General features: G+C 37.6%; 1 protein-coding gene and 1 pseudogene across 1 annotated transcript; one reads left to right on the top strand and one right to left on the bottom strand.

The window, feature by feature from the left end:
- Positions 1-8423: 8423 nt before the first annotated feature.
- On the bottom strand, positions 8424-132071 carry Neto1 (neuropilin and tolloid like 1). The gene is made up of 12 exons (XM_029472116.2): positions 131992-132071; positions 130477-131207; positions 128444-128497; positions 128066-128203; positions 121513-121761; positions 53692-53733; positions 53448-53575; positions 40662-40890; positions 19529-19642; positions 16105-16663; positions 15121-15195; positions 8424-14287 (listed from the first exon to the last, which is right to left on the bottom strand). The coding sequence occupies exons 2-11, from the start codon at positions 130502-130504 to the stop codon at positions 15135-15137; spliced, it is 1602 nt and encodes a 533-aa protein (XP_029327976.1). The 5' UTR covers positions 130505-131207; positions 131992-132071; the 3' UTR covers positions 8424-14287; positions 15121-15134.
- Positions 132072-250932: 118861 nt separating this feature from the next.
- On the top strand, positions 250933-251052 carry LOC115029921 (small nucleolar RNA SNORA17; annotated as a pseudogene).
- Positions 251053-251814: the final 762 nt, after the last annotated feature.

Here is a 251814-nt window from a genome sequence, read left to right as displayed (position 1 = left end):
CTTCCACACCTGACAGACCAGAGAATAGGTAACCTCTGGCGGGGTGTGGGTTTCTGCCTTTCCCCTCTTCCCCAGGGCCCCTTTTTAGTTCCCAACAAATACTCACAGAAGCAAATATGAAGACAAAGTACAGAGCAGAGACTGAAGGAAAGGCCTTGCAGAGACTTTCCCACCTGGGGATTCATCCTGGATACAGCCACAAAATGCAGACACTATTGTGAATGCTAAGAAATCTTGCTGAAAAGGTGCCTTATATAGCTGTCTTCTGAGTGGTCCTGCTAGAACCTTACAAATAGAGTCAAGTCCGATGCTCTCAGCCAACCATTGCACTGAATGCAGGGGCCCCAAGGACTGGAGGAGCTAAAGGAATTTGCAACTCCATAGGAAGTACAACAATCAACCAGCCTCCTCCAGAGCTCCCAGGGACTAAGCCATCAACCAAGGAGTACACATGGTTCCAGCTGCATGTGTAGCAGTGGGTGGCCTTGTCAGACATTCAATGGGAGGAAAGGTCCTTGGTCCTATGAATACTCGATAGATGCCCCAGTGTAGGGGAATCAAGGGTGGAGAAGTGGGAGTGAGTGGGATGAGAACACCCTCATAGAATCGGGCGATGGGGAATGGAATAGGGGGTTTCTAGAATAGGAGGAATGGGGAATAGGGAGGGGGGAAACCAGGTAAGAGGAAAATACTTGAAATGTAAATAAATTTAAAAAAAAAATAAAGAAGTATAAGCAGGATAAAATTCAGACAATGTGAGTCAAAGAACCTTTTTAAAGTAAGTATTAATTTATAGTAAACTGCTATCTTTATCATGAATATATAGTCTGTATATAATAGAAATAAAATATCTCAGGTGTCTGGTTTTAGAAGCACTTAAGTTTTCCATTGATTGCCTCTGAAGGAATTATGGGCCCACAGAAATAAAGGTGTGCAGAAAGAAATAGCAATGGAACTTTATTTTAAAGGCTTTTACTGGACTACATCACTGCTTTGAAATAAACTTCTAAAATGTATTCCTGAAGTCATTCAAAACATCTTTCAGCAAGTGACATAAAGATTCAGCTGTTCATTTCCAATTTGTACAAAACTGAACCAAGAAAATACAATAACATCTGAAAGAGAAAATCACAGGCTTATTGATGCAGTTGTCCTTCATAAGCCTCTAAGGGAATGTAAATCTCTAAGCTTTTCCTCATTATTCCTTCAATTACAAATAGGTGAAAGATTAAAGAATCACTTGATTTAAAAATATTAAATAAATGGGGAGGAAGAACCAGGTAGCCAGGCCTGTGACTATAGACACATCACCTGGCCACACCCTGTTGTGTTCGATGACACTTTTCTGATATTATTAATTATTCTCAACTAGGCAGACAGACACTCGAAATAATGCACTGCTCTGTTTGATCCCTCCAGTGACTTCCCAGCTGAACCAGAAGAAAACTGTCTTTAAAGCAATACTTAAATCACTTCATCTGATTTCACCTCCCTATCCCATAATCATTTTTTTATCCTGCACCTAACATTTGACTTCCTCAGAAATTCATAAAACCTGCTTCTTCCAAAATATCTTAGATGTTCATATCTCTCCATGTTACTTTATCAATAGTGTTGTTAAAGCTTTGCCCCCTCAGACATAACATGATTCTTTCAACAATCTACCTCCATACTGGATTTCCTAATATGCTTATTTTTTTGTAAACCAAGACACAGTGACAACATGGCATATTTTATCTGTTGGCTTGTTCTCTATTTGTTTGTTTTACACTATATTAACTAAAACACTTTTATATGATTAAAATGACTTTATGTATATAATCTATACCTATGCAGTCAGTATTTATTGAATGAGTTGCTGGTTTTAGAGACAAATTTGCCATGATGATGTAAGCACCAAGAGAATCAAGAAAGACTGGTTTTTTTAGGCTTTTTTTTAAGCACCAAAGGTCTTGTAATTCAACAAGATTTCCCATGTTGGAAATAATTGATTAAGTGATAAAAGTGATACTTCTCCATCATATTTACACAGATCATGTATGTTATATCTGATCAAAAAAATCACTAGGTGAAAGAACATGGACTGTGCACAGGAGGTGTGAGGCATGTGAATCTTTTATGGGATGTACTAGATATACTAGCCCCATTTTCACTACCACTTGCAGTTGGTCTAAGGCAGACAGAATACCACTTACACATGAGGAAATGTTTCCTTTATACTGAAAATATTAAATTATCCAGAGACTCACCAGATGACTGTAGCATTTAATTTCAGGAAAAATTATAAACATATCAAGAATATTATATTAAAAGTATTCTGTTAGGATACTAAGGAGAATTGGTAGTAGTGTGTTAGAAAGAACACACTATGTGGTAGTCAGGAGTAAATTTTGACTTCTCTCCAGTTCCAGGGAATGAAGGAAATTATAAAGAGAAACAACCCAATCATGATTAAGTCTGCACTTTATCTACGTTATTTTGAAAGTTCAAATATAGTCTTAGAATGAGATCTATGTGATTCTGAGAGGGTTATTATACAGTTTGGAGTGTCAGTTTACCACTTGTAAAACGAAGCTGAGAAATCATTATTTCACAGTGCTTTCCTGAGGAATAACCAGATACCTGTAAACTAAATGGCACAGTGCATAATATAAATGTAACATTTAATAATATGGTTATATTTACCAAACACAGAACTATGTGCTTATTGTCTACAATTCAAAGACAATGATTATTTGTTTTCATTTTTGCTCCTTCAGAATTAGCTAAATTTATTATGATAATTTACTATGGGAAAGATAGATAGATAGATAGATAGATAGATAGATAGATAGATAGATAGAGTCTGTAAGAATCTAAGTTTTAGAAATGTTGAGAATATTTTTGTACAGAATGAATTTAATGAAAAGAAGCCATGGTTTCGTCTGATATATTCTTAGGAAGTTATGGTTTCATCTGATTAGGAAAAATAAAATCTACCCACATATATTCTTAGGCTGTGGAAAAGCACAGGTTTAAACAGACCACAGACAGAGTCAAAATTCACTAAATTCTATCAGCCTCCTTCAGTTGCCTGTTTGTTTCAGATAAAAGTAGGATGGTGATTGGCTCTAAACAGATTAAAATGCTTATCACCAGGTGATTTGATTTAAGGTTTGTTCCTGTGGAAAAATTGCAGTTATATATTCTTAAGCTTTTCAAGCTCTGTGGTTGATTAGTTAAAGTCAAAGCTGTTAATCCTCTCAGAAAATGCTTTGCAACTTCTAACAGACCAGACCAGCCTCTCTAGGCTGCCCTTGAAGGCAATTGCAGGCTCCGACTGGGCAACAAATTTGAAGTAAACTTTATTTGTAGAGAAGAGTAAAACTGACCTGCAAAACTTCTCTAAACCTAAGAATACCATCATGTGAGTGAAGAGGCAGCCTGGTGAGTGAAAAAAAATTTACCAGCCATTCATCTGACAGAGGGTTAGTATATAGAACAACAAAGAACTCAAAAAGCTAAACACCAATAATAGAAACGACTCAGTTATAAATTGGGACATAGAACTACTAAGAAAATTCACAGAAGAAAAATATCCAAGGACTATTTAAAACGTTTTCAGCATCTCATGCCATCATGGAGACATAAATTAAAACTTCAATTTCATTTTACCCCATTCAGAATGTGTAAGAATGAAAATACAAATGTTGTACAAGTGCTGGCCTGGTAATATCTATTCACCTTTGGTAGGAGGACAAATTCTTATGAATATTATAGAAATCAGTGTAGAATTTCAAAATCAAAATGCTAGAAAGAGATGTGACCTATAATCTTAGTATGTACCATGTCTGTGCCTATCCCTAAAGCACTTTATGTTTTATTAAGATATACTTCCTCATCTATTTGCTCAATTTATAATAGCCAAGGAATGGAAACACTCAAAATTCCCATCAACAAATGATGGATAACAAAAATGTGCTTACATATACACAATAGTATTCAACGATAAAAATTTCCAGATCACAGATAAATGGATGGAGCTGGAAATCATCATTCTGAGATAACCTAGACTGCAAAAGACAAATGACACATGTTTGTTTCTCAAATATGAATGCTAAGAAGAATATACTCATTAGCCAATACCAAGTGCTCATTTGTGCACATATACACACATGTAACATTATATAGACTGAACTGCTTATACTTAGGAATATACATGTATACATGTATACATGTATATTCCTAAATACATATATGTAAATACATTTATGTATGTAACAACAAATAATTGAGATGTCTAATGAAACTGAAAGATAACAAGAAGGAGTTTTTGGAAGCAAGGATGAAAAGGAAGGGAGCTAAATTAATTATGTTATAATATGAAGATTGAAAGAAATAATGAAAAGTGTGGATGCTAGCTTTGAACCATTAGATATGTATATTTAAATGGAAATGCTCATAGAAGACAAGAAATTAGTTAGGGAGCCATGGGTATTAGTAATGTAAGAGGAATGGGATGTAGGTGTTAGGAAGGGGGAAAGGAAAATCATGGAGCAGAATGGGTTAAATTGGATGGGCAATGGGCAAACTTCACAGGAAAGGGTGTATAAGTAGAGTCAACTAACACTAAAGTCATTTTTAAAAAGCTGTATATAAATTTAGTTCTATAAAATCTTCCTAAAATGTGTAAATATTTACATGAGAATGTAGTATAATTGGTGTTATCGTGCCAAGGGGTCTCTAGGCACCATAGGCTACCAATTAAATATCTAGTGTCAGATATGAGTTACCTCTTTATAAATCTTTGGTCAGTGGGTTTCAAAGAACACTCCCTCCCCTCAAATATACATAAGCTGTTGCTATTGCTCTTGGCTACTCTTCAAAATTTGACACTATGTCTGTATTACTGAAGACCGAACATAGTTGAGTAACAGAACATGCAGAAATCAAGCTAATCTGGAAGGTTCATTACCACTGGCTTACATCAGCAGTGCTGGAAACTTCTATGTATGCTGCCCAGGGTACAAGTCAATAAGTCAATAATCATACCTAGCTGTGAACCTTGAAAGATACAATCATGAGTGACCTGGAAAGACATGCCCACCAGTGTGATAACGGCGGCACGAATGTTATATGTGCAAGCAAGTACTTTCTGACTGTTTTAAGGCCTAGTCTTGCGCACTTCCGACTTGCCAGCAAGAACGAGGCTGCAACTGGATTCTTCTGCACGCGTTTATTGGGAGAGCTTGATTGCAGAGGCGAAGAGACCCCAAGCCCAGAACTGGTGCTGCTTATATAGGCCTAGGAGAGGCTTGTCTCACACCCGGATTGGTTGTGCATTCTACCTCATTTGCATGTTCCTCATATGATTGGTTATTCTCTCTCAGTACCTCACAAAACCTCATTAACATACCTCAGTTGCATGTCTCACATCTGATTGGTTATTCTCTCAATACCTCATTATCATACCTCATTTGCATGTCTCACATCTGATTGGTTAACTCTCTTAGTGCTTTGCAGAGCCTCATTATCCTGCCCGGGCCAGACAGTGTTTTGGCAAAAAACTTTACTGCATAAGTACGCATTGGTTGTTTGCCCAAACTTATGCGTGGTGGACAGCAGTAGCCTGCGCCACCCTGCAAGGCACATGTGGCTTCCCACAGCCTAGTTCACAGTACATGTGTGGGGACTGTTAACTGGGCCTAAACCAAGTAGCTTGTTAAGTTGTAGGCCCTGGTGTGAAGACACTTTTTAGCATCATTGCTCTGCTAAGTGGACATTATAAACTGATCTCTACATTCTCATCTTTATACACATAGATTAGTACTTTTGTTTTTGGACAGGGTTTCTCTGTGTAGCGCTGGCTGTCCTGGAACTCACTTTGTAGACCAGGCTGGCCTTGAACTCAGAAATCCACCTGCCTCTGCCTCCCAAGTGCTGGGATTAAAGGCATGCGCCACCACCACCCAGTAGATTAGTACATCTTTAAACTCTCCAGCAGAGAAACTTCCTTCTGAGACAGATGATTCATACAAAGACCTGCAATTGGCCAAAACAGAGACTAAGATACTATGGGGTGCTCAGCATTAAATGGAGCATTTATATCACACCTTCTCCTACCAAGGTTAAGGGATCATCATTTAGCCAGAGGCAGAAACATTGTAAGAGGTAGAAAGTGGTAGATGTGGCCAGGAAGGAAGGAAGGAAGGAAGGAAGGAAGAAAGGAAGGAAAGAAAGAAAGGAAGGAAGAGAGAGGGAGAAAAAGAAAGAAAGAAAGAAAGAAAGAAAGAAAGAAAGAAAGAAACAAAGAAACAAAGAAACAAAGAAACAAAGAAACAAAGAAACAAAGAAAAGATAGAAAGAAAGAAAAGAAAGAAAGAGGTAGATGTTTGCAGAACAGTGTTTGCATGGAGTACAGTAATTGTGATTTCACAAGGTGTACAAAATCAAGCAAATCAATGTTCAATGGGTGGAGGAGGAGCATATCAAGGTTTCCCCTTAGTTGATCAATGTGTTAAATGATGTATTCTGGGCAAGGAAGATTCAGCTTTCTCAAGGCATGTATCTCCTCAGAGGCTACACATACTATGACTATATATAGTCCTATACTCATGCAGGTACATGTAGCCAGAAGTAGACTAAATGAGTTTACAAATAGATTATATAAAAGTGAAAAGGAAAATGACTAGTATAAAAGAATTAGAGAGGAAGGCAAGGGGGTAAATTTGTTCAAGACACTTGTAAATATATACAATTTTCAAACAATTAAAAATCATAAAAAAACTTCCGTGGTGCATCAAGATGGATTAGAAAGGGTCTTAAAGCAGACTACAAGGGGTACCAATGAAGATGATCCTCTTCCACAGGAGTGCCATTTTAGTATAAAAGACTTGTGCCTAAAAACTGATGTGAAAATCAATTTACCCACAGGAAGAATATTTTATTGGTTATGGAATATGCAAAGCAGCAATAAAAATTAATATTTTATGGTACAGAGTTAATGTTCCATAAATAAACTTGTCAAATATTTCATTCTTAAAGGAAGGTTAATAAGGCAAATTGTCATAAATTAAACAAAATTATCTCTAGAAAGAATTTCACAATGCCCTCAGGAAGGGAAAAAGAAATCAATTAAAATTCACTGTTAGTTCCATAGTCTTTAAAGTATAAAAGACATTAAATATGCCAAAAGATTCATGGAACCAATCACACAGGTTGAATGGCAAAAAAACAAGTAGGAGATTTGATTGTCACATAAAGACTATTGTCAGTTTCTTCTGGAATGTTCTAGACTTGAGGGAACAAAGGAGGGTAAGAATAGCTCCTTCAGAGCCTACACACCAGGAAATGGGCCTTACAGACTGCTCTGAGGTGGTCACTCAACCTGGGACTCATCTGCAGCATCGTCAGGAATAATGAGCAAAAGCAGAGTTGAGCAAGCAAGCAAAGAGACTTTGATGTTCTCAGGGTAACTTTAATATTCGTTTCCTGACCTCTGACTGAAGCTCCTAAAAAGTAAGGTCACCATGGATCAGCTGATAGAAAACCTGGTCAGCTAAGAGAGAAATCACCTGGCAGAATCTGGGTTTTTCAAAGTAGGATGCGTTGAAGGTGAGTTTTGAATGTGGCATGGAGCCTTTGAAAAGTAAATCCCATAGACAAGAGATTACAAGAAAGGCTTCGGGTCTGTTGTATGTGAAAGACATAAGTTATTGTGATTACAGAGTCAATGCACTGGTTTTAGTCAGTAATAATCATTCAGGTAGATACAGAAGTTTCACTTAGAAGAGATGCCTTTTACCAAGGTAGAGTACAAAATGGGAAAATGGAGGAAAGTAAAGTCTTTTCCCTGCTGTCTGTGATCTCATGCTTTTTTGCATTTTCACTCATGCTGTTGGTTGCTTTTGGGGAGACTTCCTTCAAAAGATTTATCCTTTTCTGTGTCCCAAGGTGAAAGTGAGACCCTTTCAAGGGTGTTTTAGGAAAAAAAACCTGTGCAGTGCAAACTGCAACTAAAATCTAAACTTTTGGAAATATATCAACAGCAGTGTACAACATTATGATGTCATAAATATGGTCACGAGACTATACTTACCTCCCTAACTGTCTGGACATACGCGGAACAATAGTTGAAAATAGAACTCCCCTTTCTATGTTTAGGTTTGTGAACAAATTGACAATTACATCATTGGGGTTACTTAAGAGCCCCAGTTCCACTGCTGCTCACACAAGTGATGAACAGCATTTGATATGAAGGTGCAAAGAAAGTTTTCCTGGAGGAAATGGCATCCACAGGATGTCAGATTCAATGGCTTCTGAAAGTCACATGTTTTATCCAGGCATGAGAAGCGGATATCTTTTCCTGCTGTCTTTTATAGATGTGTAGGCATCATGTCAATTAGGAAATAAAATTTACACACAACTTGAGAAAGTGATTTATTTTTACAATGCATCATAGAATATAAAAAATATCTTCCAGTGCATGATCATTTGGTCTTGACACTTTCATGTGAAAAAAAGCTTTTATGATACACATTTTACAGATGAGTAAACACAAAATTATGGGGCAATATGGATATGTTTCATCTTCTCTTGATGAAGTAAGTACACTAATTAACAGAGTTATATTTGCACATTGGTGGAAAACACTGTAGTAGTCAGCTTGGTATAAGAAATGAACTCACCACTTACAGAGTCTTATAAAAGTTATAAACCAGTTCACTTTCCTTGACTGCACAAAAGCTAATAGTATACACTGTTTGCAGTAGTTTCATTCAAAGAATCACATTTTTTTGTTGTTCAACGTAAAGATTTAACATAAATCTCTGAGCATGGACTTTGTCATGTGACCCTCAGTATGTTTCCTCATTAACCATAACCATGGAATTAACATATTGTAGAAAATAAATAGGATGGCAAGACATACTCCAGTCCCTCCAACCATCTGTTACCTTTAACGTCCTATTATCCATCATATTAATTGAATTCAGTATGTGTTATTCTGTACCCCACTTAATAAACATATGGTCTTCAGAGAAGTCTCCATTCGCACCATCCCAAAATGCACTAAGTTTATTTTTTGAACAAAATGCAAACTCTGGGCTAAGCACCTAGTATTCCCAGAAACACACCACCAACTCTGTCTACTGTTGGAACCATATTTTCTGTAACCCTTCATTACTTTCCATCCAAATCAAGTAATTGTCCTCAAGTCTGTGTATGACCTAATTACTCTAAACACAAATATTTCCTTGCACATGTTGGCAATGGTCTCTTTCACTGTCTTCTTAGGAAGCCTACACTTTATAGGGCTCATCTGGTTCTCCTAAGAAAATGCTATTATCATATTTCAACTTCTCACATGTTGAGTATACCATATCATGTCTATTTTATTTGTTTAATAGTCAATTATATTTTGTGTTCAACAGATAAGCGGGACCCAGGGAAATCTAATTAGTGCTTTGAGATAGGTAACATGGTAAAAAATATTGTGAGTGGAAGTGTTTTCCTTCTATAGTTCTAAGCACTGTTCCTTCACCAGTCTCTACCATTATCCTTTATTTCAAATGTGCTGAAGAAGAGGTTTTGATATACAGATTGCACAGACACTCCCTCCTCCCCCCCCAAAAAAATCTAGCAATATTTATATAAGTTTTAACTCTAGGGAAAGTGAATAAAGAATACAAATTTAATAATGTGATACAAAAGGAATAATTTTATTTTAAATAACTTACACATCATATGTCCTGGTCAGATGTAATTTTTGTTTGAGTATTGGTGAGTAGCAAGAGACACCCCCAAACAATTTTTCAATTAATTGCTGGAAAATAGCATGGCTCAGCAGTTGAAGAGAGAAAGATGATAGGGACAAAGAATGTGCTGGCTGCACAATTGTAATGATTCCCAAAGAGAAAAGCAATCGACGGTATGCTCATGCTGGTTCACATGAATACAGAACTTCTCTAAGTGCTCCAAGCAAATGACAGAAGCTTGATGAAGCTTGCTTTTGCATTTGTTTCCTGACATAAGGAAATGAAGGGATGTTAGAGAAAAGCATGTCCCTCCTTAGGAAAACAACAGAAAGCACACAGTTTGATACCCAGGGGCAAGTCCTAAATTGTGTTCCTGACATTTCTTACTTATTTCTTTCCTTTGTTTCATGAAATCTTTTGGGTTTACTCAAATAATATCATTTAGTTAAATTCTAGAAAAATCTAAATTCATTACAAGATGAATAGTTACAATTCTAAATTAAAAGTTGCTTTGGGATTATTGAGTTGTATACATGATTAAAAACACATTTTTTAAGAAAGAAAAAATTGGTATGTAGTTTTCTTTCTCCAATCTTTTAAAGGGAATATAAGGAATGTTAACTAAAGAAATAAGGAACAACTAATTAACTCAAGTTCCATTTATCATATTCTTTTAACTACTTGATGATATTTTGTCTACATCTATCTCATCAAGCACTGATAAATATTGTTTAATGGAGGAATGTATGCATAGCAACTAACCCTTGTGCTCATTAGATGAAAAACCTTACAGTATCTATCATATCCATTTAGGATTCAGATGAATTTTATATTGTTTATTTATTTCACTTCCCTACAGAATTGAGAATTACTATCATTCAAACTGGATAGTATCATTTATTTAACTATCAAAAAATGATGCAGTTTGTTGTTGCTACTCAAAGGTGATAAGACTCAGAACAATATTATCCAACTTATTTCAATACTTTTAGTCCAAGAAAATCCATTCTTGATATAATAATAAAAGAAGCAAAACCTGTATTGTAAGAAAATCTTGACTTCCTTTGGGGAATACAGAGGAAGCTAATGCAAAGCTTAAGAGAATATTCACATAATGCAGAAGAACAAACTTAAAATGTTGGGAGGCAGAATTGTGGATCTACTCAATGCTCTTAAGTATTCTCAATAGGGCAAAAAGTAGGTAAAAGAATCCGCACCTCTAGGACAGGGCTGACTCTCCTCTAAGGACCTTGTGACATTGATCTCCAGTTATGCTTACTGCACATTTTAATTACATGACTAAATTGAGTTATGGCAAATCAAATATTAGGTCTATTTTGTGAAATAATGCATAAAATATTCATGTTTATAAAAACAGGTACAGAAAAAAATCAAGAATTAGACATCAGAACATAAACCTTGTGTTGAGCAACTGCACTGCCCTTGGACAGAATTACAAAGCTAAACTCAGGCTGATGTGGGTATTTCATGTAACATGGGATACCACCAAGATTCTAAAGAATGAATCAACAAATTTACATAGTGATGTATTTAAAAGGAGCTCATTGAATCAATATAGTTCTTATGCTAGTTTATTTGAATTCACTTTGTGAATAAAATATTAATTGATAAACGTGTTTGATGGTTTTGAACACTTCTTTCTACTACAAGTGTTACACATTTTTTTAAAGATTGTCCAAAGGTTGATATTAAACCAAAAAAGTCTGATGTAGTTAACATTTATTTTTAATGTCAAAAATCTCAATATTAGACTTTATGAAGGCACCTGTAGGGAGTTCCAAAATATAATTGAAACCTTTTCTTGACTATCACATCTGGATTACAAGATAGCATCTATAATAGGGACAATCACAGGCCTCAAGGACTCTGGACAGTGATCCTAGCATCTCCCCTATCGACAATTCAATATCTGTAAGTTGATTGATCATCATCCATAAGGATATACATCTTCTAAAAGGGATTATTTTTCCCATAGAGTAATCATAATCAAATACATGTGAGTCATCCATCCTTAAATTTATACTTAATTCAGTTTGATGTCAAAAAAGAAGGTATCCATTTAGTGGGTTTGAAGCATAAATACTTTTAAGCATAGAATAAGTGGATTTGCAGGATTTTATAGATCTGTAAAAAATTGTAAAAAGCTGTAAATCTACATGACAGGTGCATGGTGATGTATCTACTCAATTTAGTTGTCTTCATTGTTGTGTAATGAAACACACAGGGACACATATATCAAGTCTTTGAGATTGTTCATTCAAAGTTAATAATGTCCAATGAGGACCCCTAAAGAGATGACATAACCCAAAATAGTAGAACTAAGTTGAATGATAATCTGGAGTGTGAACTTTTAATTAATGGGCACAACATTATATGTGGTAACAAATAATTTGTCTAGCACAATGGGTAAAGGTGAATTTTTATCAAGATATGTGTAAAGTATCATGCTAAAGAAAGATAATATTCATTATGTCAGTACATTTTCTTCTGGGAAATTTTGTGAAATTAACTCAAAGAATGATCCTTTGTATGCTATTTTCTTTTTATGAGCATATGTGTAGTGTTTGTGTGCATACGTGTGTGTGTGTGTGTGTGTGTGCGAGCGCGTGTGTGTGTGTAGGCCAGAAGTCCACACTAAGCATCGTCTTCACTCAGTTTTCACTGTTTGCTAAGGAAGGGGCTCTTGGTGAGTTCAGGCTTCTCTCTTTCAGCTCATTTAGTTAAATGGTTTGCCCTTCTCTGCCTTCATATAGCTGTGATTACAGGTTGGCCACCGAGTACTCCTGTCCGTGTGCTGCAAGTACTCCACAAAGTACCTTGACAATGTTTCCAATATTCAAGAATTGCTGTATTTTTTAGTTAGTGTTTTATATTACAATTTACTTTATCTCTGTTTACTTGTTGTTGATGTTTTCTTTTATTTATACTGTAATATATACTGGATTGGCCTCCTATTAGGGCCATATGACAGGAATTTGGATTTAAAATATCTAAAGCATTTAGATTGTAAATGCTTCTCCAGCTGTTGTCTTAGACCAGATTTCTTTGCTATTTGAAGTTCCTGGTTTTATTATTGAGAATTTGGCTATTTTGAAAGTAGTAAGCGGGTTTAGTGTAATTGTAACTTTAAATTTAATTGTCTAGGAGTACAATTTTTTTATTTAAAAAGGTATCCATTTAGTGTTTATGAGGATGCATATAATTCAGCAGAACTTCTGTGTGCTATAAGGGTTTTCGTTTTTCTGTATGAATCTTACTGCAACCATTAAGCATTCAGGTATAGGTGTGTATGGGTAAGAAGTAACTCAGAATGGCACAGTTCAGGCATAAAATGGTCTATGACTTTTAAGGAATGACTTAGAAAGACTTTTAATATAAAAGAAGATACTTGTAAGATGTTAATAATCAAATATGTAGGGAAGTAAGCCTCAGTATCAAATGGCGTCCTGTAACCTAGAGAGTGGAGAGTGTTGAAAGTAACAAGTCATGTACTTATGTAACTCTGCTTTCTATCACAGTAGAAGAAACAATTCTCTTAACTCAAATTAGGAAATTATTATACATTTTATATATATTTATATAAAAGTTACAAGTAGCAAGCATATGACACAAAGAAATGGAACAGTAACAGCAGTATTTGAGAATGCATGCTTTTTACAATGTGTCTAAGAAAGAGGGCATTTTTTTTTCCAACCTAAATATCCAGTACTGACATGCAGGGTATTTTCTCAAACTGTCAGTTCAGTCATATTGCTAAGTGCTTAATCAAACAAAATTCTGTTGTAGAGTTTGAATGGTAAAATACCTGATTTCAAAAAGCCATGTGTGAAACTCGGTATCTTCCCTTGGTAAAAACCAAAAAGGAAAGCAGGGGTACATAGAAACAATAAGGGGGAGACAAAGGTAATGACAGAGAGGGGGAGAGAGAGATTTGTCTTATTGCAATCTAGATTTTACTCATTATGTTTTACTGAATTTAATTATAATAAAACAACAGGTGTGTACAGTCCATTGAGCCTCTAGATGGTGTTTTCATGATCCACTTTAGCATTTTTCACTGAAGCTTGCTCAAAATCACGCAGGAATGCACTATTTTCAAGCAGTCTATATAATGAAAACAATGGACATGTAACACAAGGTTCACCCAAAGTTGTGGGGTTTTTTTTCTTTTCCCACAGATCACATAAGTACAATCATGTAACAAAGACACGTAAACAACATATAAATAACGTGAAAACGACAGTAAACATAAAGCTGGGGTAGTCTCAATCAGGAACTAATTTCTTCTTCAAGTTTCCGTAAATCTCAGAATGTATTTAAAACCTAAGGAGCACTTGGTGATCAGCAACCAAATTAGGAAATGGACACATCATTGTGCAGCAGCAGGGAGTCTTGCCGAAGGAATAACACATGTCTGTAACTCTTAAGTTTGGATAAAGGCAGTGGAATGAATTTAGAAATATGTCCACTTTTCACAATTCACTACGGAATTTTCTTTTCACAGTCCCCATGTTTGTATAAATAGTTCTTCTCTGAAAATAAAGCACAGTTAAAACATTTTCTCCCAGTGGGAAAAAAATGCAACAAACACACCAACTTATTAAGGTCATACTGAGCATGGAATATGTTCTAATTCAAGAACAGTTGGTAAGCTTGACAAGTTTTGAGGAGATTAGCTGTGAAGCAAATTTAATTGTAGATGAATTAGGGTAAAATAAACACAGACAACTAAGAGAAGATGTAAAACTGGTGTGATATTTCATGACACATAGATGCACATGTGGACAGCTGAAGGTTATGAGGTTTTAAAGAATAAAACATTCTTTAATATTTTATGAAATAAAATTTGATCAACATGCCACATTTCATTTTAGTGAGATATGCTAATTGTTCATGCAAAAATAAAAGCCACATAAATTGTATGAATATTACCAAAGACTTGGTGTTGCAAGTCAAATAGATTATAGTCAAATTATATCAATAATTGCCACTCTAATGCTTTAGTTTCATTAAGAGTGAATATTCTTATATTGGATTATTGGAAAACATAGGTATCTTGCACTAGTTTTTGAGGAAACGTTGCTTTTATCATCTTTATCTTACAATGTGAGTATTAGCTAATTCTGTTGTTGAAAAATTTGCAATGGAAGAATATTAAAATTTGTTGTTATGCCATCTATCCTAAGAATAGTCACTCCGTTACCATTGCACCCATTATACTTCTAAATATGAAATGCCATGAGATAGGTAGCTTATGAAATAATGAACACAAACCACATGCCCTGAAATACTATGAGACAATTACAGTGAAACAGAGCAAGATAGAATATAACAAGGGAAGAAGGAGCCAAGGGCGTTTGCTTACCTTGAATTTTCGTTTTAGACCCTAGTTGTGTTGTATTCAGATTCATGTTTGCTTAGAGACCCAATGAGGCAGAACCTGGAATGTTATGGCTATTTCATTCAACAAAGTAATATTTGCACAAAATATAAATACATATATTTTCTTAACAAACACTCCTAAAATTAATAAAACAACAAGAACAATGATATTACAACAGCATGCAAAATATATTAAATCAAACTAGATATTTTGTAATTTATGAATAAAATCTCTATATCTATATAATTAGGTAAAGTATAGAAAACATGCAAACACAGCATAACTCAACTTGATATGTTTTGGAGGTTAAAAATACATTATTAATTTCAAATTTTTCTGTCCAAATATTTATACTCATTTTAGGAATGTTATAATTTAAACACAATATTTTATATATGTATAAATGAAAAATGAATGAAAATGTCTCTCCTGATTTCTGTATTTAAATATAAATTTTCAGTATTTTAGCATTCAATGTTATAAAATATAATTTGTAATATAAATATTATATTATATGGAAAAATATACTTTTACTTTCTTAGCAAAAGAAATAGACTTTATTGAAAAATATTTTGAATTGAAAATGTCCAATAAGATAATATATCTATCTTGGTAACACAACAGTTTCAGAAAATTATTTTATGTCTTAAAATATATAAATATTAATAAGAGCAACAACTATGACTGTGAAGTCAGATTGGTTGCCTAAATCTTTATCATAAATGAGGTGCCCTGTTTGTGTAGAAATAGTTTTCACATATACAGAAATAAAAATCTTTGGTCTGTGTGTACATGTGTCATCGCACACGTGTATATTTCATGCTCATGTGAAAAATATAAAAAGCTGACTAGCACACTATCATTCACAGGGCAAGTGAGCATGAAGACAGACTAGAACTCAATGCCGTAGCAGCATATTCGTCTTCAGTTACAGTTGCCATCATTTAAATATCTATGGATACTGACCGCTGGACAGATTTTTCATGTCTGGATAGCCTGTGGCTCGTGGTGGGCACCTCCTCAATCTCGTCGATGTCACAAGCATCGGCGGCATCTTGTGAGTAGTTGTGTTTCATGACCAGGATGTTCCTTCTGTTCACGGGTGGGATGAGGGGCTTGACTGGCTGTGTGGGTATCTCTGCCAAAATGGAAGCGTCCCTTGTGCTGAGGTTACTGCGACTGCCTTTCGCGCTGGACAGTTGGGATCCACAGTGATGGTCATGGATGCATTTGGAAGATGATCTCCTCAGTTTATGGTAATTTTCAAAGTCTTCTGCCACGTCTGCAAAGTCAGCTGTTGCTCCAGTTCCTCTGAGCGTACATAACTCATAGTGGGGAGGCTCAAACACCTCCTGGAAAACGGTCTGGTCAAAGTCTGACTTCCTTTGGACGTATTTTTTACGAGGCTGTTTGATCTGTACAATGACAGAAACGATAATAAGGATGATCACAATGCAGGAAGTCACGCCAATGACCGTCCCACTGGTGTTGGTCAGCTGATCCAGCAGGCTGGTTTTCCTCTTTTCTGTAGGTAGGAGAGAGTGAAAACAACAGACAGACAAGAGGAGAAACAACCCACCATGTGTTAATATCACCTTCAAAATGCAAATTCAAAACTTTAAAGCAAAATAGGCTGAGCATAAATTTTTCCCAGCCTTAAATTATCACAAAACAATTCTTCAAAATTAAGATTCTGTTTTCACATGGCTCTATTTTCCATCCTTAAAAGTAACCATTCCATTGCTCACATCCCTACTTTGAAAACGAACATGTGTGCATATTTATATATGTATGTTCATATAATATATTCATGCACAAATTTATTTAAGACTTATAACACAATGTTTATGAGTGTTGTGGTAATTTACTGAACTATGATTTGTTTTATTTTCTTAGTCCTAAGAGGACCTCTAAAATACTGAACCGTTAATGAATAGATAGGCCTGTTTTTCTCTCTATTTCTGCTCAACAGGTAAAACTGAAGTTATAGGACACACAGCATTCTGATACAAAGAATAATTCAAGACAAAAATCACAGCAGAGCATCTCCATATTTTCCCAAATAAAATTATCATAAAAAATTGAGCACTAAAATACTGGTGTAATGACAATATGGAAATTTTCCTATTAGTGGATAGCAAATGGACATATATGATAAAAGACCATAGAGACATGGAAGAGACATAAACCATTGTATATAACAAAAGAAGAACACAATGTTAAGAAAAAAAACCTCTAAATATAATTAATCAATACAGAAAAAATAACCAAAATGTGTTTAAAGAAAATTATATTAATATAGACTGTCCTTACTCTGTTTCCACCCTGAAAGAAGAATGATACAAAGTCCAATTATTTTGATGAGTTGCTGAGGTTTTATGATATAAAAAATAATGTAGAAAATGATGAGAAAAGAAGAGTGTAGAATAGTGATATATACAGGAGAAGCTCTACATTTCATTAGAATTTTCAGCCTAAACCATGAAAGATAAGATGTGTAGGAAAAACCCTTAAGGGGCTGGAGAGATGGCTCAGTGGTTAAGAGCACTGACTGCTCTTCCAGAGGTCTTGAGTTCAATCTCCACCAACCACATGGTGGCTCACGACCATCTATAATGGGATTCGATGCCCTCTTCTGGTGTATCTGAAGACAGTGACAGTGTACTTACACAAAACAAACAAATAAACCTTAAAAAACAAAAGACAAAAAAAAAAAACTTTAAGCTACTACAGTAAAAGTAAATCAAGAAAGTATTGAAAAACACCCAAAAATACACAACACAACATATCTACTAAGTGAAATATACCTTATAAAAGGAGAAAACAATGAAAAGACATATGAAACATATAGAAACAAAAACTGACATGTGTGAATATCATTACATATGGGTACATTAAATAACCTAACGAATACAGAGACTATTAGAGTGAATGAAAATTAATATTCAATTATTCATTGATTATAGCAAACATTTCCTATATACATGGTATAAGGAGTTTTTACAGAAGTAAAATATTAGTCAAAGAAAGTTAAATGCAACTAAATATATTTTAGGACAAAAGTATGTTACTAAACATTTAGATTAACTTATGATGATAAAGAAGGTAATTTAGGGGGGGGATATTTAACAATTCAAAAACTCATGGGTTCAAAACCACATGAAATGGAAGGTTTATAAATATAGAAAGATCAAGCCATGTAATATTACATGATGAAGAAAACTGTAATATTGTCTTTGAGTCCTGCAGAAGATACAGAGGAGCCAATGGAATTAGAAGACTTACACAATGCTATATGAACCTATCAGATATATAGATATAAAATCAGCTGCCTATTATCAGAAGTTATGCACTCAGAACCTTCTTTTGTGGTATAGTGTATGCTAAGCCATAAAACCAATCATAACAAATCGCTACTGATCATAAAAGTAAGTTCTGAAATCACTAGAAAATTAAGATTTCAAAGATGGTTGAACTCTCTAGAGTAAAGGTGGTGTGTTATTATAATGAATTTTTCATCATCTTTTCTTGATTACTCTTTTATTTCTGTCGCATTTACTCTCCTATCCAACAAACTGATGTTGATGGCTACTCATGTTCACTAAGGTGTGAGAATAGTCAGAAAATATTTAATTTCCTATTTATTCCCATGTGGTTCTTCAGACAGAAATCATGACGACCACTCAATATCAAAATAATTTCCATTAGACAAACTTTTCTTACTGACTTAGGGGTTCAGTGGGTACTGGACAGGGTTTCTCTGCTTCTCTTTGCAGAAAGTATTTTGATAGCCAATCCTAAAACTTAACTGGGAAATGGATCTTTGTTTATCTTCCTTTGAACAGGGTTTAACTCTCAGTCTTAATAATGGATGTGTTTATGTAACTAAAATGGAGCATAACCCAGTCAACAAGCCTTATTTAAATAACCAGTACATTGATTGCCGGCTGTGCACAGAGGAAGGACTCCAAGAACTATTTCATGGGAGAGGAAAAAGTTATTTAGTTAACAAAATAGAAGTGGCTTCAATTGAAAACAGAAATGACCTTTCTAAATATTTTATTTCTAGAGCACGTGTAAAAGATGAATTGGACAGATCTTGAATAAATGAAGCAGATGAGAAGAAATGGAAGAAGGTATGATGGAATCATAGAGAAGTGAGGGTCTCCATGACTACCACTGTTTTCTCCCATTGGCTTTGCAAGTTCTCATGAGGTATCTTTAGTGTTCTAGAATGTGTGCAGAGTCCACTGTCTAAATGAGTAAATCTCCAGACATGGAGACTTTGCAAACTGACATTAAGACACATGAAAAACACACATCATCTGATTTTTTAAAAAGACTTATACAGATATAATTCCTTCCCACTCCGTATCTCTAAGTTCATTACCTTTACAATGATTTTCATCCCATGGATATACACAGTTCTGGAGCCCATTGCAGACTAGCGTGTTGTTAATACACATGTTACTGTGGCAGAAGAATGTGTTGCCTTCACAGGGAGCTAAAGGACAAAAATCAGGGAGAGGAGAGAAAGAAAATGACAAGGAAAGAACGTCATATTCAATGTTCTTCATTGAAATTCAATTGGGACATGCATTCAACGATTCAAATGTTACTTATTTCTCAAAAAAGTTGCCACAATAATCATTAACCCAGGTGACTGGCACTCCACTGTAGGCTCAGATTATTGGAAGGATACAATGTCTCCACCTTCATCAGGATATGCAATTCAGCCAAGTTTATTAAATTTCCCTGGGCATATGCTATGCACTACACTGAAATTCTACATGCATAAGTGCATATTTACTGTACAAAAGTACTAATAAAAGTGGTTATATTAAAAATATGTCTGACAAATACCACTGATAGAAAATATATTAAACAAAACCCCACAACACTTTTCAATGTAAACTAAAAGCTATAGAAATCCAGAAACAAAAGGAAATTAATCTTCAACCACCTCAAAATATATGAAGATGCATATTCTGCTCATCCTTACACACACACACACACAGAGAGAGAGAGAGAGAGAGAGAGAGAGAGAGAGAGAGAGAGAGAGAGAGAGAGAGAGAGAGAGAGAGAGAGAGAGGAGACTGAGCCACAGCCAACACAGCCAATTCAGAGCAAGTGGCTCCACCTGCTCTCTGCTTGGGCCTTCCTAATAAACAGTATTTACTTCCCACAGTTTGGGTATTCTCTAGATTCCTTGTATAATGTTTAAAATACATGGATTGTCATCTGGAAGAAAGCTGAGATTCTGTGGCAGTCATTTTGAAATTACTATGCATAATTCTTTCTAATTATTAATAATTTTTATATAAGACTGGTGAGTTATTATGAGGTATGTAAATCTGCCATAATGTAAAAATTAATGATCTGTTATATTGTTGCAAAAGTTTTCCTTTTTAAATGGAACTATATTTAAGTTTCTGTAGCAAACTGTAATGGCTTTATGGCAACGGTCCATTACACAATTTGTACACAACCTATGAAGGCATTTTTTGCACATAGATTAGAGTGACTTCACAATGTGTGTATGTGTGTGTAAGATGTTATTGGTAAAATGTTCTGGCTTATAGTTATCTAGCAAGTAAATAATGACTTTAAGATACTTGGCTATTTCTTGGTCTTCCATAATGTCTTGTGGATATCATCATTGCTATATTATGAGTTAAGTTTAAAAAATTTAAATTTATGAATCTGATGAGCATTTTACCTTGGCTATGAAGGAATGTAAGAGGGTGCTGTGAAGAATGCTGAGATGGATGTGTCTAGTAATGGTGTGATTTTATTTTCCTAATGCTTCTTGATTGGAGAACTATTAATCAACATGTTTTTATCATTTATTACATGTTGAACTTTTATTGAGAACACAATAAATACAGAAATGTCAATAAATTTTATCCCAATGTTTTAACTTTAAGCAATGAGAATTGCCATCACTTACCTTAAGTAATAATCTGCATAATGAATGAAATATATATATATATATATATATATATATATATATATATATATATATATGAGACACACACACTCACACATTGTATAGGTCCTATACAAAACCAACACCATGGCTATAAAGGAAATCTATAACATATTAGTACTTGAACTAAAACTACATTTTGTAAATAGAAAAAAATACTACATTATTCTCTATGACACACCAGGCTAACTAGGATAGGGTGTGCCCAAAGGACGAGCTTTGCTTTGGGCTGTGGGGAGTCATAGTTTCCCTGGGCACAAGCAGGTTTACTCTGAATAGTAGGGTCCATGGAGAGTTGGCATGTAATCCTGGGAAGCCATTCTCAAACTCTCAGCACACCTCTTTCAAACTTTTAACAATTGAGATGGACAACATGTCAGTTACTCTTTTATCATCTGTAAAATGGAGTTAATGTAGGGATTTTTTTATGCACAGGATGCATAGGAAGGATGCAGATCTTAAAAGCATTCCTCAGACCTGGATGCAGCTCAGTGAGAGAGAGCTTGCCAAACAGATGCAAATCTCTGGTTTCCTTCTCAGAACCTAAGAACTGAGGGGGTTGGGGTGGAGACCAGGGACCTGTTTCAGGAGAGCATTGAAGCACTGCTGATACTCAAAACATCTGATTTTGAAACCTGGTCCACCACTTCTTACCTGTGTGAGGCTTGAATGGATGTGCTCTGATATTGCTACTCTCAGTATACACCTACCCAAGCAGAGTCATGGATGTTATCACAGAGGATCAACAATTAAATCTTTAAACCTTTAAAGGCTTCTGTGAAACTGTTAGTATGTGTCACAATCAGGCAAATGACAAATACATGTCAGCTGTCTTATTGTGTTCAGGTAATAAGAGAAGTAAGCTAAGAGCTTGCAGAGCTCATGTTGGCCAGACTTTTCAACACTGCAATGAGGAAGCAGTCAGAGTAGAAAGAGTAGAGTCAGGAGGTCAAGGTCATACTTGGCTACATGATAAGTAATCTGTATCAAAAAGTCAATACTGGGAAAAACAATCTGGCAACCTCCATGAGATACATAACATAATGCAGAGTGACTAAAGTAATGTTTCACTTGTCAATTTGGAAAGTATTTGGGGGGGTTGATTGTTTTCTTTTTCTTTTCTTTTCTCTTCTTTTCTTTTCTTTCTTTTTTTTTTTTTTGAGCTATCACTGTCTTGTGCTAAGTGATAAGGCATATTGTAGTATACTACAAAAAAGATATTTACTTATTTTATATCTTAAATATATTCCAATAATTTAAGATGTTCAATTCTATCAAAATGCAAAAATAGGGCTTACATATTAAATAACAAGACAATATAAGCTTTTATGTATGAATGTATGTGTGTATATATGAATAAGAATATAGCTTTAAAAAGACCATAGCTTAAGTATACATACATACACTTTAACAAAAATGAAAATAGCATGTATTTTTTTTCTTAAATACTAGCCACAGATATTCAGGTTCCATCTTTAAAAACAACAACAACAACAACAAACAAACAAACAAACAAACAAAAACAATATTGACTAATCTAGAAAAGATTTTACGTGGATTTAACCTCAATCTGTAAGAAATAAAATGTTAAGATCCTGTGGAATTGTGGGTTGATAAAAATGACAATATTGCATTTTAATTGTGGTAAAAGTATTCAAAATTTTCAGAAAAACAGATAGTATATATAGACTGTGGGTCATTTATAGGTACCTTCAATGCAGTTTAACTTTTATTCACTGAATACTCATCCAAATACTTCACTGATGAAATGGAAGAAGGAGCCCTGTGAACTACGGAGTCTTTGTGTCAACCAGGAATGTCGAATAGGAGCTGAGTTTTCAGGGAAGTTTCATTGAGCCTACTTACCTTTGTTTACTTTAAATAATTCCATTTGTTATTTAAGAGGAAAAACAATATTTAAAATTTAATAGGAGTTACGACCTCAATGTTATAACTCATTATAGCAGCCCCTTTCTTCACTTGTAAGGAATTGCAGATTAGTGTGGAGGCGTATCTATACGCATGCAATTCTTCAAATAACAAAATCATCACACCAACACTCTGTGGAAAATGTACAGCAAATATGAAGGTACAATGACAGTAATTTCTAGTGGCTATTTTTAGAATCTACTGAAATTGTTATTCTGCTTATCTCTTTTTGAGAACATTTCATTATTTTTATCCACATGCATTTACTAGGTGTTGGTGAAAACACATCAATTTTCATTAAAAAAGTATAAATTATCTATTAAAAATCAATTTTGATTTATTTTTGTAAGATCTAAATGGGAGTCTTTATAGGACATCTATACTTCTCTACACTGAAAAATATTTAATGAACATAAAACGTTATTACTGACTACTGCGTTGTTGAGAGCCGCTGTGAATTTGCATATGTGTGCACTCTGTCCACAAGGTGGCGGGCCTCTTCCACATTTCACTGAAGCTTCCTCTGGGCGGCTAAATGTTGCTGAGCATCCCTGCACCTGAAGATGATTGACTTTTCAGAGCAGTAACAGCACAGGGTCCTCAGCAACAGTGTTAAGCAACGTTAGAAAAGAGGAAGTGAAAGAAAGATACACAGTCCAAGCATGATACTGTTTACTTATCTTAAAACTCTTCTTAGAAAATCTAATCAGAGATGATTGTCTCCTAAGTTCATGAACACAGTTTCAGTTCCATAATTAAGACGTTTTGCATTTATAGCTACTGTTTTAATATTGACTTCAGTAACTGCTCAAACATACTCCTAAAGTCTTTCTTCAAATAGACAAAAAGAAAACGAGCAAATATTAAATCAAATATGAAATAGAACTTTTCTTCTGAGTGGCTGAAATTTCAATTTTATTTCCGAGGTAATAAATCTACCAGGGGTAGATAAAGTCAGTCACCCAATTATCATATGACAGCCAGTGAGAAACTGAGAGAAAGGAGGTATAGAATCCAAAATAAATTCAAGACCACCCAGCCCCTTCCCCCTTTAAAGGGACTTTCTATACTAGCAGGGCAAGCTCAGAGCCAGATAAGGAAACTTGCCAACTAAACAATGCTGAGAATAACCATAAGGGCAGGCAGAGTGAGGGACTAGGCCAAAGCTAGGTACCCTATGCACACCAACCAATGCCTGAAAGGGTTACTTGCTACACCAATTAGAATAAACAAGCTATCCCTGTTGCCTAAATCTGTACTTTACAAGGTATAAAACGTGTGTTTTTTTGTTCGTTCAGGGTCTTTCTTCTTGCCTGTGTGCTGGGGGGTAGGGTGGGGCAGCGCGCTGGACCATTAAAAAAAAGCTCTTGTGGTTTGCAGTGATCTCAGTCTCTGTGGTCTTTGTGAGTGAGGGTCTTTTGGTGGACTCCAACAGACACCCTGTTTGCAAATATGCTTTTAAAACTGATAATCCCAGCCTGACTGTGGGCTTTAGCAGTGGTCTCTCCCGTGCTCCCCTTCTTTTTGTTTTGTTTTGTTTTGTTTTGTTTTGTTTTGTTTTGTTTTGTTTTGTTTTGTTTTGTTTTGTTTTTTGAGACAGGGTTTCTCTGTATAGCCCTGGCTGTCCTGGAACTCGCGTTGTAGACCAGGCTGGCCTCGAACTCAGAAATCCACCTGCCTCTGCCTCCCGAGTGCTGGGATTAAAGGCTACTCCCCCCTTTTTTCTTTTTTTAGCTTCTTCAAGTTATGTTTTAAGGGATTTAACCTCTGCTAACTCCCAAGCTCACACAGCATGATGATAAACACATCACATACTCACATGCACTGCACACTCTACTGCTTAGTCAATTTCTGCTTTATCATGTCTTCTACCTCAAAAATCAGTAGAAATTCCTTCAGAACTAGAAGGAGGAAGAGGAGGAGGAGGAAGAAGAGGAAGAGGAAATTGTCCTGAGAACATTTGAAACTCCTCTTTATTTCTTGAATTAAATGGTTATGACCCTTGATTATAAGAGTTTATTAAAACTTTTCTTAGAGATAAGGATTTATTAAAAGTTCCTGTTATTTAAGATGATTCGGAGTATTTTTGATTGTTGTTTTAAAGGAAGAATTAACAAAAATTCCAGTTATAATTATGTCTATATGCTATGTATCTATATTTGTATCTATATTTGATAGCCAAAGACATAATGAAAAGTCTTGTGTGACTGAAAACTCAGTTGATTTCACTTAGTAATGTTTTGTTAACAGCACTGCCTCTGTGCTTCCAGGTCCCTCCTGAAGTTTGTAGAGGTATTTATTTATGATTACATTCTCAGGCTTTTACCTCTATGTCCTTCTTACCTGGGTTTACTGTTTACAAGGACACCACTACTGTGTACTCAGTCTGAGCTTAAACCATTGAGTCAGGAGTCACCCTGGGCTCTGGAAATTGAGAAGCAGCCTTGCCCTGAGCATTTGTATTCCCACAAAGCTTCTCTACTTGGGATGCTAATTAGCATCCTAATTGAATATGGCTGAATAGAGTAATGGATACTCCAGCGAGTTTAGACTGAATGGCTGAAGAACAAGAACCTTGCACCCTGCTCATAAACAGCACTAACTCCCCTTCATTCTCTCTCTGTTTCTTTCATTTTATCATTGACTAGCTGGTTGGTACTTTCTTGTAGCACAAAGCGATTAAGTTCATAATGGCATACCATGCTGCTACTGTACCCTGACATATCCATTGAAATAGGTATTGTACATCTACTGTACCCATTGTTTAGTCTTCCCTGTCTCCTCTCCATGTTCCTGCTAGTCCCCTTCAAAATTCAGAGGATTATTAATAAACATTTGGTAAAATTATGTTTCAATGAAATTAAATATGCAAAGGGAATGAATTACTTTCTAGTATATATGACTTCCTAAAATTAAATCAGGAAGATATAAACAAACCAAACAGATCAGCAACAAGCAACTGAAAAAGCTGAGCAATGAATGTGTTGGATGGGTCAGTAACTAAAATCAACCTACCATTTTACAAAAGAGCTAACATTAAAATTCTTCAGAATAGTTCATGAAATAGAAATGGAAAGAATGCTACTAAACTCATTTTTATAAAGCAGTATTACCCAATACCTAAACCAGATAAGGATCTCACACACACACACACACACACACACACACACAGCTGGGGATAATTTTCCTGGTGAATGGGATGAAAAACTTATAGAAATACTTGCAAAGAGAGTTCAACAACACATCACATATCAAACACCATGAACAAGGTGGCTTTGTTCCAGGATGCAAGAATGAATTAACATATGAAACTCAATAAAGGTTATACAGCCCCAAAGCAGACTTAAAGAAATACATTGCATGATCATCATAATTTATGTAGAAAAGGTCTTTGACTCAGTCCAGCATCATGTCATGATAAAAGCCTTGAAGAAAGTAGGACAAAGAAAGTATCTCAACATAATGAAGGTATAATGGTAACCCTAAAGAACTGAAAACAGGCCTCTAACGCGAGGAACATGAAGGATACTCTCTCCACATTCATCTTTTTCATTATACTACCTGAAGTCTTAGCCAGAACAACAAGGCAAAGGAGAAGGAAAAAAGAAAAAAAAATGTAAATAGGAAAAGGAAGCAGTCATTCCTATTTGCTTATTTTGACTCTACACTTAACCCTATTCTTAACTCATCCTAACCACTCCAGCAGAAAACTCTTAGAAATGATTTTTGTAAGTTCAGAAAAAAAGCAAGATATAATCAACGTCAAAAAGTGGCAACTGTTCTATTACACTATTAATGATCATGCTGAAAAATGCTAGGGCAACAACCCATTTCAAATTGCCCTCAGAAACAATAACCACCTATACTTTCCTGGTCCTGATTAAGGATGTTCTTGTTCTTCAGCCATTCAGTCGAAACTCTCTGGAGTATCTGGAATCACCCTTGTACCCACAAACTTCTGCAACTGCCCTAACTTGTGTTTGCATTTTCAGCAGCCAAAAGAGGGTGTTAGGTAGCTTCTTTTACTTCTCCTCATTTCTCTGTTTGAATGCCAAGCTCTGTTACAATCTCCATTGCTCTCAGTGAGCCACAGAGAACTGAAAACAATGGGTCTCCATGAAGTCCATGGGTCCACAGGGACCTTGCCATAGGCAACCCCATAGCATTTCTCCTGCCTGCAAAGTTCCCAATCCTCCCCCAAAGGTTAGATTACATCACAAAGTTCTTCACAATTTAATACACAGTGTTTCCCACCCTGGCTTCTCTGTTAACTAGTTCCTCCAAAATCCAGATACTTCAGCACACTCCCAGTGACAAGTCTCCATTCTTCCCCACTGCAGGAGCCATGGTGTTCTTACATAAAGCTTAAGCTTGCCTCTTCCAACTACCTTTGTCAATGCACTGTTTTAACACCTCCTTATATCAGAACCTAAGGCAAATGGTACTGCTTTCATTTATGATGGTGGTGTGGTATATGGAAGAAAGTGTGTGTGTGTGTGTGTGTGTGTGTGTGTGTGTGTGTGTGCACTCTTGTCCCTGAGCCCATGCTTGCACATGAAGAGGCCAGAAGAGGTGTTAGGTAGCTTCTGTTTCTCTCCGTTTAATTTTTGGAATAGGGTCTCACACTAAACATAAAAATCATGATTTTGTCTATGCTATTTGGTCAGCCAAATTCCCAAGATTCACTTGTCAATGTTGGAATTACAGGTGTTCATACCCATACCTGTTTGTTACATTGAGTGCTGGGGACTTGAACTCAGGTCCTCTCATTTTCATCATAAGCAATCTTATCCACTAAGCCACCCCCTCAGACACAGCAGGAACTAGTTTCTGCTTTGCTTAATGTATCCTCATTGGCAGAACTCACAGAATACAAGTTCATCAATTAGTACAATGGGTATGAGATGCCAGGGAAGGATCCATGGCTCTGATACCTATGGAGGAGAGGAATGTCTTTTCTGACATCAATGGGAGGGGAGACTCTTAGTTCTGTGGAGGTTTGATGCAGCAGCATAGCAGGATGCTGGAGGGGTGAGGCAGGAGTTGGGGAGCACCATTGCTGATACAAAGGTGAGGGCAGAGAAGGAAGATGAGGGATGATGGGTTTGTGGAGGGGTAAGCAGGAAGGGGGATATCATTTGAGATATAAACGAATGGAATGATTAATAAAAAATAGTATGGCAATGTTTTCAGTTTCTAATGAATTTCACTCCTTTCTCAGTATTAATGATGGACTATAACACTAGATTATCAAAATCAGCAATTATAAATCATAGTAAAATACTTCCTTAAGTCATAGTAATATACTTAATATTTTAGACATAAAAACAAGATTTAAAATATATTATGTAATAACTGCTAGGCACTTGTCAGGATGGTATTGTAATTATTGATCAAGAATGATAAAAATTATAAAAAAATGGGACAGAAGACTTACCAATTAAATGCAATCAATTGCTATTTGATAAGCAATAATGAGGACCAGAATTAAGATCATAGAATCTATGGAACAAGTAACTTCCATTCCTGTGACTCTGACCCACTATTCTGACCTCTATGCTAATACAGGGATCTAAACCCTCACACGTGCATGATACATACATGCACACCAAAGTCTTGTTAAAATTATATACACATCTATCCATCAACATTTCCACAACAATTTCCTCTTCAAGTAGAATTTTTTCCTGCTATCATATTTTAAACTAAAAATGGCCCTTAGATTTTGAAGTTAGAATAAATGTCATTTTACTGAAAAATGTTTCCCAAACTGATCCCAGATATCGATTTATTCATCTTCTCTACATGTATTTCATCTTCTTTCCATTTGTTTTGAAAAAAAAAATCAATGTTTCTAAAACTCTGTTCTGATATTATTTTTTTTTTACAAAAGCATCTAGCCTTAGGGAAAAAATATGTATTTCTGAGTCTATGTGATATACAAAATTCTGCTTGCCAAATTCAACTCAGTCTCATAGAATTATTAGATTATTAGATTCTTCTGCAAAGCTGTGATTAAATTATAGCATCCCACCCTTGAATTTCGTATCAGAAATAAAAGACATAATTTCATGTACACATTTAATTCCATATGTAGAGATAATTTCTTTTCTCTCTTATGATGTGAACAACATCTAAAGACACCTACTCCAGTTTTCACTCCAAAGAACTATTGTAAGCTTTCCTCCCATCATTATGTCTCCTCTGACTCAGCTGCGTGATGATTTATTCATTGTGTGCAATTAGACATCACAATTATAATGAGGAGGATGTTGGATTGCTTTGCACTGGAGTTATTATTAGGCCCTGCACATTTGGTACAGAGTTTATTTTGTGACGGTTTATGCGTGACTGCAGCCACTGGTTAGTTTAGACACATTGTTCTTACAAAGGTACAATATTTGGCTTTGGAGCTGAACATTTCAAGTTCCAACAGAAGAACTTGCAGTAAACAGAGATTTGAGCCAAGCTTAACAGGTCACACTGCCTGGAGCTTCTGCCTGGACCATTTCAAATGCTGACAGTTCAATATACCAATCTTCCATCTCCATATGGAAACAGATAAAATGGATTTTTATTGGCAAATATACACTACAAGGGTTGTAAAATAACAACCGAAGCAATTAACATGTATGACTACCAAAGAGCCTAAGATCCCATGTGGCTTTGTTGCTTTAAGTCTCACCCATACTCTCAAAGCCCCATATCTCACCAGTCTATATTACTCTACAATGTGCAAAGGAATATCTTTAAAGACTACAAATTGAAGCTACGTTGATTTCAAAGAAAGCAATTGTTTTGTCCTAAAAAACTGAAGGAACTTATTAGTATATAATATAATTTTATTCTATGTACATATGGATATATAAAATTCCCGGTAACAGGTTAAATGACTAAGTCTGTCATAAGAGCACATTAAAATAATTATTAAATATTAAACTATTTTGGCTCTTGATTTCTTTATGGTACAATTGAAATGAAGAAAAGATTTGAAAAGGAATGACAGGGTGGAAGGGAAGATATAAAGAAGGATGGAGGGAGAGAGGGTTGGAAACTTCCAGATTACACAATTTTATATCAATTCCCTTGCCTCCCTGTACTTGGAGGAAACGTGTAAGCCTTTTACCCATTCCTTATTGCTCCTATTTCCTGGAAAGTGCACTGTGGGCCAGTCCAGTCATTCCTAATAATAAAGTAGTAGAATTAACTAGTTCAAATTAGGATATGATATTAAGTATTCATCATGCCATTATAGCTTTTGTTTCAACAACAAAACCTTTGTAAATGGCTGACAAGAGATTTATTTTCCTGAAATCATCAAACATTAATTTTGATATTATAAACACATGCCCACTTGCCAAAATTATATCCCTATGATGATGTTCCTCTTTTGTTTTGTAAAAATAAAATTAACTTAAAAGATAGTTTCTTTATACAGAAAGAGGAATACATGCTCATAATTTATAAGAACAAGCGTGTGTTTAGATACAGTACAGTTTGTTGACATTGATACATATAGCCTTCATGTCATTTTCACTATCAGGTTTCAGCAAAGGACTCCTTAGTTATATAAAAATCAGAAGAGAAATAATTCACCAACTAGCAACATCCTATCAAGTGGCAACCCTCTCTCACCAATAATAATAAAAGAAAATGAGGGCATAAATTTGAGAAAAGTTTAGGATGGGGTGAGATGCGTTGGAGGGAAGAAAGATAATAGGAGAAGTGATTTTTAATCAAAAATATACTAAATAAAACTAGCTTCAGAATTTGTTCATGTGATGATTATTTTACATGTCAAAAGAAAATTCAGAAGTGTTATGAGATTAATAACTTAATGAAAAGGATCTGATTATCTAGGATTATCTAGGTGGGCTAACCTTGAGACAGAGGATGTTACAACAAAGCAGAAGGAACAGAAGGGCAGCCTGCTGCTGGTGAAGGAGATCTGAGGAACACAGCTGTTAAACTAAAACTGATGAGGAGAGAAACTCTCATCAGGAGTCTCAAGAGACCATGAGAGGAGAACACAGTGTCACTACAGTCTTAGCCCAGTCAAACCATCCTTAAAACTCTGACATCAGCAATATAACAAATTACATTTGTTTAGTTTGGAGGAATGGAATTTTTGTTACAGCATCAACAGATAGCTCATACACATGATGAACAAGACAATTTTGTTAATCTGATCATTATGTGTCTACATTTGCTGTGAAATGTGCCAAAGTAACATCTTTTAAAATATTTTTCCATCTTTGAAAACATTAAAGTGAACTCAGGGGTGTAGTTGTATGTAACAGGAAATTGCCATTGTTATATCATAGGGCTATTGTAGTTTGATTCCCTTGTTATTGTGATAAACACCAGAACCAAAATCCATCTAGGGAGGAAAAGATTTATTTGGCTTTCATGTTCCTATCACAGTTGATCACTAAGAAGTTAGAGCAGGAACTTAAGGCAGGATTCTGGCCTCAGTAATTGAAGCATAGACAATGGACAAAAAGTTCACACTGGCTCACCAGGACTTATTCAACTTGTTGTCTTATTCTACTCAGAACTGCCTGCCCATAGATAGCACTAAACTCAGTAGCTACAGCCTGCTCATACCCATCATTAATCAAGAAAATTCTGCTAGACTCACTAGCAGACAGAAGCAATTGGACAATTAAGTTTCTTTCCCCCTCAAATGATTCTACTTTGTGTAGTTGTCAAAAGAACAATAAACAAAACAACAACAGCAAAACACTAACTAGCTCAATGACACTATGAAACCGAGGACTTACCCACTGAAGATTGTCACACACAATTCAATCATCAGCTGAGCATTCATTGGGAGGTAAGTGGTGGATACCACTGTGGGGGACTCGTAAGACTGACACCCAAGGCATAGTGGAACAATGGAGTTTCTTAGGCAGTAGCATAAGCCAGATTGACTAACTGTTTCCTGATATTGTAAATTATTCTACCATGAAATATAATATGGGTAATCTTATTTACTTAGATACAATTTATCACTTCAGAAAATCTTACCTCTAGCTTTTACTGTTTCACTAGAACAATACATATTTCATGTAGAAAAGGCAAAAGACAAAACAAAACTAAAATGACTAGTAAAACTGAATCCTATTATCTTCTCTGGATATGTACTAGGTATATAGTGAGCATTTTATGTTACATAATTATCTATTGTATTTACAAGAATATGTAAGTAGTATAGATGACTTCTGTTAACTGTTTTAGCATCCCATTAATATAGTTTGATACAATTCTCCACTATAATGTTATTCTTAATAAAAAATACAAATGCATTCCCAGAAACATTTAACCATTCCACTGAAGAACATCAATTTGGGTTAGCAATGGTCATATAAGCCTTTTATCCCAAGCTTGAGGAGCAGAAACCGGCAGATATTTGTGAGTTTGAGGCCAACTTGGTCTACATAGAGTTTCAGGTCAGCAAGGGCTCCTTTCAAACAAACAGTTAAAAAACATCTCTCATAGTCGGGCATGGTGGTGCACGCCTTTAATCCCAGCACTTGGGAGGCAGAGGCATGCGGATTTCTGAGTTCGAGGCCAGCCTGGTCTACAACGTGAGTTCCAGGACAGCCAGGGCTACACAGAGAAACCCTGTCTCGAAAAACCAAAAACCAAAAAAAAAAAAAAATCTTGTGTATATTATTTGTTTAATTTTTAAAAATATTTACATTTATTTTTAAGTGTGTGTGTGTGTGTGTGTGTGTGTGTGTGTGTGTGTGTGTGTGTGTGAATGCAGGTGCCTGTGTCCTGTGAAATTCATATATTCATAAGAGGTATTGGATTTATTGGAGCTTGGTTGTGCAGTTGTGATCTAGAATTGGTTGTACAGTTGTGACCCAGTATTGGTTGTGCAGTTGTGATCTAGTTTCAGTTGTGCATTTTTGAACCAGGATTGGTTGTGCAGCTGTGATTTAGAATTGGTTGTACAGTTGTGACCCAGTATTGGTTGTGCAGTTGTGATCTAGAATTGGTTGTGCAGTTGTGACCCAGTATTGGTTGTGCAGTTGTGATCTAGAATTGCTTGTGCAGTTGTGACCCAGTATTGGTTGTGCAGTTGTGATCTAGTTTCAGTTGTGTATTTGTGAACCAGGATTGGTTGTACAGCTGTGTCCCAGGATTGGTTGTACAGTTGTGATCTAGGATTGGTTGTACATTTGTGACCCAGGATTGGTTGTGCAGTGTGACCCAGGATTGGTTGTGCAGTTGTGACCATCCTGGCATATGTTGGGAAAGTCCCTAGGACCCTTAGTCATATATTATGAGCTCTTCACCACTGAGCTGTCTTTCAGCTCCAGCCCTCATTGTTTTAAACGTATGCTTTGTTATTGTATAAACTGCTTATCATTAAAAATCATTTTAAAATATAATGGTGCATGTTTTAATGTGAGGTGTTAGACTGTCCCTCAGTCACCTTGTTTCCTACGAGAAATAAAAAAGCTTTCATTGCACTTTGCCAATTCCAAACTCTAGTCTGATGGATGAAAAGCAAATGCCACGCTGAATGCACACTCTTCTCTTACAGCTACATATAGACTCATCTCCCATAGAGAAGAGAACTTTATGGGAAAGAACATAGACTACTTTATGAATAACTACTTATTTGTTTTTCTCTCCATTTCTCATACAGTCATCATCTTTTTTCTTATTTCCTTCTTCAATTCCTACTTCTTATAGGGTTAACAACAGGATTTAGTCTGCCATTCATAAGAATTTTAGCTATAATGGTTTTTCATTAATACAAATATTAAATATCATGCACATAAATATATTCAGTTTTATTACCCACATTGGGTTTTGTGTCTGCTTTAGGAAGATGTGCCAACATATGACATATATCCAGCAATTTTCTCAGCATATTTTGTGTACTGTTGATATTTAAATATATGCCATCTGGTATTTATGTTACTGTATGATATACACAAGTAAATATTTCCTACATTAATAAAGTGCTCTTAATCTACTTTAAACTCAGCAGTTTATAATAGTGAGATCTTGAAATCTATCTCACTGAGACATCAATTTATAATTTGAATCATTGTAACCAATGGCATTTCTTTTCTTAAAACATAAAATTTACTTGGTGAAACACAGTTAAATATAGTACCTTTCAGTCTCAGTAATCATCCAAAGTTAATCATTGTATCTGGCATTATCTATCCAGAAAAAAAGTGTTATTATTGATTAAATATCTTAATGTTTTTATAACAGTATAATTTATAACTACAATCAAATGTTTATCCTGATACCCACAGATAAGTGTAGCCCTCTCTGCTCATCAAAGGAGCATCTTTTTTTTTGCAGCAGATGGAGACCACAATTGCTCAAAATGCAGAGCACAGCTGGTCAAAGGTGCCTGTCCTTAATTCATAAGTCTACTATACAACTCCTGCATCTCAGGTCAGAGGACTAGAATATCTGCTGTGACAGGAAAAGCTGTCTCCATTAAATCTCAACAATATCATGGTCTAAAAGAGACCTGCATTTTGAGATGACAGTATCAATTAACAAATTACCAGAATCTTTAAACATCACCCAGTTATCTTCACATCATCTTTATAAGATCATCACACAAGTTGCAATGCACACTTCAGCTGTAGCTATGATCAACTTTGTGCCAGGAGTCCTCCTCCCATGTTTTTAGTCTATGTAGAATTCAGATTCTTGGAGTTGTCTGACTCAATTCTTTGTTTTCCTTCTTGTTGGTGGCCAGACACTCTTTGGTCTATAATATCTGATGCCCTAAGAAGCCACCAATTCAACTGGCTCCTCTGGTGTAACCGATATAACCAGATTAAGTTTCATTTTTACACATAGTATTAAATGGCTAGGTCAGGATTTCCACGATGGCCTTCCCTTTTTTATCACCTTATAACTATTTGATTAAGGATACAAATGCTGAGGGAAAACTTGGCTATGGAATACAAATTCAGCACCACTCATGTCAGAAATGTCAGAAACTAATTCTAAGTACTGCTGTATCCTGTGCATTATATGTTGTCTTCATTCTCTGAGAATTTTCTTAACACATCTAAGAATGATTCTTCCTATGTCTTTTGAAAAACAAAGGATATCCTTTACAATAGTAATCATAAATAAACCTACTACTTTGGCCTGTCTTTATAAGTTATTTGAGAAAATTATTGTAAATAATTTCCATATGACCTTAAAGTGTTCAGTATTTAAGAATATCTATTCATAATGCATATTTTCTGCTTATCAATCAAGACCTGATAGTTTATTGTGCATGAGACTTGAACAGTAAACAGCTCTCAATAAGCGAGAATTGTATAGACTGATGTGGTCTACCCATCCCCATTACTGAATTCACGCACAAATCCCAGAGCAGTGGCTTAGGAAAGGCAGCCGCTGATTCAACCTGAACAGGTGGAATTTACCAGCATCTCCAGCATTCCTATTCTGACGTTCAGTTAATGTTAAATAAATATATCTGCCATAATTGGATGTGAATAAATGTACTTAAAGATAAATTTTACTACATGTAATCTTTTCAATTGGTTGGCTCTCCAGGATAAAGTCAGAGACTATGGAAATTGATGTAAATAACTTAAGCTGTATTATTAGAAAAACTTTGACATAATTCTAAAATGGAAATTGATGTAAATAACTTAAGCTGTATTATTAGAAAAACTTTGACATAATTTTGTAAGATAAAACTCAATCTATCATTAACAATTCTATTTAAGAGTGGGCCAGAATTATTTTCCCTAGTAGTACAGAGGTCCTTTTACACCTTGACAAACACCTGGACTTTAGGGCCACCATATTGCTTTTGTTCTGGGTATGCCCATCTTTAAAAAGTGTTCATCTGTTCTGAACAGCAGCACATACTGCAATTTTGGTAATGTCTCTGGTGAGCGTGAGAGGGACCTGAGAGGAGATGGGTTTTGTTTTGTTTTGTTTTGTTTTGTTTTGTTTTGTTTTGTTTTGTTTTGTTTTGGTTTGGTTTGGTTTGGTTTGGTTTGGTTTGGTTTGTTTTGTTTTGTTTTGTTTTGGTTTGGTTTGGTTTGGTTTGGTTTGGTTTGGTTTGGTTTGGTTTGGTTTGGTTTGGTTTGGTTTGTTTGTTTGTTTGTTTGTTTGTTTCTTCTGCCCCATGAAGCCAGATACACAGAGGGTGATTTCCCAGCCTTCACTGTGGGAAAATCCTTTTCCATTTCTAAGGTCTTGCATCTACTGTTAACTAGTATTATTTCTGTGGCAGATATGGTCATGCAAGACAGACTTTGTAATAAGTTTCTAATGGGCTTGTGCAAGCTAAACATCTGCTGACACGACAATGAGCCTACGTCCTCATGATAAACACATTTTCTCCATTATTGCAAATAATTCAGATGAGAAGGGATAAAAGTTTGATGATTTAAAATGTATATACTGGTATCTCTCAGCCATCATATTGTTAGATCCTATAGAATGTGTTCACTTTTATTTTATGTTTGTCTGATAGTAATGAGAGGCAAATGTGCTATACACTCTGATTTTAACACGTGAATGTGATATGCAGCCAGAATTTGGACAGAATGGGGCCAAAGAATCAAATCAGGTTTGAAAATCATGTAGAAGTCTGCTGACAAGACCCTAGTGGTCACCTATCTTCATCAACCTTTGATGAACAGACCATAAATCATATACTAAATATGTGTTTTAAGGTATACATTTGCTCTGGGCATACAACTACATTATGTATTTTGTGACTTTTGAAAAATCTATATACCTATGGCTCTTGCTTGAATATTATTTTTCTACACATACTGGTGTTTGATTTCTGTGGTGATATATTTAGAAGATGGATATATATTTATTCTTGATGGATGGTAGGAATGGGGTCTTTGGGAATGGATTATGATAAAAAATTTATCTCTATGGAGGCTTGTCATTGACTGCTGGAGGTTTCATAAATCAGAAGAGAGACAGTACACACAAAGAGAGTCACACACATAATCCCACATGCCTACAAATACACACATGTGTCCACATGTGTGTAATACTCACACATGCAGGTAGAGATATGATATTATCATCCATTACAAGAACAGGCATAAACTCTGAACATTAATTATTCTCAACTCTAAATTTGCATCTCTTCTTTATGACATTTTCAGTCTACACATATTACATTATTAGAAACAGAAAACAAGATAATACATACACATACACACACACACTATATATATATATATATATATATATATATATATATATATATATATATTGTCATCATTGTCATTCACAATTCAATTCTAAATTATCTACAAAAAATAATGTTACATAAATCCACATTAGGTAAGAAACCTGAAGCTTCTTCAGTGAGTCACCTTGATACTTATATAGGGACCCCAAAGTTGTCCCAAGCCACCACTTCAAACTAATGTCCACTTTGTATTCTTATATTTTCATATCTTACCTAGTAGAGCACGGTTCCAATGAATCAAGCAGTACACACACCCATTTCATTGCATAGTGACTTCCCTTGTCACACCACAAACAGAATTCTTAACCATAATAGTCAAGCAAGGAAAGTAAATCCCCATGGTAAAAAATTCTTTAGGAATATTTAGTCTACCTACGATGTTATAGTAAAATACAAACTACTGGTTTACTTACAAGAAAGAGACTTTGGTTTTCTAGAATCTGAAAAGTCCAAGACTACATACCAGACATTTAGTGTTTGGGTACAATCAGGTGATAGGTAAAACTACCCCACCGTGTCTTCACAGGAGGAAGGATTGAATCAGCTTCTGATGACACTGTCTGTGGAGCCCAATCCTATCCAAGAGTGCCTGTCTTTGAAATCTAATCATTTTACAAGGGCTTCACGTTTGGTTATTAGATTCTTAACATATGGATTTGAAGGATTTATAAAAATCACCCAAATTTCAATTGACCAATTGAACATGTTTTGTTCAACAACAGAGAACATTCAGTATAATGTGCAAGAAAACCCAGATAACACAGCAACCCTTTAGCAAAAGCTTATTGCAAATGAACGTAATGATCGCAGAAACTGTTATTATAAAACTCATTCCAAGCCTGTGGGTGGAACTTCACTCACACGTTAAAGGAACATCCTGCATCCTATCAATTAATTGTTAATTGACATAATTACTCACTAAATGGCTTCAATAGTTCATACATTCAGAGACACTGAAATATTACATTTTCTCTCAACTATACTTATCTAATAGGTGCATAGCATGACATAATGCACCATTTCTTATATGCATGCAGATTTATAGATACACATAGAATCTAATAATCCATTTTAGTAAAAAGGGGATCTTGCATGTCCATTGTAGTTTCCTTCTATCTCACATGTACCTGAGCTTTCCAGTGGATTACTTTCCATACAAAACACCAAGGGTTAAACTATAAGACTTTCATTTTGATCAACACAACATCCCATGTACCTGATGTCTTTCTGCATGTCATTTAATTACACAGCTGAGTGTGCTTCCCTCATAAAATGGAGTTATTGTCTCTTATTGCACTAGAGTAAAATAAAATTTTAAGTCATAGTTTAAATTGAGCAGTATAGTTTCATTTATCTGTATTAAATTTTACAGAGCAGTAGATAAAAATTGCAGATCTTTCGTGGTACTTAATAGATAGCACAGTAGTTTGCCATTCCATATTTTTGACAGTTAAATTAGATAGGTGACCTCAGTAGGTCATGATTCCAAATTGAAAAGTATGTTTAAAATAAAGTCATCATAATAGGAGTCAGGTTAGAGAGCTGAGCATCTAAACATGCATATGTCTACAAGTCTGGTAACCTAAGTTTGATCCTTCGAAGGAAAGAACTAACTCCGCAATGTTGTTCTCTGCCTCTCCTCAGTGCATGCACACATATCAGAGAACCCTTTAACAGTAACTGAACATATAAAGTCGTCACAACGTGCCACGGCTACTTCTTGCCCATCAATATGATCCTCTGAAATTTTTCTCTCCTTGGTGAGAACACTTATTATTCATCTCTTGGCATTCTGCCAGAAAAAATTACATCATGACTGACTAGGTGTAACAGTTCTGTAGCACATATGTACTTCAGATTATCACATTACGCACGGCAAATAAAATGCGTTATATAAATAAAACATACCAAACAAAACATTGAGAATAAAATAACTAAGATGATAGCTCTCCTATTAACTGTATTTCACAACACATTAAAATTGTAATTAATACTTTAATGAAGGAGTCTATTGAAGCCTCTTATCAAACGTCCACTGCACTAAATGTGACTGAGCTATACAGCATAAGTCACCATAATTTCCAATAAGAATTTCTTTATATTATAGTCTAAAAGTATAAAATGATCTTTATAAATACCTGAATGATTTAAAGATCCAAGATCTCCAGCATTTTACCAAGCCCTGAGATGAAGACAGAGATTTCCATGTGTACAGACAACCCGCAGCTGGGCAGGATATCTAACTCACTTGAAATCCATGGTACCATTTACAAAGATCAAGTGTCATTCAAGGATTCTGGTGCCACAGATTGCCCCAGCTGGGTCATCAGAGAGGAATTTAAAGTCAAATGAGTTTGTATGTTTTATAAAATAATTATCTAATTATTTTAGCAAATCCTAAACTTAAAAATCTTGCCCCCCTGTGCTGTGAAATACAGTTTTAATGTGTTGTGAAATACAGTTAATAGGAGAGCTATTATCTTAGTTATTTTATTCTCAATGTTTTGTTTGGTATGTTTTATTTATATAACACATTTTATTTGCCATACATAATGTGATCATTTGAAGTACAATAATATATCTTAGTAGGTTCCAAACTATTTTTCATTGTTTCTGTTCAAGCAAAAATGCACAGCTTGAAAGTATAAGGCTCTTACCCTTTAACGCTGAATTTCTTGGGAATTTTTTTTAATTTGTTTATTTTTGTGAACGATTAAATAGCCAAAGTTCTCCAAGAATATCCTAACATATCTATCTGCTCATACACCTCATTATTCATTAAACTGTAATTTTCAAAGTGTGGAAAAAGCAAAACAAATTTCTGTACTTTAAATATCATTCTATCACTTAGACATCTTCTGAAGTTTTTCCTAATCTGCCTTCCCACGCTCTCCCTCACCTTACTTTAACTGTGGCTCTGAAGTAGCAAGCCTGTTCATTTTAAAGCAGACTGAAGGGGAAACTTACCAAAGCTAACAACTCACATTTTGTATTCAGTTTTGAAAAAAAAAAAAAAACGATATTTAAATTCAAGCTTCATCAGAAACTATAGCATTATCTTCATATACTTGGGAAGAGCTAAACCCAAAGACAAACAAAACCCATGATTTCCCAATGGAAGAGCTTGCACAAGCTTAGGAAAGGCTGTGATGCATATACGAAGATAAATACTCAGGTTGTAATATGTAACCCTCACTTGTCACTGCATCAGAATGAGAGGGAAAGAACCTCACTTGTGTTAAGAGTTTATTAGGGAACACCCTGCTGTGCGCATACTGCATGAAGAAAACCCCATTAACAGCTGAGGAGTTTTGCAGCCCTGGACACTTCTGAAGGACAAACAGTCAAGTAAGAGAATCTTACGTTCTTGAAAGGATGTGAAGAGCATCTGAAACCTGCTGTTCCGGCTGCCCTCGTCTGCCCACATGCGGATCACCCCAAGGCCTGTGCGCAGCATGACGTCATTAGCCACTGTGCTGCAGAACTTGGCCTTCAAATCCTCCACGGAGCTGCTTCCGTCATAGACAGCCACAAAGTTTCTTTTGCACTCATTTGAATTCTGCATTTCATAGTCCAAGAAACGTAAGTAAATCTGTAAAACAAAGACAAAATAAACTGTTCGTTTAAAGCAGAGCTAGGGCTTCCTTCTTTTTGTTCAGTCTCACAAGACAGCCTTGATTGCAATCAGTCCCATTATTTCCCCTTGTGGGCCACAGGCAGACGAACTAGTGCAAAGCAAATTACCTTTAATATTTTTTAACTGCTATTATGCTGTTTAAAAAATGTAAATGCACCATTTCCTTTAGCTAAGTTTTCTTTCTCCCCCCACAAATGATCCTGATGTCATCCCATGATGCATCTAAAAACAGCTGTTAGCTCTCAAAACTTATACACTGTTTTGTTTTGATTACAGAAGTAACTTTAAATTCTTCTTTATGTACTATTGTTCTACTGCCATGGTTACTTTGCTTTTAAAATAAAAGGGTATATAAAAGAATAATTTACATTAAAACTAAAAGAAAACAGAGCTGATATTGAAAGATAGTTTTTTATTTCAAGCTGTTTAGATTGCAACGTTTCAGCTTTGAGGTAGAGCATATAAAAACATTTTTTACAAGACCACTTTATGTATTTTATCTCACTTAAGATCAGGTCATTTAGCTAATTGTACACAAATAAAATTAGCATTTAATGAATGCGATGTACCTTGACACCAATTCATTTTTAAAGTTCCCAACAATTCTTTGACTCTCATGCTGCTGGACTCAGATGTGATCACTTAGGCTCACAGAGTATAAGCTACAAGTGAGGCCTCCTTTCTCAAGGATACCCTGCTTCTAACACACTTGTTCTTGATGAAGGGACACACTCTGACTCTGCCAATGTGCATTCTGAACCATAAGTGATGGATTCCAGCAAGAACCAAACTACAAGAACTTGTTTGTTCATCCGTCCATCCGTTCAGCAAAAGCCACAGCTGGCCTTTTAGTGGGTTGCAGCCATAATGGTGCATAATGGTGCATAATGGTGCAGTGTGCAAACAATAGCAAGGAATGGAAGAAAGCATGGAAAACATGTATTAATTAAATCATTACACCAACAGAGAATGTGAAACTAGAGGAATAGTGTAAAGTGAAAGTTACTGAGGCAAATGAGTAGAGATGCAAGAAGAATGATATCTGAATAAGACAGGCCTCCTTTGACACATCAATTGTTAATATTTTATTTTCTAATCATACACATATAGGCTTTTTCCTTTAAATTTTGTTTACTTCACCTAGCACACACACAAGCTAAATGTATCCATTTATTTTAAGTTTACTTTTGCCTTTCTACATATGTTTTCTCTAAAAGTATTATTTCAAAAACTGTAAATAAAATCACAATTGTTTTTCCAGATCTGTAAATGTCTACCCTGATCATAATTTCAGCATTTCAGCTAATAAAAATATATTAATTGCCTTCAATGCTATTATAAAATAGGCATTGGTCCCTATAGCTTCTCTTACAAGTCAATTGTATGCCCTGTCCCATGAAACAGTATATTTTAACAATCTCCTCAATAGCCTGTGTGTCTGTCAGGTTCAGTTTCTACAATGTGGCTCAATTCCCAACCCAGGTAAAATTAACATGTGCAAGTACAAAATCAATGAGCCCATGCCTTTAACCCAAATTGTCATGTGAGGTGAAGTAAAATCATTGAGAAACCTTGTTCCCCCTCTATCCCCTTCCCTCTTTCTTTCCTTCCCTTCCCATTCTGTCCCTTCCCTTCCCATCTCTTCTCTTCCCTTCCATCCCTTCCTTTCCCTACCTCTCCCTTTTTTTTTTTTTGTCTCTAGTAATCCAAGCTTTCTTCTTCATCAGCAGGCTTTCATTTGAAGGAAGTGGTCCCAAATGTCTGTTGCAACTTCTTCTGAATGTGTCAAGGTCTAGTACAATTATTACATTCCAAAGAAAAAACTTCCCACTTGACTTCCTAACTCTAGCAGCATTTTCTATTTTAGCCTCCATGCTCGATTTCAATTGAACATACTTTAAGTTAGAGTCCCTGTGGTGCTTCCCATCGACTTAACTAACTAGAACTCCCACTTCCTTTATTAATTTCATTTGTTCAGTGTTCATCATATATTTATTGGCTATCCATAAATCCAATGTGGTTTTAGGTGCTATAAATAATAATTATGGACACATCCTATTGTCCCTTGTAATGATTATTTAAAGTAACTATCAGAACAAAATATGACATATATCCAAAGAATATAAAGTGTAGAACAATATATTGTAGGCCTGCATAAGGCAGAAATGAGCTGCGATGGTTCACACTGGGTTACCTTGATATAACTTTGAGAAGACACAGAGAAATATGAGCAGATGAGCAGAATTGGGCCGCTAAGGAGTACTGGCGCTCTACTCATCTCATGCAAGGAAGTAGATTTGTGGGGCTCCAACCTTAGCCAAAGAAGCTTCTTGTTGCTATGGATAACAGACAACTAAGTAACGTGTCGCTGTCCAAGGTACTGAACATATCTGCACGTGCTCAGTTGTTTATTTAATATTCTTCTGACTTGTTCCAGGTTTTAGGAGGCATTGCAGAGGACAGAAAGAGCACAGAGATGGAGGGTGGATAGGAGGAATGTGGAAGACTGTTCTCTGCACATGGCATGGATACTGTAGACATGGACTCAATCAGCAGTAATTGCTTATAAATCTACGCAAGATCAACTCAATCACAATAATCCATGATGGATATGGGGAGGTGGGGCTCTCAAGACTCAGCCCCTGCTGAGGTGCTATTGATGGCCTCTGGGGGAGGAATAATTGTTCTTCTTTAGGCATATAACATGTGGCCATTGTTATACCTCAGAAGATGACCCAATGTCCATTCACGTATCTGTATCACAAATTGGATTTATAAGGTTAAAATTAGTAAATAAATAAATAAATAGATAGATATATGAATAAATAAGCAAACATACTACTAAGAAGATATGAAGTTGGGAGGGTGTGCTGTGGGTGTCTTAGGGACAGTTAGAGTGGATAAGTGAGGGAGAGACATGATCAAGTAACATGTATGCCCGTGAAAATTCCAAGCAATAAATAAAATTATGGAAAAAATAAATCTGAAAAATGTTAAATCTGCCAAATTTTTGCTATTGCAACACTATGTCTTTCACATACTCACATGAAATGCTTTTAAAAATAAGACATTTTTCAGGTGACCTTTATTAGGAAGATGGAGCAAGTAATAAAATAAATCATAGTTTACTTAAGACACATAATCCAATCAATGTGAGTCCCTGAAATAAGAATTGTAAGCTCTGTCTTTTAGATTCTTTTCATCTGGTTCCTATGCTCTTCCCTGACTAAAATTTATCTGTCTGAAAGTTCTATGATGAACTTTTGAAATGAAAAAGCTAACTGAGAATCTGCCGATTTTGTAAGATAACACAAAATATAAATTGTTGGAATACATGTATATTCTAAAATACTCCACAATATCCCTAACATAGTTTATCATCTGTCAAAAGAACATGCAAATTCAAGAAAGAAATACACAGTTTTACCATCAAGAGATGCATTCACAAGTATACATGACACAGCACAGTCCACCTTTTGAAATACAAATATGACCATGGCTATCAGTAGTTTTACAAAGTTTAACAACAAAATACCTATAATTGCAAAAAGAAAAATGCTGAATGAAAATGATTAACTGAATCAGGAAGAAATTAAGTTTTTCATTTGACATTTTTGAGTCCAAATATTTTGTGACATAATATATCTAAGCACTTTTCCAGTTCCTTATACTGCAAGCAGAAACACAGATTGGAATACTAATTTATTATTATTAGAAAGGAGTCACTAGACTTCAAATTAATTATTCTGTGCAGCCCTCTAAGCAAGAAGAGATGTAAATTTCACTTTTATTTTTTCAAATGAAGGGATGAGATAAGAGTCATACCCAAGGTGTGTGAACAAACAACCTGGGCTAAGCCCAGAATTTTTTCCCTGCAGGCTTAACTCTTCCTTAGCCTAGGCCTGGAAACTTCTAGCCTTCATACAATCTAATCTTCCTAGTCTACCGACTGAATTCAGCTACTCTTGGCTTCTGACTGAATTGTTCTGCTAAGCCTCATACTAACTTTGGCAATATGATCTAATCTGGCTCCTTCTCATTCTCTAGCTCTTTCTGTCTTTACCTGTATCTAGATTGTTCTCTCTGTTCCAGTAAAACTCTCCAAGTAAAACTGGCACCCTTTTCTCTCCCTGTAGAATTCTTAACTTGCCTCTCTTTCCTGTCCTCATGAGAGTTGATCTTAAACCTATCTCTGACTTATTCTGTCAAATCTTTCTCTGATTTGTTACTTTGTCTGCCCCTCAATTAGACATCACTTTCAAATGTGGCTACTTCCTTCCAGAAACTAACCTTACCTTAATTGTTAGAGATTAAAGGTGTGTACTAAGGGCATGTCTGTATTCCAGCCAGAAGAGTTAATGGTGTGTTTTTCCAGCTGGATCACATAGAATCTAGAATGTCTTAGTATGTGATCCCTTGCCAGGACAGCCATGTTGCTGAATTTAAATTCCTCTATAAGCAGATTTGTGCAAAAACTGTTAAAGGCAAAGAGAACTGGGATTCAGGAAAGCCAAGTCTTTTATTTTTATTTTTTGAAGTGACACAGGCAGTCACTTTTATAGTTTTACCTTTGTACAAGTTTGGGCTTTAAATCATTTTGACACCAACCTGCTCAGTACCTTCATTGCATCTTATACAGTCTTATGGAAAGCTTTTAGAAAACATTCATATGTCATAAATTCCAAAGGTAAAATTATCATCTTAAGGAAAATTAACTGTAACAAAATGAAAACGGGGTATGGGAAAGCCCCATAAAGTTAACTCTTTCCATTTTCCTAAAGAAGTTCAGAAATCTGTTGATGAAGTTATCAATGAGACTCGGATGATGAATGTGACCTTTGAAATAAATTACTATTTTTAAAAAGCACTGACAATAAAGCTAGGGCTACTACTTAATTTTGTAGGGTGTTGTAGTTAGAAAATCAGACTGCATGCTTGGCTCAAGCTTCAACTTTTCGACATCTTGCAGTGTGTTTGCATTGCCACTGTGTCATTGGTTGTCATGTGTTCATGAAGAGCAGTGATAGGCAATGTCTGCCATCTCAGATGCTTCTGTATCTCAAAGGATGCCCTCACCCACAGAGACATATTTATGGAAGAACTACATAACTGACTTTACTGGGCTCTTCATGAACACATATGAAGCATTTGTGATTATTTTGAACTTCAATGTTTGTATTTAATAGGGAAATAAAGTCTAAGAGAAAGGCATTTGGTTCACAAGAATGGGGGCTGTTCATACATAACCTAAATTCCTTTTGAAGCATTCTGATCAAGTTTTTTTCATTAGCTACAGTCTCTGTAATATAACATTTCTCTGAAAATTTCAGAAATCTCTTCTTGGTATTGGAAGGCAACAGTCAACAACCTCCCATAAATATTGGCCCAAATCCCTTGTCATTTTGTGTATTTTTTTTCTCAGAATAAATTTAGCTATTTGTATATTCAAGAGGAAAAGAAGAAAAGAGGGATAATTTTAATTATGAAAATAATACTTGAGGTTTTTTAACTCCATGGACATCTAAAAGTTTTAAGTGTATATCTTAAGTGCAATATGGTAAACATTTTATATAATTATATTTTCCTTAAAAAATTAATCCAGGGTCTGAAAAGAATGGTTCAGTGTTTGAAAGCACTTATGGCACTTGCAGAAAAGACCCAAATTCAGTTCCAAGCAACTACCACTGGTGTATCAGAACAACCTGTATATTCAGCTGCAGGCAATCTAAATTCCATCTTCGGTCTTCTGAGGGCACTTGTGCTCATGTGTGCACACAGATACACACTCTCACACACACAAACACACATGCATGCACATGCATATTTATAAAAATAACAAATCAAGCAAACACTGAACATCTGCTGTATCTATGGATTCAATTATTTTGAAAAAATTTCACTTTTATACAAAGTTGGGTTTAGCCCAAATGTGCATCCTGAATTTCTAATCATACAAACATCTAACATAAAGCAATCTCATTTTAAATGAGATTTTAAGATGACCATTATGACTAGAATCAGTGTTTAAGATTTGTGACATAGTGGCTCCAAGAAAAGACTTATTACAGGGAGCAAACGGAAAAAATAAGAAAGAAACATCTCTCTCCTCCCTCTGTGAGGGAGGGCAAAGGGAAATGATCAACAGCGTAATATATAACTCTAGTGAAATAGTCAGATCCAAATCTCTTCTCAGTGAATCATTTTGATGCGTTTTCCTTTTTAATCAATCACAAAGGGTTGGAGCTGACAGGATGATTTATTGAAAAAGACATGGGCAACTTCAGAACATATAAACCATTTCTGGTAGTATCTATTTTCCAAATTGCAGCAATACAGAAGGCAGTGCTGTGTTTCTATGCAAAACAAGTGAATTTAGCTTAAGCTATTATGTAACTCACTACAAAGAAAATTTAATACCAGCTGCTCAGAAGCTCCTCCCATTGTGTCATAATGATATGAAAAGCAAGGACTGAAACAATTATTTGAGTCTCAAAGGAAGATTTTATTCACAACAAATAAATGTTTAGTCACCTCTGGTCTGCCATATGTTATTCATGAATTCAAGATAACTGGACATCTTAATATTTGAACCAGTCTAAAAACATGTACCTAAGGCTTTGTGATTGTTGTTTGTGACTGGAAAGGTCAAGATTATATCAGATAGAATATTACATGAATTTGGATGGTTGAAAAAATCTTCACTTGGGAAACATAAATAATACTGTCTTCTAAAATGTTAAAAACATAAGCACTTAACAACAGATCATGGTATAAAGATATTTAAGTGGTATTTAGACATTTATAGAAAATAGCAAAACATTTGAGTAGCCTTCTACATCTTACACTTTACAACTAATATTGCCTTTTAAAGTTTAACTATAGCTGGGCGTGGTGGCGCGTGCCTTTAATCCCAGCACTTGGGAGGCAGAGGCAGGTGAATTTCTGAGTTCGAGGCCAGCCTGGTCTACAGAGTGAGTTGCAGGATAGCCAGGGCTACACAGAGAAACCCTGTCTCAAAGAAAAAAAAAGTTTAACTATAATTCTCATTAGCTATTGTTTACTACATTAAAATTTCAATTTTCATTCTCATAATTTGGGATAATGAAAGCAGACTCAGTCCCTAAAACCCCTGGTACTTTTAATGTTTTCAACTCTAATCATTACCCAGAGTTTATTGCATTTATCTTCTCATGTTACCGATGAAATGTCATCAGATTTAGTAGGTCTGTTTATTACTGCACAAATCCCAGGTTAGAAGGACTCCAGATTTATATTTAATTATCTTTTCAAAGTCTGAAATTCCATGTTCTTGTACTTCTGAGACCAGCACTACCATTTACCCCCATGGCTACCATCATGCTGATGAAGTTCCCTTGTTCCTCTGACTCCATGGATCTTTCCTTGGCCAATAAAGAAACAAACCTCTGCTTTTAAGGGCTGTGTGATTAGATCAGACTCAGCTGGACTACTTCCCTTTGCTCAATGGCACCTGAATGACAGTTTCACAGGTATCCCTCAATCATCCTTTACCAGGTAACTTAATTTAATATAACCAGATATGTCTTTCTTTGATACACTTACAAAGTTAGAACTGGGACTGGCAACTGGAGGTCTCATAAACTCCGACCCCTATACATAGGTCATCATATATAAACAGTGTTAACAGCATGATATTTTTTATTGAAATACTGACGTATTTTTCACCTTTCCATGTTGATTTGACTATAAGCAGATTTAATATTTTGGTTTTATACAAAAATTAACTTTAATTTGAAATAATAAAAATAATATGTAGTTATCAAAAGGTAGATCTTTATTCTCCCCAAACATTAATGATTCACTCTCCTTGGCACATGTTTGGTGAATCTTTTAATTCTGTCTCCTTTCTCCTTGGGTAAATTGGATCTTTTGACTGATTATAGTGGCTCTGTATTATCAGAATGGCCCAGGGGTTTTGAGATTACTGCCATTGCTCTAGCCCTACTAATAGCTAGCCAAATGTCTGGGCTAATCAAAAACACATATTTATGGAATTTGGATTCTAACGGGACTTTCATGTGATGTCGGCCAAAAATTACTTGATGTAATTATTATGCAAGACCCCTGCCAAGTTCTGCTCTCATACTGCCCCTAGAATATCATTTGATCCCCATCACAGAACCCTAAGTATATTGAATTAATAAATGTTTATCTCTCATATCAAATAGACAAAGTACAGTTCCTAAAACAATGTAGACTGGGGAGATGCATGCTGTGTTCTTTCTTCCTAGGTATAGTTTAACATAAATGTTATATGAGTTTTCTAAATATTGTTTGTAAGAATTTCTATTGTCCTATATTCATAGATATATAATGTATTGTAGCTATATCCATCTCTCCGTTACCCTGTCTTATGCCCTTCTTACTTTTACTGTCCATTTTCCAAGTAGTCTGTCTCCCAGATCCATGCAATTTTTAAAAAGACCCAACTTTAGTTAAAGTTGCTTGCAGGAAGAGGAGTAATAGGCTATTCCAATAGACTATGGTTAACTTAGCAATAGCTACAACAGAAGAAAGGGGCATATCCTCTTCTGGAAACCATTAGCTGCCAATAGCTCCTCCGAAAATGTAGGGACTCATGAGTCTACACCCAGGCGGAGTTGAATGGATAATATACATTCATTTTTCAGGTGCTGCATTCAGCTTAATGTGCTTTTCTACAAATACTTGTGTGGGGAATTGCAGGCTAGTCTCCAATCTAGCTGATGTCTGAACCCCGATGGTCATAATTCACCTTCATGACATGGTAGGCGTTCCCTCATGCTCCTGGAACCCCAGTCCCTACCTAAAGTACCACCTCCCACAGCCCCCACAAGAGAAGCATGGTCAGTATGGCCCAAGCTTCTGACCTTCAGGCTAAACTCCTCCCCAGTTACCTAGCAACATTGAAGACCATAAAAGGGGTGCTTAGCCCCCACCTCGCTCTCTTACTATTACTCTCTCTTACTCTCACTCCGTTCTTCCTTTATCTCTCACTTCTCTCACTTCTCTCTCCTCTTCCCTTTCTCTTTTTCTTCTCCTCTCCTCTCCTCTCCTCTCCTCTCCTCTCCTCTCCTCTCCTCTCCTCTCCTCTCCTCTCCTCTCCTCTCCTCTCCTTCCTCTCCTCTCCTCTCCTCTCCTCTCCTCTCCTCTCCTCTTCTTCTCTTCTCTTCTCTTCTCTTCTCTTCTCTTCTCTTCTCTTCTCTTCTCTTCTCTTCTCTTCTCTTCTCTTCTCTTCTCTTCTCTTCTCTTCTCTTCTCTTCTCTCTCTCTCTCTCTCTCTCTCTCTCTCTCTCTCTCTCTCTTTCTCTCTTTCTCTCCCCTCTCTCTACCTTCTCTCTTTCTATATGCATGGTGGTGCATGCCTTTAATCCCAGCACTCAGGAGCCAGAGGCAGGCAGATTTCTGAGTTTGAGGCCAGCCTGGTCTACAAAATGAGTTCCAGGATAGCCAGAGCTACAGAGACACCCTGTCTCGAAAAATAAAACAAAGCAAAGCAAAACAAAACAAAACAAAAAACAAAAACAAAACAAAAGCTCTTAAACCTTAAACCATAGTCTCTGCTCCATCTAGGTCCGCTGAGCACTCTGGTCAATGTTGGGAACTTCTTACCTCATCCCTCTCTCCTACAACCCTGGGGCTTTAGTAAGATAGCTCTGGGGTCCCAGGTTGGTCAGAGGCTGCCCCTTTTCCACCCCTGCCATGTGGGTCAGGCATGCTCACCCGGGGCTGTGTGGAAAAGTGTACAGCAGTTCTGCCTGCACCCACCTGCCCAGAGCACAGGAACTCTGGCTGGACGTTAGGCCCCTTTTCCTCCCCCACTTCTCCCCGCCCCCCCCGGAACCCCCCCTTTTATTTTGTTCCCAACATACCTGAAGTTCAGCCCTCATGAAATTCAGGTTTAAATTCTTACCATGGTTTGGTCTTGCATTATTCTCCATGGTGACCATTCTCTAGATAAGATCTACAACTGGACACAGCCTTTACTACAGCCTTGTTCTAGGATCTCCATGCAAAAAGTCTACTCACAGAAGTGTATTTGTACCCAATGGTTAACTCAAAAAGGCTTCTCCTGTTCTGATGCTGCTCATGTGTAAATGGCCCCATCATGATTGGATTTCCAAACGTATTTTTCCTCTGATTTTCCCTTGGGGATGCTGACAGATTATGTTAATAATTAAAGGGGTCATCGCAAACTTTATATGCCCCAGTACAGGGGAATGCCAGGGCCAAGGAGCAGGAGTGGATGGGTAGGGGATCAGGGCAGGGGGAGGGTATAGGGAACTTTCAGGATAGCATTTGAAATTTGAAATGTATATAAAGAAAATATCTAATAAAAAACAATAAAGGGGTCATCTACATTAGTAAAGAAAATATTGGAACATTTCCTAGTTATCAAATGCTAAGTAACAGCCTGCAATATATTCAAATTTTAATCCTATAATGTAAACTCTTTATCGACTCCCTTTGTGTACTGCAGTGGGTCATGAGATACCATTCAAACAGTGGCAGTGAGCCATTTCAAGTTTGACTTATGCTTTGATAGCTTATGCTCATAATTACTAGGATATCCACAAAACTAGGAAGCCTACATGGTCAGTAAGCCTTGTTTCTTGGTTTTCTCCACAGTGTTCAATTCTACTTCCTCTCTTCTCAACCTCTAATTGAACAGAAAAAGGCTGTCACAATAGAACCATCTTAGTTCAGCTCTGCAGGAAGCCTCCCCTATGGGTCACAGACTGCCTGATTATGTGACAGGCAGGTGCACTAGGCATTGTTGTTCTGGGACTATACAAAAGACAGCTTATTTGCCATCTGCAAGAAGGAGGCGTGTGTTTACACTCCACTTCAACACTGAAGTGACATTGTGCTGCTAAAGACAGCAAGGTGCTATGCTTACAGTTCCTGTTTATGAAAGTTGGCTTTAAAAAAGATCTTTCATTCATAAAGGTGAAGAAAAACAAGCACTTTCCAGAGAATTCACACATTGTATAAAAGATAAATTTAGCTCTCTGATCATCCAGGTGAGTGTTTATGACTTTATATTACAAATACCAGTTATGTCTTTAAAATTCTTTCGGCTATCAAGGTTTGATTCCAGGGCCTGCCACAGGCTAAGCAGGTACTCTATCATCAAGCCCCCTTTGCCTTTGTTTTTGAGATAGGGTCTTACTAACTTGTCAAGTCTAGTAAACACACTCCCTCTATAGACTGAGCTAACCTTGAACTAAACTTGCAAGCAACAGGAAAAAAAAAAGGAAAAGAAAACCAGTGTCTAAATTGTTGCAAAGCAAAATATTTTTTAAAAGATTTGCTCAGATGCAAAGAGACTTGTAACTTTCAGAGCTGTGAACAGGACTATGCTTTCTTCCCTCCCATTACATAAATATAAAGTATAATGTATATAATATATAATGTATACTTCAAAAAGTACTTTTTTCATACACAAGTACTTCTTGAAGGGCAAGCTCCCTTCAAATTCTAAAGAGAAAAGTCAGTAGCAGTAGTATTATTTTTTTCTTAACCTGAATACCCCACCACCAAATTCTATGGAACTGTTCTTAGTATTCCTGTCACTGACTGCCAGAACAGAGTGAGTTCTGTCATGGACTCACTGTCTTTTCCCTACCTAGGCTTCTGCTCATGTCTGTTCACCTATCTTACCTCCCACATACTTGCAAATTCCAGTTCTAACATGTAAATTCAGTCACATCCCCTTTCTGTTTACCTTCCTTGATATCACTAAGCATTTGGGGTAAAATTTCCATTCTCAACAAAGACCCACAGAAGTTAGACCTTGCAGACTTGCCTCCCTCCACACCCATTGGCTCATTAGATCACATGCTGCTAAGTTAATTCATGAAAGGTTTGCTGTTTTCTCTGCACATAAAGTCTTTGATGTGCTCCCTGTAGTCTTGTGTGTCTTTCTACTGTCTAGTTGCTATCCTGCTGTTTCTCATGCCCTTCTATTGAGACCCTGGCTACTACTGTCTTTACTGTTTATGTAGTCTTTTCCTTTGTATTTTCCTTATCAACAGCTTGGGATCAGATCTTTTGCTTGGCTGATTTCTTTACATATATGTCTTAGTACTAAATGTAGAAAACATGAGGAATAATTATAGAGTGGTGTATGTACCACCCTGTGTGCCTGTGTCTCAGAGAACACATACACATGTGAATGAATGTGTGAAGGCCAGAGGTCAGATTTAGAAATTTGTTCTCATGTTTCATTTACACTCTTTTGGAGATAAAGTATCTTAGACTTGCTTCAGGGTCTCTTGTTCTCCATTGTACAATCTGTTCACTAGGTCCCACACTGTAGTTCATGCTGGAAAGTTAGGTTGAACAGGTGAACACAAGTCTCATTTCCAAGAACAGGAAACTAACTGCTAGCTAGTAGCACATTTGACACATGCCCCAGTGCTACCAGATAATGTGAAAACTAGATGCTTCTCAAATCCACTGTTGGGTGCCGGTTTCACTTTTGGGACTGACCTTGGATCGTGGTGGGGCTCGGATGTACCATTTGCAATCCACGGCTTCACTGGCAGAAGCTTTGCCTTCCTTCAGAATCTGTATGGACTCCACAATTCCTTCCGGGCCGCCCATCTCAAACTCACACGCTAAATAATAAGATGCCAAACACACACAAAGATGGATCTTGAATAATAAACCCAAAGTATACTTCATTATAGAAAACAAAGACCTCTGGACATTATCAAATTTCTCTTTTACCAACCTGGCAATGGTTTCAAAACTCCAAGGTCCTTAAAGTCGGGATCTTAAAAATTGAGAAAATGACAATTAGTTCTATTCTGCATGAATTCCTTACAATGACATTGAGTAATATTCCATCAAATTATCCAGGAAGTAGCCTGCATATACATTTGAAATTTTTAGTGATAAAATAGAAAGTACCTGCTAATATTAAGTCAGAAATGTCAAGTGCATGTCAATACAATTGTTTATTGCTATTGGCTTTTTTCTCACTACAGTAGGAGTTGTTTGAAACTTTCAGCATCATTACTGTATCTTATACTCAAACTCATGATATGTTTTTTTTAAGGTATATCCACAGGTAAGTCATGGTTTGAGTCACTTCCATATATTACAGATATAATTTATGTTGCAGTTCAAAGGATTCTGCCATTGTTGAAACAAATTCTTGCCTGGGGTTTTAACAGCTCAGACTTCATGCATCAAAGTGAAAACAACCCTTTTCTTCTAGATGAAAAACTTGTTTTCCTGCCATCTCTGGCTCTCATGATGATACTCTTTTATAGTATTCCTCAATTCTCTACTTTGTAAAGTTCACAACTGTTTCTCCTATCTTTCTCTGTGAACCTAGTTTCACAGACCCCTCCCTTTTTGTTGGTCTGCATGCTTCATAGGAAGCTGGACTTATCTTAAGTTTTCTAAATGGCCTTGTTAAAAGGCAAAACCCATGTCCTCTTTCCCATTTCTTGGATTTGGTTGTAAGGTAAGAACCCAGCCCATGCTGTGAGTCTGAATAGGGCATCAAAGAATTTTTCCCCATGAATACAAAAGGCATTTGGAGCATTTCTTTTACAATGTAAATCCTCTGAAATCATTTGCAGCCCACCACTTCATTGTTGAGAGGCCTGAAGGTCAGACCATACCAACTGTGAGGACAAGCTGAATGAAATGCAACCCATATAAGGAAATTTTCTCTGATTTGAAACAGTATATGTCCATAGAGCCTGGCCTGTTTGAATTGAATTTTCTCTTACCTGTGGTAAAGTTACCAATGGCTCTGGTATACTAGTAGAGACTTTGAGTAATTTAAGATTAACTGTTGGGTTTAACATGTTGGATTTTTGTTTGTTTGTTTGGTTGGTTTTTTTTTTTTGTAATAAAATTTGTATTGGATAAAAAAAAATCTTACAGATTTTAAAATATTTTGTTAAATACCTTTTAAGGATGAAGTTGATTTGCAGCATGAAAAGTCATATTTTATTATGATAAGAATTAAGTGTACTTATGAAGACCATGTGATTTTCTTTGATATCTGTGTCTACGTGTACCACATCTTGAAAGGCTCAGGTCCTTGTATGTGAACATACTGAACATGCATATGCAGGCATACATTAGTGGTTTTCATTGTTTGCTATTTATGTGAACTGGTCTGATGGCAGTGAGAAATGCAGTATTAACCATGGTGTTCCCTAATTGCATCAAGTATTTTCACTCAGCTTATTATAAATACTACTAGAACATATTTATGCATGCTGAATCAAGGCCAACACACTTTTAACTAATGGACCACTATTTTTAGAAATACATGAAAATACTTTTTAAAAAAAATTTTATGGGACAAAGAAAATGCATGTATACAGTCTCCACAAAAAACATGGGAAAAGGGCATATATATCATTTACATTATAGGATTTACCAGTAGTGATTTTTCTTCCTTCAGCATCAATAGCCATCTCATTTTTTTCAATAAACATTTATTAAATGCCTGCATTTTACACTTTATGTAAAATTACTTGTGTTTTCACCACTACATAGTCTACTTGCCAGTAGACTTACTCTTCTTAGAAAGAAGTTAGGGTTAAAGTTAGAAATTAATCAAAAATTTTTTTGGAAAAGTCAAGCTTTGGATTAGGCCGAGATTGTATAGGAGTGTAATCCAGAACTCCAGAGTCGAAGGTTGGAGTGTCACTCCAAGTTCAAGGGCACATTAGTCTGCACAATTTCCAGGGCTATATGAGGCAAGTGAGGTCTTGTCTCAAGAAGTAATAATGAAAATAAAATATAGAATACACATGCACAGTACAGGTCCTTTGAAGGACGTTTTGGGGGTTCAAGGCTTTGGGTGAAGCTATGGGTTTGGTTTTTCAGCAGCAGCAGCAAAACGTATTTAGCAAGATTTCCCCCGCATGTGTGTAGATATTAGATTTTTCTTATTCATTCTCCCTTTTGACTCTTTGGCCTCTTCTTTAAAATGTCTCTTATTAATGAGCATTATCACCTTCATGACCAGAAGTTTTCAGCTGCACATGGTTATAATCCTGGGGGAAATTAAGTTAACATTCTGTCTTCCAGTTCAAAGGGAAACACTTGTCATTTTTATAACTCATACTACCCCAGGTTGCTATGACAGCTTAGTACTGGCAAATAAAAACTTACTTTTGTATGGTATTAATGGTGATGGTAATGATGACTGAAGAGATTTTGGAAAATTGTTTTTGCTGTTCTGTTTTGGCAAACTATAATTAATAAATTCCTCCTATGATCTGCAACCAAGCAATCAAAACCACATTTGAAAGAGCCTGAATTGAATTTAAGAGTATTAAGATTGATTGCTTTTTCAGGGTTGTTGGGGGGGGGGGCAATGACAGATTATCATGTACATGCACAGTAAAGTTGGACATAATAAGCAGCCTCTACTCTCTCAGGTGTCCCTCAAAATGAGTCCTTCATGAAGAAACCTGAAACAATTTTAAATATGTAAATGATCTCACGAGGGTCACTCTGCATTCCACTGTCTTTAGGGTCTAATTGCAGCTCTCCATTTGGTCCTCATGTGCCCCAGAGAGGAGCCTGAGTGTCCTGGTCTTTTCCCACCACTCTTGCTTCCTCTTGAGGAGAACACATTGTCTCTCATTTTCGTTTGTAGTAGTTGTCTCTATGAGAAATTGTAGTCATTTTTCTCTGTGCTTATGTTTTTATTAACAGTCTACTTCTGTTACATGAGCTCATGACAAATTAAACTCTATGATGTAACCTGTTTATTTAGGAGTTACAGCATTGCAGAGTACCAATAATGTTAATGAATTAAACATTATTATATATGTACATAAATTTATTCCTACTTCATTGTTCTATATGTACAGATGTTTGCAAGTTTGTAGACATTCCTATCAATATATAGGGTCAGGCTCATAGACAGGCTATTACTGTAAACACATCAATGTAGGTGCCCTGGGAAAGATCACTTCACACAGACATTTGCTTCTCAAATATGCAGTCATGCCTTGTTCACTCATCCTTTTACAAGTGCACGTTGTCATGTAACAATCCTTGTCCAAAACATCATAAGGAAAGTTTAAATTTGGCAGGTGGGCTTATAAAACTCTCCTAAGAAATTCTCCAGATTCTTTTGCCATCATGGTTAATCTTAGAGCAGTATCTATGCAGTATTTCTAACTCAGTCAGGCTCCTTTCTGAAGTGAGTTTGTTCAGTACATACATGCATATACAAACAGACATAAACCATGAATGCAACTACAGGATGCCTGGCATGTTATGAACATCAAATCCCATATGATGACATAAATAAAAAGACGCCATTTGTTGGTGTTTCCAAAGAGGCCCTTCAGGTGGAGCGCTTTTGCTTACAAATTTACATGTGTTTAGGAATTATCTCACATTCCTTCTGGCACCTGCTGTTTTCAGGGCTCTTCCTGGTAGCAACTGTGACATCACAGTAGTCTAGGTACTATAGTGATATGCTGAACTGCAAAACTTACTCTTGCATTTACATGAAAAACAGGGAGCATTAAGATTTTCTGCTGATGTTTAAATCTGCTTCTCCATGTACTTGTTTTTCTATCTGTAAACACTGAAACCTTTTATAAATTCTCATATTTTTAAAGTACAGTTGTTCGAAGACTCAATTGAATTGTTTACCTTAAAACAGAAGAAAATGTGTTCCTATAACATCTCTCTTCTGGTGAAAACAGATGTTTTCCTTAGAAAAATGAAAATAAAAGCTTCCTCTGCATCTATACAGTCTTCTCAAAAGGAGAAAGGATGAATACATCTCAGTTAAATAGTATTCTTACTTATGGAAGACATAGAAACTACACAAAATTGAAGTTATATGAAAATGTATTTCAGCCTAACAGATGTTACAAATGAATTTTAAAAGGATTTAGACAAACACTGTATGATGATTTTACTATGCCCTTTGATAATAGTACAAGTTTGAGTCAGATATTTAAGAATTCTGGAAACCAGTCCTAGATATTTACACATAGATATTATTACATTTTCAAAAGCCAGATATCACTGAGCAAACCATAAATGGGGAAGTCACTGAAGCATCTCAAGGGTAAGCAACTGTGCTACCTAAGAAACACACACAGAGACACACAAAAAGACTCAACAATAGATCCACAGAACTCAGCTTTGCTGAATGCATGCTGGACAGAGATCACTGAGGGAAAATGGGACTCTGCTATATCCACACATTTACAATTATAGCAATTCCTGAACTAGAGATTTAGCACAAACAAGAGGGCAGAGTTCACATTATCAGTGTAGCACTACTCCTAAGGGCCCCAGAGCTGAATAGACGTGGTTGTTCATCATGTTTTACTAGAATTTCACAAGTATTAAGTATGAATGAATCAGCAAAATAAGATCTTCTATTTAAATGTTTGGCAATAAATATAAGCTATATTAAATACTAAAATTGTCATTTAATTTTAAATTTCATATGCTGTATGAATTGTGCTACAGGTATATTTGCATTGACTATGTAAAAACCATAGTGTTTCAAACAATTGGTTCTTAGCAAGAAGACAAGATGGAATCACAAACCACAGCAGCTAGCATCCATGGTACAGACCCTTTAAAGGTACAAGATTAACTAACTTCCCATGAAGAAGCATAGAAAAATATCTACACTGAATGTCTGTACTCCAGAAGAAGCATTTTAACATTCTCTAGTGTGAAATCCAAACTCTCAATAAGGCATTATTGTTGTGAATTATCTGGTCTCCTGATTCTCTTCCAAAAATCACTTTCACGGTTGTTTATGCTGTATTGTTTATGCTGTAAGGTAATGTGTACATTTTACTCATGAAACATCATTTTTGCTTGAAAGACAAATTGTAATTATTCAGATGTAGATACTTGCCAGAATTTTTCTTGAAAATGAACAAAACGAATCTGTTGACTTGAAGAAACACAACTGACAGCATTGCTGATGATAAAATCTGAGCTTCCAGGGAAGAGAAAGCATTTGTCATTGTGTGTCTGACAGCTTCCTCACATTTGGAGAATTTTAAAGTAAGGTGGTTATTGACATGAGAAAATATGAGTTTTGATATTTAATAAGTATCTTTGTCAATATTTGTTAGCTCTTCAGGGTAGCAATCTGAAGACTGTCCATCAGACGCTGAGAATGTATTAACATCCCTATAGGGGTATGAACAGGCACATGGCCTATTTTAAAAAAAAAAAGTACATGGATAGAGTTAATGTTTTAGAATAGAAAATAGTCATATATGTAGCTTCATTGTTCTTATCATGAACAACCGTATTAAATCTGTCACTAGATGAAGCTTCATGTACCTTAAGACAATAATTACTGATATTTGAAAAATACCATTATTTTTCCTTTCATCTGAGAATCAGGGCATTCCATTTGTAAAATTATAAAAACAATGCCATTTTCACTAATGGTGTCTTTTAAAAATTTTTAATATCATTATTATTATTAGGTATTTATTTCATTTACATTTCCAATGCTATCCAAAAAGTCCCCCACACCCTTCCACACCTTCTCTCCCACCCACCCACTCCCACCTCTTGGCCCTGGCGTTCCCCTGTACTGAGGCATATAAGGTCTGTACAACCAATGGGCCTCTCTTTCTGCTGATGGCCGACCAGGTCATATTCTGATACATATGCAGCTAGAGACACGAGCTCTGGGGGGGGGGTGTACTGGTTAGTTCATATTGTCATTCCACCTATAGGGTTGCAGATCCCCCCAGCTCCCCAGGTACTTCCTCCAGCTATTCCATTGGGGGCCCTGTGATCCATCCAATAGCTGACTGTGAGCATCCATTTCTGTGTTTGCTAGGCCCGGGCATAGTCTCACAAGAGACAGCTATATCAGGGTCCTTTCAGCAAAATCTTGCTAATGTATGCAATGGTGTCAGGGTTTGGAGGCTGATTATGGGATGGATCCCCGGGTATGGCAGTCTCTAAATGGTCCATTCTTTTGTCTCAGCTCCAAACTCTGTCTCTGTAGCTCCTTCCATGGGTGCCTTGCTCCCAATTCCAAGAAGGGGCAAAGTATCCACACCTTGGTCTTCGTTCTTCCCGAGCTTCATGTGTTTCGCAAATTATATCTTATATCTTGGGTATTCTGTTTCTGGGCTAATATCCACTTATCAGTGAGTATATATCATGTGATTTCTTTTGTGATTGAGTTACTTCACTCAGGATGATGCCCTCTAGGTCCATCCATTTGCCTAGGAATTTCATAAATTCATTCTTTTTAATAGCTGAGTAGTACTCAATGTATGCTCTGCATTCTATATCAATAATTGGCTTACTGGAGTAATATTTTCATGATTTACAAGAAACTTTTAAAAAAGTATTCTCAATTGAATTAGATAATTTGTCAAACATTGAATGGCACAACTTCATGCTCTTTGAGGCTTTGAAGTTTATCAGAGAGGAATGGCCAACAGTCTCTAGAACCCATACCCTCACCAAGTCTATCAGTGTCTCATAGACATCCTTTTCCAAAGAATTCAGGAATGCAAGTGAGTATTTGAGAGCTGGAGATTCACTTCTCTTGCTGTCCCAATAAATTTCACATGTCGTGAGCAACTTATTGGAAACTGCTGTTGAGATGACTATGAATGAACCTGTCACAGGCTATTCTCAAAGTGAGGTTGGACATCTTCATACACATACACACAATTGACTGTAATCAACTGAAGCCTTAAGTAGTGTCAGGGTTTTCTCTGGAATCTTGAAGAAAGCCCTCAAACTTTCTTGGAGCTATTTTATTAACTATGTTAACAGGAGATCTTGTTGTTTAGCTTGTACAACTCACATATGCCACTCTCCCACAGAACTCAATGCTGTTCCCAGAAAGAAGCAATTCAGGAGAAAATGGGACTATCTGACACAGTTATATACTGCATCTGTCTCAGTTAGTGGTTTACTGCTATGAACATGCACCATAACTAAAGCAACCCTTATAAGGACAACATTTAATTGGAGTTGGCTTACAGGTTCAGGGATTCAATCCATTATCATCAAGACAGTAGCATGGCAGAGTCCAGGCATTCGTGGTACAGGAGGAGCTGAGAGATCTACATCTTCATCAGAAGGCTGCTAGCAGAAGACTGGCTTCCAGTCATCTAGGATGAGGTTATTAGAGCCTTTGCCCACAGTGACACACCTACTCCAGCAATGCCACACCACCAAATAGTGCCACGTGCTGGGCCAAGCATATTCAAACTACCACAACATCCAAAGCTTTTCCAATATAACAATCAAGGTTGATATGTTCTTACATTCATATTCAAATATTCAAATACCTGATCTCTCTCTCTCCCTCTCCTTCTCTCTCTCTCTCCTATCATCTATCTATCTATCTATCTATCTATCTATCTATCTATCTATCTATCTATCATCTATCTATCTATCTATCTATCTATCTATCTATCTATCTATCTATGTATCTATCATCTATCTATCTATCTATCTTTCTCTCTCTTCTCTAAGTGTGTATGTCTTTAAACCCTTGGCAAAATTTATAAACATTTTCTTTATTATTTAGATTATAGTATAAGAGTACAATGAAATATAATGATCATATTGACCCCAACTCTCAAACTTTCCCCATGTCCTCACAGACATGTTCTGTTACCACTTCATGTCATCTTGTAATTGATGATGATAACCTGCTAAACCCAGTCAGTGCTATTCAAATGTTCATGGGTGTAGGGCCATCCCCAAGAGCATTGGCCTCCCACCAGTTTATAATCCTTCCAAGAGATGGATTCTCCTTTTCTCAGAAATGGTCATCTGCTAAGAGCTCCTCAGTAAGGGGTGGGGTCTTGAGACCATCTGCCCTCCAAGCATGGATGTTGGTTAGCTAAGTCTTATGCAGAACTTATTCAGGTAACCACAGGTGCTGTATGCTAATGAATATAATTACTATGTCAGGCCCAAAAGGGAGCAGTTCCAAGCACTCCTTCACACTTTTCTCTATGTTTTATATATTTTTTAAAACTCTTCTTCTTTGATGAGCTCTAATCCTAAGAGGAGGGGAACTGACATATATGGTCCATTTGGGGCTGATTACCAAGTCTCTTATTCTCCTTACTTTTGACCAGTTATGATCTCTGCATTTATTATAGTCTATCACACAAAGAAAGTACTCTGACTTCAACTGAGAACAGCAAAGGTATCCTAGAATAAACATAAACATTTAGGAGGCAATTTGACATCATGAACATTGAACCAAAACCGAATTCTAACATAGAAGTTCAGTCATAAAGAAAAGTCAGTTATCAGATTTTCAGGTAGATAGATGGAACCTGAAAAAAATTAAACTGGTTAAGGTAACTCAGGCCCAGGAAGAAAAGCACCCACATGTTCTTCTCATAGTAATATCCTAACTTCAAATCTTTCTTTGTTAATTTAACATGGAAAACAAGTGGGAACTCCACGAAAGAAAAAGTGGCTTGGGGTGTGAAGGGAGTGTAGTTAGTAGATTATAGTTAAAATTAAAAGGAGAGAGGTGTAATGGTCAATATAGAAACAGGTAAGCAGGACACAGAATATGAGAATCAAAAGCAAGCCATTATGAGAAGCCACCTGAAAGCCGACTTTCTCACAACCCAACTTAAATCAACTGGAGAGATATAAAGCACATAGAAATAAATGAAGACGGGGGATACAGACAGCTAACAGTAGTGGACACTGGAGGAAGATATCTCCAGTTTCCAGTGGATGAGCTAACACAAAGCAGGTGTCTATGAAGAAACATCTTGTGTAATCCCACTTGTTAGCAGGCTAATTTCAAAACAAACTTTTAAATATTTAAATTGAAACACCCTGGATGGGTGGACAATTTCTCTTTCAAAGGCTTGGGCTCTTACATGAAAACGATAGTATAAGGCATGAAATACCTCCCTGTTGTTATTGAGACCCAGAGGTCTCCAAAGGAACACAGTCTATTGTTATGGAACTAACTGAACAAAGATTGTTTTATCATCTGATCACTACTAGCTGAGAGCTACTGACTGCTGATGGCTGCTGGAAGTTGAGAGAGGAGTAACACACATTTAATCCCTGTTAGTTTGCCTATGCCCTATAGATGGCTGTATGACATGGATGTATGTGCAATGAGACTCTGTAGATTATAATATATATTATATTATATTATATTATATTATAAATATATGTGTGTATATATTCATATATATATACATGTATACGTATACATACACATATACATACATATATATATGAGAGAACATGAAATCAGAGGGGGGAGCCCTATAGAAATGTAAAGTAAAAGATAAACATGTTTCTTTTATATGCATTGAACACTCAAAATGTATATTTTCACACATCAAAAATCCCATTATTTTAATTTAGTTATGTTATTATACAGCCAACAATACTGAACTAATAATATCTCTGAGACATTATTTATTTTATTGACTTTAGAAAAGTCTTTTGTGCTCCAACATTGTGATCTGAGATGTATAACAGTATTACCCCTATTTTAGGCTAAGGGAGCAAACACAAAGAAATCAAATAACTCACCTAAAAACATACTCTGTCATCTAATAACATACTGGTTGTAAGTCTTGAGGCTTGCAATCAGAGTTAAACAGTCTAATTTCTTCCTTCCTTCCTTCCTTCCTTCCTTCCTTCCTTCCTTCCTTCCTTCCCTCCTTTCTTTCTTTCTTTCTTCCTTTCTTTTTCTTCCTTCCTTCCTTCCTTCCTTTCCTTTCTTTCCTCTTTTCTTTCTTTCTTTCTTTCTTTCTTTCTTTCTTTCTTTCTTTCTTTCTTTCTTTCTTTCTTTTTCTTCCTTCCTTCCTTCCTTTTTTTTCCTTCCTTCCCCCTCTCTCTTTCTTTCCTTCCTTTCTTCCTTCCTTCCTTCTTTTCTTTCTTTCTTTCTTTCTTTCTTTCTTTCTTTCTTTCATTCTTTCTCCACTTTCCTCCGTGCCATTTCTCCTCCTCGCTCTCTCTATTTCCTTCCCTCCATACCTGTTTTCTGTGTTCCCCCCTCCCTGCTTCCATTTCCTGCCTCCTTCAAGGGCATCCATGGAGTTGTGGCTTGATGAAAAGGCCTCCCTCCAATCAGCGCTGTCACAGTGGTCTTATACGTTGCCTAAAGTAACCAGGAAAGAGGACTTGCAGTCATGAGTCCATTGTATAGAGCTAGTTGAATGGACTGGAGCATATCTTGAGGGTACTGTTGTTAGCAAATATAATATCTCAACTGACCTTGCTCTATTAATTTCTAAGTATTCATGCTCACTCATACATTTATTGGCATGAACAGAAAGGCTTCCATGATTATCAAGGAAAGATAGGCATTGAAGAACATGAGGAAGTAAGGGCTAATGTTTTAGCAGTGGTGGGAAATGGGCTAAGTTCTGTTCCTCAAACAGAAGTGGGAAGAAATAGCCTTCAATAGCAAATCTGAGAGTTTAGAAGCCACAGATTGTACTTTGGGAGCGGGGTTCACAAATTTATCACAAACCATAAAGAGGGAGAATGTCCTGGCTTGCCACATCTAGACCTGAAAAGCTAAGAATGGTAGCACATTATAGATCATTGGGTATGTGACAGAAGAGCATTACTCTCACACTGCATCCTAATTGTATTAATATTATTTAAATAAACCACTTCAACTGAAATAAAGTTGGAAAATATTTTGTTTTCTCAATATTATTTATAAACATATAGACAACCATAAAGGTGTCTTTCACGTTAGAGATCAATAAGTATTCTAAGAGAAAAATTAAAGCTGTATAAGTCACGAAAATAGAGCTTGAATAAAAGATGTATTCTCCTTTCAGTAAATTTGAAGTGCTTTAGCCTCATCTAAATAGAGTTGGAACCATTTCTTATTGGAAATACTGGGAGAATCATGTGCTGATGTCCTTGGCAAAAATACCAGGGCTTTTATGCCAGGTATTGGAAATGCATGTGGGCAGGTAGAGCCATCAGGGATGTGGAAAAGAACAAATGGAGAAGGCCAGCTACTGTTACTGCCAATAGATCAGGATGGAAGTTTGCAGGAGTTACCTCTTATTAAATCCTGAAGTATCGCAAGGAACCTTTGAAGAGCACATGTTTCTGCCAATATGAATAAGGAGCTGAAGTTGTCACATTTTGTTTTTAACTTACTATTCCTTGGCTTTTTAATTTTTTATGCTAGTGGTTAAGCATAGGATTTTATGCCTGCTCATCACATGTTATCATCGAGCAATATCACCAGATCTCTAATTTTTCTAATTGAAAGTATTCTACCCTCTGAAGTTTTACTTGCTTCTCCACTAAAAGATTGTAAGAAAAACCTACTTGATGTGTTATTAAGCAAAATATTTGCACTATCTGCTCAGTATACAAATGATGCTAGATACTTACTAAATATACAAGTATTTACCTCCCCTTTAACATATGAAATCACATCCTAAGTATAAAAATCCACTTAGAAATATTTGGTCCAACATTTGGGAGAATATCATAAATTAGACCAACACCAAGCTAATCAAAACAGGTGTGATACAATTGAACCAGTGTGTATCTGATGTCACAGTTCACAACTTAAGTGATTCTTCCTAAATATACACAATCATATGAAAACTTGCATGACTTGTTAGTGTTCCAACATCAAGTAATACTTTTAAATAGTGTGATCATTATCTTCACTGTCATGTCCATGAAAAATAGAATCAGCTAGAAGAAGTATTCCTAGATATATCTACAAGGATGTTTCATGGCACATTTAATGGGGAAGGAATGCCCACCTAACATGTGCACTTCTCTGTCCCATGGACTGGTATGAGTTAATGGGAAAACAGAGTAAGCCAGATGATGTCCCTCAACATGTTCTCTGGTTTCTGGTCTACATGGATGCAAAAACTCACAGCTACATGTTTCTACTATATTTGCCATGCCTCCCCCTCCATGATGGTCTGCAGCCCCTCTAACTGTCATAAAACACAGTCTTTATCAATCTCTTTTTATCACATCAAAGACAACATGTAACAAATGCAAACAATGAAAGTAGAAAGTTATCTGAAATTTACGAGTTCTGCTTTTTTTTTCTTTTTTTTTTTTATATATGTTTGCATTCCTCTGGACACATCCTTGCTGACTTATTACAGAACTGCAGAAGGTGTGCGTGGGTGTAGGAGGCTGGTACTTTTTATGTGTGGACCTCTGCAGAACAGATGTGATGTGTCTTATGTTAAGGAAGAACCTTCTGTTAGTAAAGTTTCGTTTCTTGAAAGTGTAGATTCCACCTGGGAGCCTGGGCAGATCCAATCTGGAGCTGCAGCAGAACTATACTCTCAAGAGTTGTCGAGTGCTTTTCCATTCTGTTATCTCTCTCAAGGACCAAAAGGCACAAGGATATCCTCCCCCACCCTTGTTCCCAAATAAAATTGTAAATATGCACTGAAACTGAAGTCTTGGGATATTTAAATATTTAGAATTTTGTAACAGTTTCTTCTGATTAGCATTTAAAATATGCAGTGATCTGTTTATTTATTTATTTTTTTCTTTTCAAATGTATTTTATTAGTAGTCATTTTGGACTTAACATTTTTATAGTGGAATGTGCATATGATCATAAAACATAAACAGTTACTTGAGCTAATCTCTATTTATGCATACATGTATGTATTTATTTGTGTGTGTGTGTGTGTGTGTGTGTGTGTCTGTGTGTGTGTTTGTGTGTGTGTGTATTTATGTGCAATGTTGTAATTCAGATTTCAAAGTAAAACTTGCAGACTGTAGTTTTCTCCTTATACCACGTGGCTCTAGACATGATCTCAGGTCACCAGGTTTGGTGTTGGGTGCCTTCTGATAGGTCTTTGAATGGCATATTAACAAGGGAAGAGGCATTAAAATTCCATCATTTATGGAGATATATGCCAAATCTGTGATCCCATACAAGTCTGTGATCTTAAAAAAAAAAGGCACCAAAGGCAATCAGAATAACAGGAGTAAAATAATATAAGACTCTGCAGACATATGGTCTAAAGCAAAGTCAGAAACTATTTCAGTTTTAGGTTCTGTTAAGAAAGAGTGGATGGGATGCCTTCTACTTTATTCTACTTCTGCCCCTTGGAGGTTTGGCTTTTGTTAGTTTGTTTTGTTTTGTTTTTGTGGCTTTTTTTTGTCAGTTATTAGCTTCTCCTGAGTAACTGAGTTGGAAACTTCAACAACAAATCAATATGCCCCTGCCTGATCTAGTGATCAATAGTCTCATCAATAGTCTCTGAACACTCATTCACATAATGCTTTTCTCTACAGTGTTGCATTTTTTCTAAGAATTATATCCCCAAACTTAGGAACTCTCTTGTTCCCACACACCAAAGGAAACTCTCTAGCCAAACTACCTTCTGGAGTAGCCTAACTTTCCCCTTTCAAACGCCAAGCTCTTTCTTCCACATGATTTGAATTGCAAATTACCTTTCATTATCTCTTTAATTTCATCCGGTTAAGCTGGAAGAAGATAGAATGTGAAAAAAAAATGAATTTAAAACATCTTATTAAGAAATCCATTAATCTGAGTTCTGTGATTTTCTTTTGGATTAAGGGTGACCTTTCATTTGGCTGTTTCGTTGACTCCCACACTTTTGAAAACAGTTTGATGACTCCCACTTCAACAATGTGTGGGAACTGGGCAAGCAGACCTGAGTATAGAGTTATTGATATCATAGCTGCTCCCAAGTTGATTGCACCCTTACAATTATAATCATAGATGTTATTCTAACATTGTTGACGAGGACCTACAGTGTGCAGAGCATGACCATATGATTAGTTTGGTATTTATGAAGAGAGCTGATTATGTGATATACACAGTTTTTCTTATTAAATACAAGAAAGTAAGTAAAAATCTGAAGACATTGTATCAATCCAGCAAGCCTATAAGAAGAGACAGTATTACAGGCTGTGCCTTCATTTGCCTGATTGCACAGCTGTTCTCAGTGCCACAAGGTGTCCAACAAGGGCATCACCCTCATATTCAGTTCATCCACATTATCAAATATTTCATTTAATATGAACACAATTGTGAAAGCACATGTCTGTCACCCCAATGCTAGATTCATATGGCTGACGCAGAATGATTGAGTTCAAGGAAGCAGCCTGGGATTCTGGAACTTATAGTAAGAGCCCATCTCAGAAAAGAATAAAAAAGACTTCAAAGAATTTAAAACATGAATTGTAACATAGTGGCTATTCTAGGATTCTAAACTAACTTAGTTTTATATGTGTGTGTGTGTGTGTGTGTGTGTGTAATATATATATATTACATTTAAATTATATATACTTCATATAAATTTATATATACTTCATTTAATTTATAATTTCCATAGAAAGTGCTTCTTCCTACCAAAGACTCATGAGTTGAAAACTCTGTTATCACCAGGTGGAGCTAGTGAGAAGTAGTTCCCAAATAACAATGGGAACTGTGCTAGTAGTTTAATAAATTATAATAAATGATCTGGGTTATTGGAAATCCAGACCCAGCTAAATAAACAAGCCCCTGTGTGCACTGCCTGATGATTTATCATTTTCCCAGAGCTTTGCTTCATTTTGTTCTCCCCCTCTCTTCTTTTGCTTGTTTGTTTGTGTATTTCTCCACCACCCCTTTAGTCAGCAAAATGTCTTGCATGAGGTGGCCATCATTCCTTTATCACAAGGTCCCCTCAACCACATCACAGCCCAGAAGAAAGGTAATGAACAAGTGTGTGAATTCTGAATCCTCTGAAATCATGAGTTAAACATATTCCCTTCCTTCCTTAAGTGGTTTTCTTCCTTGTCCTGTCATAGCAAAGGAAAGGTAATATAATCATTTTTATACTTATCAGCACTTCTATCTAAATATACTTGGATAACTTCAAAGAGATCTAAATGTTAAGTCACCTGGTATCATTTGTGTATTAGTAACTTTTCTGTAACAAAGTACAATGACCAAGGTAGCATAAACAAGAAAGCATTGAAGCTTGCTTTATGGTTTTCAGGGTTAGAGGTCATGATGGCAGAGCAAAGGTGTGGCAGCAGGTATAGCTAACAAGTCACATCTTGATTCATAAGCAGAAGGCAGAGAGAACACTGGGAACTGAACAAGAGTTTTAAAAACCCAAATCCTGCTCCCAGTGATACCCCTTCAGCAAGGCCACACCTCCTAATCCCTCCTAAACAGTTCTATCAAATGAGGACCAAGTCCATAAACCTATGACCCTACAGGAGCCATTCACATTCAAACTACCATAGCAAACTATAACAGTGAGTTGTGAAATGTAGAATAATGGAGATATGGAGATGATTTTTACATCACTCCTAACTTTGCTCTATTCATTATGTGTGTGTCATAAAGACATCTAAAAAGCTGAGATCTCCTTCTCCTTCTCCTTCTCCTTCTCCTTCTCCTTCTCCTTCTCCTTCTCCTTCTCCTTCTCCTTCTCCTTCTCCTTCTCCTTCTCCTTCTCCTTCTCCTTCTCCTTCTCCTTCTCCTTCTCCTCCTCCTCCTCCTCCTCCTCCTCCTCCTCCTCCTCCTCCTCCTCCTCCTCCTCCTCCTCCTCCTCCTTCTTCTTCTTCTTCTTCTTCTTCTTCTTCTTCTTCTTCTTCTTCTTCTTCTTCTTCTTCTTTCCATATTAAGCATTCTGAGGTCATGCTTAAGAACAGACCCTCAAGACTGTTCAATATTCTTAGTCATCAGGGGAATACTATTCAAAATGACTGAAATTTTGGAATGCCCAAGATTAATAAAACAAATGACTGCTCATGCTGATGAAATGTTAGGTAAGTGGCGAACTCATCCATTACTGATATGACTTCCAACATGTACAGCTACTATGGAAATCAGTGAGGCAGCTCCTCAGGAAGCTGTGAATAGATGTACGTCAAGATTCAGCAATAACATTCCTGGGCATATACCCAAAGAACTTTACATCCTAATACAAACACACTTTCTCAAACATACAATAAGAAAAGTAAAAAAAAAAAGTGTTATATTTATAAAAAGTGTTACTTATATGTGGATCTTAGCTCTTAAGTAACAAGAGAGGGGGATGGAGGAAGAGAGTAAGGATGAGGAAGGGAGATTAGATATAGAGTAAGAAATTGTGGGTGGTAGTTGTAAAAAATAAAATAGACAGTTATGAATGGAATAGGAGCATCAAATGGGACAGGGTGGAAAGAGGGGAGAAGGAGAGAAGCTCCCTCCTGCAGGAGAAGGGAAAAGTATAGAGACCCAGAAATGGGCAATATGCAGAGAGTGTAAGACCATAAAACACTCTGTTGTAAATTGGGTGTCTCCATCAAATCCCTTCCTTGGAGCTCAGGGAACTCTGTGAAAGAGGAAGTAGAAAGACTATAAGAAGGAGGAAATGCAGGAAAGGACAGATAAACCTGACAGTCACTTGGGGGATTATATGGAAACCTAATACACAATAGAAGCTTCTTAAAATATACTTGCATATGAAAGAAAACTAAACAGGATCAACAAACAATGGGGAGAGGGAAATTCCCAACTGGACACCCTTTGCCAGCAAATGAAACCTTCAATGTAAGGAATGGGTTACATCTAAATGATTTCTTGGCCAAATGAGTCTCATAAAAACCCCCAAGCAACCTAGACCACTTCCATCTCTATTGGTTGGTTGCTTTCCATAAACTGATAGTAAAGCCCTATTTCTGAAGAAAACATCCATATAACTCAATGAACATGGAGAAGTTGAGTTCCACCCATACAGAATAGTGTTCATGTCATTAGAAGTTGAGTCTTTACTCATACTGAATGGTGTTCATATTATTAGAAAGTACTCTGCTTGCTGCCGAAAAAAAAAAAAAAAAAAAAAAGAAAAAAAAAAAAGGAAATACCAAACCAGCTAACTCTGTGATCTACAGCTGTGACTATACAGAGCAATAAAATGACTCCAAACAACATTCTGTTACACTGGTACAGAATCCATCATCAGAGAAGCTTTTTCCTGCAGGAGATGGGAACAAATATAAAGACCGACAGTGGGACAATACCCAAAGAGTGAGAGACGATGGAGCACACAGTTGAAAATGAGGTACCTCTAGCAAATCCCTTCCCGTGGGGCTCAGTGAAGTCTGTGGAGGAGGAGGTAGAAAGATTGTAAGAGTGATTGGGATTGAAAGACACTGAAGAAACAGTGCCTACCAAACACAACAGGACTGATGAATATGTGAACACACAGAGACTGTGGCAGCATCCTCAGGCCTGCACAGGTAGAATCCAGATGGGGTCCTGGCACTAAGAGGGGAAGCAGACACAAGCACTATCTCTAATCCAGAAGCAACTTCTAATTGGCAGCCACTCACAAAGAAAATAATTAGTGTTTTCCAGTGGATTCTCTCTCACTATGATAAGCATACTTAAGGGTAAGCCCCATGGTCAGCAGTAAAAGACCAACATAAAACAAACTCAATAATAATTTTGGAGATGTTTTGTATTATAACACTTTGTTTAGGCATTATTTTACCTTACTTGTCTTTGGCTCATCTATTATGGTTTAAGATTTGTGGTTTTATGGACTTTGTTTATGGACATGTGTGTGTGTGTGTGTGTGTGTGTGTGTGTGTGTGTGTGCGAGTGCGTGTGTGCACATGTGTCTGTGTGTGTGTCTGTGTGTGGTGTGCATGTTTTCCTTTGTTTCTTTGTTGTTGTTGTTGCTGTTGTTGTCTTTGTTATATTTTCATTGGATTTTTATTGACCTGCCTTTTTGTTTGTTTCTAAAGAAAAGGAAAGAAGGCCTGGAGCTGAATCAGTGGGAAGGTGAGGATGATCTGGGAGTAGACCAGAAGAGGAAAACATGATCAGAATATACAGTATGAAAAAAATCTTTAAGATACAAATAAATCAAAGAATTACAAAGGTTAATAGAGTGACCAGTTTCACAGAGCTTAAAAGAGAATTTGTGTCATTCAGTATGACACTCTAAACCACATTTGCAACTTCACCCCAGATGTAGAAATTAATGTCTATTGCTCTTGAAGAAGAATTTTGTATAGCATACTTTTGTATTCAGAATCTCAAGAAGCAAGTATTACACACAATTTCTCCTTTCAAAATGCTCTCAGAATGTTGAGAACATTAGTAATAGTCCCACACATTCAAAGATATGGTAAAATACCATTAATTCATGTCTAAATTATTAAAATATCGTCATAACTATATATGAAAAGTATGTTATTTTGTGGATGTATATGCACCTACAATATTGAAAGTCAACTTGATTTTCCTGTTCATGTGGAGATGCAAATTAAGATAGCCAGAGTGAAGCAATAAAATAGTAAATTCTACATCTAGAAATAAAACATAGAACTACCATTAATACTGATAAACATAACAAAAGATTAATTTCATTGAAATGTACTAAAATAGGAGAAAATGTGGTTAAATAAGTGCATATTAGTTATATCTAATTCTTTTTATCAGAAACAAGCAATAACAATGGCATTGTGTATGTGCTTTCAAAACCATATATATTTAGCATAGAGGCATTTAATTAAACATATAATGTATAAAAATGTCTGTTTTGAAGATATAAGGCAGGATGAGACTAAGCTAACCACGTACTTTGTCCCTATTGGTGTGTTGTGAGGAAAATCGAGTTGTTTGAATTGGTAAATAAAAGATACAGTAAATTCAAGTGTTATAATTCACAGTAAGTGGGAAATGTTAAAATCATATATTTAGAAAGAAAAGAATTTTTAAATGAAGCATCTTATCAGCACAAGTGTACAAATATTTTAATATTTCAATAAACAAAATGTTTGAGTACCAAACATTGAAAATTGTCCTGAATGTAAATTCTTGTTAATCATCATGTGATCTGGTTAATAAAACTTGATAAAACATATTCAATGCCAGTTTTACATCTAAAATTAACAATTGTGTTATAAAAGAGTTCCCAAGAATTAGAAATAATGAAATAAGTGTTCTACAAATTTGGAAGAATCCATGTTTTGATATATACTCTCTGCAAAAATGACCAGGAACAAATAAAATGTGCTAATCACCTTTCCATAGTAGTTCTCATTCTGAAGCTATACATAAGGTAACAGGATCACATGCATCAGACTAGACTGTCTGAACAATATTTTTACAGTTTTTGGTTTTGCAGTGTGGGGCGCCGCTATCTTCCGGTGCTGAGTCATTTCCTCAGTACCAACTCGTAAACATCTAGTTTGGGAGGGGCTCGGACTGCCTGGGGTCTCCGGTTGTGAAGCTTATGCTCTCCCTCTCAAGACGCATAAAGCTTGCTGCAGAAGAACCCTATTGTGTGTGGTGTCCTCATTCGCGGGCGAATCAGCGAACACTCACATTGCAGGATCACATATCAAGTGTTGTAAGATGAAGTCTAGAGTCTAAACAAGGTCAAGAATCTGAGAGTAACAATGTCTACGAATCTGAAATTGTACAATACAATAGCGAGTGATCGAGCAAGGATCTTCATGACATCCTAATTTTCCAAAAACTTCCAAAGGGGGGATGGGGAACTCATATTTAGCATACAAATAAATGAAAATATTGTGGCTAAACAGTGAGATGAAAATGCTGGAGACCCCTTAAAACCACATTTCTCCACTTGGGTATTTGCAGTCCACATGGAGACCATTATAAAAATATCTTCAAGCATGCTACACTTAACATGGAACACAAATCAGTAGAGTGTCCAGCCTAAGAAAATACAACTTCTTTCTGTGATTGTTACTCCATTCCAGATCTCCCAAAATTGCTAAAAAAAATTCCTCAAAAGACATTATATCTTTTATGACATGTTAAGATCATGAGCATCAAACTTAACAGAGGGGGCTTAAGTAACACATCACCAAAACTGATGCCAAAGACTCCTAGAAATAGAGAGATCATTTTTAGGCTACAAAATAACAAAGAATATCTTAACACGTTAGAGATATTACAAGTACAACACCAGCAGGAAGAATCATCTATCTTTGAGAAATATATAGACTTCAGTATGGAAAATTTTGTAATCTAAGTTAGCAACTCGATGCACAGATTTTGCAGCTGCTTACAATTCATTCCTTGAAAGGACCTTAAGAAATTCTTCAGTGTAGAGTTTATGTAAAGAGAGAATAACGGGAAATGTAAAAGAAATGAAAAGACAAAACAGGATGAAAATAGAAATCTTCACGAAATTTTCAAGGCTGAATTACAAAAGTATTAATTACTAGAGGTCATCTAATGTTCAAAAAGGTGTTATCTTTATAAGATCCAGAGAGGAAGAAGGACACTTTCCCCTGGGGTGGAATCTGTAAACATTCAAGTGTTTCATTCTGTAGGCTAAAAGGAAGTGAGTAACAACCTAGCTCCAATACCCCAGCCAAATGCTTTCAAGGGTAAGAGCAATATAAAGTGGTTTCAAACAAAACTAGGATTGTTTCTCAAAGCCTACTTTCACTTAATACATCTCTGAAAGGATGTAACTCACCCAAGGTAAGTGACACTTGGAAGTTGATTATCATGTGGGAAGGAATGCAGAATGACAATACATGAGAGAACATGAGTGGATCCAGATCAAATGACCCACTGAGAATGGAACAAAAGCAGCAGGGCTGAAAGATAATAACATGAGATACAAAACTCAAAGGACTTCTGAATGTATTTCCTAAGAAGAATATAAAGTCAGATCACAATGTACGTGTGGTAACTACAATGGGAATATGCAAAGAGGATGATTTATTTTCAAATCTAAATAGAGATACCTAAACACTATGAGTGGGAAAATTAAAAAGAGAACACCACAGTGAAGAAAAGAAATAAGGGAGAGAGAACTATAAAGGCTTGGACAGTGTGAATCATCTAAGTCAATTATACAGGTACAAATGAACAAATGGGATGAATGTACCATTAGGAAACAGACCAACTGACTGCAGGAGAACACAGGTCTAACATTGATGCTTTTCTTAAGGGTTATCTAAAAACAAATGGAACACAGAAATGTTCACTGTGGGCACTATTATAACTGATGCATTAGGTATCATCTCTGAACAGAGAGTCACTCAGAAAGTCTGTGTGTCTCTAAGCTATTGATGCAAAGGGCATTGATGTTAGTTGTATTTTCTTGTAGCACATAACTGACATTTTTACTCTCTTGTGGTTTCCTCTGAAGGATAGATGCTCATAAGTTCCACATTGTCAATTTTATCAATAATTTTTTGACATAAAAACTTTTACTGATTTAAAAACTATAAATCCAAAAAGCCTATTGCACCAATAATTATAAGGCCAAAATTATTTAAGGGGAGATTAATTCTATTAGACATGAGCTGAAAACTGCAAAACTTTAAATGATTAATTTTACTGAAAAGATGGAAGATTTTATAATATATGCGTTCTTATTCAATAGATGCAATCTTGTTTTATTAATGGATTATTTCTGTAATCTAAGAGAAATTAGAATCTACAATTAGGCTGGTAAGATGACTCAGCAGGTACAGTTATGGGCTACAATCAGGAAGATCTGACTTCAATCCCTAGCACCCACATGATGGAAGGAGAGAACCAAATTCTAGCTGTTTTCCTCTATTTCTATAATTCCTCTGTAGCACATGGAGAGAGAGAGAGAGAAAGAGAGAGAGAGAGAGAGAGAGAGAGAGAGAGAGAGAGAGAGAGAAAGACAGACACAGACACAGACACAGACACAGACACAGACACAGACACAGACACAGACACAGACACAGACACAGACACAGACACAGACACAGACACAGACACAGACACAGACACAGACACAGACACAGACACAGAAAGGCAGATGTAGATGCGGATGCAGACACAGGCACAGGCACAGAGAGAAATGACTAAATTAATGTAAATAAACATTTTTAAATATACAATTGTAGCAACATAGTTTTATTACTGAGAAAAAAGTCAAGAATCACTAAACTTACTAAAAGCAATGTAAAAATATTACATAAGAACACGTTTTGCTGTTGCTGAGGTGGGACTCACAAGGAAACAGTGCAAATCTATGTGTTTGAACTTTCTGCAGCAGAAAATTCTTTGGGGGATCATCTGCAAATATTTCTGATGGTATAACTTGGAAATTATAGATGATACAAAAGAAGAGTCCTGCTTCATTCAACATGTAAAAACCTATTCTAAAAGTAAGTAAATATGGGATTTAACTGATAATCCCCACAAGATTCTGACACATGAAAGTTTTTAAATCACAAAATTATAGATAAAAATTTATAAAATGATTAATGTGAAAATGTAGAACATTTATTCTTCATAGGAAACCACAAGAAAGTGAGTAAACATTTAAGCTATGTGCTACAAGAAAACATAACTAACATCGGCACTTTTTGTGTCAATTGTGCAGATATACACAGACTTTCTGAGTGAATCTCAATTCAGAAATGATGCCAGTGATGGGTACTTTATACAGGAGGAAACCTAGGTCGTCAGTATTTGCTGGTGATACAAATGCCACCCTATTTCTATGCAGGTCTCCTGAAAGGCAAACAGGACATAAAAAATGTCAGATTAAGAACTAAGTTTGCTGAAATCTCCAGGCAATGGAATCCCTGCCTGCTGATGGCAGTTGTCAATAACAAGCTAATGAGGAGGAACATGGATATCAGCTCTGGGGATGGATAGAAAGTATGGGCTCAAAAACCTTGAGAAACTAACAGCAGTGGCTAGGAGAACAGTCAGGAAATTCTACTGTACCACCATTTTATATATTGGAAGGACATCTATCCACTATTGCTGGGGTGAGTTGAAGGAAGTGAATCCTGAATGAACTTGAATATCATCAGGAGACTCAAGGAAAAATGCTCAGAATACTTCGCGATTTCTCTTAGATACATAGGAGAAGCCATGGAAAGAAAGAAACCACAGAAAAATCTTTGTCACACTGTAAAACACTTTTCCAAATCAGGACTCATGGGAATAAGAACTATCTTGTGGTGCTGATCAGCTAGGCTTGAAGGAGTTCAGGACACCATCACTGCACTTGCTGGAGAATACTTTCTGAGGCAAACTGTGATGGTATAGTTTCAAGTCACAAAAACCTGAGGACTCTTTCTAACTCTTAGACATTTGAGTGTTAAAGACACAGATACATTTTTCCAAATACATCACACCAAAAACCAGAGAAAAATGTTTTAATATAATTTATATAACTGAAAATGTCCAAATCAGAAGCTCCAATGAAATCATAGGAAAGGTCTATTAATAAAGGAATAATCCTTTAATTTCCATTTATCTTATATCAAGACAATGACACAAGAATAAATGATCTGTACTACATTTTAAGGAAAACTGTGTCAAATGCATGAGGGCAAGTGTATTTCTTAAGTTTTAAATTATTAGGAGACACTCCATATTTGAGCAATTAAATGAGGAGATCTCCATGTTTTAAATGTCTTAGATATGCAGGTCTGTGATCTGCTGATATCTTTATTAGTGAAATTCTGTCACTCTCCAGCCCAGCCCATTCACACTACTATTTTTTATTGTGAGGGTGAAGGTGCTTTTCCCACAATTGTCTAAGCTTCTTGTCACACTTTTGCAGTGCCCAGGGTAGTAGGATAGCTCATTTTACATACCAAGTTGGCTTAACCAGTGGTGCACACAACATGGAGTCTACCATTAGTATATAACAATATCAGAGGGGTGTGGCTGCATGAGGAAAGTATGTAAATAGACCAAGAATAGAGGATTATGCTTACCAACAGAGATAGACCTAAGTCAATCAATATAAAATACATAGGAACAACTAACTAAAAGGCAATCCCTTATGTCCTGATGCATGCATGAGCATCAAAGCTGGTCCTTTGTCTTAGGTACTCAAATGACAAACCACATTTTTGTCTTGAATTTAACAGGGTTTGGACTAAAATGGACCACTGGTACTTGCATGCTCCCAGTTTTATGGTTCCGTATCTTGAAATGCCTCAGCTCCTATTATAACCATGAGATGTAATGAGGTAAGTCAATTCTGATAAATCTCCATATAGATAGACAGATAGTCTCCCATACAAAACACTGAGAAACACAAATGGCAAAACGGCCTCTGTGATCTTCCCAATACATCTCTTCGCACATCTGTTGCCTGGGAAACAACTTCATCGTTCTGAACTGGAAGTGGTTTCCTCAAAAAGATACTTGGTATCTTGTTCTTTCCTGAGCTCCCTGCCCTGAGTTCCTGAGTTACTGACATGTCCTTTTTTTATATATATAAAAAGATTAATTGGTGACATTCTCTACAAAAGTATCATACAGTGTAAGCAAGCCCTTACTATTGCCCTAAAAGACACTAAAACTTTAACAAATTATTGTATTAACCCTGATATGATATGTATTACATAGGCTTCAACCATTCAGGTTTAAAGTCAAAGGGAGATAACTGGTAAAGGTCACAGAACCAACAAATGTCATAATTGGAATTGGTGAGAGGTTGTTCTATTCTTGAGCCAAACTTTTAACTGCTATGCTGTCAAAGTGAAGTGATTTTCTAAATTTAGCATAATGGAAAAACAAGGAGAATGGAAACATTCGCATAATATAAATATAACAAAGATACATCCATAATGCACAAAGTTCATAGATAGCCTAGGCCCCACGCTTACCTTTCTTCCTGTCAATTGACAAAATGTTCCCCATGCCGGTGTCAGTGTGCGTGCTAAGGAGGGATGAAGCCACTGGCATTGACCTACCCCAAAGAGTGGGATGAGGAGGGAATACTCTCCCCTAGACTTCTTTGTCAAATTTTCTCAGGATTAAACAAGTCAGGAGTGGTGTGGGAACAGAAAGGCACAGCAGCCTTGTACCCATACCTTAATTTTCCTCAAAGTAAATGTGTATTTATGGCTGATCCAAAGTAATAAGACTGAGGTTGCCTGGAGCTCAAGTAGGCTCCTCTCAGAGACTGCATAGAGCTGAGAAGCAGGTGGCAGGAAGAAGGCAACACATAAATGGTCCAGCAGCCAAGGCTAGGAAACCAAATTCCCATGAGTTTGCCGAGTCAGGAAGCTGTAAAATGTTTAATACTTCTTATCAGGCTACAGGGACAGTACAAACAGGAGTGCTGTTAGCTCAATACCTCTCACAGTAGGTCTGCTGGCAGAGCAGAGAATAGGATGGGTATGATACAGGAGCTCCAACATTGAGTGAATTTGATCTTAAATCTGACCTTTAATGGAAAGAAAAAAAATATCTCAGTAGATAAGATTACATTTCTAATGATGACAAAAACCATGAGTTCAGAGTCAGGGAAATTACTTAGTTATGAAAGAGAAAAACTATGAACTCAAAAGTCCAGCAAACTATCTCAATTACAAAAATAATTGGCATTTTTCTACCCCAAGCTTTTTCAGTCTTGTAACTCTGATATAGCTACTAATTGTACTATTTTTATTTAAATATTGATAATTTCTTGTGAATAAGGCTGAGGATTTATCTGTTGGTAATGACTATTCTATAAGCTTATGTATAACATTAAATTTCCATATATGTCTATCTTATTAAATTATTACTTACAATTTAATTATATATACACACACACACACACACACACATATATATATATATATATATATATATATATATATATATATATATATATATGCTTTCCTCTGAGAATAAAAACATATGAGCAGCAACATAACTTTTATATTTCCCTGAAAAGATAAAAAAAGATGAATGGCTATTGATATGCTGTATACTCACATATGATCATATGTATTGAATACATAGAACAGTGTGAGAATTTACTAAGTGTTCACAGTGTATCAGAGGAATAAGCATAACAAAAGTATTTTGGATTTACCCTTCTCATGCATTTCTATAGTTTTGGGTGTCTTCAAGGAATGCATTACTTTGACAATAGAAAACAGGAATGTACACACAGAAACCTTTCTGCTGACATTCTCTCATAGCTGGGCACATCTCTGCCATGGCTCTTGTACTCACTGTCAGTCTTTACATCTTATTGAATACATTATAATGAGCATTTTGTAAGTGCTTGGTTTTGTGGAAATAGTACATGTATAAAAGACTTGAAAACTTCCTAACATAGTATACAAAATATCCTTACTGCAAAAAGCAGTGTCTATGATTTGGAGAATTAGATAGGACACTGGAGAGCTAGTTTCAGAGTAGTTCATTATATGGTGGAAAGGCAGACAGAGCAGAGATAACTACCATCGCTACAACAAAGTGACATTTCTAGAGGCAGGACAGACAGACATGCTTAGGACAATGGGGTAAGGAGCACCAGATAGAGATGAGCATGTGTGAGCATCACTAGGTTAGATTAATGAGCATCATCAGTGAGGCCAGAGTAGCCTGGGAAATGTCAGATACTTCAGTTTAGGTAGGAGTATGGATCAGTGGTGATGAAGAGGGAAACAAGGAATGTTCTCTGTCCACTGCTGGGCTCTGTGCAAATCAGAATACAAAAGTGCTTTGTGATTTTATGTAAATTTTACAAATCATCAGAAGACACTATGTTGTGACATGATTAAAGTAAGAAATTCAATTCTGAGGGCCTTCAGGACATTTTGAAAGAGAACATATGGGAGCTGGAGAGATGGCTCAGAGGTTAAGAGCACTGCCAGAGGTCATGAATTCAATTCCCAGCAATCACATGGTGACTCACAACTATCTGTAATGGGATCTGATGCCCTCTGCTGGTGTGTCTGAAGACAACTACAGTGTACTCACATACATAAAATAAATAAATAATTCTTAACAAAAAAGAAAGAGAACATATATACCCACACATTTCTGCTTTCTGCATCAATGTTTGAACAGAGCAGGTAGTTACCACACTGATGACATTGTCCTAAGGGCAAAATGCTAAGTAACTGCCTTTTATCTAAGACAAGTTTGGTAATGGCTAACATACATAAGAGGCAATGGCTGGACTTGACTACAATTACACAGTGTATTGGAAGAGAAGGTACTTTACCCAGTCTTTTGTTAAAGCATCCTGTTGCCTGATTCGTGAAAAAAATAAAAAAGTCCTATTGTGATAAGGGTATAACTCTGATGTATGGTTTTATGCATGTATCCTAGCACTGTGGCCTTACATAATATTTTGTACTTTACTAAGCTGAAGCTCAGAGCAGGTTAGCTGTGCATGTTTAGAATAAATAGATTTGTTTGTTTTAATATCCATGAGTGCAACTCTCAAAGTTCCTCACATTTAGTGAGTCCTCATTAAAATGTTGTTAGGAGATAACATACTCTAATCATTGGCTGGAATGTGGCTGCTGGCAAATTCATTTCTAATTATCTTCCAACAGTTTTCAATTATTAATATGTTTCTTTTTTGTGTAATTTTTGTGAGTCCCAATCTTAGAATTACAACTTCAAATTGAATTTATAATTTTCTGAATATATGTACTAGGCACATATGAGTTAGTGGTTCTTATTGAACAATGAAAAATGTTTTGTTGAGGATGCTTATGAACTCTGCGGGTACAAAACACAAGAGCAGATCACAAGCAGCTATTTCATTTCCGAAGACTTGGATGCCCCTAAATTATAATAGAAGAGATTTGGAATTAGATTTTTTCCCTCTGAACTTTAGAAAAATATAATTAAGTTGTCAATTACATTTTGGGAGCCCCAAAACCAATCTAGACATGGAAAGAGCTCAAACGTGTGAAAATAAAATGAGCCTATAATAAATTAGTATATGAGACTGTATATGGAGAAGCAAGACCCATACCTGAGAAAGACCAGAAAGCATCTCAAAGTGGATTAGTCTAAAGGGAACTACCCATGATCAGGATCCACTCAGAGCTCCTATTATTGCCCAGTGTTTTTTATTCATATTTGCCTAAAATAATAGCATCTTCAGGGCATCTGTTTCTCCTGTGTTATTTGAGGAGAAAGGTGTCTGATAGGAGTATTTATTTACTTACTTACTTACTTACTTACTTTGAATCTCAACAATAATTTTAATCAGAGTTTAGGAAATTATAGGGAGATGGAACCTGGATTGTAATTGTCATTAAAATATAGCATAAAATTTACAATATTTAGTCTCTGCAATCTAAGACATTTTCAGAAATCACCAGAACCAAGACAATGATCTAGAAGATATATTATTAGCCCTCACATATGAAACAAACCAAAGAATACACAGCTAGACACAGGGCACTGAGATTGATAAAGGTAGAAGATGAAGATAAAATCTTAAGCAACAGAAATAAAGGCCATACCAGCGAAAGGAAATGAAACCATACCACAAAAGTACAAACACTATCCAACAGCCAATAAGCATCTACCAATGCTGAGGAGGTGGGGGGCTATCAACCTAGAACTGTCAATCAATTAAAGGAGCTTTCAAGAATGAAATGGAAATGAAGACATTTAGAGATAAACACCAAAATGTGCTGTTTCCAAGAAACCTGATCTAAAAGAAATTTCAAGTATTGTAGTGTAGGAAGAAAGATGATGATGCGGAATAGTGACAGATGAGAGACAACAGGAAGAAGGTGATCTAGTCTCTGTTAATAACACTTATATTACGCTTCAATAACCAACATAAATTTCTCTTAGGAATTGAGAAGTGCAGTCACTATAAAGACATAATGAATTAACTGAAATAATTGCAATGACTTTAAAAGTGTGTTTTAGTAGCAGATACTTATTTAGGTGTGAGCTTCATTCTATTATATGTATCTAAATTATTTAGCCTATTGCTGAAAGGTCTTCTGAAATATATTAGAAAAAAAGATAAAGTAGGGACTTTAGGGGAACAGACAAGGTTGGAAAGGCAGCCTTAAAACAGGGTGGGGTAATCTTGAGGAGGCATTCCTGGTAGGGACAACAGGGCAGTACATATTTATCCCATCAGTACTGTTCTAACAGCTACACATCCATAAAAGATTAGGAACACAGTCCTGTTCTACAGAAATTTGAATCTGTTTTACCCTGAGGTTGGCTCAGATGCTTTGAAATGCTTCCAAATACATTTGCAGTATATCTAGAGCAATAAATTATTTCATTATTTTGAGCCAATAAAGATCCTTGAGAATATGGCTTGGGGAAGAGCATTATGTATGCTTTAGTAGATTTCCAAGACTGTGCACGTAATTGGTTGCTTATTTATTTATTTATTTATTTATTTATTTATTTATTATCACATGATGTTATAAATATGCACAGTACTGGATCCATTGTGATTCAGGACCATGAACAAAACCCCTTGCCAGAGGCTGCCTGGCCTGGAGGAACACCATTGAATCATACTTCATGGTCACTCAGAAGAACAGGGTGCTCCTAATTAGAAAGTCAATAAGAAGGAACCAGTGATATAAATAACAGATTTCATAAAAATTTCTCTTTAATAAAAGAAGATTCCAGGGTCTTCTAGAAGCAGCTTTTGGTTTGAAGGAAGAAAAAGGCGGGGGTGGGATGGGTTTTGTCAAGGAAGGGATCAGGTTGATTCTTTTAAGTTAATTTTTTATTAGTGTGTGAATGTGTTGAGAGTGTGTGTGGTATGTATTTGTGCATGCGTGTTGAGTATGTATGTGTGCATATGTGTAATGAGTGTCTGTGTATGTATGCTGAGTGTTCATGTAGGTACATTTGCATGTGTGTGCAAATGTATGGGTGTTTGTGTGTGTGTGTTTGTGTGTGTGTGTTTCTGTGTCTATGAGATATGTTGGGGGCTGTGTGCCACAGAACCTGTGTGTCATTCAGAGGACTTATTTTTGGAGTCTGTTCTCTCCTTCTACCTTGCAATAGGCTCTGAGGTTGGAACTTGGATCACCAGGCTTAGCAGCAAGAGACTTTACTCACTGAGCCATCTCTCTGGCTCCCCCTTGGTTGATTCTTAGTCATCAAGTAAGTGGAAATTCACTTTAACTCTACACTGAACTCAACACTCTTCTTGATCATTCTGCCATGATTTCTTTCACAGACAAGTGTCTTCTCTGTCTTCTATAAAGACTGCTTAGTTTCTTATTCAGTGCTGTTTTCTCTCCAGTTTCTATTCTAAGTTCAAAATGGCAGAGAAGTAATATGTGCTAAGGTTCTCAATTCCCCTCATAGTTACAAAGCAGGCTTCCACATTGAACACTGCATGCTAATTTGACTGAAATCTGTTTTTTTCCCACTGCAAAATTTTAATTTCATTTCAGGCTGCTGACCACCCATGTCATGCTTTATTTTTGGCTTCTGGAACAGCAGCCCATCTCTTCCCTTGCCAACACACCTACACAAATGTCCTGTCTTTATCTTTCTTGATATTTCCTTGCTTAGAATGACTTCCCCGCCCATGTTTTCCACTACCACCTCCATGCCAGTGACTAACACTTTAATTCAACAAGCCAGATCTCTCAGATGATATAAAGTTCTCAAGAAGTCAAGCTCTAACAATGAATTAAGATGATCTATTTCTTCACAGAGTTGTACTGGTCTGCCCGATACTAACAGGTTATTTTACATCTAACTTTTAAAGGTACCTGAAAGGCAAGTTGCAACAATATAAATTATCATGTCTCCCCCAACAGGCAATCAGGCAGAACATGCCATAAATTTCAACCTCTGCAGAACTACTGATGATGGATCTCCCTGACTATATCTGGCGTAGCTATTAGTATTTGTTCTAATTTATTGTAATGTTTTTTTTTTTCTGCTTCCCATCTCATCAAGAGTTTTTTCTCATCTCAGGGTTACTTTCCATATATGAATCAAATAGCCTTTCTTGATCAAAGTACAGTAATTTTCATTTGTAAAATATTTTGCTGGTTTTTATTATTTGAAGGCTATGCTCAATAATGAATTAACACTAATACTCATGTTGGATATCACTTCTAAATATGTCATTCACTATGTATGCAAATTAGTTTTCAAAATTGCTTATTTTATATTTTAATATTATAATTTGAATACATCATTTGTAACTTTGATTTTATTCAGCATTTCTTAGTTGCTTGTGGGTTTTCCATTTGTTTATTTGTTTTGTTTTGTTTCATGTAGAGTTGAAACCTTTTTGGTTTCCCCCTGTTCATTGTAGAATGCTGTTTTGTGGTCTTGTTCAGCTCATGTTTGGATAGTCTTGTTGCTCACACTCTATGGATACAGTTCTGACATTACTAGGTGACACAATCTCACAGTAAACTCTTATCCTCCAGTTGTTACTATCTTTCCACTCATTTTGCAATATTTACTGAGCCATAGTTGTGGGGGTTGTTTTGTAGATGACTGTACTCTGCAACCCTGTATCTTGATTGGCTATGGCTTTAAAACCTGCTTAACAAGATAAAAATCATCCCTAGTGCTGGAAACCTAGCCAGGGTCAGAGAACTCATGGGTCTTGAGAAAAAAACCTAAAATCTCTGTTTTATTAAATCAGCACAATACCTAAGCACATTCTAAATATTTGTGCTTATACACACATATAAATGAAGACCTCATATATCCTCAAAGATTTTATTTGCTACAGATGGAGACCATTATAGAAAACCATATATAATAAAAATGCAGGTTGGTTTGTAATTGTCAACTTGGCACAACCAAGAATCCTGTGGGGAGAACTTCTCAATGAGGTATTTTCCAGGTCATGCTGTGCTACCATTGTGGGTAGCACAATTCCCTAGGCTTTGTGATCTGGAACAGTAAAAGGGAGGAGAATTCTAAATGTCTACAAGCAAGAAAGGAACCTGCAGTTTTTTTCACTCTGTTCTTGACTATATATGTGATAGCTGTCCCTGTCTTGATTATTCTCCCACAATAATGGATCAGACCTGGAATCTCAAGTGAATAAACCCTATTTATTTTGCTTTTTGTTTTGTTTTGTCAGTATCTTTTATCACATCAACTTTAAAAAAGAGAAAAAAAAAAGACTAGAACACTGTGTTTCTGTGCACAGTGTTTCAGCTGAGCAAAATCATTTGTGGTTTATCTCCTGTAAAACTGCAAGCACAGCATCTCAGCCTGTGACCACTGCAGTTCTACAACCTAGAAGGCCTATTCTTGCATCTCTTTTAGGAAGTTTTCCGGGTAGTTCAAGATCAGAGCTCATGAAAATGTCTGTCAGCCAAGTAATGTAGCTCAAATGAATGTTCCCCAACTTCCTCAAAGCAAGAGACTCATCATTGTTACAGCCTATGAACCACAGGTATGATTTTTGCTGAAACCAGTATTATGTCTTTAGACAATATGGCTAGCCAGTTGACTACAAAAGTCCCCCAAAACTGCATTTCAAAATCTGGGATTGAAGAAGGGCCATTACCGTATACCTTTCTACCTGAGTTTTGGAGATCCAAATGTTAATAATAATTATTGCAGAGGAATGCTTTGTCCATTAAGCAGCCTGACCAGCCTATTTGAATCAAATGTATTTGAAAAAAAAAAAAAAGACTACTTGAAAATGTTAAGTCTGTTTTCTGGAATTATAGTCACTGCTTCATACGAATAAGAAACAATTTCTTTGAAGCATTTGACATTTTATTTAATTATATTGACCATTCAGGAAGAGTCACCTCTACATTTCACAGCAAAAATTAAGAAATAGTCATGGAATCTTGCTTCAAACTTTACTAATCAGTACCCTACTATTACCACTTTTCACATCTCAGACCACTGAACTCCTTTGACCCCTGACAGTCAGTGTGACTAAGTTACATTATATAGCATTCTCTAGATTGTTAGTGCTGTCTAAGGAATTCATATGTGAGTTAGTCTAACATTTTCTGCCTGTTCCCTTGTTTATAGGCACTGTAAATGATGGACAGAAGAGTAACTTATTATAATTCAGCTTTCTAACATAAAACCTTATAGTGTATATAATAATGTACACTGTAGAATGATAAAAAACATTCTTTTTTTTTTTTTTGGAAACAAGAACCTTTATTTATTCACTGAGTCACTTTGCTGGCCTCTTAGGATAGGTCAATTTTAAAAGCAAAACGTCAGATGATATATAAAATGTGGTTCTAATTTTTTAAATAAAAATAGGAACAGAGATATTATCTAGGTGGTAGAATCTTAGGGTTTTGTTGTTTGTGTTTTTTTTTTTAATTTTTAATATTTTCATTACATATTTTCCTCAATTACATTTCCAATGCTATCCCAAAAGTCCCCCATAGAGCCCCCCACTTCCCTACCCACCCATTCCCATTCTTTTGGCCCTGGCATTCCCCTATATTGGGGCATATAAAGTTTGCAAGTCCAATGGGCCTCTCTTTCCATTGATGGCCGACTAGACCACCTTTTGATACATATGCAGCTAGAGACAAGAGCTCCGGGGTTCTGGTTAGTACATCATGTTGTTCCAACAATAGGGTTGCAGATCCCTTTAGCTCCTTGGGTACTTTCTCTAGCTTCTCCATTGGGAGCCCTGTGATACATCCAATAGCTGACTGTGAACATCCACTCCTGTGTTTGCTAGGCCCCGGCATCATCTCACAAGAGACAGCTATATTTGGGTCCTTTCAGCAAAATCTTGCTAGTGTATGCAATGGTGTCAGCGTTTAGAAGCTGATTATGGGATGGATCCCTGGATACGGCAGTCTCTAAATGGTCCATCCTTTCATCACAGCTACGAACTTTGTCTCTGTAACTCCTTCCCTGGGTGTTTTGTTACCAATTCTAAGAAGGGGCACAGTGTCCACACTTTGGTCTTCATTCTTCTTGAGTTTCATGCGTTTAGCAAATTGTATCTTATATCTTGGGTATCCTAAGTTTTGGGCTAATATCCACTTATGAGTGAATACATATTGTGTGAGTTCTTTTGTGATTGTGTTACTTCACTCAAGATGATACCCTCCAGGTCCATCCATTTGGCTAGGAATTTCATAAATTCATTCTTTTTAATAGCTGAGTAGTACTCCATTGTGTAAATGTACCATAATTTCTGTATCCATTCCTCTGTTGAGGGACATCTGGGTTCTTTCCAGCTTCTGGCTATTATAAATAAGGCTGCTATGAACATAGTGGAGCATGTGTCCTTCTTACCGGTTGGGACATCTTCTGGATATATGCCCAGGAGAGGTATTGCTGGATCCTCCGGTAGTACTATGTCCAATTTTCTGAGGAACCGCCAGACTGATTTCCAGAGTGGTTGTACAAGCTTGCAATCCCACCAACAATGGAGGAGTGTTCCTCTTTCTCCACATCCTCGCAAGCATCTGCTGTCACCTGAATTTTTGATCTTAGCCATTCTGACTGGTGTGAGGTGGAATCTCAGGGTTGTTTTGATTTGCATTTCCCTGATGATTAAGGATGTTGAACATTTTTTCAGGTGCTTCTCTGCCATTCGCTATTCCTCAGGTGAGAATTCTTTGTTCAGTTCTGAGCCCCATTTTTTAATGGGGTTATTTGACTTTCTGGAGTCCACCTTCTTGAGTTCTTTATATATATTGGATATTAGTCCCTTATCTGATTTAGGATAGGTGAAGATCCTTTCCCAATCTGTTGGTGGTTTTTTTGTCTTATTGATGGTGTCTTTAGCCTTGCAGAAGCTTTGTAGTTTCATGAGGTCCCACTTGTTAATTCTCGATCTTACAGCACAAGCCATTACTGTTCTATTCAGGAATTTTTCCCCTGTGCCCATATCTTCAAGGCTTTTCCCCACTTTCTCCTCTATAAGTTTCAGTGTCTCTGGTTTTATGTGAAGTTCCTTAATCCACTTAGACTTGACCATAGTACAAGGAGATAGGAATGGATCGATTCGCATTCTTCTACATGTTAACAACCAGTTGTGCCAGCACCATTTGTTGAAAATGCTGTCTTTCTTCCACTGGATGTTTTTAGCTCCCTTGTCGAAGATCAAGTGACCGTAGGTGTGTGGGTTCATTTCTGGGTCTGCAATTCTATTCCATTGGTCTATTTGTCTGTCACTATACCAGTACCATGCAGTTTTTATCACAATTGCTCTGTAGTAGAGCTTTAGGTCCGGCATGGTGATTCCACCAGAGGTTCTTTTATCCTTGAGAAGAGTTTTTGCTATCCTAAGTTTTTTGTTATTCCAGATGAATTTACAGATTGCACTTTCTAATTCGTTGAAGAATTGATTTGGAATTTTGTTTGGGATTGCATTGAATCTGTAGATTGCTTTTGGCAAGATAGCCATTTTTACAATGTTGATCCTGCCAATCCATGAGCATGGGAGATCTTTCCATCTTCTGAGATCTTCTTTAATTTCTTTCTTCAGAGACTTGAAGTTTTTATTATACAGATCTTTCACTTCCTTAGTTAGAGTCATGCCAAGATATTTTATATTATTTGTGACTATTGAGAAGGGTGTTGTTTCCCTAATTTCTTTCTCAGCCTGTTTATTCTTTGTGTAGAGAAAGGCCATTGATTTGTTTGAGTTAATTTTATATCCAGCTACTTCACCGAAGCTGTTTATCAGGTTTAGGAGTTCTCTGGTGTAATTTTTAGGGTCACTTATATATACTATCATATCATCTGCAAAGAGTGATATTTTGACTTCATCTTTTCCAATTTGTATCCCTTTGATCTCCTTTTGTTGTCGAATTGCTCTGGCTAGGACTTCAAGTACAATGTTGAATAGGTATGGAGAAAGTGGACAGCCTTGTCTAGTCCCTGATTTTAGAGGGATTGCTTCAAGCTTCTCACCATTTACTTTGATGTTGGCTACTGGTTTGCTGTAGATTGCTTTTATCATGTTTAGGTATGGGCTTTGAATTCCTGATCTTTCCAAGACTTTTATCATGAATGGGTGTTGGATCTTGTCAAATGCTTTTTCCGCATCTAACGAGATGACCATGTGGTTTTTGTCTTTGAGTTTGTTTATATACTGGATTACGTTGATGGATTTCCGTATATTGAACCATCCCTGCATCCCTGGGATGAAACCTTCTTGGTCAGGATGGGTGATTGTTTTGATGTGTTCTTGGATTCGGTTAGCAAGAACTTTATTGAGGATTTTTGCATCAATATTCATAAGGGATATTGGTCTGAAGTTTTCTATCTTTGTTGGGTCTTTTTGTGGTTTAGGTATCGGAGTAAATGTGGCTTCATAGAATGAGTTGGGTAGAGTACCTTCTGTTTCTATTTTGTGGAATAGTTTGTGAAGTAACTGGGATTAGATCTTCTTTGAAGGTCTGATAGAACTCTGCAGTAAACCCATCTGTTCCTGGGCTTTTTTTAGTTGGGAGACTATTAATGACTGCTTCTATTTCTTTGGGGGATATAGGGCTGTTTAGATCATTAACCTGATCTTGAATCAACTTTGGTACCTGGTATCTGTCTAGGAACTTCTCCATTTCATCCAGGTTCTCCAGTTTTGTTGAGTATAGCCTTTGGTAGAAGGATCTGATGGTGTTTTGGATGTCTTCAGGATCTGTTGTTATGTCTCCTTTTTCATTTCTGATTTTGTTAATTAGGATGCTTTCCCTGTGCCCTCTAGTGAGTCTGGCTAAGGGTTTATCTATCTTGTTGATTTTCTCAAAGAACCAGCTCCTTGATTGGTTGATTCTTTGAATAGTTTTTCTTGTTTCCACTTGGTTGATTTCGCCCCTGAGTTTGATTATTTCCTGCCGTCTACTCCTCTTGGGTGAATTTGCTTCCTTTTGTTCTAGTGCTTTTAGGTATGTTGTCAAGCTGCTAATGTGTGCTCTCTCTAGTTTCCTTTTGGAGGCACTCAGAGCTATGAGTTTTCCTCTTAGAAATGATTTCATTGCGTCCCATAAGTTTGGGTGTGTTGTGGCTTCATTTTCATTGAACTCTAAAAAGTCCTTAATTTCTTTCTTGACCAAGGTATCATTGAGAAGAGTGTTGTTCAGTTTCCACGTGAAGGTTTCTTTCTATTATTTATTTTTTTATTGAAGATCAGCCTTAGTCCATGGTGATCTGATAGGATGCATGGGACAATTTCAATATTTTTGTATCTGTTGAGGCCTGTTTTGTGACCAATTATGTGGTCAATTTTGGAGAAGGTACCATGAGGTGCTGAGAAGAAGGTATATCCTTTTGTTTTAGGATAGAATGTTCTGTAGATATCTGCCAGATCCATTTGATTCATAATTTCTCTTAGTTTCTCTGTGTCCCTGTTTAGTTTCTGTTTCCATGATCTGTCCATTGGTGAAAGTGGTGTGTTGAAGTCTCCCACTATTATTGTATGAGGTGCAATGTGTGCTTTGAGATTTACTAAAGTTTCTTTAATGAATGTGGCTGCCTTTGTATTTGGAGCATAGATATTCAGGATTGATAGTTCCTCTTGGAGGATTTTACCTTTGATGAGTATGAAGTGTCCCTCCCTGTCTTTTTTAATGACTTTGGGTTGGAAGTCAATTTTATCAGATATTAGAATGGCTACATTCTTAATGTTAACGTATTTTCACTAGAAAGGGATGTTAGCTTGTGTTTTTATGTACAGCTTGTAAATTCAACTTCTTTGTAAGTTTAGATAAGGGAAGTAAGGATTAGAAATGTTCTTAAAGACACTTTGTTGAAGTGACAGGAAACCTATCCTGAGACATATACTATGAAAGGTTTTATTTCTGAAGCTCAGATATATGCAACAGACCAAAACACCTTTGAATTCACTAACTCATCCTATAAAGCTGTAATCATGCACATGGTCTGTTCCTGATGGAGTTGTCCTTTTTGGTAAATGATTGCAGTTGAATACTGTTTAGTGGAAATAACTGTAATAAATTAAATAATTATTTAAAATTGTTTACTTTTTTCTATATTATCTTCCGTGGTGACCAGCCTGAAAGACAACAAGCATTTACAGATCCAGAAGATGCCTGGTAGCCATTGCATAAACTGTTTTTATTAGTACAAGGAATCCCTGCCTAGAACTATTCTCCACAACAGCATAAAATTGTAGATAATAATACATAACAATCCTAAGTATGGATTTTCATCTGTATACAATACAACTGCTGCCGTGTCTGACAGGGTGATTGGCAAGGAAGTATAAAATAGACCGCAGGTGTTGGGGAGGGGGTGAAGCAGATTGTCTTTCTGGTTAAAGATGTGATGGTCGAAGGAATGATATCTTTAGAGAAAAGAAGGCTAATTTTTCCTGCCACAATGGGGTTGCATCTTTTTTGTGCTTGAATACTTGTGCTCATTTTTAAATCTCTTTTTTGAGATTATAGCATAATTTACTCATTTCCCAATTCCCTTTTCTTTTTCCAAAGCTACCCATACCCATATACTCCGCTTGTTTTATACTATTATTCTACATGGCTTGCTTTAGCCTTCTTTGTGTCCCTTAAAATTACTGAGCAAATTTTGATAAATATATTGAAATGAAGGAACATTAGATAGATCAAACATTTCTTTGAATACTTGATTAAAACATAGTATAGATGTGTTGCATGTAGTTTAGAAATAAATGTAACACTAGGACTGTTTTGTCCTGCTCTGTAGACATAGACTCTGATATTTGAGTGCTCACTTGAATTTCTAGCAGGGTCATCATAGCAACAAATACTTGCTAAGTAATATGGATGGATGATATTTTCCAAACTTTTCCTTGCCGAACAGCTTAGTGAGTTCAATGATATTTCCGTTCCATCTATGGGTGATCTGAACCTTTTTAAGGCCAGAATCATGGCATCTGTCATAGGCATCCCTGACACCCTGAAATGAGGCACTTTACCATTCTTATATTTTGTCCTAATAAACTCTTTTTTTTCTGATTACACTTTTTATTAGATATTTTCTTTATATACATTTCAAATGCTATCCCAAAAGTTCCCTATACCCTCCACTCACCCTGCTCCCCTACCCACCCACTACTGCTTTTTGGCCTTGGCATTCCCCATGTACTGGGGCATATGAAGTTTGTAATACCAAGGGGCCTTTCTTCCCAGTGATGGCCTACTAGGTCATCTTCTGATACATATGCAGCTAGAGATACATACGAGCTTTGGGGGTACTGGTTAGTTTATATTGTTGTTACACCTATAGGGTTGCAGACCCCTTCAGCTCCTTGGGTGCTTTCTCTAGCTTCTCCATTGGGGGCCCTATGTTCTTATAGATCTTATAGATGACTGTGAGCATCCACTTCTGTATTTGTCAGGCACTGGCATAGCCTCATACAAGACAGAACAGCAGTCACAGAGATATAAGAATGAGCTACTCTTCCTGTATGTATACTTACTGTTCAACTCTAACCAATTATCATGAACTACAGTGGTACAGACAAAAACAGATTAAATTAACACTAATTAGCCTTAATCATGTTTCCAAAACAATTACAGAAATATTACAGATCTTTCTACTCATCATTTGTGTGGTGGTGGATTAAAGAATTTTTACTTCTAAAATTGATGATATTTTAGTATGCCATTTAAATATCTCTTTTAAGTCCTTATATAAATCCTCATTTAAAATAGACATGTAAATTAATTGAAGCTGAAGCTTCTATGGAGATCTACAAATTTTTTATGAGACACACACACACACACACACACACACACACACTCATACACACACTCAGTCGATCTGAAATCCTAAACTGACATTGAGAACTTAGAGAAGCAATACATCAAAACAGCTTTCCAGAACCATGAATCTGCCGATTTCTGTCTCCTCATCTTGTGCATCATGGATAATCTCAGCACTTGAATTTTATCCGCCATTTGGTCTGCACTAGAATTCTGTTTGGTAAGGAGGCTTCCTCTGATTTGGAGATTATATTTGGTTTGGGTTGTTGTGTGCCACAGTTTCTGCCACCAGGATGCTGAAATGCTATGTTAATCTCTTGTTTGTACCTCTAAACTTTAATTCTTTATTCTAGTTATTTCTACGTAATAAAATTGGTTTAACAAACATACCCAACCACTGTCTGTCACTATCCTGATCCTCAACATATCCCTGACTTTCAGGACATGTTGACACCTAAGTTAAGATGTATCTAGTTATTCATTCTCTTACTAAATGTCATTTTATGGAAGCAGAGGCCAAGAAGATAAAGCCTGTAGACAACATACAATACAGGCTGTGCATATATTTTTTGAGTCTTGAAAATGAGCGACTAATGGCTTGTTTGGGTGCCTCTGAAAATGTTCTTTGCTTCAAAATAACTGCAAAATTAAGGATTCAAAAATGTCCCTGCACAAAAATAACTGCTTCGGCTTCCTCATACAAATCAGTATTACGTCTATCATCAACCTGCTCAAACACATTCAATTCTAAAAATATTTGAACCAAGAAAGGTTCTTTCTCTACAGCATTGTTCTGTTTAAAATAATAGGAATCTTGTGAATATAACACTATAGAACTTAGATTTTTTTAAAGACATATTATTTAACTTGCATATTTATTATTTAAAGAAAAGTTTGTTTTACTACATATGTTAACAATGTAGCAGAGTATTTAGTATTTGATAACAATACTTATATCAAAATCAATATTACAGTTTGCAGAATTTCAAACTCTTTTATATATGGAATCTTTTAAAGCTGTAATTAAATATGCATGGGCTTATAATATCATTAAATATTTTACAATCATAGAATGAAATAAGATTTATCATCCCTACAGTAACAAAAGTACTGACTGCAACAAATAAGGAAGTTAAAATTTAACATTCTACAGTCTTTCCAAGAGGTCAAAATTAACTATGAATTGGCTATGAAACTAGATGGATATGGAGTTAGAAAGAAATAAAGAAAGTGAATTCTATTTCCACATATAAATTCCATGATGTTGTTAACAGTTCATCAAAGCTTCTGCTCCAATCCAATTGCGCGCGGGACCTGAGACTGCATTAGTTAGGGAAGCAGAAACCGGCCTGAGTAGGGCCACAGGCCTCATCCGGCCTGAACAGCACCGGTGTAGCTAGAGCGCAGGGTCCTCTGACACCCGCCAGCTACCCACGACCCCCGCCACAGGATTTTGAGACTGCTGGTGAGTGGAACACAGCTTCTGCTCCAGTCCAATCACACAGGACCTGAGACTGCTCTGGTTGGGGAGGCAGAAATCCAGCCTACATAGGGCCACAAGCCTCTTCCGGTCAGAAAAGCACCGGGGTAGCTAGGGCGCAGAGTAGGCTGACACTCGCCAGCTACCCACAACACCCGCCACAGGATCTTAAGACTTCTGGTGAGTGGAACACAGCTTCTGCTCCAATCCAATTGCACGCAGGACCTGAGACTGCATTAGTTAGGGAAGCAGAAACCGGCCTGAGTAGGGCCACAGGCCTCATTCGGCGGCCGGAACAGCACCGGTGTAGCTAGAGGGCAGGGTTGGCTGACATCCACCAGCTACCCACGACCCCCGCCACAGGATTTTGATACTGCTGGTGAGTGGAACACAGCTCTGCTCCAATCTTTAAACAGTGACAACGACAACAACTAACCCCAGAGATTACCAGATGGCGAAAGGTAAACGTAATAATCTTACTAACAGAAACCAAGACCACTCACCATCATCAGAACACAGCACTCCCACTTCGCCCAGTCCAGGGCACCCCAACACACCGGAAAAGCTAGACACGGATCTAAAAGCATATCTCATGATGATGGTAGAGGACTTCAAGAAGGACTTTAATAACACACTTAAAGAAATACAAAGGAATACTGGTAAACAGGTAGAAGACAGTAAAGAGGAAGCACAAAAATCCCTTAAAGAATTGCAGGAAAACACTGCTAAAGAGTTACAAATCCTTAAAGAAAAACAGGATAACCTAATCAAACAGGTAGAAGTCCTTAATGAAAAACAGGAAAACACATCCAAACAGATGATGGAAATGAACAAAACCATACTAGACCTAAAAAGGGAAGTAGACACAATAAAGAAAACCCAAAATGAGGCAACACTGGAGATAGAAACCCTAGGAAAGAAATCTGGAACCATAGATACGAGCATCAGCAACAGAATACAAGAGATGGAAGAGAGAATCTCAGGTGCAGAAGATTCCATAGAGAACATCAGCACAACAATCAAGGAAAATGTAAAATGCAAAAAGATCCTAACTCAAAACATCCAAGAAATACAGGACACAATGAGAAGACCAAACCTACGGATAATAGGAGTGGATGAGAATGAAGATTTTCAACTCAAAGGACCAGCAAACATCTTCAACAAAATTATAGAAGAAAACTTCCCAAATCTAAAGAAAGAGATGCCCATGAACATACAAGAAGCCTACAGAACTCCAAATAGACTGGACCACAAAAGAAATACCTCCCGACACATAATAATCAGAACAACAAATGCTCTAAATAAAGATAGAATACTAAAAGCAGTAAGAGAAAAAGGCCAAGTAATATATAAAGGCAAGCCTATCAGAATTACACCAGATTTTTCACCAGAGACTATGAAAGCCAGAAGATCCTGGACGGATGTTATACAGACACTAAAAGAACACAAATTCCAGCCCAGGCTACTATACCCAGCCAAACTCTCAATTAACATAGATGGAGAAACCAAAGTATTCCACGACAAAACCAAATTCACACATTATCTGTCCACGAATCCAGCCCTTCAAAGGATAATAACAGAAAAAAACCAATACAAGGACAGGAACCACGCCCTAGAAACTACAAGAAGGTAATCCCTCAATAAACCTAAAAGAAGACAGCCACAAGAACAGAATGCCAACTTTAACAACAAAAAAACAGGAAACAACAATTACTTTTCCTTAATATCTCTTAATATCAATGGACTCAACTCCCTGATAAAAAGACATAGACTAACAAACTGGCTACACAAACAAGACCCAACATTTTGCTGCTTACAGGAAACTCATCTCAGAGAAAAAGACAGACACTTCCTCAGAATGAAAGGCTGGAAAACAATTTTCCAAGCAAATGGTATGAAGAAACAAGCTGGAGTAGCCATTCTAATATCTGATAAGATTGACTTCCAACCCAAAGTCATTAAAAAAGACAGGGAGGGACACTTCATACTCATCAAAGGTAAAATCCTCCAAGAGGAACTATCAATCCTGAATATCTATGCTCCAAATACAAAGGCAGCCACATTCATTAAAGAAACTTTAGTAAATCTCAAAGCACACATTGCACCTCATACAATAATAGTGGGAGACTTCAACACACCACTTTCACCAATGGACAGATCGTGGAAACAGAAACTAAACAGGGACACAGTGAAACTAACAGAAGTTATGAATCAAATGGATCTGGCAGATATCTACAGAACATTCTATCCTAAAACAAAAGGATATACCTTCTTCTCAGCACCTCATGGTACTTTCTCCAAAATTGACCACATAATTGGTCACAAAACAGGCCTCAACAGATACAAAAATATTGAAATTGTCCCATGCATCCTATCAGATCACCATGGACTAAGGCTGATCTTCAATAACAAAATAAATAATAGAAAGCCAACCTTCACGTGGAAACTGAACAACACTCTTCTCAATGATACCTTGGTCAAGGAAGGAATAAAGAAAGAAATTAAGGACTTTTTAGAGTTCAATGAAAATGAAGCCACAACACACCCAAACTTATGGGACGCAATGAAATCATTTCTAAGAGGAAAACTCATAGCTCTGAGTGCCTCCAAAAGGAAACTAGAGAGAGCACACATTAGCAGCTTGACAACATACCTAAAAGCACTAGAACAAAAGGAAGCAAATTCACCCAAGAGGAGTAGACGGCAGGAAATAATCAAACTCAGGGGCGAAATCAACCAAGTGGAAACAAGAAAAACTATTCAAAGAATCAACCAATCAAGGAGCTGGTTCTTTGAGAAAATCAACAAGATAGATAAACCCTTAGCCAGACTCACTAGAGGGCACAGGGAAAGCATCCTAATTAACAAAATCAGAAATGAAAAAGGAGACATAACAACAGATCCTGAAGACATCCAAAACACCATCAGATCCTTCTACCAAAGGCTATACTCAACAAAACTGGAGAACCTGGATGAAATGGAGAAGTTCCTAGACAGATACCAGGTACCAAAGTTGATTCAAGATCAGGTTAATGATCTAAACAGCCCTATATCCCCCAAAGAAATAGAAGCAGTCATTAATAGTATCCCAACTAAAAAAAGCCCAGGAACAGATGGGTTTACTGCAGAGTTCTATCAGACCTTCAAAGAAGATCTAATCCCAGTTACTTCACAAACTATTCCACAAAATAGAAACAGAAGGTACTCTACCCAACTCATTCTATGAAGCCACAATTACTCTGATACCTAAACCACAAAAAGACCCAACAAAGATAGAAAACTTCAGACCAATATCCCTTATGAATATTGATGCAAAAATCCTCAATAATGTTCTTGCTAACCGAATCCAAGAACACATCAAAACAATCATCCATCCTGACCAAGTAGGTTTCATCCCAGGGATGCAGGGATGGTTCAATATATGGAAATCCATCAACGTAATCCAGCATATAAACAAACTCAAAGACAAAAACCACATGGTCATCTCCTTAGATGCAGAAAAAGCATTTGACAAGATCCAACACCCATTCATGATAAAAGTCTTGGAAAGATCAGGAATTCAAGGCCCATACCTAAACATGATAAAAGCAATCTACAGCAAACCAGTAGCCAACATCAAAGTAAATGGTCAGAAGCTTGAAGCAATTCCTCTAAAATCAGGGACTAGACAAGGCTGTCCACTTTCTCCATACCTATTCAACATTGTACTTGAAGTCCTAGCCAGAGCAATTCGACAACAAAAGGAGATCAAAGGGATACAAATTGGAAAAGATAAGTCAAAATATCACTTTTTGCAGATGATATGATAGTATATATAAGTGACCCTAAAAATTCCACCAGAGAACTCCTAAGCCTGATAAACAGTTTCGGTGAAGTAGCTGGATATAAAATTAACTCAAACAAATCAATGGCCTTTCTCTACACAAAGAATAAACAGGCTGAGAAAGAAAGTAGGGAAACAACACCCTTCTCAATAGTCACAAATAATATAAAATATCTTGGCATGACTCTAACTAAGGAAGTGAAAGATCTGTATAATAAAAACTTCAAGTCTCTGAAGAAAGAAATTCTAGAAGATCTCAGAAGATGGAAAGATCTCCCATGCTCATGGATTGGCAGGATCAACATTGTAAAAATGGCTATCTTGCCAAAAGCAATCTACAGATTCAATGCAATCCCCATCAAAATTCCAAATCAATTCTTCAACGAATTAGAAAGTGCAATCTGCAAATTCATCTGGAATAACAAAAAACCTAGGATAGCAAAAACTCTTCTCAAGGATAAAAGAACCTCTGGTGGAATCACCATGCGGGACCTAAAGCTCTACTACAGAGCAATTGTGATAAAAACTGCATGGTACTGGTATAGTGACAGACAAATAGACCAATGGAATAGAATTGCAGACCCAGAAATGAACCCACACACCTACGGTCACTTGATCTTCGACAAGGGAGCTAAAAACATCCAGTGGAAGAAAGACAGCATTTTCAACAAATGGTGCTGGCACAACTGGTTGTTAACATGTAGAAGAATGCGAATCGATCCATTCCTATCTCCTTGTACTAAGGTCAAGTCTAAGTGGATCAAGGAACTACACATAAAACCAGAGACACTGAAACTTATAGAGGAGAAAGTTGTGAAAAGCCTTGAAGATATGGGCACAGGGGAAAAATTCCTGAATAGAACAGTAATGGCTTGTGCTGTAAGATCGAGAATTGACAAGTGGGACCTCATGAAACTGCAAAGCTTCTGCAAGGCTAAAGACACCATCAATAAGACAAAAGAACCACCAACAGATTGGGAAAGGATCTTCACCTATCCTAAATCAGATAAGGGACTAATATCCAATATATATAAAGAACTCAAGAAGGTGGACTCCAGAAAGTCAAATAACCCCATTAAAAAATGGGGCTCAGAACTGAACAAAGAATTCTCACCTGAGGAATAACGAATGGCAGAGAAGCACCTGAAAAAATGTTCAACATCCTTAATCATCAGGGAAATGCAAATCAAAACAACCCTGAGATTCCACCTCACACCAGTCAGAATGGCTAAGATCAAAAATTCAGGTGACAGCAGATGCTGGCGAGGATGTGGAGAAAGAGGAACACTTCTCCATTGTTGGTGGGATTGCAAGCTTGTACAACCACTCTGGAAATCAGTCTGGCGGTTCCTCAGAAAATTGGACATAGTACTACAGGAGGATCCAGCAATACCTCTCCTGGGCATATATCCAGAAGATGTCCCAACCGGTAAAAAGGACACATGCTCCACTATGTTCATAGCAGCCCTATTTATAATAGCCAGAAGCTGGAAAGAACCCAGATGTCCCTCAACAGAGGAATGGATACAGAAATTATGGTACATTTACACAATGGAGTACTACTCAGCTATTAAAAAGAATGAATTTATGAAATTCCTAGCCAAATGGATGGACCTGGAGGGCATCATCTTGAGTGAAGTAACACAATCACAAAAGAACTCACACAATATGTATTCACTGATAAGTGGATATTAGCCCAAAACTTAGGATACCCAAGATATGAGATACAATTTGCTAAACGCATGAAACTCAAGAAGAATGAAGACCAAAGTGTGGACACTGTGCCCCTTCTTAGAATTGGTAACAAAACACCCAGGGAAGGAGTTACAGAGACAAAGTTCGTAGCTGTGATGAAAGGATGGACCATTTAGAGACTGCCGTATCCAGGGATCCATCCCATAAGCAGCTTCTAAACGCTGACACCATTGCATACACTAGCAAGATTTTGCTGAAAGTACCCAAATATAGCTGTCTCTTGTGAGACGATGCCGGGGCCTAGCAAACACAGGAGTGGATGTTCACAGTCAGCTATTGGATGTATCACAGGGCTCCCAATGGAGAAGCTAGAGAAAGTACCCAAGGAGCTAAAGTGATCTGCAACCCTATTGCTGGAACAACATGATGTACTAACCAGAACCCCGGAGCTCTTGTCTCTAGCTGCATATGTATCAAAAGGTGGTCTAGTCGGCCATCAATGGGAAGAGAGGCCCTTTGGACTTGCAAACTTTATATGCCCCAATATAGGGGAATGCCAGGGCCAAAAGAATGGGAATGGGTGGGTAGGGAAGTTGGGGGCGCTATGGGGGACTTTTGGGATAACATTGGAAATGTAATTGAGGAAAATATGTAATAAAAATATTAAAAATTAAAAAAAACCAGTTCATCAAAAATTCTGACTTTTGATCTCTGTACAATATGTACAATATAGTAAAAGATAATATATCTAATTAAATAAAATTGTTATTACTCAGATGATAATAGAGTAATTGAAAATGTGTGTTTTGTTGTATTGATATTTGGTCCTTCAACAACTTCCAAATTTGTTTTAGAATGTAGAGGTAATATTATCGTCTACATTTACCTCTCTGTAAAACTTGGGTAGGGGTCTGTGTGAGGAGAAAGTTCATGCAGTAAAACAGAATATGAGTTTGGATGATCAGAATGTATATACAAAATTCAATGCAGCCATGTATGTCTATCACCAGGGCAAGGGAAGCTAGGAACATCCATTGGCTAGCCAATCAGTCTAACCAAATTGATGAGCTCCACAGCGAGTTCTCATGCTTGCACACACACACTCTTCCACATATTAATTAACTGAATTAATTATTCTAAAATATGTTGACTATATAGTTATTCACGCTTGATAATAACAAGAAAATATAGTACAGTCTCTAGGCTGATAAGCTCATGAAATTTGGAAAGAAGTCAGCAATAACACGATAACAATGGTCATGAAATATGAAAGGATTAAAGCTAAATATTCCATGAAGAAGGTGGCAGTGAGGGTGTCCTGAAAGAGATGAGTCTTCATGTGAGTTTTATGGAAAGAGCTGGGATTTTCTAGGTGGAAGATTATGAAAACTTTTTAAATACAGCAAATTGATGTCTAGGGAATAAATCGCTTTGCCTTATGCACTTTGGGCCAACCCAGCCTGCACTAGATCAAAATTATAGGTACTACATCAGACAAAGAGGAGATGATGGAGAAGGAATGTGGTTATGAAATGCTTTTCATGTACCCAGAAAGAGCTGATTTGCACTGAAGGTGAAGAAATCAATAAAAAAATTTAGACTCTGACATATGTATTTTCACCTAGATGGTCACATGAAGACCCATCCCTCCCAAGACCATTATCTACCATCTCGTTCACTGAATATATCTTTTCTTGTACTTATTTTAGACCCATGCAGTGATCTGTCCATTAGCCACTATTACTATGTTTCAGGTAAGTGCTCCAAATTTTATGATTTCATTAACCAATTGAAGGAACAGCTCTCATGTCAGAATAAAGGTTAAAAATTCAGGTAAGAAATGAAATGTTCTTAATGTTGAAGTAGAAAGCTTGGCACAGAAAAAATACTAGAAGCTATTTCTGAAAGCATTGAGGTTTAACAGGGAAAATGGCTAGTTCATAGTTGTTTTCCCAGAAGACAAGAAATTGTTATCAGCAGTATCCAAATTAAAATAATAAGAAAGAAGACATAATTTTATAGCAAGGAAATACTGATATTCTTGATTTTTGAGAAACAAATGAACCAGGAAAGTAAAAATAACAGTGGGTTGAAAAACAAATGGGTGAAAAGAAGGTAATACTTGGAGTACATTCTTCCATATGTTTATACTATGGCTAATGTTTGGAACTCCAATGTGACTCATAGTTACTTCCTGAGAAATCTCACAGTTCAGCAGGAGAATAAGACGTAAACAGATAATTACAGTGCATAGTGAGAGAGCAACAGAACAGGGGTGTATTAGAGTGAGGGCTCAGAAATGAGAGTGGAGGGCTTACAAGAAGTGAATGACTAAGGGAACAATTTATAAAAATAGCTGACCAAATTTAGCAAGGATTTCTCAAGTAAACTTCTATTGAAATATTTTACATGCCATGTGTGTCTGTCTCTCTTAGTCTCAGAATAAGCTACATCTTTGCACTTTGAAATTTTGCACAGTCTCTCTCCTAAATCCGGGAGAACTCCCCATCATTTGCCAACCCATGTTGTCTCTTTTATTCCTCTGCATTTTAACCCCCATCAACCTGCCAACTTCAGTTCAAAGTCTTCATTTCAAGGTCATAAGTTAATTTCATAAAGCAAGTCAACTTTTTAAACTAAGTTCATTTCATATTTTCTGTTTACTTAATATCCTATTCTCTTTTATCCCACACATAAATACATACATATTTATTATACATAATCAATTATTTAAATGTGTTATTTAATATCTGCAACTAAATATTTAAGGTCTTTGAGATTAATATCGACAGCAATGGAGAACATTCCTACTTCTGTGACCAGCTGACCAAATCCAAAACCCTTCCACACACAAGTATAATATATATGAATGAGCTGAGAAATACACAAGAAGCAGGAGAAATCTGTAAAAAACAGATGTTTTAATTCATAAATGCAAGAACATGATAGAGGAAGATTATGTATAGAAACAGATTCTGGTATGTAAGTTCAAGTGGTTTTATTTTGTAGATGTAAACAATTAGAATATCATTTCATATAATTTTCTCCCATCTTCCTTGGATAAATAAGAAAGTGGATTATGATAGGAGATAGGCTAGTCATTGGGATAGATGAGAAACCACAAGGCAAGTATAAAATTTGTGTCAGCAGGAATAGATAATAGAGCACACAATTTTAACATTTATTTCCAAACACTCAGCGGGTGAGGGTGGACAGCAGGAAAAATGAAAGTCAAATACATTTCCTCTATCCTGAGCCTGAATGGCTACCATGCTGATCTTGACCAACTGTGAATGGATCATAGGAGAGAGTTTTGTCTTGTGTATTTTTCAGTGTGTAGTGTTCATTTTCAACATGGAGTTCAACTTTGACCATCACAAACATACTATCTAGAGTCCACATAAGGAATTCCTAGGAGATCTCTGATTGAAGAACTGAGTTTCTATGCAAATGTCAGAAAGCAAGAAAATTCAGACATTTTAGTTCAAGGAAAAAAAAAACCAGCTATGATATTAGCCAGCAAGGTAGAAATAGAATCAACAGCATACGTTCTCTGTCTTTTGAAGGTATTAATGAACTATTATCTATCAGGTAAGAGAAAATGTTAAGGGCCAAATTGTGTGTGATTTGAATTTTCCCTCCATAATTTGCAAACTGACTAAATTAACCATAGTTTCTCAAGCTTTCTGAAGCCTCTAGTTTCTTAATTCTAATTTACTTTCATATTTCTAATATACTTATCTAATTTATTGGACCTGTGTCTATGGAATTCAAAGAGAAAGAATCTTACTTCATTTTCAGCTACAACTTGGCTGATAGAGCATTTCCTAGTCCTATCCTTGAGTATGACTCTGGAAGATTCCACCTCTTCTTAGTTCTGGAAACTGCTTATTACAACCATCATGAATCACTTTCAGATATTTTAATTCTTTAAAATACAATAGCTGAAGATATAACTTCCCATATATTAGGTACTGGTGTGAGGGACTTGTAGAGTAAAAAGGGATGGGAGTATGTCCTCTTCTCCCTGTTCTCCACAACCCCCAGACAATCAGCAACTACCTAGTTAGACAAGTGGTAGAAACAAAATTTAGGAAAATCATGGAAAGCTAACATCTTTAAAGGATGGTCTGTGAAACTGCCAGATTGTTTCAGTAGTGACCTTTAAGTTCCCCCAGGAACTTAAACACTACAGCTACATATTTAACATAGGGTAATCTATGCCAATTTGCAGGTTTACACTGAAACCCCAGACTGCTATATGCAAGCTCCAGACAATCACATCCTCCCAGCAATCAACAGGCCAACTTGGCTGTGCCCAGCCTCAAAGAACAGAGACCTACAAGCTCTCTAGCTGCATGTGTCCAGATCATTTTGATATCTGGCATTTTTAGAGATACCCTCGCTAGAGTCTAAAGTCTCTAGACTGTCTCTGGAGAGGGCCTTTCAACATGAAAATTCTCCTGCCCAAAGATATTCTGACTATATCAACGCTGCCCCACCACAATACAGCCTGTTGGCACATCTGAATTTAAATAAAATATGTTGTGCAAGTTTGACTACTTGAGTTCTATATCAATAAATTCAATGTTCTCTTTATAATTTTGGATTTATTTGATCACCCATTTGCTGCAGATTTTAGGCAACAGTAAAAAAAAATAGTACCTTGTAATGTTTATAATAATGGTTAAACTTTCTAATTTTTGAGATTAATGGGAATAAACAAAAAAGACTATAAATAGTGTGGACCTATTATTACTGTGTTAGAACCAACTGACTTAGACAAACAAATTTGCATTCGTGTGGACATACAGAAAACAGGGTATAGAATGTATGTATTCTCACTGTAGAGAAGCTGTGAAGAACCCATTGTATCAAGAATTTCTGAATACATGAAAGGGTCCTGAATGTCTTGTCATCTAATTGGAGTAAAATGAAACAGATCGAAATGTGGAAGCAGTAGAGCATGCTTGAATGTTAGCTTCTAGAGTGTGCATAAGCCATTCACCACTCCAGATTTCAAGTGACTCATATATAAAACCAGGACACAGGGGAAAAAAACCAGTGTAATTTTGTTTAGAAAAAAATACCCAAGTGATCTGTGTTTCTAAAATTGGTTTTAATGGAAGGAATAGGAAATGATTCTGTAATTTTGGAAGAGCGTTGCTACAGTAGTCTTAAATAACATGTACAAAGTTCTTCTATACATAGCAACCTCTACTCTGGAGGTCTATATGTGGTCACATAGCCAAATTGCTAGTTCAAGATCCTTCTGACTATAGTGTTATGTGTGTGTCCCAAATGTGAGAGAGATCTCTCTTATTTCATTCTCTTCACATTCCTGAAAAATGACTAATTATTTGAATTCTTGTCACAAGAAATGTATAAATTATCTATAAAATACAGTATAAGTAGAATGATATTATCCAAGTAAAATTATGTTTAAAGGAATAGAGAATAGGTTTTCCTTTAATTTAAAAGGACATGCATATTTAAGAAATATAAGAATTTTTTTTTAATTCAGCACCAGTCTTTTGTGTTAGAGATGGCTGTGCCATTCTGATTTCTTCCAGAGAATTTCTCTGGGACTTTGTACCTATTGCTTCACATGTGACATACAATCTATACTCTATGAAGATCTCATTTATAAATGTGCACATAGTGTATTAAAGGCTTCGCATCTGGAAGATATCCAGAAAGTTCATAAAAGAAAGAAAAATCAGAGTGTGAGATGCTAATCATGAAAATGAATGCCCTTGTTCACTCTGGGACATAATATCTAAATCATGTGTTCAAATCTCATCTCTATTGGTGATATGAACTTTTGTATATTATTTAAGCATTTTACATATTTAACTTTTGAAAATCTGAACTTAAATGAAATTAATATAAAGTCTCACAGGTGGGCTCTAAAGATGCCACATGAAAATGCATGCAAAGGGCTTATTTTAATATCTGAAATATAATAAAAATTCAATAATTCGTTATTATTAAGATGAATTTCTTATAATGAGACTTTTAGAAAGCAGGAATCACTGCTTAACTATGTCATATTTCATCTGAATTAATTTTGAATGACTACATTTATCACATTATTCTGCAGGGCAATTTTATTGAAAAACTTGCAAAGGTATATTATCTAGTAAGTAAAATCAAATACATTTGAAGCAAAGAAGCTACTTTATAAGTACGTAAAATGCATGTTTCAGAATATTTTCTAAAAGAGGTATCCATTTACAAGATTGACATCTAGATTATGATGCATAAAGTATCTTTATTTTGCACTATTGTAGCTAAAAAAGAAAAAAAGAAATTTTACTAATCCTAACAGAGTCAGAAAACAGGTAAAGTAGTTAGCACTGGCCAAATAACAATTAAATGAGTCAATGAATAAAGAGATTAGCTCACCCACCCCTTACTTTAAAGGAAAAACAAATGTATTTCTTTAGATGGTGCAAGGAGGCTGCCTGAGTGGTTAAAAGTTAAGAGATTGAAGTTTGCTTCCCAGTACCCAGGTCAGGCATTTCACAGCTCCCTGTGTCTCCACCTATAACACAACTCCTACCCAATCCACACCCACACTCTACATATAAATTAAAATAAACGATGCGAGACAGCTGAAGTCATCCACATATCAGATATTAGATAATTAGGATGTATTCCTAATTAGATAGAAATAAGTGGGGAAATTTCTGAAAGAAACATGGCAAAGCTATTCAGAAAGAAAAGTTAAAAGACTAAATGATATATTTCTCAATATCCTTGTCATTCATATGCATTATAGTGTGTATCTATCCAGTGCCTTTCAAAATTCTTCCAAGGAAGGCCCTTTGTCTTTAACCATCATTGGGAGAGTCTTTCTCTATATAAATCAAAATATTTTTCTCTTTAATTTAAAAATCAATGTGCAGTATAAAAACCTGCCCACCCTCAAAGCAAAGCTGATGTCAGTTGGTAAATTACATCTATAAGGAAAGAAGCCAAGAATGAATTGAAGGTAAAAATTTTTAAATATCTAATTTTGTCTTTTGATTTGCTAACACAAGGGCATTGGCTCACATTCAAGGCCTGTTCTGTTTTAAAATATATAAGCATCATGATTAATTTGACTTTTCTCCTTAGTTCTCCCCTCAACTGTTCTTTACCTTTCTTGGTCACAATTCTCATTCAGCTCTAAACTCCTCATATGCAGACAAAGGTATTAAATTGACTAAGCTCTCAACATATTTCAAAATAAAGGTAACACTTTCTAAGACTTGGTTTTCCAGGGCAAATTTTAACACAACTTAATCAAGAAACAGGCATTGATGCTTTGCTCTTTCCACACTACTACTGAATTTCTTACACACTTTTTCTGATTCCAGATTTATTTTTCAGCTAATCAACACAGACTGTACTATCCACCACTGCCTACATTCTCTTACCTGGCAGCTTTCACTATGCCTTGATTTTGTGTGTCTTATATCTGGGCTTTTGTGTTCTCTGTTGATCTATCCTTCACATCCAGATAAATTACACTCCTATAATAAAATACAGCCTCAACTTTCACTCTTCAATTAACACATTATTGTGCTTCCCACTTTTAAAGTCACATGTATGAATCGTTTGCCTGTCTCCCAGAGTCCTTAATCATATGAATCAAAGTACTAACTTCTTAGTCTTAAATTCTCTCCTTTCTAAGTCACACACTACAAATGGTCTTCACTACAAAATAGACATCAACATATCAGCATTTCTTTTCAAATATGAAGTCTCACACATTCTATCTTCTTTGATTATTGATTCTTGTCCATTCATTCACAAACTCAATGAAAAATGCACACAAAATTCATCAAGTGCCAGCTATTGCCAACAGCTTATGAGTCTGGATTGTAAAGGTATATTACAAGGCCCTATTTGTTCAAAGCATGATGTCAATCTAAAGAGAGAATATTTTATTGTAATTCTATTCAGGGAGACAAGACTGGTTATGGATGAGTGGGTACATGAATAGTCCTCATCCATATCAGTGAGATGAGAAGGAGTTGGGAAGAGAAGCAGTGCTGAGCCACAGGACTCTTGGCCCATCTAGTTGACGTTCTCTCTATTTTCCTAAATTATCCATGATATTGTGCCCATACGGAAGCACTCACTGAGTTGGAGATAAACATTTATTTCTTTTAAAACACTATGAAGCTCAAGACACAATTCTACACTTCATTAAATTACCTGTCTCAGCGTGTAACAAAAAGTTGGAGGCAATTAAGTGTCAGTTACCACCTGTTCTTGTTAAAGGGGCCTGTGAAATAATGAACAAGAGGTTTACATATGCTCTCAGCTGATGCTGTAAGGTAGCAATATCCACAATTATACTTGGCAGGTGATGAGATCCAACTATAAAAAGTTACAGAAAAGAAAGTGGGTAGGATGGGTCTGACTCTGGGTTCACAGAAAATGATGTGATGGGAATTGTTTATGCATGTGGCCTATGACACATCCAACAATGATATCATATATTGTGAAAATAAGTACAGTAAAATAAATTACTACAGAGAGAAAAATATTAAAACCTATAAAAACAGACTCCAAAAACACCCCATCATATTGTTAAAATCCTTAGAATGCATGATTACACAGTGTATTTTTTTAATTAATTTATTTTTTACACTCCATATTTTATTCCCAACCCCCCAATCTGTTTCACATCCCATGCCTCTTTCCAACGACCCTGTCTCCACATGGATATCCCACCTCTCCCCACCCCACCTGACCTCTAAACTCCCTGGGGCGTCCAGTTTCTTGAGGGTTAGGTGCATCATCTCTAAATGAATTCAGACTTGGAAGTCCTCTACTGTATGTATGTTGGAGGCCTCAGCTGGTGTATGCTGTCTGTTTGGTGGTCCAGTGTTTGAGAGATCTTTTTAAGAGAAAATCTTTAACATAACATCTTTCTAGTCAGGTGTGATTAATTATAGCCATGTCAAACATGTAGCATTTTGTGTGTGAAAGGAACTAGAATTTACCCATATTCATTATCTCTTGGTTATGAAAGATTTCAAAATTAGGTAATGAGACCATATTAATAACATTTTGCCTCAAAAGAAATTTAGACTTTGCAGTACACATACTTGGTGATATCAAACAGAATACTTAAGTTGGTGTGAGAAAAAATTAAAAACTTTTCCAATCTGCTATGAACATTGAAATGTCCAGTCCAGTGAGCAGAAATGCCAGTGCTAATTGTCTGCACAACAAACTAACACTTGGTCTATTTATGGAATTTGAATTGAGGAATTGTTTACAGTTCATATGCAAATGGACATATATGATTTTCTAGAAATGAGGGAGCAGGTCACAAGCATAAAACAGGGCTGGCAGCATAAAGAAATGTGATCCCATTCAGAGCTTAAGGAAGGAGAAGGCAGAGGACCATGAGAGGGAAATGCAAGGCTTGGAGTTGTAAAGAAACAAAGTGTGCAGCCCTGGAGAAATTCCTGCAAGCAGCATCAGAATCTAGGAGGAGAAGGCTTGCCATGGAAATCATACTGATGTGATAAAACTGCTGTCAACAGCAAATCACCATGATCACTGTTTTTAAGTAACCTCATTATTTTGTTTTAGAGTAAAAGGCAAATGTTACTTGAAAATCGTTATGGAGACAGAGCAATGTGCTTCTATGCACATAAAACTGGCTATCATTTTCCCAAGAGTTAACTAGTCATTGACAGCAAGGGGACCTCGGCCTAGCCAATGCATTTTCCACTTCTGCCAGGGCTTTTTTTTTTTTTTTTTTTTGCATTGATTGTCTTTGTCATGGCAACTCTCATCTGTGTTTTCCTACTTTATCAGTCCTGCCAAAAGCCACTCTAAGGGTTCTACTTTGTTCACATCCGCCAAGGGAAATCGCATTCCTTTCCAGTGAAAGTTCCACTGATTTCTTACTTTCCCCGGTATATGATTCTCCCTCTGTATCTCCGAGTGAAACTCCACAGGGTTTTGTAGTGCAGTTTTCTGAAGAAACGCTTCCAGGAAAGAGAACATCATCCGATTTGGATTATGATCAACTCAGAGTAGAAGTGACATATTTATGACTAATATGTCCTCCTGCCTAAAACAGTCAGCTATAACTCTTCTGTGGGCTCATGTACTGCTAGGTGTGAACTGTCATGCCATATTTGAATCCCTTTGCTGCTCCTAGGCTAGGCTGGGTGAAATGAGTTGTCTGAAAGCGGCTGCGAAGAGAAAAGTGCCATAAGGACAAACTGAAGCAGAATTTCAGGCAAGTCAGCAGAGCTGCGGAGTGGCGGGAAACTAGCCAACTGAGCAGGCAGGAACAGACAGCACGGGCTGCTGAAGCAAATTCATCAGGCAGATATGCCACGAAGAGGCAGAGGCTTAAGGGTGCCAGTTCCCACAAATAGCTATTATTTGCCACAAGCAAAAATACCACCATCCCATGCACATCTCTGGAAAGGGGGTTGCAGGGATTTTTGTTTTGGTTTGGTTTGCTTTGGGTTTTGTTGTTGTTCTTGTTGTTGTTGTTGTTTTTGTGGGAATTGCAGTCAATTTTGTGCATAAAGATGGGGTTCCCATAAAATTAAATGATATAAAAGACTTACCACAAAGAAGCAAACACACACACACACACACACACACACACACATCTAGATACACATTATTAATTTATATGCAGAAAATCCAGATTAAACGGACATTATGAGAAGGGTTATTTTAACATTTGAACTGGAAGTAAATATCTGTTCTCCATCTCCATAGCAAAAGTCTTACTTTAGGGTCCCTTTTCTTCATCTTCTGAATTCAGCATACACTTTGAACATTTAGTTTCAGGCTATATGTGAGTTCTGTTACTCACGCAATAATATACCACAATATTGATGGCTTTAGGCACATTGAAAATATTATATCTAAGAGTTGGGGGATCTGTATTTTGTCTTCTGAAGACCTGAAGGGAGAATGTCTCTAACTGCCGTCAGCTTCTGGAGGCTTGCCACATTCCTTGGTGTGTGGCTTTCCATCTTCAAAGTCACAATAACCATGTTCTATTTCTTAGGCTGTGATCTGACAGAGACATTTTCTTCTTACACACTGAAGGACTTTGTATTAATTCCGTGTGACTTCACTGGAGACCCAGCACTCTCTTCCCATCTTAAAGTCAGACGGGAATCAACATTCAGCCCATGGGCATCTGCCTTATTTTCTCTGCTATTTACCGTGATAATTTCAGAGGTTCCAAAATGGAAGACACGGACATCTTGGCGTATTATTGTTTTCTTTGCACAGGCAGAATACTGACACAACAATAGAGATCTCTACAGCAAAGGCAGACTATGTGCCCTCCTTCATAGTGCCCAAAGTTCTCAGCCTGTTAGAGCATCAACTCACAGACAGAGTTGCTTTCAGTTTTCAGTATCTGCATCATCTACATCAGCTGTATTGTGGGTTCTGAATAGGATGTTCTCTGAGGCACAACTTTACTCCATCTCTGAACATATAATATTCAAGAGACATGATACTTTACTCAATACCCCAGTGATGATGTGGCAGGTATAGTGTAGCATTCCTTCCCAGCAGAAGTTGAAAATGAGAGTAAAAAGAAATACTCACCAGTATAAATAAATTTTGAAATCTAGCTGAAGAATTCCATTTCATTTTATTGAGTGTCTGGGAATTACCTACAATTCAACTGTTTCTTTGCTGAATACCGTATTGCAAGTACAGAATCTGCATGTTTCAGTCGATTATACCAAGCACATTTGAATTTGAGTCTTGTTTGGGAACACTGGGCGGGGCATCCTCTTTATTTTATTATCTTTCTATTGCCCGAAGTTCACAAAGGCAATGTTGCTGCTGATAGACATTCTCAATAACTGTATCTCGTGTGTATGTCATAGGCTTTATTCAGCTTTTCTTAAATGTCCTTGACAAATCTTTCTGAAATACTATGGTCCTTATTTTTGCAATGACTGAAGTGATTTATCAAAATTGTATCCAGAATCTCTCTCTCATCTCTCTCTCTCTCTCTCTCTCTCTCTCTCTCTCTCTCTCTCTCTCTCTCTCTCAAGAATTATTTGTGATCTTTAATACTGTGATCCCATTTTGTGATGAGTTCAGGAAGCTATTTCCAGCGTCTCTTTGCTAATTTTGAAATGGTGTGTGTGTGTGAGAGAGAGAGAGAGCGCACACACACAGGACAATTCGAGTGTATAACTCTGCATTGGCAGATGGATACATATGTGTGTGGAGGCCATATAACAATTTGGTGTTGTTTGTAAGGAGCTGTCTATGATGCCTTCTGAGACACACTCCCTCCCTTATTTATTAGCTTGGAGCTCACCAAGGCTTAATTGGCAATCCCGAGGCTCCTCCTGTCTCTGTCACTATAGCACTAGAATTACAAGTACATTCCACATACCTAAGTTTTAAAATGTGAGTTCAGGAGATCCAATCTAGGCCTTTATTTATGCATATATGGCAAGCTTTTACTGACCGGGCTATGTCCCCAATCCATCTGCTAGTTCTGGGTTTCCATTTCCCTTAAGGCAAGCTTTTCCAATTGTGTCCAAAAATCCCTAAATTTTAGTTGACAGTGAATTTCTTAAAACTGTAAGTAAATGTTAAAAGTTCCACCTTACATGTGAGTCTGGAAAATGACTGGACTCAGTCTCTGACTAAATACAATAGTGATTCCTTTCCTCTCGTTTCCAAATTAATGCTCTTGATTTCCTATGAGTCTTAATAACCAGATTTCAATTTTCATATTTTTACCAATAATTTACTTGGGTATGTATATGTTCTAAAAGGCATGAATGTGTTTTCTCTCATGAGTTTTACTTCTTTGGAAATTCCAATTGACAGTCAATTACAACATGTGTAATCTAATAGTCCACTTAAACAGTGTAAACTTTTTCTGTAGTTCATTTCTCAATATGTTTCCAGATTTTTTAACACTGCTCATTCCTACTCCGTTTTGAAGATATTTTTTTATCGTAACATTCCACTTCCAAGAAATAAAATCGCTATTTGTCTCACACCACTGTTGGAATAAATTACCACAAACTTAGTGGTTTAAGCAACTCAAGCATATTATTTTACAGTTTTAGATATCAGAAGTCTGAAATAAGATGTCAGTCATGCTTTGGGTGGATGCAGTGAAAAATCCATTTGTTCTCATTTTCTGTTTCTAGAAACTGCCCATCATCACCTTGCTTCTCTTTCTTCTCCTTTTAAAGCTCACTGGGTCTTCATTACATCATCTCATCTGACTCAAAGTCTTCTGGCTATTTATGGCAAAGGAAAGAAATTTGAACTTTGCTTTGCCAACCCAGATAATCTAGGATAATCAACCAGTATTAAATTTGACTGATACATGTCTTCAATGGGGCATATTCCCTATGATTCTAACTCCCCTTAGACATGTAATGACATATTCATGGATTCCTGCTATTCCTGAAAATCATATTTGGGGAGGAGCAGCACATAGTGTGAACATTTCTCTACAAAAACAAAAAGAAACACAAACAAAACAAAACAACACAAAACAAACAGATATGATCAGAGACAACGAATCGATTGTATGTTTGCCATAGATGTGTCATACAGTATTTTTACTGTTGCGATCAACAGGGTGGACCAGAATTATCCACTGAATAAGTAAGTGGCTAAGAGAATGGGATGGAAATCAACTTAAGGTGTGTATTCACTTAAAGTACAGAACCACAAGTTTTACTTTTATAGCTATAATGACATCAAGTACTAAAATAGAGAGCTGTTTTCTTGTAATTCCTTAAGTCATTTCATACACAACTAAATTAAAAATAAGCCTCAATCTGTCTGTAAAATGCTACGGAAGACAATGATTTAAGTATAAAGATTCAAAAAATATTTCCTTAGGCAAAATGTATATGAATTCATAAATTGAAATTGAAATTTACTAAAAATGCAATAATAAGCTTAATGTTCATCAATGGATTATGGGAAAGATTACACTTGTAACTTCTCCCAACTATACAAATCCCTGGACATAAGATGTGCCAAATAGATTACAAATGTCTTTGTTCTATATTTTACTTTGGTTAAATTTCTTGTGTTTTTAAATTGTTGCTATGTATCTTAACAATTAAAATGGAGGCTAAATGTGAGGTACTTAATGATGGTTTGGATGCTGAGGTTATCTCACAACCTGTTGAGGCATAGTTTCCACTTAGCTGACCAGGTCTGCTTTCTATACATTAATACCAATCTCATTTCTGCTGACAAGCCTCCTCTAGGAGATTGGACAATATCCCTCTCTTGATCTGAGCTACTTACAGCAGCCTTAGATAAAGGTATATTTTACAATGACTAGATGCAACTACTATCACAGGTAAACCTCAAAGAGACGTGGATGATAAAGTTGTGTTACACCTCAATGAAGAAACTTTGCTCCTCTTAAATATTAACAAGTGAGGAATGAGTTCAAACAGGGCTATATACACACAGAATCATATCAACAGGAACAGATAGAAGAGATGAACTATAGAGCAACTATCTACTTCAGGATGAGCTGGGCAGAGCAGACATACATTTTAAGCAGTGAACAAGAGAGGGGAGAAGCCATTGTTAACTGAAAGACATTTCTTAAAACATGAGAAAAGTGAATTCTTCAAAAAATAGACTGTAGTGACCTGAGAGATGGCATAATAGTTTTCTATTATTAACTTCCTTAATACAACTACACTAAAAGAAATTCTAGGATATGTGATAAAATTACAGTCATGATCACTACCCTTTGCAGAAGGCACATCAGCACACAGTTATATAAACTGATAAGCAAGAAAGAGCTAGAAGTCATGACGAGCTTACAAGCCAGGCAGTGAGTTCTCCCAAGCCTTTTCTGTGTGAAGCCTTTTCCTTTTTGGTACGAAGGTATGAGTAAAAGATCGGAACCCTCAAGTCTTTTTTCTAATCCAAAGAAGATGCATAACTATGGTGGGACCTTTGTGGCTCAATTGCAGGACATACCATGTTCCAAACACTCAGTTGAGCCTCGAACCACCCAATAACTGCAAACGACACACCCACCCCTGGACACTGTCTATCCTAGAGACCAGCTGATATCTGTATTGTACAGGAAACTGCTCAGCAATCTTTCCTTTCCTTTTATGTTGCTTTCAGTGTTCTCTGCACAGATGGGAGCTAATCCTGGAAAGTCTCTCCCACTCTCAAGTTCTCTCCTGAACACCCACCTAGACCAAGCAGCAGTTTCATCTCGCTGACTTTCCCATCTCTCAGCCCAAGTCTTCTACAAGCCATCGATGAGATGAACCAGTTACTGGTCTGGCTGAGTGAGACGCAGGAACAGAAGAATTGAGTCTCACATGACCATGCTACCTGCTCCACACTTAAGATTTTTGTTACCGGGTTTCAAGTTTTGCATCTTGATTCTTGATAAAACAAGCCTACTATGAAATATGATTCTATTCCTCAAAGTTTGTAGTTCGTAAGAGTTCCTAAGGTGATGTGAGACTAGTTTGAGTCAATATTGTAAACATGATAGTTTAAAAGATAACACTAACTAATCTAAAAATCATGTTTCTGTTTATGTGTTTGTTTTATAAACCTTAGACTTGTAACATTTCTATCATTTGGGTAAAAGTCAATCCAATCTATGGATAAAATTATTTTTGTTTCATATCAGGATAGATACCAGAACTGTAATGATCCACCTCTAAATGATCACCTGGGGCTGCTGAGAGAACAATCAGTCTTTTCCAGGGAGGAGCCTTTGAATAAATTATTCAGTCTTAGTGTTCAGCCCTAAGTGCATCTACATAAGAGCAATGTTAAATGTACTCAGCAAGCTGTAGTGATGTCTATATATGTATGTCGATATATTATGTGCCTCTGTGCATATACGTGTGTGTCAAAAAATAGTAATTGAAGAGGTTTAGACCTTGAAAGGGAGTGGGGAAAGGAGTTCTAGAGTAGCTGGAGGGGGGGGGATTGGAGAGGGGGGAGATGTGAAGATGATGTAAAAATACTTGTTTGCCAAGTTCTCAAACACTAATTTAAAATTTTGGTTATGTGTCCACACATTTACTCTTGTCGTAAACAGGAGGGTAAAGTTGCATGAAATAATCCAGGAAACATTAAAAGCAATCCTATTTCCATTTAATAGTACGCTTCATCTACTCTGCATAGGGGCATTTTTGAAACACTTGGCTTAAACCTCTGCTCCCAGGGTACTCTTTGAAGTCAATCAGCATGCTAGGATTCAACCTACTGTCCCTAAAAGACTTTGAGCTTCTTGGATGAAAGGTATAAAGTATTATAATCATCCCAGAATATTTAAAAACTCCACTCACTTCAATGGGAAAGACTAACTCAACCTTACCTCTCTGTTATGGTGAGGTATAGTCCTTTAGTTAAGCCTTTTTTAGTAGGGTGTGTGTAACTTCTCCTGAGAATAGTATAGAAAAATATCATCAAAAGTGGAAAATTCTATCTTTTATCTTCTTTGTCTGGAAATAGCGGGGGAAAAAAAAAAAAACGCCTGTATTCATTGGAAAGAAAAATAAAAGACTAGCAAAGTATATGTGTAACCGAAGGAAAACAAAGGTTGTCTTCCCCAGAAATACAATCTCCAGGGTGTTTTTGTTCACTCAGATGCATTCAAGAGCACCTGGGTAATGCCACTGATTGAAGATACATAATGGTAAAGTTATGTTAAAGCCTCTGAGCAAGGAGGTCTCCAATGGTATAGCTATGTATTTTTTCTGATTAAGTTAGATTTTTCTAGTGGTAAAGGAAACCATGCCATGAAAGCAGCTGGCTGAGGAGAAGTGTTATTCCCTGCTCAAAAGGCTTCCTTAGGTTGAATTTACAAAATGTGGAATTGAGAAACAGCATTCTTCATTTAAAACTATTTAACTAGACTAGTTTCTATTTATATTTTTACCTTAAATAGTTTCTTTATACAAATAATACCAAAATTATAGAATCTGCTTCAGAGGGATCTTTAACTTTTACTGATGATTCTTAAGATAGATTTTAGTATAGATCTATCAGGGCTCCAAACTTACCCCTCTTCTGCTATTCCATGCCTGGGGTACCCATTTTTATGAATTTGATGTATATGTTATTACAGTTTTATTCAAGGCCTTATAAATAGTACTAGTTGTTTGAGTTTCTGTATTGTTTAAGTATTTTTAATGAGACACCCTGTTAAATGAGCAAATATACAGTTTTCTGACATTGTACATGTTTGTATGTTTAATGTGATGTCTTCTTGAATTGGCTGTGTGTTATATTGTACAAAGTGTAGTCCTTAACATTTTTCATGTCTTAGCATTTAGCACTGGTCTTTCATTTTGGTTTGGTTTGGTTAGGTTAGGTTAGGTTAGGTTAGGCTAGGTTAGGTTAGGTTAGGTTAGGTTTGGTTTGGTTTGGTTTGGTTTGGTTGAGATAGCATTTCCCTGTGTAGCCCTGACTGGTAAGGAGCTGGTTTTGAAGTCACAGATACCTACATGTTTCTGCCTCCTCACTGTTGAGATTAGATGTGTGTGCAACCACACTCAGCCACAGCAACATAGGTCTGTTCTTGAAACCCAGAAAATATATGGCCGCTATCTATGCATTACACAGGATGCAGGGGAAGTCTCCCTATGTTCCTTCTCTGCGAAGTACTCAGAGGCTCTGTGCACATTAGAACTTCTTTGCATTTCATGCAAACCCTAGGACTTGAACTCCTTGCTTGCTACAACATCTTTACTGTAATTCTTAGATATGCTGGACTACTGTCCTGGGTGATTCATCCCAGTACTCAGGACCTGAATGATGACACAGGAATCCAAAATAACCATCACTGAACTAAACAGTAAAGAAAAGTTAACATGTGTAGGGAAAACAGAACACCTTCATCAACACCCTTTCCCTGGCACTTTTGTTGGCTGTCTTCCTATCCTTCCATTCCATGCATGACTTCTAGTGGACTGATTTTCAGACATCACTAAGAATTCAAAAGCCCAGACACTAGGGCCAGCAGGAGCTCAAGATGAAAAGGCTATTTATTTTATTTTTGAAGTGAGTAAAAAAGAAAGTCAGACAGTCAGATCTTAGGAAATAGAAACAATTTTGGAGCTGAGTGAAGACACAATTTAGCATGCTAGCAAGGGAAGATGAAAGCAGGAAGACAGAAAGAAAGGAGGGGATATGACGATAAGAAATAGGAGTTTGAGTTCTAAAGCAGCTCTGGAAAATTCGATTCACACCATAGTGATAAAACACCAAGTACCTTAGCTCAGTTATGTTAAATGTACCTATTATGGAACTTGGCATCAACGATTAGAATGCTTACAGAATCCCCTTGGGTTAAGTCATCAGCTCATAAGCTAGATATGCAGGCAAGTCAGCAGGTAGGAAACATCACACTCTTAGATCCTGAAATCCTGACTGGAAATGTATCCAGATGAAAATGTATTCAGATTTTAGATTGTAATACATAAGAGACGTTGCCTGACCTTTCTTCAGTTATTTCTTCCTGTATATATTTTGTGACTATCATCAGAAATGACTATAACTCTCCCATGGTGACTTTGGCCCAAATAAACAATTTAACAAAAGCACAAAAGCAATGGGACACAGGACTAGTTTTTTCTTCAAAACTTTAACAAATACAAATGCCACCAAAAGCAAGCAAAGACAGAGTGCATACTTCAAAACTATCTAGAATACTTGTTTTCCCAATATCATAAAAATATTCTTATTTTTAAAGAACACATGATGTGATTCATTTTTTAAAACTAATTATGGGACAATTGAAATCTTACAAACATTCAAACAATTTTTATCCAGAACTGTATACTGGTTGATATATGCTTAAACAATTCGAAGGTTGTCAATATTACCTTTATTTTTAAAAAAGTAATGTTGTAAAAGATAAAATATTGTGGGTTATGTCTAAGGTCAATGGCATGGAAAAGAAATGGTCATGGCATACAAGTCAGACCTGTAGCTCTTGCCTGGCCCTAAAGTTGATAAACCTCCCCATACCCTCCAGCTGACCCAGATTCCAGTCTTAGACCTGGTGAATTGGCCCTTCCTCTCCACTCTGGTTCTACTGTGATGAGAAGATGATATTTACAATCATGAAACCAACCAGAAGAACTCTTCAGTCCTCAATTTCACCAGCTTACCATGCAAGCCAAAACAACCAAGTAAGATTTAAACAAAATGACAAGGAAAGCAGGACTCAAGGTTGAAATGCTGTCTCTGCCTATTCCTCATTTCTTCCTTAACCCCTCGTTTTTATGAGGAATGAGCTGCAGGTTGCTTTGTCACACTTACTAGGCCTTCCATAATATATCTTCTGAAATCATGAAAACATTGTGGGTCCCCTTCTTATGGTCCTACTGACTGTCTGAAGACAGTAGTTCTCCTGGATTTATCCAGTGAAGACAGAGACCCAAGGGAATTGTTAAGTCACTCCAGTTTCCCCATATTTTTCTCACAAGGTTTCTTCTGACTGAGCTGCTCCTGGTGTTGAAACACTGTATCAAACATGAAGGCTATAGCTCCAACTAACCCTTAGAAATAACTGATACTTAGGTTCTACTATGACTATTGTAACCCTGGGATAATAGAGAGGTGCCATGATTTATGCTATGCCACAAGAAGCTGGCAGGGTAGAGGAAGTTGCTTTGTTGGTAAAGGTTCTGGCTGATGTGGCTTTTTTTTTTCTTAGAAGCAGATACTTTCAAACCCTAGACTTTATGTTCACAATCAACAAATTTATATTGCAAATATACTCATCAAACTCTCCTGTAAGCATTTCTATTATAGGTTATATTCAAAATACCCACAAATTATACATTCAAAAAATCCAACAAAAATATACGAGCCAAGATAGCATAGATGTTCACGTATTTTTGAAATGGGTCTTACTGTGGCAAATAGCCATGGTTTCTATGTCCAGTCTAAATTTTATAAAAAGTGATTAAGAACCAAAAGCAGCAAAGTGTTTTCATGAAATATTATAATGCCTAAGTTTAATCCACATGATATTTTTAATATCTGAATTATTAATAAATACTCTATGACATAAAGTAAGCAATCCTAAATCCTTTGACAACTATCTTCAAAATTGTGAATTCTTTGTTCAACAAAACCCTATTTAAATGCAAATTGTTTTCTTTTGTGGTACTGGGGTAGAAGGCCAAAGCCTCACAACACTGGGCAAAAGTTCTACCACTTATCTAGCCCTCAGTCCTCTCCTTCCAGCACATGAAGTAGTAACTTCAAAAATTTTGCTTATATTCCATGTTTCTTCTTGTCTATATAACTGGAATAAAATAACACAAACAAAGTGAGAAGCCCATCACCATGTGTAAATTTTGTGTTGTGTGTAATTTGAGTGATTTTCTTCAGTTTGGAAAAAAAATGGCTTCACTTCTTCAGATATCAATTAGTGAGTATGGAATGGTTTGGGGGGTTAGAAATATGATAATATATTCTTGTAGTAACAAAAGACAACTTTTAAGGAAATTAGCCTGTCACCATAACAGAATCCTTTGAATATCTGATGAAAATTGATCGACATAATTTGTAATTCTGTGAGTACTCCTAGTTCCAGCTAGACCTTAGAGTTCAGAGGCAGGCTCCCATAGGCTCCTGTTTTCTTTTCCTCAAACCTCTGCAAGATTTCCATTTCTAAAAAGAAATTAGGCTACAGTGTGTCAGGATAACTTTGTCTTATAAATGATAATTTTGAAAACAGAAAATTTTTTATTTTCAAGTTCTTAAATTCTATTTTAATGAGCACCCTTTATAATACTACAACTGTCTTGTGAAATTTACTGAGATTGTACCTAGAATTAATCTCCATATGATAGATTGTCTCTCAAATTACACATTTCAGTATAATGGAAATTAATTTGATTAGTTGTGTTTCGGTTGACCACACTGATTTTTGATTCTATCCTTACCTGCAAAATGATAGCTAAGGTTTTGTGATTTTTCCTCCCCGCACCCCTCCCCCCCCCCAGGTTTTGTAAAGCATATGGAAAGGAGATTTTACAGATTGCATTTGAAAAGTAATTGGAAATTTTACTGAAAAATTTTAACATTTACAAAAGATATTTTTACTATGAAAATAGAAAAGGGGGAGAAAAGCAAGAAAAATTTAAATAAGAAGCTTTTACTTACCAGGTGTGAAATTATATCGAGCTGAAAATCCCATAGACTCCAGCTCGCCATCAGCAAAAAATTTAATCCACAGAAATCGTCCACTAGATTTTATTACAGGTGGATTCTGTTGCCCACAGAACCTTCCAATTATTGGAGAAAAGCCAAAGGGTCCATCTCGAACTTCAATATGATCAAATTTGCACTCCCAAGATGGTTCGATTGAGTATTTTTCATCAAAGTAAAGTTCAATGCACTGCCTTGGGGCAGCTGTCAAATAACAAAAGAAAGATTACATGTAGAAAACAGTTTCTTAAGTCGTGAGGCCGATTTACTGATTCTATATCAGATCCTATTTGTATAGTGCTCAATAGAACTTGGTAGAAGAATTCCATGGAAATGCACAGGAAGGGATGCTTACTGCTGTAGGGATATGCTCGCTAAAGAGCACCGAAGGGTTGGCCTTAAAACTGATGATGTTGTAATGTGAAATACCTGACAGGGAGCAAACACCAAGTCAGCAATGCTCTTAGCTCATGTTAGGAGAAGGAGGGGTATAGTTCTCTCTCTTCTTAGAATCTGCAGTGCTCCAATTAAAGATAAGAAACTACTTGGAAATTATCTCCCAGGCAGCTATGTAACTACTCAAGTAGTTGCAACCAGATGCATATGCAAGGTACTAAGGGTAAGGACTCCAGAAGGCAAATGTGATCTATCTCATCATTCCAAGGCACTTGACAGATAAAGGCCTTGAGGATACTCTACTTCCATGATCTCACCCCCTCAAAATCAGCAAATCAAGGCACTTGGTGCAGGTCTTGTTTCTAAGGGAACGTCCTCTCCAGTTGGTGTGCCTTTGTTCACTCTGTTCCGTGTCTAGACACCTACAATTTAGCTTCTGCTTACGGAGGGATTTATTTGATTGATTTCTATTGCTTGCTTTTGTTTTGTTTTGTTTTTCAGTGCAGGTGATTGAAACCAAGGCCTGACACATGATAAAGAGTGTTCTGCCACTAAGCTACATCTGCAAACCTGTAAGACAATCTTGTTTAGTGGAAATCCCTCTCTCAGTCTATTCACTAAAGACAAGGACCCTATTTGTTTTCTTTTCATGGTACTTAAGCACAATATATGTCATTGGGAGTGTTTTAAAGATTGTTTTGAGTAATTTAAAATTAGTTTAATCTTTAGAAATATTTCTATAGCTCTCTGAAGAATAGAAGCATCCTCTAGACTAACAATCTTATAAATCACCACACTAATACATATTTTAATATTCCTTCCTTTTCCCTTTCATGACCAAAACAGTATTAACCACAATCCCCACTATACTCAACCAGGACACTCCACAGTAGACATAACACTGGTATAAATATCAGAGAACATAATCTAGTCCAGAAACTGCTGCTTCCTTGATGCATTTGAGACGAATTCTTGCTACCTGGCCTCCTGCATGGGCTAACCTTTCAAAAATGTGAGCACAGCAAACCCTGTTGCCCATGTGGTTAGCAACCATTTGGAATGCCTGCTATCCATGTTCCTCTGTTTCCTAAATGTATATTGATCACCACAAATAATGACCTAAAAATTAAATTTGTACAGGCTTTGATGTCAGTGACTTTTATAGAATTGAGATATGTGATAACAAAGAGATAGGAGACTTTCATAATAAAATATAAACTTACTAATTTTCAGCTCTAAAATTTAAAATCAACACCAAAGAGGTCTGCTTGTGTTTATTCTCTTTTAATCTGTAAGATATTTTCAATTCATTATCCACTAAAAAAAGGTCATTTATAACCCAAGCCACATTTTTTTCTGACATTAGATCTATTACAAAGGTCAAAAGAGGTATGATAGAGTTGAAAGAATTTCCAATAAATACCTAGATCTTCCAAATTGAAAAAAATATTCTTTTAAGCTATCTGAGAAATCATGTTTTTATTGAGCATATTACTCTACAAACATAAAGATTTATGTTTAACAAATGGGATGTTTATAAACAGCATTAAGTGTATTACTTGAGAACATTGCAATCTACAGTATGAGTCTGCTTGTTTATCTGCTCTTTCATAAGTCAGAGGAAGATTTTAAGGAAATAAACTACTTCAGCGTATCAGGAATTTCTTTTAGATTAGCCTAAGGAAAAGAAAGCCGAGACTACTGTCTTGTGCTAACTTACTCAGCATTCAACATGCCATCCCCCAACATAAGCTGGATCTTCTCCCTGTATCCTCAACCAGGGAATTGCCATCATTGGCACAAAATGTGTTTATTTTCATTTTCATCATGGCTCACACTCCATTCAGCATGGATAAACACACCACTCAGGCCTTGTCCAGCAGCATACCCTCATACAGCTCTCGAGTATCCTGTTACTCATGGATAATTAATTTCCCTTTCACCCAGCATGCTGAAATTAACCATACATAAGCTCATTTAAGAAAATTCCATGAGCTAAATTTTAGGAAACACCAAATAACTTTTCTAAAAGTAAACAGGCTACACAGAGTTGTTCTCATCGATGAACAAGTGAATGGTGACAGTATCCCTGAATGGAATCTGCCAGGTTCCAGCTCTATAAACTCACTTTTTCTTCTTCGTCAACTCTGTAGAGTCACAGCCTCCTTCACTCTATTCCCCCTACATGATGTGCAACTGACATTAAAGTTCCTTTAGATTTCCACCCATCTTTCTGAGACTCTTGGGATGCTGTGTCCATGCACGCTCACTTGCTATACATGCAGTGGACCTTTCCAATCTGAGGGCGTGCTAATACCATTTGAAGTCCACAAAAGGATCTCTCTTTCCATGATTGAAAGTGTACATGAGTTTTTAAAACACACTTTCTCTTATTTTCAGCAACCTAGTTATTTATTAATCCTTCTTAGTTTTCTTTCTTGGTCCTATTATAAAGTATTCTGGCAAAAGCAACTGGAATGGGAAATTGTTTATTAAACTCATAATTCCAAGTTAGAGCCCTCATTATGAGAGAACATCCAGGTAGAAGGAACCTGAAATGACATTGTATCCACAAGAGCAGAGAGCAATAATAGAATACACTGGCTCTTTCCTTTTATAATGAAGAGCCAGGCTAATAAACAGTGTCAATCACTTTCAGAATGGGTTCTCCTACTTCAGTTTACTCAATTATGAAAATCCCTCACAGATATACCCACAAACTCCTCCTAGATAATCTTTCATTGACACCCCCTTCTCAAGCATTTCACATTATGTCAACCATTAAAAAAAATGCTGCTTTTCTTTTTTTTTTTTTCCTGTCATCTTTTTTTTTTCATTTTTATTAGATATTTTCTTCATTTACATTTCAAATGTTATCCCAAAAGTCCCCTATACCCTCCCTCCACCCTGCTCCCTTAACCACCCACTCCCACTTCTTGGCCCTGGTGTTCCATTGTACTGGGGCATATAAAGTTTGCAAGACCAAGGGGCCTCTATTCCCAATGATGGCCGACTAGGCCATCTTCTGCTAAATATGCAGCTAGAGACACAAGCTCTGGGGTTACTGGTTAGTTCATATTGTTGTTCCACCTATAGGGATGCAGACCCCTTCAGCTCCTTGGGTACCTTCTCTAGCTCCTCCATTGGGGGCTCTGTGTTCCAATAGATGAGCGTGAACATCCACTTCTGTTTTTGCCCGGCACTGGCATAGCCTCACAAGAGGCTGTCTTTCTTTCTAATTTTCAATTTACCTGTTTTTTTACGTATCAAACAGTTCCTTCTAGAGAAGTAAGTGAAATTTTCCTCTTAAAAAACAAAGTTCCTGCTTACGATGTTTCCTGAATCTCCCATCTCCAAGTACTGTTTCCTCTCAGTCCTCTACTGACTGGGAGACGGTTCCCTCTCTCACTGTGTTAACCATTGTGCTCATGATAAAGTCACAAGCAGACTCTTAATTGCTTCATACGATAAACACATATGTTTGTTTGCCTAGATTTTTCTTGTTGTAACAACTGTCACTTGGAAACTGACTGATTCTTGAATCTCACCCACACCTCCTCCATGATATCCCTACTCGATTACCCTCCTCATTGGAGACTCCTTCTGGGAGCCTTTGTGTCCCCCTATTCTGTCCATTCCCAACATGTTTTTTTTTCCCAGAAACATATTCCCAAACCTCTCTTTATTCATGGGATGCCAGTGCACTGGGTAGTGTTAAAATCCAATGGGATGATTTCGTAATCAGATGGTGCCTGAGCCTCTATCTCCAAAAGAGAAGGCAGTCTAGGGGAAGTTCCAGACATCTGTACTTCTAATACATTCAAATATTAGTTTTCTAAATATTCCCTTCTGGTATTTTTATCCATATGAAATCATCACAGAAAATCTCTGTATTTATATCCTATAAATTTGAGGAATCAACATAGAATTGGATAAAAATCCACAAATTTGTTCACTCCAAAAGACACTCATGTAAGTGGAAAAATTGAGCACTTTTATCATCTTTTAAACTCCGTTCTCTCCTCTCCCACTCAATCATTTGCATTTCAGTTTTCCAAATTTGTGTCATTTCCTCCCTTTGCTCTGTCACCCCTGCCAATATCTGTAGTTCTGTTTTATTCTCTTTTATTTGGCCATTTGCTATAGCCTCTTGGTTGGTTTTCCTTTCCTTCAGTTACTTTTCCACTGAAGACACACCTCATTTGTTCTCTGAATTCTTTCAGTGGTACTCCATTGTCTGCAATTACTGTATGAATGTCTCCAAAGACTTGGCCCTAGAATACAGATCTTTTCAGGATCATCTCCCTCTTGCCTTGTCCTCTCTTTACCTTTGGAGGAGTCCTAGGGATATCCCCACCTTACCAACTCTCTGCAATTTAGTACATGGTGTTACTAAGGAAAGAAGACTACCACCTGTTACCTACGAACAATGAAGAGCAACACCACAGGTCTATCTTTATCTTCTTGATCCAGTTATCCTATATGAATCTTGAACCCCCCCCCATATCCTCACACTTCCCAGGACCATAATTCTAGTATCTTATAAGCTGCATGCAGTGATTGTAGCAAGTCCATAAAAGGGTCTGTAGACAGATGGGCTCACTAATAGCAGATGTTCTGCTTCTTTCCTCACTTTATTTTGTCCTTGATATAAACACAAAAATAAATGAGACTCTATGAGTGCATTACATTCAAGGCTGGCAGTACTTGTTAAGGCACCAAAGTAATACATGAGAAAACACAGTTAGCAGGCAACACTTCATTTCTGTGTTAATTAATCTATTAGATAAGATAACTCGCTCTGACCCTTCTCCTTAATAGTCTAGCATTTTAAAATTTTGCTCTTTCAAATATATGTATTTAGAATTTCAGTCAGACATTTAATCTGTCTTTGCTTCTATTTCCTAATTTGTAACACTAGGTTATCTTCCTATAAGGAAATGTTTGGGAATATAGTAAGTTCTTCAAAAGTTCATGTTATTTTAATTTATATAATTAATAAATATGTAACATGAACTTGATAAAAAAATAACAGCGGGCTTCAGCCAATGTTTTCATTTTCTAGCAATCGAAACTTCCAGTTGTTTATTTTAATTGTTTTGTTTTTGTCCTATCAACATCAAAGTTTATATAGTTTTGGGTTATCTTTGATTTAAAAACTATCTTTACTTTGGACAATACAAGAAAAAGAGGAAGACTCCTGACTTACATATGAAAATAAGAATAAAAAAATCATTTTTAAATAGAGCCACTTAAAATCAGAGTAACAGAATCCAGAGATAGTTTTGAAAGATCTGCTATGTGTTTGTGACCCTGGCTTATGAGTAGACACTAAAGCAGTCACAATTTTCTCATTACCATCACTTATTCTGTAGCTATACACATTATGGATGATACCGAGTTCTAGGTTATCTCAAAATAACACTCGGCACTTAGCTTTTCTCACTGGGACACACGATCACAAATTTTAAAGTTTCATCTGTATTTGACAGATAGATGGCTCAAGCTTAGAAGAAATGCAAAATATTCAGAAGGAAGAATCTTCCTTTAAGTACTTTTTGTCCTTCAGGTTGGGGAACAGATGAAAACTTTGTGTGTTAGGACCCTGGCTGACTTAAAAAATGGTATCATGTCACTTCCAAGTAACAAAAGGCTATAAAACTTTAGAAAACATCATTACAGACGCACCTTTGCCATCCACATGGTCTGTCTTGCTTGTTCACATTGAAGAAAACATTAGAAACAAATTGATTATTGTAATTATTGTTAAACTAGTAAAATACTAGTTTCTCAAAATGTCATAAATTGACAAAGTCTGTCAAGTATGAAATACTTCTATTGTTTTAGAGTACTGAAAAATAACTTTTTAGGTTGTAGACTTGTTTCATTTGCTGGATCTTTGTGTACTCATAACCAATTTCTAATAATTTCACTAATTACCCTGAATCTAGATTTATAATTATTTGTTCCTTGCAAAATATTTGTGTTAAGCATCTCCCAACTCAGTTTTGTAATGTCTCTGTACACATCACACACTTGGGGACTCTCACAATCCTGGAGAAGACCAGGCTTTGGCTTGTCCCACAGGCTTGGGCACTTCTTCTACTCTTACCTTCTATGATGTAGACACACTCTCGGTCTGGGGGATATTTGCTGGGATAATTGGGAGAGGTAAAGACACCTCCCTCTGCATGCTTTGTCCACGTTCCACACTGCACTGACTTCTGTGTTTCTGGGGTGATTTGTTTTTCTGTAGAACAAAACAAAATTTTAAAAAGAGCCATCATGCAATATTGTATAATACCAAAATAGACAAGATAGTCTCATAATATCCATTAGTAAATTAAATTTGAAATGGTCTTTTATTCAAAACCAGTCGATTATATATACTATAAGATACTCAGGTATTCTGGAATATAATGGGCATGGTGAAATACGAAAAAGCAAAATAATTAAACATCTCCATTAGAACTTTTCCAAAGAAACACACCTGTTCCTTTCTTGGTTGCTCCAGAAGAATGGAGGATGATTAAACTTGCTATAACTGAAACAGAAAAGAATAGTTAGAAATTTAGAATTCACACCAAAAAAATGACCAAATATTATAAAACTATAAGACAATCTATAGATATGTTAATAACGAAATAGAATAGTGTTCTCATTGCTAATCCTACAAAGGTGACTCAAAAGTTAGGAAATCTATTTCAAAGTGGACAGAGGAAGACTTAGGACTCCCAATAAGGAAGTACTTCCTATTGAGACTGGTCAATACCCAAAGGCTTGAGACAATGTTGTGCTTTGCAAAAGTTATAGACTGTAAAGAGGTTTCGAGATCTCTTCTTAGTAAAGGGTTCTTTCCTAAGAGCTTTGTCTTGTCAGTGTCTTTAGAGGTAATGGAGGAAGGAACTGAAGAGCCAAATCTCCATGATCTACCCTAACATATTGCCAATAAGCTTCAGTATTAGAACATAAACAGTCCTGCAAAGCCTAGGATAGATAGGATGTGAAAGCAAGAGAAAACAGAGCTAAGTGGATGGACGCTGGCATGGAAACAGAACTACAGGAAGGGATTAGCTCCTTTGTGTTAGTTAGTTCAGCTTTTGCTCCTTTCAAAAATCTACCAACTAGCCCTGCTTGTGACATTCTCCAGCTGTAGAATCCATAATTTCTAACTTTCACCGTGATTCTAAATTGACTACCACCCAGAAGCAGACAACACTTTTCAGAACAGGGATTTCTAGAAGCACCCACGGAGTCAGTGCAGGGTCAGAGACACTGGTCTGCCACTGGACAGTAAATCTGCAGTGCCACAGCAACCTAAACTTCTGTTTACCTATTCCTGCTTCACTCAAAAAAAAAAAAAAATGTCTAGAGAACCTGAAACTAGAAAACTGTTCAAACGTCTATCCTCACAAATAACTAACATTTTGTCTGTTTCATTTTTATTATTTATTTTCACCAATTACATAAAAGACCTTCCTTTGCCCATTTCCACTTAAAACTAACTTAGGGAAAAGAAATTGGGGGTATAATTCAGTCATGTAAAGAACATGACAGGAGCTGAAGTATTGATGCCTAAAGATTATTCTCAGAAAAAGAAAAATATTATCTGAGTCCTGACATTAAGTTTTGTGGAATTATAAATTGCACCACTTTATACTTTGTCCAGGCCATCCATCTACCCTTAAGAATCAAAGATGTGGTGTGTGTGTGTGTGTGTGTGTGTATAGATCGTTCCTAATTCTTAACATGTTGTCATTCTACACCCCCCTCCCCCATCACAGGCACACAGAGACTTGGCGGTGTACACATTTGGCCTTCTTATCCTGCTTTTCCTCTTTTGATGGAATCACACATTGGACCTGTACAGTGTTGAACTCGTGGATTAAGTGAATCTCTTAACTGACAGTGGCACAGGTTTTGCTTCCCTGTGTGAGATCCTCACCACACGTTTTCTGATATTTTCTTTACTGACTTCTGAACCATTTGCCTCCACTCCTCCCACCTCACCCCTGGGCATTACCACACTCCCAAACAGAATTAGAGCTTTAGAGGGCAGTGGCTGCATGCCTCCTGAAGTGCCTGGGTTCAGGTATATGTTAGCTTACCTGGGGAATGAAAGGTGGGCCCTTGAACCCCCTAACCCCACAAAGGAGGATTAGTTCTTCTTACCCAGCAAAGATCAACCCTGCTGCCTCCCTCCTTCCACCTGCGTCCTCTCTGAGCACCAGCATTTCCTGCACGTGTCCACTTTTTAACTATATACTCCTCTGGACCACCCAGAGATCCTGCCTAAGAAGAGATGGTTTTCCCTGACCAAGTCTGAGGTCCAGCGCCACTCTGTGCGCCGCCCCCGCCAGGCTGTATGATGCTGCAGTACCGAAAGGAAAGTTTACATCTGCCCCAGACTCCAAGGGACTGCGGGGTCTGGCTGGAGTGGTTGGTAGGGCTTTTCCTGGCGCATGGGTCCAAGAGAAGTGGCAGCACCCCGGGAACTGACTGGCACTCTGGAGAGGTACTCACTGTGAAACAAACTGCGTCCATAGATCATGTCTGTGCGTTACACCAGAGGCTCCGATCTCCACTAATTCCATTTAGAAACGGGGAGACTTCGGTGGTAGGGAGAGGATTGAGTCCAGAGATTTTAAATATGCAAACCACGGGTAAAATAGAGTGGGGGAAAGCGACAGAGGAAAGAAAGCATCGGAACTGGTTTGTCTTCCGCCCTTGGCTGACTCTCGCCCTCCTTTGCTCTCTCACCGCCTCGAAGCCAGCATCTCCACCATGACGCTCGCATTACACCCGGGCGCCGACCGCCACCATGAGCACCGCCGCCGGCAGCGCCCTCCTCCTCTGCATCACCGCCGCCGCAGCTGTCAGGAGGACGCGGCGGGCAGTCGGCGCGCGGGCGGCGGCAGGCGCGGGGCAAGCCCCGGGGCGCCCGAAGCCGGGACCCGATCTGGGATGAGAGGCAGAAGGCGCAAGGTGGGGACCGGTCCGGATCGACGGCAACGACTGGGCAGACGACAGCGAAGTCAAAGGCAGGGACTTGTTCAGTCGCCAGTCTCATCCACCACTAGCACCAGGTCCGAGCAGCGTCGCCCGGAGGATGTCCAGCCGCAGCCCTCCTCTCTCCAGCCTTTGGGGGTCTTCTGCTGAGGCATTGAAGGCGGGAGGCAGGGGTCCGTCATCAGCTCGTCGGGCTGCGCGCCACCTCTGCGATCTTGCAGGAAAAGGAGTCTAAGGGTGGGCGTCTGGGGGCGGGGAAGGGCTCAAGGGTGGTGGAGGGGAACACGGGGGTGGTTAAAGGGGGAGGGGAGGGAAGGGAGGGAAAGATAAGGAATATGACAGAGTTACCAAGTGAGCGTCTTAATCATAGCTATAGGTTGTATGACCCTCCAGGAAGCCCGAAGCCTGGGTGAGACTGGGCAGCTGAGCACAGCCAGTGCCCCCAGGGCTGGTGCGCGGCGGAATGGGGCGGCGGCGACAGCAAGGACATCACAGCGGCTTGGTTCGTGGGGGATGGGGAGGGGGTGAGGACCAGGCTGGGTTCTTTCACTCAGCCAGCTCCAGCAGAAGGGGCTAGAGGAGCTTAGCGAATTTCCCACTGCATCTCAGTGGAGGGTGAAAGGCGTGGAAGGGGGAGGGGCCATCATGCAAAAAAAAAAAAAAAAATGCCCCTTCGAGTTAGGGTTTTCACTTTTTAAAGGTTAGAAATGACTCTGTCTCCCGTCCCTCCAACTGGAGCTTTCGAGTCCCCTCTCTTCTAAAGGATGAATAAATACTTCACCCTCTAGCCAGCTGGTCTAAGAGCGAAAGCCCGGGCGCTGGAAGAAAAAGGAAAGCAGCGGTAAAAGTTTCACGATTAATCACTAGAGGAGATTCGCTGGAGAATCACCCCAAACTGCTACTGCAAATACGCAGTCCCTTAAAATGTGCTTTTCTGTCGGAAAAATACTCAAAATCGTCCAAAAGCAAACACAGATCACCCCACCCTAATACATCCAAACGCGCGCGCGCTGGGCGGGTGAAACTCACAGGAGAAAGGAGTTGCTGGAAAACAGCAGGAAGAGCCCCCAATTCGGAAAATTACGAATAGGTGAATGCGAAGAAAACACAGTAAACACGACGAGGCAGCGCTGTGGAGTTAGTGAGGGGGGCGGGGAGGGGGCTGGAGAAGGCAGCATCTGGGAGTACTCCTTCCCCTGTCAGTACAGCACCTCCTCCAACCCCTTTCCAGAAGCACTAGGATGGCTGGCGCGCTGGCTCCTGGCTCCTATTTCGCTGCTGCCCAGCCTGTGCTGACAACAGCCATGCAAGCTGTGGGGATGAAGGACCCTCTGGCACCTGCAGCACTACAGCTCAGACTGACCACGCTCAGCTGGGGATCTCAATAGTACAGGAATGAGGGTGGAAGAACCAGAAAGAGAGACAGCAAATGAGGATGCTAAGGAGTCCTCTCAGAGAAGCCTAAGAACCGGGGCCTGCAAAAGAAGAGAGAGAGAGAGAGAGAGAGAGAGAGAGAGAGAGAGAGAGAATATCTAAAACCAAAGCTACAGTCTCGCAGCAGCTACCTGCTGCTGCTGCTGAATAGGTCCACGTGGGTGTGAGAGTGTCTGCTGAGTGCATTGAAGGCAGGTGATGAGTTCCACCAGTTCCCATATTGGAGCTGGAGAGGGTGGCAGGCTGTGGTGCAGAATGGGTGACTCTAGAGGGGATCAACACTGAAATTCAAGGGGCTAGTTCCTGGATATTCAGGACTGCAGGTCTTGAATGGTGGGGTAAAGGAACGTAACAGCCCTTATAGACTAGGTAAGGAGAAAAGAGAGAGAATTTGGCAGAGAGGAAGAGGGAGAAGGAGAGAGAGAGAGGGAGGGAGAGAGAGAGAGAGAGAGAGAGAGAGAGAGAGAGAGAGAGAGAGAGAGAGAGAGAGAGAGAGAGAGAGACTGAGAGAGATTATGAATCACAGGAGAGGGTACTATTCCTTCACCAGCAAGCCAATTTCTTTTGAAGTCAGGCCTGTAAGAGGAGCTATGAGCCTGAAAAACAGGAAAGCTGTGTCCGTGGCTGCTGCTGAGCTGGTGAGTCTCTGCACACAACTACTTGCATAAGGCCCCCACAGAACGTCCTATGGAAGTCATGTGACCCACATGTGATTCTTGTGCCCACATGGATTTGGGAATGGGAGTGGGGAGAGCAGATTAGAGCCAGCACAAATAAGAGACATTGGAGCAGTGAAGTGTGGGATAAAGACTGCCTGTGAGAAAGGCTTCCTGGAAACTGGGTCACCTTCGGGGTACAGGGTGGGCTTCTGGCCAATGGTGGTAGTTGAGAGAATAGCTGATCATAGGAATTCTTAAGAAGAGGTGGTTGCAGACTCCTTTAGCTCCTTGGGTACTTTCTCTAGCTCCTCCATTGGGGGCCTGTGCTCCAGCCAATAGATGACTAGGAGCTTCTAGGTGGAACAACAATATGAACTAACCAGTACCCCCAGATCTCTTGTCTCTAGCTGAATATAGCAGAGGATGGCCTAGTCAGCCATCACTGGGAGGAGAGGTCCTTGGTCTTGCGAAGATTATATGCCCCAGTACAGGGTAATGGCAGGGCCAGGAAGCAGGAGTGGGTGGGTTGAGGAGCAGGGCAGGAAGAGAGTATAGGGGACTTTTGGGATAGCATTTGAAATGTAAATGAAGAAAATATCTAATAAAAAATTGTTTTTGAAAAAAATAAAAACAGAAGAGGTGGTCATTAGTAGACAGATCCAAAATGACAAGCTCTTCAAAGAAACTGTGGCAGCTCTTGAAATGGTTTTAGAAAAATTTCAACTACATATCGAATACAGGAAAACAGATCAGATTATATACTAAACTCCCACTCCAAGTGCCCTCTTATTTCCTATTTGTCCAGTTTTCCCAGTCAGGGGAGTGGCCACACAGCTGCTCCTAATCAGGTGGTACTTGTATCAGAAACCAAGGGTACACAGCAGGCCTCACATCACAAAGGTCTATCCTGGGAAATTCAGAGATGAAATCCCAGGAAGAGAGGAAAGGGCAGAAGAAAAGCGGGAGGGGAAGCCTAACCTATACCCATTCCTTTGTTGTTAAGTCAAAAATCTCATACTGGTTTGCCTGGTTTTCTCTACCTATAGCATTTGTGGGCAGTATCTGAGACTGATCATCTAGCTCCAGCCTAGGTACTAAAGGAGTGAGTATGCACTTCTGCACACGCCCCCCTCCCCAAACACCTAGATCTTAGCAACACCCAGGGTCTCTCCCCTGAGACTGAGTCAAGGCGGGTGCAAAGGCTATTAATCTGCTCTACTGAACCTCCCAGGCTGCAAGAGCTTCCATTTCATTAAACATCCCATTCTTTTTCCTTCTACACTCATATTTGCATGCTTAGCCTTCTCCCACATCCCACTTGCTTTAGAAATTGGTTTTAATTCCTCCTCTCCTCCTCCTCCTCCTCCTCCTCCTTCTTCTTCTTCTATTATTATTCTATTTATTTTTATTACAGATGTTACTCTACATACCAGAATTCTTCACCCCATTTCCCCCTCCCCTTTGCCTCTGAGAGAGTGCTCTTCCTTTCATTCTCCTCCCTCCCCTCATGTATCCCTCTTCACTGGGGCATCAAGTCTTTATACTATGAGGCACATCCTCTCCAGCTCAGGTAAGATAAGGCAGTCCTCATATGCTACATATATGCTCATTGCTCAATGGTTAGTCTCTGGAGCTCCCAGGGGTCCTGCTTAATTGACACTATTGTTCTTCCTTAGGGGCTGTGTTCACATTCAGTTCCTTCAGTCCTTCCCCTAACTCTTCCATAGGGCTCCCCAAACTCAGTCCAATGGTGTTTGCATCTGACTCAGTCAGCTGCTGGTAGAGCTTCTCAGAGGACAGACAGCCATGCTAGGCTCCTGTTTACAAGTACAACAGGGCATCAGTAATAGTGTTGGGGTTTGGTACCTACAGATGGGATGGATACCAAGTTGGACTGGTCACTTGTCAGTCATTCCTTTAGTGTCTGCCCCATTTTTGTCCCTACAGTTCTTTTAGACAGGAACAATTCTGGGTTAGAAATTTTGAAGGTGGGTTAGTGTGATAGTTTGTATATGTTTGTCTCAAGAAGTGACACTATTTGGAGCTGTGGCCTTGTTGGAGCAGGTGTAGCCTAGTTGGAGTGGGTGTTGCCTTGTTGGAGTAGGTGTGTCACTGTGGGCCTGGGCTTTAAGATGCTACTCCTAGCTGCCTGGAAGCCAGTATTCTGCTAGCAGCCTTCAGATGAAGATGTAGAACTCTTAGCTTCTCTTGCACCATGTCTGAATGCTGTTATGTTCCTGCTTTGAAGATAATGGACTGAACCTCTGAACCTGTAAGCCAGCCCCAATTAAATGTTGCCTTAATAAGAGTTACCTTGGTCATGGTATCTGTTCACGGAAGTAAAACTCTATCTAAGAAAAAAGTTGGTACCAGGGACTGAGATATTGCTGTGATAGTCCTGACCATGCTTTTGTTTGGAAGAATGCATATTTGGGTACTTTGGATTTGGAAAGCAGGGGAGTACTCTAAGTGGGGCTTAATGGGCTATCCTAGAAGGAATATGGAAGACCTTGTTGATAAGAGCGATTTGAACTGTACAGACCTGGCCCAAGAGGTTTTTGTGGAGAATTTCAATATGTAGCCTAGAAACTGTTTTTGTGGTATTTTGGTGAAGAATGTGGCTGCTTTTTGCCCTTGTCTGGAGAGTCTAGCTGAAGCTAAGGTAAAGTGATTTATATTAATTATATTAACAAAGGAAATCTCAAAAAAGCTCACCAGAGTCTTTGTTCTCTGGGCAAGTCTCATGGAGTGCATTTTGAACAAGCATGGCAAGCTTAGAAAAGAAAAAAAAATGCGGTTCCAGTATTAAAAGGACACCAGGAAATGAAATGGAGCTGAATCCTGTGTTCAAGGATATTAAATTGAATTAAGGGAGTGGTAACATTGGGGCAAGATCCCACCTAGCTAAGTTTAGGTTCAAGCATAGTAGTATAAACCTTTAGTCTCAGGTGGCAAAGCTAAGCAGATTTCTTCATTCAAGGCCAGCCTCAGACAGAGCAAATTCACTTCTAGGTAAAGTTTAAATTTGGGCATGGTGGTACACACCTGTACTGGCTGGGTTTGTGTGTCAAGTTGACACAAGCTGGAGTTATCACAGAGAAAGGAGCCTCCCTTGAGGAAATGCCTCCATGAGATCCAGCTATAAGACATTTTCTCAATTAGTGATCAAGGGAGGGAGGGCCCATCCCATTGTGGGCGGTGCCATCCCTGGGCTGGTATTCTTGGGTTCTATAAGAAAGCAAGCTGAGCAAGCCAGGGGAAGCAAGCCAGTAACATTTCTCCATGACCTTTGCATCAGCTCTTGCTTTCTGACCTGCTTGAGTTCCAGTCCTGACTTCCTTTGATGATGAACAGCAATTTTCAAATGTAAGCTGAAAAAATCCTGTCCTCTCCAACTTGTTTCTTGGTCATGATGTTTGTACAGGAATAGAAATCCTGAATAAAACAATAACTTTAATCCCTGCATTCAGCAAACAGAGCCCCGAGTTCAAGGTCAATCTACAGAGCAAGTTCCAGACAGCCAAGCTTAGGCAGTGAAAGAGTTGGAAAACAGGAAGCTGGTGATGATATAATAGAACAAGGGAAACCATATTCCAGCCTCAGCATGCAGCAGGACTAGATGGCTTCGGTCATGTCACACTGACTTTAGAGGCAAGAATAGAAGAGACTAATGGGACAAATGATGCTGGTTAGCTGAAGAAATTAGTGGTGATTAAAACGAGTCTAGCATCACTGAGGTGAAATCTTCTGGGAAGTGTTTTCTGAAGGCACAAAGAAGCTGGGTTCCAGAGGTAGCCAAGGTTGTATAGCATGGTACAGCTGAACTTGGTAATGAGTAAGAATCACCCAAGTGGTACTGGTTTTGAAAATATGAACACATCATGAAGAACAGTTGAAGCTTGGCACTGTGAGAGGCCAAAGAAGGTCATTGGTGAAGGTGCAGCCTCAGTTGGAGTTGGTGGTCCAGGACTAAAGGGTTATGCTAAGAGGTGGCTTGGCAACATTAAAAAAGCCTATAGAGGCTACTGGTGAAGTCTAGTTGAAGTGTAGGACCCCAATATATTGGAGATGCCAGTACCATAGAATGATCATAAAGAACAGCAGTAGCAGTGGAGTATAGTCAACTAGAGCCTACAGTTCTACAGAGGGCAGAGATGTGGCCCCATCCATCTGGAGAAGCTCAGAAGATCATGTGTAGATCCCAGACACTGGATAAAGAAATATTAACATTGAAGTTCCCTTGGAGATTCCAAGATGTTTGAGATACCAGAGTTGTAGCCTATCTGCTGAGTAAAGCTAACATGGAGTGGGACCAGCCCAGGAAAAGTAGTTTGTTGCAGCCAACCCAAATGAAAATGGAGTGAAGATCTGAAGATTGCTTTGACATCAGATATGGACACACAGTGTTTAGAGTTTGCCCAGCTGGTTTCCTGTCTTGATTTGGGGATTACAGTTAAGTGATTAATGAATCTTTGAAGAGACTTTAAACTTTGGACTTTTAACATTGTTGAGACTACTATAGACTATGGGGAATTTTGAAGTTGGACCAAGTGTTCAGGTTCAGAGGTTTGCATTATGATATGTTTTTGTATGGTGCCCATAGGCTCATGTGTTTGAAAAGCCTATGGGGGCCAGGGAGTGGGATGTGATAGTTTGTATATGCTTGACTCAGGAAGTGACACTATTTGGAGGTGTGGCAGTGTTGGAGTAGGTGTGGCCTAATTGGTGTAGGTGTGTCATGGTGGGCATGGGCTTTAAGACCTGACTCCTAGATGTCTGGAAGCCAGTATTCTGCTAGCAGCCTTCAGATGAAGATGGAGAATTCTGAGCTTCTTTCTCCACTGTTGGCTATTTTGGCTAAGGTCATCTGCATTGTGTCCTGAGAGCCTGTCATGTACCAGGTCTCTGGGACTTTCTAGAGGTTCCCCCTACACCCACATCCAGATGCTGCATATTTTCATTAATTCTACTGGTCTTCTGGGCTTCTCTGCTGCCTCTCCCATACCTAATCCTGCCCCTTTTACTCTTCCCCCCTCCCATCCTGGTTCTTCGCTCCCTCTGCCTCCTCTCATTATTTTTTCTCTCTTCTAATTAGGATTGAATCATCCTCAGTAGGGCCTTCCTTCTTATTAAACTACATATGGTCTGTGAGTTGTATCGTGGGTACTCTGTACTTAATGGCTATATCCATTTATCAGTGAGTACATGCCATGCATGACCTTTTGAGTCCTGGTTAGTTACCTCATTCAGGATGAGATTTTCTACTTCCATCCTGCAAAATTCCACTGCAAAATTCCACTGCAAAATTCTTGATGTCTTCATGCAAATGATCCACATTTTCTGTATCCATTCTTTGGTTGAGGGACATCAGGATTGCTTTCAGTTTCTAGTTATTATTAGTAATGTTGCTATGATCATAGTGGACCACATGTCCTTGTATGGTGGAGTATCTTTTGGATATGTGGCCAAGAGTTGTATTCCTGGGTCTTCAGGGAGGACTATTTTCAGTTTTCTGAAGAAGTACCAGATTGATTTCTAGAGTGAGTGTACCAGTTTGCAATCCCACCAGCAATGGAGGAGTGTTCCTCTTTCTCCACATCCTCATGAGCATGTACTGTCCCTAAGCCTCTCATTCTCAATAGTCCTTGACTGATCACTTGCTGAACAATGTTAACACTCTAGGAAGAGCCTATAGGTTTGTTATTGTTTTGTTTGTTTTTGTTTTTTGTTTGTTTAGTTATGGGGAAAAGTTCAGCTTCCCTAAGAGAAGACTATGAATACATACAATCAACTTACATGGTGTGGTAGCTGGTCACATTGCACCTCTAATCAGTAAACAGAGATATGATTATTGGAGCTTAGCTTGCTTTCTCCTTCCCCCTTTTACTGAATTCAGAACCATCCCTTAGAATAAAGCCCCTCACATTGAGAGTGAATCTCATCCTTAGGGACACATTTTGGTGCACTGTATAAAAGGATCCAGTCCATCTTGATGAGGAAGTCATGGTGGCAGCAGTGTAAGGTATCTAGTCACAGTGCAAGGAAGGGAAATAAACAGGGATAAATATTGGTAGTCAATTCATCCCAATTCCTTTTATTTAGTTCACAATCCAACCAAGGGCATGTTACTCCTCACACTCACAGCTTCAGTTCTTCTCCATGAAGTCTCTTTGGAAACCACTGAGAGATAGTTCTATAAAAGCCAATTAAGGTTCAACAACTTGGTTCAGCCTTATTCTGATTATCTGAGAGAGGATATTCAGCCCATACCTAACAAAGACAGATTTAGTAGAAGTAACCTTGTTGCTTCTTCAGATGGGGCTTGAAGACAGGCTGGATGTACAGCAAATCTTGCCAGCCACTGAGTTTATATTCAGTGAACTCCTCCATGGATTCTGTATCATTCATTCCTTCAGGTTCCTGACCTGCTTGAGTTTCTGTCCTGACTTCCTTCAATGACAAAGAATGATATGAAATTATAACCTAAATAAACTCTTTCCTCCCCAAGTTGCTTTGGTCATTGGGTTTCATGACAGCAATGGTAAGCCCAACATAAGGTAAGTCATATGCACAAATAGATAGATAGATAGATAGATAGATTGATTGATTGATTGATTGATTGATTGATTGATTGATTGATTGATTTGGGGACTTGCAAGGTGGATCTTCTAGTAAAGATGCTTGCTGAATTAGTCTAGAGACATGAGTTCAATCCCAACAACCTGCATAAAGGTGAAAAGAGAGAAGCGACTTCACACATTTGGCTTCCACATGTTTGCAATGGCATGTATTGTGAAGCACATGCACATTTGGGAGAAAAAAAAGGTCTAAGCATGTGAGTAACATTATTTCATCACTATGATGTAAGAGTGCAATCCCAGCTACTCTGCAAAATGTCCACTAGTTTGTAAGTTAATTTTATAAATTATAAAGATATAATTATATATTAATTATATACACAGAGATACCTATACACAAGTACACACATGTGCACACATGTGCACACACACACACACACACACACACACACATACTGTTCCTAGGAGTTATGGGTTTTCAATGAAAATCTCATTTCTAGGTATGGGTTATTGGCCCATGTATTCTTGATCAAAAAGGCCCTGGAGTCCCCCAGAAAGGATACAGTCTATTGTCATTGCTCTTTGCCATCTGTCATAGGAAGTTGCCAAGAATCTTTTGTGAAGATACTACTCACTTTGATTTTAGGACACAAGAAAATAGGGTTTGAAATGGCTGGGAAACTATTTCTGCTGCTTAGTTTTCGTTACTCTAGCAGGTACTATGAGGCTGGTGAGGATAACAGACACCAATAGTGTGGTTAAGCATTAAATTCTTCTTGTTACAACACTAACTAGACAGGCAAGATGTGGCCCCTGGTACAACAGTGGTCAGAGTGTATATGGAGTTTAGCAATTGTTGCTTTGAGCATATATGGGCTGGTCCATGCCCCCTGGCACATATGTGGCAGAAGACTGCCATGTCTAGCCTTAGTGGGAAAGTATGCACCTAATCCTACAGAGACTTGCTGACCCAGGGAAGGGGGATGGATGCTGAAGGCGTATTGGTGGGGGAGTAGAGGATCACCCCCTCAAAGGCAAATGGGGAATGGGGTGAAGAACTCTGAAATGGGGACTGGGAAGGGTGGCAATATTTGGAAGGTAACTAAAAAAATAATGTTTTTTAAAAGCATTTAATACCTGCTATTCTGAAGATGGTCAAAACAACTATACATGTAGAAGTTATAGGACCTAGGGAGAACCTATTGATGTTACTTTTCTAAGTGGTTATGTTGGCAAACTGCCATCTACATGGTGATTTTTACATCCATAGATTTGTGTTCCCCCTCCCACTTTTGGTCAGAGCTACATCCTATTACAGTGGTTAGTGTTTAGTGCAGAGACACGTTACTGTTCACAGAATCACTGCTCACAGAATAAAGCAATGGTAAATGTTCGGCTGTACGTGAGTCATCTATATCGACTTTCTTTCCCCAGGGCTCAGAGATCAAAAATATAAAAAATGTGGACTCAAACAATGTAGAAGCTGGAGAATGTGGAGAAGTATTGTGTAATACTGTCTTCTGGACAGGGCTTGGACACTAGAAAATGGCTTCAGAGTAGCTGTGGTTATCCACAGAAGATCTGCAGAAGCTGAGCTGGTTAAAAGTCCAACATGAAGGGGCAAGAGCCTTACCCTCTCTAGTGAAATCATTAGCAGTTGATGGCTACTGAGTTCAGAAGAGTTACTTTGTTTGTTTGTTTGTTTGAGAGTGTGGTAACCAGTAGATTCATCATAGTCCCACAGATGACCCCATATGAAGGGTATATGAGCAGCACTCACTGGATACAGTGGGTTAAGTTTGTTGAAGCTATATCCATGATTACAAAAGGAGAACATGAACTTGGGGGGAAGATGAGATGAGTTTTCTGGGTTAAAGTGGAGGAGTGAGGGGTAAATATGACCAAAATACATCGCCCAAATGTAAAGAATTATGGAAGAATAAATAAAATATTAAAATGAATAAGAAACCCAGACTAAATAAAACTGGACATTCTGGGAATCAATATAATTGAAAGGAATATCTATGAAGCTATGTCATAACATGGGGAATAGTTTGCATCTGTGCTCAAGACTTCCTTTGTACCATCAAGTTTCAGATACTCTCCGCTGAGAGTTCAGGAGGACAACACACATTTCTAACAGTGGCTTAAAAATAGATTTGAAAACTATGTGGAAACCAAAGATATATAGTATGTATGCTAAGCTGAAGATGAATCTGTCAAAATGTAATTTTCTGTCAAAATGTAATTAGTGACTCAAAACATTACTTAAAGCTGATAACTCAGGTATCTATTTGATGGCTGAACATATATTTCAATTGAATTAATTAAACTAATTGGAAGTTAATTGTACTGACCATGACTCTGTAGAACATAGTGCTTGTTTCTTATTATGTGAATAAAGTGTTAAAAGCCAATAATTGCTGGTAGAAAATAAACTTGCATTATAAGGTGTAATGAGATCAAGAAGTATATTTTGATTAGAAAAAAATGCTTGGGCTTCTGAAATAAATGGTGAATGAAACATTGATTTTTCTTAAATAATAAAACCATTCACCCATTTTTGTGACTATTCATTTAGTTTTTTACTGTATATAATTTAAGAATAACTGTGCTAAGACTAATTCAGTAACATTTGTAAGATGAAAAGCAGAGGTAGAAAACTGCTCTATACCTAGTTTTAAGGTAACCACATTACTAAATGATGTAATTGGTTATAGTAGCCATCCTGTAGATCATTAATGCATACTGCTCATGGTGATGATAGTCTTAAAAAAGACACCAGGGAAGCCAGGCGTGGTGGCTCACACCTTTAATTCCAGTACTTGGGAGGCAGAGACAGGCGGATTTCTGAGTTCAAGGCCAGCCTGGTCTACAAAGTAAGTTCCAGGACAGCCAGGGCTATACAGAGAAACCCTCTCATGAAAAAACAAAAACAAAAACAAAAACAAAAACAAAAACAAAACAAAAAAAGACATCACAGGGCACTATGCTGAAGTTTCAACTACATTGTCATTTAAAACAATTAATTGTTCTCTAATTGATGGACAGCTGTTAATATATTTCTCTGGAACCTAAAAATGTGTCTTGAATTTATCACCATGCTACTTAGACTCCCCAAATCCTCTTATGATTTTAAAGCGATGTCTTACTAATGGGATTAGAAGAAAGAGCAGAATATAGGAACTGACACATTGCAAGGAAGACACTGACAGTCATGTTTACAAGGCCAGTTGAGGGAGTGAGGGTTTTTCAGATAGGTAGAGATAAGAAAGCACAAATTTTATATGTGCAGAGTTGTACAGATTTAAATATTTTACTCAGTAAGGATAGGTTTAATTTTTCTTTCTTAGGGTACATCAAGTTGGATATGTGACTTTTTTCATGTCAGAGGAATTGATTATTCCCCTCTAATTGTCAGAAATGATCTTACATCTGAAGTAATGTCTGAGAGAACCGAGTTAAATAATTTTAATTTATAACTAGAAAGCATAGCAACCTTTGATCCAAAGGTTATATAAGCTTCTGCTTTTGAGTCATGCCTTTTATTAGTCTAATTATGGATGACTTCTGCTTCCTTCAAAAAGTCCTTATGTAGGGGATGGAGGCGAGGAAGATAACTAATTCTGTAAGAACACTGAAAGCACAAGCATGAGGAGCTGTGCTCAAAACACATGCACAACAACAAGTGTGGCCCCATGTCCTTGTAAGTCCAACACTGACAAAGGAAGAGACATATAGATATCCAAGTTTGGGCAGGGGGCACAAACTTAGTTCCAGATTCTGAAAGACCATGTCTTCAAAGAATAAGATGGTGAGTGATAGATCAACATATCTTTTATCCGCATCTGGTCTATGTACACACATGTGCAAATATCATATACACACAGAGAAAAAACGTCCAGATTATTTCACAATTGATCCTTTCCTAAGTGCCAACAGCCCACTTAATTTGAGCAAGTGATGGTCAAGTGATGCCCATTTACACTCAGCCATGTAGTAAATGTCTGTAATATTTACCACCTTATCTGTACTAACTACCCTTTAACATTTCTTTTTTTTTATTATGTATTTTCCTCAATTACATTTCCAATGCTATCCCAAAAGTCCCCCATACTCACCCCCCCCCCACTTCCCTACCCACCCATTCCCATTCTTTTGGCCCTGGCATTCCCCTGTATTGGGGCATATAAAGTTTGCAAGTCCAATGGGCCTCTCTTTCCAGTGATGGCCGACTAGGCCATCTTTCGATACATATGCAGCTAGAGACAAGAGCTCCGGGGTACTGGTAAGTTCATCATGTTGTTCCCCCTATAGGGTTGCAGATCCCTTTAACTCCTTGGGTACTTTCTCTAGCTTCTCCATTGGGAGCCCTGTGGTCCATCCAATAGCTGACTGTGAGCATCCACTTCTGTGTTTGCTAGGACCCGGCATAGTCTCACAAGAGACAACTATATCTGGGTCCTTTCAGCAAAATCTTGCTAGTGTATGCAATGGTGTCAGCGTTTGGAAGCTGATTATGGGATGGATCCCTGGATATGGCAGTCTCTAGATGGTCCATCCTTTCATCACAGCTCCAAACTTTGTCTCTGTAACTCCTTCCATGGGTGTTTTGTTCCCAATTCTAAGAAGGGGCACAATGTCCACACTTTGGTCTTCATTCTTCTTGAGTTTCATGCGTTTAGCAAATTGTATCTTATATCTTGGATATCCTAAGTTTTGGGCTAATATCCACTTATCAGTGAATACATATTGTGTGAGTTCCTTTGTGATTGTGTTACCTCACTCAAGATGATGCCCTCCAGGTCCATCCATTTGGCTAGGAATTTCATAAATTCATTCTTTTTAATAGCTGAGTAGTACTCATTTGTGTAAATGTACCATATTTTCTGTATCCATTCCTCTGTTGAGGGGCATCTGGGTTCTTTCCAGCTTCTGGCTATTATAAATAAGGCTGCTATGAACATAGTGGAGCATGTGTCCTTCTTACCGGTTGGAACATCTTCTGGATATATGCCCAGGAGAGGTATTGCTGGATCCTCCAGTAGTTCTATGTCCAATTTTCTAAGGAACTGCCAGACTGATTTCCAGAGTGGTTGTACAAGCTTGCAATCCCACCAACAATGGAGGAGTGTTCCTCTTTCTCCACATCCTTGCCAGCATCTGCTGTCACCTGAATTTTTGATCTTAGCAATTCTGACTGGTGTGAGGTTGAATATCAGGGTTGTTTTGATTTGCATTTCCCTGATGATTTAACATTTCTAACGAACATTTGATTTTTATCTTATTAACTTAATTTCTAGTTCTGTAAACCCAAGCCCGTGTATAGGGAGTGCATGGTGGGAAAGTGCTGAATCTATGCACCTGTACTCTCCTCAACACTTTGACTTTTCAAACAGGGTCTTTTATGGAGTTCAATCTTTGAACTTGTGATACTCTTGTTTCATCCTCTAGAGAGCTGGAATTGTAAACCTGCACCATGCACCCAAACTCTATCAACATTTTCAGGACACACATTTTTGGTCATGTAGGGCACTGGATATAGCTACAATGTATCAAAAATTATACACCTGCCAGCTGTATGCAGTTTAATTACAAGGCTATGTAATTGAAAATGAGGAAAATCAAGACAGAAAAAAATTGCAACAGTTTCTATGTCACTCTACTTTAGGCTAGCTGATGGAATCCCAAATCTTACAATGGGTGAGGACAAAATGAGGTCTTAAGACAGTCTCTCTTGGTTTCAAAAATAAGCAAACATTTCCTACACTTTTTCACTTGCTTGCTGCTTGCTGGAGTATCTCTACAGACATTCTGGATTAAACAATATGTATGAAGGTTAATATACAAACAGTAGGATTCACTGTGAAAGGAAACAGAGAGCAGAAATTGCTTACTAAAATGGTGATCTCCTTGTGTTTTTGCCCATTCTTACTGTAAGCAACCCCCCCACACACACACACACCACACACAGATTCACCGTAAGAAGAGAGTAAGGATCACACACCAACACACACACAGACTTATATGTATAAGTCATTTACACTTACATGCTTACCTCTCACAACAGAACATCGTGAACCATTAGAAACATCAGCCCTTTAATACAGTTTTTATATTCCTTAAATGTGATGTAAGAGATTAAGAAGATTGGAGTCGTGACATTTTTCTTAAATTTCATTTCTGCTGAGGAGTTAATTGCTGAAGATTTAATAAGGATTCCATAACATTTCTTAACCTCTGTGCTTTCTTCTGTAAGTCAGCACAGAACTATTTGATTTCATGTGAAGCACTAAACAAAGTGACTATTGTATAGAAATAGTATTGCTATTTTCATTGACACAATGATCATATTTTAACTATATAGCATTTGAAAGCAAATATAAGCAGATCTGGGTAACTAGATGATATATATATACTTGTAGCTATGTCCCTACACTTATCATTTTATCACTGTCTGTCTTAGGTAGAGTTCTTTTGCTGTGAAGAGACACCTGGCTACAGCAACTTGTATAAAGGAAAACATTTCATTGTGGTTGACTTCAGTTCATAGGTTTAGTCCATTATCACCATGACAAGAACCATGGTGGCATACAGGCCGACACTGTGCTAGGAAAATAGCTGAGAGTTCTTCATATGGATCATCAGACATCAGGAAGAGAAAGTCACCGTAGGTCTGGCTTGATATCTGACAATTCAAAGCCCACCCATAGTGACATACTTCCTCTCAAATGGCCACATCTCTAACAAGGCCACACCTAATAGTGCCATTTCCAGTGAGCCTATGGAGGCCATTTCCTTTCAAACCACTACACTATTTCAGTCTTTATATTTACCTATGTATCTGGATCTATATCTGTAGATCTATATCCTATCTATATTTATATCATACAGCCATGGGGTTAGTTGTTTTGAATGATAATAGATTCAGATCTAATTTCAAACTGCATCTGAACATCTCATTTTCCAAGTACCATGTGTTAAAGATTCTCTCTTTTATCCAGAGTATGTTTTTGTCATCTTTGTCAAATATTAGATGTCTATAGTTATGTGTACTTATGGTAGGATCTTTTTTTTTTTTCATTTTTCTCAATGAGATTATACATCTGTTTTGGAGTCAGTACCATAGCCTTATTATTATGGACCTGCTATACATCTTGACATCCTTAATGGTAATCCCTCCAACATTATTTCTTCTGCTTAGGGTTGTTTTAGCTATCCAGTGTCTTTTACTTTGATTCTTTGTCTGTTTATTTTATATGAACTTCAGATTTTTTTAGTTGTATGAAGAATGAGATAATTCAGCATCTTGTCACAAGGGAAATCTTAATAATTTCTAGATTTCTGGTGGAAATTTAGGGGTCTCTAAGGTATACTATTGCATCCTCCATAGTTTTATTTCTTGCCCATTCTGCATCCTCTTGCATTATTTTTCTAGCTAGTGCTTCAATACATACAGTATTAACCTTGTCTGGTTGAGGTATATTCCCTCTCATATTGAATTCTCTAAAACTTTGATCATAATATTGGATTTTGTCAAATGCTTTTTAGGCATTCATGGAGATAATTATGTATTTTGTACTTAATTCTACTTATGTGATTAATTACATATAAATGTGTCTATATATATACATATATATATATATATGTATATATATATATAGTGTATGTGTGTGTGTATCTGTGCATGTGTAGGCTTAGATTTTTCAAAAACTACTTTAATAAAGGTTCTCAAAGCTTCAACCTAACCATGTACCCCAGGGCCCAAAGGTAGGGGAGAAAATATGGTAAATAGATGTGAACCTGTTTAGTAGTACTTCTTTGGGGGCAATTCAAATCTCCACTTTCAGGATACCATCAGTTCAGTGATGTCAGGACACCAAACATCAATCTCTTCATTTCTTGTGGCTGTTTATTTTGTTAATTTCTTGATTTAGTTTCATTGGTTTAGCTGAATCTAGAAAACCTTCATTCATTTTAGAATTTCCAACTCAATGGAGTATTTTTAAAGTGTTATTTTACAACATTCTAAATGTCTTTGTGTCTACTGTAATGTTTCCCTGATCATTTCTGATGGTGTTAATCTGGGCCCTATCTTTCCTATTTTTGGTTAGTTGGGACAAATGACTATTGATATTTATCTTCTCCCAGAACCAACTCTTAGGTTCAATGATTTTTTTTTTGCAGTTTATTTGATTGTATTTTATTAATTTGACCTCAGATTTTTTTAGTAGTTCTTGCAGTCTACTGGTTTTGTATTTGGTCTGTTCTTGTTTTTCAAATTCTTGAATTGAATCATAAAATCATTCATTTGTGCTCTTTCTGATTTCTAATGTAATCACTTATTAGTATAAATTTCCCTTGTAGGACTGCTTTCACTTTATCATGGAGATTTTGTATATGTGTGTGTGTGTGTGTGTGTGTGTGTGTGTGTGTGTGTAAGTGTGTGTTGTTGTTGCATTTTATTTAATTATAAAAGAATTTTTTTTACTTCTTGATTTCTTTCTAACAAATCATCATTCAGCAATAAGTTATTTAATGTCCATTAGTCTGTGTGCTTACAAGAGATTTGTTTTCTGTTGATTTTAAGTTTTATTGCATTATTTATTATCAGATAGGATACATGGATTTATTTCAGTCTTTTTGAAATTGTTAAGATGTTACTTGTATCCTACCATGTGTTCCATTTCAGAATAATGTCCATGTACTACTGATTAGAATGTATATTCTTTTTGTTTGTTTGTTTGGGTATAATATTGTGAGGATATATACTAAGTGCTTTGATGTATTAAGTAATTTAATTTCTGATTTTTTTCCTGTGCCTACATTTTGTTCAGATGATCTGTCTATTTCAAGAAAGTGGAGTATTGAAATCACCTATTATTAATGGATTGGTGGTAATATGTGTCATTAATTCCAGTAGTATGTATTGATGAAACTGGGTAAATTAGAGAGTATGGTGCATTTATGCTCAAGATCATAAAATCATTTTGAATACTTTCTCCCTTGTTTAGAGTAAAATGTTCTTTCACTAATAACCACATGACACAGTCCATACTCAGCTGCCTTGAAAAGTTTCCTCTTCAAATGATACTAGTTCAAAACTATTCAATATAGCCTCTGAGAGACTTTTTGGACAAGGACAAAATAGCAGCTACATTCTTTGACAAATATATATAAAGAATGTTAACTAAGTCACTTAGTAATAGTCTTTCATTTGAAACCACTTGAGCTGTGCTGGCATAGTCCACATTTATTTTTCACACTTCTACTAGGTTGCCTCATTAGCTCTGCTCAAACAATTCAACTACATTTCTAATGTAAATCCCAAAGTCTTTCATAGTACTCTGAACAACAATTTGGTCAGACTGGCCAAAGAACTCTCAGAACAATTTCTTTCTTAGAGTTACTATTGAGGAAACATTATGACCAAAGCAACTTTTTAAAGAAAGCATTTAATTATTTAATTAGTGCCTAGCTTACTTGCTTACTTTTTCAGTGGGTAAGTCTATGATCATCAGTGCGAGGTTTCTGGTGGCAGGCAGGCAGGTCTCTGGAAATAGTAGCTGGGAGACTATGTGATCTGCAAGTTGCAGGCGGAAGGAGAGAGAGAGAGAGAGAGAGAGAGAGAGAGAGAGAGAGAGAGAGAGAGAGAGAACAGAGAAAATGAATGGTTAGACCTGGCACTGGCTTTTGAAATCTCAAAGGTCAATCTAAGTGCCACATTTCCTCCAACAAGGCCACACCTCTTCCAAAAAGGCTATGCTTCCTCATACTTCTCAAACAGTTATATATGCTGAGGGTCAGGTATTCAAACATAAAAGCCTATTGGTGAGGGAGGTTTTCTAATTCAAGCCACAGCAGGATGATAAGTTGGACTTACCTTTCTAGATCCTTGTGTGAGATATTCAAGACGTGACTAGGCAGATAACTTGGATGTGGCACATGAGGTGACTGAAGGTTCAGGGTTAGTTGGTCCTGTCCTGTTCTGAGGTTGGAAGTTGGGGTTGACAGAAGCTGAGGTGGCCATACTATGCTAAAAGCACTGCATGGGTCTTGTAGCAGATCTGAAGGACGGAGGAGAGTTCACTGAGTACAGTATCAGGAGGAATCCTTTCCATCCTTCTCTAAGTCCTGATTTGTCTCTTACAGAACCTAAAGCTTATTGATTAGGCTAGATGGGTTGATAATGAGTTTCAGGAATCTGACTGTCTTTACCTCCTTCTCTCCCTATATATCAAGGCTTAAATCAGCATGTCTTGGGGTTTAAGTGGATTCTAGGAATCCAAACTCAGGTAGAAGTGCTTTCTGGGCAAGAACATACCACAACTAAGTTATCTATCTAGATGTCACATACATCCTTATAGTTTCCTTTTATCCTCAAACCACTCTGCTTTCCCTGTACCTTCCTGAGGGGCTCTGTTCTTTCCCCATTGTAGTTACTCTCTCTTATCACAAAATTCTCTCCCCAAGATCTCTATAAACAAACAAACAAACAAACAAACAAAGAGCTCATTGTCTCTTTCTGGTTTCAGGAACTATACCAGGACTAAAATTTAAGACCTGCATTTGAGAGGAAATGTGGTATGTGCTATTTGTGTTCCTCAGTGTGGCCTATGTCAGTAAACATAATGATTTCTACTTCTGTCCATTCACTTCAACATATCAGCCTTGGCAGAAATTTTCAGACAATGATAGAACTAGAATACTAAGTAACTCCAATAATTAGCAAATGGAAGTGCATGAAAAACCTTTTGTGTGGCAGAGAAAGCAACCACCAGAGTGACAACCTACAGAGGAGGAGAAAAATGTTGATGATGATTATATATTAGGAGTTCCATATCTAGAATATATAAATAGCAGCAAGAATTAAACATCCTCATTCTCCCAAATGCTCCCAATCTGTAAATGAACTGATTAATTCAATAAGCAGTTCTCAAATGTCAAAAATATTGGGAGGTTTCCAATACTCTTATACGTCAGGGAAATGGAAAGTTAAACTACTTTAGGAATCCATCTCACTCCAGTAAGAATAGCTTTTATCAAAAACACAAACAACCAATGCAAGTAAGGATATGGAGAAAGGGTAACATCACACACTGCCTTTGAGAGTATAAGCTGGTGTAGTTCCTACAGATATCAGTGCATAGTTTGCTCAGAAAACCAAAGAAGTAATTTAACATTGCCTTTTTGGCCCCAAAAGTCCCTCAGGCCATCAGTTCCAGCTCGGTCCCCAACCCAACATCTTCTGTTGTGTAAAGCCTTTTCCTATAATGTTGTTTTATGTGCATCTTGTGCAATTGGCTGCGGGAGAGCTGCATGCTCACGTGTCTCTGTCACTCATGTCTGCTTTTACTACCCCACAATTATTCTCACCCTCCCAGGTTTTACTGATGGCATGGCTTTTCAACACACAACAATCTAAGGTCATTTACACTTTTTGTAATGGTTTCTGATGTACAGGAAACAGGATATGTAAACACTAAGCAAGCATACATCTACAGCAGGGTTATTATCAGTTCTGTCATATCCAACTGATAACATGAGCCAGACATTCACTTCTGTTCAAAGGATCAAAAGTACTCCATTTATCCATAGTCACATTGTACAACAGCAGTAAAGATTTGGGGTATTATGGTGGATTTATAACATAATCCACCACCTCTGACTCATGGGCCCCGGGGCTAGAAGAATGAGGATGAGCAGGAACCTAAGTGCTATTGAAAGAAGAGCAGGATGGAGTGACAGTGCAAAACTATAGACATAACACATGAATATTCAGTCAAGGGACAGGGAAGGGTGGCTACAGTAAAGATCTACAGGCACAGTACAAGCATTTAGTCACGGGACAGATGGGTGGGGCAATAATGCTGAGCCCTATACATAAGTCACAAGAATCCATCACCCTTCTGGTACCTCACATCCAGTTCCTCTAGTGATGGAGATTTACAAAGAAAGGAAGGCCTGCAACACACACTAACACTTACAGGGATATGATGCTTGCAGTACAGGAAACAACTGAATGAGTAAAATGCTATGTTTCTCTCCTAAGACACATTCCAAGACATCATCCCCTGAATGCAAGTGGAGGGGATGCTAAAAGGTGGGTTTTGCTTATCTTGTGTTCTTCACATAAGCACCACATCCAGGAGGGGTGCTAGTCTAAGGGTTTAAGGAGTCATTTCACAGGAAAAAAAACGCACTATGACAGAAGTGCATCTGATACTGATTCATATACCGAAACATGTGCAACAGAATTAAACAAACTTATAATGGTGTGAGCAAATAGTTTCAGTTCTATCTGAATTCATCCCTGTCTTCCTGCCTTCCAGTTTAAAACATGACTTTGCTCTTCCTCCTAAGATGATTATAGAGTTTGCTTTCCCACCTTCTCCGTCTAAGCTTGGTCATGAGACTTTGGGACTTTAGAAAGAATGATACATGGAGGAACAGCACAAGTAATTGGAAACTTTGGCTTTATTTCCACTGTTGAGATGTTTTCTATTGCCAGTGGAGAAATACATTTTAGCTCACTAAATATTGTAACTACTAAGAACATAGAATGGTCATACCAACAGAAAACACCCTAAGTTGAGTGGTAAGTCTCTTAGCCAACTGCTATGGATGTTATCAATGAAATAATCATAGATATCCAGAAACAGATGAGCTATTGAAGCACGTCTACCAGGGACAGATGTCTGAGGAATTAGCCACTGGTTCTCAATTAAACTGCCCTTACTTACATTAGCAATAAACTGGCTGTTACACCATGCTATTGATTTAGAGTAGTTTAGCTTACATTGATAGTTAAGTGATACAGAGGAAAAACACACTAAACATCAAGTGTAATAATGATCACTATTGAAATGAGCATCTTAAAAAAAATCAATGGGTAGATTGGAATGAGTGATCTGTAGTAGTTTTTTTCTGTAATACCATGATGGAAAGGGCACATTGTAGATATGGAAATAAATACCAAAGGTTGCACGTGAGTCTCAACATAAAAGATGAGTAAACAGTAACAAATTGGGGAAAATATTTCAAGTAAATAATTACATTATCTAAAGAGACACAAGAAATCAGGTCAAAAGACATACAGGGAATAAATGTGTTAGACTAAAATACATACCAGAAATTATAATAATATTTAGTAAAATAAAAGACTATGATGTGAAGAAAAAAATTATGATCTGTAAAGGTCAGATTTGGAAACCAGCTTTCAAAAAATAATAGTGGATACCAAGACTTTGTGGAGATGTGATATTAGAATTCTAAACTCCTGGAACCTAGAGTATGCATGTATCTAAGATTTCACTTAAAATCCAGAAAGGAAAGTGTCTAATGTTTATATTGCTGTGATAAAATATGACCTTTAGCAATTTGGGGAAGAACTGGTTCATTTCACCTTTCAACTCTTACGTTCTACTCCACTATTGAGGAAAATATGGGCAGAAACTTAGCAGGAACCTGGAAGCAGGAACTGCAGCAGAGGCCATGAAAGAGTGATGTTTGCTCGCTTGTTTCTCTGCTACCACAGTTGGCTAGGCTATCTCAAATAAGTCACTAATTAAGAAGATGTACCATGGGCTTGCCTACAGGACAATCTGATATTGGAATTTTCTTGGTTGATGTTCCTTTTTAAAAATAATTCCAATTTTTATTAAGTTGACATAAAAGATTGAGGTTAAGATTGCAAAATAGAACTAAGCCTGTTCAAATTTCAGTCTTCCCTGGATAAATTCCTGCAGACAGAGATTACTAGACCCTAGAGACAATATTATAGGCTATATCAATAACATATTCCATCACAATAAGAATAAAATTGCATGTAAAATGTGCATTCAGTAGAAGGTAATTTGGTCTGCACAGTCGAAGATGCCAGTAACAACAGAGCAATAACTACTAAATTCAGGAAGCAACAAAAACATTTAAAACAGGCCAAACAGGGCAGACAAAACCCCATAATGCCCCAACCCTATATAGAAAACTCTAGGGCAACTCAGGAAAGATAAGATCAGGGGAGGTGGACAGTTCAAGGGAAAAAAAACACAGTAATTGGTTGTTCAGAGGCAAATAATTAGTTCTCAGAACATACAGACAGGATTATATGACTGAAGAAGTCATATTTAGGGATGTATGTTTATATATCTATACAAATTACAATTAATGAAAAAGGAGGCTAAGAATTTGAAGTAGAGTCAGGGGTAGGGGGGGATATATGGGAGAGCCATCAGGAAGAAAGGGAAGGAAGAACTATTCTAACTAAATTATAGTATTGAAAGATCCATTTGGGTGAACAGTTAGGGTCCAATCACATGTGTCCATGTTCTTGGCCTTTTATCAAAGGAAGCAAAAATTAGTTCTCACATAAATTTCACAAAAGAGCAAGTACATATTAAAAAAGATAATACTATTTGGATTGACAGAGGAGCACATGTATGATACTCTAGGACCCTAGTTATCATTTGGAATTTTCTTCCGTGAAGTTCGGGAGAGTAGTTTGGTTTCTAAGGTGTTTATGAAGGATGAGCCTCTGTTTTTATTGACAGACTAGTCGGTATATTCAATATTCTTGCTGTACATATCTATACCCCTACTTGAATTCTACACATACATAATTGTGCTCAGGAATAATATGGTATATCAAAGAATCCCCCTAAAAGAGTACATAGCTTAGTGCTAAAATGCATACCCTCACAGTCGATGTAGGCACCATTTAACTGTCTAATTTTTCTTCCGTGCTGAGGACTATTTGTATAGAAACTGCTCCATTTGGTTTTCCTCTCTTAGGAGGAGACGCCTATCCTGTTGTTTGCTTAGGAGTAGACATTGTAGCCCATTGTAGGCAGGCTCCAAGGTGGCAAGTGTGTATATACCTGAATATATCTATAACCACAAAAAAATGGAAATAAGTCTTGCTCACATTTCCTCTCACCAACAAAAATACAGGAATGATAAATGATCAGCAAATGAATAGTGAAAAATAAAGAGAAAAAACACTTAAAGATTTTTAATTGGTAATGTTATTATTAATTAGTATCTATGTGATCTAGCACTGCACAGCATGTATGTGAGATTAAAAGAAATTTCAGGAGTCAGTTCTCTTCTTTTGCCCTATGAGTCAATGTCTCTTCTAATTTCTGCTGCTCTGTGCTCTAAGTGGGCTGGCCCACGAGTGTCCAGGTGTTTCTCCTGTCTCTCTCTCTTTTTTGCGTTAATTTTATTTATTCTTATTTTTTATTATTAGATAGTTTCTTTAAATACATTTCAAATGCTATCCTGAAAGTTCCATATAGACTCCCCCAGCCCTGCTTCCCTATCCACCCACTCCCACTTCTTAGCCCTGGCATTCCACTGTACTGGGGCATATAAAGATTGCTAGACCAAGGGGCCTCTCTTCCCAGTGATGGCCAACTAAGCCATCTTCTGCTAAATATGCTCCTAGAGACACGAGCTCTGGGGGTACTGGTTAGTTCATATTGTTGTTCCACCTACAGGGTTGCAGACCCCTTCAGCTTCTTGGGTGCTTTCTCTAGCTTCTCTATTGGGGGCCCTATGTTCCAGCTTATAGATGACTGTGAGCATCCACTTCTGTATTTGCCAGGCACTGGCATAGCCTCATATGAGACAACTATACCAGGGTCCCTTCAGAAAAAATCTTGCTGGGATATGCAATAGTGTCTGGGTTTGATGGCTGATTATGGGATAGATCCCCGGGTGGGGTAGTCTCTGGATACTCCATCCTTTCATCTTAGCTCCAAACTTCATCTCTGTAACTCCTTTCATGGGTATTTTGTTCCCTATTCTAAGGAGGAATGAAGTATCCACCCATTGGTCTTCCCTCTTCTTGATTTTCTTGTTTTGCAAATTGTATCTTGGCTGTCCTATGTTTCTGGGCTAATATCCACTTATCAGTGAGTGCATATCTAATGACTTCTTTTGTGATTGGGTTACCTCACTAAGGATGATATCCTCTAGATCCATCCATTTGTCCAAGAATTTCATAAATTCATTGTTTTTAATAGCTGAGTAGTACTTCATTGTGTAAATGTACCACATCTGTATCCATTCTTCTGTTGAGGGACATCTGGGTTCCAGTTTCTGGCTATTATAAATAAGGCTGCTATGAACATAATGGAGCATGTGTTCTTATTATCAGTTGGAACTTCTTCTAGGTATATGCCCAGGAGAGGTATTGCTGGATCTTCCAGTAGTATTATGTCCAATTTTCTGAGGAACCTCCAGACTGACTTCCAGAGTGGTTGAACAAGCTTGCAATCCCACCAGCAATGGAGGAGTTTTTCTCTTTCTCCACATCCTTGCCAAAGACCTCCTCATAAAACCAGAGACACTGAAATTAATAGAGGAGAATGTGGGGAAAAGCCTCAAAGATATGGGCACAGGGGGAAAGTTCCTAAACAGGACAGCAATGGCTTGTGCTGTAAGATTAAGCATTGATAAATAGGACCTCATAAAATTGCAAAGCTTCTGTAAGGCAAAAGACACTGTCAATAAGACAAAAAGGCCACCAACAGATTCAGAAAGGATTTTTACCAATCCTAAATCTGATAGGGGACTAATATCTAATATATACAAAGACTCAAGAAGCTGGACTCCAGAATTCAAATAACCCCATTAAAAATGGGGTACAGAGCTAAACAAAGAATTCTCAACTGAGGAATACTGATTGGCTGAGAAGCACCTGAAAAAAATTTTCAACATCCTTAATCATCAGGGAAATGCAAATCAAAACAACCTTGAGATTCTACCTCACACCAGTCAGAAAGGCTATGATCAAAAATTCTCCTGTCTCTTATCTCTCAGCTTCCCACAGGAGTGCAGGAGTTACAGTGTGGACACCCGACTCGCTAGCAAGGAAGACTCCACAACAGGATTCTTCTGCACACGTTTATTGGGAGAGCTTGATAGCAAAGGTGAAAGACCCTGAGCCCCAGAACTGGCGATGCTTATATAGGCCTAGGAGTGGTGTGTCTATACCTGATTGGTTGTGCTTTCAGTACCTCATTTACATTCCCGGGATGGGCTGTGACTTGGCGCTAAACCCTTATGCACATGCGCACATTGGTTGTTTACCCGAACTTATGGGCGGTGGCCAGCGGTAGCCAGCACCATCTTGTAATGGCATATGTGGCTTCCCACATTACAGAGGCACATAACTGTATACAGCTTTTCCATATGCCTTCCTGTGATGAAATTACCCATGCGATTATCTCACAGGCCCACTTTAAGATCTTTTTATGACAACTTTTATCACTAGTCATATGACAATTTAGTTTTCTTAAATAATATTTATAAATATAAGGTTTTTATAACAAAAAAGAAAATCTATCATAACCAATTTCATGAAACTAGTGTAATCTTAGCATGAAAGTCAGACATCCCAAATTCAGGTATTCCTCTTGGGCCTCACTATGCTAGTGTAAAGAGGCGTGATCAACTACCAGGAACTGCAAAACTGTCTTCTGAGGTTTATCTCAAGCTTCTGGGTCCTTTTAGAATTAGGTTCACCACAGGGAGGAATGCAGGCAACTTTTGTCAAAGATGTCAAAGACTGCAGAGAGCTGGCCTCCCTTAGCATTCATGCAATGCAATTAGGCCATGCAAGCTATAACTTGGCTTGCAGGCTTCTCAGCAGGGTTAAGGACTCATTTCACACAGTAATGACATGCTTGGTAAAACTTACAGAACTATCTTATATCCTGGGGTCAGTGTCTAATATACTTCCAGTATTTTCAAGGAGAACATCTAAGGACTTAGATTATTATCACTGATGTTATACCACTAGGTGTTAGTTTTTCTGAAGAAAGATAAACAAAATAATCTATACTTACAGTTTCCCTCAGCATCTGATCTCAGAAACCAAATCCTGGGCATAGATTGCTCACTGGGCATAGGTTACAAACACTCCCTTTGTGGGAATGCTTGGACTGGAGAAGATTCAAACTCACTAGAATTTCAGAGGTACTAAAAAATGTTGCCAGCAGAACTTTTAGATAGAAAATAGAATTAAAATCCCTGGTTCAAGCCATATCTCTCATATTTCTCTTGTAGGGAGTCTAAAGAGAAAGAAGTCAGCCATTAAATTCTATGCTCAAGTCTCAATGGTGAACACACTTGAGAATGTTGAACTCAGTTCCCTTAAATCCTAAAAGTGTCTATCTTGGTCTCTTTCTATATTAAGGCAAGGACCATCGAGGGTGAAGTAACTTTACCTTCTGTGGTATTTGACCCCACTTCTATTCATTGCTTCTAAATTAAAGTTTAGGTTACAATCAGATCTGACTTTGAGGGGGAAGTCTTGTCTCTATTTCAGATAAATCCATGTTATTACCAGAACCTGGTACTTGATTGCGCACTATATCCTCAATATTAGGGTCTTGTAGGCCATTATTTTCCGGAAGATACAAGAAGATATTGCAGAAGATTGTTGGTAGGTTGTCTATAGCACTTACTTGAGGGAGCTGTGTCAAATCATTCAATTCTGAGTCACAGGGTTGCCCCTGACATTCTCTTCAGGATGTTTCTGCTTGTCTTCTTAGTCCTAGTCCTACCATACTAACCTAGGACATGATGCCTGCTTCCCTTATTCTGTTACAGCTATTTTTCTGTGGATTTTATCAGAACTTGTGTAGTTAAAACACCTAGCCATTCATTCAGAATTAGTTTAAATTATGAATAACCTGTTTCCTTTAGTTCATAAATACATTCTCAATTATTTGAGTAAATGTTATTGTGGAATATAATGCTTTTGACAAACTAATTTAACAATACATTTCCACCAGTATTTTTTTTGTTTCACAAGTTTATTTCAAAAATTGAATTAGGCATTTCCAGTGAAATTCAAACAGCTACTAGCATGATTCTTCATGCACCTCAAATGAAATATAAAAATTTGTGTAAAATTTTACTTTTGAAAGGGGGCTGAAATAAAACCAGCTTCTAAATCTTAGAAAAATGGTCAATACCAAATGCATTACTTGACTAAATCTATGGTTAAGACAATTGCTTTATTCAGTGAACATCTATTTGTTCTATTATTATTTTTAGTATCTTTTTTGTAAATGGCAAGCTTCTCCAGCAAAGAAGAAGTAACTATTTTATGTATATAATTTATAAATATATTAATTATACCATAATCTAATTCAATTTTCCTTCCCTATCTACTTTACCCTGTATCTTTTCTTTTTACAGCTATCAAGTCCATTTTGTGTTGCCTATATGATTTTAACATCTAGTCTTCCACTGGAGTGTGGAAGCCATTCACCAGAGGCTATGCTTTTAGAGAAAACTGAGACCCCCCTCTAAGCACATCTAACAATCTCCCATGGATTTGGCTACTGGTGGGACTTTGGGTCCAGCTTCTTTCTCCATCTTCTATCTTCAGCTTATACAGTTCTTGTGAATGATGTCACAACTGCTATGAATTTAGCTGCCCTGCTGTATCAAAAAGACATGCTTCCGTTACAGCCTCATGGAGATTTTTCTGCTCCTTTGGTAACAGTCTGTGGGAAGCCACATGTGCCGTTGCAGGGTGGCGCTGGCTTCTGCTGGCCACCACACATACATAGGCAGTAAAGTTTTTTTTTTTAATATTTTATTTCTTCTTTTTTAAAGATTTATTTATTATTATATCTAGCCTCCCGAGTGCTGGGATCAAAGGCGTGCGCCACCACTGCCCGGCAGTCCCTGAGTCATGGAAGGAGTATGTTGTATATGTCACAGTTATGACTGGACATTCTGCAATCCCTTTGTCTCTACAACTTGAATGTCTGTCTGCATTCACAACAAACTGGAGCTCTTCTGATGTGAGTTGAAAGATGAATTAATCGATGTGTACTGTGATAAGTCATTAGGAGTTGGTTCAACACTATGTCTCTGTACCAGAACAAGGGTAGATTTTCTCGAAAGGTCTATGACATGTGTAGTCATGGGTTTTTAGCCTGATAATAGTACTAGATGCAGGTGCCATCTTTTGGTGTGGGACCTAAATATAATCAAAACTGTATGGTTATTTCTATGATGTTTGTGCCAACATTACAATGGTGAGGGATGTCTTTCCAGGCCAGTTATTATTGATGCTCACAAGAATAAGAGCCGGGTAAGTTGATGTGGGTTTTTTGTTTGTTTGCTTATTTGTTCTTGTTGTTCTTTTCTCTTCTGCTACCATGGATAGCATTTTACAGTTGATAAAAGCTGGCCAGTGGGAATGAATCTTCTAGGCCAATACCAGTTTAATTTCTCAGTATTATAAATATTATATGACATAAATTTACGGCGGGCTCATCAATAGAGTCTTACAATCGAGTTCTGAAGGACAGTCAGTCAATAGTATCAGAAACTGTCTGTGATCCTGAGGATTTGAAAGGATCTCCTCCAGCAACTTCAACAACTCCAAAAGAAGCTACCTTTTTCTGGCATAGTAGTTTTTGCTTGTTATTCTGTCTAGTATGGGCATTGTTTTTCTATTATAGTGTAACTCCAATCTAACTCTTTTTATGTACGTATGCACACCTGTACATATGAAATGTGTGTGTTGTGTATGTGGTGTGTGTGTGTGTGTGTGTATAGTGTATATGTGGTGTGTGTGTATGAGTGTATGTATATTTTAGAAAGCTTCTAGCACTATAGACTCTTTTAAATTTTCCTTTATAAATTTGATCTTCTTAGTTTTTTAAGATTCTTTAATGAATAAACAGGGAATAGATTTGTAAGCAAGTGACAGAAGGTCAGGATAATTCATAAAGAGCCAGTATACTGTAGCAGCAAAATAACACTTCACAGCCACAGTGTGTTTTGCACAAGGCTAACTTAACTAAAATATTTTGTCACAGTGCAGATTGCTTTGGAAACACACTAACAAAATATCACCTGGAAATTTGATCCATTAAAATGCAGAAGGAGGAAGGCAGGGTGAGGTGATGTCTGAGTGGTTAAGAATATTTGCTCCTCTTGGGAAAGAAGTGAATTTGGATCCTAACATCTACACACTGATCTACAATTATCAATAGCTGCTTTTCCAGGAGATTTGAAACCACCTTCTTGTGGTTTCTGTGGGTACTAGGCACACATGCAGTGCACAAATATCCATGCAGACAAAACAGTCATACACATATAATGAAATAAATAAGCCTTAAACTTAGTTTATAAAGGGTCAACAAAAGAAAAGTGGTTGGTAAGATAATGGTGAAGAAAATAATGAGAGAAAGATGATAGATAAATGGAATTTAGATGACAGATGACAGAAAGACAGGCAGATAGACAGATAGATAAAAGGTCTGATTAATGGTCATGGGTTGAAATACAATACCTAATTTTTATTTGTCTAGAATTCACATTTATGGATCTGCCTATCCATTCTGAAGGATTTTACTCAGTAACAAACATAGCTTATTATAAAGATACAATATATTGTTCTTTTTACCCTTAACAGTAAGGCTTTCTTTTTTTTGTAATATACTCTTAATATACCTTTGACTCTTCCTCTTTTATTTTAGGCAATGGCTTGAGATTCATTACTCCACACATATGGATCAGAGTACTTAGAGGGTAGATGTATTCTTCTGGGATAGCAAATGTAAAATTAAAATCTGTCACTGCAAGCAGAACTGGAATAAATTAAATGGTATATGAAGCATGATGCTTTAAAGCACTATTAACAGCTAATGTATGTATTTTGCCTGAAGAACAAAATAATGTCATATATGTATCCTGAATTCTGATTTATTTTGATTGATTACTCGAGGCACATAGAAAATAAACATTGAGAGAACCATTCAATTCCTTCAGCTATTATATTTTATTTAATCATAAATTTACCAGCCTCTCCTAAAATTAAGGTCCTTAGTACCACTGAACATCATTGTCACTGTCAGCTACTTTACACGCTGTCATATATGTTGTAATAGAAGACAGACTTTCTATTGCTTGTTTATCCTCTGGGATATGAGTTTATGGGAAAGTTTCTCTAATATATTTCAAGGAAATTTAAGACTGTATCAGAGAAAGCTAACATGAAAGCATACACACACACAGACACACACAGAGAGAGACACACACACACACAGGGAGGGAGGGAGGGGAGAGAGAGAGAGAGAGAGAGAGAGAGAATCGGTAAAAATAATAAAGAACATGAATGTGAGGTAGAGGAAGTGTGAAGGGCGGAAAGAAAGACAGGGAAGAGGAAAATGATGTAATTGTATTTTCATTTCAAAAATTTTTAAAAATTTTAAAATAATTACTATATTGATTTTATTTTAGCTTGTAGTAGTGTCTGAATGTACAGCTTTTTAATAAAATGTGCAAGACAAAAGAAAGTTTTGATAGTGTTTATTTCTTTTATTTCTGCAAGCTATGCTATCTACTAATAACTTCTAACTGAAATTTTGCTGAGTATGCAGTTCTACATTAGTAAGTGTATCCTTTCAGGAAACAGATTGTATCCATACAAGTTCTAGGAAAAGCTGCTGTTGGTAGACCCTGAGTATCTTGTTACTGTGGAGAATGCTGGTTTCAGGGATTTTATCAATTTCAGGTATAATGCAGGTGCCTGTCAAATATACTCTTTATTCTGAAACATCTTGACTTTCTGTTCTGCAGACAGAATAACAGAAACCAAAAGAAATTCAGTGGATCCTAACTTAGTTCCTCTGTGTGTCTTTTTTGCTACCTGCTTTTTACAATTACCATCTAGGTCCAATCTTTGTAAAGATTGCAAAACAAAGCAAAGTACCTAGAAAAAGAAAGTGTGTCCCCAGCAGTTCCCAGCATTGTTGCAGCCCATCAAGGTTCTTGTTCCTCATTGAGTTCTTTTCCTTGAAAGAAGCAAGTGTTGGCTTTTGAGTGCCATGTGTTCACCTTTTCTCTTTAGCAATGACTGAATCACAAGCTTCCGTTTAAGTCAGTCTCTGGCAGGGCAAGAGGACAAGGGATTTGGTTGAAGAATCAGACACCTTTCCACTCAAAGCCATTTCCTGCTGCTCTCCCTATTTGATTTGAACTGAAGTCCCTGACGAATGACTACCTGGTGATGCTTCCAATTCTCAGACTGATGAACTGCGGTTTGTATTTAGGTGTCCTATCCCTTCTCCATGTTTATACACTGGCGATACAGAGTAGAAATGGTTTTCTAAATACACCCTAGAAAGAAAATTTAGAACTTGTTGGATTAAAGGAGATGTGGTCATAAGATCTTAACCTGAAATGTGTATTTCTGAAAAGCAGAAATGAAATTTGTGTATGTAAGGAGATGGCTATTCAGGCATTGACAGCTGTGACATTGACTTCTACTCAGTCATTGGTGCTCCACTCTTATTCATTTTGGACTGAATCAACTGATTTTTTTTTTTTTTGGGCAGGGTTCATTTCTTTGTTTAGATTTCTGTTCTTACAATATTTGCATCGAATATGCCAATGGTTAAACTACTGACTGTGAGTTTGTAACTGGATTAGATTTCATGAGCTTTCTAGGAAACAGCTACATTGTCTTTGAAAAGGGAAATGTGAAGGAAACCTAAGTTTTTTTTCCTGACCCAAATTTGCTATTACTTCTGCATTTCAACAGCAGGTTCTGTTATAATCTTGACTTGAAGGCAAAGCCTACATAGTGAGGTAGAAGTAAGAAGCCAGGAGACTGGTAAACGCATGGACTCCTAGCTCAGAAATTTATACCCAAAGCCACTTTACTCCAGGGGTTCTTAAAAAAATGTACATTGTCCTCAGAGTTACATTACTGTTGGTTCTTATTTCAAAAAGTTGTCTTCAAAATGGTCAGCTAAGTGAATGAGTAAAGAAAATAAGATTCATGCATAAAATGAAATACTGTTATGGCAAAATGGCTCCTTGACTATGTCATTTAAGAATATTGCTACCATCGCTTCTCGGCCTTTTGGCTAAGATCAAGTGAAGAATATTGCTACCTAAGCATATAGACCAGAGTTCAAGTCTCCAGAATCCATATATAGCTGAATGCAGTAGAGCTGCTAAAGTTCAGATAAGACACAGATAAAAGATAATCCCTTAAAACTTGCAAGGCAGATATCCAGAGTACACAGCAGTTAACTAGAGAGATGCTGCCTCTAATATGTGGAAGCTGAGAACCAATACCGAAACTTGTTCTCTGATCTCCGCATACACAATGTGTGACATGTGCATCCCCATTAACATCCGTCATGAACATGGAAACACACAGTTTAAAAATGGAATGCTCTTCATCTGTAGTAGGGATATCATCTAAACACTTATCCTTTTATCTCCAGATAAGTAAATCTCTCATCCTTGGTCAAGGAAGCTTTCTTTTACTGCAGTTATAGATCACCAAAGAGATCTACCACTGATCGACACAGAGAGAACAGAAGAATACCTACACCTAAGGCTCAATGAACAACACAGACTGAAGAGTAAAGGGCCCATAAGAGCCAGTGCACCATCATATCTGCTACAACCTGGTACCTTCAATTAATGGTAGGGAGTTACATCCACTAAATCTTAATGTGCTCATGCAAACAAGACCTGCACGATCACAATACAAGTTAACACTCTAAAGTAGATGGAGGGACCTCACAAGGTCCCAGACTTAGAAAAGGCTGTAGAGGTGGCTCAGACATTAAAGTGATTGATGTATTTGCATAAAACTCTGAATATATGTTAGAAAATATATATTTTTGGAATGGTAGAATTTTGCTTGTGATTTTAGTGCTGAGTTAATTGAGGTAGGCAGACCACTTGGCTTACTAGACACTGAGCCTTCTATTTTAATTAACTAATTAATTAATTATTCACTTTACATCTCATTCACAGCCTCTGTGTTCCTCTGCTCCCAGTCACACTCTTACAAATCTCTCCCCCATTCCCTCTAACCTTCTCCTCAGAGAAGGGGGAGCCCAAATTGGGTGCCAACCTACCCTGGGACATCTAATCCCAAGAGGACTAGGCACATCCTCTCTCAATGAGGCCCAACAAAATGGTACAGGTAAAGGGAAGGAGACCTGGTAGCAGGGAACAGAGTCCAAGACAGCCCCCACTCCAATTGTTAGGAGACCTACATTGAAGACCAAGCTGCACATTTGCTAAAAATGTGTAGGGGACCTAGGTATATCTCCTTTATACTCCCTGGTTGGTGGTCCAGTCTCTGTGATGTCCCATGGTCCCAGGTTTATTGACTCTACTGTAGGTCTTCTAGTAGTGTCCTTGACCCCTCTGGTTTGCTCAATTCTATTCCCTACTCTTTCTCAAGACTCCCCAGTTTTAACCTGATTTTTGGGTATGGATCTCTGCATCTGTCTCCATCCACTGCCAGATGAAGCCTCGTCAGGATACAGTTAGGTGTTTGTGTGCAACCATAGTAGAGTATCATTAATAGTGTCAGGGGTTGACTCTCACATGGAATGGATCTCAAGTAGGAGCATAATTGGTTAGCTGCTCCCTGAGTCTCTGCTCAATCTTTATTTCTGCATATCTTGTAGGCAAGAAAAATTTTGGGTTGAAGGTTTGGTGAGCTCCAATTATAACTGAGAAACAGTCTTATAAAATAAACATAAAAGACAGTAGAGCGTGGATAAGGAAGGAAGCTATGTTGCTTTGAATATGCTTTGTCCATGAGAAGTGGCAGTATTAGGGGGTATGGCTACATATGGTACCCATAGACTCATATGTGTTTGAACAAGCTTGTGGTAGCTACGGAGCAGAATGTGGTGGTATGACTTTGGTTGGCCAATCAGGAGATGTGGCCTTGTTTAGGCAAGTGTGGCCTTATGGCAGGAACTGTGTCACTATGGGGGCAGAATTTGAGGTGCTCTGCTCAAGCTCCTCCCAGTATGTAAGAGGTCCTTCTCTTGGTCTGCAAAAGAGTCTCCTTCTATTGCCTATGGATCAAGATGTTGATCTCTCTGCTTTTTTTTTCTTTCTTTTTAATGGACAAAAAAGGTATTTTATTTCATTTTATTTTATTTTATTTTATTTTATTTTATTTTATTTTATTTTATTGCTCCTGGCCCTGGCATTCCCCTTCACAGGACCAAGGGCTTCTGCTCCCATTGATGACAGACCAGGTCATCCTCTGCTACATATGCAGTTGAAGCCCTGGGTCCCTCCGTGTGTATTGTTTGGTTGGTGGTTTAGTCCTAGGTAGCTCTGAGGGTACTGTTTGGTTCATATTGTTGTTCCTCTTTAGGGCTGTAAAACCCTTCAGTTACTTGGGATTTTCTCTAGCTCTTCTGTTGTGGTTCCTATGCTTAGTCCAATGGTTGGCTAAGAGCATCCATCTCTGTATTTTTCAGGCACTGGTAGATCCTTAAGGAGGCAGCTATATTAGGCTCTTGTAAACAAGCACTTGTTGGCATCCACAATAGTATCTGGGTTTCATTACTTTATGTGGGATGAATCCGCAGGTGGGACAGTCTCTGGATGGCCTTTCCTTCAGTTTCTGCTCCCTACTTTGTCTCTGTAACTTCTCCCATAGGTATTTTGTTCCCCTTCTAAGAAGGACCAAAGTATCCACACTTTGATACTCATTCTTCTTGAGCTTCATGTGGTTTGTGAATTTTATCTTGGGTATTCCCAGCTTCTGGGCTAATATCCACTTATCAGTGAGTGCACACCATGTGTGTTCTTTTGTGATTGGGTTACCTCACTCAGGATAATATTTTCTAGTTCCAACAATTTGCCAAAGAATTTCATAAATTCATTGTTTTTAATAGCTGAGTAGTACTCCATTGTGTAAATGTACCACATTTTCTGTATCCATTCCTCTATCGAGGGACATCTGAGGGTTTTTTTCCCAGCTTCTGGCTATTACAAATAAGGGTGCTATGAACATAGTGAAGCATGTGTCCTTATTACATGTTGGAGCATCTTCTGGGTATATACCCAGGAGTGGTATTGTTGGGTCCTCAGGTAGTACTATGTCCAATATTCTGAGGAACCATCAAACTGATTTCCAGAGTGGTTGTACTATCTTGCAATCCCACCAGTAATGGAGAAGTGTTCCTCTTTGTCCACATCTTCACCAGCATCTGCTGTCACCTGAGGTTTTGATCTTAGCCATTCTGATTGGTGTGAGGTGGAATCTCAGGGTTGTTTTGATTTGCATTTCCCTGATGACTAAGGATGTTGAACATTTCTTTAGGTGCTTCTCAACCATTATGTACTTCTCAGTTGAGAATTCTGGGTGCCCTTGCATTTGGAGCATAGATATTCAATATTTAGAGTTCTTCTTGGTAGATTTTTTTCTTTAATGAGTATGAGATGTCCTTCCTTATCTCTTCTGATGACTTTTGGTTGAAAGTTGATTTTATCCTATATTAGAATGGCTACTCCCACTTGTTTCTTGAAACCGTTTGCTTAGAAAATCTTTTTCCAGACCTTTACTCTGAGGTAGTGTTTGTCTTTGACACTGAGGTGGATTTCCTCTATGCAGCAAAATGCTGGGTCCTGTTTATGTATTCAGTCTGTTAGCATATGTCTTTTTATTGGAAAATTGAGTCCATTGATGATAAGAGGTATTAAGTTATAGTGATAGTTGCTTCCTGTTTTTATTGATGTTATTTTTATGTTTGTGTGGTTATCTTCTAATGGGTTTGTTGAAAGAAGATTACTTTCTTGCTTTTTCTAGGCTGTAGTTTCCCTCCTTGTCTTGGTGTTTTCCATCTATTATCATTTTTAGGGCTAGATTTTTGGAAAGATAGTGTGTAAATTTGTTTTTGTCATGGAATATCTTGGTTTCTCCGTCTATGATAATTGTGAGTTTTGCTGAGTATAGTAGTCTGGACTGGCATTTGTGTTCTCTTAGGGTCTGTATGAGATCTCCCCAGGATCTTCTAGGTTTCAGAGTCTCTGGTGAGAAGTCTGGTGTAATTCTGATAGAACTGCTTTTATATATTGCTTGATCTTTTTCTCTTGCTGCTTTTAATATCCTTTCTTTGTTTAGTGTGCTTGGTGTTTTGATTATTATGTGAAGGGAGGAATTTCTTTTGTGGTCCAGTTTATTTGTTGTTCTGTAGGCTCCTTGTATGTCATGGGCATCTCTTTCTTTAGGTTAGGGAAGTTTTATTCTACACTTTTGTTGAAGATATTTACTGGCCCTTTAAGTTGGGAATATTCACTCTCTTCTATACCTATTATTGTTAGGTTTGGTCTTCTCATTGTGTCCTGGATTTCCTGGATGTTTTGGGTTAAGAGATTTTTGCATTTTGCATTTTCTTCAACTGTTGTCTCAATGTTTTCTATGCTATCTTCTACACCTGAGATTCTGTCTTCTATCTCTTGTATTCTGTTGGTAATGCTTACATCTATGACTCCTGATCTCTTTGCTAGGTTTTCCATCTCGAGTGTTGTCTTCCTTTGTGATTTCGTTATTTTTTCTATCTCCATTTTTAGATCCTGGATGGTTTTGTTCAGTTCCTTCACCTATTTGGTTGTGTTTTCCTATAATTCTTTAAGAGATTTTTTGTGTTTCTTCTTTAAGTACTTCTAACTGTTTATCTCTGTTCTCTTGTATTTCTTTAAAGACATTATTTATTTCCTTTTTAAATTCATCTATAATCATCATGAGATGAGATTTTAAATCAAAGTCTTCCTTTTCTGGTGTGTTGGGGTCACCAGGGTTCAATGTGGTGGGAAAACTGGGTTCTGATGATGCCAAGTACTCTTGGTTTCTGTTGCTTATGTTCTCAGGCTTGCCTTTCAACATCTGGTTATCTCTGGTGTTAGCTGGTATTGCTGTCTTTGACTTTGCCTTGTCTCTTCTACAAGCCTGTGTGTCAGTATGCCTGGGAGACCAGTTCTCTCTGGAAGGAATTTGGGTATGGAGCGCCGTGGTACAGGGTCAGCTCTGGAGTACAGATAGAGACCAGAAGGATCCTGTCCCCAGCTGATCTTTGGTTCCTGTGTCCTGATGTTTCTGTGAGTGTCCCTCTTAAGCCAGGAATTTGAAGAGAAGTGGTATTCTTACCTATGCTTGCAGGTGTGTAGGCACTCCTGGGAGAGCATTCGTATATGTAGTTCTATGACACAGGATTAGCTCTGGGCACAGTCAGAGACCAGAAGGCTCCTGTTCCAGGATGCCCCTTGGTTCCTGTGTCCTGGGGGTTTAGGACAGGTTTGTCTGAGGAGCAGTGGTGACCCTACCTGCACTCACAGTCCTGTCTGCTCTCCTGGGAGGCTCGCTCCCTCCTGATGCTATTTGGGTATGGAACCCTGTGACAGTTGATCTCTAGGTTCTTTAGCACCATGTCTGCCTGGATGCTGACATTGATTCCCACCATGATGATAGTGGACTTAACCTCTGAAACTCTAACCCAGCCCCAACTAAATGTCTTCTTTTATAACAATTACCTTGATCATGGTGTCTCTTCACAGCAATAAATCTCTAAGAGAACACCCAAGGCTGACCCATAGCATCTGCAAGTATGTGTGGACATGTGCTCATTTGTATACATGAAGATACATGCATATACACAAAATAAACAAATTAAATATATTCTTATATAGCTATGTTAAAACACATGATCATGTGCCATGCCTCCTTCAGAGCAATCATCATATATTAGCAAAGGAGTTTATAATCTACATATATTCCTTTGTATCCTTGTTTCCTGGTAGACACAGTACATTAAGTGATTTACAATGGCTCCAACATCTACTGCATGCTGAACAATCTATGTTTAAATATTAGATGATACTGTTTACTCACAATGCTGTCATTTGTTTAATTGAATAAGCAAGTATTAAAACATTTAGGTTAGGATCTAATCATTAAATAAATCAATAGTTTACTGATAAAACAAAAAATAGAAATGATGTATATTTTTAAATATTCCAGTATGACTAATATTACTGAGAAATATTTTGAGATATGAAGTGACTGAGGGATTGGCATATGGCTCCAAGGATAGAGGCTCTTGACATCTATACTGGCAATCTGAGTCTCATCCTACGAACTCACATGATAGGAGATAAGCGGTTTCTCAGTTTGTTTTCCACACATACACTGTGGCATATACCTCACCCACAAATGTTTATCAATAAATTCATAAAGAGAAGAAACATAAAGATGTTCCCATTTTTAATTATACTATTAGCCCAGAGGCAAATCTATAGCAAATATAGCATTTTCATATCAGCCTTTATAAAGTCATGTCCCAAGCAGAATGACATGGTCTTGAGGTTATTTTGAACATCAGTGATCTAGCTTATAGAGAAATTTGACATTCTTCGATGGCACCAGGGAAGGGTGAGTATTATGCTGTTCAAATTCTCCTCTAAGTTTCTCTGAGTAGAATGTGACTGTATAGATCAAGTGTACTTCTAGTTTCCAACACAGCAAATGATAATTTCAGAGTTCCTTAAGTTATCTCCAGATTTATGTAAAAGATCTATGTGTGTTCATATGTGTATATGTGTGTGTATACATGTGTGTAATGTGCTTGTGCATGCGTGTTTATAGTGTGTGTGCATGTGTGCATATGCATGTGTATGTGTGTTCATTGTGTGTCTACATGTGTATATGTGTGTGTATGTGGGTGTTTGTGGTAGAGATATGATTATGTATGTTCTTGTGTATACAAGTGTGTGTGTGTGTATGTGTGTGTTCATATGCAGGTATGTGAATGAAAACTATGTGAATTAAAACTTCTGAAAATAAACTGTGTCTGCAGAGAGTGAAATAGGGAGTGACTGACTTACTACAATTTTACTACTGTGGAAAACTTATAATGTAGAAGGTTCAAAGACTAGTTATAACTTTATAATGGACTAGAACTAGCTCTCTTGGTCAGCTATTGCTTTACCATTTCTGTGTCAGAATCCTATAATATCAAATAAAGATTGTTTAGAATCTATGGACTTAAGATACCACTACTGTCCATCAACCCAAAAGATCAAATAGCATCTTTGGCCTATAGAAATGCTTCCTTCACCTTGCTGTACCTACCTCTCTGATGTACCCACCACTTAAAATTGTCTTGATTTATGGATGTCTTTGTTCTGAAAAACTGTAAAAATTTCATGAAATTGCTTCCACACTGGAATGTAGAGTTTTCGACATCCTAAATCTGTTACATAGCCATGGTCATTCAAATGGTTCCAGAATAAACTATGTCTTATTCCCTTTAAAAGGTGATCTGTGTATCTGGTTTTACAATCATTGGGGAGATCAAAATTAAGATTCTGGGCCATTTCCCTAAGCCCAAATTAAAGTGCATTTGAAATATATTCCCACCTTACATATGTAACCGTAGGAAAATGGATTATGGATTAGGAATTGGGATGATCAGATGCAACACCTTTAGCAAACCGCACCAGAGTTACAGCCTTTTTCACTCTTCTCCATTTTAAAGACTTCTCTAAAGAATTATCAAGTAGCAAAAAAATTGCTTTGAATAGACACATGCTGTAGGTAATATACAGGAGAGAATGACTGGGAGAGGGACCAGGTGTGGAGGAGGCAGAACAGGTGGAGACGAATGGAGCAGAACCCAGCAACCTTGTTGCAAACAGGCCTTCACATACACATGCTCATGAGAATCAGGGCGACTGTTGGAATATTCATGCTTGCCTGCCCCCTCCTGATTCATATATTAGCTCTCACAGCATATCTCATTTTTGTGACATAATGCCTTCCTATTTTTGCATTTGAAGTTGTTAGTTTTTTTTTTCTCTCATTTAAGTTGCATTAAACTGAAATGAAAGAAGAGAAACAGCTAGAATAAGTTTTATCTGCTATATGTTGTTTTCCTGCCACTGGTGCCTAAGGATAGTTTCTAATATCTGTTGAGAAGATGAATGACAAGCCTGAGTATTTGTTTCATTTTGTAGGCTGCAGAAGTCATGTCTGGACTGCATAAACGAGGTAGCTCACAATCCCATTTGCCTGTTTCAATTTCTATGCCTGACTGTTGATCCAGGGTACTCAGTCTTCATCTGAGTCAACTTTGATCCATGCTGAGATGTAACTATCTAGCAACAGAATGCAAGAAGGAAAATAGAAGTTCGATTTCCAAATTATTTTCCTGTCTCTCATTTATAAAACAAAATGAAAAGAAAGATTCAACTCCAATTATATATATCTTCATATATTATTAAATAGAGAGATACCGTAGTATGAGACATGATTACTAGAGATGATTAATGAATGCAGCAGACCTTCAATTTAACTTAAATAAATGTAATTTGCTCACAAAAATACATTATTCTGGACAAAATAAAATATTCCTGAAAGCCCATCAGTGATAATAATGATCATTTTTTCTTTCTTCTCTCTTTTTGGGTCTGAGTTAATTTTTCTCTTTTTGTTTCTACCTTTTTTCCTGGTAGCCATATCAGTGTATTTAAAGCTACACTGATTGGTTATGCTCAGCTGCTAACCTTGTAAAGCTTGTGTTGCCTGTTGGATTCTTGTAAGAGGAAATATGCTGCTACCAGTGTTTCACCAAACACTTCTAATTATGTTTCTCATCTTGGTAATATGCAGGCAGATGTTTTATAACAATATAGTATATTTAATTACTTAAACTGCCAATATAATATGTATAGTACCTTTAATTAATTAAACTACCAGTAGTGTTTGCAACAATATGACAATGTGGATGTCACATGACATGAATATTTGCTTTACCAAATAAGGAAATTTAACATTTTAAAACTTTTACTGGACTTTCTGATTTTTTTTAAATTACTGTAAAGTACTATTTTAAAACAGTTGCTTTCTGGTGGGGGAGGGGGCAGAAGGGCTGGAGGAGTGGAGAAGAATTGCAATCCCATTGGAAGAACAAGATAGGCTACCCTGACCACCCAGTTCTCCCAGAGACTAGACCACCAACCAAGGAGTGTATCTGAAGTGACCCATGGCTCCAGATACATATGTAGCAGTGGATGGCCTTGACTGACAGCAGTGAAAGGGGAGGCATTTGGTTCCTGGGAGGTTTGATGCCCCAGCATAGGGGAATGCTAGAGCATTGGGAAAGTGTAGGTGGGTGGAAGAACACCCTCATACAGGCAAAGGGGAGAAGGGAGGACAGATGTGGGGATAGGGAGTTGGTGGAGGGGTAACAAGGAAGTGAGATATCATTGGAAATATAAATGAATGGAATGGTTGGTAAAAAAATTAAAATAAAAATAAAAAATAATGAAGAAAGTGTTTTTAGAAGTATGGTAAGAGTTCATTTCTAATTGTCTCTTAAGTACCTTACTTTCAGGCTCTAGAGTGTTCTATTCAACCTTCCATCTCCAGAAGATCCATCCTATCCTTCCTTCCTTCCTTCCTTCCTTCCTTCCTTCCTTCCTTCCTTCCTTCCTTCCTTTATATTTGACATGCAGTCAGCATTTGACTTCTGTTTTCTAGAACACATTTTCCAGCTTTCACCCATTCTTCTGTAAATTGTTGTAGAGTCCAAGTTTACAAGGCTTTTACAAGGCTTTTGTGGGGTGGATACCACCTTTATAAAAAGAGGTATATTCACTAGAGCTTAGTCAGTTTAATCTGATAATTCTTCTTGCTCCAGGCTTGCTCCAATGTCCAGTTCTGTCCAGGAAAAAAACAAAACAAAACAAAACAACAACAACAAAAACCAAGAATTGTTAGGCATAAAATACTATCACTATTCCAGCAGTCCTAGAATAACTAGAGAAAGTAAGAAAATATAAAGAAACCAGCCGGGCAGTGGTGGCACACGCCTTTAATCCCAGCACTCGAGAGGCAGAGGCAGGCAGATTCCTGAGTTCGAGGCCAGCCTGGTCTACGAAGTGAGTTCCAGAACAGCCAGGGCTATGCAGAGAAACCCTGTCTCTAAAACAAAAAACAAAACAAAACAAAACAAACAAAAAAGAAATCATTGGAGAATAAGGTGGGAAGAATAATAAAAAGGGAAACAGAAGAAAGCAAATTGTCTGAAGGAGAAACTAGGAACAGTGTGAGGTTTATTTTGGGATTGAAAAAGAAGACAAACGCAGAGGAAGGAAGTCTACATAAGAGTAAGAATGTCTGGTGAAGTCTTAAGGAGTCATACTATAATCTACATAAAATACCTACACTACTAGGAAGTCTTTGCATGCCTATACATGCATAGTATAAATAAGTTTCCCCATCTGAGCTGGCAATGCTTCCCCAAGAACTATAGACTAACAAAAACTCCAACAAATGTAAAAGAAATCATCTGAGTTGTTGGTTAGGCTTGTCTAAGAGACTTACAAATACTATAGGACTCTGCTTTAACTTTGGTTGCCTGCAAGAGGTAGAAGGTAATTCCTTGTCACTCATGACAACACTCACTTCAGCCACAGGACCCAGAAGACTAATGATGGGTCAGTGCTGAAAGCTTCTTCCTTAAGGACATACATTCATGGTACCAGAAGATGCCATGCGAGCTTTCAAAGGAAGGGAGCAGCCAGTGCTCCTGCACACCTGTCATACCTATGAAGCACATCAACGATCGACAGCACACAGGATCTTTCATAACGTTGCAATAGTAGCATACATGCCTTGGAAATAAGCAATAGTCGTCTAATGGAAACCACGTAAGAAGAGAAAAATTGTGCCTGTTACATGCTTGGCATCAAAGAAGGCTGGTCCACTCCATGCTACAGAAGTAGCGAAGCATAGAAATCTAGGGACTGCACAGTGGGAGTTCATAGGACACTAATGAACATGGGATATTAGAACTCATTGGCCTGAGCACAGAAGGACACAGGAAGCCAGGAAGAGCAGCACAATGCCGAAGGCAGAGGTGAAAACATCAGAACTTACGATTCAATTTATCCAGCTGCGCTATTTTTTTTTTCCTGAACGGGGATCCATGGACTGCAGAGGATACTGTTCATCCAGAAGGGACTCCCTAATACCTCCTCAGCTAGAGCACTTGGTAACACTTTCTCAGGCATTTTCTCTGGGCTCTGCTGATATTTAGTGCATACTGGCTGCATTAGCTTTCTGGAACTCCTGAGGGAAAAAATCCGACTAGATGATTTAGAACAGATAACCGTAAAGAAGTGCAATCATCTGGCAGGATCGAGACCATGAAACCTGATACATCTGGAGCAAGGGCTAAAAATTATGATACTGACGTTACGATTTCAACATATATATCCTGTGCCATAATGTTCTACCCACAACGGTGGAAAAAAAGATGAGAACATTTAAAGATTTGAGCTCAAGGTAGATGCTGACATTAGACTCTGAAGATCACAGATACAATCAGGGGTGGGCTGAAACGGGGCACTCGGCAACCAAATGGGAAACGTTTTCCTTAAAGAGGGGCCACGAAGTCAGTGAAACTACCCTCGGCCCTAGGCAAGACAAGATTATATAGAGGTGATAGAAGTCACTCCCAGAAGGAACAGTCTAAGTTGGAGATGAACAAATTACCTGGGAGAATGAGCTACTGTGGGGCCAGACACTCTAAATGGTTTGCACATTCAAATGTCAAAATGATAGCTTGTTTCACAAAGTGCTTGTCTTTCAACAATGAGGACCTGAGTTTGGTCCCCTGATTTCATTTTAAAAGGGTTGTTCATGTCTTTGTGATGCCGGCACTATAAAACAAAGACAGTTGGATCACTGGGAATCATTGGCCAACCACCTTGGCCTGTGTGGTGAGGTTCAGGTCACTAAGATCCACTATCTCAAAATGAGAAGGGAGGGATGGGAAGGGGAAGGGAGAGGGAGAGGGAATGAGAGAGAGTGGGTTGGAATGAAAATGAGTGTGGGCCATATCTGAGGAATGAGTGACACAAGAGAGTTTATGGCCTCCTTGTAGACCTAGACATAGAAACACATGTGTATCCACACACACCTTCACAGGGGTCAGGCTTCTGTGAGAACACAAAGCAACACAGGGTAGTTCTCAGCCATGGCTGTCTACAAGCACACAGGTATAGTAGATAGAAATCTAGCAGTGTAATCACAGCAGCCAGACTAAGTACAGCTTTTCCTTTCCTTGTATCAGCTAAGCACAGAGTTAATTTAGAAAGAGGAACATTTGATTTCATTGGTATCTATTACTTTTTCTAATGTTCTGTTTATTTTGACCAAACCACAATCTCTTTGATTAAGATAAGCTGCAAACAGATCCTTTCCATATTATATAATTCTAATTAAATGCAGTTAATTGAGAAACTGAAGGGAGTTTTTATTTGGCAGGTTTTATGAGTAGAGCATTTTAATTAAGTAGAACTTCCAAGGGATATTGATAATAGTGTTTGGTTTTAAATTGAGAATATAATCTCTTCACCCCATGAGAATGAAAGCACACAGAGGCTATATTTCTTTTTTCATTAAGGAACAACCATGTTGACTCTGTTTATAAGACATTTCAATGCACCGGGTGATGGGTATGCTTTAGTCATTAGCCTCTGAAGTCACAGGAAGATTTCTGGCAGAAATAGGTAGAAAGCTTGTGAGGGCTGGAAGGTTTTAATGGTCAACAAACCTTTCAGGCTACAAAACCATCTGCTGGATTCTAAATCAGCCCTGGCCTGATGGGAACCACAAAATTCATCATAAAAGTTCTCAGCTCCTGGGTGTGCATGAACACCTTTCTGCTTTATTTTGTTGGCTAGTTATTTGTATGCTCATCTCTAATCTAAGAGTTAATTAAAACTAATATTATGCAATAAGCTGGTTATTATTTTTCACAAAGTGAAGAAAATCTGTAGGTGTAATTTAATGCATCTCCCTGACATACTGTCTTTTATGATAAAGACATTGCTTAAATAAGGCCCACTCACTTTGTCCTGCCATCATTATGAGCATTTCTTAGTTTCACTTTCCCATTGCTGTAATGCATTATCTAATAAAAGCAACTTTGGCTTAGAGTTCAAGCATGCAGTCCATTCTGGCACAGAAGCCAAGTTGTGAGACAGCTGTTCTCAGCCACAATCAGGAAGCAATGAATTATGAATGCCTGGTGCTCTTCAGAACCTTATCTCCATAAACAGTCCCAGCTCAGTCAAATCAAGCAAGGGAATCCACTATCAAAATGCCCAGAGATCTGTCCCTCAGTTGGTTCTTATTATCATGTTGAAAGTAAATATTAGTCATTGCAGTGTGGTGAGTAGATGTCCCGACCCTTGGGACAGTCGAACAGGGACTTGAGAGGCACCTGGAAGAGAATGGGGGACAAGAAACACAAAGAATGTCAGCTGGACAAGGTCCTGTTCAAGCTGACAAAGTTTTATTTTTCCCACACAGGTTATATACACATAAGAGCAGGAAGGGGGTGGAGGGGTGTTGCTTTGTCTCTGAGTAATACACCTGTTCCTAAGAACAGAATATTTACTGGGTAAACAGTTCAGCAGGAAGATCAGAACGGAAAGGGTTATTAGGCACCTATCCACAAGATTTATAGCTATTTGTTCTCTCTTGACTTCAGGATCTATGTCTATTTGTACTCAGCTGGGCTAGTACTTTCCCACAGAGGCCAAGATTTGTAAGTAAGCACTTATGGCTGACAAGGCGGTTAACATTCAAACAGGGTTGCTCCCAACAAGTAGATGCCCACTGGAAGCGAGGATAATGAAATACAGATAAAAATAAAAAGGAAGGTGGAATACTGGGGAAGAAATGTGAGACCATAGAGATGAGAAGATGAAGCACTAGCAGAGGACTTAAGCCAAAGGAAGGACATGTGAAACACAAGGCACACACGCAAAATCTTCCAATCCACACATGAAATCATATATGTGTCATGAAGGGATCAAAGAGAAATACTCATGGTTAAAGGCTTCAGTGGTGATGGGGGAATTATGGTTTAGAAAAGATGGGGGGAATTAGCCAAAACTATTGATATACAAAGAAGCCAATGGGAAAAAAATATCACCATTTTGTAAGCTAATTTTACTTGTATAGAAGATTTATATATATAATATGTATTTGTGGAATATAGATGGGGATTTTTTAAAGTGTTCAAGTGTGAACAACACTATTTCTAGAAGACATAGATTATTAAAAATAAAATCCCAGTGCCTTGTCCTGGATGTAACCCTATAACCCTATATATTGGTCAGGAAGGCTATATCAATAACCCAGACAATACAAGTTACTGCTCTCACTTCTGCTTTTCTACCATAACTACATAGAAAAATCATATTGCTGAAGACATTGATCAATTTGGATTCTGGGCATGGAGAAACTAATCTTGAACTGACCAGGAAACTATTCTTGCTGGCTAGCTTTCACAGTGCCAGAAGGCTGATGAAATAGTCATCAATGGTCTTACCCAGTGCTGGGCCCTGCCCATTGTAGCACTGACCTGTAGACAAGACAGATGATGGTGGCATAATGGCTTGTAGATAAACAACTGTTTTCTAATTGAATAGAAGTCTTCTCTTCAGAAAGGATTTAATGTCTGATATGGTATGTGGTAAACCTGGTCATATCCTATGGTAGGGAAATCTATATGGGGAAACCTATTGCTGTTTTGCTAAATAGTTATACTATAAAACTGAATTCTACATATTTATGTTTAGGTCATACATGCTCTGGACCTTGGTTAAATTTTTTTGTATTACAGTGGCTAAGTATTTATTCAGAGACATATAACTGGTTAAAGTGCACATGTATATGTAACAGTGAGTGCTCAGTCAGTGGGTCATCACTATCAACCTCCCACCATCCAAGGATAGGGAAACTTTGCTGAAGAGAGTAAATATAAGAACCAACTGATGGGGAGAAAATCTGCAGATGCTGACTTTTGGACGTGGGGTGAATGTTGCACCCATCATCTTAAAACAAAACAACAACAAAACAAGGTTTACTTGACTAAGAACTGAATAAGAAGAAGACAGTAAATATTCTAGTATGGCTGGGACTTTGGAGGCTTGGACTCAATCAGATGAAGTATTATCAATTGATGACTGTACAGGAATGTGGATACTGGTAGGTTGCTCGTACCCCAGTGCATAGCCATGCACTCCTGTGCATACAGGAAATACTAATTGGAAGTCAAGAGCCATTAACAGTCACAAAAACCACAAACAACAATTATAGGCCATGAAAAAAGAGTGGGAAAAGAGATGGCAAACACTAAAGAAAGTTGAAGTAAAGAAATGGTGGATGGGTATGATCAAGATCTATTGTATCAATGCACTAAATGTTCAAATGTAAAATACCTAAAAAGACTAGAAAAGACAAGGAATTTAGTCATGACAGATTCAGAATTAAAGGTGAAGTTGTAACAGAGAACATAATCCTTTACTCAGAATTTTTAGATACAGAAAAAGAGAGATAAAATATTTAAAAGAGTATTGTCTCAGAAACTAAGTAAAGAAAATGAATCCTAATGATATGCTCATACATTGATGCTTACCCCAATTGTCATCAGAAAGTCTTCACCCAGAAATTGATGGAAATCGATGCAGAAATGCACAGACAAACACTATTCAGAGCTCTGGGAATCCTACAAAGAAGGAGAAGGAAAGATTGTAGGAACCAAATGGGGTCAAGGAGACCATGAGAAAACCCACAGAATCAACTAACCAGGGCTCATAGGGATAGGGGCCGAGCCAACAATCAGGGAGCCTGTATGGGTCTGACCTAGGCCTTCTGCTTATATAATAATTATGTAGCTGGGTCTTCTTATGGGATTTCTAACAGTGGGAGCAAGAGCTGTTTCTGGCTCTTTTGCTTGCTTTGGGGAAACTTTTCCTGCTACCGAGTTACACCATCCAGTCTTAGTAGGAGAGAAAGTGCCTAGTTTTACTGCAATTTGATATGGCATGTTTGGTTGACATTCTGTGGGATACCTGCCCTTTTCTGAAGAGAAATGGAGGGTAAATGGGTGAAATAGGAGGGGGAAGAGACTAGGAGGAGAATAGAGAAGAAATACTTGGCCGGAATGTACTGTATAAGAGAAGAATAAATAAAAATAATAAAAAATTTAAAAAGAAAAAGTCAAAATAGGTAACTGTTTTCTGAATCAACAAGGTATATCTTAATTTACAAACATTTATTTACATAAAATGTCATTGACATATCGTGGAGTTGTAGAAAGACCAACTCCACAAAGGCCAAGTATTATTTTGTATCCCTCTTTTCATTTTTTTCTGAGATGAATACTTAAGATATAAGACATTATTAATAATTTCAATGTAGGAAAATTACTTTGTTGTAAATTCTGTTTCATATAGTTTGACAGTGAAGTCAAATCATGTTTCTATGAGTGTATATTCAGTGAAAATTATTCTCTGTAATGTTATCCTTTAGTATATTACAAGCAAAGAGGCAAGGGCAAGTTCCATGCTGTAGCTATGGATACAGTGGAGTCTCAAACACAGTAGCAAATGTTGTTTGAATGTGAAGCAAATTTATCTTCAAAGAATGTAGCAACTTCACAATTCCCTGAGCTTCTGACAAAAATGTTACTGTGCAAATATTGATAATTAAATTCAATATACTCCTTAGGCTTTTACCAGTGTTCCAAAAGGCTCCTGGAACAATGCTATGTCAGTTATGAAGACAATAACATAAATTTTGACTGAAAGGTCAAGGTGATTGAACTATATGTAGTTTATATGAATATTTAAAATTTATTATTTGCATTTTATATTTTTATTGAGTAGTTTAGATCTAATTACTTTTGTTCATCCCTTCAAAAAAACTTCCAATGTTCTACAAGTTTGACTCAACAAAATTTCTCATGTTTACCTTGTTATCCATGGCTTATATTTAAAATGAGGATATCAGTGTAATTTGAAGAGTATCTAGTTATAATAATTGATATATTAGTTCTCATGGACATATGCCCCTCCATCTGCCCGTCCCAACCCCTACCCCCGATTCCTCTTCACCCCTCTCCCTCTAGTTCTCTCCCTCCAACTGCATTCCAGGACTATTTCATTACCACTTCCAATGAGATTCAAGCGTCCTTGCTTGTGCCTCCTTCCTATTCTGGCTCTATGGGTCTGTGGAGTGTAGCACGGGTATCCTGTGGTTTATGGCTAATATCCACATATAAGTGAATACATATCGTGTAGCATGTCCTTTGGGGAATGGGTTAGCTCACTCAGGAAAATATCCTCCATTTCCATCCATTGGCCTGCAAAATTCATGAGGTCCTTGTTTTTCATAGCTGAATTGTATTCTATTGGTAGATGTACCTTATTTTTTTTTCAATCCGTTCTTTAATTGAGGGACATCAAGCTTGTTTCCAGCATCTGGCTATAACAAATACAGAAGCTATGATATAGTTGATCAAGTATCTTCATGGGATGGTGGAGCATCTGCAACTTATGGGGCGATAGGAGTCATCTCCAGGAAGAGACTGAGACCTAGGGCAGGGGAGGTACCCAAGAATCAATTGGACATTCTTAACAGCACTGGGGACATGGAGCCTGGGGAGGCTGCTTCCTCTGGCCAGGCATGAACCCCAGGGAAGTGATAAGGACACTAACCCATCCACAAAACTTTTGACCCAAAAATTATCATGTGTAAGAAGAAATGCAGGGATTAGGGATGGATCAGAGATGGAGGAAATGGCCAATGAATAACTGGCCAAACTTCTAGCCAATCCCATGGCCAAGCAACAATCCCTGACACTATTAATGGTGCTCTGTTATGCTTGAAGACAGGAGTCTGGCATGGCTGTCCTCTGAGAGGCTCCACCTACCAACTGACTCAAAAAGATGTAGACACCCACAGCCTAACAGTTGATGTAGCTTAGGGGCTCTGATGGTAGAATTGGAGGAAGGATTGCAGTCCCTAAGGAGATAGCAACTCCACAGGAAGACCAACAGAATCAACTAACCTGGGCGCTTGGGGCTCTCAGAGACTGAACCACCAACCAAAGAACATATATGGGCTGGACCTAGGCCTTCCCACATGAATTTAGCAGATGTCCAGCTAGGTCTTCATCTGGGTCCCAAACAACTGAAGCAGCGTTTATACCAAAATCTGTTGCCTGTAAATGGAATATGTTCTTTATCTGGACTGCCTTGTCTGGTCTTAGTGAGAAAGGAAGCATTTAGCCTCACAGAGACTTGAAATGCCAGGGTTGGAGGATTTGCAAGGCAGGCTCCATCCACTCAGAGGAGAAGTAGAGCCGGTATGAGGGAATGGTTGTTTGAGGGTGACCCAGAAGGAAGCAGAAAGCAGGATTTAAAGTGAATGTGTAAATAAATAAATAATTAAAAATAATTGACATATTTAAATAGCAATAATTGTTATTGTATTACTCATGATTCAAAACCTGCAATAGGTAAAATTGATATTATTTTCCTCAGAATGAACAGAGAGTTGCAGGGTATATAGACAAAAGAATATAAGTCAGACTACCACAATGCTATGTGGACACATGTGTTTACTTTTATTGCACTGTTAGAAGTAGCAAAGATATAGAAGAAGCCTATGTATCTATCACTGAATAAGTGGATAAATAAATGTGGTTATAGATACAAGGGAGTGTGCATACTCAGCTATAAAGAATCATATATATTCTATAAAATTTTTGTAATATAAATATCCCAATCTCCAAAGAAACACATTTGCAATCTATCAATAGTCATCTAAGTATTAATAAGAGTACAATTTAGCGTCATTAAACTATTAAGTGTTGGATATGATCACTATATTTTGTATCTATCACAAACATAAAATTGAGCACATTTTGAATAAAATATATCTAGATGACACCAAAAGTCCTTGTTGGGAGGTCATTCAGCAATGGAACCTTGAGTGACATTTTTCCTTAGAGAAGGCTCCCAAGGAGAGGATAAAGATACAGAAGATGGAATCAGAGATTAGAGGGTAGATACAAAGAAAGAAAATGGAGTCAGAGACTGGAGGGTAGATACAAAGAAACAAAATGGATTATTAATTAATATTAATAGTCATTATTATTAATTAATATTCACATTAATTAATATAACTAATTATACGATATAGGGAAATTATCATATACAAATTCATACAAGCTGTACACTTTCATTAAATATTGATGAAAGTTGCAAGGAATTGTAACATCAATGTATTTACTTTACAGGTGTTTGTGTAATGACTATGTTTAAATGAACCAGACTTTAGTCATTATTGTTCAGAATAGAGCTTGTTTTCATCCTTTGTTTAGGCTCCTGGTTTACAATCGAGACACTTCTCCATTTTTTAAAGGATGTCAGCTACCAGTGTAGCATTTATTAGCTTTATGAAATATAAGGGTAAATTTTAGGAGAGAAACACATGCAGAGAGAAACACATGCTCACTAGCACAAAGGAGTTCCAAGCTGTCCCAGTATCCCTGGTCACGATCAGACATTTTCAGTCACAAATTTATCTTCCATGACTGAAAATACTTAAAAGTGAATTTTTAAAAATAGTATGAATAGTATTTCAAAGTACAATAACTAGGAAGGTCAGTTTATAAATAGATGCTTTTCAGAGTCATATCTAGCTACTTTCCTCTGCAAAGAGCAAGGTATTAAAGAATGTGTTATATGTTCATCTGTACTTTGAACATAGTGAACACACATTGTCTTCAAACAATATGCAATTCACATCATTGAACAACTGCCCCTACTCCTCTGTTCATTTAAAACTCAGAAACACAGAAAGGAGTGTGATCTTCTTTCTATTGCTCTACCCTCCCCCCTCATGTGTCTGGCCATTCCTAATTTGTCCAAATGGGAAATATTTGAATAATAGGCTTACCTACACTATCTCTCATATTTCAAACTATGTTTTTTTTTTGTTTGGTTTTTTTTGTTTTGTTTTTTCGAGACAGGGTTTCTCTGTATGTATAGCCCTGGCTGTCCTGGAACTCACTTTGTAGACCAGGCTGGCCTTGAACTCAGAAATCCGCCTGCCTCTGCCTCCCGAGTGCTGGGATTAAAGGCGTGCGCCACCATGCCCGGCTCAAACTATGTTTTAGAACAAGGAACTGGCACCACTTCTTCATTTTCCCCTGATAGCAGAGTGCTCCATGGATTCATCTCCATGCCTATCTATTCCTTTTAGGTAAGCAAGGTCAGTCTGTTGTGAACTCCTTAGTGTGCTTCACTACACCCACATCTAAGAGACTCCTGTGGCTCTCATGACACACTTAGAACATTCATTAATGTCTTCACACAGTCCTAATGTATGTGTCTAATAAGTCCAACCCACAACAAAGCCCTTCTATTATTGCTTTCCTCCTGTGTGATCAGAGGCCATTCTTTGACATGCTATCATCTCAGAATCCAAACCACTAGAGAAAAATGAAATAGACTGCAACAATTTAACTGATTTCAAAATCAAGTAAAGAATATGACTCACAGGACATACAGAACAAAGCTATACAACAGAAAATAACACTAATGTGTAAGGGCTGTTTAGACTTCATTTCAGTGCTATGCTTCTAATTTTTTTCACATTGTATTTTCCTACAGTCCCTGAATTTTACAGAATAAAAAGGAGAAGAACTAAAGTTCATAATTTTTTACTTAGTATGCATTGTTGACTTACTACCTTAATGACAGTAGCTACAGTGCACACCTTAGGAAATGGTGCATAGAACTGAGCCATAGTGCTAGAGTTGGCTTACACTGAATGATTCACATTGTGATTTTCAGAGCTTTCTAGAATCATTCTCTTACATAATTCCAATAGCATTATCAATCTGACAGCTGATTTAAAATTTAAATTTGGAAATAATTGATCTAATTTTTTTTTCTCATGCATCATCCCCATGCAATGCCCACACAGTTCAGGTTTTCCAGTGCATTCCCCTGCAGCATTTTTATTTTATTCACGGCAATAAAGGATAAGAGATTGGTGATTGTGGGTAAACACTCTGACTGTTCCCTCCTACCTGGATCTAAATAGGCTTGACAGCATGAGAGTGTTTGTAAGAACACATTGTACTGCTGTTATGGCTTTTTACCATATCATACAATGACATCAAGATAGAATTTTTTTCTAATATATAATTACAGTGGTAGCTTTATTGTTTTCTGAAGACACCGCATACACTCTGCATGAAGAAGCAGCTTGCAAAGAGGTATACTATTTCGAGTGATGCTTGTAATCTACTTAATTGTGATGCTGGCAGAGAAACAGAAAACCAGCTGAAAATGGGGCCACAGCAGAACAAGCCAACTATCCTGAAGTTTGGTGGGTTTTAATCCAATAATCTTAAGGAATTAAGAGTTATTAGATTTTTGTTTATTTAGGCAACTTCCAGTTGCAGTTGCATACCTTGTAGATCTGCATTCAACACTATAGGAAAATAATATAAACTGGAAACACAGTTTAAGCAGTAAACATCGGATAAATGACTCTCGACAGTAAATGGAAGAAGCACACAGGTTTTGGCTGTGTATCTGCCACTTGGATGCTACGGATGCTTTTACAATTTATTTTGTTGAAAAATATTGTTATTTTTTGGTGTTCCTTGAACATTTAATTATTTTATTGTCGCACTTCAATTTGGGATGTTTTATTTCTTCTATAAGCAGGTGTTTACATGTTTGTCTAGCTTTTAGATGTTTACTGTATTGCCATGTAATTTCCAGGCTCAATCACACAAAAAAATTGTGAATAGAAAGCTAATTGATGATTGTGTTGAATTTATTCTTAGATGCTAAACAAGAAGACATCGTCATAACGGAATGAATAAGAATAAACATGTTTTGACACAGTTGTATTTAATGTCTGCTTGGTACCCCCAATTAACATCTTTATGTATCTATAAATTATGAATTCCTCAAAAATCTGGGAAAGAGGTAAAATTACTCTATTTTATAGCAAAATTGTATAAATTACTGACAATTCTTTTTTACATATATTAGTCACAATATCTATGCGTATATATTCAGATTCTTCTATTTTTCCTCTTGTCTTTTGACTTTTTGATATTTTTAAAAATAATACTGTTTAGTTTCATAGTATTTCTCTAATCTGGTGTCTAACAAGAAACGGATACTCCAGACTTGCTTTAGGCAACTGTCCACTTGCAAGTGAGTTATATAAGTTGTGTAGGCTTCCATAGACACAGCCTTCTTCACCCAGCCTCTAATATCATCTGACTTATGAAGGCTCCTGGGTGTATCTTGGGCACACTCAATCATGGCATGGCAGATTTACTCACTCTCTGGAGGAAAATATATATACTGTCTTTTAGCCTATAGCTTAATATTCAAGTTTAAGGAGTGGAGATTCTGAAAGTTGAAGATCCTTTATATATTGTTAAGCAAGGAATTTGAAATTATGGAGAAACTGCAGAGGAAATGGGAAGAGATTTGTGTTTGTTGAAGACAGGCTGAAGAAGCAATGTGGACAGTCAGTATAAGGAGGAAGGCATCCAAACACCATAAGAATTCACAAATACAATGGAAACATTGATGAAAGTCTCTTTTCAGATAAGCGGCATACTTGGCTGTACACTTTCCATTAGTCTAGCCTAAAACCAGAGATTGTCTGAACAAGGAATGCATCTGCTCTTGAGCAAAGCTTCATTTATAGAAGTAAGGGTTGTAATGGCCAAGGGGACAAAAACGGTGAGCCAATCTTTGATTCTGAGAATTCCTTAGCTGGCTAAGAGGAAATGTGCTGCCATCTAAAGACCCTGAATGATACAAGAAGAATGAGATGCATATCTCTAGCACAAAGTAGGGCTGGTCCCCAAAGGACAAAGCTGGCAGGCATCACAGAGAGAGGAGAGGCAAGAATGAAGCAAGTTTAGCTGCCCTGTGAGGTAGTGAGAGATAATCCTGCACTTCCAAAGGATACTTGTGGGGCATAGCAAAAAGCAAAAGATGAAAAGAACCATGGGCTGGACTTCCCCCCTCTTCTACCTAAGAATTTGGGTAGAGACTTCCTCTGTTGTGCACTTTGAAAAGAACAGTCATATGTCTCTGAGTTTAGCATGCCCAGTAGATGAGAAAGTACAAGGAATTTTAAGTAATTTTATAGCCCATATAGATACATTCCTTTATGTGTAACTGGCTTTCTTTTCATTTTCAAGGCATTACTAGAAGTTGAAGCAAGAATGATCTACTTAAATACCATTGTTACTTTTCTCTCTTGAATCCTGCTTTCCTGCTCTTTGCCTGACTGACTTGTTACAATTTAACTGGAGGTAGAAAATAGTCTGTTTCATTCCAAGTGTGATGTAGGGTACTTTAAACCCTCATTTTATTTCCAGTTAGGCTGGCCCTGACTTTTCCATTTTGAATATTTTTCTCTAAGAAAAGGAAAATGAAACAGCGTTTTGGTTGTTTGCGCTCTACCTGTCACAGCTGGCACTTGCTGCTGCATTAAAGCACATCGCTGTAGCTGCTTTTAAAGGGACTTGAAATCTCAGCCACTTAGACAATTGAGGCTTTATTATTTAACACGTGTCCAGAAACACTGACGCCCAGGAAGTGAAGTTGTCTCTTTTGTAAAATACTCATACAGCTTTCTGTGCTGATGTACTCGCTGCCATCCTCTTTAGCTGGTCTGCAGTCAGCACATATCAAGGCAGGGAAGGGGAACTGCTTGGGAAATATTTATGGGACAGTGGGAGGCACACACAGATCATCCAGGAGCCAGAGGAGTTAGGAAATATAGTCCTTACACGGAAACTTCACCAGCAAGCACTTGTGGAAGGTTCAGTAAATAATGAGGGGTAGTAGACATTTCTGTGAGACCCCACATCCTGATCTTCTGTTTCTACACACAGAAAACACCCACCCCTTCCAGGAGGCACTTTGAAATCTTCCCTCTAATTCTGTGACTATCTTCATGAATTCATGGAATACAGAATGATACATGGTTCTTCATACACCCAAATATCACTAAGTCATGTTTTTAAAACTACACCATGCACACACACACACACACACACACACACACAGAAGACCCTGTACATAGGGAGACATCCACATTATAGGCTTCATATGGTAAGGTGGAAAACCTGCCATTTTATTTTCCCTAATTAAAATCTTACCTCACAGGCTGGTGGAGGGTAGAGTTACATACCATACTGAAATTAGAACACTGCCCACCCACCCACACTGTGATCTCCACAGCAATGTTAACATTGTTGTCTATAGGTGAACGTCATGAGCAAATGTAATCATAGAAATATTAAAGTTATCCAGAAATATTCTCATAATAAGTCTATTAGGGGTTTACTTTACTTTCAACATATTTCTATGCAATAGGGATGAAAAATGGCTAAGTATAAAATCAAATTTCATCAATTTTTATGCTATAACCTAGGGAACAAAACCTTTATGTTTGTGGAATACTGCCAAATCCTAGTTTGCTTGGTGTGCTGATGTAATAAACACCACTACCACAAGCAACTTAGTGAGGAAAAGGTCCATTTCATCTTATGGGTTATAATCCATTAGAAGGAAAGCTAAAACTGGAACTGGAAGCAGAAGCATGAAGCAGAAATCATGGAGGAATCTGATTACTGGCTTCCTCTTCAGTCAGCTACCTCCCTAATATAGCTCTGGCCCACCTGACTGACATTCCTGGAGTGGACTTAGCTTTCCTGTCTCTGAGCAAACACGAAAAAAACCCTTAAACATACCCACTGGCCAGCCCATCTGAGCAGTGTTTCATCACTTGGCACTGGCTTTTCTCAGTTGATTCCAGGTTTTTATCAAGTTGACAGATGATGCTGACTACCTCCCTTGGGAAACTATAAGTGGAGTTAAAGAAGTAATAACAATGTAAGAAAGACCAAATATCTAGATCTCAATTAAATAAGCAAAAATTCATCAAAAAGACTATGGTAAAAAGTGTGCCATCCAGGACTGAGTATGGTTGAGTCTGTTGAGTCATCAACAGAGAACTGCTTTTAGTATGATAGCACCCAGCTCTATATAGGTACCTAGGTACTCTCTCAATCAACACTGGGAATTGGCACTCAAGTACAATTAGAAGGCCCCAAGAGAAGGTTGACTTGCTCCAGTCCAGCAGAAACCACAAAGCAAGTGCAATCATTTGGGATCATTTTCCATGACATGATCCTGAGACACATTATTGAGGTTACTTACCTCAGAGAGCCCTGCAAACCTGGTCACCTGCAGGGAAAGTAGTCACGTCTTAACCAGAAGAAAAAAAAAAAAAAGAGCCACGGGTTAAGCAAAGGACCCATGTCAGGCAGCTCATCATTGCCAGTTCACAATCCAGTTCCTGGGAAACTGATGTCTTCTTTCAGTCTCTGCTGGTACCTGTACTCATATGCATATAACTCCACACAGACATATATACAAATCATTAAAACAGAAAAGTCTTAACAAAATAAATCTACCATGAAGAGCAAGGACATAAACAATTTGTCTTTAATCAAATCATTCCATACATTTTTTTAAAGCAACACTCAGAAGTAAAATGGCCAAAATGAAATTTTACTTACTAATCAAATTTAATGTTATTGAATGAAGTTTTGAGAATATTTAACATACATAATTTTCCTACAAAATTGTGCCCAAATGAATCAAAATGCAAGAAAATATACTCTGTAGTAATTGTCTTGTCCAATTAATTTTTATCAAGAATTGCATATGAAAATGTATCATCTCTCATTTGTCTTTCAGTCATCTTTGTTATGATCCATTATTACTGTGTTGACAAGGCACAGGAGTACAAGTTAATAGGAAATAGTCATCATAATATAAAATGTAATTTTCAATGCTAGCTTTGTCTTTTGGAAAACCCTAAATGGTTTGATTTTATTTGAATGTCTAGTCAATATGACATGACTAATTCTCTAAGTCAGCACATGTTCTGTGGTTGATTTTCCTCATTGCTATGCCCAGATGAACTCCTCTCTTATATTCTCCATTAGAGGAAGACTTTTTTAGATTGTCCCAAAACAACATTCTAGCTCTGTGATTTCTTGATTCAAAAGCCAAGAGGGGATTGGGATGAGAAAAGAGAAAATGGTATATGTACCATTTTCCCCCTCTTTCTGTTCAGATAGTGTTTTGAATTGGCTTAGTGCCACACCTTATCTTGGGCAGCCTCATGTACAGGAATTTGTGTTTCATTTTATAATTACTATCTTTGTAGCCTGTGCACAATGTTGTAAATATTTATTTAACTCAGGTTCACTCTTTGTAAGTTTCATATGTTTCTGGAATCCTAACTGTTACACTAACTTATTATTACTATACATTAAAAATGAATCACCCTAAGAAGAGCTATCCAAGATGATTAGAAGGCTGGATGTTTCAGGAACGTGTACTATTGATCATTTTCATTTTTAAAGGCTAAGAAACTCAGGCCATTGAATTACACTGTAATACAGAATCATATGGTGAATAGCCCATCACCATTGTAAATTAAGTTTTAAAAAATAAACATATCAAAAACATAGGATTCAGATATTAATCTTCAACTGTAAAACCATCGTTATCATGGAGATGCTGGAAATGTCAAATTTATAACACATATGAAGATTACAGCAATAAAAATCTAGCTTTTACATGTTGGCAGAAATAAGCATCATTTCAGATGTTACAGATATAGGAGTTCCAAGCATGCTTGATCTTTTCCAATCTTAGTGAAATGCCTCAAAATGAGGGCTCTGAATGAATAACTGCAGTTGTGCATTGGCTTTTAAATATTAATACATTTTACATCATTGTGAATTACTTGTATGTTTATTGATTTCACATAGTAAAATTAACTGTAATATTTTAAGGCATTTGAAAACAGTGTGTCTTTCCTATTGCCAGCACAACTTATTAAAACCCAGGGCTTCCCATAAAAACATAAAAGAGGAAGCCATAATAGATATACAAAGAACCTATAAGGTAAAAAATTAAATAAAAATGTAAATAGAAACCTAGGGCTTTTAGCTTGCTAGGCAAACATGATGGAAGGGAGCTGTATCCTCAGCACTGTAGTGCACTGTCCTCATTTACTTCCTTGCTCATGTTTGCCACAATGTAACAGTCAGGTGCTAGTTAAGTCTGACTGTTTGCAACAATGTAACACATGGGTCCTAGTTAAGTCTGACTACATATTACCCTGTTATAGGTTCAATATTTCCAGATCTGAGCTTTCCCACTGGGAGCTGCAAAAAATGTAAACATATACTTATTTATAACCTTTTATTATTGGGCATGGAATAAGACTAAGTTGTCTTGTTATGTATTCACTGTGAAGTAACAAGTCACAGTCTACAAACAAAAACAAACAAAAATCCCAGAAGGAGCACAGTAACTCATAATTCATTGTTTATCATCCTACTACTTCTTAAGTGAGAAATTATAGTTGAAGTTTAAAAAAAAAAAAGCTCATTGAGGGAAACCTCTTTATGCTGCAGGATTGGGAGGTCATGGAAGGGTAACACAAAAGCAGCATCATAACCTTTTTCATCTCTGATTCTTGGATTTATAAGCTCATATTTTCATTGCTCATGAAAGTTTTTTAAGATATCATGTCATATAATATATAAGAGAGTTTGAATATATAAAAATGAAAATACAAGTAACTGAAATGTTTGAGCAAATTTCTCTAACACTTTTGGATTTAAAGCTGTAAACTGCTGTTGAATTAACAAATTGAACAAAATGAACTATTTTGCATATAGATGTATAAGTGGGGTGGAGCACATCAAGCTCTCCCATGGAAATGTGTGTGTGTAGTAGAAGGATTGTCCCCACATGTCCTGACCCACAACACCAAAGGAATTGTAACTTCACCACACCATTAGTTTGAACTTTAAACATGTTTCTAAAAATTGCCAAAGGAATCATGTGTGTGTGTGTGTGTGTGTCTAATATACACACATATTTAGTAAATAATTTAAGTGTTTCTCAAAATCAAGGAAAGCTGTGCCTATGAGGCTGAAGAGGACCAATCACAGTTCTGTGGGAGGAGCACAGTGTAAGAGTTGATGAACTGAGCTCCCTGTCCTATTTGCAGGTAGTCTGTTCAGGGGCACATGCTGAAACATTGAGGATGCACTTCAGGTGATCCAGGTGATCGTGTGGAATGAACTGAGCTCTCTGCTGAGCAGTGTGGAATGCATCTATTTCCTTCCCTTCTGGCTGGTTTTATTCACTGTTACCATGGTAGAATACCACCATCACCAGTGGGGTAAAGGATAAAAGAGCTATTTAGTTTGGTTTCCTGTATAGTTTCAGAGAGCTGGAGTTCCTCCTGGCAGGGAAGGCAAGTCAACAGCCAGGGAAGACATAACAGCAGGAGTCTGAGGCAGCTCTGCCATTAAGGAAGCATGCATTTTACCTATCTAGAGAAGGGGGCCTGGGACAAGGGAATGGGTTGAAGAGACTCAAAGCCTGTTCCCAGTGACATACTTTCCCCAGCAAACCAAACCTCCACCTCTCAGAAGTTTCATAGCCTTCTCAACAGTTCCACTAAATGGGGACAAAGTATTCAAATAAGTGAGATTGGGGGGGGGGGAGTTTGTGTCTCACTCAGACCACCATATGATTAAAATGTTCAATTAGTGATACAACTTTCACTATATGGGTATAGAAATGAGGAGGAATAGTGGGTGGAAACCAAGCCAGGTTCTTCTTTGGGGTCTTTAATGTCATAAAGTTGCTATACTAGGCTTGAGTTATTTACCTCTGAATGTACTATCATAAAAAATATTAAAACTACTGTTTTAATTATCATTTTTCATTTCTGCTGCCAGAATTCTAATGCTATTAAAATCCTGGTCAGAATACACTTCAATATGTTATATAATTTCAGTGTTTGCATATCCATGGGAGTCAGTTATATTCCTGTGAAAACCATAGGTTACAATTTTGATCTAATACATGGCTGTAGAAGGACAAAAGTTTCAAAGTATGAAGCTTATCTATAATGACTTTCATTTTACGGTAGAAAATAAATATGTTTTGTGTAACTAACTTATAGTGAGCAAATATAGCAAGAAATACAAAGCGTATAAATTATATATACACAAAATCTATATCACGGTTATGTAAATAGCTACTTCTCATGAAATTTTATGTGATTCTTTGATAAAGTTATATATACTTATGGATGTAAATATACTCTGGGTTTAAGTTTCTAGGCAACAAAGCCAAACAGAGATATTTTATGATTCAGTTGTGGGGATGAGAAGTGCAATGAGCCATTTAATGTGAAAATGTTCTATCCTGACTTTAACACTGAAATGGAGGGACCAGATGGCACTGTACTTCAATCAGGTTGTGATCAGGATGAGATAAGAGGAGATACACAGACATGACTGGCAGAGAGGAGATGCACCGCCTTCCAAAAGTTGGCTTCCTGGGACGACATCAGTAAAAGTCAATGAGGCTGCTTAAGTATCCTAAATCTTCACTGCTCTTTAATGGAACAATTTACCCTGTGTTGAAATTTGCCACTTGACAATTTGGTGTTATCAGTTTTGCCCGATGCCATTTAAGAAGTGATTAGTATGACAAGCTACAGCTTTCATCTTGGTTCACATAATTAAGTCCGAAACACAATGCAGCTTCTCATCCCTTTCTAAAGACATCTTGGATTTTAAAAAGCAGAAAGTCAAATTTCATTCAGGTAATACTCCCATCTCACCTCTCCCCCCCCAAAAAAAGGAAAACCAGATTCTTTTGCTATAAATACATACATACAGACATTCACACTCATAAAATAAACCATTAACATAAAAATGATAATACAACTGTGTAATTAGAAGGGTGGACTATTAGGGTATATAATCTAAAACTGCACTTGTTCACCTGAGAGTTTTCAGTGTAGGTTATTATTAACATGATAAAATGGGAAAGTATTAAATACCTGACAAACTATGTTATGTACAAAGCTGAGGACCTGAATTAAGAATGATAGTCAGTGTCTGTTCTGCTGGGCTCTGGTCACCAGCCTATTACTTTCTGCCTGATTTTATTTCTCTCGGATCTGTTCAGTTACAGGATCAAGAACCCTTTGATCTAGAAAATCTATATCTAAATAATCATATTTTCAATGAGGATTTTTTTATGCATGGAAAAATACCCTGTTCCTTTGATTTTTGTGTTGTACTAATGAATAATCCATCACCACTGGATGAGTTCATATCATGGGCAAGTTAATCAGATAGAAATCAGCATTTTCTATGCATCCTATTAGTAATAACTAGGAAGAGATTAACTGATTTATGAATACACAATAAAATACATGTGGTGAGTTATTGCTTATGCAACATCCTAGCCAATGTTCCTGTGTCTGTTGTGATCTTACAAAATCGAGTTCCTTAGAGTCTCTGCAGGTCAACCAAATAATGAATGACAGAAAGTCCTGGATGTTTTGAAATTTCCTTAAACTCAAAGGACATGAAGTTCTGCATTTCATGCCTCTGCTACCAACAGGCAAAAAAACAACAAACAAACAAACCACAACAAGGCAAGTGTGTGTGATCACCTTGGAAACAACCCATTGTCATCACTGAAACACAGTAACTTCCTCTGTTAGCCATTTTCCTATCAAGAAAAGTGTAACCTTTACACAAGGTACACCTGGGTTTTCCAGGATTATCTACAGTAAACAAACCTGCACTTTAATGGTAGATAGGGCATGACTCTAAAAATATTACATTAGCTAACAGCAGTTAACCACCTAAATGTAAAGATTTTTATAAGTAAAGTTTCATGGAATCAACAGGTTATATTTAGTAAAATATATGTATGTATAAGTGCATGTATGCATACAAAAACTATTGATATAAATGGCAGCCATGAATTTGAAGAGGGCCGGAGGGATGTTTGGAACGTTTTGGAGTTAGGAAAGGGAAAGGGGATATGTTTTAATTAAATTACAATCTCAGCATTAAAAGAAAAAAGAAATATCTTCCCAGGAATGCATGACTGTTCAATCAAACACTATGTATTTCACTCGAGTGCTCATTCAACCTCCACCTATGCTCCAAGGTAGGACAGGCATGGAAAGGGAAGCTGTGGTTTCCAGGTCTTTCCATCACTGACTACTTCTGTCTTTATAATCGTGAAGAGCAATACTTCCTGATGTCAGGTTTTTTTTTTGTTGTTGTTCTTTTTTTTTTTTTGTGAATCTGATTTAACATTCTAACTCTGTGTTACTTCAGTAATGTACTTGACTTCATTGAGTCGCCATGATAAGTGGCTGTGATGAAAATTTTCATATGACCTACCTTACTTTCAATATTTCCTGTAAATGTAACTAATTGTTCTGCATCTCAATCATACTTTTTCTCTTTTCCTGCTTCTTAAATTCACTAGAGGTTTTTCAATCCTTTTGCATTGATCTTTTTATTAAAGAAATACAACATGAGGAGATATGTCATATGTGATACATATGGAAGATAATTTGCAGATGGCTGGCTATATTATTCTGAATGTGTGGGTGATGGATGCATTCTTTTGCCTTTCCAGGTTTCTATTTTACATTTATTTATGACATTACACTGTTTTCTGAATGACTAATCATTTTCTATTAATTTTCTCTTCATAAAATATTTGGATATAATAACAATTTGTGAAAACTCGGGCCATAAATGTGAAGAATACAGAGTGGGATATGGGAGAGTTTAAAGGACAGATTAGGAAGGAGAAATATTGCAATAATATTATAATCTCAAAAGTAAAACCATTTAAATTGAAATATAATTGTGCCAATTTCCTTCTTCCCCTTTCCCCTCCAGACCCTCCTAAGAGCTCTCCATCACCTCCTTCTATGCATACTTTAATCTAGTTTTATATATATATATATACATATACATATATATATATATATGTATATATATCATGCACACACACACACTTATGAAAATGTACCAGGATATCTTTTGTGAATCAGTTTGCTGTTCTTATTCTATGGGATTTACTAAGAAAGAGGTTTCTTCTAGTTTATAGCACTCAAGTTCTCTGGGGACATTTTAAATATATTTCCAATTTCATTGAATCTTGAATTTAAAAGTCTGTATTTATGAAAATTTTCTATTTAAAAATTTTTGTATGATCTGTGCTTTTGAAGAGTGGATAAACACATACACACATAAATTCACATGCCCTAAATTCTATAGTCACCCGTTCATTAAAATTACCTAAAAAATTTCTACACAAACAAACCCCAACAATAACAAAGTAAACCCACATCCAGGAAATCTTCCATGGAGATTATACTTGAATCTCTGTAAACTCTGATATTCTAATTGCCTCCTTGTGCCAATGTCTTCTGTCACCTGCCTACAGATTATGTCAATATAAATTTTCCATAAGACTTCTGCTCTTTGATATTTTCATCTTTCCTTCCTCTTTAGAAGTCATGGCTATATGTGACTATCCCTGATGACAGGTGGTCAGAAGCCTATAAGTTACTCTCCATCACTAGAAGCAACCTGTACTCTTGGCCTTTTAGTAACCTTAGCATCAGGAGAAGACAATCTCAGCAGGTACTGCTGACCCAGACCTGTGTCTATTCTAGTCATTCCTGAAATTTCTAAATACCAATATTTACCCATTCACCAAGGAGACTGGGAAAAGTACTAAACAGGGACTTTAAAGGAGTTTTTAAACTTTGGACTTGCTTTTCTTCCAATAATCTAAGAGAAAATGGGTATACAGTGAGATCTGATATTCCCGTGGGTAGGAAAGCATCTCTTCTGAGGGTCAAGAAGTCAGTAGGTAGATTAAGCCTTTAAGTATATGGGCCTTTCCCATGTCTGTCTCAGTTCCCATATGATGACAGGAAGGCTTATTTTTATTACTTGCTAGGTCTTAGGCTAGGCTTGCTCCCAACTTGATCATAACTCAAATATCCTGCTTATACTAATCTAAGTTTTTCTATATGGCTGCCCACCTCTCCTCAGTTTCATAAGCCTGACTTCCTCTAATTCTCTGTGGCAAATCACCAGAGCCTGACTCTTTTTTAGTGTTCCTTTCTCTGCCTGATGTCCCATTTTATTATACTACCTTTTCTTATAGGCCATCAAATTTTTACTTTAACCAATTAGAAGGTGCCTTCAGCAGTAGAGACACATCTTAATATAACGTACAAAACAAATCTTTGACAAAGCTAGGACCGTGAAAGACCTGTTGGAAATTACCTGTTGGCATTGAACTAATTTATTCAGCTAACACTAGAATGCAATAATTTGTACTTAGACATACTACCTGTGGTATGTCAACTGTGAAATGATGAAAAAAAATGAACACTTTCTTTTCATATCAATGAGTTTTGTGATCTTGTTAAGGTTAAGGGGTAGGGCACTGTGTGTGTGTGTGTGTGTGTGTGTGTATGTGTGTGTGTATGTGTCTGTGTGTGTATGTGTCTGTGTCTATGTGTCTATGTGTATGTACACTTTATCTCTTAATAACACTGCATATAAAATGGCCTCTTTCGTTACCAGTCAAACATATAGATATTTGTCAATGGTACCTAACCGTCCTTTTTATTTTTCTGTTTTATTATTATTATTATTATTATTATTATTATTATTATTATGTATTTTCTTCATTTAAATTTCCAATGCTATCCCAAACGTCCCCTATACCCTCCCCTCCCACTCCCCTACCCACCCACTCCCACTTCTTGGCCCTGGCGTTCCCCTGTACTGAGGCATATAAAGTTTGCAAGACCAATGGGCCTCTCCTTCCACTGATGGCCGACTAGGCCATCTTCTGCTACATATGCTGCTAGAGACACGAGCTCTGTGGGGGAGGGGGGTACTGGTTAGTTCATATTGTTGTTCTACCTATAGGGTTGCAGATCCCTTTATCTCCTTGGGTACTTTCTCTAGCACCTCCATTGGGGGCCCTGTGATCCATCCAATAGCTGACTGTGAGCCTCCACTTCTGGTACAACGGTGGTTATCATGTAGAAGAATGTGAATTGATCCATTCATATCTCCTTGTACTAAGGTTAAATCTAAGTGGATCAAGGAACTCCACATAAAACCAGAGACACTGAAACTTATAGAGGAGAAAGTGGGGAAAAGCCTCGAAGATATGGGCACAGGGGAAAAAATTTCTTAATAGAACAGCAATGGCTTGTGCTGTAAGATCAATGGGACCAAATGGGATCTCATAAAATTGTGAAGCTTCTGTAAGGCAAAAGACACCATCAATAAGACAAAAAGGCCACTAACGGATTGGGAAAGGATCTTTACCTATCCTAAATCAGATAGGGGACTAATATCCAATATATATAAAAAACTCAAGAAGGTGGACTCCAGAAAATTACATAACCCCCTTTTTGTTTTTCTTATGACATGAATAACAATTGTAAGTTGTATAAAAATCATTTACACCCATCCGGTCAGCACCAGCACCTGGGCACCTTGCGCACAGATTCTGAGGACACCCCCAAGGTCCCCACAGGTCTCTCCATGGGATCTTAGGACCTCTGGTGAGTGGAACAAAACTTTTGCCAGGAGGCAGGTTCGAACACCAGATATCTGGGCACCTTCCCTGCAAGCGGAGAGCTTGCCTGCAGAGAGTACTCTGACCACTGAAACTCAGGAGAGAGCTAGTCTCCCAGGTCTGCTGATAGAGGCTAACATAATCACCTGAGGAACAAGCTCTAACCAGAAACAACTATAACAACTAAGTCCAAAGATTACCAGATGGCGAAAGGCAAACGTAAGAATCTTACTAACAGAAAAGAAGAACACTCAACATCATCAGAATGCAGCACTCCCACCCCACCCAGTCCTGGGCACCCCAACACACCCAAAAAGATAGATCCGGATCTAAAAGCATATCTCATGATGATGGTAGAGAACATCAAGAAGGACTTTAATAACTCACTTAAAGAAATACAGGAGAACACTGCTAAACAGGTCGAACACCTTAAAGAGGAAGCACAAAAATCCCTTAAAGAATTGCAGGAAAACACTACCAAACAGGTGATGGAATTGAATAAAACCATCCAAGACCTAAAAAGAGAAGTAGACACAATAAAGAAAATCCAAAGTGAGGCAACACTGAAGATAGAAACCCTACGAAAGAAATCTGGAACCATAGATGTGGGCATCAGCAACAGAATACAAGAGATGGAAGAGAGAATCTCAGGTTCATAAGATTCCATATGGAACATTGGCACAACAATCAAAGAAAATACAAAATGCAAAAAGATCCTAACTCAAAACATCCAGGAAATTCAGGACACAATGAGAAGACCAAATCTACGGATAATAGGAGTAGATGAGAATGAAGATTTTCAACTTAAAGGGCCAGCAATATATCTTCAACAAAATTATAGAAGAAAACATCCCAAACCTAAAGAAAGAGATGCCCATGAACATACAAGAAGCCTACAGAACTCCAAAGAGACTGGACCAGAAAAGAAATTCATCCCGGCACATAATAATCAGAACAACAAATGCACTAATTAAAGATAGAATATAAAAAGCAGTAAGGGAAAAAGGTCAAGTAACATATAAAGGCAGGCCTATCAGAATTACACCAGGCTTTTCACTAGAGACTATGAAAGCCAGAAGATTCTGGACAGATGTTATACAGACACTAAGAGAACACAAATGCCAGCCCAGGCTACTATACCCAGCCAAACTTTCAATTACCATAGATGGAGAAACCAAAGTATTCCAAAACAAAACCAACCCACACATTATCTTAGCACAGATCCAGCCCTTCAAAGGATAATAACAGAAAAAAAAAAAAAAAAAACAATACAAGGACAGAAACCACACCCTAGAAAAAGCAAGAAAGTAATCCCTCAACAAACCAAAAAGAAGACAGCCACAAGAACTGAATGCCAACTCTAACAACAAAAGTAATAAGAAATAACAATTACTTTTCCTTAATATCTCTTAATATCAATGGGCTAAATTCCCCAATAAAAAAACATAGACTAACAAACTGGCTACACAAACAGGACCAAACATTTTCCTGCTTACAGGAAACCCATCTCAGGGAAAAAGACAGACACTACCTCAGAGTGAAAGGCTGGAAAATAATTTTCCAAGCAAATGGTCTGAAGAAACAAGCTGGAGTAGCCATTCTAAAATCGAATAAAATCGACTTCCAACCCAAAGTTATCAAAAAAAAAAAAAAAAAAAAAAAAAAAAAAAGACAAGGAGGGACACTCCATACTCATCAAAGGTAAAATTCACCAAGAAGAACACTCAATTCTGAATATCTATTCTCCAAATGCAAGGCCACCACATTCATTAAAGAAACTTTAGTAAATCTCAAAGCACACATTGCACCTCATACAATAATAGTGGGAGACTTCAACACACCACTTTCATCAATGGACAGATCGTGGAAACAGAAACTAAAAAGGGACACAGTGAAACTAACAGAAGTTATGAAACAAATGGACTTAACAGATATCTACAGAACATTTTATCCTAAAACAAAAGGATATACCTTCTTCTCAGCACCTCATGGTACCTTCTCCAAAATTGACCACATAATTTGTCACAAAACAGGCCTCAACAGATACAAAAATATTGAAAATGTCCAATGCATCCAATCAGAACACAATGGACTGAGGCTGATCTTCAATAACAACATAAATAATGGAAATACAACATTCATTTGGAAACTGAACAACACTCTTTTCAATGATAACTTGGTCAAGGAAAGAATAAAGAAAGAAATTAAAGACTTTTTAGAGTTTAATGAAAATGAAGCCACAACATACCCAAACTTATGGGACACAATGAAAGCATTTCTAAGAGGAAAACTCATAGTTCTAAGTGCCTCCAAAAAGAAACTGGAGAGAGCACACACTAGCAACTTGACAACACACCTAAAAGCTCTAGAAAAAAAGGAAGCAAATTCACCCAAGAGGAGTAGATGGCAGGAAATAATCAAACTCAGGGGTGAAATCAACCAAGTGGAAACAAGAACTATTCAAAGAATCAACCAAATGAGGAGATGGTTCTTTGAGAAAATCAACAAGTTAGATAAACCCTTAGCCAGACTCACTAGAGGGCACAGGGATAGCATCCTAATTAACAAAATCAGAAATAAAAAGGGAGACATAACAACAGATCCCGAAGAAATTCAAAACACCATCAGATCCTTCTACAAAAGGCTATGCTCAACAAAACTGGAAAACCTGGACGAAATGGACAAATCTCTAGACAGATACCAGGTACCAAAGTTAAATCAGGATCAAGTTAACGATCTAAACAGTCCCATATCCCCTAAAGAAATAGAAGCAGTCATTAAGAGTCTCCCAACCAAAAAAAGCACAGGAGAGGATGGGTTTAGTGCAGAGTTCTATCAGACCTTCAAAGAAGATCTAATTCCATTTCTGCACAAACTATTCCACAAAATATAAGTAGAAGGTACTCTACCAAACTCATTCTAAGAAGCCACAATTACTCTGATACCTAAACCACAGAAAGATCCAACAAAGAATAGAGAACTTCAGACCAATTTCCCTTATGAATATCAATGCAAAAATACTAAATAAAATTCTCACTAACTGAATCCAAGACCACATTAAAACAATCATCGATCCTGACCAAGTAGGTTTTATTCCAGGGATGCAGGGATGGTTTAATATACGAAAATCCATCAATGTAATCCATTATATAAACAAGCTTGAATACAAAAACCACATGATAAGATGCTTTCTCTTAGATGCACAGAAAGCATTTGACAAAATCCAACACCCATTCATGATAAAAGTCTGGGAAAGACCAGGAATTCAAGGCCCATACCTAAACAAGATAAAAGCAAACCATTAGCCAACATAAAAGTAAATGGTGAGAAGCCGGAAGCAATCCCACTAAAATCAGACACTAGAAAAAGCTGCCCACTTTCTCCCTACCTATTTAACATTTTACTTGAAGTCCTAGCCAGAGCAATTAGACAACAAAAGGAGATCAAGGGGATACAATTTGGAAAGGAAGAAGTCAAAATATCACTTTTTGCAAATGATATGATAATATATAATTGACCCTAAAAATTCCACCAGAGAACTCCTAAACCTGATAAACAGCTTCTGTGCAGTAGCTGTATATAAAATTAACCCAAACATGTCAATGGCCTTTCTGTACACAAAGGATAAACAGGCTGAGAAAGAAATTAGAGAAACAACACCCTTCTCAATAGTTACAAATAATATAAAATACCTTGGAATGACTCTAACTAAGGAAGTGAAAGATCTGTATGATAAGAACTTCAAGTCTCTGAAGAAAGAAATTAAAGAAGATCTCAGAAGATGGAAAGATCTCCCATGCTCATGGATTGGCAGGATCAACATTGTAAAAATTGCTATCTTGCCAAAAGCAATCTAGAGATTCAATGCAATCCCCATCAAAATTCCAACTCAATTCTTCAACGAATTAGAAAGAGCAATCTGCAAATTCATCTGGAATAACAAAAAACCTAGGATAGCAAAAACTCTTCTCAAGGATAAAAGAACCTTTGGGGCAATCACCATGCCTGACCTAAAGCTGTACTACAGAGCAATAGTGATAAAAACAGCATGGTACTGGTATAGTGACAGACAAGTAGACCAATGGAATAGATTTGAAGACCCAGAAATGAACCCACACACCTATGGTCACTTGATCTTTGACAAGGAAGCTAAAACCATCCAGTGGTAAAATGAAAGCATTTTCAACAAATGGTTCTGGGACAACTGGTGGTTATCATGTAGAAGAATGCAAATTGATCCATTCCTATCTCCTTGTACTAAGGTCAAATCTAAGTGGATCAAGGAACTCCACATAAAACCAGAGACACTGAAACTTATAGAGGAGAAAGTGGGGAGAAGCCTAGAAGATATGGGCACAGGGGAAAAATTTCTGAATAGAACAGCAATGGCTTGTGCTGTAGGATTGAGCATTGATAAATGGGCCCTCATAAAACTACAAAGCTTCTGTAAGGCAAAAGACACCGTCAATAAGACAAAAAGGCCACCAACAGATTGTGAAAGAATCTTTACCTATCCTAAATTAGATTGGAGACTAACATCCAATATATATAAAGAACTCAAGAAGGTGGAATCCAGAAAATCAAATAACTCCATTAAAAAATGGGGCTCAGAACTAAACAAAGAATTCTCACTTGAGGAATACCGAAGGGCCGAGAAGCACCTGAAAATATGTTCAGCATCCTTAATCATCAGGGAAATGCAAATCAAAACAACCCTGAGATTCCATCTCACACCAGTCAGAATAGCTAAGATCAAAAAATTTAGTTCACAGCAGATGCTGGAGAGGATGTGGAGAAAGAGGAACACTCCTCTATTGTTGGTGGGTTTGCAACCTTGTACAACCACTCTGGAAATCAGTCTGGTGGTTCCTCAGAAAGTTGGACATAGTATTACTGGAGGATCCCTCAATACCTCTCCTAGGCATCTATCTAGAAGATGTTCCAACTGGTAAGAAAGACATATGCTCCACTATGTTCATAGGAGCCTTATTTATAATAGCCAGAAGCTGGAAAGAACCCAGATGCCCCTCAACAGAAAAATGGATACAAAAAATGTGGTACATTTACACAATGGAGTACTACTCAGCTATTAAAAATAATGAATTTACAAAATTCCTAGGCAAATGGATGGACCTGGAGGGCATAATCCTGAGTGAGGTAACTCAATCACAAAAGAACTCAAATGATATGTACTCACTGATAAGTGGATATTAGCCCAGAAACTTAGAATACCCAAGATATAAGATACAATTTGTGAAACACATGAAACTCAAGAACGAAGACCAAAGTGTGGACATTTTGCCCCTTCTTAGATTTGGGAATAAAATACCTATGGAAGGAGTTACAGAAACAAAGTTTGGAGTTGAGACAAAAGGATGGACCATCTAGAGACTTCCATATCCAGGGATTCATCCCATAATCAGCCTCCAAACACTGACACCTTTGCATACACTAGCAAGATTTTGCTGAAAGGACCCTGATATAGCTGTCTCTTGTGAGACTATGCCGGGGCCTAGAAAACACAGAAGTAGATGCTCACAATCAGCTATTGGATGGATCACAGTGCCCCCAATGGAGGAGCTACAGAAAGTACCCAAGGAGATAAAGGGATCTGCAACCCTATAGGTGGAACAACAATATGAATTAACCCGTACCCCGGACCTCTTGTCTCTAGTTGCATATGTATCAAAAGATGGCCTAGTCAGCCATCACTTGAAAGAGAGGCTCATTGGTCATGTAAACTTTATATGCCCCAGTATAGGGGAACGCCAGGGTCAAAAAGTGGTAGTGGGTGGGTAGGGGAGTGGGGGGGAGGGTATGGAGGACTTTTGGGATAGCATTGGAAATGTAAATGAGGAAAATGCCTAATTAAAAACATTTTTAAAAATCATTTACAATTATAGAGAACTCCATAATTTCTTTATTCCTCTGCTTTATTCCCCATTGTGCATGAGTGCTTGTGTGTGTGTGTGTGTGTGTGTTTGTCTGTGCACACACATTCATACACTCATACATTCCTTTCAAATGGCTTGTTTGTCTTAGTTGCCATTACTGAGTTTGAGAATGGTAAAAACAACAACAACAACAAAAACCTAACAAAATTACACATTTCTCAAGAGATCTAGTTCATTCAATTCCCTAAGACTGTGGTGTTGAAAATTATTGGCTCAGGGAGTGGCACTTTAGAAGGTGTGGCCTTGTTGGAATAGGTGTGGCCTTGTTGGAATAGGTGTGGCCTTGTTGGAGGAAGTGTGTGCTGAACTGTGGGCATGACCTTTAAGATCCTCATCTTAGCTGCCTGGGAGTCATTCTTCTCCTGTTTGCCTTCTGAACAAGATGTAGAACTCTCAGCTACTCTAGCATCATGCTTCCTGCCTTGATGATAATGGACTGAACCTCTGAACCTGCAAGCCAGGCCCTGTTAAATGTCCTTTGTAAGAGTTGCCTTTGTCATGGTATGAAACAGTTCCATGGTCACAGCAATGGAAGTCCTAACTAAGACAAAGATGTTATGGATGTTTTAATTTTTCATTATTTAGATAATTGTGATATATTTGGTAATAAACATTTAAAATGTTTTAAGATGTTTTTTGATTCATTTCATGCTTAAATAAATCTATTAAACCATCTCTGCATCCCTGGAATGAAACCTACTTGGTCAGGATGGATGATTGTTTTGATGTGTTCTTGGATTCGGTTAGCGAGAATTTTATTTAGTATTTTTGCATTGATATTCATAAGGGAAATTGGTCTGAAATTCTCTATCTTTGTTGAGTCTTTATGTGGTTTAGGTATCAGAGTAATTGTGGCTTCATAGAATGAATTGGGTAGAGTACCTTCTGTTTCTATTTTGTGGAATAGTTGCTGAAAGGACCCTGATATAGCTGTCTCTTGTGAGGCTATGCCGGTGCCTCGCAAACACAGGAGTGGATGCTCACAATCAGCTATTGGATGGATCACAGGGCCCCAGTGGAGGAGCTAGAGAAAGTACCCAAGGAGATAAAGGGGTCTGCAACCCTATAGGTGGAACAACAATATGAACTAATCAATGCCCCGGGGCTCATGTCTCTAGCTGCATATGTAGCAGAAGATGGCCTAGTCAGCCATCATTGGGAAGAGAGGCCCCTTGGTCTTTCAAACTTTATATGCCCCAGTACAGGGGAAATGTAAATGAAGAAAATACCTAATTAAAAAAAAGTAAAATACAAAAAAAATAAACAAAGTCTATTATATTCCAACCCTTTTAATGACAGATTTTCTTCCAGCATTTGATGATTAAGCTTATTTGAATCAGTGATATCTGGAAGTTATTTTCTTAAAGGCTGAATACTTGTTAAATATCATTACTTTCACTAAATGGTTATCACAATATTTGTTCCTTAATCTGGTTTTCCTCCAAAGATTTAAAGAATCATTTTCAATATTAACTCTGAAACTTAATATTCAAATAAAGGCAACCCTGTAAATCCAACACCAGAATGCAGTAATTTGCACTAATAATACAGAACTCCAGCTACATTGGTGCCTCCCTGTAGTACATTTCTTTATGAGGTAAAATTTCAGAGAGTGTGAGTTTTACAATGGTTTTGAGAGAGATCAAGAAAGAGCTACCAATGTTCACAGTAAACATTCAACCCTAATAAAGTATGATTACAAAACATTTTTTTTTCTGTCTCAAGTCTCTACTTTGGGGGATGTACAAATTACCTGCAAGGTGTTTTTATTTCCCCTTTACTAACAATGATCTAAATAAATTATTACTTCTTAAATATTGCTCCACAGTGGGCACACTGAATCTCTATCTAACTGTAGATATAATATAGCATAAACTTTGATTTGCAATGGCTGGTTGTTGAAATTAAAATGAAAGAAACTCAAAGAGAAGTAAACTCTGATTGGCAGATGTTCTCTGTTGATTTGTCTTGAATTGCCTCTCATGAGAGACTCTTCTCTGAGGGTATGTCTGCAAGACCCTCACAAGTTTGGATTCATGATAGAGTCTCTAGTTTATTCAACACATCAATGGGGTGTGATTGCTACTTGCCTAGGCTGAAATGATTTTAAAATACATTCAAATTATTCTTCTGCAGACAACTAAAGAGTCTCAATTCAGATGAAACAGAGAATAAATATTGTTGTCAAGATTGCTGCACCTGCAAATTAAAAACAGTGTTCTGATTTAATTGAAGGCTTTAACATCGAGAAGAATGTAGAAGTTTCTCCAAGGAAATATAATTCATGAATGAAATGTTCACAGTGTGGCAGAGAATGTTGGTCTCTGGACATCTGGAGTCTCATTGTGGAAGCCAGTCGATGCTTCTGCAGTGCCGAGATGCTTAAGGATTATTTCAAGCCAGTCAATTAAAAAGGTCCAAGAGTTTCTTCAACCAAATGCTATGTGATGTTTCCTAACGATAACTTTAGTCAGTAATACTGAGTATAATACCACACTTTGCTCATTGATTGATGGCTTTGGGAACAGAGAGGAGTCCTCAAGGTATCTCTCCTGCTTTGCCCACACCTTAATCCCTTGTGGAATGATATTAACAACATTCTTTTACAAAAGACAAACAAAACATGAATGCCAGGAAGAAGCTGCGTGTCCTGCACAGCATATGAAAGAAGGAAACAAAGGTTAACTTCCTGCTCCTTCTTTGACGTAAACTAGAAATAATGACTATATTTTCTTCCTGAAAATATGATTTTTATTTTGCTTATTTTGTATATACATGGGATTTTACTCCTCTTTATTAATTGTCGTACTGTAAAAGGCTTTGATAACTATTCAATAAATCCTTCTCATGTCCCTTACTCCTGATGACCTACAACTTATATGTCTCTCGTGACTCTGCATGTCATCCTATGCTTTCCATACTGAGTAAGCCTGAGTCCTTGACAATTACATTGCCTTGTTGAACACTCTGCATTTCTGTTCTTGCTTTCCCATAGCCTTGCTAACAGAGAGACCATAAAGCAAATGTGGATTTCATCATGTCTCCATGGTTTCTCCTGGTGAGCTCTTTTGACTGGCCTTGCTGATTTTTTCCATTTATCATCTCAAATTCAGATTTTCCCCAGTAAACAACTGCTTTTCTCTGAATTTCATGTGGCTTTGTATGCATTCAACTTTTATTTTATATTTCTGAACATTAAGTAAAAGTATGTTATAGAAACAGAAAAGTGTGGTTTCATTATGTAGTTGAAACCCTTAATTGGAAAGGAAAGGAACGATTGTTATGGTTCTCATAGTAAGGCATCCTTAGTCTTCATCACAGAAGTTGTCTCTGACTCCTTTGCTCTCTGTTGGAACCTGTTTCTACTGTGTTGCCTCATCCTGCTTTATTATGAAGGTGTGTACTTATTCTTATTGTAACTTGTTTTGCCATGTTTGATTGGTATCCTGGGAGGCCTGCTCTTATCTAAGGAAAACAGAGAAAGGAGTAGATCTTGGGAAAGACAAAGTGGAGCAGGAGTAGAGAGAGGGAAAATAGTATTTGGGATGTATTATATGAGAAAAGAACAGATAAAATAGCAAACTAATTAATTTATACATACTTTCAGTCATATTATTTAGTAGTTACTATATTCACATAGTTTGACAAGCACCAAATCACTATGTACAAACACACATAAATCTTTCGTTGTTAAGCTCACACATCTAGATGTAAAGATCAATGAGTTCAGATATTGGTAAGTGCTAGAATGAAGAAGAGAAGTGTTATCTGTCATGACAATGGACTATAATTTCTTTCAGGTAATAAACACTGCAAATATTCATTAGTATATCTTAAATAGTAACTTATGCATTTGTATATCCTAATCAGTATATATTGTATATCCCAAATGTTAATGACTTTAATTGACTTAGTATTCTTTACAATGATCATGTAAATATTAAAAATCTATCTATAAACATTCCATAAGCTAAATTTGTAATGACTTATTTTCCCTTATTTTGACCCATCCACATTTTGTTATTTGGAGATAGGATTTCAGAGAATTTGAGATTATATTGTCTGTGACTAGTCAGCCCTGTTCAAATACACTGAGGAAAGCCATCTCAGGAAAAGGAAAACACATGATGTGAACTTCTGGAGTTGATGGAGAAAGGGTAAGAATGTCAGTCCTATCCTCCAGGATCAGACACTCAAATCTTTGCTCCTGGAATCTTAGCCCATGAACATCAACTTATTTCTAAGAAATGCATCTGACAGGCTGAGAAGCTTCTCCATAGTCAATTTTAGGAAGTGTCACTTCTTTAGAATGGGTAGTCTCCCAGTTAGTTTTGTGTCAACTAGACACAAGCTAGAATCGTATGGAAAGATAGAACCTCAATTGACAAAATGCTTTTATAAGATTGGCTCACAGGCAAGCCTCTGAGAGACATTTTTTAAATTAATAATTGAGATTGGAGATCCCAGCTTCCTGTGGATACTGTGTTGCCCCTAGTCAGGTGGTTCTCGCTGGTATATAAAAAAGCAGGCTGAACAAGCAATCCAAGAGTAAACTAGGAATCAGCACTTATCTATGGTGTTTTCTTTGGTTCCTGTCTCCAGTTTCCTGCCTTGCATTTTTGTTCTGGCTTCCATCAATGGTATATTGTGATATGGAAGTAAAAACCAAATGATCCAATTTCTCTTCAAGTTTCTGTTGGTCATGGTCTTTATCACAGCAATAGAAAGCATACTAGGTAAGTGAGGATGGTTTACTCAGCAAAAATACCTTCTAGGTTAAATCCTCCTCATGCCACATATAATCCACTGTTAGATGGCTGACATCATGCCTATTCTCTGAAAGTATGGCAGTTCCATCTTTAGTATTCCACTGAGTTTAATGTACTGGAAATAATTTGTGCATTTTGTGAAGTGTTTATGTCTATCTCTCCATCAATATATTTTCTTATTGGCCACTGCCTACTTTATCCATATGATACAGCAGGTGCCACTCTCAAAGCAAGATCAGAACCAGATGGAATCTTGGCTAGAATGACACCAATATGCAGGTATGGACCACTGAGCATATCTCAGTAGTATCTCTCCTGCTAGAGAGTCACTATTGCTGGAGAGGCATAATAAATGCACAATACACTGCACAGCAGAAATTCAAATTTACCCATTTTCTTGGACCAAGAATCTACCTTGAAGCCCATTTCTGGTGCTGTTGGTGCTGCTGGTCTGGCATTCTTGTTCTGAGGGCGTCCTTTTAGCTCTCAGGTGTTATACTCACATGCTGGGGATTTTGCTGTGAGAGAGTGTTGAATGAACTATGCCAGCCTAAGCTTTTCAATGCTGGCAATCAATTCACTCCTTTTGTAATTACAACATCAAGGGAAGTAAATAGCTCTGCTACTCTGGACAGTAGGGATGAAGGAGAATGCAGAATGCGTTCAGTACTAACGACCAGGAAGGTCCAGCAGATGAGCAGCATCTGGCCTTTCATGGGTTGCTCTTTCTGCATAACTGTTTTAGAGCTGAGAACTTGGAATTCCATTCTAGTGTCTTGCCAGGCCACAGACATCATAAAGCTCTTAACGATCTTGGAAGACATCCTGCCAGATACTTTTTATAAGTGACTTACAACTGTTGTAGTTAAGTGGAAATGAAAAGGAGAATAAGTATCCTGGGTCTTTGTTTTTTTTCTAGACTATCATCTGCTCACATGTCTCAGCTGCGGTCATGTCTTATTCTTGGAAAGATCAAAGTTCTCAAGACATAGTTTCAAGAGATGAGAAGGACAACTCTTTACAATGTACCCTTTGTGGTATAAAACTTTCATTACTATCACTGCGCGTTAATACCTCAGACATGCAACCAAATAATCAGATGAGTGACTTAACCAGATGAGTGAGTGATTATGCTAATGACATCTTGAGGGTTGCTTCTGACATCTAACTATATCTGAAGCAAACTTATTTTCTTCCTTGTGATAGGAAGGTGGCAGAAAAACAATCATGTAAGTTTAGATGGAAAGTCTGCCCTCATGATATATGAAACCGATTCTGGAAGATTCCTTAAGGCTGGAGAAATTCCTTTTCTTCCTGTCTTCTAGAAATGTAAGTTTTAATTATGCTGTTGTCTGTCAAAGTTCCTGTGTTTGCTCTTGTATTTCAACTGGAGTCTTGGGTTTTATAAATATCAAACATATGAACTACAAGTACTTGATTTCACACATGATATAAATTACAGGTGTCAATGTCATTCTATAGCCATTGAAGTCATTTTGAACTTTTAATTTCATTTGACTTTCTCCACAGAATTTCTTCCGTATTCAATATATTGCTACTTTGTAACATATTTTACTGACCATAGCACTTTTCTGAAGACATATATACGACCAAGGAAGTGACCTACTGACTCTAAATTATTTTTAAGTTTTTTTTTTCCTCAATTAGAATAATCGTCCTTGGTCATACTGATGTGAGCTATGTCAATTTAGTATATTAATTAAGATCCTTGTTTCAGCTCCTTTATCTACAAACAGAACTATTAATAAAAATAGGTCATGGATGTTTATGACTATACAGATTTAATAAGAACACACTTAGACAATAGCAGGGATGTGTGATAAGTGTGAAATAAATTTGAGCTACTGTTACAGTTAATGCTATCATGAAATATTTACCTGAATCGCACCACTCATTCTGTATTTACTTCCTTCCATTGAATCATTTTTATTTTTCCAAATATTTTTAATTTTTCTTTGGAAAGTACTCAGTTAGTTCTATTTGTTGAGACTAGTGCACTTCACAGCACAGGTCTCAGCTTTGTAACAGAGTGACTGAAACAGATTTCCTTTACAAGGGATGTGTTTTTATAATGTATTCTGTCTACCAAAGGAAAGGACACCTTCAATATAGGTCACTGTGAATGATGTGTGATCCCTCAGAGAGTACTTGATCTTGAGTTTGGCTGGTTTGCTCTTGGCATTTATTTCCACTGGTCCATAACTCTTGATGTATTTACATGACATTCTTAGCAAGTATGGTTGGCTCAACATCTTTGAACACATAACATTCTTTCTATACGATGATGTTTCTTTTTCATTTCCCTGACACCTAACCTCATTTTTCAATAAAATCTAGTGTACTGACTGGTTTTGTGTGTCAACTTGACACAGGCTGGAGTTATCACAGAGAAAGGAGCTTCAGTTGGGGAAGTGCCTCCATGAGATCCACCTGTGGGGCATTTTCTTGGTTGATGATCAAGGGAGGAGGGCCCATTATGGTTAGTGCCATCCCTGGGTTGGTAGTCTGGGGTTCTATAAGAGACCAAGCCAGGGGAGGCAAGCCAGTAAGTAACAGCCCTCCATCATCAGCTCCTGCTTCCTGACTGCTTGAGTTTCAGTTCTGACTTCCTTTAGTGATGAAAAGCACTGTGGAAATGTAAGCTGAATAAACCCTTTCCTCCCCAACTTGCTTCTTGGTCATTATGTTTGTGTAGGAATAGAAACCCTGACTAAATAAGACACCTAGCTTCACCTTCAGTTTTACTTTCTACTTTATGGCTAAATGTAGAAGGGGTTATGGGTGAGAGTTCAGTAGCCAATTATCTGGGATGCTGCAAAACTCACTTTCCAACTGAATCAGCAAGAGAAAAATCAGAACCTTTTCAGTGTCAGCCATTGCTCCATAACAACATAACCATTAGCAAGGATTCCACAAGAATCCCACTGATTCACAGTCAGTGGAATGATGAAAAGTCTTATTCTAAGTACAGGTCCTCATTAGCATTCAAAGCAGTCACATGGGAAATTTTCATCATCTAAGATGAAATTATAAGCTTTGTGGGAAAATGGATAGAGGTAGAGTTCATAGTGTTAGAGAAAGTGATCAGGTTCAGAAAGATAAATTCTGCATATTCTCTTTCATAAATAGATTTCAGATTACAATTTATGTAGATGCACATATATATGTACATGTGTGTGTGTGTGTGTGTGTGTGTGTGTGTGTGTGTACATGCGTTTAGGGTGGAAGTAGAAAGGGAACTGTGAGAGGGTAGAAAGAGCACATAGGGAGAAGAACAGGAGAGAAGAATGGGAGATACTTAAATAGAAGTGATAGAGGGGGTTATTGGGGAAAAAGAAAGTAATCAACCATGTGACAAAATAAGTTATGGTTCTACATAAAAATAATAACACTCCACATGCACATAGAAATGCCACAAGTAATAACCTATTTGTATGTAACTGAAGAAGATATATAAATAAATAAATAACACACAATGCCCATCCTAATCAGATGACCTATCTACCTCTTTTCTACCATATTAAACTAGAGTCACTTTTTACTATCAGTATGTTCAAATTATTATTAGTTCCAAGATGTACCTCATATTTGGTGACAATGAGTATTTAGCTTACTCAGACCCCTTTAACAATAATTTCATGGAGGGACTGGAGAGGTGGCTGGGATTAAGAGGGCTGACCACTCTTCCAGATTACTGGAGTTCATTTCCTATTATCATAGCAGTTGACTACAAACACCTGATCTCCTGCTCCAGGGGATTCAAGACCTATTTGTGATTCCAGGTGCATCCTTACTCATGTGGCAATAGTGCACACACATTCATGGACACAGACACTCACACTTAAAATTGCAAAAAAAAAAAAAATCAAGAGCATAATTTAAATATATTTCAATATTACATTCATTAGACTAAAAGATCACTCACTTAAAATTTCAAGTTTACTGAATTATAATAATCAAGAACTTTTGGGGGGATATTATTGAGCAATTTCCATGCTGCTTAAGTAAGCACTAAAATATTTTATGTTAGATTTTTAAAAATGATTCTGTTAGCTTCTCAAAAGCAAAATACTGTGGCTAATTTCCTGTTATAATTGACTGTAAATCATATTGAGTTGTAGACTTGTACATGAATATATAGTTAGTATTAAATTTTAATAGAGTTTAATATACTCAGTGTGTCTAAAATTAATTTCAACCTAAGTAAGTCCACCAAAAAGTCTGTGAAATAAATGTACAACTGACCCCACAAATCACCTGAATCATACTTTTAGAGACTAATGATCATCACGTGAATAATACCTGATTGTGCTGGCACTGAACTAGTGTAGCATTCTTCTCAAAAGCATGGTGAGAGAAGATATTAATGTCCAATGGATGGAATAAATCATTGGTACAATGGAAAATTCTCACTAATTTTATGAATATAATAAAAATCCTCAAATTTTCATATAGTTTGTGTTCTGGATCCTCAAAACACAAGAGCTATCCATGTAGAAGTGTGAGAAATAGTAAAACAATGGTACCTCATCCCAAATAATTTGAGTATATGTAAATAAGATATCTCTTATTTTTTTTGTAGGCAACAAAATACAATGATTTTGAAACACACAGAGAAGGAATTAAATTTTTCTTTGGAGCACTTAGGAAAAGTAACAGCATAAAATAGTTTTGGTTCATGTCTTAGAGTTTCTATTGATTCAAAAATAAAAATTAAATTAAATTTAATTTAAAAATGATCAAAATCACGTTGGAGAGGACAGCATTTATTTAACTTCAAACTTCCACACCATGCTATATCAGTGAAGGAAATCATAACAGGGACACACATAGGGCAGGAATCTAGAGGCAGGGGATAATGCAAAGGTCATGGAGGACTGCTGCTTATGGCCTTGCTTCTCATGGCTTCTTATTAGACACCAGAACACAGAAGCAGACTGTGATTTGCTTCATGCTCTTGAAGGGGTGTTGTTTTGCCAACTTCAGATAGTTTCTGCAAGCATATGACATTGGAGTTCTGGGGATTTCTGAGAGGGTATATACATGCAAGAGCACAGAAAGGAAGACAGCCACTACTGCTCCTCCTCCTCCTGCTGCTGCTGCTACTACTACTATTGCTGTTTGGTTGCTGGTTGCTGGTTGCTGATTGTGGCTGGTTGCTGGTTGATTGATTGTTGATGGTTGATGTTTGCTGGTTGACTGTTGATGGTTGATGGTTCATGGTTCATGGAGATATCCTGATTATCAAAAATCAAATTTTCCCTAAGTAACTAAATGTCTCTAATCAGCAGGAAATAGCCACACAGTATTGATATTGACACCCCATTTCCCCTCTAGGGTGGGTTGTAAGGGATAAGGATATAGAAGGGTGGTAGAAATATGAACCATAAAGTAGCCTGAAGTTCTGCTACAGCATACAAGAAAGAGCTGCTATGAACTGAACAGCTCTACCTGAAGCTGTGTGAGCCTGTACTGAACTTATGTGGAGCAGAACACGAGTCAGCAACAGCAGAGATTCAACCAAGTTCCACATCATCCCTACCAACTGAGGACAAGTGTTCAAGCACAGGAGTCTGTGAGAGACACTTCACAATAAAGAACATCAGTTAGTTAGGATTTTATCACTGTGAAGGGACACCATGACCAAGGCTACTCTTATAAAGGAAAACATTTAATTGGAGCTGAATTATAGCTACAGAACTTTAGTCGATCATCAGCATGGTGAGAAGCATGGCCATGTACAGGGTAAGAGCTGAGAGTTCTACATCTTAATCAGCAGGCACCAAAAGAAGGCTGTGTGTTCCACTGGCATACATGGAATATACATGATCTCAAAGTCCTGTCTCCACAATGACTTGCTTCCTCTAATAAGGCTATACCTCCTCCAATCAGGGTGCACGTCCTAACATATCTACCCCCTTAGGCAAAACACTCCAACAGATGAACATATGGGGGCCATGCCTATTGAAACCACCACCATTATCTATTATTTGAAGACTTAAATATCAAAATACCAATAATAAACTAAGAAAAAGATCTATTTTATCTGGGGCACTGCAGGATTCCTTTATTTTAAAAGGTTATATAAGATGGCTTGACTATTATCAAGTCATGTCTATGGAAAACAAGCATAACTGACTGGGCAAGTCACCAGCAGGATCATTTTTCTCTCATGGCTGATTATCCCAGTGCCAACTAAAATGCTAATGATCTATCACTAGACAAAAAACGTTTTATTCATATTTTGAGAAAGCGTGAATAACAGAAAATGAAGTGCTACAATCACAAATGGGAACTCACTAACATCTGTTAAAACTGGCTTTGTCAGCACAGTGCCCTGGATGTGAGACATCTCAATGTGTGCCAACACGATCAGCATTTTAATCTTTATTTTCTACAGTCCTCATTATTGCTACCAGTATAGATCATTTAACACTAAACATCCAAAACAAATCTGCAGCCATTGAAAAACTATTGTCTATATATTGTAAATAAGTTATAGACACAGACACCCAGCCAGCAGTAGGCCTGTAGGTACAGTCAAGCCTGGAAAGGCACACAGAGAAGTCTGTATGGGGAGAAGAAGAGCACAAAAGAGTATTGCAGGGTGTGGTGGGAGGAGAGGAAAACAACCTATCAGGAGCTCTCACTTGTCCGTGGAAAATAACAGATAGCTATAAAGTAACATGCATTGACTTCATGACCCTCTGCTGGAAACCTTAGACTCACATATGCTATTTTGATAAAATTGAAGGAAAAACTAAACCCACTAATAAGTATTTTTATTTCAAATCACTCAATTTCTTACTACTAAATTTGTGAATCTCTTATTACTAAAATTGTGAAAAATAGTATAGAGACGAATTTTTTAAACTTGCTTAAGATATCTCAACATAAGCTATTTTTAAAAATTGGGAAGTGACAGAGAACCCAAGTTCCCATAGAAAAAATATTCATCCCATTGATGTGAAAGGCACACAAAAATTTTACATAGACTACAAAATATAGAACAGGAAGAGAAAGGATACTTCCTCTGTTGGTTAGTTTTTGTCAACTTGACACTATCTGGAGTTACTTGGGGAGAGGTTTCTTCTACTGAGTTTTATAAAATCAAGTTGAGAAAACCATGAGGAGCAAGCAGGTAAGCAGATCTCTTCCCTGGTTTCTGTTTCAGTTTTTGCTCCACATTTTCTGCCTTGGTTTCTGTTAATGAGGACTGGAATGAGTAAGCAGACATAACCCTTTCTGCACAGGCTTCTTTGAGTCATGATGTTTATCACAGCAACAGTAAACAGACTATGTATGGCACTTCCATTGGTCACAAATTTTTATTTAAGGGAATAATAAAATTGGAAACATTTCCCCTACATTACTACAATAATATTAATAATAACAGGTAAGTTTTTTCTAAGACATATTCCAGTGCTATTTTAGTATTTCACATTAAAATGGAGTTGCTGATTTTAAAAAGGCTTTAATTTCAGAGGAATTGTCATAAGTGTGATTGCAGGTGAACTATCTTGGGGATATATATCCTAATCCTCAGCTCTTTCCTGCATTAGTACCCCTTTGTATTTCCATCTGATAATTGGGTTTTCCTGTCGGTTCTGTAGAGTGTTCTGTGTTTAAATGACCTTTTAAATCTCCTTGTCTCATTTCATTCACTAAACATTTTAATCTCCCTTGTATGACATAGGTGAGATATATTAACATATCCCCAAAATTTTACTTTTATTTAGTGGAGAATAACATTCTGTTGAAACTACTCCCAAGTTGATTTTATTATTATTGCTATCCTATACATGTGTTGGCTCTTGTCTAATTTACTAATTAAAAACAACAACAAATCAATGAATGTAGTTGGAAAATTGGAGTGACCCTTCCTGACCTTTAACCGATAGTGATAGTATGATTAAGAGGCACTGACTTATAATTCAAAGGGCATTATGAGTCTCCGAATGAGACACAGAGATGATTCAATATAAGCCAATATAAGAAAGAGGAACTGGATATCAGTGAGGCCATTGTTCTGTCAAGCCTGGAGCTGAGGGTGGGCCAAAGGACCCAGACCTCCATGAATCATTTAGTAGGTGTTAATATATGAATGGTGCCTTACTTCCATTTCCAGTTTCTGTGAGACAATACTCTGACAAAAGCAACTTTAAAAAGGGTTTATTATGACTCACATTCTCAGGTTACTGTCCATCATGGTGAAGATTCAGAACCTCAGGAGCTTGGGGCTGCTGGCAATGGCATCCACAGCTAAGAAGCAGAGAGCCTCAAATACATTCTCAGTGTTCTTTCACATTATCTAATCCAGAACTGCAGCTTCGAAACAGTACCTCTCATTAGTTAGATTTTCCCACCTCAATTAACCTAATGAAGATACTCTACATACCATGCCCAGAAGCTCCCATTGCAGGTGACCCTAAATTTCAACTGGGCTGAGACACCACAAGGACAGGATGAGTGGATGCACTCACTGTGAGCAGAGAGAAGAACAAGGGCAAGAAAAGAACACAACAGAGAAGCTGTGCATGGGGTGAGAGTGGTAGACACCCCTTGTATATGGAATGTTTATGGGAAGGGGAAATTTAACAGGCATATCATAATATCTTTATTCTAAAATTTGTAGAAGGCTCCACAATGAATAGATGTTGTGAAAAACAGCCAAGGGGGTTACAAGGAAACAATTGGTGATGAAGAGTATATTAGTGATGGATGGTCTCAATATACGGGACTGTGGCATGAACTTCAAGCTGATGGATAGACATTTTTAATTAACTTGTTTATTTACTTTCTATCCATATTGTAGGTTCCCTCCCTCCTCTCTTCCCAGGCCCTCCCTCTTCCTTTTCCTCTCCGTCCCCTCTCCTCCACTCATCTTCAAAGAAAGGGAGGCTTCTCAGGGATATCAATCAGCATTGGCCATATCAAAGAACAGTAAGCCTGGGCCTATCTACTTACTCCTATTGAGGCTAGACAAGGCAGCCCACTTAGGGGAAAGGGAGGCAATGTAATCAGAGGCAGCCCCTGCTTCTGCTTTTCAAGTCCCAGATGAAAACCCAACAGTACTACTGTTATATATGTGCAGAGGGCCTAGGTCCATCTCATGTGTGCTCTCTGATTGGAAGGTCAATCTCTATGAGCCTATATGGGCCAGCTTTGTTGATTCTGTAGGTTTTCTTGTGATGTCCTTAACCTCTCAGACTTCTTCAATCCTTCCACCTCCTTTTCCACAGGGTTCCCCAAGCTCCGCTTGATGTTTGACTGAGGGTCTCTGAATCAGTTTCCATCATTGCTGAGTGAAGCCTCTCTGATAACAGTAATGCTAGGCTCCCGTCTGCAAGTGTAGCAGAATTTCATGAATAGTGTCTGGTATGGGCTCTTTTCTCATGGCCTGGGTCTCAAGCTGGGCCCATCATTCTTTAGTGCTTCCCTCAAATTCTGCTCCAGTATTTACCCCCATATGCAGGACAAATTGTAGGACTAAGCTTTTGTGGCTTCATTGGAAGTCTTGCCTAGACACAGGACTTACCTGATTCAGGCTCCATAACCCACCCTGCACTCCCACCCCCATTGTTAGGAGTCTTAGATAGTGTCACCCTCATATATCCCTGGGAGGTTCCATTGTCTTAGGCTTCTAGCGCATCCCAGGAATGCATACCCCAATCAATATTTTCCTCTGTTCCCTCTCCCTCTGTCCTTCCCACACCTCATCACTCCTATTTCCAATCCCGTTCTCTCCTACAACCACTCCCCTCCATCCATCCACCCCGGATGTCTAATATATTTTCCCTTTTCAGTGAGATTCAAGAGTCTCCCTGAGGCCCTTTTTGTGACTAATCTCCACTTACATATGAGTGCATACCTTGTTTGTCTTCCTGAGTCTAGGCTACCATACTCTGGATTATTTTTTCTAGGTCCATCCTTTTGTACACAGATCTCATGATGTCATTGTTTTTAGATGACTGAATAATATCCCATTGTGTAAATTTACCACATTTTAAAATATCTTCTTTGGTTGAGGGACATACTTGAGCAAGTGTTTGTGGTATGGTAGACCTTCTTTTGAGTGTGTGCCCAGGAGTGGCATACCTTGATCTTGAGTTAGATCTATTCCCATTTTTTTTTTCAAGAAACCACCAAATTGATTTGCAAATTGTTTGTAAAAGTTTGCATTCCCACAAGCAATGGGAGAATGTTCCTATCCACAACTTCTCCAGCATGAGCTGTCTCTTGAGGTTCTGATCTTAGCCATTCTCATGGATGTAACATGGAATCCAGAGTGGTTTTAATTTTCATTTCCCTGATGACTAAGGTTGTTTTGGCTGCAGAGACTTTTCTACCCTTGGATTCTATGAAGCAAGTGTGGTATGCTAAATGCGAGCCAAACTTTTCTCCCTGGACACTTTTTTACTCCAGAATAATGACCCTGAGACTAATGATTAATAAAGGCTTCTTCCATAAACTGACTTGATCTCCAAGTAGCTTATTACTTATATAACCTGTTTAAATTATTCTTTATCTTTCATATGGTTAGTTACCTCTCCTTAGGTTTGTGGGATCAACTCCTCCAGAGTTCAGGGTGAATCTCTCTCTTCTGTGAATATTGTTGAAATCTTCTCCCTGTATCAGAATTTCCATCTCCCTGTTTCCTGCCTAAGCTAATAGGACAACAGCATTTTATTGAAGACAATGCTTCCATACATTACACAAGAGGTTGTCTCTCCATTTCTGTCCATTCAATCCAATAAAAGGCTCTTTCTCTTACAAAAATAAACTATATATAATACTAGCAGTGATGAAAACTATCTACCTTTTATTCCAATTTTTCCTAGATTTTTCCTTTATTTCCCTTTTTCTTTTCATCTGGACCCTGCTAACAGTAGACAGGAGAGAAAGAAGGAAAGAAGACAAAAAAAAAAAAGAAAAAAGAAAAAAGAAAGAAAGAAAGAAAGAAAGAAAGAAAGAAAAAATCCCTGAATCTAATCTCTCAATTTTTTGCCTAAGCTTATAGTCCAACAGTGTATTGACAGGTGACATTTCTCTACACTGTCCAAGAAATTCTCTCTACAGAGGCTGAATATTTCTTTAAGTGCTTCTGGGCCATTGGAGATTTATCTGTTGAGACTTCTCTTTTTAGATCTGTACCTCATTTATTAATTTGGTTATTTAGTTTATTGATATCTAGTTTCTTATGTCCTTCATGCATTTTGGACACATAAGCTAAAATATATTAATTTTGTTTTCAAGGTTCTGATAAATGAAGCAAAAGTTCAAAATATCTTTCAAATTGGAACTAGCCTATCTTTATTAGTAGTGAAAATCTGAAAGAGAAGGACTTCTGGGAAAATTTTGCTTTGCTATTTGGCTCTCAATAGTCACATACTGGAGGGATTAGAGTAATTTCCTGTCGTTACATTTAGTTAAATGCAGATGGCTCTGCATATCAAATAGGACAATAGTATCCCCAAACATGCCACATATTTCACAACTTTCAGAACCCTCTAGCTATCAAGTCACAGACTTGGAACACTGGAACACAAGCAGACAAACTCATCTCTTCCCCACCACACAAAATAATAAAATAGTAAAATAAGTTGAAATGTTTCAGTGTCACTTCTTGAAATAAATATTCCATTTTGGGGACATTTTCAGACATTTCAATTAAAAGAAAATAACTGAAATGTTGGGTTAAGTAAAAGAAAGATTTATAGAACAAATGTACTCTGCACATCTGTACATAAGCTTAATCAAAGGGAGAAAAACAATGATATATATATATATATATATGTATATATACACACATATACATATATATATATATATATCTATATATGATATCAAACATAGATATAAAACTACAGGGGAATTGCATTTGTGTTTAAATTAGTCATTAGCATAAACTAAAAGCTAACAGGAAATGTTTTCCCACACTACAGTTTTAATACATTAGAAAAAAAGTAATAATCATGTTATTGAACAGTCTATAATGAGAACTTGATGCTGTAATGTAATTTAGAAAATAATTAAGCATAATTATTTATTGTAAAGATTTAGAGAAGTAAGCTTAAAAACCTTTGACCACTGATTTAAAATTTTTCTTATATAAACTGACAAAATATTTTAAATATATTTTTTAATTAGGTATTTATTTCATTTACATTTCCAATGCTATTCCAAAAGTCCCCCACCCGCTCCCCCACCCACTTCCCCACCCATTCACTCCCACTTCTTGGCCCTGGAGTTCCCCTGTACTGAGGCAGATAAAGTTTGCAGGAACAATGGGCCTCTCTTTCCATTGATGGCCCACTAGGCCATCTTCTGCTGCATATGCAGCTAGAGACACAAGCTCTGGGAGGTACTGGGTAGTTCATATTGTTGTTCCACCTATAGGGTTGCAGATCCCTTTATCTCCTTGGTTACTTTCTCTAGCTCCTCCATTGGGGGCCCTGTGATCCATCCAATAGCTGACTGTGAGCATCCACAAATATATTTTAATTAACATTACAGGACTTTTCTCCCTCCCTTTCCTTCCTCCAGTTCCTCCTAGATATCCTCAATCCAACTCCTCCAATGCCTTCTCACTCTCTAATTGATAGTCTCTTTTATTGTCGTTATTATTAAAATACTATTACAAATATGTATGTGTACATATGTGCACAAATATGTAAATGCAACATGCTAATTCATCGAACTTTATATTATATCGATCAACCTACACAAGAATTTTAGCGGTCATAAACTATTTATGAAAAATAGTATGTTGTGGACCAAAAAGATCTCATTTATTTTAAAATGTTTTCAGTTATAAGATATGAAAATAATATAATTTAATATCACATCATATATAATGTTGATTCTATAAAGACTATCACAGGATAAAGACAGGCTTCAGAAAGCATGCCACAGAGAAATATCCTTCCAGCCCTAGATAGCTCACAGCCACCTGCCTTCTAAAAGCGAGACTAGAAACACAGTCTTCTAAAAGCAAGACTAGAAAGATGACATTTATTGAAAGAAATGTTAAAGCATAATTCATTATGTGGGTGGAAGGAACCTAATCATGAGAAAATTTTCACAAAAAAATGCATATGGAATACAGATCAGAGGTTTCATCACTAACAAGGAAAGGGAAAATCGTTTTCTTTCCTCTTTCACCAGTACTGTGTCCCCAGGTGATAGGGAGGTAGGGCAGTCACCCAACAACATCACAGCTCTCTCTCTCTCTCTCCATTTTGAGTTTTCTTTTTTATTAGATATTTTCTTTATTTCCATTTCAAAAGTTATCCCCTTTCCTAGTTTCCCCTCTGAAAATCCCCATCCCCCCCCCCGCTCCCCCTGCAAACTAACCCACCCACTCCTGTTTCGTAGCCCTGGCATTCCCCTATACTGGGACATAGAACCTTCACATGATCAAGGACCTCCCATTGATGACCAACTATGCCATCCTTTGATACATATGCAGCTAGAGCCATGAGTCCCACCATGTGTTTTCTTTGGTTGGTGGTTAAGTCCCAGGGAGCTCTGAGGGTACTGGGTAGTTCATATTGTTGTTCCTCCTATGGGGCTGCAAACCCCTTCATCTCCTTGGTTACTTTCTCTAGCTCCTTCATTGGAGACCCTGTGCTCCATCCAATGGATGACTGTGAACATCCACCTCTGTATTTGTCAGGCACTGGCAGAACCTCTCAGGAGACAGCTATATCAGGCTTCTGTCAACAATCTCCTATTGACATCTGCAATAGTTTCTGGTTTTGGTAGTTGTTTATGGAATGGATCCCCAGGTGCAGCAGTCTCTGGATGGACATCCCTTCAGTTTCAGCTCCAAACTTTGTCTCTGTAATTTCTTCCATGCATATTTTGTTCCTCCCTTCTAAGAAGGATCAAAGTATCCATGCTTTGGTCTTCCTTCTTGAGTTTCACATGTATTGCAAATTGTATCTCTCTTTACTCATGTCCTGCCAGCCAGAAGAAACAGTACAAGTATAGGGGAAGGACAGACAGAAGTTGGTTTTGGTAAATGAGGGCACAAACTTGGTGCGTGAGGAAGGAAGATTTCAGTTTGGGGAGAGTTGCAGGAGAGGAGTGAAGATAGGGTTAGGGCATTATCAAAGAACTACTGTTAAAAAAAAGAAGAAGAAAGTTTGTTATTGCAAAAATGTTGCTGAAAATATAGGTTGAAATTCCAAGTAAAAGCAGCCAGACACAGACTGGCAAACCTCAGATGATTTCATTTATATATCAGAATTGAAAATGCCTAATCATATATACAGAAGAAAGTTTGCCAGAGCTAGCAGGGTAGGGGGGATATGAACAATGGGTAACATATGAAGGTTAGGCTGGGAAAATAAGTACTAGAGATTTTTTTTTTCAGCAAGGGCAGAATCAATGCCTAGGGTGAGCCCTTGTGGGACTCCATTGCTTCTGATATTATTAATCTCTCTTAGTAGGACTGGTAACTATGTTTAATATCCAGCGGAAGCAGTGTTGGCTTTCCAAAGTCATACAACCTATTCATTGTGTGCAATTACTAAAATATGCATCTGTATGCCTTCTTATTTCATTAAGCATGGTTTTACTTCTCTCTCAGAATGCACAGACAGGTAGTGAAATGCAGAAAAACATAATTTAGTATGAAAATATATTAATCCCTCCTTTCTCAGTCAAAATTCTACTCAAAGGGTATCAAATGCTGACAATTTATAACAATACATTTTGAGTAGGGTTTTGATCAATGCACCCAGAGAAACTATCTTTCATATACTAAGTAATAATTCATGCAGGCATATTAGAAAGAGAAAAAATATCATGTCCAAGACAAATAAGATCACAAAAATTTATGTTAATTGGACAGTATTTTGCTGATTACTATGTGATGTAAAAGAGATAATGTGTAATAAAATATGGGGAAATGAAAATAATTTTCTAGGAAATGAAATAAATGAGAGTAATTGTATTCTTTATTATAACTATGTAGCATCAAAATGGTAAGACTTCAAAATATGTGAATTACCGAGAACATTTAAATGCACAATGGATTTAAATATAAATTATTTTTCTTTGTTAAAAAGAGTTTCATTTTGCTATTATTATGCTTCGTGGAAGGTGTGAGCAATTGATTATGTGTCCGTAATGATTTGTCCAAGTAATGTGAAAAAGAACAGTCTTAAATTGTTAGCATTGTAATAATCTTATTCAATTAAAATTAAGTATAATTTATCAGATGGTACAAAGAGGATACAAATTTGGGTGAGCCAAAAAACAGAATGTTGATCTGGGAAGAGTTATGGAGGAGGAGGGGTTAAAATCAAAACAGATCTTAGAAAATTCTCAGAGAACTAATATTTAACCAAGAGGGAAACCCTTCAAATTTCCATCTAAATATATGGACGAAACTATAGAATGTAATGACAAGTGAAAGAATCCAGACACAGACAAATAAACTTTGTGTGATTTTACTTCTGTGTCAGACCTAAAATGCCTAACACATAGAAACTGAAAGCAGAATGACAATTGCCAGAGATTGGTTAAAGCCATCAAGTGCACTGCCCTAGGCTGCAAGAACTTCTCACACTCATTACTCTCCAGAATAAAAGGATACTTTGCTATAATTTCATGTGATCTTGCTCTCAAAATATATTAAAAAAATACTCTTTTGCCTTATTTCTTGTGTTTGACAGCTATGGTATTGCATGGATTGTGGGAAACAGAAGTTAACATTAAAATTCTCTCCTGTGTAATATTTTTTAAATATTTATTTTTATTTTATGTTTATACATGTTTGCTTGCATATATGTATGTGTACCACATGTGTCTTGTAGTGATCATGGGAGAGCACTGGGTCCTCTGGAACTAAAATAATGGAAGGGTGTGAGTCATTGGTTTGGTTCTGGAAAGTTAGCCTGGGTCCTCTGAAAGAGCAGCAAGTGCTCTTAACTGTAGAGCCCAACCTACTATGAAAGACTAGTTGAATATTATTAATTTAATTCAGAATGGTTGAAATATTTTTCTGTTGAGAGAATTTGATGGCCAAACACAAATAAAATAAATGTTCATTATATAGAATCAGAAGAAAATTAAAAATAATAAAACACATGATTTTTATTTCCAATGGTAGTGTTGCTTTTTGAAGAAACTTTATTAGTCATTACTTGGTAACTCTTTCCCAAAAGTTGTCTGTATGATTAAAATACATCTAATATTTTCACTAATGAATTTATAATATGATGTTTAGTTTCCCAGTCTCATAGTGGTTAAAGTTTAAATTTGATAAATGTATTTAGGTCAGGCCTAAGATGATTCCCCCCAGACTTTGAAATCAGCATCATAGTTTCCTGCAATTAAGGTCAAGTGTGATGATGAACTTGGACAGCAACACTAACTGTGAGTGAAGAGATGGAAGGAGCAGAATAAAGGCATTGACATTGCAACTGTATTTACGGGTATTTGGAAACAGGTTATAAATTAGTCAATAAAAATTCATTTAGAATATGTTTTCAGCAGAACAACTCTTTCTAAAATGGAAAGAAAATCACCTTGATACAGGAAAAGTTCTTCACATACTCTTGATTTTACTCTTAATTAATTTGATATTTATTTTTTATTTATATGAATGTTGTTTATGAATTAACATTTCTTGTATAAAATAAAGAGAGTTAGAGGTAGAGTAACATATAAAAAGAGTTTTGGGGGACCACTAGGAGTCCAACTGCCTGTCTGAGTGATTGTCACACAACTATGAGAAACCTTAAGCACTCAGATGCCCTTGATCTCTGCAAGAGTTACAAATCACAATAGTGCATGGGTGGAACATGGCTTGGAGTTACTGGTGGTGTTTTCCTTTTATTTGTGTGTTTGTTTTGTAATGAATTTCCATTTGAAAGCATCCTTAACTTGGTGGCTGCAGGATCTAAAAGGGAAAAATGTCAAACTTGCTATGACCAGCAATTCTTGGACATAAAGAAGATGTGGGAAGAAAATGCTAGTGATTATTTTATGAAGCTGCCACTGAGTTCATGAGCTTAGGCAGATGAATATTTTTTTATTTCAGCTACTCCAATATAGAAAGGGTGTAATATTCTGTGCAGCACTGTTGGATGCTGTCATGGAACAGAGATCACCATTGGCTATGGTGATCCTTGTACCATGTCTCCCACATCGTCCCTAGTGTCCTATATGTGATCTGTTCCACACATTGTGTCATCTACAAATATCAGTTACAGTGTTTTTCATTATCTGTGTCCCCTATTCCTGACCTTGTACAAATTATCTTGTCTGGAGAAAATTCCAGGGTGGACACTGCCCTTTGACCTCCTGTAGATGACAGGACAGAACTAGCATAGCTCTTGCTTTGTCACAGGGTCTCATAGAACCCAATCTGGGTTCAAATTCATGGAATAGACAAGATTGACTTTGATTTCTTGGTCTTCTGCATCCTCCTCCCCATTACTGGGATTACAGGCATACACTACCATACCAGGTAAGCATAGATCTTTGAGATCTTGGATGTCACTGCTCTGTCTCTTGAGGATGTCAGGTGACAGAATTAAGATGACCTCTATCTTAAACTCTTCTTAATTATCTTGGGTTTTCAAATCTTCCTGATTTGAAAAATTTTATCAGATGGGCCATGATGGAGCATGCCTTTAATATCAGCATGAGGAGGCAAATTCGGTGGATCTCAGAGAGTTCAAGGCTAGCCTGGTCTACATAGAGACTTCCAGGAAAACTAGGGTTATGTATGGAGAGACTGCCTCAAAACTAAATGAATGAAGAAAGAAGAAATGAAAAAGAAGGAGGGAAGGAAGGAAGAAAGGAAGGAAGGAAGGAAGGAAGGAAGGAAGGAAGGAAGGAAGGAAGAAAGAAAGAAAGAAAGAAAGAAAGAAAGAAAGAAAGAAAGAAAGAAAGAAAGAAAGAAAAAAAGAAAGAAGGAAAGGAGGAAGGGAAGGAAGGATGAAATGAAGAAAGGAAGGGAGAGAAACCATATTGTTTTTATAAAACAGCAAATATATTTACTGTGTATAGACCTTCACCATCTCACAGCTGAGTCTATGTATAGAAACCTACACAGATACACGATACATGAAAGGTATCCACAGACATATGCATACTTTTAGAAAGTTTTGTTTTAATTAAAATATAATTCAAAAGTCATTAATCTTCATGGAAGATTTTTTGTGATACAATGCTATCAGAATAGAAGATCTTTGCACTCACTCTTCTCTGACTTTGGATTGGGTTCCATTATCTTTTCTGCATGATGTGTGCATGACACCCTAATACCAGAGGCAAGGTGTTGTGCTCACCTTGTCCAGCAAGAAAAGACACAACACAGTCGGATTCTTCTCAACAGCTTCCTTTATTTCAGGAACACCTCCATGCTACTGGGGAACTCCGGAAAACCCAGGAGGACTGCTTATATCCCCCACCCCCCAGTACTGGGGAGAGTTACATGTCCTCCTGGGATTTGTCAGTCTGTCAGCACTTTGATATGTAACACCCGCTCGGGAGGGTTTGGCGCCAGATTCGGGCTGGCGCCTGCGCAATGACATTGTTTACAGCTCCGGTGTACCGGAGGTCGGCGCCATCTTTTGGGCGTGCGGCTGGCTACAACTCCCCCTTTTTTGTTTAATAATATGATGCTGGACTAGGTCTGGGCAAGTCTGTCCATAGGCTACTGCTCCTGTCTTAGGTCGATCCTTTCATGTCACAGCCTTACCCGTCCTAGGGTTACCCTATCGCCACTGGGCCCCGTGTCTTAGGTTGGTCTGTGCATAAGGAAAGTTGCCCGTCTCTGGATACTGCAGTGCTGTGTGACAGTAACTGCTAAATGACCTAGGGCGAACTCTACAAAAGAGGAACTAAACTTCAGGGGAGACTCCCTCTTTAATTGCCATCAATGCTTGGTACACCACTGCCTTGTACTGAGCGTGCTCTCGTTTGCAGGACACAAAAGACACAACCCAGGAGGACCACTGCTCCCCAGGCCAAAATTCCTGCCCACTCCTTAAACTATGAGAAGCCATTGGTGATCCAGGAGGTGAAGTCCCCCAAGGTGACAGGGTCAAGTCAAGTGCTGTTGAGTTTGGCAATCTGGAGGAGCAGCTTTCTGGACAACTGCTCCACTTTAGCCGACCAATTTCCTACTCAGATAAGAGGTGAATCTGTTCAAGAGACTGAGAGAAATTAGCTTATACAACTTTATACAAGGGGCACCTAATGGGCATAGGTGGCAAACATTTCAAAATCTACTATAGGCACAAAGGTGAGAAATTTCACAACCACAGCAGTATACCCTGCCAACATTCTGCTAACAAACGTGTCCTTCTGGAACTATTACAATCTCTATCTCTGTCTGGGGGAGTAATTTTCGTGTCAGCCTCTCTGGTACCCAAATCGGGTGTTCTTGACCTTGTGGAAAAACACAAACAGCTCCCCTGGATCTCGAAATAACGGGATCTGGGCCATACCATTTTCCAGTTAAGACATCTTTCCATTTGACATCCTGTTTAAGGATAGGCAAGGTCATGGCATGCCTATCTGCAGCCGAATGACCATGTTCGTCCAGAATTAAAGAATTTAAAGTAAAGAGGGCTAAAGATAATTGTTCTTTGGGTGGCCGGCCATCGGCGATTCCCCCTTTTTGTTTTTGTAAGAGTTCTTTTAAGGTTCGATGTGCTCTTTCCACAATGCCTTGGCCCTGTGGATTGTAGGGAAGGCCAGTAGAGTGACTAACCTGCATTATTTTGCAAAAGGTTTGGAATGATTTTGATGTATATGCGGGGCCATTATCAGTTTTTAAACTATCTGGCCTTCCCCAAGCTGCCCAGGCTTCTAGGCAATGGCCAACCACGTTGCGGGATTTCTCATGGGACATGGGGGAGGCGAAAATGACACCTGAACAGGTGTCAATTGAAACATGAACATATTTTAATCTTCCAAATGCTGAGACATGAGTAACATCCATTTGCCACAGTTTTAGAGGAAGCAATACGCGAAGGTTAATACCAACATGAGGAGGGTGGTGAAATTGTACACACTGTGGACATTGTAACAACACATCTCGTACTGAGGCTCGAGAGATATCAAATTTCTGCTGAAGTGTAGCAGCAGGAACATGATACAATCGATGAAAATCTTTTGCAAGCTCCAGTGGGGTGGCATGAAAAATAAATTCCATGCAAGTGCTAGCATCCACTAAGGCATTTCTTTCTGCCATAGGGCCTGGTAAGGTAGAGTGAGCTCGTATATGTTGAATAAAGAACTTATGTGTTCTTTTCCAAATCAATTTTTGTAACTCTAATAAGATGGTGCACACAGGGCTGGTAGGTCTAATGGGTCCTGCAATTTCTAATGCACGCACTGCATTTACTACATAAGCCGAATCAAAGACTAGATTAAAAGATTCCTTAAAAGCTTTGAATACTTCCAACACAATTTTACATTCAGTAAGTTGTGGGGTGCCAGGATTGTATTGAAAAAGAACGGGTTTTTGAGAATTAACTACATAGGCACCAACACCTGTTTTAGAACCATCTGTATAAATATTCAATGCACCCGATATGGGTTTAGATGCTGTGACTTTGGGGAAAATCACTGGATATTCACTAAAAAATTGTAGCAAAGGATCTTTGGGATAATGATTACCTAATTCCCCATCAAAACTACAGCACAATAGAGCCCAATCATCTATCAAAGAACTTAGAATCTGTATTTGATTAGCATTATAAGGTGTAATGATTTTCTGAGGGGGTGCTCCAAAATGTTGAATACATGATTTAATGCCCAAAATCGCTAATTGAGCTACAGCAATGGGATAATATTCAAGGGTTTTATTGGGAGATATATGAGGATAAATCCACAATAGAGGACCTGACTGCCACAACACTCCTGTTGGTTGACGGAATGTCTTCAAAATGCATAAGAGGATGTCCTCTCCCTCATTCCATCTATACAGTTTGGCCTTTTCTAAACACCTTTCTACCTTTTCTAATGCTACTCTGGCCTCAGGGGTGAGAGCACGAGGTGACAAAAGCTGTGGATCACCTTTTAATATATCAAAAAGAGGGATTAATTCAAAATTTGATAGCCTCATATATGGACGAATCCAATTTATATGACCTAGCAATTTCTGGAAATCATTTAATGTTTTTAAATGATCTTTACGTAATTCTATCTTTTGAGGTGTAATAAAATGTGGAGTAATTCGAGCACCCAAGAACTCTCCTAAATTTCCCATTTGAACTTTATCAGGAGCTATAAATAATTGTTTCATTTCTAATTCTTTTACTAGCTTAATATAGGCTTCATCTAAACTTTCTTTATTCTTTGAGGCAAGAAGAACATCATCTACATAATGTACTATCCTTAACTTTGGAAATGTATCACGGACAGGTTGTAGGGCTTCTCCTACAAAAAGTTGACACATAGTAGGACTGTTTGCCATCCCTTGAGGTAAAACTATCCATTGATACCGTTTATCAGGCTCTTCATTATTTACAGAAGGAAGAGTAAAGGAAAAGCACTCACTATCACACAATGCAAGGGGAATAGAGAAAAAACAATCTTTAATATCAATGATTATAATAGGCCACTCTTTGGGCAAACTAGAAAGTAGGGGCAGACCCCACTGTATGGGGCCCATAATCTGCATTTGATTATTAATGGCTCGAAGATCATTCAGGAGCCTCCATATGCCTGATTTTTTTCTTAATCATGAATATGGGTGTATTCCAAGGTGACTGGGAAGGTTGAATATGTCCTAATTTCAATTGTTCCTCTACTAATTCTCTGGCAGCTACTAATTTTTCAGAGGAAAGAGGCCATTGAGGAACCCATACAGGCTCCTCTGTTTTCCAAGTAATGGGTATACCACCCTCAACGGCCCCTAGGAAAAACCCAATCCCTTTCTATCTTGTTTGAACTTTACAGGCACTGACCTAGTCATGCCTTGTAATGACTTTCCTAACCCTTTTCCTGGGGTGTAGCCCATATTAGACATAATTTCTTGGGCCTGTGGGGAATACTCATTAGTTAGTATAAGATCCATTTGGGTTAAGACATCCCTACCCCATAGGGTCACAGGAATATCCACAATATAAGGAAAAAATTTCCCTGACTTACCTTCCTCATGTTTCCAAGTTAATTCCTTAGCACTTATAAGGGAAGCAGTCTTATAACCTAGACCACGGAGGCTTTGAGATGATGTTTGCAAAGGCCATTTTGGCGGCCAATCATGAGCGGAGATAATACTGCGATCTGCACCTGTGTCTAGCAACCCCAGAAAGAATCGTCCTTCAACCTCCAAAGTTAACATGGGGCGATCTCCTAATTCCATTGATAAGAAAGTGAACCTAGAACCTGTAGAACCTAGTCCACTCTCTCCTCTTATTTTATTATTTGCTGGAAAATGTTTATGCAAACTTGGCAATAGTAATAATTGAGCAATTCTATCTCCTGGAGAGATAGCTGAAATACCACTGGGGGAGGCCACTAAGATTTTCACAACTCCTGTATAATCTGGATCAATCACTCCAGGGGTAATTTGTAATCCTTTTAAAGCAGAAGATGAACGATCAAGCAATAGTCCTACAGTATCTTTGGGAAGGGGGCCTTTGAAATCTGTATCTATGGGCTGTACCCCCATCTGTGGGGTTAATACGAGTCTGGTGGTGGAGTGGAGGTCCAATCCTGCAGAGCCAGTAGTGGCTCTCCGTGGTCTCTCAGACGACGGAGAGACGGCCAAGGTCTCGTCTGGTCTTTCTGAAGAGCCCCATATATTCGAGGGCCCTGGGAACGTGGGCCCTGCTGTCCGTTTTTTGGCCTAGTGCCATTATATCCTGCTTGTAATGGTCGGCCTTCTATGTCCTTATTATATCCTGCTTGTAATGGTCGGCCTTCATTGTCCTTTGTTGATCTGCATTCATTAGCCCAATGTTTTCCTTTTCTACATTTATGGCATATTCCTGGCTGTCTAGGTTTATCTAATGGAGTCCTTTTCTCATTTTTGGGGCATTGTCTTCTAAAATGTCCTCTCTGGCCACATTTATAACAAGTATCATTATTAGATCTACCCAATTGTACCACAGCTGCTGCCAGGCCTGCATTGGTTAATAGGCCCCCTAGTTCTCTGCAAACCTTCATCCAAACTTCTAAACCTTTATGTTTATAGGGTGTAATGGCTGCTCTACACTCCTTAGTGCATTGCTCATACACTAGCTGTTTTACTAAAAGCATAGCTATATCAGGGTCTCCAAAAATTCTAGCGGCTGCTTCAATGAGGCATGCTGCAAAGTCTGAAAATGATTCTGTGGGACCCTGCAAGATTTTCGTAAGATTGCCTGAGACTGCGCCTTTGTTCGGCAATGCCTTCCATGCTTTGGTAGCTACCTCATTTATTTGGGCATAGACTGCTTCAGGATAATTTGTTTGATCTAAAGCAAAAGGTCCTAAACCTAGAAGCATGTCTGCATCCCAATGTCTCTGAGGATCTTGTCCTGTGGCTAAATTTGCTGCTGCCTGACTGTTTGCATATTCAAAGGACAAGGACTTCCAATCTAAACACTATCCGGATGACAAGCAAGCCTGAGCAATATTATTCCAGTCCCCCAGGGTGAGGCAATATCTAGCAAGCGCCTTGACCTGTGCAACTACAAAAGCTACACTCACCCCATAGGTACGGACTGACTCAGCCAGCTGCTTAATAGTTTTAAAATCTATTGGCTCATGATACCGTTGTCCCTGGCCATCTAAGAATACAGGGAAAGTCAGTTCAGCTTCCTTCCAAACCTCTGGGCACAATGAGGTACCTTGTTTACCAGCTTTTGTGGATTCCTTTTTTCCTGTGTACTCAGAATTAAGAGGTGGAGCGGTCGGCACTTTACTCCTTTGCCAGCCGACCCCCCTTTTTTCATACATATCCCTCTCATACCGAGCTGCCTCTTCTTCTAGGTCAGCTTCCTCATCTCTATCAAGCTCTGAGTCACTGGAGTCAGAACTTGCTGAACTTATTGTTAAGTCTTTTAATGAGGGATATCCTTTTGCTATTTCCTTTCCTTTCTCATTATTTCCTTTTCCTTTTGAATTTTCCTTTCCTCCCTTTTCCTTTTCTCTCTCTTTTTCGCCCCTTTTCTTTCTTTTACTTATATGTTTCCTATCTTCCTCTGACATACTTTCTTGTTCCATAAAAATTTTCTGACCTGCCTTAACTGCTCCTATCACCCAAAAGCAGAGGCCAGAAATTACAAAAAACAAAACAAAAACACTAAGAGCTACCCACACTGTGTCTACGGGCAAGAGAATCATATCCCTCCTTTTAACCAGGGATCAATTTTGGGAGACATACCTCAGCTGAAGAGTTCTGAATCCATGAAATCCTCCGTTCCCCGTAAGGGCCGCCACTTTGTTGCGCTTACCTTGTCCAGCAAGAAAAGACACAACACAGTCGGATTCTTCTCAATAGCTTTCTTTATTTCAGGAACACCTCCATGCTACGGGGGAACTCCAGAAACCCCAGGAGGACTGCTTATACCCCCACCCCACCCCCAGCACTGGGGAGAGCTACTGTACTCCTGGGATTCGTCAGTCTGGTGGCACTTTGATATGTAACACCCGCTCGGGAAGAGTTGGCACCAGATTCGGGCTGGCGCCTGTGCAATGGTGTTGTTTATGGCTCTGGTGTACCGGAGGTCGGCGCCATCTTTTGGGCGTGCAGCTGCCTACAGCAAGGAATGTGTAAAGATCTTGTTCTCCCTTATCCCTACCATTCACATGTTCAAACTCTGTACAACTGATGTTTGTTCTAAAATTGATGGCAACTTGAGTTGCAGAAATATCCTCATTTAGCCTTCCTTTTATATTCTCCCTCACAGAAATCACGCTGTGTCATGAACAGAGCTGCTAGGCATGTCCATGTTTTAAAATAAAGCAGATCTATTAACTGTGGCAGAGAAGTGGACCTCCTCATTTTATAAGCTTCTGGGACAGAAATGTGGCTCTTCTAAGCTGTGGAATTATCCCCAGGGCATAGGGTCATTAACCACCATTACTTTCCTCAAAGATTTAGAATTTCTCAACCATTAAATTGGAGGAATGCTGTTCGCTTTAAGCTGACTTACCAGTCACCAAGATAGCTATCATGCCCAAGTTTAGCTACTCTGGATCAGACTGACTTCTAATCTACTCACTTGTCCATACCTGGATATATTGCTACTGCCACATAATTCAGTCACATATAATCGAAATATACCGTGGATACTCTGGCAAGCTATATTCATACCATAGACCAAAAAAAAAAAAAAAATGAGCCCAGTAGATATTCATGCTTTACTTTCCACACTTAAATTGTTTAAGTCAGTGTTTTGGGCATTGTTTAGTCTGTGGAACACCAAACTTAAAGATATTATGATTTTCCACTACATAGCACTAGGAATAAATATCACTTGGCTGACATCTGTAGTCTGACATTGAATATATGTTCTTCCAATTTGTTATGACTTTGCTGAAACTTGTTAATGGAGCTAAAAGGTGGAGATATTAGGCTCTGATGCCTGTTTGCCTGTCTACTCTGTATAGAATATTTGTGTTACCCAAATCTGTGTCTTACCATAATGTGGTCATTTCAGGTAATGAGACATTTGGATGTAGTGAGGGAATGAGTATCCATCCCTCATCTGTAGGAGTTATGATCTCATAGCAGAAGCCTGAAACTCCTTACTCTTTTCCTTCTATATGAGGACATAACACAAGAAAATACTGTTAGTGAGGAAATATTCCAGCCTGTTGAGCTAGGAACTTTCAGATTTGGAGGAATAAATTCCTGCTGTTTATAAATCATTAATTCTATGCCAGTTGTTTGTATCTCCCTGAATGATATTAGGGACTGACTACTACTAGGGTATTTGATTCAACAGCTTCAGTTTTGCTCATTGTATTTGGTGATCATGAAGGAGTCATGTGGTAACTCGAGAAACCCTCGTTTTCTAAGTATAATTCCAGACCCCTAAGGTTCTGAGGCACGTCTATGTCATCTCAGCACAGCACTGTTAAGCATTTCCACACATGCTCCTGGAATGCTGCCTGCCCCCTGTAAAAGACTAAGTTCCTAAACTCCTGCACCATGGGGATCAAAGTGTCAATTATAGCAGAGCTGTTCATCATCATCAGATGTCTAGAATGTATCCATCAGCATGACTTGAAGCGCTGGCAGATTCAGCAGTGATTCATTATTCAGAAGATGCTGTAAATTTGAAATCAGGCTTGGGGAGACCTAATGATGAAGGAATGTTACACAAGGACATGGTAACTTCCAAGTTACTTTGTCTCTGTTGAGTCAATATTTATCATCTGTGTTATACCTTTGACCTTGAAGCTCTTTACAAGCACTTGACAGAAAAAAGACACTTGTCCAACTTAGTTCAAGGATGAATTAATTCAAGGGCAGCAGTGTTGTATTTGGGATTATCTCGAAGGATCTTATTTTTGTAAGATCCTGTTGTGGCTTTCCAGCAGGCAATACTATAAGCCCTATGTACTACCATCAACACCTTATTTTTCCTTCCTTCCTTCCTTCCTTCCTTCCTTCCTTCCTTCCTTCCTTCCTTCCTTCCTTCCTTCCTTCCTCCCTCTCTCCCTCCTTCCCTCCTTCCCTCCCTTCTTCCCTCCCCCCTCCGTCTCTCCCTGCCCCCTCTCTCTTTCTTACTTTTTTTTGATATTCCCTTTTTTGAGAATTTCATGAGAATTGTTGGATTTACATTGTTTTGACTCTTCACCCTCACCTCACTAACTACTTTCATGTGCCTATCTCTCAAATTCCTGACGTCTTCATTATTGTTGGTGTGTGTATGTGCGTATGTGTGTATGTGTGTATGCTTAGTCCATTTAGTGTTGCTGATATGTGTGTGTGCACACACATGTGCACACACAGACATACATACATGTGTGCATGTATGTATCACTGACCATTCAGCATTGAATAACCTATCTGGAGACTCATCCTAGGAAAAGACTAATTTTTCTTTCTTTCAGTATTCATTACCTTTAATTTCCTGTAACTCTTCTTCTAGGGGTGGGTTCTTGTATAGTTTGCTCAACCATGTTGTCATGTCACATAGTATTATTGAATATATCTCTTTTAGGCAACTATATCATTTGAGATACCATGGGTACAGGTTTCCTGTCATAGAGAGGAATACTACCTTTGGGTAGATAACCTGGTCCTCATAGTCTTTCTTCTACCTCTTCTAGAAGAAACAATTCCTCTGAAAAGTGAAGAATAGTTGGACTTACTGAGTCTTAGACACTTGGAATCAGCAAAACTTGAAAGACTAGAGATATCCCAGGCTGACCTTAAATTCTTGATCCTCCTGACTCCTCTTCCTGCAAAATAGCCTACAGGCATGCACTTACCACAAACAGGAGATGACCTGGGCTATTGTCAAGGATGCTTGTTGTTCTCCACAAACTGATAAGCCACTACTATTGAAGATAACACTTACACAAGTCATTGAGCACAGAGAAGTCAAGCTGGTGCATATCTAGAGACTTTACTCTTAATAATGAGTGTTCATGGTACTGTCACTATATGACAGGAGAAAGGTAAACAGAACCCAGCTACAAAACTGTTGTTCTACAGAAGTGGTCTGCCTAGTGGATACACTGGCACAATGGTGGCACAAGTCTTGTGGGAGTAATGAAACAGTATCTGACTGGATTTAAGTTCCCCTCTATGAAATGGAATCTTTGGTGGCCAAGAGCCTAATACTACATAGGTCAGAGACCTAGGGAAAAATCAAATACCACCATTTTGCTAAATGAAAAATAAAATGACTTCTAATGTCATTCTGCCTGCCATCATCAGAGAAGCTTTCTCTTGTTGCAGAAGGGAACCAATACAGGAACCAAGAGCCAGAAAATGTGAAGATACTAAGAAACCTTGGAACATTTAGCCCTAAATGCTTTGTCTCTGTCAAATCTCTCTGCTCAGGGTTCAAGGAACCTTGTTGATATAGAAGCAGGGAGATTATAATGTCAAAGGGTTTTACAAACCATTGAATGAAGAGGCTCTTTAAAGTCAGTAAGGCCAATTCACCTATTATCTCACACAGACCATAGCAGCACACACAGGACTTGCACAGGTCTGAGGTAGGAGATATGAGTCCCCATTCCTAAGTCACAAGCTATCTGTAAGTGATGACTACTCACAAATGTAACATTAATTTCCTCCAACAGAAGCTCACTTTTTTTTTTTAAAGATTTATTTATTTATTATATGTAAGTACACTGTAGCTGTCTTCAGACACTCCAGAAGAGGGCGCCAGATCTTGTTACGGATGGCTGTGAGCCACCATGTGGTTGCTGGGATTTGAACTCTGGACCTTCAGAAGAGCAGTCGGGTGCTCTTACCCACTGAGCCATCTCACCAGCCCAGAAGCTCACTTTTTAAACACACCACTCTTCAGGAGGAGATGGTCAGCACAAACTGTGTGGCATTTGGGGAGCTATGTCTTAGAACCGAATCCTTTATTGGTGCCTTTCTTTCTTTCTTTCTTTCTTTCTTTCTTCCTTCCTTCCTTCCTTCCTTCCTTTCTTTCTTTCTTTCTTTCTTTCTTTCTTTCTTTCTTTCTTTCTTTCTTTCTTTCTTTCTTCCTTCCTTCCTTCCTTCCTTCCTTCCTTCCTCTCTCTCTCTCTCTCTCTCTCTCTCTCTCTCTCTCTCTCTCTCTCTCTCTCTCTCTCTTTCACCTTACAGATGCTTTGCTTATATACTATGATTTCCATTTTTGTGATTTTACAGATGTCAGGGAATGGGAACTTATGTGTGTCTGTGTCTGTATCTGTTTCCTGTGCTTTTTCTTCATCATATTCCCATTTGTTTTTGTTTTATCTTATTTTATTGGGTAGGCATGAGATGAATCTGTATCAGACTCTTTCTTTTTGTCAGGTGGAATGTTTGTCCTAAACTATACAACCACATTCCCTTTAGATACTTGTTTCTTATTTAATTAGAAAGACAGTATGGAGATATGGGTAGGGGCTAAGAATTAGGCTAGTGCAGGAAAATTCTAATCAGAATATATTTTCTGAAAAAATATCTTCCATAATATAACAAAGAAAAAACTAGGGATATAATTTTTGCAAAATAGATGCATGGAAAAATTCACCAAATAAATACCCACTCCAGAGAAGGCAGTAAACAATCAAGTAGACAGGAAACTCATGGGGTACATGCCTTTCAGTTGTCATGTATCAACCGATGTTCACAATCTGTCCCCAAATGGAAGGTTTATGCTGGCAGAGAGGGAAGCCACATATAGCCCAACACTATGTCCATTTACTGGACAAGGCTGCCACATTGATCACTCTTCTTAAAAGCCTGAGCAGTACAGAATAGCAACCCTAAAAGGGCCAGCATACTGGAAGATATCAGGTAGACATGTGATGAGACTCCTTCCTTGGGCAGGTAGAGTGTTTGTCCTATCCTAAGAATAGTCAAATTCCATATTCTATCTAAAATGGCCCATTCTGTTTACAAATAGCTGGCCTGTTATCTCATCCAGAATTTCTTTAGACAAAGGACTCTGCTTTAGGAAAAGATAAAAAGCTCAAAGCCACATATTACTGGTAGTGTACACTCTGGTTCAACAGCTATTAGAAAGCAGCAAATGTTCCCAATGAAGTAATTCATTATCCTTGTCTCTGCCCTAGAAACTGTCTGGGGAAGATCCTGGCTCCCTTGGAAGACATGCAGATACTAAAAGCTGAAGTAAGTGGTCCATAAGATCCAAATCATAGATAGCATCTAGTCATATAAATTTCTTTATAAGAGTAGGCTTCTAGACAGATGGAAAGACACTGAACTATTCTACCAGAGTAATTGACTATGTTGTCACGATGGGAGACATACGGTGGGAGTATGGAGTTCACCTGAAACTTGGCTTATAATTTGGGAGAACAATTCATCATGGCAAAGAAGGACTGAAGCTTGGTCATTTAATTGCATTAGAAAGAGCTTCAGAGTACCTCAGCTGTACCAGTGCTGCATTACAGAAAGAAATCAAAGCACTTTGCCTTGGAGGAGCTTGAATAAGTGAGCCCTGATTGGAATTCTCTACTTCTCTCTCCATGTCTTCTTCTTCTGTCCTATGTAACTTGAGGTTTCTGGCCTACCTGTAATTGGTATGAGTCTAAATCTCTATTCCTATGCCTGCCCGGAATGCTGTCATGCCTGTCCCTGTGTCTGTTTTCTGTAACAAAGGGCTTTTGCTCTGTAATTATTAAATAGCACAGAATGTATCATGTGATGAAGGAATTAAGGACACTTTATAGAAATCTTTTAACAACGTTTTAGAAGGGATGAAGTCATTGAGTCTAACTGGACTTAGCTGCGCCAGGTAATTAATAAAGAGTCAAGTGCTGTCAAACAAGATCTATGTACTAATTTCAATACTTTGGTGCACATTTATTTTATAAGGTCACTTTCTTCCTATTTTCTGTTTTCAGAAAAAAATTATCACAAAACAAACACACATATGATGGTCTCTGGGTTTGGGTCAGGGGCATGCACATATTTTAGGATTAAAGGTATATACTCAATTAGACTATAAAACTTGAGTACACAGAAAATTCAAGACAAATAAGGTTGGTTATTACATTGTTCTCTAAAAGGCAGGTTAAAGAAGCAGGTTGAATGGACAGAATTTCAATAGTAATCTTAAGTGACCTCATGGAGTATATTTAATTTTGACTGTAAGGCTTAGCTAAAACTTAAGAAAGAATTTCACAATGATTTTTTTCTATATTTATGGAGCTTCAGGCAACTGGTTATATGGCGTCAACCATCATGAAGCAGAGTCAGAATGCCAGTGTGAATCTTTCTCCCCCCCCCTTTCTTACTTTCTCTCTCTTTGTCTCTCTGTCTCTCTCTGTCTCTCTGTCTCTGTCTCTCTGTCTATCTCTGTCTCTGTCTCTGTCTCTGTGTCTCTGTCTCTCTCTCTCCCTCTGTCTCTGTCTCTCTCTCTCTCTCTCTCTCTCTCTCTCTCTCTCTCTCTCTCCTTCTGTATCTCTCTCTCTTCTTTATGCTGTCTAGGACTTCAGACCATGGCATGGTTCTGCTACATCTTAGGATAGATCTTCTGGCCTCAATAAATGCCATCTAGGAAACACTTACACAAATGTGCCTAGAGATTGATTTCCTAGGTGATTCTAGATACTGTCAAGTTGAGAGTACATGGTGTGGCATCTATGTCCAAATATTGCTATGTGCATGCAATTGCTGTGACCATGGTCAACAATGTAATGGATGGGCTGCAGTCCTCTGAAATAATGACTTATTGTTGAAGAAATAAAAAATGGGCTACAGGGTACTTGAGGATAGTAATAACTATAGAGAATACTTGGAAGGAGAAGGAGATGTTATTAGAAGAAGTGGCCTCCAGAGTGCCTTGTAAAACAGGAACAACAACAACAACAAAAAGATGCTACAGGTGATAGAGTAACTCTCAAGAGGCTCTACTCTCTTATACATGTCCCCACTCTGATGTTACTGAGTCCATTTTACCTGAACACATTGGGGTTGGAGTCTTTCAAGAGTTGGTCAGAACCCATTTTCTGTGTACTACTCAGCTCTTCCACCATGTGCAGAATGAAGCACTTTGCCATGAAGCTATGGAATGTGGTAGCATGCTTGCCTGATGTTTATTTACAATATTATACTGGTTTATGCAACACTCTGGATTAACATTCTACAATACTTTAGAATTATATGAGATGCAGTTTGAATGAGTGAAATCCTTTGTGCTTTTGGGGTCAGTGGAGCTTTGTGCTCGCAATTCATCAGTGTTATGTGGTTCTTTTTAGCATGGGAGATTCTAGATTCTGTATAGTCCAAAGTAAATTGAGTTGAAAATAAATCATTTTTAAATGAGCACTTGGCAACATATTTCCCATGATGAATTTTCTAAACTAAAAATTTGGCTACTACTGGCATGTGATTCACATTCTGTTTTGGAAGCCTGAGATTTCTGTACTGGCTCATCTTGGAGTAAACTTTAGAAAATCAAATACCTTTCTGTATTCATAAACTTCCATCAAACAATCAAAACAGTTTGTGTGTCATCTACAATGTGCTTGGCTCACAGCACATGCAGAATGTCTGTGTGTTCCTGGAGAGTGAATGTTGAGTAGCACACATATGGAAGGAGACACAATGAGTCTTGAGTATGAGCGCAATAATATGGTCACACCACAAAGAAGGTTAGGATATTAGTAAGAAGTCCACTGGGTAGAAGAAGGAAGGGAATAAGGAATATGGGGAGAACCCTAAATACTTGAAGGAGGTTTCAACGTATAGCATGCATCCAATTATACAATTATAATAACACATTACTTGTCTCCAATGGAAAAATATTGCATGGATTAAGGAAACTTATATCAGTAATGTAAGCCACATTGGTGCTCATTTCAAGGATTCCATAAGCCTGGGTTTCTTCTGGGGCTGCTTAGAATGTTTTGAATTAAGTTAGATTAATCATATATTTGATTTATCTATAAGATGCCTTATAGATAAATTAACAATATTTGAGTAATTATCTTTATCATAAAATGTGGATTTTTTTATATGCATGACAGATTTATAACATGAGCATGGTGTCTGTATCACAAAATATTCACACTGCACATGTAAAACTAAAATAAATTACTAGTGAGCAGAATATTAGTAGAATATGTGTAGCGATTTTCTGCAGAATAAATAGAACTTTATTTAGAAAGGAGATCAACAAATTTAACATATTTTATACATGAGCTTAAAGGGTTTGCCATCTTTAAATAAATTTAAATGTAACTCAGAGGTATTCATTCAGAAAATTCCTACTATAAAAATTATGGCTTCTTGCCTTAACTGATTGTCTTGGTTTCCCTTCTGTTGATGTGACAGAATATCCAATGAAAAGCAACTTCCTGGAGAAAGAGATTATTTGCTTCACAGCTCCAGGTCACAGTCCATGGTAGTAAGGCAGGAATTTGAGAGATCTGGTCACATCGCATTCATGTGAGCAATGAGGACCACAAGCGAATGCTTACCTCACTTTCTCCATTTCATGCAGCTTTCAAGAGTTTGTCCAGGGAATCATCCCACACATGTTAAAGATGGTGGTCCTGCATAAACTAGTATAATCCAAAAAAAAAAAAAAAGAAAGAAAAATCATACATATATATATATATACAGGTCCAGTTTTCTAGCTGATTCGGGATTCTGTTGAGTTGCTAATTTACATTAATCATCAAAATTACCTATAATATTCCACCTAAGTTATATTTAGTAATTATTTTTGATAAATACATAGACCAGCATGCTTTGCTCTTATGAAATTACTCTGAACATATTTTGATCACAAAGATGACCTGTGAATTTCACAATTTTAGGTCTGAGAGATTTTCAGTTACAACATAACAAGTTCCATGATGATTTATATAATTGATATATCTATATATTAGCCTATAAATATGTTTTCTGTATATTTAAAATAATTAGATAACTTCCAAGAACAGGTGGCTCAGACTTCTTCAATTATTATTATTTTTCCCATATTTCTCTTAATTCAAACATCAGATTGACTGGTCAACTTTTTGATCATTGAAAAACCTGTGCCCGACCTTCACTATCTATCCATTACATCCTTGCTTTATCTGAATGTAAATATCTGCAGCAGTAAATTTGGCTCAAATGTAAATGGGACAGAGTATGAGAAAAAATGGAGCATCTTCCCAGAGGTAAAAATGGCGAGGAGGGCATTTGATCATCCACTCTTGCCAGAATCCATTGAGGACAGAAACAATGGTTTGTCATAGTGTATAGGTGACTCGGCATGATTTGACTCAATCAAGGAATTAGAAAAAAAATTGGAAAGTGATCATAAAATGTGGATAAGAAGTAGGTGGCTAGCTACACCTTCGATAATGGGTACACAATAGGCAGATACTTGTGTTTTCTTTAAATTCTCAACAAAGTTGTGGAAGGAACATTATAGAGATACACACTGAGTTCATGAAAGAGACACACATAAACTTCAGGAGGGCAGAAATAAAACAAGTTTGCATCTTTAATATGTGCCTGAGAAGGCTTTGTGTTAAAGACTTGGCCCCTAGCTTGTGCTATGTAGATGTAGTTAAACTTTTTTTCAATACTGGAATATTGAGTTCTTGAAGATTCACCAAAAATTGTAATGTGATACCTGTTTTCTCCTCTTCCTTTAGTTCTTTGCCTTCCAGATACAATGATACAAGCTGTATTCTCTACCACGTGCTCCCATGAGGATGCACTGTGGTACTTCATGCCTCAGTGTAACAGGACCAACGTGATAGGCTGAAATATTCAACCTGAGAACCCAATGGATTCTATTTTAATTTCTGTATTTCAATATTTTACACTTAGAGTAATGGCAGATATCTGACACCCATCATCTGTGGGCTTCAATCAGTCACAATCCTCTTGTAGCTCCTTTTATTCATGGTCCCACAAACACAACAGTCTAAGTTGTAGTGGGTTATTATATTCATGATCTTCCTATTGAGACATGTTTGCCTACTATTACTACTCATATCTGCAGTAATTTGAGACAAAAGTTGAGTCTTGGGGTTCTGATTGATATAAACCAGCATTTCACCCTGACATTTAACCACAGGAGATAACACTAATTTCATTTGATATAGTTAGAGGCAAATGTTTGCCTAACTGGGGAATTCACATTTTCCGGCATATGATTTAACCTATGCCTGTGCTGCTTCTGTTGGCATTATCACCTATGAACTCACATGGAACCAGATTCCACACTGCCACTCACAGTGATCCTCAGATCACAGGATTCGTTTTATTTTTAGTTATAAAAATAAAAGGAAACTGCTTTCTGCTTCTGGGAGAGACCAGAATAATGTCAAGATAGAAAGTAACAAAATCTTTGGAGATCTATAAAGAGGAAGTCAAAGCAAGATGGGAGAGAAGGGGAGTGACGTTCAAAAAGCAAATAATATGTGGGCATTTAAATCACGCTAAAACTCATGGCAACTTTCTATTCCATCTCAGTGCTTGGCTTTGTTTTGCTTAGGTTAATTCCACAATAATTCTTTTTTTCTGTGACCACACCCTTCAATGGGATAAAAATTTCAAGTTATTTATCAGACATCCATGATCATGTATCTTAGAATCCATGGGGATGTTATTCTAAGCCGTCATCAAATAATCCCACAGATGTTGTTCACATTCCGTGCATTTATGCAGATATCTGCCCTGGTTCTCCCTAAGGAAAATGAAACTTAGCATAATGTTTACTGAACTAACAGTGTGCTCCACAGAGAATCAGAAAGGAAACATTTGTTACATCTCTAGGCTGAAACTCACAAATACAAGGGATAGATAGATGTTTAGAGCTTCACATATTTCACAATTCTTTTGAAACAATAAAACAGTTGATAAATTATTTAAAGAAGTGTACATACATTATGCATGGAGACAGATTCCTGAGCTCTATCATGTAGGTACTAGAATTTGCAGCAGACCTGTACCTTCAAAATAGCTACATTCTGGATATCAGAGGAAGCTCATCTCTTCCAACCAGCAACAGAACTTCCTATGTTGCTGCACATACAAGGTTTGCCAAAACCAACTAAACTAACTAAAGTGAATTCCTCAAAGCAGACCAGTGTAAGTGTTATCACAACTATTCTCTCCCAGATAGGGAAACTCAGGCAAAGAAACACAAGTGCCTAGTCTAAGGTCATAGAAGGCATAAAGGGGTGGACCACATTGCTAATCTCAGAAATTTGGATTTATCAACCTCAATATCTGAAGCCACAGTGAAGAAAATTCATATTTGCTATTTAAAAGTATTTTCCTGGTTCCGGGACTCCACCGAACTTAGGAACTTAGTCTGCACAGGTGAGACGGTGCACCACAGAAGCAGACAGCTTCTGGGACAGGTGGGAGCCACAGAGCCGCTGAGACAGCACCCTTTTCGGGTCGCAGACATCCGGCCACACTCCAAGCCAGAGGACAGGTGTCCGCCTGGCTCAGAAGCCCTCTGCCTCAGGAGCAGCAGGTGCGATCTTGGTTCTGGGATTCAGCCGAACTTAGGAACTTTGTCTGCACAGGTGAAAGGGTGCACCACAGAAGAGGACAGCTTCTGTGACCTGCCAAAGCAACACAGCTTCTGGGAAAGGTCCTGTTTTGGGCCTTCTTCTTCGGCCAGAAGGAGGTCCAAATGCAAGATATCTGTGCACCTTCCCTGTAAGAGGAGAGCTTGCCTGCAGAGAGTGCTCTGACCACTGAAACTCAGAGGAGAGAGCCTGTCTCTCAGGTGTGCTGATAGATGGTAACAAAATCACCAGAAGAACAATCTCTAAACAGAGACAACTATAACAACTAACTCCAGAGATTACCAGATGGCGAAAGGTAAACGTAAGAATCTTACTAACAGGAACCAAGACCACTCACCATCATCAGAACCCAGCACTCCCACTTCGCCCAGTCCAGGGCACTCCAACACACCCAAAAAGCTAGACCTGGATTTAAAAGCATATATCATGACGATGGTAGAGGACATCAAGAAGGACTTTAATAACTCACTTAAAGAAATACAGGAGAACACTGCTAAAGAGTTACAAGTCCTTAAAGAAAAACAGGAAAACACAACCAAACAGGTAGAAGTCCTTAAAGAAAAACAGGAAAACACATCCAAACAGGTGATGGAAATGAACAAAACCATACTAGACCTAAAAAGAGAAGTAGACACAATAAAGAAAACTCAAAGTGGGGCAATGCTGGAGATAGAAACCCTAGGAAAGAAATCTGGAACCATAGATGCCAGCATCAGCAACAAAATACAAGAGATGGAAGAGAGAATCTCAGGTGCAGAAGATTCCATAGAGAACATCGGCACAACAACCAAAGAAAATGGAAAATGCAAAAAGATCCTAACTCAAAACATCCAGGAAATCCAGGACACAATGAGAAGACCAAACCTACGGATAATAGGAGTGGATGAGAATGAAGATTTTCAACTCAAAGGACCAGCAAATATCTTCAACAAAATTATAGAAGAAAACTTCCCAAATCTAAAGAAAGAGATGCCCATGAACATACAAGAAGCCTACAGAACTCCAAATAGACTGGACCAGAAAAAAAATTCCTCCTGACACATAATAATCAGGACAACAAATGAACTAAATAAAGATAGAATACTAAAAGCAATAAGGGAACAAGGTCAAGTAACTTATAAAGGCAAGCCTATCAGAATTACACCAGATTTTTCACCAGAGACTATGAAAGCCAGAAGAGCCTGGACAGATGTTATACAGACACTAAGAGAACACAAATTCCAGCCAAGGCTATTATACCCAGTCAATCTCTCAATTACCCTTGATGGAGAAACCAAAGTATTCCACGACAAAACCAAATTCACACATTACATTTCCACGAATCCAGCCCTTCAAAGGATAATAACAGAAAAAAACCAATACAAGGACGGGAACCTCGCGCTAGAAACAACAAGAAGGTAATCCCTCAACAAACCCAAAAGAAGACAGCCACAAGAACAGAATGCCAACTTTAACAACAAAAATAACAGGAAGCAACAATTACTTTTCCTTAATATCTCTTAATATCAATGGACTCAACTCCCCAATAAAAAGACATAGACTAACAAACTGGCTACACAAACAAGACCCAACATTTTGCTGCTTACAGGAAACTCATCTCAGAGAAAAAGATAGACACTACCTCAGAATGAAAGGCTGGAAAATAATTTTCCAAGCAAATGGTATGAAGAAACAAGTCGGTGTAGCCATTCTAATATCTGATAAAATTGACTTCCAACTCAAAGTCATCAAAAAAGACAAGGAGGGGCACTTCATTCTCATCAAAGGTAAAATCCTCCAAGAAGAACTATCAATTCTGAATATCTATGCTCCAAATACAAGGGCAGTCACATTCATTAAAGAAACTTTAGTAAATGACAAAGCACACATTACAACTCACATAATAATAGTGGGCGACTTCAACACACCACTTTCACCAATGGACAGATCATGGAAACAGAAACTAAACAGGGACACAGTGAACTAACAGAAGTTATGAAACAAATGGATCTGACAGATATCTACAGAACATTTTATCCTAAAACAAAAGGATATACCTTCTTCTCAGCACCTCATGGTACCTTCTCCAAAATTGACCACATAATTGGTCACAAAACAGGCCTCAACAGATACAAAAATATTGAAATTTTCCCATTCATCCTATCAGATCACCATGAACTAAGGCTGATCTTCAATAACAAAATAAATAATAGAAAGCCAACATTCTCGTGGAAACTGAACAACACTCTTCTCAATGATACCTTGGTCAAGGAAGGAATAAAGAAAGAAATTAAGGACTTCTTAGAGTTCAGTGAAAATGAAGTCACAACATACCCAAACTTATGGGACGCAATGAAAGCATTTCTAAGAGGAAAACTCATAGCTCTGAGTGCCTCCAAAAAGAAACTAGAGAGAGCACACATTAGCAGCTTGACAACACACCTAAAAGCTCTAGAACAAAAGGAAGCAAATTCACCCAAGATGAGTAGATGGCAGGAAATAATCAAACTCAGGAGCAAAATCAACCAAGTGGAAACAAGAACTATTCAAAGAAAAACCTTTGAGAAAATCAACAAAATAGACAAACCATTAGCCAGACTCATAGAGGGCACAGTGAAACCATTCTAATTAACAAAATCAGAAATGAAAACGGAGACATAACAAGAAATCCTGAAGAAATCCAAAGCACCATCATATCCTTCTACAAAAGGCTATACTCAACAAAACTGGAGAACCTGGATGAAATGGAGAAATTTCTAGGCAGATACCAGGTACCAAAGTAGAATCAAGATCAGGTTAATGATCTAAACAGCCCTATATCCCCCAAAGAAATAGAAGCAGTCATTAATAGTCTCCCAACCAAAAAAAGCCCAGGACCAGGTGGGTTTAGTGCAGAGTTCTATCAGACCTTCAAAGAAGATCTAATCCCAGTTCTTCACAAACTATTCCACAAAATAGAAACAGAGGGTACTCTACCCACTCATTCTATGAAGCCACAATTACTCTGATACCTAAACCACAAAATGACCCCACAAAGATAGAGGACTTCAGACAAATATCCCTTATGAATATTGATGCAAAAATCCTCAATAAAGTTCTTGCTAACCAAATCCAAGAACACATCAAAACAATCATCCATCCTCACCAAGTACGTTTCATCCCAGGGATGCAGGGATGGTTCAATATACAGAAATCCATCAATGTAATCCAGTATATAAACAAACTCAAAAACAAAAAAACACATGATCATCTTGTTAGAGGCTGAGAAAGCATTTGAAAAATCCAACACCCATTCATAATAAAAGTCTTGGAAAGATCAGGAATTCAAGGCCCATACCTAAACATGATAAAGGCAATCTACAGCAAACCAGTAGCCAGCATCAAAGTAAATGGAGAGAAGCTTGAATCAATCCCACTAAAATCAGGGACTAGACAAGGCTGTCCACTTTCCCTAACTATTCAACATTGTACTTGAAGTCCTAGCCAGAGCAATTAGACAACAAAAGGAGATCAAGGGGATACAAATTGGAAAGGAAGAAGTCAAAATAGCACTTTTTGCAGATGATATGATAGTATATATGAGTGACCCTAAAATTTCCACCAGAGAACTCCTAAGCCTGATAAACAGCTTCAGTGAAGTACCTGGATATAAAATTAACTCAAACAAGTCAATGGCCTTTCTCTACACAAAGGACAAACAGGCTGAGAAAGAAATTAGGGAAACAACACCCTTCTCAATAGCCACAAATAATATAAAATACCTAAGCGTGACTCTAACTAAGGAAGTGAAAGATCTGTATAATAAAAACTTCAAGTCTCTGAAGAAAGAAATTAAAGAAGATCTCAGAAGATGGAAAGATCTCCCATGCTCATGGATTGGCAGGATCAATATAGTAAAAATGGCTATCTTGCCGAAAGCAATCTACAGATTCAATGCAATACCCATCAAAATTCCAAATCAATTCTTCAACGAATTAGAAAGGGCAATCGGCAGATTCATCTGGAATAACAAAAAACCTAGGATAGCAAAAACTCTTCTCAAGGATAAAAGAACCTCTGGTGGAATCATCATGCCTGACCTAAAGCTGTACTACAGAGCAATAGTGATAAAAACTGCAAGGTACTGGTATAGTGACAAACAAGTAGACCAATGGAACAGAATTGAAGACCCAGAGATGAACTCACACACCTATGGTCACTTGATCTTTGACAAGGGAGCTAAAACCATCCAGTGGAAAAAAGACAGCATTTTCAACAAATGGTGCTGGCACAACTGGCTGTCATCATGTAGAAGATTGTGAATTGATCCATTACTATCTGCTTGTAATAAGGTCAAATCTAAGTGGATTAAGGAACTCCACATAAAACCAGAGACACTGAAACTTATAGAGGAGAACGTAGGGAAAAGCCTCAAAGATATTGGTACAGGGGGAAAATTCCTGAATAGAACAGCAATGGTTTGTGCTGTAAGATCGAGAATCAATAAATGGGACCTCATAAAATTGCAAAGCTTCTGCAAGGCAAAAGACACTGTCAATAAGACAAAAAGACCACCAACAGACTGGGAAAGGATCTTTACCTATCCCAAATCGGATAGGGGACTAATATCCTATATATATAAAGAAATCAAGAATGTGGACTCCATAAAAATCAAATAACCCCATTAAAAATGGGGCTCAGAACTGAATAAAGAATTCTCACCTGAGGAATACCGAATGGCAGAGAAGCACCTGAAAAAATGTTCAACATCCTTAATCATCAGGGAAATGCAAATCAAAACAACCCTGAGATTCCACCTCACACCAGTCAGAATGGCTAAGATGAAAAATTCAGGTCACAGCAGATGCTGGCGAGGATGCGAAGAAAGAGGAACACTCCTCCATTGTTGGTGGGATTGCAAGCTTGTACAACCACTCTGGAAATCAGTCTGGCGGTTCCTCAGAAAATTGGACATAGTACTACCGGAGGATCCAGCAATACCCCTCCTGGGCATATATCCAGAAGATGTCCCAACCGGTAAGAAGGACACATGCTCCACTATGTTCATAGCAGCCTTATTTATAATAGCCAGAAGCTGGAAAGATCCCAGATGCCCCTCAACAGAGGAATGGATACAGAAAATGTGGTACATTTACACAATGGAGTACTACTCAGCTATTAAAAAGAATGAATTTATGAAATTCCTAGCCAAATGGATGGATCTGGAGGGCATCATCCTGAGTGAGGTAACCCAATCACAAAGGAACTCTCACAATATGTACTCACTGATAAGTGGATATTAGCCTAGAAACTTAGGATACCCCAGATATAAGATACAATTTGCTAAACACATTAAACTCAAGAGAACAGAGACCAAAGTGTGGACACCATGCCCCTTCTTAGAATAGGGAACAAAATACCCATAAAGGAGTTACAGAAACAAAATTTGGAAGTGTGACGAAAGGATGGACCATCTAGTGATTTCCATATCCAGAGATCCATCCCATGATCAGCTTCCAAACGCTGACACCATTGCATACACTAGCAAGATTTTGCTCAAAGGACCCAGATATAGCTGTCTCCTGTGAGACTATGCCAGGGCCTAGCAAACACAGAAGTGGATGCTCACAGTCAGCTAGTGGATGGATCACAGGGCCTCCAATGGAGGAGCTAGAGAAAGCACCCAAGGAACTAAAGGGAACTGCAACCCTATAGGTGGAACAACAATATGAACTAACCAGTACTCTGGAGCTCTTGTCTCTAGCTGCATATGTATCAAAAGATGGCCTAATAGGCCATCACTTGAAAGAGAGGCCCATTGGACTTGCAAACTTTATATGCCCCAGTACAGGTGAATGCCAGGGCCAAAAAGGTAGAGTGGGTGGGTAGGGGATTGGGGGGTGGGTATGGGGGACTTTTGGTATAGCATTGGAAATGTAAATGAGCTAAATACCTTATAAAAAATGGAAAAAATATTCTAATGCTAAAAGTCAGGGATGCTGGGTGGTGGTGGCATATCCCTTTAATCCGAGCACTTGGGAGTCAGGGGCAGGCTGATCTCTGAGTTTGAGATAGCCTGGTCTATAGACTAAATTCTAGGACATCCAGTACTCTAGAAGTCAGAGAACATCTCACATAAAAACAGTGCTGTCCTGACCCTAGAGGCATTGCAGGTGTAACCGTCGTTCCACATGTACATCTGTAGGTGGCAGAGAGTCTCTCCTCTGCACTCAGTGTTTTGACCTGTGAACACTGGAATGATAAGATCACTAACCAATTCTTGAAAAAAGCAAGCCTGAAATGACCACCAGTTCTGTACCAGGGGGCCCGGACTGGGAGCTATCCTGAGAAGTCTGGTGCTGCGCAGACCTGGGAGAGGGAAGACCATGCTGGAGCTGACCCCTCTCGAAGCATCCAATGTACTCTGGGTCTCTTAAGTTTTACATGATTGGCTCATACTGTGTAGCTGGATCTCTTCATTAAGAGCATCTTTAAGCACTGCCCATGTAGATCTGCTCGGCTCATTAATTTCAACTACTATTTAGTATTTCATTGGTTACTCGCACCAGATTTTATCCACAAAGTTATTGATGAATATTAAAGCTTTCCTAATTTTTCATTATCATAAAAAAAGTATTTTCCTATTTAAGTCAAGAACAAGGGGTATTTTTGTTTGTGATTTCATTGTTTCTTTGTAAATAGTCTTTGGCTAATGACCCTTTTCACATTAGTTCAACGTGTCAAAGAGGCTGTGTTTTCCTTTTCATTTAGTTCCAGACTTTTTCAAGTTTCTATCCCTGCTCCATTTATAGTTTGGTAATGAGTTTTTAATATCAATATGCTTGTGTATTGGTAGAGAATTGTTTACAGTCAATTTTATGTTTTGTTGCACTGTGGTCAGAGACTACCAGGAAAATTGTTTCAACATTTTTGAATTTATAAAAATGTATGTCCCAGCATTGGTTTATTTTAGAGACCTTCTATGTGTTGCTGAATAGAATGTGTGTTCTTCAGTGTCCAGATGCAGTATTTC

The sequence above is a fragment of the Mus caroli genome, unplaced genomic scaffold (genome assembly GCF_978045245.1).
Source record: "Mus caroli unplaced genomic scaffold, Mus_caroli_1 scaffold_19, whole genome shotgun sequence".
NCBI lineage: Eukaryota > Metazoa > Chordata > Mammalia > Rodentia > Muridae > Mus > Mus caroli.
This window is presented reverse-complemented; position numbering and strand designations above follow the sequence as displayed.

What these genes read in the sequence shown, in the direction of transcription:
- Neto1 (XM_029472116.2), bottom strand. Translation starts at nt 130,504, where the DNA reads ATGATCTATGGACGCAGTTTGTTTCACA. An exon ending in AGCAACCAAGAAAGGAACAG is followed by an intron (nt 128,204 to 128,443) that starts GTGTGTTTCTTT and finishes TTTGTTCTACAG; the next exon opens with AAAAACAAATCACCCCAGAA. An exon ending in CATGAAAAATCTGTCCAGCG is followed by an intron (nt 15,196 to 16,104) that starts GTCAGTATCCAT and finishes ATAACATTCCAG; the next exon opens with GTTCTGCCTCATTGGGTCTC.